This window comes from Lissotriton vulgaris, chromosome 1_1 (genome assembly GCF_964263255.1).
Source record: "Lissotriton vulgaris chromosome 1_1, aLisVul1.2, whole genome shotgun sequence".
Lineage (NCBI taxonomy): Eukaryota > Metazoa > Chordata > Amphibia > Caudata > Salamandridae > Lissotriton > Lissotriton vulgaris.
The window spans coordinates 2,001,991,970-2,002,280,327 of NC_141685.1; the positions used below are offsets into that span (position 1 = coordinate 2,001,991,970).

Sequence of the window (288,358 nt, forward strand, 5' to 3'; positions counted from 1 at the left end):
AAAAATATAATGATTTGGTCCCAAAATATTAAGTTGGAAATTTTAGTAAGGTACATGACTAGGCCAATAAATATAATCTCAGAAGATTGATACATAAATGGTATGTATCAATCCCTTCTCCCTACTTTCTTCTCACTAGCACTTTCCTGGTACAGCTTGAATGGAAGGAGCCATGCTGGCTGCTAGGTAGCATATAGCTGTGATTCTTTCTGCAGACTTGAGTGTGACACATTTTGTGTAAGTGTTATTTAATACCGCTGGACCTTTAAGAGATCTAAAACCAGCCATATGTCTGTATTTTATTCCTCAAATCTCAACACTACCAAAAGCATTTCAAACAAAACTTGAATCCTCCTTCCTATATTAATTTGGCAAAACACCTTTCAAACTAAAGCATAAGAGCACACACAGAACCTAGTGAGCTGTATTGGGGCATAACAATTAAGGAGAAAGGAGGATTGTAGAAAAGGCAGGGCGAGGGGCGAACTCCGCAAAAATATGTCAAATAGAACAATTGAGATAAGAAAGATACAGTGATATATTCTATTAAAAGCTATTGCAAATAGTAGAAGCTGCACCTAAGAGAAAGGAGTAAGACTATTTATTACAATATTGGCTTGCAAAAATAGTGTCACAATCTGCAAAACATATATTGGCTGCTGTCTTCGGTCTAATGGATTAGCTCAATTTCTGTGATGTAGAAAAGGAGCTAACGGATGTCACATTTGTCTCTCGCAAATTCAAAGGAAGTTTATTTTGAGACTGAAGAGAATTAATTTTCCTTGACATTTATGTTTTATGGTCAAAAATGAGGTTTTTTTGTTCAAATCGTTTTTTATTACCTTTTTTTGTTTGTTTTGCACATTATCAATAAAGCATACAGTCAGGACAGCGCTCAAGTAGTGGGTAGAAAAAGAAAGAAAAGTGATTGCCAGCAGCACGGTGCACAGTAACTAATAGCAGCATGAAAACGGAGATTTAAGGTATGGTGAATATGTTATGTTATGTTAATTATTCATTTCTATAGCGCACGGCTACTCAAAAAGAGTGTCTCGGCGCTTTATTGGAGAAAGAGAAAAAAAACTGCGACATACTAACATAACACCAGATAAAAGACTAAAAGAAGTGTGAGCCAAAGATTCACGAGAGACCGGCTACTGAGTGAACAGCCAAGTTTTAAGGCCTTTCCTAAAAGCCAGCAAGCTAGTGGCTCCCCGCAGGGCCAGTGGCAAAGAGTTCCACAGCTGAGATGCCAGCAATCCAAAAGAGCGGCCTCCGAGGCGCGCTTTCTTTACCCGGGGGACAACAGCAAGGTGCAGGGATTCCGACCTCAGAGACCTGGTCGGATGATAAAAGACCAGTCTCTTTTGGAGGTACTTAGCTCCCCCCTTGTGAAGAGCTTTATAGGCCAAGGTCAGCGCCTTAAAGGCGATCCTCTTGCGGATGGGAAGCCAATGTAAAGTTGCCAACAGGCCCGAGGCACTGGAGCACCTACTAAGGCCGAAGATTGCCCTAGCAGCGGCGTTCTGCACCACTTGAAGCCGCTGCAGCAAGTACTCTGGAAGGCCCAGGTAAAGAATGTTGGAATAATCCAACCTGGACCCAATCAGAGCCTGGACTGTCAGCGTCCTATGTTCCACGGATAACAGAGGAAGGAACCTCCGCAGCATCCTAAGGATGCCAAAGCAGATGCCCGACACCCCCAGGATCTGGGATTTCAAGGTTAGCCTGTTATCCATCTTCACCCCCAGATTCTTAGCAACCTGAGAGGAGCAGGACGGAGGGAACATATCCAGTGGCCACCAAGTCTGCCAATCTGGCTCTGTGTCACACCCAAAGAAAAGTACTTCGGACTTGTCGGAATTGCACTTAAGGCTGTTTAGATGGAACCAATGAAAAACAGCCCCAAGGCAATCCCGAATACTCTCCCCATCAAAGTCACCTCCTCTCTTACAAGAGAAGAGGAGCTGGGTGTCATCCGCGTAGGATACAATCTGGGCACCATGCGACTCCACCAACGCCGCCAACGGGGTCATAATGATGTTAAAGAGGGTCGGGCTCAAAATAGAGCCCTGAGGGACCCCGACTCCCAGAGGCGGCATCACGGCGGAATCAGGTGGGGCCCAGATCGTTTGCCGGCGGCCGGCTAGAAAGGAGGAAAACCAGTCGAACACCGTCCCCCGTAGGCCTATCTCGAAGAGTCTAGCGAGAAGACCATCATGGGGAACGGTGTCGAACGCCGCAGACAGGTCTAACATCACCAGCATGACTTTGCCCCCAGAGTCCAGAACCCCTTTAATGGTTTCCGAAACCTCCAGGAGCGCTGTCTCAGTGCTGAGATGGGGACGAAAGCCCGATTGGGTGGCGTGCAGGATCTCATTAGATTCAAGAAAATTGGAGAGCACGCCTTGAACGTGCTTTTCCAGAATCTTCGTGAGGGCCGGCAGCAGAGAGATGGGCCTATAATTAACCGGGGCCTTCGGATCTAGGCCAAGTTTTTTGAGCAAGGGAATCACCATCGCCTGCTTCCAGGTTTGCGGGACCACACCAAGCCTCAGCGAAAGATTTAAAAGCGGGTTAGCCAGCGGGTTGATCACCTCCGCGACTTTCACTAGAAATTTAGCAGGGCATGGGTCAAGGGGAGAACCCGATTTTAAATTGCCCATTAGAGCCAGGGAGTCCGGAGCAGAGATTGGAGGAAACACACTCAACGTCGCCCCTGGCCCGGCCTGTGGCAGTGTGATGATGTCAAGTTCAGTCTGGCCCGCAGACACTGGTACCAGGAATGACTCCTGAATTCGTTGGATCTTGCTCGTGAAGAAGTCAGCAAGGTCCGTAGCCCAGGTACCAGATGGTTTTTGGTCCGAGGTGTTAGACCAAGAGGAGGTGAATTCTCTCACAATGGAGAAAATCTCCTTGCAGGAGTTGGAAGCAGCATCAATTCTCCTGGCTAGATAAGCTTTTTTTTCCAGGCGAATGTCCCGGTGATAAGCCTTAACCACCGTTTTGTAGGTCAACTTGGCAACAGTGTCATATTGTGCCCGCCAGGCTCTTTCGGCTACCTTGCACTGCTGCCGCGTAGCCGACAGTGCAGCGGTAAACCAAGGCGCAGAGACCCGTTTCGGTGTCGGGCGAGATGTTACTTCCGGGGCAAGATCGTTTAGCCTGTTCAAAAACCAGTCCTGCATGGTCTGCAGATCCCTGTCTAGATCGCCTGAAAGGAGGCAGGGGTGGACCACAGCTGCCTGAGCCAGCATCTCTGGGATTACTCGGTGGAATGCCCTATGGACACGACCCTGTTGATGTGCCGGGATAGGCACTGATTTAACTATGCCCTTGATCACAAATTTGGCAAGAAAGTGGTCTGACCAAAGGACAGGAGTAATCTCTATACCCTCGAGAGGGACAGACGAGAAAACCTGGTCAAGGGTATGCCCCTTCTCGTGCGTAGGCTCCTGAAGGTAAGGGATAAGCCCCAGCGGGGTCAGCGCCTCAGAGAGTTTGGTGGCAGCCGGGTCGGATGGATCATCCATCCGAAAGTTGAAATCGCCTGCCACGATAAAATGTTCAGCTTTCAGGGCCAACTCCACCAGCACCAAATCCAGATCTTCAAAGAAGGTGCCGGGTGCACCAGGTGGCCTATATACGAGCAGTCCCTTGAAGGATTGATGGGGCGATAGAGTGATAGAAAAGGCTAGGGTCTCCGAGCCTCGGATGTCAATAGCTGGCAGGATCGCACAGGGGGTTCCTTTCCGGACCACTAGCGCCACTCCCCCTCCCCTTCCCTTGGCTCTATCCTTTCTGAAGATGTTCTAATCAGGCGGGATTGCCATAGCGACGTCAGGGTTAGAAGAGTCACTCCACCATGTCTCAGTAAGCATGAGGCATAGTGGCTTCTCTATATCGAGAAGCTCATAGATGTCCTGCGCAATACATCAAATCATGAGGCAATATCTCAAGAAGGACAGAGCAGTGCTGACAAATCAAGGCACCAGGTAGCATATGAATAATTCAGGTACAGTGCAGTTCAAACTCAACCGGAAACATTAAATACAACAAAATGAGGACAACATAAGCAAAGGAAGGGTAGGGGAGAGTCGCTCAAGACCTGCTGCCACATCCAATGTAGCCGGGGGGGGGGGGAAGCGGGGGCGGGCCCACAAGACCTAGTGACAATGGGACCCTGAGACAGAGGGGCTAAATCAGTTCGGGTGTCGGCGTTAGTCTGCATTCACGCCAGTGGGGGATGTAACCTGAGTGATAACCCTTTGTGAAGTAGTCGGGTTCCCTGTGTCAGTGTCTGCCCCTAGGAATTTGAAGACCATTGCATCCCATTGAAGTGCCAGGGGATACATACAAATGCCAAGCAGGCCCTCTCTGCGTAGCGCCGCACCCTCCGCTTTCGCATAGTTAAGCAGGGATCGGCGCCAAGCAAGTGGGTGGGGCAACAGGGGGGATTTCTAGTGCTTGGTGATCAAGCGTTTGGCCGTTATTAGACCCGGGTCTAGAAACCGTGTGGCAGCTCTATATTTCTTGTTTCTGCTGAAGAGGTGTAGCACATGGGCTTCCCAAGTTGGGGGGGATGGTGCGGGAGGTGCAAACTGTGAGGGTGACTGTCACAGCGTTCCAGTAGTCAGTCAGAACCGAGCAGCCCCAAAGCATATGAAGCATGTTGGCATCGATTTTATTTATTTAACATGTTTAATATAGCGCTAGCTGGAACTGGGGGTATCAGAGCGCTTTACAGGAGTAATTTGTTACAATATGGTAAAAGAAAAACAATGAGGTAGTATTCAAAAATCAATACAAACTGTAAAAAGCCTATAAAATATTGCATAGTCTAAACGAAAACAAAAACACTGACTACAATGGAAGAAAAGGTAAATCTTTAGTTTTTTGCCTTTTGACGGATTAATTCAAAAAATACATTAGGCAAGCTGTTCAAAACAAAACATGGACTAGGAATACACTAAGTGAGTGAGTCGTGACTGGTGACTGAGTGTTAAAATGATTAAACAAATACAAACCAAATCATACAATTACACAAAACAGTACATTCAAAATATCCACTGTACATCACAATAGTCTCTGGAGGATAAATTATTTCTTTGGTTCCTTGGGACTCTGTGCAGATGGATATATATACAGAACGTCGAAGTTTCGACCCTAGGTGGATTGCGCTGATTTATGTGCATCAATAGCGGGTCTTCATCAGGACTGGAATGTGGTAGGACAGCCTATGAATGTAAATTAAAAAGGGGTCAGGGCCTAGTTTGGGCCAGTGTTAAAAACAGGGGCGGGGGGGGTTGGAAAACTTTATCCGCTCACCTCAATGGTATTAGGTGTATCAAAGGTCAAGTACTATTGACCTTTGGGGAGGAGATTGTCGGCCGACTAACTCTTGCAGCGTGGGATACGCAACATTTCTATAAAACAAGTACGGTAGAACTCAGGTCTTAACTCAATCAGGGTACTGTATGTAATACAGGCTGCTGTGGTAAGGGTTAAGCCTACCTTGAGTCTTTATTTAGGATCCTCAACACCAGCCGGTGTGAAGATCACGAAGGGTGGGGCCACCGTGGCGAATGCCTGAAAGAAAATGGGATCCATGTTTCAGTGCTGGAATCTCCTGTTGTCATGTTGATAAACTGTTAAGGCGGTTCACATAGTGAACTCGAGTGAAAATATATCCATGCAGTGGCTAGGGAGAGTATGAGTTCACTACTCTTAATCCGCTGTGTTTAGGCCATGCATCCGCGGGTGAGCTAGGGTTTTCCAGTGACTAACGTGAACAGAGGAAAATCTGCGTGCTCAATGCTATTTGAGCTGATTCTTTCAGACATGCACGGTGTGGCAAACGATTATGCACAGTATATGCCAGCTTGTGACGCGTGGCTCTAAGTAGACACAACTTGTGTTGAGACAGTGGTGTCTTAGAACAAAACACAGCCAGGGTTTTGGTTAATTGCACAGTGACTGACGTGAACAGTGACTAATCAAAGAGCACAATATTATTTCGGCCGATCCTCATGGGCATGTCTATGTGCGGAGCCTGATTATGCATAGTGTGTACCAGGTTGGAGCCAGCGGCTCTACTGCCAACGCGAACAGAAGCTGGGACAACGGACATCCCTGTTGGGTTCCAAACCACACCCGAATCAGATTTAAGACATATGGGCCTGTCCGAAACCGATGAATTATGATATATTAGTTGCACTAAACCAAGAAAGTAGGGACCAACTCCAAAACGAGCCAGAACAGCAAAAAGGAAGTTCCAGGCCTGTGAATCGAGGGCCTTCTCAAGGTCCAACACCAAGCAAAATGAGAGTGGCCAGGCGATTGGGGCATATTTCGACACCCGAAAGTAGCGGCGTATGTTCAGGGCCGTATTATGCTGCGGAACAAAGCCATTCTGGTCAGAATGTAATATATCAGGGTCTAGCAGAGCCAGCCGGTTGGCCAAGACTTTTGCCAGGATCTTATAATCCGTGTTCATTATTGCAATCGATCGATAGGAGCCGGGAGACGTGGAGTCCTTACCAGGTTTCAACAAAGACACCACATTAGTAGTACGCATGTTTGGGGGCAGAGTCCCATCCGAGATTGCCTCCATGTACATCGAGTGGAGGTGCGGCACCAAATATTACGCATAGGTTTTTAAAAACTCCTTTGGGAGGCCGTCTGGCCCCGGAGTATTACCAGAGGACAAGGAACGTCTCGTATTCCATCTTCAACTAGAGGGGAATCCAGCCTCAGGGATTGGTCTATCGTAAGGGTGGACAACTCCACCGTGTCCAGGAAGGACCCCACATTGGGCGCTGTCCGTCAGGAGGGTCTCATAGAGGAAAAGTGTAGTGTTCAGTCATTAGTGCTTGAATGTCTCTTGTCTAATCAAATAAACCGGCAGCCTCCCAGCTTTGTCCACGGCATAGTGAGAGCGAATCAAATGTGCCAGATAATTATGACACCTCAGGCAGTCCAGAAGCGCCTCCCGCTCGGTATGGGCAGCATCCAGGCACTGTTATTGAGCCGGGTTGGCAACAACCTGCATCTCGAGTAAGAGCTGCCGTCCCTCAATGTGGGCCAGTGAGGAGTCTAGTTGTCTGCGGATACTCCAAGTCTGTCCTAGACAATGACCCCTAACTACCACATTAAAGGCCTCCCATTCAGTGAGAACCGAGTCCGTGGAACCTGTATTAAGTGCGAAATAACTAGCTATCGCTGATTCTAGCGAGCTTTAGAAGAGGTGGTCCTCCAAAGCCCCAGTCTGCAGGCGCCAGGCCGGAATCGGGGAGGGCTGCGCCTCCCAGGCCAGGCACATCACCAAGGGATTATGATCAGAGTGTGTCCGACCAAGGTAATCAGTCGTCTGTATCAAGGGGAGGAGGGCTGCGGATGCAAGTATACGGTTGAGGCGCACATGTAACTTATGGACCGGGGAATAAAATGAGTATACTGGAGTGAGGATGACGTTCCCGCCAGATGTCCGAAAGAGCCCAGTTATCCAACCAGGTTTTTAAAAGGTGAGCATTGGAGGAAGCTGTAGCACTAGTGGGAGGGGGACAGGAGCGGTCAAGGGAGATGTTGAGCACTGCTTTAAAATCACCTCCCAAGAGCCACGGGACATCCTTCTACCGGAGCAGTATCTCTGAGAGATCACTCAGAAAGGTACCCGGCGCAACATTCGGGGCATAGAAGGAGCCTAATAAAATCGGTTGGCCGTTCAGTCTGCCACTCACCAGGACGTAGCGCCCCATCAGGTCTGTCAGGACTTCCTTCTCCTCCCAGGGAACCACTGCTTTAATCCATATCATCACTCCTCTAGCTATGGACGAATAGTTGGTACTGTATACCTGGCCACTCCAACGTATTCGGGTAGCCTCAAAGGCTGTCCGGTGCGTCTCCTACAAAAGTACAACACTCGTCTTGTGAAGCTGAAAATAGGTGCTTAGAGGGTGTTTGGATGCCCCTGACATTCCAGGTCATGACTTTAAGAGCAGTCATCGGGGCAAGTGAGATCGGTGTCCTCTGCCTGTGTGCTGTGGAACTCCCCCATGTGGTGGACCCCAATGGATGGGAAGGACGTAGAGGCAGCAGGTCTGTAGGGATGGCGATGTGTAAAGGCAGCAGGTCTGTGGGCACAGCGACACTTGCGTTAGAAAGGAAATCCTAATAATACAAGTCCATAAAAAACCTTAAAACTGTAGAGGAGCAACCACCCAATGTGAGGAACCACCCAAACAAGTAAGCCATATCATGGCAACGGAACGAGCGTGGTTATATAACTTCGGGGGGAAGCACCAGTATTATAGAGCAAGGAAGAGGTAGAGAGAGGAGAGCAGAGCTAGGAAGAGAGAAGCAGAAGAGTTAGTATAAGAGCCATCCCCCTTAGTTACCCTGAATTAAGAGGAGGCAGGGAATCAAAAAGGAAGGAAGCAGTGACACAACTTCGCGTTACATAATGCCCTAGTGAAGGCCAGGCTCAAATAATGCCATCTGCTGTTTGAGGGGTATTGTCCAGAAGCAGGGGAAAGTCTGTGTCCATGGATCACTCGGGCATGGAGTTAGAGCCTCCGGATTTCGACAAGGAGCCAGCAGATCTGGCCGGGGATTGAGATCTGGTGGACTGGAGGGCCATCGCCCTCTGCAGGGCCCCCTGACAATCCAGTCTGATCTGGGCAGGGTCCGGGGGCGGTCACGGCTGGCCTCGCGCCTTTGTTCCTGTTCTCTGGTCTGCCTCGACGGGAGTGTTCATGTGACCGGGATTCCTCCGTCGATTTGGGTGCCACTGCCAGCCCCTGTTCCTCGAGCCAGTCCCAGGCCTATGTGGGGGGTGGGGGGGTGGGAGGGGAGGTCAAAATACAGGGTATTATCATCTTGGATGACTCGCAGCCAAGCAGGGAAGAGCAGAGAGTAGCAGAGGTCTAGGCCTCGAAGCTGCTTCTTCACTGCACTGAAGGTTGCTCGTCTCCGCTGAAAAAGGGCCGTGTAATCGGGAAGAGGGAAACTGCGACATTCTGTATCTTAGGGCCGGGGTGCTTGCCAAGCTCTCGAAGGATAACATCCCTGTCCTTGAAGTTCATTACGCAGAACAGGAAGGGGCGAAGGCGGGAACCCGGGGCAGGCTTGCGGGCAGGTACCCTGTGGGCCCGCCCCACTACGAATTGTAGGGACAGTGATCCGGAGGGCATCAGGCTTCTTATCCAGGCCTCCGTGAAGGCCACCAGCTCCTGACCCTCCACCCACTCTGGCAGACCAACCACGCAAACATTATAACGGCGCCATTGCCCTGCAGCGTCGTCCACCTTCTCCTCCAGGTGGCAGACACGGTCGCGTAGATCTTGTAGCGCAGATGGGGCTGGAGGTCCGCCATGGCGGTCTCCATTTTGCTGACCGCGTCGGAGAGTTTGTGCTGGTCAGCACGGAGTAGCGTAAAGTTGGAAGTGATGAGGTCCATTCGGCCCTCCAAGAGAAGTGCGGGTCAAGTCCAGCGCATTGCTGATCCGCTCCACCGCCGCTAGGACTGTGTTGATTCATTTCCAACGCCTATCCTTGGGTCGGAAGCAGCGCCCCAGTCTGGCCCTGGGGGGAGCATCCCAGTTGGCATTATTTTGTAGGCGGCTCATAACAATCTGCTGGGCACTCTGCATAGGGAGTGAGGTAAGGACGTCAAGCCCCAGCGGCCTCTGTATTTCCACCCGGCAGCGCTTCTATTGAGTCAATGGCTGCACTGTGGTCTAGTGCTACGTCATCTGCAGGGTGATATTATTCCGGTCAGCGAGACAGATCACAGTGTCCCCAGCCAACACAGGGCCCCTCTAGATATCACATTACTTCTTTGGGAGCCATGGCTCACCTCTCCAGGCAAGCTGCTGCAGTAGAGGCAAAGAGGGGTAGACTGCCCGTCTACATAGGCCTATAGCGCAGATGTGTGGGCTCTGGGGTCAGAAGGTATCACCAGAGCCGTCTGGGCTGGCCGCCTCCAGGAACCACACAGGCAGAGCCCTGCGATGCGCCCTCGTCTCCGGACGATACCCCTATCAATGGGCTAGAAGAAGGGGGACCCACCTTTCCCCACGCAGGTTATGAGGTGGGGCCCCTTGCTAACGTAGGATCTTCACCATGACGGTGGCCCCGTCCCACACCAAGCCGGGCCTGCATAACACCACCAGGGACAAGTGAAGGCCCTGGGCCCGACCGACCCCTGTGGCCCCACCGCCTAACCAGCTGCAGCAACACTGTATGGGCTCTCTGCAGGGGCGGAGCCCTCCACAAGAGCGGGCAGGCAAAGACTACAACAGGTGGGGACCCCATTATATTGGACCAAGAGGAGCTCCAGCCCTAGGTCAAGAAAGGGAGGGCGGGAAGGAACCCCCCCGAATGGATCCGGAGCCGTTCAACATCCAGCACGCAATACTGCTCCACAGAGCTAGGCCTCGAAGGGAGGCCACAGCAGATGAGCCGGGGGTCCCAAAGTACGTAGCAGCGCAGGTTCAAGGCACCTCCCGATCCCCCAACGGTTTCAGGTGAGGGACCCTAGGCCCGACCGACCCCCGTGGCCCCGCACACCAGCCCAGATGCCGCAGCATCCGCCCATAGGCCCAGCACAGCAGCCATGTCACAGAGTGTGCGCGGGGTCCAGGAGGGGTCCCTAGGTCCGACCGACCCCGGTGGCTCCCCACCACAGGGCAGTAACAACAGCTGCAAACGGCGGCCTGCCTCCGCAATCACTCAGAGTGCAGCGCCGCACCCCGGTGGGGGCCCTAGGCCCTGCCGACCCTCCTGGCCACCCACCATTCCCCTCAGCAGCACGAGCCCCGGAGCTCACCCCAGAAGCTACGTGGTGACCCTCGCTCCATGTCTAGACGGGGGGCCCTAGGCCCAATCACCCCCCCCCCGACGCTGAGCAGGCACCGCAATTGCAGGTTACAGGTCTACCTGCTCTGCCAAGGCCCCGCCAACCGTCACCGGGCCGCCGGGGGGAACAGCACCCTTCCCCGCAGCTCAGGCCTGCTTGGCAGGTGTCAGCCAGAGTAGGCTCAAATGCTGGCGTCCACGTCCCCTTAGACGGGAGCCACAGACTCAGGGGGCAGCAGAGCATGGCAGTCTCGAGTTCTCCGCAGGGGCCGTCATGAGGTTTGAATGCAGCCAGAGACGCACATCCACCTCGAGCGCCATGCGGGAACCTGGCTCCAGCAGAGTTACAGGCCGCAGCGCCCGGGACTGTCACAAATGGCCGTTGGGGCTCAGGAGGCCCTCATCGGGTGCTGCCGAATCTCGCAGGCACTGTAGATGCAGGCTAAGGCAGTGAAAACCGCCAATTTCAGAGGATGCACAGGATAAATGGGGATTCACTGCAGAGCGTTAGCAAGACGTTTCCGCCATCTTTGGCGCTTGGCCACACCCCCATGGTCAAATATGAGTTTTAACATATGATGGCCTTCACCTACACCCAATGGCTTGTGCCACATTAGAAAAAGGAGAAAAGTGACATAACTAACTAGAAAAGAAATAAAGTGAAAACAGCCTAATCAAAAACAATCACCATACCACCCTCTATTATGCTGGAACACCACCATTTCTTCCCTTCGTGTCTACAGACAGTCGTAATGTACAGAAGATTTGGTCGATTTTATATACAGTTTGTGGGGTACAATAAAAGGATTTCACATTCTTAGAGAGCATATGGGTCTGGGCCTAGTCATAAATCATGAATACAAACATTTAATAAGGAGGACACAATGGCTCGTGACCTCGGAAAGCACTAGTGTGTATGCGTCCAGATGTCTGGCATATGTAACTCGTGATCACTATGTATGGTGTGCATGCTGTGTCCTGATAGGCTAAGTGTTCCTAACTATATGTGGTATCGAATTTTGTGGTATTTTGTGAACGTGTGCCTTTGGCCAAATATGTTTTATTGGGGCCAATTTTCTCAGACCTGTTTGTGGTCAAGTTGTCTATCTGTGGGATCGATCAGGGTTTTCCATGATTGTGCATTTGTCTTTGGGCTGAATGTAACCCCATCTGTGACCTATCAATCTGTAAGCCTGGTTTTGGGTCGCATGGCCTGTCTGACCATGTAGCTTGGACTCTGGGTTGATGGGGAGGTCATCTTGGGTGAATTAGACAGCAGCATTATGAGTTTGTTAATGCATGTACATAGAACATGCCTGTCATTGAGCGCATATCTACTGACATTCTCATTATTGTGAGTACAGTTGCCATAGCGTACAACCACATTGCATATATTGTTATTGCCGCTGTTGTGCATGCATATATCATGGTGTACATTGACATCGCATCCACCAATATTAATATCACAATCAACATTTTTGCAGCACAAAACATCTGGAGAAGTACCACATGTCCTCCAGTTGATGTGATCTAATGCCCAGCAGAGTCAGATATGACACCTCTGGGATCGGAAACTCTCAAAACCTCTTTATTATACTCCTAGACCTCCTTCCAAAATGTTTGTGTATGTACACATTCCCACAGTAGATGGACAAAGCAGCCATACCCTGAGTTTCCATTTAGATTCTCTGTAAGCACTTTTGGGTCACACACCTATGGTACATACCTTTATAGGTAGACTCCCTGAATGTGCAAGCAATTGAGTCCCATACTTCATTCCACTCCTTCACCTGTGACTGTCCGGTTAGGTATACACCCATCTGTCCTAGCTCATATGACCATCTGCAGACAGCTTGGCATAGTGGAAGATTTTGTAATTGTTGGATTCCAGGTCTGAAAAGCCATTGCATTTTCCAAATGTACATTTCAAATGTGCTCAACTGCCTACTTATGTCTTCTTTTTTGACCGGATGAGGACTGCAGTTGCAGAGCTGTGCATGCTGCAGTCCATCTAATCCTGTGATTCCAAACTCTTTGTTGCATTTGTTAAATGGTTTAAAAGATACACTAATGAAATCGTCCTGCATTTCTCCTTTTCACAAATAATTCCCTGATGTTGCTGGTGACAAGTGGGGGGTATAATGAAGTTGCATGTTTTGAAATGGAAATGGAACAGTTTTTACCCTTAGTCACTAATCCATCCCACACCTCCAGACCAGATTTAAGTGGAGGGCCAAAAAAGCACTACGCAGACTGTATTTTGTCAAACCACCGAAGGTCCCATGGGTATCAGCCCACCACACCCTAATCTATCAACAGCTGCCTTTTGTAGGATTGCATTACTACCCCCATCCTGCCACCACCTGGAGATGTGCAGCATGAAAGTATATAAACAGGTCTGGTAATACCAAATCACCCATTTCCCTGGGAATGGATCAGAATCTTAGTAAGCCAAGCCATTTTACTCGGCAACAAAGTCAACCAATTTTGCTTGAAGGTCTGCCAACTTGGATAGTGGGATAGCTACACCATAATTTTCACCTCACCTTCTAGATGTTCTTCTGCCACATTGGTCTTTCACTGCCATTTTCCAAGGACGTGCATGGTTACTGCGTTCTACATCAGAGGTTACTATTGAGTCATTAGACTGATAGGACTAGTTTTAGTGTTTTTAAAAATATGAAAATGTGAATATTTCATGTGAAAAGTATCTCATAATTGGGCTTTTTTTTAAAATAATGCATCGAGTTGTAACTCGAGAACTAATGATGCTGCACCTGAAATAAGTTACCCAAGTCATTTAGAAGGGTAGATAATGAGAGAAATAGTTATTAATGTAAGCTGCCATTATTTTTAATATAGATTTAGTTTTTGATGTTCTGTTTAACTTGCTCCAGCTTATTCGCCCCTCCCAATCAGTGACCCGCTGCAAAGCCATCTCTCCCTTTGTCTCCGCTGAACACCAAGTGAATGACGTAAGGGTGATAGTGATATGCAGAGTTGTTAGAAAGCCTGTACTGCGAAAGAAGATTCTACCATCTACCCAAAGCATCGTTTTTAAGGACTTCTGCAGGAAGTGTTGATGTGGAAGTGCCGATTCTATGAGCCATTGTAAGAGAGATGTTTGAGCATGTCTTGATTATCTCCGGAGGGTGGATGCCGAGGGAAAAGATGGAAGATTTATCTTACCCTAAGAAGTGAGTTAGTGTTAATGCTTTTGAAATTTACGTGAAGTTTCTGATTTGTCAATGTGGCACTAACCATGATCATCCTATACTGAATTTGCAGAATCTATTTTTAGAAAGTGTCATTTGTGCATAAAAGATCTTGGACTTTAGCTGTTCAAGTTTAGTTGGAGTTTAGTCGTAGCTCCATTAGGCTGTTTTCTTTTGAGAATTGACCATATTGACACGAGGTGAACAGCGGCGAGGAGGCCTTGACGGACAGGGTGTGGAGGTAGGCAGAACGAAGACCTATGTAACATGAAGCTAATTAGGACCTTATAGTGTACTTCACCCAGCTAGACTAAATGGAAGCTTGGAATGAGTCCGTTGACACAAATCGTGATCGCAAGACTCCCTTGTGATTTTTTGGATGAAAAAGTTAAGAAATAACAAGAGCTATTTATAGATTATTACAAGAAAAATAACTGACAGAAATGGATTTGCTCCTTTCTACAAAAACTGGTGTTCTTGTGGCGTTCTGTTGGTTGTTACAGCTGTCAATAGAGCTGCTATAACTGGAGACTGTATTTTCCTATGTCCATTTGACTAAGACTTTTAATGGAATGAGTCTATACTCTTCATAAGTCCGATTCTTACATGGATTCTATTAACTAAGGAAATAATGAATTCTATAATTTTCCATTCATTTTGTGATTCTGTATGTTGAGCCTTTATGGAATTTCATGCATATTTTCTCTGTACCACATTTAATTATTCCTGTATTAAAAAAACACGTTTTGCTCTATTTTTCACCTAGGTTTCAATTCTTTACTATTCCAATATTTATTTGTTTCACTGTGCTAAATTGTGTTATTCTAGTGAGGAGTGTAGTCTACAACCACTAGATATAATTGACACCCTGAACCAGAATTACTTAGGTACTATTTTATCTATTTGTATCCAAATATAGGAATTCAGATGATTATTGGGATTTGGCTCCCACATATTCATGAATGACTGATTCCCCTCCACATTTGTAATCATGGCTTCTCTGCCCTACAATGTGAATTTTCGCCAACGGTGTGGAGGAGTAGTTGAGTCCATGTCCTAAACTCATCTACCCTGAAATATTGACCCAGAGGAATCAGGAAAGGAGGAAACTAGGGTACCTTGATACTCAAAAATGTTCATGTTCTTGCTGTCCATCATAATCCACTCCTTCAAATATGACTGTGCCATTTCACAACTAAGTCTCTGGGCCTAGTGTTTTGCTCTCTGATCTGCCTGCCCACTCTGTGTGCCCTTACATTGACCAGGTTGCATGAGTTTTCTTCTTCAGGATGACCACAAAGAACTTCCCAATGCAACTGTAGATATCAGAGCCCTCTGTTCCCTTTTTAAGGTCCCTGACGTTGCCCCTCCTGAATTTATTATCCAGATATTTAACTTACCCATAAGTGACTTGGTTTGCGTTTTAAGATGGGCCACAGTTGTTTAGAGGGTCAGGTCTGGTTCTACATTTCCTCTGAGTTGGTCGGTGATCTGAAGCACTCGTTTATAGACTACATTTCCAATTGTAATTCTGAAATGTCTCGGTTTAGATTGAGCCCACTTAAATTGTCTGTGAAGTTTTTCTCCAGATTGAGTTTTCTTTCTGCTACGCACATTTTTAGCTCATCATTTTTTAATGTTTGTGCAGCTTTTGCCGCTGTGTCATTAGGCAGGACTTCCTCCTTCTGGCTGTTTCTTATGAGGGTGTGGCATTCAAGGGTGTGCTAGCGCTCTCGTTTAGGTTGGCGCAATCCCAGGACCGGTGAGCTTGATGGGTAGAAGTTGTGGCACTGCTTGACCCTCCAGTCCTCTCGCCACCACTCAGAGCACAATAATCAAGAGTAATCATAGCTTGGTAGTTCATACAAGCTGTTCATTTACGCTTGTGCCAAAATACAGAGGCACTGGCACTGCTTGTGGGCTCACTGTCTCCCGAAGTCCCCAGTGTGTGACTCTTGCGTATGTGGTTCAAATTCAAATTTCAAAGCTTTATTCGACAAATGTCATAAAAGCATTCTTCCTAACCCTAATACAATAAATACTACGATTAAAAATAATTCTAAAACACATATTAAACATTTTGACAGTCGAATATTATACATGAGAAGTACAATAAAAAAATTCAGTTTGTTTCTATAAATAGTTTCTTTTTAAAAACAATTCATACAATGCAATAGAATGATTGGATTAAGCAACACTATTTCATGATATATTTACATTTGACTTTAAAGTGTGTGTACGAATTGACCATGCCCAGGCAAGAAATTTAGCTACAGCAACTACAAATGGTGTGGAACAATCCGTTTCAAGTATTCTCAGGGCTGTCGATTGACTACGGGTGCCGATGTTTAGGCACACTGGCTTCAGCCATTTACGTCTAGGACTAACATATAATGGGCAGCAAAACAACAAATGGGAAATGTGCTCTATTTGATCCTTACAAAAATAGCAATGATCATCCATCTTACCATGTTCCAAAATCAGCTCGAAAATTAAGGCTTTGGGGAGATGCTACACATTTAGCTCATTAAAGTGAATTCAAGAGAATCTACTGATTGCAGAACATAGGAACGATACACACCCCATCCCTCTTATCTTCAGACTATCACCATACAGCCTTTTAGATGATATCTATACTCCTACTTTTTCTCTGGCTGCCACCTATCTGCTCTTCAAATGTGTTATCCCAGATCTGTTACTGCCCCTTGAAGCCCTAGTTCTGCACATCTAACTCGCTTTACTAGTTTTTCCAAGCCATCTATTCACTTGTTTGCATGGCAGCATACCTATACTGCAAAAATGTCCCCACCTTCCCAGGCTCTCTCTCTCCTCCTACTCCAAACAAGAGCAATCTCACCTCCTTTCACTCACTCATCCCCTCTATTACCCACTATCCTTTACTGATGCTGTGTTCTCGCGTTTTCCATGTGTCTTTTTGCATCAGCCATCTATTCCTCTTTTGTTTCAGCATTCCTCGAGGCTATATTCTTTTCACTCCTGTATCTTTCTTCACTCTCCGGAACTTTTAGTTTGCTGTAGGTTTTATAAGCCACAATGTTCTTCCCGGATCTCCCTTCTCCCACTGCCCATTGTCATTTTGCCCCGTTCCCCGGCCTTGCTGCCTCCTAATATTTTCCTGCGTCCATTTTTCAACATCTATCTTTCTGGTTCAACGGAGAATCTAAAGCTAGGGCACCATCATTATTGGATACCACAGCTGGAGGACCTTCTGTATGCAGTTTAAAAGCATGCTATAGCAAATCTATGTAAATGCTTTTTCAAATGTATGCACATTGATTTGTGTTCAAAATACCTTCCTTGTTTCCAGTTGTATGTAACATGTTATATTTGTATGTAACGAAAAAGAGAGCCTTAGCACTATATATGGGAAGAGAGTAAGTGAGGACAAAGGGTGCACATTAGGTTGTGTTTTCATCAGGAGCTCGTCCCCGCCTGAACCCCTCAAATTTACACTGGAATACACTGAAGCTCCTCTCCAGCAAGCACCCCCACGTCATCATCATCAAACTTGATAAACACATCTTGAATCCAAGACTGGTACTAGAATACCTACTGCGTGACCCAGAGCACTCACCCTCCACAACTGAGCTGTGCCCTACTGTAACTTTTATTAAGCACAACATATCACAAACATGTTTTTTAGTAAGGGGTTCTTTATTAGCAGCTATAATCTTGGCTTCACAGATTACATATGATATGGCTTTTGAGGTTAACATTTTAGTTGCAATTAAGATTTTGACCCATAAAACGTTCAGTAAAATAAATAGATATATTATGGACAGGAGAAAACAAATACACATTCCAGTAAATAAAACGTAGATAAGTCAGGATCATTTTCTTCATTTAACAAACTGCTTCATCGCCCGATAAACTACTTCATTATGGTATAAATAAACAAACAATACTCTCCTTTGAATGCTGGTTCAACACCAGTGACTGGTGTTAGAAATGACCATTTGAAAACTTAACTAAAACCTCGTCAATAGTAGTTTCCCTTTGAACTCTGGAGGAAACTTTAATCAAGGTTTCTTTTAATTAAAGCATGATTCCGGTCATTACAGTACTAAAATGATATCACATGTCCCAAACAGTTACATCCTTTATAAAATATTATGTATTCAAATGGGGGAAAAGTCCCTTAATAAGACAAATGGTCAAAAATTACAGTCAAGTAGGAAGAAAATTGTAACCAAAATGGCAAAAATAAATCAATTAATTTTTTAGAGATGTTCAAATCATAACACGTGGAACCACTTCCTCCTCTGCCACGTTGAAAGAAAGTAGCGCTAAATGGACACACCTGGAGAATTATGGCGCCATATGTTTATCTGCACACTCAGGAAATTGTTGTCTATGGTACGCATGTACCATTAAGGTTCAGTTACTTGAATCATCGGATAAGGAATGTAGGTATTTAAACCAGGACATCCGCTGTGGATTCAGTTATTCATTTGGTGACGTACATGCCCAAACATGAAAACACATACCAAACATGGTACAATGTATGTGGAATAAAAAAAATAGTCTCAAAACGAGATGAAACACTCGCGACAGAATGCCTAGGTAAAGGTATATGTTCATTGTAGTGGGCGCAGAGTGAAGGGACAAGCGAGGAGCCAGATATTTCTGGCCAGCAACATCCTCAATCCTGGCACGTTTTGGGGACCATTACAAAGCTTGTGAGGCATTGCTAATGAAACACTGCGCGCCCTGGGCTGGAAATATTTTACAATACGTCTAAACTTTGGCTTCACAATGAGTTTGTTCATGTTGTGCCACAATGCCTACATTCACATGCTGTCAGCTGAACTGGCACGTTGTACGCCAAGTGTTTACAGGGCCTGGCCCAACCCAGGACTGACTGAGCCAGGGAAGGTCACCGACAGAAACGCATCGGAGCAAATGTGGTCACGTGCTTCCGGGGCACACCTGAGAGACGCAACTCGCCTCCAAGTCATCACGTCACCAGATGTGTTACCAGGAGGAAACGATACACCGAACAGGGCTTTGGTGGAGATGGTGTAGGTGTGAAAGGCTAGTACACAAAAACAGAGGGCATGAATATATATATATATATATATATATATATATATATATATATATATATATATATATACACACACACACACAAAACTATAAGTAAATATAGTTAATACAAATCTGACAACTTTTTACCTCATTCCCCTTCTATCAATGCTGGCATTTCACCAGGGTTCTCCAGGCCATCACAGCACGTGCTACTAACTAGATTTTATATAAGGCAATAATACAACGTCTTCCTCTCTTGCCAGTGCATTAAGTAGTGTTCCAGACATCTGGCAATCGATTCCGGATACTCGTGCTTGTTCTCTGAGTCGTAAAGTACTGGGTTACTTAAAGAGCTACTTTCAGCCAAATTAAATCATCGATATGGTTTCGGTTGAAGGTGGTTTTTCACGAACCACGCCAGAGTACAGATTATAAACCCACGCAGGTCACTTTACGGGTTAAGTTAATAAAGTTTGCACCTACTGTGGGAAACTGTCTCTACACAAGGCTTCTCTGAGTGAAAGCCATACATTTCCTGTCTATCCTCCCTCGGATATGGTTGTCAGTCACGTAGCTAATGATGACTTTCCAGTGCGTGCTGAAGTCTGACAACTCCCTTGTGTGCAAGAGCACAACTGTCTTTTGTTGTTGAGATACGCCCGACACTTGTGAAGAATCCTACTCAACTGGTCTCGCGCGCCCAGAGGCGAGTCACCTGAGAGACCGCGGCATTCCTCCCAGCCACGTTACCATCACGCGCTCTTTTTCAATAGGCCCAGTTGACGTAGCGCTTCCTTCCTTGATTCCTCTGTTGCTCCCCGACCAGAAAACTGCACAGATATCCCTTGAGGCCTAAAGCCTGTCGGCCTGGGCAGTGAACAAGTTCTCTTGATCTCATTTTGAACGCGTGCCTGGCTGGAATCATGAATGCTATGCGAAGGGACTTTGCGAGTAAATTTATTTTCTGTAGGAGATGTTGCAGCGGGGATAGCAACCGTTTTGCCTATCGGAATGAACGGGCTTGGTTCACTGGTTAAAACCTTGTTGATATTGTCCAAGCCATTGGCAAGAGGTTTGGTAGGAGAGTAGTGCGGCTTGTGAGGGTTTGTGGCATGGTCCGTTTCGACCTCCGCGGGGGTCTCCTCCACTTGAACGGGTGTTTCTTTTATCAGCTGCAGCTTAATCAGGGCCTCGTACTTTGCTTGCTGGGATGCCGCGTCTCGGAAGGAGGCGCTCCGCTCGCGACCAATCATTTGGCTGTGACGCATCCGGTCCTCCACCTCCTCCACCGACAAACCTTCGGTGTGCAAGTTGGCCAGCACCTGCGCTCTGCGCTGGGATACGTTGACATTCGCCTTCGAAATGGTTTTGTTGTACTCCTTTCCCGCTTTGCTGATCACAATATTATTTGGATAGTGGGAGGCTTTGCCCAAGGGTGGCGAGGGGTATGAGAAGTAGTCTCTGTGGACGGGCGGCGGCGAAGTTGCTGCATCCCTGCGCCTTTCAACGGGTCTTTCCCCGTTGGGGGAGGTGGGTGAGAGGTTACCAGTGTCTGTTTTTTTCAAAATCTGTTCAGCAACGATGACTGGAGTAGGAACCCCTCCAAGGAGTTTTTGGCGGTCTCCTGGGTATTCATTGCTGTATAAGCCGCTGCTCCTTGCCGGCTCCATCGGAGACTGAGGAGGCGAGGCTGCCGGGGGACTGAACGTCACAAGCGGGGCTTCCTCTTGCACTGGTCCCGGCTCCTTCTCATTGCACCAAATCACGTTATCTAATAAAATATAACAAAACATTTTTTTAATTTCAGGAATAAATCCAAAGTCTTACTTCAATTATGATGCATTTAAATATTAAGCATAGAAAATCAGATACATTCAGCTGCTGCACCTGTTCTGCGCCTTCAGTTGACTCTCTAAGCGTTCATATTTAGCATTTTAAATGAAAATGCACTTATTAAATGGTGTGTAAAATCAATGTAACTCCGTTCCCACCTATGAGAGAAAATGTATGTACAGTGCTTTGAGTACCTGAATAGAGTTTAATTCGTATATTTTACTTTAAAGCATCATTAAAACAGAAGCAGCACCTTAAATCTCCTCCACCCACATCCCATTATCATGCCACTATAAACTATCCTCATTTGCTCAAGATTGAAACTTACTGGACATTAAGAGCTTCATCCTCAAACCTACGCCCTATCCTCCCAACTATCCATGAACATCTCCATGCGCTTTGACAATTGAGAGTAAAGTAATCTAGGGTAAAACCACGGTCAGTGTTCCAGTGAATTTATGGGCAGCATCCTTATTTTAAGTTTATCTTTTCAGGTCTGGCCATCGAGACAACTTTCTACTACGTAGACGGTCTTTTTGTCACTGTCTTCATTCATTGATCTGTTTATTGGTCAATCAGTGTGCTTGTATTACAACAGCATACAGCATGGGGCAATGATTCCGCCTGCTTTACCCATTGGCTTTGTTCACTTTGAGGGACTACACAAGACAAATATACATCGTTCACATCGACCTAAAAGTAGTTCAGTCAGTGACAAATCTGGTTTAAATTGTGTTTTTTTAAATCAACTTTAAATACCAGCTATTCATTTTGTTTGCATGCCTAGTGTCTAGTTAGATGGTGATTTATTTTCCTTCTCCACTTAAAAGTTGTTGTTCTAAAAATGTTTAATTGGCATTCTTGCTCCCTGTGATTTACATGCAATTCATTCTAGTCTTCTTCACAAATAATAATAATAATAATAATACAAATAATAATAGGATGCATGGCACAAGTAAAAGGCTTTTTGTTAAAAAAAATATAACAAATTCCTAGTAATGTTTTTTAATTTTCACTTTTTTTATTTAAAGGATAAAGGAGGCAGCACTTTTTCATTTTTTCTATTTATTTTTGTGACCCATGCTTACAATATATATAAAAGAAACGTTAACCACAACACCAGCTTTTCAAGGCCAGACCTTCTGGCTTTGCCAACGCAGGTTATAAACATGGTTTCAGAACGTCACTAAAACAGGATGAACGTGAGTACAACTAGAGACAACCTCCGTGGGCCACTGCCAGCTGATTCCTGAGCGGAGGCGAGGAACAGTGGTGCTGATATCTTTAATGCTTTGTAGGTCTCTGTTCCTCTCCAGACTGGTCCACCACCCAGATGGATGGACCCACAATACTCAGTTCAGATAGTAAACCAGAAAGTATTGCAGTTGCCTACCAACTCCGCTTCCTGGGAGACTGTGTTCCCACCATACAAGCCCACTGCTGCATGGTGAGAAGGGTCTCACCTTGGCCTTGACCACTAGAGGGAGAGCAGCAGCCATGTGGTAAGCAGCATCCAGCGCTCCCTCCTGGGGTAAGCATGAACCAGAAACCAAGATACCTCTCAAGGTGCTCTAGAGAGCACAGTCATTCATGTGCCACCAAGTCAAGTCCCTAGGCAATAACCTTTGAAATACTTTAACCAAAGCCCAACCTTTGACCGTATTGCCAAATAGGTTTTGAACCATCTCCAAACAGTGCAAAGTCTATGCAGAGTCAGGAGACAATTAGGTGTCATAAGTGATGGCCTGCTTTATTTTGGTAGGTCGACTCAGTTAAAATGCATGCTTTAAGGAAAAATAAAGGAAACTCAAAGGCAATATGGTAGGGACCTTGGGTGAATCTATTATTACTAAAGACAGTGGTCCCTAGACAATATCAGGTAGAAAACAACTAATCAACATATGCTAGATAGACAGTATGTTGTTTGTCCAGTTAAATTAGCTTTGTAAAAAGGGAATCAGTAACAAATACAAGTGGAACGCAACCTCCGTCCAACTCACGAACATGGACGAACGAAAAAAAATTGTGGAAGAGGTGGGGTTCAGGCAAGTGGGAGGCAGTCTGTATTCAATATAATTGGACTAACTTAATTTTCATAGCAGTACCGTTGTACACTGTTCTCCACAACATTTGGTTACATATGGTACAGTTAGTGTCGACGTTTCGATCCCTAGGGTGAAATACATGGGATCATCTTCAGGACAGTATAATTAAACATGCTTGCGTGCAAACAATATACATTCTGTTTGTCTAACCTTGGTATATTTAAGGTAAAATTACAAGTAAAGGAAGGAAAATGGCGGGGGGGGGGAGAGAATAAAAAGGGCACAAAGAACTGTATTACATGTGCAAGCTACAGGAGTATTGGCCGTCTAGGAAGACAAGTGAACAATTTTACCTGTTATAGTGCGTGTGAAAATTGCAGTGCCATGTGAAAAACCGAAAGTCGCTGTGAAGGCAACATATTTGCCATTAGAAATGATCAATGCGTCAGCATGCCGCGGGGAAGGTTGGCCGTTTAAAGAGATGACCAGGGGCAAAAGTGAAGGAGCGTGTGGCGATCGGTGGGAGAGGTGATGACCTGTACGGCAGTGTGTAAAACAAACGCGATGATAGAGGGTGTGGGGGTGGAGGTTGCCAGAAATGCAAGGTATTTACCAGGGGGCTCCTGGATTTCCACAATTTATGCGTTGACGGCGAGCAGGCGCAGTGATGAGTGAGTCCTGCATGTAAATTAGAAGTGAGTTAAAACCAAGTCAGAGGGTGTCTGTGGTGAGACCGGCATGAGGGCCAGCAAGTCTTACCAGATAAACGGCCTGTTAGAGAGAGGCCGGGAGCCGCTGAGGTTTGGAGAGGGCGGACATCCAGATCCTTCAAGGAGAAGAGTGGTGGGATAGGGACGTAAGAATAGTGAAGCCTTCGCTATTAGCAGTCACGGCGATGGACCTGTAGAGTAACAGTCGAATTATTGTAGCTGTTTTAATAGATGCACGGTTCGGTCTCAGCGCCAGGATACCCTTGGGGGTGACAGCTGCGCTTAATAAGCAATAAATACATACATTAGCAACAGAGGAAAAGGGGATGCAGGGCGGCTTCGGCGGTCCGACACTTACCGAGAAAATTGCTCACATGAGATCCTAGTTGTGCGGCTCTGGCAAGGCAGTCATGGCACAGTGAAAAAGTGAATGGCGGAAGCGGCTGTTAATCGCGGTGGCGGTCATGTGATACAGGTCAAGTGATTTGGGGGCATGTGATCGGAGTAGAAGGCATGTTGGAAAAGGAGGAAAAATAGAATGGCCATCTTGGAGTAGTATAAGTAGAAGGGGAGAGCCCATGTAACAAGTCAGTATACATGTGGTAAATCCCGAACAAGGCAATTGACAATTTTAATCAGAGAATGGAATGAGCGATTAAGGGAAGCTGTGATAAATACAGTTGTGATATGTACAAATTAGTGATTTTTGTTATAAATACAGTAGTGGTATATACAATGTATGTGATTCTTGAGGGCAGCAGAGGTTCAGATAAGGTTCACTATGTCAAGAGTTACAGTAATGAGGTCCAATCCTCCAGGCGGTTCAAACCGTTGCAAATACTATTGGTTCGGAGTATCCATTTTAATTCCTCTTTGTTCAGCAATTAAGAAATGTTAGCTCCCCTTGGGGGAGGTTTGATTGCGGTAATGATATTCCATGTGGAATATAATTTGTTCTGCCCAAGTGCCACAAAATGATTTAAGGAGTCATTGGGAGTTTTGCAGCGTATCCTGCTGCGATGTTGTCCGATCCGGAGTCTGACCTTCTGTGTTGTCTGTTCGACATATATTTTCATGCAGGGACAAAAGATGGCATAAATAACATTTGCAGTGTTACAATTGGTAAAATGTCTCCTTTCAAACTTTATTTTGTCATAGGTGAATTCTTTGCCTTCTATGGTGGTATCGCATGCAATACAATCCCTGCTTTTGGCATGGCCAGAGAGGCTTGGGAGACCCCATAGGTCATTAAGAGTGTCCTTGGAGACAGTGGATGGGAAGGCTGCCCTTACTAGATGGTCTCGAATGTTTTAGCTCTCTTAAAGGCAAACATGGGGCGTTCCATGTTTAGCACACCTGCATTAAAGACCTTCCAGTGCTTCAGGACACTTTTGCGTATGGCATTGGATGCAGGTGGAAAAGTAGTGACACACACCAGCCTATCCTGGGTTTTCTTGGGTTTAGGTTCCAGGAGAACGTCTTTGGGGCAGTGCTAAGCCCTTTTTAACTGGGCACCACATGGCCAAGAGCCCGACCAAAACGAATTGGTAAAGATGGTACATTATATGGGGAGAGGGCGACATCTGATCCATTGGATATATAATGGGATCAGCACCCACACTAGGATGCAACTAGATTCTCTGCGTGTTCTCTGGGTGGAGGAGATAGGCCGGGGAATTGACGGACAAAGAATGGGCGGTGATTCTGAACACCCCAGAAAGGTATCCCGGAACTCGAGTTTCAAGTTCATTCAAACTATGATACTGCTCGCGCCTATCTGACTCCGGAAAAGCTGGATAAAATGTTCCCCTAGACACAACATTCATGCTCAAGATGCCACGTCACGGGGGCGGGAATACTACATATGCTATGGACATGCCCCAAACTGCTAGACTATTGGATTAGGATTAGAGAGATTACAGGACTGGCGGCCCACCTCGTGTTGCAAGATACTGTGGAGGAATGCCTGCTAGGATTACACACATGCAGGTCTAAACACAAGGTACAATACCGATTCATCAACCTGGCGCTGCTCCTGGCTCTTAGGAATATCACGATGCGTTGGAAATCCAGCGAGCCTCCTGAGATACACAGATGGCACACGGAAATGTTAAAGTGGGGTAGTGCAGAGGGTGCGGCGCTGCGCAAAGAAGAGACACGAGGATTACGAAAAACGCCAATAGCATCAGAATGGGTGGCTATGTTAGAGGAATTCGGGTCTGAGGAGGTTGAAACGTTCATTTGAAGGTTGCCATATATGTGTATTCAATTTCACCAGTCGCCCATACCTTGTTATATAATGGAATGTAAAGTTGTGTTATGCCTACACATATAACTCTAGATGGTAACGGGGTGCACATGTATTGCTATTGATGATGCATTTGAAGTGTGACCACAGTTCTTTAGGGTGGTGGGGGGGAAATATATATATGGGGTGTTTTTTTTCTTTTTTCTTTTTTTCAAGGTTACGCGTTACAGAATACAGATATGTACTATGATGGTGAAAATGTAACATTGATTCTATATATGACATGTTGTAAACTTTATGAGACCATTCTACAAGGCCATAAACGGAAGTTAAAAATCAATAAAATATGTAAAAAAAAAAAAATCCATGTACAGGATAGCTAGGTTGGGAGCAAAAACTGCTCCCATGGAAGTACCCCGGACTTGGCCGTAGAATTGGTCATTAAAAAGGAAAAAGTTTTTTGTCAGGCAGATTTCCAGGAGTTGTAGTATGAATAATGTTGGTACAGCGCGTGGACGTGGGCGCCTATTTAGCACTCGTTCAATGACCAGCATGGTCTCTATTTAGAGTGACTCTACATCCAGCGTACACATTGTGCTGGATGTGGGGTCAAACGGGTATTCTTCAATCAGATTGATCATGGACATACTGTCTCTTATGTAGCACTCTGTCAAGGGAACAACATCTTTAATGAAATGATCAATGTACTGTCCTAACGGTTCCAAAATGGACCGGCACCCAGAGACAATAAGGCGGCCTAGTGGTGTTTCTAAGTTCTTGTGAATTTTGGGCAAGCAGTAGGTCACTGGTGTTCTGGGTGATTTAGTGTTGAGATACAAATTTTCCTTCTGCTGAGGAAACTGGACCCTAAGCCTTCATTTGTGATTTGTACAATAAGTTTTTGTATTTCTTTGGTAGGGTTGCAAGGAAGTGTGCAATAGTGATCAGTGTTCCTCAATTGTCTGTGGATCTCATTTTTATATTTATCTAAGTCTTGGATTAATATTCCGCCGCCCTTGTTGGCAGGTTTAATGACTAGCGACTGATTAGTCTTTAATGTGGATAGTGCTTTTTTCTCCAGTAATGAGATGTTATAGGGTAGGAAAGCCCTTTGTTTTTCTAGGTCTGTCAAATCATTGAGGACAAGTTTCTCAAAGGTGAGGATTTCACCCGGGATCATACCAGCAGTGGGGGAGAAATTGGGCGGTGGTCTGAACGGAGTGTTCGTATTTTTGGTGGGTGTGGGATTGAGGAGAAAGTAGCTATGTAGCTTCACTTTTCTGAAGAACCTTAAAAGTTCAGTTTGTGCATCAAAGAAATTTGGTCGGATGGTGGGCACAAATGAGAGGCCTTTACTGAGCAAAGATAATTCATCTACAGGAAGTTGGTGATCAGTGAGGTAAAAATGCATGGCAATGCTACGAGGTAAATGCCAGAAAAAATAAAATTTCTAAAAGTCATAACAAAATGGATACCCATCTCAGACCACAGAGGCTACGTAGCATAACATAACATAAAAGACTGTGGCTGGTACGGCTAAATGAGGAGATAACCAATCATTATGGTGGCTGCCATGACAGAGTGATTTTTTCTTCGGTCTAGCTAGAAAGTGTAGATGTCTGCATTACCTATTGTTTCCAGTTCTTTAAAGTATATCCAGAATGGGCTATGACAGAGTATTTTGCACGCTAGTGGGTGTTTGATCTACTGTTCCACCACTAATTAAGCGCTTGCATTGAAATGCACAAGGGACTATTGTACTTCTCAAAAGTACACTGAATCATCACACATTGTATTATTTATCTCATAAATGCATTGTATATATGCATTGCATACAGAAAGTAATCCAATCCATTTTTTTGTTTTCCGGTTCACTGCATCATGCTTTTTCTCCGATTTAGTCAGGGACCTTGTGAGAGTCATACACACGCACATACGAATCCAGCAGCTTAAGATAAAACAAGATTTGGCTTTATTGTGGTAAATATGGCAATACAGGCATGCCCAAATGCAGTTTGCATTCATTAGTACAATGCATGCTCAGCTTATAACCAATGAGTCATGCTTGCTCTATCCTTAGATGATTGGCACTGGAACCGCCCTTAGCTCCTGTGATTCAGAAACTGATGCAATCTGCAAACAGTTTATAGATGCTAAATGAGCGTCTATTAGAAATTAGTACTTCGAAGTAGTTTCTCTTTAACATGGTACAAGAGGGCGAACACTAGATATGAAGGATGAAAACTGGCTAACGGAGGAAGTGGAGGGATGAAAAGAAAAAGAATGTTAAAATCGTTGCAAAACAGAAGGTGGGGAGAACACTTCTTACCAGCTGACGTATACCGCCTCAAAGACAGACCTATACCCCTGGTTTTGTACACAAGTATCCTTTCTTCTACTGCTCTACTCCACAGCCCACCTTCACTAGCTCTGGTTGTGTCCTCTCACATCTCAATCAAACTACTGGAGAAACCCAAAGTACTAACTAACCAATAGGAGGAGTGATGCTTCTGTTGTTGAACAGGAGTCAGAATACTGGACGGTCGAAAGATGGGAATCAACAGTGCGAATTGGTGACCAGGTAAGCAGTGCTTAATTTGAATCAGTTACTAATTTTTGGGGACCAGCGCTTATTTTTCTTCATTAGACATTTACCAGCGGCAAGAGTGGGAAAAATACACTAAGGGGAAAGAAGGAGAAAGATTAAGACGGAAAAACAGTCACAAAGGAAGAAAGCAGGAACCTGTAAGAGTGAGATAAAGGGGCAGAGGGAGTGTCTGGTAGTTGATTAAAGAGGCCTGAGGTAAATTCGAGAATATGCAGCCTTGGTATTCGGAGCGCAGACATTCAATAGCACCGGCCGACAGCTTCTTAGCAGAGCTTTTCCACCAGCTCTCATTCTTTTACGAAGTAAGCAGTGCATGTAAGCAATTAAAGCAGAGGGTAACAAGACTCCCTTTGGTGAAAGCAATCGGGGTCCCAAAGTTTAAAGTAGGAAAATTATTATTATTATGTTTCTTATATAGCGCCTGAATCGACCCCCGAAGGGGTATCTCCGCGCTTGCCTTGGGAACCCGTCCTGGCTTTTCCCTGTGAGATAGCCCCTACAGGGCATCCCCAAGGTGAAAGCCAGGCATCCCGCCGCGGGGGGGCCGTTGTGGAGATTAAGCAAGCTTAATGCCCAGAGTTGCAGAGTGTGAACCCATGATTAGAGTGGGCACCGAAGCGAGAATTATCGAGTCCATGGACATTTGAGCTCAAGACCCTGCCGCGTCGGGAATTGAACCCTGGACCCGGGTCTGACCTCTGCTTCAGGGTCTGCCTGCTCTAACCAGTGAGCCACACTTCTCCACTTGCAGCAGAAATTGCTTCAAACTGCAAGAAAAGAAACAATAAGACACTAAACCTGCAGTAGATATTACCAGAAACTGCAAGAAAAGAAATACATGTAGCCAAAATTTAGAATGTAAAATTAATGAAAAAAGTTTCATGACAACAAAATTACCATCAGCAATCAAAAATACATTTAGGTCGTGTTTTAGCGTGAACGAGCATTTTCTTCTCAAAATGTACATACACAATTGAAATGTTCCTAGGTTCAACTAACAAGCCACTGAGGAGCAGCATAAGAGTCATCTGCCAAGTACAAGTAGACATGTGTAGATAGTAGGGAGGACTAAGTACCACGCTGCCAACTGTATTTCACGAAATAGCTTACTTTATTTAAAAATGCCTCCTAACCACATTGCTGCAAATCACTGTACAAGAAGAAAGATTAATGGATGGTCATTAACAGGTATTTTAAGCAGTGTTAAAAAATATGGGCCAGATTTACAAAGAACTAAGACTTATTTTTCGTACCTTTTGCAATTCCAAAAATTACGCATAGGAAGCTGCGCAGGTTCAGGGTTCCAGGCATATTTTTGGAATGGTCTTGTTGTCTTTTCAGAGAGAGTCTATTTCTGCTGTGCAGAGTCATCCACACCAGAAGAGTGCACATAAAGGGGTGATAAGATTCCCAATGCACATGCACTTTGTACAAAAAAAACTTTACAGAGAAAGTCGGTTTCCCTGAGGAGAAAGCTCTTCCCGTACACTTCTAGCCAGAGCTTTAAGTGGGCCGGGTCTTGTCAGTGATGAGCACCGGCAGTTTTTAAAAGGGGCCCCGAAACGGGTCAATATTGGGCGCTGTTTTGTGCCCTGGCACAGGCGTTCCGTTTTTTAGGTCTTGCATGCGCTGCTCAAGGAGAGGGCCTCTTGGAATCACTCCAGCTTCCAAGAGACTTCTCCGTGTGGGTCGGCCTCCTCCAACACGTTCCATTGGCCTTTGCGTTTGGCTTTCACTAATGAAAGCACGCAAATGGCCAAAGATGGGTGCATTTCCCGCCTTTCCTAAAAACTTTTCACTCCCATGGCTAGGGTCTCGGGAGCCAACAGCGGTACACATTGTGCCAGCTCCCTGGATCAGGTTACTAATTAACCCGACGAGGTTGCTTTTACTTTCACAACTTCGCTTGTTTCCAAACTGCAGTGACAACAGGCACATCATGTGCCTCGTGCTCACACTGCTCACTTCTCACTCCTGGAGAAGTTATGGCATGTAAAGTAAAAACAGAGTTTTCCCTTTTGGTTATTTAATTTTTAAGGCACCCTTCATACACCCAAGTCTACTCAGATCAATGTAAAGATCTTTCACATTCATACATGAAACATTTAGAAAGAAAAAATGTGATTATTTCAAACATATATAAACAAGTATCATCTGTTTTATTTATAAAGTTAAAAAGCATTAAAAAGACATTTCACCACAAATGAATAATAATACATAATTAAAAACAATACATTACATAATATAATATATTGGCAATACAATTGGAGAAGAACAACACAAAGACAATTAAATCTGTCAAGAAATTCTGTAGTACAACATAAGGCTGGATATAATGACCAATGCCCTCACTGATGTTGACCCTTCTTGATTTAACTGTTAAATTGAGCGTCAACGCGTTTCAGCGGTATAAACGGTTTACAACCACCTTCTTCAGGACCAATATAATAGACTTCTCCTTAATACGACATCACCTGCACTTATGCATGGTGATCCCAAATGATTTTTCTGGGAATCTTTTTCTTATCGGCAGCAATAGCTTATACACTTTGAATTGTCACATGTGTGATCGGTCGATTTCCGGATATCTTAAAATGTAGATGCCATTACATCAAGACCTGGGACGATATGTTTATAAGTCTCCTGGTCGAGGTCGTCTCTACTAATACAGGCTTAATGGCTCTTCACCTGGTATCTGGTTGAAGCAATCGTGAGTAACTCCTCCGTTCCTTAGTTTTTATTAATATATCCCGGTAAATAAATGCTCGCGGCTGAAACGTCCAGTGGCACTCTTCCCGGGGGAGGAATAACCTCTTCCGGCGCGTTCGTGTCACAGCGGGTCCGGATTTGGACTCAGGGAACACGGGGAATTGATGTACGAATTGCCCAAAACCCCTCTGCTTTTAACTAGATGCTCTTTTTTGCACTCGGGGAACACGGGGAATTGATGTAAGAATTGCCCAAAACCCCTCTGCTCTTTCTTACCTCCCCGGTCCACCACGAGCTCGGCTCGATTGTTGTGGAGGGAGGTGTCTTACTTTCTTCTCTTTCTTCACACTTCCGGCGGGGCCACGGGTGAGCGGTCTAGTGCAAAACGCTCCTCTCCCCATAAAACGGATGTGCCTGGTCAGACCACTGCCTAATTAGGTGTACGCTAGCAGGTTTGGCAGCACTTCCCACGATTAGACCCAGTAGCGTGAAGGCGAGGAACTGGGGCCAAGCCAGCATTGAGACCTTTAAAAATATTCTTATTAACCCCTTCGCTGCTCATGACGAGCTCAGCTAGTCATGCAGTACACTGGTCATGTGCTTATGACGAGCTGAGCTCGTCATGAACAATGGGGATCCTGCATATGCAGCACAGGAGGGGAAAACCACTAGCAGCCAAGGTGTTAATACTGTTCCACCGACTCAAGCTACCCCCCTCTCAAATCAAGCGGAAAACCTAGCCACTTGGCTTGAACAAGCCAGTGACATGGTTGCCCCTCAAAAGAACATTAAAGCACGTAGGTCTCATGATGCTCAAAAATGGTTCTCTCCCGCGTTAAAGTAACAAAAACTAAGCCTCAGACAAGCTGAGCGAAAATGGCGTAATAAATATGAGCCCGAATTGAAAACCAGCTATCTGTCCCTTTTTAAAGCATACAAAATGGCCGTGCGCAAATGCAAAACCGAGTTTATTACCAGTAAAATCTTGAACTCTGCTAATAAAACTAGAGATCTTTTCGATCGTTGACGAACTGACAGGAATGGAAAGAGTTTCAACACAACCAGTACATTCTCAGGCACTGTGCGATAGGTTACATAATAATTTTTTTGAAAAAAATTGACACTATCAAAGCAAGTATCCCCTCTAGTAGTACACCTATGCCCCCTGTCCCGCCTGACCAACCTGTCCCCCCTCAACTTGATCATTTCCCCTCCATATACTTAGACTCCTTCTCCAACCTGATGAACAGGGTCAAATCTGGCTCCCCCCTGGATAGAGGCCCTCCCTATATACTGCGTGAGGCCTTCGGCGCATTCCCCGACCCACCACTATCTCTTCTCAACACTTCTATCTGTAGTGGTACGGTCCCCGATCTGTTTAAAAGTGCAGAGATCCTTCCCATCCTCAAGAAACCCGGGGCGGACCCCCAAGTGATGAGCAATTATTTCCCAATATCCCTCCTACCTTACTTAAGTAAGGTCCTGGAGACACATGTGGCGGAATGCCTGAGCTCCTTTATTGAGGAGTCCCACCATCTAGACCCTCATCAAGCGGGTTTTAGGCCGGCACATTCGACCGAGGCAGTTCTTGTGAAGGTCGTGGACGAACTTCGCAAAGGGGCTGACCACAACACCCCACAGGCCCTGATCCTCCTCGACCTTTCCGCCGCATTTGACACAGTCGATCATAACATCTTGATCGACCGATCGCTGGCGTGGGAGACCAAGCCCTGAAGTGGATATTCTCCTTCTTGAGGGATAGACACCAATCAGTCAGACTAGGTAACTTTTGTTCAAAAAAAGGCCGGCTCACTTGCGGAGTCCCACAGGGTTCCTCATTATCCCCCCTTTTATTCAACCTATACATGCAACCTTAATATCGGCCCTGAAGGAAATGGGAGTCTTGGTCTATAACTATGCAGATGACTTGCAACTTATCTTTAACATTCAACCTACAAGACTATCAGAATCCAACTTACAGACAACCATGACCTATATTAGTATATGGATGAATACCAACAAATTAAAACTCAATCCTGACAAGACGGAGCTGGTCCTGACACTTCTGTCCTCTAATCCCTGGAATGCCAACTTCTGGCCCTCTGCCTAGGGCTCTCCCCCCTCCCCAGTCTCTTCGGCAAAAAGCCTGGGTGTAAAAATTAGCAGCGACCTATCGATAAACCCTCAGATAAGTTCCGTGGTGTCAGCCTGCTTCCTTATGCTACGGAAAATAAAAAAAATTAAAAGATTCCTATCAACAGAAGCCCTTACTTTGGTCGTTCTTGCGCTTATCATCTCACGGCTAGATTATGCCAATGCACTGTATGCAGGTATTCCTGCCTACCAGATACATCGCCTGCAACTGATACAGAACCAGGCGGCTAGGCTGATCTTCCAACTTCCAGCCCGCCAGCACATAAAACCATTGCTCAAACAACTGCACTGGCTCCCGGTAGAACAACGAAGCATTTTGAAGCTCAGTTGCATTACGCATAAAGCCCTTTCAGACACAGGCCGAAGGTTCATCTCTAATCGGATCAAGAAATATTCGCCCTCCCGTACCCTCCGTTCCTCTGGTCAACACTTATTGGCCGTTCCTAGATATAAGCGGCTAAAACATGGCGGGATCCGGTTCTCAACGCTTTCCCCTCAAACTTGGAATTTCCTCCCTCTCTCAATTCGTTCCACCTACTCGTATTCTCAATTTAGGAAACTGCTTAAAACGTGGCTATTCCAGAAAGCCTACTCCTCCTAAGCCCCCAGTCTCATAGAGCTCAACCCTAGAAGCGCCAAGAAACCGACCTGGTGAACGTTGCGCTATATAAATATTTTAACATAACATAATACATAACAAGCCTAACATTTCAACAAGGAAGAGCATCTGGACCGTCACATCTCAGGCATTAAATATAACTCTCTACTGGAAAAGGTAAAAGCAGCAGATGTTTGTCACCACAGAATTCAGCCACCAGGGAAGAATCCAGTGATAAATGTCAAGTGTCGTGCAATGTCTTTTTTCGGAAGCCAGATGGTATATATCTATATACTCACATAGAGGTGCAAAGAGAGGGCTGTATAAGAAAGATGATTCATCTATTGGGTGGCACCTAAGGAAGCAGGTATGAAGAGAAAGATTAACTTTGTGTTTTAAATCCTTACATGGAGGAATAGTAGTTTTCTTCACTGGGGAGGACTAAGCCAGCAGTTCAACTCGCAAGTATGATGAGCATCTTCACAGATGCTCTTGAAGTCTGAACCATAGAAAAGGCCACTTGTTCACCCTAGAGCTCCAAAATGGATTCTGAAGGAAAATAGTTTCTTGGCCACTGATCAAGTGAGGGGAGGCTGTAGTTGGTTACACAAATTATTTTCTATTACGAGATTTGTAGAATATTTAAAAAAAATCTCAAAATGTAATTAAGTCACGCCCAAGTTTGTTTTAGGAGTAAATGCCTGCCTCTGAACAATTCACTAGTCTTATTTATTACACTGTTGCACAAAAGTCGAGATGTTTTAGCATTTCTACTGGTTTAAAAATCCCATTTTGTGGGGGAAAGGTCAGCAAGGCTGTAGAAAAGATGCTTGTCTATGCAGTTATGGCACTTGTTCATGATTCTAGGGCCATTTTGTGATCAGGAGATGCGCTAGGGAGCTACCGTTTATTCCGCAGCAGGGAAGAGGTGGTGCCTCCAATGACCATGTTAAAGCCCCAGATGGTGGACTTTAGCCTTCTACAATGAGAGGACAATGCTTCCTCCTAGACCTAGGGAGGTCCCAAGCTGCTGCTGGGCCCAGGTTTCTATTATCCCATGCTGTGTCATGGCAGTAGAGGCGTTGCTCCACTTGTGTACTTCGGAAGAAGTGTTGGTGAGAAGTTGTACCAGTGGCTATGTACCCCATCATTGTAGACTCCCATATCGGGAGGCGGTTGTGGTGCAGGAACAACTGAATGATGTACTGTAATTGTGACTGGCCCAGAAGGAAACTGACAGTTGTCATCATTGTCGCTGGAGCACTGAACTCTCCTTTTTTAAAAGGACCTCTTTGCTACGCAGTGACTCTTTTTGGGGTGTGGCCCTTGAGTGCAGGCTGCTGGAAAGGCCCGAGTTGTAGGGAAGCTCAGCTATTGGCAGCCATGCCTCCCAAGGAGAATAAGGCAAGAGTAGAAAATACAAATATTTTACTCTGAGGCCCTGCAGTCACAAAAGGGATCACTGAGGCAGACAGGAGACGAAATGTTGATAAAAGGAAACTTTGTCAAAAGGCATCTCCCTCCTTACAGCTCCCATTAAGAACTTGTGGGCAACGTACCCCAATATCAAGGTGTCTTTTGAACGTGAGTTTGGAGACAGTTCGAGGAAGAGTGAGCTTTCAGTGTTAGAGGAGGAATCTAAACGACGACAGACAGCAAGCATGCCAGGAAAGTGCATGCTATACATGTAGGTTCAGTATCTAGTTGGAAAGTAAAGTGAAATGCTGGAGAACAGTGCTAGAGTTGCCAAAATATGGCATCCCACCTGGAATGCTCCACCTCCGATGTGAGCACTGTGATTGCAGAGGTGGCCTCTGGGAAGGAGACGGGACCACTGTCCTTTGGTCAGTCATTCGAAGGAAAGTCAAGTAGGACAATGAAGAAATGCTCATTATTTTTCCAAATCGGAGCAGGGAATCAAGGCGAAGGAACTGAAGGAAAGAAGCAACTGTTGTGTACAGGAAGCCATGGTCTGGTGGTGTTGTGTCAGACTTACCATGGTTCATGAACGGAGGTTCCATATCTATGCTCGTATTAACGCTGTAAGGGTCTCTGTAGTTGAGGTAAAGAGTGCTGGGGACGGTGGGAGTTTAATTTTGGGCCAAAATATTCAGAGGAAGCCCATGTACCTGGAGTATTTTGTTTGGGTTCCTTCCTCAGGCAGACCAGGGTGCCACTGGGTAATATGGAGTTGCAGAATGGAGCGTATTTTTTTTTTAGATGTAAAGTGGATGAAGAGCAGTGATATTGTTTACCTTAAGATTTGGGGCAGAGTTCAATGGGACTTGTTTAGGTGCTCATGTTGGTGATGTGCCATGTAACCTAAATGAGCATTAGGTTGCAGTGTGGTTCTGTAATATTCCAAATAAAAAGACGTTATACGTTATAGTTTAAAAATTTTGTGTTTGCAGAAAAATATCCTCTTTGTCTATTGCCATCTTCAGAGAATTACAATTTGAGTGTATAGCCTAAAGAGAAATAATTAAAATGTTTCCGTAACAGCAACTGTTGCAATGAAGGAAACAAAAACACAGCTGAAAGAAGCCAACTCAAATTTATATATAAATAATTTGAAAGGGTTACATTCCTGCCAGGCGATGTGCTAACATCAGCTCACGGGATGAGACACAATTACGAAGGAATGCAAGGCGATCCTGCCACAAGGCTAAGCATTTCAAATAAAATGTTTATGGGACATTGGCACAAGACGAACCAAATGTATCATAAAACTGAAAAGCTAGAAGACACTTTTTCTTTCATTAAATTCCTTCTTGTTTATGCTATCGATACAGAAATATATGTGTTTTAATGTGTACACTGCAACATTTGTGATTCTTATCCTATAGGATTAGCCTTATGCATATCCGGACAACTTGAAATTTCACAATTTCAACCACAAAACCTGCGATCTGAAGGCTTGGGACGGCTATCTTAAGGTTGGATGGATCAAGAAGAAAAGCCACCCACTGTCTCTTATTTATTTATACACATCTCTCTTTTCCCCTACCACTCTCCATCGTTTCCCCTATTCCTTTCCCTCAAAGAAACAATATAGAGCCAGGCCTGGACCCTGGTTCAGGATTTACCACCTCCCTGCTTTGCTGTATCATTGGTGGAAACCTTTACATCATACATTGTGGCAAGGGAGTAATACGGTTTGGAAGAAATGGTAAATGACATTTTTTAACATGTTTTTCTCCACCCAAACTGAACTTGGCTTCGTAGGATTCACAGAGACTTGAGTTGTCTACAACAGGCAAACATTAACACCACTGCTGACACTGTGGCACCAATCAGCAAAAATATAGTCAAAGTGCTTGTGTATTCTGATTACTACCTATCTGATAGTCCTCAAGAACATCTTATTCCAAAGTTAAAAGATAATTCAAACATAAAAGTGTTTCCAAAACCAGCTTTTTTTAAATACTAATCCCTAAATTGTAATGGGACATCTATAAGTGGGAAGGGAGATTTAAGCTGGCAATCTAAAACAGTTGTTACATATATTGTCAGCACAAGGCCCACACCAATGGCCACCGAAAATTCGGATTAATAAATGTTGTATTCTGATGCACAATCTCTTTTTGTGATTTGTATTATCCACACCACACAAAATTGGGCAAATCTTAATTAGGCCATGCCGAAAGTTAAATTATGCAGGCGAACTTTGTGTAATTTCGGGAATTTCAAGTGGCTGTTTGCTGTGTTTTTGCTTAAATGTGTCCTTGCGCCAAAAATTGGCATGGTGGCAGTTTTGTGCTAAAATAAAGAGCAGGTCAACAGATTTTCAGTTTGTATAATTATGTGTAATTTTCCTGCATTTTCGCAGAGCTACAAAAAAGAAAATTCCGCAAATTTCAGCCCTCCCCAAAGTCTTCATAAGGTATTTCACTACAGAATCACTGCAAACAAAAAAGCTGCAAGTGAGCAAATTTGCATGGCTTCTGTCTTGGCATACGGTGAACTACCTTCATTTTAGCTACAGGGGCGGTCATTTTTTTTTTTACTTGTGCGACCGTGAATTGTAACTTGTGTTTATGTAACTCGTTATAACATTGATTTAGTTTAGCAAATGCTACAGGGAATCGTGCATTAAATAAAGTACACAGTGCATCTGCCACAGGCACAGCGGGGGCATCAGGGCTGCAAAACGATTCACTGCAATTTACCATGCATCCGAGTGATCCGACTGTAACTTCTGGAATCACTGTCGACAGTGCTTAATTTGTAAAATATGAAGTGCAGGTGCTAAAATGTCTGTCAGAGGCCACGCCTACTTTTCTCTGGCTCCACCCACTGGCTTCACCTACTTACTCTATTAGCTCCACCAACATCTTCAATCGCCGCTGCTAAAATTCAGATGTTATACCTGATCTGAATTTCAGAAAAGGAGCCTTCCTCATAGGTAAGCATCTAGGGAAAGAACGTGTGGTGCTACAAGGATCAGTGATGTTGGGTGATTTTATGTTGTGGTGGGGCAGGAAAACACCCAATCAGGGTTTCCTGGTTGTCTAACCATTGTGAAGGTCTAACCTTAAACTAGCCCGGCATTCCAAAGGTATTCTAGGTACATCCAGGCTAGTACCGGCAACCTGGCGCTCAATATTTCATTTGCCTCAAATGAGACATGCAGTCTGGCTTGAAACATTATTGCCTAACTGCGGGCAGGTTAGACAAGCACGACGTTCTGATAATACAGCGCTCCGAATGGTATCTTACAACCACAAGAAACTCACTAAAAGAGATACCACAGAAGTACTGCTGAGTCCTGAAGCAGCACCCAAGTGGTGTAAAATGAACTGAGTGCATTGGGCTCAAAATATTAAAATTAACTGTACATCATGAGAAACTACAGTTAAAAATGCCAAATGAAGTATTTGCACAAGTCATTTTAACCTCAACATTAGTGATGGAAGCCACAACAGGCGGTATTGGAGTTGAAAAGAAGATTTTTCGGGCAACAAATTCAGGGCCAGTCTGCATGTGAGCGCACAGGCTAACCTCGATGATTCTAACCAGACTTGAGGGCGATGCTGCCTCCACTACCCCAAAACCGAATGTGGAGAAGACGACTTCATGCTGGTTTCAACCAATGAACTGGCAAATGGAATGGAGCACATTCTTATTCAAGTCACTTATATTCTAGTCTTCCCAGGTAAATACAAAGCACTATGTGCGCTGTACTGTGAATACAGGTCTTTATTTAAGTTACTTCCTAATCATCCATCCTCAATGTAGGAATATGAAGTCCTGAACTAACTATGCGACTACCAATGTAGCATAATGATCCCTTGAGCGATTAACATTTAATAAGAGCATCACAGCACTAAAGAACGTTTTTCTTCACTGTAATGCATGGATTTGCAAAGTCCAAATCCATCATGTTTTTGCTTGAATTAATACATTCTTTACTACATTAACTCAAATATATAAAAATACAATACAAATTTGAGAAATAACATTCCCCCTTTAAAGTAGGTTAGAGACTTAAAAACATTAGTAGATGACCTGTAATCAAAACATCCTGAAAAACAAATGCCAGAGGTTGCCTGAAAGAATCAAATACATTTTATTGGACTTAAATTTCCTAGACTTGCTGTATTACAGAACTGTTAAAATAGCAAACACGAGCAGATGAAGTCATCATTTTTTGCAGAAAATCAAACAAGCCTGCATTTTCTAAAGGCGGTGTTTTTGCTGGGTACCTTCAAAGTTTGTAGCTTCACTGGACCTACGCACGCACTCCTGCGCGGACTCAATTAAAAACGCTAGCAAAAAGGTCAGGACGAGGATTCACATACTATTATCAAATAGGCCTGAAAGGTTTTGGCAAACCTCCGTGTACACACTTGTCCGGTGCTTGAGGGGGTAAGGGTACCGTACCACTGCACCTGCACCTATTTATAAATATTGATGACATGCCCATTAGAAGGGGGCACACAACCCTTACGCAGGCCTCTTTTAAATGCTGTCTCTCTCTCTCTCTCTCCAGCTGGGTGGAGAGGTCTGGGGGGGGGGGGCAGCACTTCCTACTACAGAGGAGGGGCTACTCTGAGCCCGGTGAGACTCTGCCTTCAGTGCTCCCTGGGCCTTCTGCCTCTCCCTCCCTCCCTCTACAGTCCTCCGAGTCTGTCAGCACGTATTCAGTGACGATCAGGTCAGAGATCGGTTGGGGTCAGACACAGGTCTCGCTATTCCGGCCCTGGTAGGCAGACCGGCTAGATGTGCAAAGGGAGGGCGGGGAGTTCCCTGAGGAGGGAGAGCTATGGTGGGTGCATAGATGGACGAGGTAGTGCAGTGAGGCGTGCGTGGCTTTAAAAGGCGCTGGTTCTCCAGAGGGGTGAGTGCCCTACTGCTGCTGTGGGGCGAGATGCTGTGGTATCCACTGGCACTTTCGTGGAGAGGGTGGTACAGGGGTTCTATGTGTGTGCAGTGTGTGGAGTGGGGCTCCTGTATACGCGAGACATGGCTCTATTGAATGCGGAATTGCGGATGCACTATAGGGGGAAAGGGTGGTGTATGCAGTGGGGCACCTGAATGGACCAGGCAGGGCAGGAGTACTTTATAGGGGACAGGGGATGTATGGAGTGGAGCACCTGTATATATACACAAGACAGGGCTGTATTGCGCATGAGTGCTGTAAATGGAACAGGGCGGTGTATGGAGTGGACTGTGGAGCACTGCACACAGGTCTGCTATGAGGGCATGAACAAGGATACAGCTTCAGCACCCAATGTAGCATGCCCATCCTTACCTCATACGTCCGTACCCACACTACCCGCCCTGTTGTTTGATGAGCTGAGTCAGTCTCAGTCTCAGAAAGAAACACGGGCGAAAGAAGCTTGGAGGTAGAAACTAAACATATTTTAGTTTTATACAAAGAGCATATATGGTTTGTTGATAACAGCCAGCTCGTAAAATAAATGTCTAACTCACTGTACACTTTTTTCTCCGCCGGCGCCGCTGTGCATGTTGTCAAACACCTATTCTGGCGCAGAGGCGATGAAGTTCGGCTCTTTTCTAACTGTACTACTAGTACTGGCTGATCCGATCGATGCCTGCACAGGCTGTTTGCCCTCAATGTCGTCGTCAGTCGGGTCGGGCAGCGGCTGACTTGAACGAGGATGATGAGCTGCGGTGGTTATGCTGGGGCGTGGCGTGGCCATGTGAAAAAAATCTGTGCACGCTGCAGCGCGCACAGTAACCCACACAGCCCCTACCCCCATCGGAACCAAAATCATCCAGCCCTCTGAGGCTGAGCCCGCCCAAATTAATTAGTGTGTGTGTGTCCCGGCCGGAAACTAAAGTGGCAACATTCTCCGTAACAGTCAACAGCGCTGCGAAGTGAACTAAGGGCCGCGGCTGCCATGATCACATTTATGAATTTTCTCTTGGATTTGGGCTCAGCCTCAGGGCAGGCAAAGTGATTAAAAAGTGTCACACAGCTACAACCAGTCACTGTTAACCACCGTGACTCACAGTGAACACACTGTGTCTGCACAGCCTGCACCGAGTATGGTACGGTACATTTAAAAGACATAATTGTGTGAGGTGCAGAGCAGATGCGTAGACCCGGCCCTGATAATTAAGTGCCGGTGCTAAGCCCCGGAAAGCCCCGGCACAAATTAAGCACTGACTGTCGAGTCTGTCCTTTCGTCCAGTCCCACTTTTCACAGGACCGGCGAGTGGAAAGCAAGACTCGGGCAGAGACAACATACTGGACGACAATGTGGTTCTTATGCACATTCTCCTCTACGATTCACCAGAAGAGAAGGAATCAAAAAATAACCATATAGCTGAGAGCAGAGATAAACCACACTATGCACGTAAAAGAAACCCAGGACTTTACCTTGTAGCGCCTCCTCTTTCAGCTCAGCACTCGCGCGCGCCTCTTCCTTCGGTTCACAATTCTCGCGCGCCTCCTCGTTCTGCTCACAACTGTCGCGTGCCGGGAGGACCAGGTCAATAATGTCTTCTGGCTCCGAATCGAACGACACCTGTTCCACCAGCAATCTTGGCGCAGCGCTCCCATTCAAGGTCAGGTCATCCTGGAAGGATTTTAAGGTTTCCTCAAAAAACAAAAGGACGCTCTGTTCCTCGTGCGACAGGAATTTCAAGTGGTCATCCTCCTAGAGTGGAAAAAACACACATTTAGCGGTGCATGGGAATGAAAAGGTAAACACTCACTGAACTCGCAGAGACCGACTCGCACCTGCTTCAGATCAAACATTGCTGGGAGCAGTGGCTGGGTGGGAAAGTACTGAAACTAGAGGTCTACGCCTTGTTACGTCGGGATGTGTTCTCCTCACGCACAGAAGAAAAATGTAGCGACGGAGCAGCCAGGCAAGATATTTTTTTATGAAGCGGCAGTGGGTGGAGCAATTATTACACAATATCTTAGATACAGCCGCATGCCAGGAGCAGTGAGCAGTAGGTAAACTACTCGAGCGGCCTTACATAAAACTGCTCTCGAGCATGAGGATGCTTGGGTATGTAAGGTATGCGGCGGTACAGCACGTTCACGGGGCCAGGTTTATTGGACCTTGGAGTATGGCGTGCAGCACGCAGTCCTTACACCCCAAACTGGTTCTGTACATTACTCATTTAGTGCGTAAATATAACTAGGAGGGAATATTCCTCGTACCAATGGGGCTCGTGACTAGAACATTCCGATCTTGGAAGAACTTGTCCCAGCCCGCTCTACACCGGTCTGCCCAGTGGGGTGAATAGAAGGCCCATAATGAGAACGCAATCCATTATGAAAAAGCATTTTAGGAATATGTAGGACCGGATTACAAGCTGCACGGGGGAGGGGTGCCCAATTTACAAGGTCCGGAAATGCAATTTCCAGCTGGTACTGATACCAACCCCTGCACCTTGCATTTAATCCCGCATGATATGGGGAATGACACGTGGACCTGGTTTTACCTGAACACAAAAAGCACGCGGATTCCCCTTTCAGCCCGGACAGCCGGCCTTTTCCCTCTCTACTTTACTACCTTTCAGCAGGTAGGAAGAGAGAGGCAGGAATAGAAACTGGTCCTGGGGCAGGGAGAGCACAGAGGGATGCTGGGGGCAGGCGCAAGGGGTGGGGTGGAGGTGAGTTTTCCATGTCCCCACATGCGAGGACGGAGCCAAGGATATCGCTTCACCGTCCTGTAATCGTGACTTTAGTGTTAACATCTTTTCCGAGAAGCATTCCTTAGGTGATGAGGCATCTAATTACTGCAGACACCCTGTCTTCCCAAAAAGAAAGCTATTTTCCTTCTTAGAAGGCCACACCTAAAAACCCATTACGTTTTTTTTTTTTTTTGATTTAAGGATTTTTATTGAAAAAATAAAGTGGCATATACATTGGCAGTTTTACAACAGTGCTGAAGAGAGAGAGGAAGAAAAAAGAGAGAGGGGGGGGGGGGGGGAGTTAGTGTGGCTTCTTTAAATGTTCGTCGAGTTGTTTCCACATGTGCTCTTGGGGCGTGTGTTCTTTCGAGAGGTTGCCCGTGATGTTGTCTGCTCCTCTTAGGAAGGTGACCCAGTTGATCCATGTTTTGAAGTTTGCTTTCGCCGTGTTCTTCCAGTTCGTTAAGATTATCTTCAGGGTTGCTGTCAGGAGCAGGTCTAGGAGGTCTCTTTCTTCCCTGCCGTTCAGGTTTGCTGTTACATGCCCTGTCGCCAGTGTCACATAGTTTAGTACTAAGTCTGTTTGGAGCATGTCATTTATGAATGCGTTTATTTGGGCCCAGAACCTCTTGACTTTGGCGCACCCAAAGATAAGGTGTTCAAGTGTGCCCTCCTCTTTCTGACAGTTCCAGCACTCGCCTGAATCTGCTATTCCGCTTTTGTGGAGTCTTGATGGGGTCCAGTAGGCTCTGTGGAGAAGCCAGTATTTTGTTTGTGCCAGTTGCGGGGTGATCTTGCTTTTTGTGGCTGAGGCCCACATTTGCGCCTGTTCCTTTTCGTTTAGCTGTCTGCCCAGGAGTGTAGCCCATGAGTTTGTTGTCTTCTTGTTTAGAGACAGGGTCGTCGGGGCGAGCAGTTTGTAGATCTTGGCGGTCTGGTGTCCCGCCGAGTTTAGCATTAGCACGTACTTGACGATATCCGGTTCTTCTCGGGTTAGGTTTGCTCTTGTTATGGCAGACCTTATTTTCAGAAATGTGTATAGCTCTCTGTTGGGGAGGTTGTGTAGTTGTTGTAGGTTTGAGAAGGTTAGCTGCTTCCCCTTTGTTTCTATTTGTTTGGGAAGGCTTATCCCTTTTTTGATCCATGCATCATAGTCTATTACTGCCCCTTGGTATGATATTTTTGTGTTGTACCAGATGGATTCCCATGTTGTACCTCTCAGTTTCTGTGCCATTCGCTTGTCCACCTTCATCAGCGCTTCTCTGGTGTGCTTCAATATGGTGTTGGACCATAGGGGGTGTTTGTTTGCAGTTAAGATCGCTATCGGGTGTAGGCCTCCTAGGAGCTCGCTTTCTAGTTCCAGCCAGACTGGTTTGTAATGTTGTGTTCCGTCGATCCATGCGAATCCTTGTTTGGCTAGGCAGGCTGTCTGGTAGGTTTTGAAGTTTGCCAGGTTGAGACCACCCAGTTCCTTCGCTAGCCTCAGTTTGGGTAGGCTAATTCGTGGTTTTTTGTTTCTCCATAGGAAGGTGTTGATCAAGCCATCTAGTTTTTTGTGGAAGCCTTCCGTCATTTGGATCGGTAGCATGTTTAGCGTGTAGTTTATTGCGGGTGTGATCATCATTTTTATCGTCTATATCCTTCCCCACCAGCTGATGTATTTTGGCGACCACAGTTCTAGTCTGTCTTTGACTTTTTTTAGCAGGGAGTCTTCGTTGTGCTGTATCGTTGATGTTAGGTCCCTTCCGAACTGTAGGCCAAGGTATTTGAGTGGTTTCGTTTGCCAGGCTAGGCCGGAGTCTCCTAGTACAAGTTTGGTGGTGTGTATGTTCATTGGTTTGCATTCCGATTTGTCCTTGTTGAGTTTGTATCCGGACGCTGCTGCATATTCCCCTATTGCCTCCATTAGTACTGCGATCGACGTTGATGGCTTGGTGGTGGTGATGAGGATATCGTCCGCGTACGCTGCCAGTTTAACTGTCTTCTCTCCGATCTTGACACCCGTTATTCCCTCATTGTCTCTTATTTTTGCAAGCAGTGGTTCAAGTGCCAGTAGGAAGAGACCAGGTGACAGTGGGCATCCTTGCCTGGTTCCTCTTTCCAGTAGGAGCGGGTCGGATGTGCTCCCGTTGACCACTATTTTTGCTCTCGGTTTGTTGTACAGGGCCATTGTCATTGCTATGTACTTCTCCCCTAGTCCAAACTTTGTCATGCAGTTCCTGAGGAATGGCCACGAGACTCTGTCAAAAGCCTTCTCCGCATCCAGTGCTATCATGACCGCCTGTTCATTGCTCTGTGTTGTGTGGTTGATCAGATGGCATAGTAGCCTTGTGTTGTCTTGCGACAGCCTGTGTTTGATGTAGCCCACTTGTGAGTTGTGTATGATGTCAGGTAGAATTCTATTAAGTCTGTTAGCAAGCACCTTTGCATAAATTTTGCAGTCCACATTTATGAGTGATATGGGTCTGTAGTTTTGCGGGTATTGGTGGTCTTTACCTTCTTTGGGTATTATTGTGATGTTTGCCTCTCGCATGGTGTTCGTCATCTCCCCTTTCCTTATGCAGGCGGCGTACGTTTCCGATAGTATTTTCTTGATGTTGGGGCAGAAGGTCTTGTAGAACACGGCGGAGTACCCGTCTGGTCCTGGGGCTCTGTTCCGTTTTAGCTGATTGATTGCGGCTTCGATTTCGTCTTCCGTTATATCCGCCTCTAGGGATGCCTTCTCCTCCTCCCTGAGTTTCGGTAGGTCGATGTCTATTAGGAGGGAGTGGCCCCCGTCTTTGCTCAAGTTCTTGTCCTCGGAGTATAGCTCCTGATAGTACTGTCTGAAAACCTCCAGTATGCCTTTGTTTGTTGTTTGCGATACGTTGTTTTTGTCTGTTATTGCTGCTATTGTGTGCTTCCTTTGCTTCCCTTTGAGGTAAGATGCCAGTTGTTTCCCTGCTTTGTTCGCTCTGCATAGATTCACCGACTTGAACTTTGTTAGCCATGAACCTGCTCGTTCGCTTAGGATTCTGTTTAGCTCGTATTTTTTCTTTGTGAGCGTGGTGAGTGTGTTTTTGTCCGTTATGTTTGCGCAGTGACCTCTTTCCAGCTCTTCTATTTCCCTCTCTAGCTCTGAGATCTGCTTATTCCTGCTTCTGTTCATTCTTGATTTGATGTTTATCAGTTTGCCTCTTAAAGTCGCTTTGAGCGCTTCCCAGATGGTGTCCTTCTCCACCTCACCATTGTCATTGTCTTCCAGATAGTTGTTTAGTGCTTCCTCTATTTCTTTTACATTGTCTCTTTTCTGTAGGATGTCATCGTTGAGTCTCCACCTCCTCGCTATGCTTTCATTGTGTTTGCCGTTGAGGGCGAGGGATATATGTGCATGGTCAGAGATGGTTATTGGGGCTATCTCTGTGTTCTCGATCAGGTGCGTGCGGTCGCTGGACATCAATATATAGTCGATTCTGCTATATGAGTTATGCGGGTGTGAATAAAAGGTGTATTCACGCGCTGTGGGGTGTTGAAGCCTCCATGGGTCTGCTAGGTGGTGTTTGGCACAGAGATCTTTAAGGGTGTTGCTTCCTGGAGCGGTGTGGCTTGGCCTGCTTGGGTGTCTGTCCGTGGCCTGGTCCATTGTCTTGTTCAGGTCGCCGGCTACAATCAGGAGGTCGTCCTGTGGTAGCTTGCTGAGTTCGCCGTCTACCATTTGCCAGAAGTCTCTGTCTTCGGTGTTTGGTCCGTAGATGTTTGCTACGTGTAGCTTGTCGGTTCCTCTTTGGACACTTGCTATCAGCAGACGTCCGTCTTCATCCGTGTTTCTCTTGTGTATGGTGAGGTTGGCTTTCTTGCTTAGGATGGTTACCACGCCCCGCTTCTTCCCCTTTGCAGGTGAGCATAGGATTTCACCTATCCATCTTGCCTTCAGTAGTTTAGCCTCTTCCTCTGAGAGTTTAGTCTCCTGTAGCGTGTAGATGTCCCCCTTGAGTTTCCCCAGGTGTTCCAGTATTTTCCTGCGTTTAATTGGGTGGTTTAGGCCTTTGACGTTCATGGAGATTACCTTTAGGTTCACTGAGAGGTTCGCCGGTAGTCTGTCTGTCATGGGACTTTGTAATTGTCGCTGGCTGCTATGTCGTCTTCATTGCTGGGTCTCGAGGTGCCTGCTTTTGTACCTCCTGAATACTTGGGTCTTCCCCCCCAGGGATTAAGCGAGTAGGGTGGGAGGTGGGAAAGAGGGTGGGTGTAGAGATCAGTATAGAAAGAAGAGAAAGAGAAAGAGTAGTTATACATTGCACCACTGTCCGTTGTCACGCTGGCCTTCATGCCCGCCTGCCCCCCCGCCTCCTCTGGCCGCCCCCCTCCCCCCCCTCCCCCCTCCCTCCGCTTGTAGAAAATCGGGTGTGTGACAGCAAGGTTCCTCACACTCCCCTCCCCCCCAAGTATGGCAGTGTCTCTGTGGACAGAAGGCAAAGGATATGTGCTTCATCGGTCTTCATAGTCTCTATGATCGACATTGGTGATTGAGGTAGCAGCGTTGATCATTGGCGGTATTGAGGTAGCTATGTTGATTGGTCTGTGCGTTATCGAGGTAGGTTTGTTGTCTAGAGTTCAAGGTTGGTCATCTTGTTGTGTGTGTGCTCGAGCTTGTCATACGCCCTCTCCTTCGTTCTCGTCCGTTGAGGCTCTTCTCTTGGCCCCTGGGCTTTGGTGTTCCATTTCTTCTGGGGGTAGCCCTCGTAGGTACCTGTGTAGGTCGTTGGGGTCTTCGAAGATTTTGCTACCGTGTCTGTCTGTGATTCTCAGTTTGGAAGGGCCTGCGAAAGAGAAGGTGATGTTGTTTTCCCGCAGGGTTTCTCGTTGAGCTAGGAAGCCCTTCCTCACTTCCACCGTTATCTTCGATAGGTCCTGTGTGATCGTCACTTTTTTCCCGTTAATTGTCATTGGCTTGCCTTTTCTGGCAACTGCGAATATCGCCTCCGTGTGGTCCTCTCGCAGCGGTTTGCATATGATTGGTCTCGGTGCGCTGCTGTTTTGTTGCTTCTTTGCTGGGATGCGGTAAGCTTTGACCAGCTCAAGTGGTCTTTCAAAGGTGAGCCCTGTTATTTTGGGGATAATGTCCTCCAGCATACGGGCGCATGCTCCCGGGGCGTCCTTCTCCTCCTCGGGTATTCCTAGTAGTCTTATGTTCCCCTTGCGGCTCCTGTCATCCTGCTCGGCCATTGATCTTTGTAGGGCTGACGTTCTTTTTATGACTAGGCCTAGATCATTGTGTGTTGTGTTGGCCCGGTCTTCCAGGTTGCTGATTCTTTTTTCCGCTTCGTCTATTCTGCCGTTGGCTCTGCTCCGCTCTTATGGCTATTAGCTCCATTTGTATGTTGTCCACTATCTTCTTTGTCGCCTTTGCGAGGTCGTTACCCTCCCTTATCTCTTTCAGTAGTGTGTCCAGACTGGTTGTTTCTCCGCCCGTGTCTCCGCGATCTTTCGCGGGCGACGCGGTCAGATCGTTTTTGTTCTTCTTCTGGGCGTTTGTCACTAAGTTGCCTTCTTTATCCGCCATTGTGTCGAAACCTCTCCTGACCTGGTGCGTTCTGGGTTTGACTTCTGTTGGCTGCTGCTTTGTGGGTGTCTTTTGTTGTTTTCCGTCGTCCTCTTTCCTTTGGGCCGGCCCCGTTATTAGGTTGCAGTCTCTGAAACGGGGTGGCCACTTGACCACTCTAGTCTTGGTCCTGGCCTCCGCCAGCCTTCTGCAATTCTGCGGGGTGGTGTTAGCCCTGATTGTGTTGGCCCCTGCGAATTAGTGTTCTCTTGCTGGCGCCTGTTTGTGACTGGTGACTGTTTGTCTACGTGCTCCTTCTGCACGACCTGTGGTGAGCGGCTGCCTGTGCCTGTGTGTTCAGCGGGTAGGTGTGCTTCCTGTGCACTGCCCTAATTCTCGTTGTTCCCCCGCCTCGCCTTCCTCGCGGTCCTTCAACACCGCCGTTTCTGCTGCCAGAGGTCCCGCTGTTCTGTCGCGCCGTTATCACACTTCGCACTGCACGTTTCTGTGCGGCTATTTTGACCGCCGGCGATTTGGCCTTATTTGACCTCACTTCTGGTTGTGGGCTTGTTGTGCACCGGAGCGGCGCTTCACCCGCTGCTGCTGCCCCTCCTAAGATGGCCGCCACTTACTTCGCCTCAGGAGTGGCCTCAGGAGTGACCCATGGGCTCCGTGGCTTCAGTGATCTCGAGCGTTTCCGCACGCTTGGCCCTGTGCTGTTTGGCCTTATTTGACCTCGTGTCTAATTGTGGGCTTGTTGGTGCACTCCGCTCTGTTTCGTTTCGCTGCTGCTGCCCCTCCTAAGATGGCCGCCACCGTTTAGTTTCCTTCGGTCGCCGTCGATTACACCCTCCCTTCTTTTCCCGAGGATCTGCGCTCCTGTCTTCACCGCCTGTGTTTGAGTGTGGCACTGCCTCTTTGTCTGGCGCCTGCTTGGACCCGGGAGTGTGACTGCGGACTTTACTGATATGGCCGCCTCGGTTCCCAAAGGGCGGGGTCTTCTTTTCTCTACGCCTTGCTCCTAGCACTCGCTCTGCTCTCGGCCTCTCTCTGCTCGTCGGCCTGCCCGGTTTCGGTGAGCTCACTGTCGGATGGGTGAGATACTCGCCTGGCGCTCCCTTCACTTGGCCGCGTCCCCCTCTCGTGCTTGTACTGCACCAAGATGGCCGCCCTTACGCCTCCGTCCCAGCTCTGCTCCCCTCCGCCCTGGCTCCGATGATCGTTAGCTTTAGGTGCTCCTTCCTGGGGATCGGGGGCTTCCCCGGGGGACTGGGAGGTGGTACGCTGCTCAGGGGCGGTGCACTCGGTAGTTCTTACTTGAGGCTCCGGAGTTCTCAGCAGCCCGCCGCCATCTTGTGCTTCTGTTCTTCCGTTTCCTTCGGTGGGTCTTTTTTGTCTCTGGCGGCTTCCCAGCGTCGTTTCAGGGCTTGTAAAGGGTCGCGGTTTGTGCTCCTTCAGTTCATGCACCTCTCCGTGTGTTCGCTTCGTTGCCTATTGCGTTCTGTCCTTTCGCATCGCCGTTATTTGACTTGGGGGATCGGGAGCTCCGGACTCAGGACTGCTGCCTCCTTGCCATCCAAACCACGCCCCATTACGTTTTTTTTAATCTAATTTTTAAGAACGGTGTAAGCGCTGTTCTTTGCTCTCTTCTAACCTTTTTAGGGTTCTTAAAGCTTTTTGTATATTGGGCTCGAACATTTTTATTGTCATATTTTTTTTGTTGCTGAAGTTGTTGGTTGGGTGGCGTGGGACGGGGAACTATTTACTAGGGAGGTGCATTACTTTACTTTCCTCCCTGCGCTCCATATCGCTACGCCATTTTGAGCCTAGCGCCTTTGCAGTGAGAGTTAGGCAAGGCTACTAGCACTTCCCGGACCATTAAATACATAGAGCATCGCGGATGCACCACTGGCGCGCCTAAGGCAAGCCCATCTGCGCTCGTTCATGCCATACATGTCCATGCAGCCCATTTTGCCCCAGCCGAGCCAGTCACAGAAACTAGTCTATGGTAAATAAGCTCTATTTTCCCGACGTATAACGCCCTGCAGTGATACACTGCTCTGCTCCGAGTAGGCTAGTTCCAGTACACAATGTTCAAAATATAAATTTAAATGGCACCCCTTGCTTGACATTTCGGGAGTAGCTCTGTGCGCCCATAAGCTGCCCCAATCCAAGACCTGTAAGGGGAATCTACTGCACGGTCTTAGGGAGCTAAAAGCTGGTTTCATTCATGTCAGATCGTTTCCCAAACATAAAACGTATTATTCGGGACTTTCTAAATGCTAATGACTGGGACATAATGTTTCTAACTGAAACCTGGCTTAATGCAAACTCAGGCCCCAATATCACCCCACCTCTAGTAGAGGGCTACATGATCTCTCATGTAGATCAACCAATAAGAATTGGTGGTGGAATTGGCATTATTTATCATTTGAAATTCTGTTGTACCCCACTAAGCTCGAGGATCTGGAACTAACTGACGGATTTGTTTTCTTTTTCAGGATTAAAGCGCTTTCAGATGCCTTAGTCTACCATCCTCTTAAAGCCTCTCCTCAGTCTTTTTTTTATTTGTTTATTGGCATTTGCTAAGATCTTGAGACTTCTTCGGGTCGTGTGATGTAATGGCACCTGTGTGTACTAGTATTAGTTTGATTATCAGTCAGTTAGTGGATCCCTTTCCCACCTTGTTTTGGAGGACCAATTATAGTATCTTTTTTCTCGTAAATACTTGGATCCCCTCATATTCACATCCATGTAGGTATTATTTGCTTATACAGACATTGGAATGCCTTCTGGCTGCTGCTGCTCGGCAGGATTCGGCGCACACAGTTTTGAATGGCTTTGGATGCCAACAGAGTCTAGAACTGTATAAGCAATTATTGACTATAAGGATGAAAACAAAAGAGGATACGAGTATTCATGAGAATACATATACTATAATTTGTCCTCCAAAACAAGGTGGGAAAATGATCCTTTAACTGACTGATCATCAAACTGATACCAGTCAACACAGGTGCAATGACATCACAAGCCCTGAAGCAGTCTTGAATTTGAGACAAAACACTTTGGCTACATTATAAGAAAAGCTTTTATAAAAAGAAAAAGAGAAGATATGAATAAAAAGAACCTCTTAAAGAAAAAATTTATGATATCTGTGCACTATGTTTAACTAAATAATGTGTAACCAACGCTTATCACCCACATTAGATGGTGTGTGGTGATCAGTCTCAGCTAACAATAATAATGCTTTTTTCAACAATAATATGGAGCTGGACTTCTGTGTGGAAGATTAGGGGCTTGATCTTCCAGATCTTTGCACTACCTATAGTTGGGCCATAAAAGATCACTAGAAATGATAGGTGCGATTTGTTTTGTCTCAATTTTATTCTTTGTAAATCACTCAATAAGAAAACATCAACAGGGCAATCAATCAAGAGGGGTGAAGGATAATGGGGGGGGGACGGGGGGGACGGGGAAGTAAGAGCCATTAATTACATATCAGTTGATGTATATACGTGACTGTTCAGTTCAAACAGGCACACACTCTGTAGATGTCGCAGAGTGCGTGTAAGAAGCTGGCTCTTTATATACTATACCAAAGTAGGGTAAAGAGTGCACAGAGTCCAGTGGATCCCCAAAGGCTTGACAGAGGCTAAAGTAGATAATATGAAATGCTTTCTTTTGTGGTAGTGTGATCGAGCTGTTAGGCCATGTCAAGTCAAGTCAAAAGGCTTTATTTCGATAAAAACATCATAAAAGCGTCACAATTTAAAAAAAAAAACGCATTAGGGATTAAAAACAAGAAGTAATCTATTTACACAACATTTTTACAACCATATTTATAAGTTAAAAACAACATTTTAAGCAATCAATTAAGAATCAGATTAAACATTTTATTTAAGCCTTTTGCTTCTAACATGCCATGCGCATGATAAAAATTTAGAGAGACTACAGGCATACAATGGCCGTGAATCTGCCGTCAGAATGCGCCGTGCTTCATAATGAGACCTAGTGTTAAGCAACCGACACAGAGGTTTGAGCCACCTGTTCCTTGGGTTCGTATACGCCTGGCATTCAAACATAAAGTGTGCTATTGATTCTGGTCTGGTTAGACAGAAAGGGCAGAATACTATTGTCTGAGCCGGGGGTTTCCAGCGAGCTGTTAAAGCATGCACTGGGAGAGCCCCGACCTTAAACCTAAAGTAGAGGGCCCTATAAAATGGTTTCCAGATGATATCCAAATAAGGTTCCCGGATCGGTAGATCCTTGAACTTTAGAAAGTCATCCGTGAGCCTGCCCAGAGCATGATCAGTGCTAGTTCTAGACGCAACCCAATTCCAATAGAGACTCTTTAGGGTTGCCTTCGGGGGAGAAGACCTACTAACCTATGCCTCACCAAGGCCCAAGTCACCTAGCAAGGCTTTTACATCTTTTAGCCACTTTACTTTATGCCATCCAGGCAATGACATTACTTCAGAGAGCCCTTTAGCATATTTGGCCAATTCAGGTACTCGCCAAAACCGGGCCCATAAGAGCAACGGTAGGAGCTTTGCCAGATCGCTAATAGGGCTACAACCTAAATCAAGCAATACGGGTATCATTGGGGTACTCTGGGGAAGTGACATGAGATGCCTATAGAATTTATTTTTGGACCTTGTTAGTTCGTCTGTACCAGTAGTGCCCCATAGCTCTGCCCCATAAAGAGCAGAACTAACTCCCTTAGCTTTGTAAATGTCAATGACAGGGGCTATTGGCCTAATCGAACAAGAGCGCTGTTCCTTGAGCAGTGTTCCGGCTACCCTCTTGTGAGTTAACAGCATTTTATAGAGGTGCGGGGTCCACTGCATAGTATGCGAGATGCGTATGCCTAGATAGTCTAACACAATCACCCTTTCCAGAGGCACAAGATTCAGTGTAGGTGGGCGGCTAAGTTTTGTTGGGGGATTCATCACCAAATATTTTGTTTTATTGGTATTAATTACTAAGCCCCGTTGCATGCAAAAAACCTGGAAGTTATTAAGGAGGTTTTGGAGGCCCCTTGGGGTCTTAGATATTAAAAGCGTATCATCCGCAAATAGGAGGGTAGGAATTCGCTCGCCCGCCAGAGATGGTTCGTCTGAAGGATCTTTTAGCAGATGCTCAACCACACCGTTCACGTATTGTGAGAAAAGTGTGGGAGCGAGAACACATCCCTGGCGAACCCCTCTCTCTACTGGGATTCTGTTTGTTTTCTCACCTTCTGTGCCCCATCTTACTTGGGCAAAATTGCCTTCATGGAGCCTCACCAAAATAGATAGGATATAACGTGGGAGCCCCATATCAGGGATACACCCCAAAGAGTCTCCCTGGGCACAAGGTCAAAGGCAGTCCTTAGGTCGATAAACGAGAGATAAAGACTGCCTTTGCCTAGAACCACCACCTTCCAGTAGATTGACATTAATCTAAAGGCCTGCTCTATTGTGCCCGTACCAGCCCTGAACCCCGCTTGGTAATCGGAGAGAATCTGATTTTCATCAACCCATTGTAATATTCTCTCCAACAGCACCTTACCAACAACCTTCTGAGTTGAATCTAACAAGCTTATAGGCCGATAATTGGAAGGGTCGTCCCTCAGCCTCTTTTTAAAAATGGGCACAACCTCAGCCCCTTTCCAGGATTCAGGGATGGCAGCACCTGTGTCCATGGCCATAAGCAGAGAGTGTATGAGCTTCCCCCATTTCTGCTTATCCGATCGAAGCAAGTCCCCAGGAATGCCATCTGGGCCGGCTGCTTTTTGCGGCACAATGGTACTAATAGCATACTCCACTTCCTTAATTGTGAAAGGGAACTCATTAGAAGCATCCTCCAAAACATAGAAATTAGATGTGACTAAAGCGCTAGTCCCATACTGGCAGGTATACAGTTTTGAAAAGTGGTCAAACCATGTTTGGCTAGTAATATTGCATGTAATGAGGTCGCTATCTGGTCTATTTCTAGCTCTTATTGTATCCCAGAAGCGTCTAGCATCCTTGCTAGAGCTAGCCTCTTTTAATGTTTGCCAATACTGATCTTCCCACTCCTTATTTGCGTTTATTATTGCCTGCTTATACAGTTTTCTAGCGCACTGTATCAAAGATTGTGACTTCCCTTAGATAGCCTTGATCAGGGCAGACTTTTTGTGCCTGCATGTAGAAGTGTACCAATCGTGCACACCCTTTGGCTTCTGGGACCCTATCATCTTGCCCCCGCGTGCTTGCTTCAAAAATACTTTCCCCACAGACTTGATAGTATCTTGGAAAATGAGCGTTGCCCTACCTAGGGCAGGGTTGGCTAAAGAGATGGTGTCCAGCTCCCTTTGTGAAGAGGTTAATGTTATGTCTATAGCCTCTAGCTTTATTTCATCCAGGGCTATTTTACACCACTTGAGGCGAGTCCCGCAGTTTGATGGAAAAACTTTGGGGGCGAGCTCCAGTTTACTTGATGCTACTTCATTTGCTGTTCTGGGCCACAAGCTCTTAAGGGTTAGCGAAAGTGAGTTGTGGTCGCTATCTACAGTGGGTAAGACGACCATATCCTGGACAAACTTCCAGAGCATAAAATCAAGGAAGATATAATCAATCCTTGTCATATGGTTCACCCTATTAAATGTAACAGCACCCATGGAGTCCGAAATCGTTCGGCCGTTAACGGCTCTTAACCCAAATTCCATGGTCAATGCATTTAACTGAATCGCCCTTTGGGACCATCTTTTTATTGGCTGGATAGTTAATATGGGTATACCCCTCCTTGCATCATCCTTACCTAGGTTTAAAAAGTCCTCTGTCACAAGAGGCTCAAATGTACAATTAAAATCTCCTGTGACCAAAAGTTGCATACCATCATTGCAGTCTCAAAGCTCATTTTCAAGAATGGGTACTATTGGGGACGGAGAGCCATTTTTTGTACCCCTAGCGTAAATGTTAAATAGCTCAAGAGTTCTCCCCCTATTGGGACCCCTCAATGAAATTCTAATAATATCTGGGGAGTTGCACTGCTTTTGTGTGATATAGCAACCCATGGAAATGCTTACCCAGATAAGAAGCCCCCCTGAAGGACGACCCTTCCCAGTAGTTGGGGATACTGCAGGTATAAAATAGGTAGCATAACCAACTCTATGGATGGGTTTCAAGCTCCATGTCTCCTGGAAGATGGTAATCTTATGCGCCTCCACCAGGGTATTCCAATCTGGTGAGCCTAATTTCTTATGTATGCCTGCTATATTCCAGCTGATGACCTTGAGGAATTCAGTAGCATCCAAGGCTTGATTCATTTGGGAGTCCAATCGTACTCTGGGGGAGTTAAATTCAGTTCTAACTGGCTCTACAAGCCGAGGGGATAAGCCTAAATCCGGGACATCACCCTGATCAATTGGGTGTACCACTAAGGGCATAGGGTCACTTATAGGGCTATCAACTGGATTAGAAAGGGAGGAATCGATATATCAATACCCTAAGGCTGGGGCATAATATTCCCGCCTGTTACCAAAGTTTAAGGTAGGATGGAGACGCAAGTCACTAGGAAACCCTCCCCAGGATTGGTAGCCATGGTTCTGCCATTGAGTCTTAGGCACGTGTTGCCGGTAGAAATAACCCAAGCCAAATGTTCTTATTCCATTGTTACCAGACTCATTATGTTGGTTGCAAATGAACTCTACGGCGCGCATATCCCGGAAATTAACTAGGATACAATCGCCTGGGACATCCTTTACTCTACTGCCCACCCAGCCAACTCTTCTAGCGAACAGAACCTTTCCATCTATTTGCCTCGGCAAAGGCCTGTTGTTGTTTAGCCAGTATGTAGTTTTATTCTTGAGTTCAGAATATAATTCTATTTTACCAGGCGGTAGCCGAGGAACTCCTGTTAAAACAACTACATAGGGCATACTTGCAGGAGGCAAGTCGATAAGGGGAGACCCAGGCCGATCGCTTTCTATTTCGCCCGATCTGTGGGCCAGATTTGGCCTCTCATTTGCTACATTACTAGGGATATTCTTATCTTTCAGAGTCTACGTTAGAACAGGAGTACTGTCTCCCGTGGATTCTATAGTTGGTACATTACTAGGTGCATTTTTGTCTACTTGGGGTTGGGGGGGTTCCCTACCTCTACACCCATTATCCCTTTTTGCTATCGGATGTTTGATTAATTTGCTCCCCTTCTGTAGTAAGTACTGGGGGATTATTGCCACCGGTGATCACAGGGAGGCCTTTTTGATTTGGGGGAGCAATGGTGCACGACTGCGGCAAATCTTGCAACTTCTGCTCGTCTAAAGCAAGGCTTTTTTTTAAATGTAGCTTGATTAACGTCTTTAGCGAGAAGAAGTTGTCAAGAGTCCCTTGCTCAAAACTATCAAGCCTTTTTGAGAGAGCCTTTACCCTCTGAAGTACTGGCAATATAAGGGACTTTACAATCTGTTCGATATGGGCAATAAGAGGGATATCTTTAGGAGGACTTGTTGAGCTTTCTAAGTTTAGACCGTCGCCAGAAAGCTAAGCGATATTAGTACTAGAAGTTCCACTGCTGGTTTGGGCAGAGGGTTTCTCCAGCAGTGCCTCCAGTCTTTGCAGAAAGAGATCACCAGTTATTGGGCTTCCAGTTTCAGCTATTGTGATTACAGGGTCAGATGCATAGCTACTATTATTCTTTTCTTGTGGAGTTTGTGCTTTTCAGCCCCTTTCTGTTTCCTTTTACTGGTGTCTCCTGCACTTCCCTTAGTCTTTTGTGGAAAAATGTTTTCCCTAGAAGCAAATTCAGACCTAAGCCTAGCCAGCTGTCCTCTGCTAGTTAGACGCAGACTATTTGCGCTTTGGTCTCTCTCAGAAATCGAGGTCGGACTTAGGGATCTTTCGCAGTTTGCGCTACTTATGGAGACATCTGGCTGGGATAAGGGGGTGGTCAGAGTCTGGGACAACCTATCTTGTGGGGATGGAGGTGATATCACATAGGGGACATTACTATTCACAGGAGATAAATCTTGGGCCGGTGTGGCCTGACAAATACCTGGGAGGGAGACAAAAGAAGGTGCCAAGATTGAGTCTTGGGAGTTAGTGGTAAACATTGATATATTAGAGGGGGGCAAGGGAGGGAGAAAGCCCACAGGCAGGGACAGACGGCGTTCTGTACTTTCTATTGCGTTTGCCACCACACCAATTGTCTTTTGCAGCATGCGATCAATCGCCGTCAAGCTAGGAAGCGGAGGAATAGCGGCTGCTTTTTGCTTGGGTGCAGGGACAGATCTCGAGGTGTTACGTCTTCCCATTCTGAAGCAAACTGAATACAAAGTACAAAATTAGGTACTAGATGTAAAATTAGTACTTGCCAAAGCCTCCCTAAGAATAACAAAGTGTAGTGCCCTGCGGGAGTACGAATCTACTAGCGGATGTTTCTATGCGGTTTCAGCCCTTAACTAATAACAGCTCTCAGTCATACAAATAACAGGTAACAAGATCATAAAGCAACCTGTGCAAGAACTGAGGCACAGGACCATAGGACCAAGAGGGGTGGCCCAGCCCAACCTCTCCCGGCCACAAACGGTCCCGCCCTTGTCCCGGGCGTCTGCCGGGACGCTCCCACGCAGCGGTGACCCGGACCAACTAAATAGACCTAACTCTGTCCAGGGGGCGGGGCGGGCCAGGGAACGCAAACCAGGTGTAGCAGGTAAAGCAGGGGCTCCTGGGATATGGAGTCCCTGCAGCGTTCGACACTGACCTCCTTAAGCCCACCTCAGCCTCGATACAGGAAGGAGAGCAACAACAGCTCTCTTGTGTCCAGCACCTCCCCAAGTTCACCCGCGAAGCGGCACCCACGCAGCGGGTGCGGCAAGACGTTGGTTTTGTCCTTCTTGTCCTCTTCAGACGGCAAAACAGTGGCGGTGCTCCCTTCCAAGTGCAAACCGAGCAAGTGAGCAGTTAGGCTTATCAGAGGCCTGTGTTAACCATTTATTGTACACACTCGGCAAGAAATTATGTCACACACTCAATGACTTAATCCAAGACCAATTGGTTGTAAAAATATTACTTTTTGTATGTTTATTACTAAGAACCAAAGATACTTTGTTGCAGTAAAATACATTTTGTAAAAGCACAGTTTTTAAGTATGAAAAGTGGATTTTCTTGAGCAGTTCAATGTTAATGTATGGAAGAAAAACAAACATGCAATTTCACAGGTAAGTACACAACTTACAAATATAGTCCTCAGATTTTAGGACCAACACTGGGCAAGGGTTGGTAAATGTAGAGACTGCACCACCAGCGGCACTGTGGCGACCATGAGCAGAGGTCACATTCGATCACTGGGCACAATGTTAGTCAGCGGAGACTCGAGGCATGCAAAGAGGTGCCAACCACAGGTAGGTAAAATCAGAGTTGGGTCTCTAGATCTCCGGGGGTGAGGACCAAAAATGGAGGGGGTGAGGGGGGAGGAGCACGAGGCAGCACCAAACAAAAATGCAGCAGCACAGAGGCAGCCGGGTGCAGAGGGCCAACACAGCGTCGGGCACCCGATGTAAGCAATGGAGATATTTTGAACAAAGGCTGCAGGTTCGGACCAGGAGGCTGGACGAAGGGAACCAGTGGCTCTGGAGGCAAGATGGGACGCCGAGTGACACCTGGGCACCATTGGTCGGGCTTCCCAAGGCATGGGGATGCAGGTGCAGGAGTGTCCTTTGAGGTCAGAAGATCCTTACAGGAGACGGTCATGGTTTGGGGTTCTTTGTGTTGAGGCTGCAGGCGTTTTCGTGGAGTCCAGGAGAACCAGTGAGCCACTTCAACTTGGGCCAGAGGCGTCGGGTGCAGAGGTAGATCCAGAGGTCCGGCCGTGCAGTCGGCTGAGCACTGGAGCTGTTCTTGTTGGTTTCTTTGAGGACAGGGCTGCTGTACTCGGGAGTTCTTGGTCTTTAGGGAAGGCAGGCAGTCCTCCCAGAATTGTAGAGGTAGCTGGGCCTGCAGGAGGAGTTGCTTTTTGGAACAGGTTTTTTCGAGAGCAGCAGACCGGTCAGAAATGCTGGGGCCTAGTCAGTGGTCGTCTGGCGTCTTCACTGCTGCACAGCTCTTCAGACCTTCTTCTTCTTGAGATAATCAGGACTCTGAGGATTAAGAATCAGGGGTATCCCTAAATACTCAATTTAGGGGTGTTACAGGTAGTGGCAGGTAGTCGCCAATGGGCTGCTTACCTTTAGGGTGACTACACCCTTTGTATGTCCACTCCCTTTGGGGAGGGGGCTAAAATCCTCACTACCAATATGGAGGATTTTCAAAGGAGGGGGTCACTTCAGCTCAGGACGGACACCTTAGGGAGGTGGTCCTGGCTGAGAGAGGACACACCTCTCCTGCTTACTAATTTTCCTGCCGACTTTGCCACCAATAGTGGGATTTGGTCAGGGGGCGGGCATCTCCACTAGCTGGAGAGGCCCTGGCTAGCATAACAAAGAGAAGGAAACCTTTGAGGCTCACAGCCCTTGAATGCTTTTCCTTTTTGAGGATAGGTATGAAGCACCTCCACTCAGATCAGGCTTTGATTTTGACCCATGAGAACACAAGGCTCCCACTTTAGTGGGTCAGAAACATGTCTGGAAGTGCCAGGCTGGTGCAGACCAGTCAGCAACACACTAGCGGTTGGTTAGGTTTTCATTGGGCACCTCTGAGGGGCCCTCTGAGTGCATTTATTAATGAATCCAACACTGGCATCAGTGTGGGCTCATTAATCTTAGATGTTTAGTACCAAACATCTTGGGATTCGGTGAAGCCATCGTGGAGCTGTGAAACTCTTATTGACAAGCTCCAAGCCCATGCACTAGGTACGGCTTCACCATGCACTTATAATGTCTAGATTTAGACGCTATAGGAAATAGCTGCCCATGCGGTCATACCCTCACCAGATTACCAGAGGTAGAATGCACCCTGCCTGAGGGCTGTAAGGCCTGCTGTAGGGGTGACTTTCTTACACCTCTGACAGTGCTGGCAGGCCTGGCTCACAGGAATGTGTTCCAGGTCAACTATTCACTTTTAGTTGCACAAAAACACGCAGGCTACAGTGGCAGGGTGCATGTGTTTGGTGAGGGGTCCCTTAGGGTGGCATAATACATGATACAACCCTTAGAGACCCTCACGGATGAGAATGCCCTTGGTACCACTGGTAGCTTTTACAAGAGACTTAAACGTGGGCCAGAGGTGTGCCAATTGTGGAAACAAAGATACAATGGTGGAAAAGAACACATGCACTGGGAACTTGATTAGCAGGGACTCAGTGCACATTCAGTCAAAGTTGCATTCAGTCAGGCAAAAAGTGAAGGGCAACCATGGGGTGCTTTCCTGCAGTGTGGCGATCTCATCAGCGACCGCATGGAGGCCAAGTGACCTGTTGTTGAAGGCACCGGAACAGAGGTGGGGGGATCCGTCTCACCATCCGGTTGAGTCCCCCGGCTTCCGAAGCAGCAGCATATTATGAGTCTCAGATTTGACAGGAGCAGTTCCCAAATGTCTTTCGGGCTCGAGTGTTGAGGCATAATGTCACAATAGTGAGAGTTGTTCCTGGCAGTACACTGCATCCCGCAGCCAGTGCGCAACCTTTGGTGTCGGCCTCCCAATGTATGCCCACCCGCATCTGTGCCAGGAGTAACAGCATTGCAGTTAGGCAACGAGTTGCTGGAGGCTGTATCGTTGACATATCCTAATAGTCCTACCAGCGGGATCCGAGGCGGGGAGTGACCTGTGATCTGGGACAGGGTGCCACAGATGTCTGTCCAAAGGCCGCCCACTTGCGGGCACTCCCAGGCAAGGTGGAGAAATGTGGCCTGAGGGGCAGTGCATCTCAGGCAATGCACCTCCTCGAGCAGGTACACTGGGGTGTGGTACAGTCTGTTCAGAAACTTGAAGTAGATGATCCAGAGCTTGTAATTGGGCAAGTGTGCAGCACTCTGACTGCAGTAGTTGAGCCACTGTGCTTCAGGTGGGGGAGGGGGGGGGGGAGAGGAGGGGTCTTAGGTCCAGTACCCATGCCATGCAGACCACGGGAGCACATACCGGCGCCTTGTCCTGCATTGTGGAGTGTAACCGGCTGATACATTTCCAGGGGAGATAGGTTTGTTAATAGATGCTCTACGGCATACAGGGTGGGAGGAGGGGTAGGGAATGTTGCTTGAAGCGCATGGCATTTAGCGCAAAATTGGTGATAGAGGAGGGCATCTATCGCAGAAGGTCGGGCCTCCGTCCACATCAAATGGGGCAGTTATTGGTCATCTGGGTAAGGTTGCTGCATTTGATTAGAGAGCGCTTCTAGGATAGTCTTCTAGCGCCCTCTTGCTACAGTGGTGAGCGCATGAGATTGCGCGGGACCGGCATAGATAGAGCATATAAGCACAGCAGTCAAGCATGTCTGGCCAGGACATCCCATGCCCAGCGAATGCATGCTACTGTATCAATCTCCACGCGCGGGAGCTTGTAGGCGTGATAACGCAAAGTGGCAAGGGGACAGGGAGCTGCCTGGTCTGCCTCCATCACTGCGTGGCCTGGAACCGAGTGGGATAGAGTAAAAAATTTATGCATTGGGCTTGTGCACAGTACGCCTACAAGTGCATGCTGGGCAGGTTCAGGCCACCCTGAGGAAAGGACAAAGTAATCGTTTCCCAAGCTATGCGCAGCGGTTTGCCCACCCAGGCCAAGGAGACCAGGTATGAATGCAGTTGTTTCATGAATTGAATAGAGAGTGGGAGCAGGATATTGATGAATAAATATAGGACTTTGAGCAGAACCACTATTTTGGCAATAGTTATCCTCCCGGCCATGGAGAGGGGAAGCCTACTTCAAGCTGAGATTCGCTCCTCAAGCCAGGCCATAGCCTGGCTATAATTAGCTTGCCAGAGTTCATCCAAATCTCAGCTGAGCTAGATGCCCAAGTAGTGGACTGAGCATCTGCCCATGGCAGAGGATAGTCAGTCTCGGACGGTGGAGTGCCAGACATGATAGGGAATAGGGTGGACTTAGCTCAGTTTATATTTATACCAGAGTACCCGCCAAACCTCACCATCTCACATATTATTGGAGACATTTTTGTTTGAAGTTCCAAGACATAGAGTGTGATGTCGTCCATGTATATGGACACTAGGATCCTCCTAGCCGTAAAGGTAAAGCCTCTATGAGCGTGATGTTGTCTCAGTCTGTCTGCCAGTGGTTCTGACCAACGACCCCACCTCCGCCAGAGCCAACCTGCACGAAGGGATGAAAGAGGTAGCCGAATGGATGACGACCAGCCGCCTGAAACTGAACTCTGACAAGACGGAGGTCCTCATCCTGGGCTCCTCACCCTCCGCCTGGGACGACTCCTGGTGGCCTCCCACCCTGGGCACTGCACCCAAACCAACAGACCACGCACGCAATCTGGGCTTCATCCTGGACTCCTCCCTCTCCATGTCCAGGCAAGTCAACAGCGTCTCCTCGGCGTGCTTCAACATCCTACGCATGCTACGGAAGATCTTCTGGTGGATCCCCACCGAGACCAGGAAGACCGTCACCCAGGCCCTCGTCACCAGCCGACTGGACTACGGCAACGCCCTCTACGCCGGTACCACCGCCAAGCTCCAGAAGAGACTCCAGCGGATCCAGAACGCCTCAGCCAGACTCATCCTCGACATCCCACGTACCAGCCACATCTCCGGACAGCTGAGAGACCTTCACTGGCTCCCCGTCAACAAAAGAATCACCTTCCGCCTCCTCACCCACGCACACAAAGCCCTACAAGACCAAGGCCCGAGCTACCTCAACAGCCGGATCAACTTCTACGCTCCCAAACGCCACCTCCGATCAGCCAACCACGCCCTCGCCACCGTCCCCCGCATCCGAAGAGCGACTTCAGGAGGAAGGTCCTTCTCCTACCTGGCCGCCAAGACCTGGAACTCCCTCCCGTCCGACCTGCGCCTGACCCAAGACGACCTCTCCTTCCGGAAGAAGCTGAAGACCTGGCTGTTCGAGCAGTAGCGGCACCCCCCCCAGCGCCTTGAGACCCTACGGGTATGTAGCGCGCTCTATAAGTGTCATTGATTGATTGATTGATTCTATCAGTACAGCATATAAAAAACAGGGGACAAGGGGCAGCCGTGCCTATTTCCGTGGGTGGTTGTGAATGAGTAAAATGTTGTGCCATTGAGGCAAAGGTGCGCTGTTGGGGAGGTGTAGAGGAGGTGTATCAGGAGCAGGAACCGGGAGCTGATCCCAAGTCGCAGAAGGAGGTCAAATAGATACAGCCATCCAAGTTGAGTGCCTCAGTGGCATCGAGCAGGGTAGCCACAGCTGTCAGCCGAGGGACGATGGCGTGCATGAGGGTGATCCTCATGAAAAGATTGTAGGCATTAGAGCAGCCCGGCACAAATCCAGACTGGTCTGGGTGAACGATATCCGGCAGCAAGGGAAGCAGCCTGTTGGACAGGAGTTTAGCAAAAGTTTTGTTGACAATGTTAATTATGGACAACTGGCAGTACGAGTCACATCGGTTGGGGGTTTATCAGGTTTCAGTATTGTTATAATGACCACCTCTTGCAAGCATGGCAGTAGTACTCCGAACCTCAGAGTCCTTGTATACAGCCAGGAGGTGAGGGAGCAGGAGCGCTGCATATTCCTTATGGAAAGAGGTAGTGAGTCCATACAACCCCAGCGCTTTGTCACCAGGGAGGCTTTGAATCACCCGAGTCGACTCCTCCACAATGAAGGGGGTACAAGGGTACAGTCAATGGGCTGGGCTGAGCTATAACAGCTGAATCGTGTCTAGATAAGCAGCTAGTGCTGCTGCATCCGATAGTACTGCAGAGGTGTATAGGTGGGAGGAGAATAATGTCATAGTTTTTAGCGGAGTTTGAGGTGCCCTGTGGCTATTCTGCTGATCATCCATGATCTCTACCATGAAGGGGGCAGCATAGGGTTTCCAAAGCATAGCTGCCAGTTTGCCAGCCATCACAGGCCCCTCTTTTGGTCAAGGACAGGGTCGCCATCACCTGATGATGTTCTTCAAAGAAATTACAGTGAGACAAAGAATCCAAGATATGATGTTGTGTGCCTGGAACTAGTTCACCAATTGTGAGAGTGTAATTTTCATGCTAGGGAAGTGAGATTTCTTTTGTTACCACCGATTTTCCAAAATAATCTTAAAGGCACCCAGTACTCTACTCATGATGTAGAATAGTTAAAATCACCAAGTTGTGAAAGACAACATTTAGAAAAGTGTTATTTTAATATTCACAAACCCCCTGTATGTTTAGCCACTGCAGGGAGCTCACAAATAGTGCTTCTACTGGTTTTATGTGTGTACCAATCCAAATTGACTATATTTGTGCCCGCTATGAAACCACAAAATTCAATCTATTCGATGTATCAAGATCCCTTTCACCAGTATTTCTTTTCAGTGAAAGAATATCATGCTTTTTGCGGGTGGTAGGATAGCCTTCTTTTGCCTTCCTCCATCAAATCTCAAAGGAGATGGTGTGGCTGGATTACGGGACTCATAACCTCACAGATTAAGTTCCTGTACTTATTTGTTCAATACTGTTCCCCTGACTTTCCCCCAACAGAGTATTTCCAGGATTCAAAGCAAGTTAGAGAGTTTCATCTGAGGTGATAAGGGAGTAAGGCCATCATGGAAGAAACTGAGGCGCAAACTAACTAAAGGGGGGGATGCCCTCCCTGACATCAGACGGTATTTAGTTGCATTCCAATTTAAAGCGACGCAGATGCTACTTTTCAAACCAGCTGAAATTTCTTGGGGAAGGTTGCTGGCCAAAATGGCAAGGAACGAGGGCGGCGCAGGCGCAGTAGGGTTTCTTTACAAGTTTGGGGCCCCAAGGTTCTTTAAACGAGTACGCCTGAAAGTTCTTAAGGCTGCCCTGGAAACATGGTTTAAAGTAAGAACGAGATGGGAAATAGGTTAATATTCCGATCTCGCCCCCATATGAGACTCGCCTGGGATACCACTCTGTCTTCAAGATGGCTTGGCTGGACCCATTAAGAGAGCAGGCATTTCTATCTGGTCTGACTTGGGGGATGTAAATGGAATTCACCCGTGGGAGGTGTTAAGAGCCAAGATAGGTTCTAGCCTCTCTAAGTTTAAGTATATACAACTTAAATCCTGGTTTGAGGCAGACAAAGAGGGCATAAGAGGAGACTGGGATACAGAGATTATTTTCCAATCAGTCCAGCCAATTAAGAAAGACCTCTCCATTTGGTACAAGAAGCTTTTGGAAGCTGATTTAGAAATCTCTCCACAATCGTCGATCTGGAACCAGTCCCCATTTGAATCTACCATAGGTGATCTTTTAGAACCATCTCTAAAACTACTCTATAAATTCATTAAACCAGCTAGTTTAAAGAAAAAACACTTCTTTGTAACCAACTGCCTTTATTATATGCCTGCTAGAATAGCTAAGTTTGCCCCACTTCCTACGCCAAGATGCCCTAGATGCATGGCACCCAATGCCAACGATATCCACATTTTTTATGAGTGCCCAGATCTAGGTATGTTTTGGAGGGGGGTGGGAGATTCTATGTGTAACATTTTCAAAGTAAACATTGAGGTTAATACTTCATTAGTGTTCTTCGGAAACGATGGCCTACCCACCTTAGACCTACTACAAACACATAGAGGGTTGTTGTTATATTTGGTCCTGCTCGCCCGTAGAGAAATATGTATTACATGGAAAGATCCACACCCCCTAAAAAACCGAAGGATGGCTAAAATCCTCACTTGCCAGGGCCCGCCTCGAGCATAAAGGGACTAGAGATAGAGCCAGGAATTTCTGGCAGCCCTTCACGATCTGGGGCCAAGATTTGAGACTATTGTAACATCTGTGGCACTAACTCTTCCGTTCTATGATTACACCAAGCCTCCACAAAAAGAGGCTGGTCGGGTCGACCTAAGCAAGTGCAGTAAGCCTAAGTGCACCCAGTTAGAAACAATAGCTTTTAAGAACTGCAGTAGCCCATTGGTGAGATGAGGACAAAAAAACTGAAACCCCCCCCACCAGATTAGGTGTCTCTGTATTCTGGCATCTGCTTTGGCTTCACTGGTGCTACAATTACATCGATTCTTCTTTCACTTTTTTTGCATTTCTCGACTGATACTCATTAATGAATCAATCTGTTATGGCCAAAGTCTTTCTAAATGTGTTGCCATTTTGATTTCAGGACACTGGCTCTTACGTTTTCCTAAGTGCTACTGCCTCCATGCTTTAAGATTTTTTAGTAATCTACTCTAAAAAAAAAAGTGGGGGCATCGTTTTGGGTAGTTATGTTGTTTGTACAAGTGCACTTGCCTCTAAATTACAATTTGGCGCTCAGCTTTCACTTGTCAATTAATAATTTGTTTTACGTGGAAGTCTATAAAACGTGGTGAGAAGCTATTAAAGGAGCTTTGTTTCTTTTAGAAGAGTGGCCAGACAGCTGGTCTCCAAAGCTTGGCAAATGTCCCAGGCTTTCAGTAACCGCTTAGGTAAGTCTCAATGTGCCAGTTGGTTCAATGAAGAACAGGCACCACGATCAGGTGGACATGCCTGGCATTTGATTGAGACTTCTGACCTTCTGTCTGAGAGAGGGTAAAGACAGAAGCCCAAGTTTTGGGATTCTATTAGAAGGCCTTTTGCCAAGGCTTATCGTAGTGCTGTACCTAGCAGCTTGAAGCTTTGACCAGGAAACAGAGGGATTAGTTGGTATTGACCCAAGCCTGAGCTATGACACATTCATTAGTAGACTGAGAGCAACTGAGTTGCTTTACTTTGGTGGCGGGGATTAGCGTTGGCCCCTGTATTCCAGCATAGTGTATCCTGAGGCAGAAAGGGACATCTGTACAAAATATGAACTAACGGTAATCACAAAGTTTTGATTATTTCTGCAACAGGAGAACTGACCAGGAGCACCACATTGAAAAAGTACAGTATTGACTGGGAGACCTCTTATCCTTCACCTGAATGATTTTCATCACACAATCTGAGCAGAGGGCATGAAGATTTCATAGTATGGTGCCTGCAACTACTATCATTTGATACATCTTCTCTCCATAAAACATCATAATGTGGTACTTTACCCAGCAGACCCAACCTTTGATCCATGAATGAAAGATCTCCTTCAGTTCCAGCCTCAGTATCATCCAGTCAAGTGCTTCCCTTCATAGACAAGATCATTCTCAGAGTGCTTTCTTTCAATCATAACAAGCTGATGAGCTTCCCTGAATAAATCATCATTCTATTCTACACCCTTTGTACTCAAGTTAGAACACTGTTAGATCTTTTGAAACCTAAGCATTTAATATACTCGCTAGTTAAGACATTTCCTTTCAATGAGCAGAGCCAACTTTCCAAATGGTCTACATCGGAGTCAGGAATTACTAGAATGATGGTTTTGATATTTGTCCTAATAGAGCCCAATGGCTGTAATCCCTTAAGAAAATGCATATAAAGCCTAATGTAGTTATCCCACTACTAGTGAACTACTGCCCTCTTCACTACTCTTCCCCTAAAACCTAGGATTTATTATTCTGTCAGTAATTGGCTAAAATTATGTGAGCAATGGGTTGCTACTGGCTCCCCCTTCCCATGTTTAGAAATATATATTACCCATCTGACCTATGAATCCTAGCTATGCAAGTTAATTACAATTCTCGGTCATTCATGCTTCTTCTGCATCTTCAAGCTAGTTTGTGAAAAAGCAACTGGGAACCTCAAAGCATTCTAAAGTAGTACACTGCCAAACCTCACACTGGTCTATATATCAGTCTAAGTGAAAGTATGCAATAAACCCCAGTTGTCAAACCTTTTTTGATGGAGGAACTAGACTCAATACAGGTGTTGTAAGATTGTCAATAACTGCGCCAAAGTCTAGTACAGCCTGCAGGTTGAAGAGATGCTGTGTAATAAATGCATTAAACATCTTTGAAATCCACAGAAGTTGCTTTATTTCAATTTAGCATAGTTAGCTATGCCCAACACGTTTCGGTTCGCAGCTCGAACCTTGAGCATGGGTAGATTACAACAACCGGGCAAAACAGGCATCATTTATTTCTACTACCACATGCATTTCCTGTTTGTGTGGTAAAAAAAGCATTCTGGTCTTTGTAGTGTAAAGCTTTTTAGAGTCTTTTTGCATTTTTATAAATCCATGTGAATTCTTACATAAGTGCTGCTATAATATTGGTGCTATTTACAAACAATAAAAAATGTGTTATACACAGTGGATAGTGGTGCGGTTGTTAAAAACCTTAAAAAATGTTGTTACAGTTAAACCATACAAATATTTTTGGTCAATTGCATGCGATTAATTCTGGCATTTTCTTCCCTCTAGGGGGCATGTATGTTTTAGACCAATCATTACACATTTCTTATTGAAATCAATAAGCCAGTAAAGTCAATACTTAACAGTGTAACAGTAGCATTCTGTCTAGTCTGAGAAGCAACATTATTCCTTCCAATTTTATCGCTGATTGGTTCCTGACTATTAGATTGGTTTATTTCCCGTCTAGTCAGGGAATATAATTATGACGCAATTCAGTTCCATATAAGTGTCCAAGGTGAATTTGAACTTTAATTCTTAGAGCTGTATAAATAATTCTTCGTCCTGGTTTAAACCTAGGGGTGTCAGGGTCCTAAATGACACAATATGCTTTGATTCCTTCTGTCTTAGATGTTTCTCACGGTTCCCTCCTCGTTCAGGGTTCGGTACTTGTTCTATTGCATAGAATCTCAAAGACTCAGAGTTACTGTTATGCATTTTCTCCATATGTTTTGCTATGGCATTTGAATGATCCTTATTCACAGTTGCTCTTATATGTTCAAGGATACGTTTTTAATCTCTCATATCGTACTGCCTATGTATTTCAATTACATGGGCACTCCACTATGTATACAACATATTTGCTCTTACAAGTGATATGTTATTTTACTTTCAAAACCCTTCAATCTCAGTCCATGGTTTCTGTTTCAACTTGAAGTGGCTATCGGTCGATTTGTCACCCACATTCGGAGCTCTCCTATAGGTGACATTAGGATGATCCCCTATGAACTCTGCTAGCGTTGTATCCAGTTTCAGGATGCCCCAGTGCTTTTTAAGAATTCGGGTCAGTTCGCTTGTTTCAGTTGTATACGTTGTTATTAATTTTATTTTTGTAAGATCCTCTTTATTTGATTTTTCTCGTTTTTTGAGCATTTCAAACCGATTTTTTGATTTCGCCTTTTGTAAGCTTTTCTTGACGACTTTGGTAGGGTAGTTTCTCTTTTTGAACCTAGTTTGCATTGCTCTGCTGTGATTTTCAAATTCATTGTCCACAGAGCAATTCCTACGTACCCTTAGGAATTCTCTGTATGCTGAGCCATCAGGATACAAGTGGAGAGTTACTCCAAGAATGGGGTGAACAATTGTTAGGCTCCTCAATGGGATTATTAACGATCCTCATTAAACACACAGTAAAAGCTCTTGTGGATATCCAAAAGGAACTAAGCAAGTTAGAGGAATCCCTGGATAAATTAATCTTATCTGAAGAACATCAAAAACTTAAAGATGAAATGACAAAAAATGTGGAAAAGCATGAGGAAAGGGTCAAACAAAGCAAACAATTTAAATTCCAGACGGATAAGAGATTTTGAAGAAGTGCGCATCTTTACTTTCGCGAGGAAGTTTGAGCAACAAAGGAGTAAAGAACGGCTGGAAACTAATAGTGGGCAGTTTTCCGAAAATTAAGGTGCTAGTGCACCAAAACCCTCCATAAGTAATGAGAAAAGTCCTTTTTTAACAGAAATGCCTTTGGGAAAAGATAAAACCAGTGGGCCGAGGAAGAGGACGGGGCAGAGGAGGCTCAGGAAAACAAGGAGAGGCCAAACACTCAAGAACTAAATGTCATCAATCTTTCAGACAGGCATTTAACAGATTCGGAATAACAACTATTAAAGAAAGGCCTATAATTTTTGCCCTAACATACATTCGGACATTGCACAAACACGTATCGACCTCTACAAGTACATTCAAAACATTAAATTGGCCAAAATCTATGCAGAAAAAACGACATAATTAAAGGTCAAACCCAAAACAATTTTGGAAAGTGAACTATTGGCAGAAGATGAACAAGCCTTGGCAACTTTACTAACAATGGGGGATGTATAACATGATCAAAATACAGACAGTTTTGATGATTTGCTTCCTCCACTTGGCGCAGGTATAAGTGGAAAAAAAAAAAAAATCGTATTTCTATCCAACTTTGCCACCAGGAAATAAGATTTATGTGTTCCATGAAGCTGTAATACATGACTTATACAGGCTCAATTAAAGGCAAGTCAAGGATAATTTATCAGCACTAGAAAGAACCGCATTAAAAGACCTGCAGCGGACACATCAATTGAAATAAAACCCGCGGACAAAGGTGGAAATGTAGTAATTCAAATTAAACAAGACTACATATGGGAAGTGAACAGCCAATTACAGGATGAGTCATGTTTGTTTATTATTACCAATTGAGGTAATAATAAACAAACTTCTAAATGAATGGCTCGAACAAGGCTTAATAGACGAGGATGAAAAGAAATACTTGACAGTTGAAAATCCGGCAGTGGCTACGATCTACTTCCTACCAAAAGTGCACAAATGTCTACATAAACCACCTAGCAGACCCATACTAGCTACAAATGGCTCAATAATGGAACCAATGTCAAATTACATTAATTATTTCCTGGCTCCAATGGTAAAGGATCTTACTTCCTACTTGTGAGACATAACTGACCTACTATAAAAACTAGAAGGTATACCATGGCATCAAAGGTACCAGTTGATATCAATGGAATTCGTCTCGCTGTATACAAATATACAGCATTTAAACAAACAGGAGGACACTGTTCGTAAGGCGGGTGCAAAAATTCACCTGTCCACCTTTGATGAGAGAAAAAGATAGAGTAAAGTCCTAGGTTAAACGGACCCACTATTAAGGGGGAAGAACAGGTCTTGCCTCCTGTTGCCCCCACACACCCCGAGAGGTGTCATGCTTCATCATCCGGCAATCTGCTCCTCGTAGGGCTGGCGCTGCAATGCCATACGGGTCCCCCGAAGGGTCACTTTATCGGACATCTTTTATATATTGCCAGATGGTGCATGCGGTGTGTGGGTCATATGTGAGGGTAAGAGGATGTGTGCATAGTGAATAAAAAACTGCCACAGGTTTACTGGAAAAAGATGTTAATTGTAACGGCACTCTGCGGCAGAGTAAAAAACCCCGTCAGCATGGTGTAATCCAAGTGGGCATAGTGTGCCCAGATATGATAGGTCAACATGTTTGGTGCCTATGTTGCCACAGGGGTCGTTGGCGCTTCTTCAGGACCAGGATAACTGAAATATAGTAAAGTGAACGTGAGGTAAATGTTAAAAAGTAAATACCCACAATGTATGTTAGGGCAGGTCACTGCCTGCTCCTGATAAGAACAATGCATGTCAGGGCCGGTCACTGAGCTGCTCCTGATCAGAACCACGTCGGTGCTAGGCGTTGGTTACAATCCACTGTGCGATGACCATCCAGAGCCCAGACATCAAACACCATGTCCTTGTTATGCCTCTTCCGACCAGTATGGAGTTTCTTGTGTGCTTAACACGGAAATTGTACCCGGTTACAATTTCCGTGTACTTCTATTATCCTGGTCCTGAAGAAGAGCCAACGATCTTTACAAATTATGTTGCTTATGCTGCTTCTTCAGGTTGTGTAGTTTTGCACCTGACCGCTCTCTATAGTAGGCCCACTTCATCTGACCGGTAGATGTCCATCATGTGTGAAGCGGCTCTAATTGCACCACTTATCATAACACCTTATCGAAAGAAATCCGTAGGAGGCACTGCTCTCAGTACAAGCTGCAAATCTCTGGAACTCATTTGCAAAGGCACTTGAAAACATGGTTATTTCCTACAAGTGCACCACTCACATCCTGGCAGAAGAGCCCACAAAAAGGTTGCATCCTCAAGCTCAATCCTCATCTTACAACCCAGAAACTGCAAAAAAATCAATCAGCAAACTACTTTCGATATGCAGGTAAGTTAAGAAGGGCTTACCTATGGTTGCTTTGGCATTATATAGTTATGTACTTGCATGTATAATAGATATGGCCTTCAGTAATATTTAAACCATAATATTTAGTGGTAAGACACAAATTATATCTCATGCCTCTCAAATTCACACAAGATATCAGATATGAGGGTTGTCCATCACCAGCATTGAAACGCCAAAGAAAATAGATATCACCTAATAACCAAGCATGAAATAACTGAAGAGATCTGTCATAAATTTATGGACAATTCAGGGGACATAATATAGTGCACCGTTGGGTGTACCGAATATCTATACAATCTGACCGCTTGTTTATATCTCACAAAGACACTCAGATATGGAATGATAATAAAAATGCCCCTCCCAACAGATATCTTCACTTCTCTCTCCCTCCAACCATGCCAGCTCAGGACCACAACTATACACAAAATCTCAGATTCACAATCCAGTGCAGTAAACAGTTAAGCATATTATATCATTTGAAATCCCATAAAGGGTTCCGCAGAGCTGTTAAAAGCCACATCATACTGAAAGCCATAAAATTGCGTGTCTGTCTCACACATCATTCAACACACTCCTATGCTCGGCATCTCAAAACACAATAACCACACCTTGGTGATCATCACACATGACAGGGAAACATTTCCCCACAGAGGATCAAAACAAAGACAACATCCTTCCAGCCACACTCCATAGATTAAGTAGCTTGCTTCCCATGTAGGCAAAAGCTTCAGCACATCACTTGGGGGTAGTACATGCAACATAAATGCTGCAATACAATACAATGCCAGGTTCATCTAAACGTTAGCTGACTACCTAGATTGTGCACTAAATGGCTGGCAGTTGGTGAACACACTTATGTGTTAGCTTCAATGTGTCTAACATCACTCTACTCCTCTTACTGCATCCACTCCCAAATTAGGTGGTTTTGGACACTGGCCAAAACCACCTAATTTACAGTCTAGATTTAATTTACAGATTTACAGTACAGAAGCATACAACGGTGAAATAGTTCAGGGACAATGGAATGTCATCCACACCTTCATGGTGGTCCTTTAGGAGAATCGTGGACACTGGCCAGTGGTGGCATTGTCCATTTTCTTTTGTATTTCGAAGTACAAGTTTCCCTCTTCCTGTGAGAGGGATAGTTGGGGACTGGAAGTTGTATGCTTACTTATTAAACTGTTGCATGATGTTTTATAAAAGGGACAGACTTCCGGCTCTTCAGCTTGTTTTTCCTACCAGAAGCTTGTTCTGCCCTTTCTGGGTTCTGTATTATTTCTATGTAATTACTGTTGCGTCTCATAAATGTGCATAAAGCATTTTAGGTAAAAGCGCTAAAAGATATTTAATAATAAATATATAAATCTATGCCAATGCTACCTGACCTGCTAGCAGAAGCTTGATCTAGAGTAACAGATTTGAGCAATTTTGCCATTATCCTCTAGATTTACATAGTATTTTTCCCTCTGAGCATGTGATGTATACGCCTACATATTCCAATTATTTAGTTTAGAATTCAATATTTCAGATTTTCAGCTAATGTCTTTGCAAGTAATACACTGTTCAAAGAACAGCATACGAATGACGATTACAACTAGGTAAAACTCAGACTAAAAACTCCTCCCACAAAATAAGCTTTCCTTTTTTCAACCACCTCTGTACATTCTTAGCGAAGAACAGAGGCCACAGAGAAGTGATGCCTCCAGGAACATGATATATACTAAGGTTCAACCACGTCATGTATTCTGCTTCCTACTTACTAAAAAATCTACCAAATAAACAACAGGTTATAGGATTGACTAATGCATTCTTCTTCCTCCCCGAATTATTACACCTCACTACAGTAACAAACACCTAAGTGTGATTCAAGCAATTTACCCCTACAATAGAACAATAAAACACAACATTGCTAAACAGAGCACATTAGGTGCTTCACACTTTTTTTTCTTATCGGATAGACATGACACCAAAAAAGTAAGTGCGCTATGACTAATAACAAGTTTCTAAAAAATGTGCCTATAATAATTGCACCTATTAAATTCTGAATCTCCGGGAATTGGCTTTTAAAAGATTGTAATTATATTTATAGAGCGCTTACTACCCCCAACGAGATGCAATAATTATCACATCTCCAGCCACAACACTCGTTATGAGGTCATTAATGTTTTAAAGCCTCTGCGGTAACTTTACAACAAATTTAAATTACACCGACACATGCATGCTTGCTGTTACACACAATGCATACATTTATAAAAACGTAAATAATACATAAAATCAGTGCTTTAAATAGGCCGGATCTATTCGGCACTGAGTACGGACACATTTTTATTTTGAGAGGGAGAGTACCTACCTGCACTTCTCAAGAAAAACGTAATCATTTTAATTGGACAGTGCCGGCACTTCTCAGAAACACGCAGGTACTCTGGTACAGAGTACCTGCACTTCTAATTTCAATTTCCAGTACTGCATAAAATCATACAAATATAACATGAACAAACACAATAAATACCAAAGACAAGCTGCCACAGTAGGGAGAGGCATGAAAAAGAAAGAAGAGTGTCTGGGCTGGGTCTGGTGTCTTAGTGGACCAATGAATCCACGCCACTATGACTGCATGGTTATAGGCTTGAATCTCGGTGGGACCACTTAGCCTTTCATCCATCTGAGGCTCATAAAAAGAGTGCCATTAAGGTGGGTAACACACATCTATTGGATCAGCGCCAAAATACCCGTCAAAGTGAACATGTGCTTTACAAATACAAGCTATGTGGAACGTGACTGGAAAATCAAAAGAAGCAAATGTTTAACATAATGCACCTTTTCCCCCCGTCGATAGCATTTCACATTGGACTATTTGTGGCACAGAAATACTTAACAGCTGTTGATAAAGTTAGACTGGGATGGGAGAGAAAGGGAACCTGGAGTGGGAGAGACTGTGAGGTAGAGGTGGATATGATAAGAGGTTGAAAGTAGAGAACAAAGAAACTTTTTTTTATAGCAGCCTGCACTATGTAGATACATCTGCGTTTAACTTGTGCTGTGGCACAATAACATACCTTATGTGTGACATCTAACGCGGCAGACTGTGTTTTAATGACTCAACCGGATGCAGTCGACAACACTAGTGGCTCACAACCACACAGCTAGCAAACCATCAGTGACAAAGCAAACTTTCTTTAGAAGCAAAATCACGTCATTCACGTAGCATCCATCATGCATGGGCGCCGCCTGCAACTCCCAAAGGCTACATTCTCTCAGCGCCACTAACCGACTACATATTAACTCCCTCTCCTACGGCACTGAAGGGGTGTATGAAGGCAAGCCCTGCGTCAGTAACGCAACATGCACAGAACACTGCTGAAACCCCCTGGCTTCTCGATCATGGCTTCAAGGGCGAGCTAGGCTGAACTGACAGATATTATTTCAAGACAAAAAAGTTAGTATTCTAATGAAATGTTTCTGGAGGGAGCACTTGTAAACTGGGTTATGCAGAGCCCCACAGACCTAATGTAGGAGCTACCACTGGAAAGGAAGTCTTTCCTAATACATTAGATGGCAGTTTCTGTGTCCTGTCCGAGTCTGAACCCGTACTGTCTTGTAAGACACTGTTGGATTCAGTGAAATCTTGTAACTGCCTTGTGTCTTAACGTTCTAGGATTCTGCTTAAGAAGGGGAGATTTTAGATAGGTCTGTAATTTGATAGATCGGACAGGTTAGCAGTTTGTTTCTTGAGTAGTGGGGTTGCTATTGCTTGACTTAGTTCAGTGTGCACTCTTCCATGTTGCAAGGAGGCATTTGTGATTCATATGATTTGGGGAACAAATGAGGTCAGATTTTTTTTATAGTTGCTCCTAAGCAATGTTCTACTGGGAGATTTGAGGCCTTTGATTTGATTTGATTTTTGAGGCATGGTCAAGGTTTATGGTTAAGAAGAGCTGGAATGGGTGAATGCAATGTCAATGAATACCATGATATGTGCAGGCCCGACAACGGCAATACCAAGAAATGAAATTTCAACATATGCCATGACCTGTGCCCACATGACCATGCCATGTACCAGTCGATTTGATGTCAATGTATGTCATTACCTGTCCTTGTACAACAGCGTAGCCACAGGCAATGAAGATAGCAATGCATGTCATAATCCATGAACAAATGACGATACGGTTACTAATAAGAACAATGTCGACGAATGTTAAGACCTAAGCAAATATAACCATGTCAATACCAGTAAGAACAAGATCAATGTATGCTATGACAACTCTATACACAATGTTAAGGATGTTGATAAAATAATACCAGTGACTGCCATATTATTTTCAGGAGTTCTAATGAACTCACATGATTGCTTTCTGATTCACCCAAGGTGACCTCCCCATGAACTCAGAGTCAGAGATACGTGGTTAGACAAGTCCTACGGCCCACACCCACGCCTATTAAATACAATGTCACAGTTGGGGTCTCACATAATCTAAAGTCAAACACATGTCCAGGGAAAACCCTGATCGATTTCACAGACAGATAGTTGCACCACAAACAGGTACGAGGATATTGGCTGAAATAAAACACGTTTGGCCAAAGGTTTGCGTGCCTCAAAAATACCTCAAAGCTAGATACCGCATGGGGATGGAATCACACAACCAATCAAGACATAACATGCACACCATACGTAGTGATCACGCGCTCCTTATTGCAGACATCTGGACACATACACACTGGCCCACACGGGCTCTTCCCAAGGTTGAGAGCCATCTGTGTCCATATCAGATGCCCACACTTGTGGATTTATGACAAATGCTTTTTTGGACTGTAGAAATTGCTCTATTGTACCTCATGAACTGTATATAACAACGGCCCAAACTTTGTACACCAGACGCACTCTGTCAAGTTTCACCCAGCCGCAGCCAATTCCAAGCAAGAGTAGTTATGGCTACACACGCTTCACAAATGCTAATCTTGTAAGGTAATAGCTGTAGGCACTCACCATCTAATGGTCGAATTGCTCAACAACCATGAATACAATTGAACAGACCAAAACACACAAAAGGGAGTGCCTCAAAAGTTCAATTGTATATTAGAGCGTGTTCTCTTTTTTTCTCCTCCTTTCACGAAGAACACATAATTCTATGGTGTTGATCCCAATATACCCTTCTCCAAGACCAAAATAACATGGGAGCCCTAGTATGAACTCTATACGACAATTACAATGCAATGCAATTGTTAGATTCTTAAGGTACCCCCATTTGTGTATTTTTCTCCCGGCCGCAGCGTTTAATTAAAGCAACTTGTTCCTTCCTGTTTTTTTACAAATGCCACTTGTCTTTTCATTAATTTAAGGTAAATTCATGTCACAGCAACATTTTGGTGAGCCAGATAGGAGAGATTGGTTCATCAAGCGCAAATGCTGTTGAAGGAAGGACTCCGGCATGAACGGATTCCCATCTGCGCAAAAAAGATCGGTGAGCAAACGCCATCATTGATTAGACCTTCTGCTGAATTCATGGGGTGGAGGTCTGTCCGGAGACAGTCATCATGAGGTAAGAGACTACATCTGATCCTTAGTCCTAGCATGTGGCGTATGGCAAACTAGGACAATCACATAGATCAATGTTGTTTTTCCGCTAGAAAGCACACTAAAAGGCAGTGAAGGTAGATACGGTTTTTGTATTTGACTTTGGGCATGGAGCACATGGTATGCCTTGTCCCTGGGTGTTAGTAAGGGATCGGTTGCACCATTGGACATGGAACAGGGTATATCTCGTCCGTGGGTGTTAGTAAGGGATTGCTTGTACCACTTAGTGTGGAACAGAAGATATGCCTTGTCCCTTGCTGACAGTAAGGGATAGCTTGAACCGCTGGGCATGGAGGCAAGTTGGTACGCATAGGCTCTGGGTGTGATATAGAGCGAACATCTGAACCTTATTTATTTTTGTCACAAAAGTTTTCCTAGTGCTATCAATTCCACACTGGTAGCATCTAAAATAAGTGAGGTGTTCCCCTTTTTTTTCTCCGCTTGAATAGCTGGGCATTAGGCAGTGATACGCACAACCCCTGGGTGTGATATAGGGTGCAATTCAGAAATTAGGGAAAATTCGGACCTTGGTGAGTAAGGTGTAGCTTTTGTCCGGCCACAGGGGGCCGATCGTTATCAGGTTATTCCTTTTTCCCCACTTAAATTGCTGCTAATTTCTGTCCGCCAAGCTGATAGTGACAGACTATCAGACTCACCTAGCTCCCCGTACTACGCAGAGCATCCCCTCTCCACGGACTGTAGGCACTAGAAGAGAGCCGAGTTTTTTTGGGACGAAATAACTATTTTTCTTCAATCTTTTTTGTTTCTTTTAGATTTTTTCTATTTGATGTATTTATTGTTGTTGTGGTGCTGATGAAAGTTTGCAAATCATGCTGCATATTTAAATGTTATGTCATGTTAGTAAGTTTATGCTTCAGGTAATAATAACCCTTTCTTTTTTCCAAATTAGAGGTTCATGATTGTTTGTTTACTGCTACAAATCAACACGTTCTGCTCTGATCTAACAATCACACTTTTGTTATAGGTTATTATTTCATTGCATTTTTTGGCTCTATTTAATTTTAATTGATTCTTTTTGATGCAACAATATTTTTGGATGCTCATGACCAAGTAGATTGGTTTTGGCTACCACACTGTGTACGCAGATCCCCAAAGTTAGAGTACGATTTGTGATTGATTAAAAATCTCGAGACAATCAAAGTTTTGCAAAGACCTTAAAACAAACAAGCTTCCCAATCCATCATGGACACTCCACTAGACTACATGCAAGCACAGTTCCCGAACCAGGCCAGGGACCCAGAGAAACACTGACATGAGTGGCACTCACATATCGAAGCCCACACATTCCCCTGGCCTGAGGGGGGGAACATTTGATACAGGCATCATAGAACACACCAAAACCTACACTCAGACCAGACATAAGGGCCAAGACATAGACATGCAAATGACATTGTTAAGAATGTCGGCCAACAGCAGGGGGGCTGCAACACACACCATACACAACCACAGAGCTAACAACAGCGGGAGCAAGGCTCCAGTTCCTCTGAGTCCGAAAGCAAAGTGGAAGGGTAGAATGGGGTCTGCCAATCCAAGGGGCAGATAGTAAGCGCTCGCCAAATACCACCTAGGTGCGTAAGAATATACTCAGCACCCCGGCAGCCCAGGACAGCCCTGAGGAGGATAGAGTGGCCACAATGCTAATAAGCAAAACACAGTACCACTTCATTGGTGGAAACCAGGGTTACTAGGTCATGCCTATGGAAAGGAACAGCACCTAAATCAAACAACACTGCCAAGACACATGAAATCTTGGGATCCATGGCCCAAGTCCCTCTCACAGAACCCCTTGAGCAGGAACAGGAGGAAGCAAGATCAGGCAACTATCCATCCTCCCTGACAGATATATTGGGATGAGACCTATTGTCCAAATTGAGATGTCCATTCAGTTCACGGAGAATGGAACTATGGCCTGCTCATCCTCTGGAGTCTCTGCCCTAGAATGCAGACTCACATCATTCGCCCGCAGCTCTGGGATACTGACCAGAGCAACCCCAGTCCATCAAGCCCTTCTCAAAGAACAGTCCAGGGATATATGGGAAACCTCTTAGAATTGTACTGCCTAGCAAGACAGCGGACTGACCATGAACACCATCTTTTGGTAGACACAGCCAAAGCAGTAGCTTGTGGGGAACGCAGGGATCTGGGGACCCTGGAACATGACATGCACAGGACCATCACATCCCTTGTGGCTAGGTGGGAGGATGGCTCAGGGCTACCCGGTTCAGCCTCTCATCACCCTGTTGCCTCTTCAAAGGAGGAGGGGACGCAGGCGAAGCATCACCCGGCCAAGGGGTGCATTTCATGCATTGGGAACCCCCTCCCTATCACCTGATATAGGTCTGAGACAAATGATCACGGCAAGGAAGGCAGCATTTCCGACGATTAGGACAACACCTCAAGGAATAGTCCCTGCCAGTCGCAAGGAGAAATTGCTGGGCCTAAAGTGGACAGGCTACCTCCTACATCCCCCACACAGGGGTTCCACTAGAGTGACCAAGAAACTGGAAAAAGCACCCCCAAATGGGTCATGGTGACCACGAACATACAGGTGGTACATGGCTAGGAGAGGACTGAGCCGCCTCAGGGGAACACAACTGAGTGCTCGCACCAGGGAGTCAAAATGTAGGTGGCCTCAAACCTCCACAGAGTGCCACTACTGTCTCCTTAGAAATCACAGGGCCGCCTATTGTCACCTATAGATATACCATGACCAGAACGGAATAGTACATGGACTGCCCACACAAAGCATTCACCCTCAAAGCCAAGCGCAGAACGCCGCACCTGCATCACCCAATCAACTTCAAGGAAATCAGGCTGCACCACCCATTGGGGTCGGTGGCCGAGCACACTGCAATCGCTGCAACAAAAAGTGAGTTCAGTTCAGCATGGCTAGGATCCCTAGTTACGGCAAGTTGGGGTGATTGTCTGGGAAGGCAAAGTCCTACCTAGCACAATCACAAGATACAAACACATAATAAATCCAAACCATTGTCCCTTCATATTACTCCCAGTCACACTTTACCTGCCTCCACAGCTGGTATCAGGACAGCCATGCTGTTTCGACCAGAAATTCACGATAGGGTTCACCACCTTGGTGCCCGGCTGCCGAAGGTCCCCTGGGAAAGGTTTGGCCGACTACGCCCCTGGGGAGAGGACAGTCTGACGAGGGAGCAGGGTGGGTGCCCACTGGTGCATAAAAAAGGCAGCCAGGACCACTCACCCAAGTACAACTATAGACGGGCAATGTAAGTCTCAACCGCCTTAGGGATTCAAAACAGTGGCCGTACTATAGTTGCAAATTGAGGCAACTGCTTTAGAGGCGGAAGCCAGGACTCCTGGGTGTTTGGGGGAAGGAGTTTTTGAGATGACCATAGAACTCCATCATCCATGCACAAATCGAAGTCCGTGGGAATAAAATCCACCCAGGCTAATAGCCGGTTCGGAGCACTTACAGCACGACAAGCCTCGGCTTCCCACATAACTTCCATCATGGGCAGAACATTCAGCCTCCTCTCTTCTAAAAGCTTCCAAAAAACATCCAAGGGCCGCCAATTGGATAGGCCTGGTAGGAGGCCTCAGTTTACTGCCAGTTCAGCAAAACTGGAACATCATAGGTCTGAGGGAGAGGGGCGAGATGGCAGGGAAAGGGTCTCCAACCGTGCCCAGCTGGTCAAAATTACATTCATGGGACCTCATGATCATCTGACTCCAGCCATGGCCACATCCAAGTCATACAGAGCATATACCAGCGAGAGCCACGACAGCAGCAGTGTCCCATAGGGAAAATCCATTGAATTCAGTAGCACCACCTCCATCAGGCAGAGGAAATATAAGTCCCAACGAGACCTCTGACTCCTGCCGAGAACACACAGCAAACCAACATTGTCCCAGCCATTTTTCCTTGCAGGTTTCAAAAGGGGTCCACACAACCTCCAGTGTCCGTTGTTGGAGTTAACAACGCCCAAAACGACAGGTAACCGCCCTCTGTGACCCTCGCAAAACAGCCCGACAACAGCCCAATGATTCTCGACCTTTCCAGAAGAAGGACGTAACCCAGTAACTCAGCCCAATTAGAAAGAAACCTTGTACCACACCACGAGCAGAGACCCAAGGGATGTGCACGTCTCAACTGAAATATTAGCCTAAAATTAAACATCCGACTCTCCTCACAATTGCACAATGCCCGTGCATCAAAAGGACACCCGCACTGGATAAAACATCACTCTTAAAGAGGAGCAGCCCGCAGGGAGGAGTTCTGTACCTGCTGAGGCAAGGAAAGGGCGGAAACCCATAATAAGGATAGCCTTAAAAAGTTTAAGTCACCATTTCCCCCAAAATTGTAGCACTTACATAAAATTAGCTTAAAAAACTCACCAACCCATTAAAATTCTATCACCTCCGTCCATTACGAGAAAAATTTGCCTCCCAGTAAAACCATAGAGTGTACCATTTACAAATAAACACGGGAGTGTTCCAAATCGCCCTAATAATGTATTTTTTCCAAGCTAACCTACAACCTGCAGCTCTTATCCTGCAGGTCTGCGATTGAGCTACTAGTTCACCAACACAAATCTTTAAAGACTTTTTTACAAGGTTAATCGCTCAAGCAAAGCAAATTCCCAACGGACTTTTGTAGCCTTGTCGTAAAAGACATTTTTCTGCACCGCACTGCACTAGGACAAGACACTTCTGGGCGCCCAGATACCGAACAACAAACAACAGAAAGCAGGCCCAGACAGACATCTCCCTTGAAGACGACCTGAAACACTACGAAATGCTTAATAAGTAATGTGTTTATTTTCTTATTTTTTGAACACTCTCTCTAGCAAAGGTATTCTCGAGCACCTCCGGAGCCAAGAGTATGCCTAATCTCAAGAGCTCTACTTCTACATTCTTGCAAAGCATGCGCAAAGACTGCTCTCAACTCACCTACATTGAGCCACACGCTAGTATTCCTCACACACTACACAGCGCACTAATACACAACTTCTGTTATCAACACATAACTGACGTAGACATGCAAACTATTAACAAGTTATGTTATATTCGTTCACTGACACCTCATGCCGTGGGCACAGACAGGGTTTACTTATTACAGGAGATCGACCACGAAAAAGCAAAGTGCCTCGTCCATCTGTACCTGTGCAGAATAAGGGCAAAAATCCAACCCTATAGAGTAGAACCCCGTTTGACACTAGTAAACATCAGCCCCACTGCACTGTATCTCTTCACCAAACTGAGTGATATCCAATCCGAGGTAGACTTTATGTTTCAGAGGCAAAGGAACCATACCATTGGGCAACAATGAGAATTGTTGGGGCACCTCCAAGTTGATGGATTACTATTGACAGTGTGGGTGCCTTACCTACACCAGCTCAACCCCAATGGCGGGGCCTCTGTACCCTCGAGACCATACACACCCCAACACTGGTTATCCCTAGAGAAGATCTATCCAAGTTGTCTCAAAATTCGTTACTGGAGAAAACAACTCTGTTGCATCAGGCTTGAAGGAGAAGAAATGTTGATTATTTAGTCTGGGCTTAAGACCAGGACATTCCAGAAGAATTCAGACTCTTCACAAAGACTTAAGTAAAACGCCAGGGGGTCAATACTCTTTTTTTACCATGCAAACAAAAGCAAATGCCCGCTGGTTACAAATAACCAGGTGGGAGATGATGAAAATGATAAATAATACTGATCTCTGCCTAAACTATATCATGGAGAAACTGAGAGCCAAACCATTCGCCTCATGGTGATGCAACATCTGTACGTGCTGGACTTGATGACCGCAATGGAGTGTGGTGTGTGCCAAGGTTGGTCCCTCCTGTTCTACTTATACCCCCGGAAATGATATGTACAATGGGACAGCCCTTGCCATCCATGAACTGCATCAACTGCAAGCCAACATGAAGAAGGAGGGAGGTGCCCGGGAGCAGGACTGGTTGCATAGTATCTTTTCATAGATCCCCTTATAGGTATTCAAACTATTCACGTCACTAATGCAGACTCGAATTGTTGTACTTCTGTTATGTGGTTTCCTACAAGTGGAGGTTTCCTGCTGTAAAAAAGCAGTCCTCAAATTAGGTAGCATGCACATAGCTAGGGAAAATGTAACAGATACTACACACACACAACTGTCATGATATATGAGGAGGAACCAGCAGTTGAAGAATCAACTAGAGGGGAGAATGTTAAATGGGTGAATACAGTGTCAATGAATACCATGATATGTGCAGGCCCAACAAGGGCAATACCAATAAATGTATTATCAATGTAAGCCATAACCTGTGCCCAGATGACCATGCCAATACCAGTCAATGCAACGTTAATGTAGGTAATAGCCTGTTCTCGCAAAGCAGCGCCATCACCGGCAATGACGATATCAATGTATGCCATAATCCATGCACACTTGACGATACTGTTACTATTAAGAACAATGTCATTCTATGCTATGACAAGTTTGCACAATTTCAAGAATGTAAATAAAAATGAAACCAGTGACTGCATATTATTTTTAGGGGTTCTAATGAACTCACATCATTCCTGTCGGATTCACTCAAGGTGACCTCCGCATTAACCCAGAGTTAGAGATACATGGTTAAGCAAGTCCTATGACCCAGACCTATCGAATACCAGGTCACATGTGGGGTCTCTGTTAACCTAAAGATAAATGCGCACCCAGGGAAAACCCTGATAAATCCCACAGATAGATAGCTGCACCACAAACATGTCCGAGGAAATTGGCCCCAATAAAACATGTTTGGCCAAAGCTAGATACCACATGAAGGTAAAAACACTCAACCAGTTAGGACACGACATGCACACCAGACGTAATGATCACATGCTCCTCACGCCGGACATCTGTACACATACACACTGGCCCACACTAACTCTCCTTGAGGTCCAGAGACATCTGTGTCCTTATCAGATGCCCAAACTTGTTGATTTATGACTGAAATGCTTTTTCTGGAATGCAGAAATTGCTTTATTGAACCTCATAAACTGTATATAACAACAAGGACCAAAGATACTTAGAGCAGATGCGCTCATTTGAGACTCTCCCGGCCCCAGCGTTTAATTAAACCAACTTGTTTCTATTTTACCAAATGCCTCTTGTCTTTTCATTTATTCAAGGTAAATTCATAGCAGAGCAACAGAAGGATGAGAAGTGCGACTGACAGCTTGGTATCTTGGTAGGAGGTAATTTGGTTGCTGGTCTGAATGTTTGAGATTTTATTCTCCAGGGTCATTAGGACTTTACCAATTCAGTGGGGGATTTCTTCAGCATTTCTGAGACAGAGATTTCCTGGAAAACTTTGAACAGTTCTTTTGTTTGGTTTGAGGCTGGTTGATCAGATTTGCATTGTACAGCTTTTGCATCTTAATGGTCTTTTGGTAATTTTACACGTATGTTTTTCATGTTTCTCTGTTCACAGGGTTCTATAGTATGTGGAGTTATTTTTCTTTAAATTTAGACAGACACATTTGTTGTTGGAGCGTTTGTTATCAGGTTTGGGTTGGTGTCTGAGGCTCCAAGGCGTGGGGTGTCTTGAAGAGGAAGTTGAGTTTGGATCAGTGCTATTTGGTGAGGAAGGGCAAGGTCAATAAAGGCTTTTAGGCATATGGTCAGTATAAAATGTCTGTGGAATTTACAAAGGAACAGACAGGGTATTCTTGCTGTGTTTGTAACCCATTACTACCATGAAAGTAACAAGTAATGCTCTGACCAGGAGGTCGGCTTAACTACTGCCCACGTGGGAAGACAAGATAGAGGGTGTTTTCCATTCTATAAATGGACATGATAGACTTTGAGTTGGCCTAGTGCCAAGGGCTGCTAGCTCATGAGACGATAGATCTCTTATGCATGTTCCCTGCTCCTGATTGAATGACTTTCCTCCCTATTACTGTGCTCGCCCCACTTAAAGACCATTTAGGTCTCTCTAGGTTTTAATTGGATGAGTTGTATATATTAACTGCTGAAGTCAGTCAGGAATTTGCACTGCAGTGCATAAGGCGCGTGTGTGTCTCTCTCTCTCTCTCTCTCTCTCCCTCTCTCTCTCCCTCTCTCTATCCCCATCTCAATCCATTGTTACTTTGCCAACCATGCCATCTCAGTTTAGATCCAGCCACATGCAAATCAGTCTTGATCCTGTTCCAATGGGGACAGTCGAGTCCGAACTGCCAGGTTAAGTCCTTCCAGAACCGGAACAAAAGCAATCCAGCACTGGGTTCTTCCTAGTTAGAGCTCATCATTCAAGTAAGCTTGGTTCCAGTGAGACAGTGCATAGGACCCACGTCTAGGCATACCCTTCCAACTTAGGGAGACAAAGTATACAAAAAAGTGATGGATGGAATGCATTAATCTCAGGACGGATCATTACTCGGTGCCTCATCCCAATGCATTGTTACTTTGCACACCCTGCCACCTCAGTTTGAACCCAACCACATGCAAATCAGTCTTGACCCTGTTCCCCCCATTTGAAAAACGTTGACCTCAAAACAAAACAATCCTCTCCCTCAACACTGAGAACAGAGCTTGCTTATCCAGTATAATAATAAACAGAGTGTTGTCAGCGTAGTTTGAAGCCCTATAGCCAAACAACCTAATAAAGTTGAACATAGCGCAAACATATAGGTCAAGCAAGATGGGGGTAGGGATGAGCACTTTGAGGTGGTAGCTATCACTTAAAATGAACAGTCAAGGCTTTTTCACACATACTTTGGCCTTAACTACATTACAAGGCATACTTGTTTAGATGGAGAATTCTGCAAGATTCGTTCATACTTACAGCAATACTGAAACATCTCCGTTCCTAAGATAAAAAAAATTAACTCAGGGAATGACCTTGAGCATGTGTAGACCTTGTAACTAACCGGTTATGGTACAATGAGGCACAACAGTAATTGGGATTTGGAATTCTAGACATTCATTACAGTTTAGCCAGCTGTTGAATCGATATGGAATAGTAGCCTTTGATATCCGAACGTGAAGGGTAAAAGAAGTTTGGAATATCCTGACTAAAGGGATTGTGATATCCTGGACAATAGTATGAGCATCATCAAAATAAGTGAACCAGTAGGAATGGTATCACATGAGACCCGCAGAGCCTCCAAGGATTCTGGGGAATCAAAGTTGATTTTCTTCAACATTAAATGCTATCAAATGATAAGTATTACTCCTCCTGTTGGTCTATTACCTAGTGAAATGTTGGATATTTTTATAGGCCAGAAAAATACACAATGTTTTTAGCTCTTGCTACAAACTGGTTCTCTTCTGCCCTTCATGAGTCCAGATGCACCGGTAGACGGCTCGAAAAGAGATGGAGGAGCAGCAAAACCCCAGAAAACCACTCAGCCTTCAAAACCACTGTTATGGCACATCATCACCTCATTAGAACAACAAAGAAAGCGGCTCTACAAGAGAGGATCAACACCAACCTACACAGTAGCAAAGACATTTTTGCTGTGGTTTATGAATTCACTAAACCAGCACAGGGACAGCAGACATCTCATCCTCCCAAGACCACTGCAGCAACCTCAGCGCCTTCTTCCACCACAAGATTAAGGAGATCTTTGATACCCAAGACCTTCTTCCCCCACGTGCAACCACTGCACTCAATGACACCGGACCCCAGCAGACCCTGCTCAGCTGGACTCCCCTTACCACGGACGATACCCTCAAGATCATGAACAGCATCCACTCTGGATCACCCTCGAACCCTGCCCACACCAAATTTTCAACAGAGCCGGCACCTCCGTCGCCCCGAGCTCTGCTACACCATCAACTCCGCCACATTCCTGGAAGACTGGAACCACGCAGAGATCAACCCCTTGCTGAAGAAGCACTCTGCCACCACAAACAGGCTTCCGAAGCAATCACAGTACAGAACCACAGATGACGTCCGCACCATCCTCAACTGAGCTGAACCTGCAGCCCTCATCCTCCTGGACCTCTCGGCCGCCTTTGACACCATCTCCCATGGCACCCAATGCAAAAGAATCCACAATGCTGGCATCCATGAAAAAGCCCTGGAATGGATCCGCTCCTTCCTCACCGGCCAAACACAGAGTCAGGCTAACACCGTTCCACTCTGAATCCACAGAGATCAGCTGCGGAGTGCCTCAGCGCTCCTCCCCGAGCCCAACTGTCTTCAACATCTCCATGGCCCCACACACAGCCATTGTCAGGAACCACAGGCTCAACATAGTCTCCTTCGCCGATGACACCCAGCTGATCCTCTCCCTCACCAATGAACCCACAGTGGGCTAAAACAACTTCCACGATCTGGCTTGCGGTCACAACGGTTTTACCTTTTTTAATTTTCTTACTTTTTAACTTGTGTGCTTTAAATTCCCTTTGGTAGCCTTGTGTCTAATCTAATTTTAATCTCACCTTTACCCAGCAGCTTTGCACTCCAATCCACATTGGCCTGCCATTTGAAGTGGGAAGAGTCTCGCTCTTTTTTGCACTTCCTGATTCACCTACATCCGGTTAGGAGGAGGGGGATAGCAGGCTAGTGGTTCTTTGCCACTATATAAGCCGATGCTTGCACGGACATGCAGCTAGATCTGGCTTGCGGTCACAACGGTTGTACCTTCTTTTAAATTTGCTTACTTTTTAACTTGTGTTCTTAAATTCCCTTCCTTAGCCTTGTGTCAAATCTAATTTTAATCTCACCTTTAACAAACAGTGTCGCTATCCGTTCCACCGCGGCTAGCCATTTGAAGTGGACAGAACATCGCATTTGTTGCACTTCCTGATTTGCCTACTTACAGTTAGGAGGAGGGGGGTTAGCATGCTAGTAGCGCTCTGCCACTATATAAGCTGATGCTTGCACATATACAAAGCTGGCACACCACTGGCATGTCAAACGCAAGCCCATCTGCGCCTGTATGCACCTGGATCTGGCCCAGGGCCTGTCCCCAAGGTCAGCAAAATTACGAGGATGGGGTATGGAAGACTTACTCCAGAGAGGGGCTGCTGACTCTAAACACTCCGGGTGATGGTATGTTCTGCCTCAAATGCGTCCCACTGCTACTGGAGCCATTAGTGGCAAAATGCTGCACCTGTGGGGCTCTTTCTAATTCTGTGGATGTCGAGGAGGAGGCACTGGTGTCTGCTCCTGTGGGCCCCAGGTCAATTGGTCATTCTTTCTGATTCAGGCCCAAATGTTAAATGTGCCTTAATGCCAGATCTGTATTTAAGCACCACTTGGAAATTGCTGAATTATTAGACACCCAGCAGTTGGATATTGTTTTTGTGACAGAAACGAGGGCAGATCAGTCCTCCGGACTGATATAAATGCATTAGTCCCTCCCAGCTATAGGATGCATAGGCAGGATAGGGAAGATCGGAATGGAGGGGGGCTTGCTGTAATGTACCGTGATATTTTTTTCAGCTATTTCACTTCCGTTCCCAATTCACATTTTGAAGGTTTGGTTTTTAAATTGAAGCTTTCAAAAATCCAGTCTTTCAATGGTCTCCTGTTGTACAGACCACAAGACCCAAAAGCCCATTCTATTGACAACATTGGTCAGCCCTTAGAATCGGCTTTACTTACAACTGATTTTACACCTTACCGGGAGACCTCAATTTTAACTTAGAGAATTGCAGGGACCCTGACACTGCTGCTCTGTTAGACTTTATGTCAGGTTTCGGCTTAGAGGAACTTGTGATGGGGCAAAGCCACCACACAGGCCATACACTAGACAGTATTTTTTCCAATTGTAGCTATCTGGTGAACTTAACAATATTACCAGTAACATTGTCTGATCACAGAGCAGTCACTTGGGATATCTTTCTGGGCCAGAGTCCAGCCATGGGAAGGCTCCTAAGAAGTTAATTCATTTCCGGGCATGGAACAAAATTAATGTGCAAGAACTGAATATAATCCTATTAAACTCACAACCTCCCATGTTCGAAGATCCAGACAAGATATCTAATTCTTCTGCATGGCTGACTGGAGCGGTCAACACGCTGGCTTCAGTCAAACAGATGGTTTCCAGGAGAAATAAAACTACATCTCCGTGGTTTGGGCAAAGTCTGCTGCAAACAAGAACGCTGGTGGAGGGAAACCTACAATAATAAAGAAAAATATAAATCTCTGCTCGCAGATTATAAATAGCTTATAATGAAGGAAAACTCAAAGTACTTTATTAATTCCATTATAAAAGCTTGTTGTACCTCTAATGGCCTTTTACAAACAGTCTCCAAACATTCCTCTTTCAAGGTTAAAAATATGGATAATTTTAGTCAGGAATTCTGTGACTCCTTAGCCTCATTCTATTTGACTAAAGTAGAGATTATTTTTAATAACCTCACTTTGAATATAGTAATATCTCCCATTAGGAGGGACATTTATCCTAGGGAATGCAAGAAGGTCTCCTTCGCAGAGTTTAATTCTTTCTCAGTACATCAAGATAGACAGCTGGTTCGTTCCATAAAATCTGCTTCATTCCATGATCCTTGCCGTCCTAAAATTGTACAGCTTTTTCCTGACCTGATTGCTGCCCAACTGACCTCCATCTTTAATGCCACTTTTAGAATCGGTCTCTTTCCTAAAGATTGGAAAGCTGCTTTAATACTCCCGCTGCTTTAGGAAGCCTGACCTTTTGGTGAATCGGCTTGAGGATTTGGGAAATAGCAGGAGCAACTTTGGCCCTTTTTAGATCTTTTCCAACATAATGAGTCTTTCCAGAATTGCATGTGGAAGGTCGGTGCTTGAATGGATGCAAATTGTCTTTGACAGAACTCTGTAAAAACAGAGGTCATCTTATTTGGGAAGAATTTCTCCTTTTGTAATCCCACATGGTGACCGGACGACTAGGATTCTCCCCTGGTTCCAGTGAAAAAGGTGAAAAACGTGGGTATACTGATTAACGATAAATTGATAAATTAAAAGAAACAAGTCAATAAGGTAACTTCCACAGCTTTTATTGTGCTTCGGACTTTGCCTTGTAGCGTCCAGGTTTGGACTATTGCAATGGACTATATGCTAATTTACCAAAAGCTCCCTTGAAAAAGCTGTAGACCTTACAAAATACAGGGCAAGGCTGGTGATGAAAATCCTGAGGTTCCAGTCAGCCTCACATGCATTGGTGAGCCTTCATTGGTGAACTGTGCGCCAAAGTATTTATTTTAAAAACGCTTAGTGTTGCTTATAAAGCTCTTCTGGGGCAAGGACCCAACAGCTTAAAAAAAAAAACTCAGATGGTATGTCCCTAACAAGACTGCTAGGTCCTGTTCAGCTAGGAATTTGATTGTGCCACCCTACAAGCTTGCCTCTTGGGAGGCAGGAGCTTTATGCTTTGAGCGACTAAAAACTGGAATCACCTTCCCTTAGAGATAAAATCTGCTCCCTCTCTTCTGGGCCTCCGCAAGCTACTAAAAACATAGATCTTTACTAAATCCTAACTGAGATCATTTTGTTCCTTTTTTCTGTAGCGCTTAGACATCTCAGGGTAATTGTGTGCGTTTTATAAATCTCAATTCAAATCAAAATCAAATCACGACGGGATGAAGGCTGTCGCCACCTGGATTAAGGACAGAAGCCTCAAGCCAAACTCAGAGAAGATGGAAGTCCTCATCTTGGGCTCCAACCCCCTCCGCCTGGGACAACTCCTGGTGGCCTGCAGATCTTTGATCCCCCCCACACACGAATTCTCTGCATCATCTTGAACTCATCACTCACTATGAACTGTGAGATCGCAGGCGGAGCCACATGACCAGTCACCTGAGAGACCTCAACTGGCTCCCAGTCAACAAAAGAATCACCTTCAAGCTCCTCACACAAGCCTACAAAGCCCTACATGACGTGGGACCAGAATACCTCAAAAACCGCATCGCATTCCATGCACCCACCTGAGACCTCTGCTCCACCCAACTGGCCCTGGCCCCTATCCCACGTATTTGCAAGACCACGGATGGGGGCTGGGGGTGGAGATTCTTCTCCAACCTTGACACAAAGACATGCAACACCCTGCCTCTCCACCTAAGACAATCACCATAACTGCCCCAATTTAGATTTAGAATATACCTTAAGACCTGGCTCTTCGACTACACCACAGTGCCTGCGACAGATCAGCAGTACTCCCCCCCCCCCCCCACACACACACACACATTTTGAGACCTCTACAGGTGAGTAGCCACGCTTTACACATCACTTGATTGACTGACATCTCTAGCTGCCTGGGAGAACTCATGTTCCCAATACTTTACAAAGTACATATACAAAGTAGTACAGAGAGTGGGCTTTGGGTCAGGCCATGTCAACTACTGGTTTTCATGGGGTTTTAGTAGTGTGCCATTTGCTTGAATGGGCTGGTAATCAAGCCCCTTACATTATGTGGATTGTTTACTGTTCTGTTTATGTTGCCATTGGTGCTGGTGCTCAAGTAATTGAGTTTGTGTGTTCTTTGGTGTTAGTTTACTGACAATAAATCGTAATTGATTACAGATTTATGCCTGTTTTCTTTTGAAGTTTATGCTGTTTGTCCTTGGCGCAGGCTAAGGCTAATCACTATACACTTGTACAAATTAACTTGTTTTACTTTGCTGGCTGGATAACATGCTGTTGGCTTTACAGCTTCTTTGTTTATAAAGATATGAACGCACATTAGCTTTCTGATGCACCAAACATACTGGCCTATTATCAAACGTTTCTACTATGCAATTTGTTGCTGAATAGGTCTTTTACAATCACCAACTAAAGTGTAAATTTCATCCACTGATTCCATATTAGAACACTTTTAAGAGTACAGCTCAGTGTGTTCAACAAAAGGGCCTTACTCTCTGTTTCCATATTGTATTAGCCTAAGAAGGTGCTTCATTATGGTGTTTTATTGTTAAGACAGCCAGTCACTCAACTATTATCCAGAACTACCTTAACAAAAAGCCAGACGTATTAGCTTAGCCATTTTATATTCAAGAAAAGCGAGACCTACTGGCTTTGCCAAGGCTTGTTAATCTAACAGGTCACAGACTTTCAGTGCCTGTTGAGTTAGACAGTGAGCATAAGGTAATTTCTCTCCCGACAATGCTGGCAAACGTGACAGTACACTTAATAATTTGTATTTACAACCAATACTCGAATTCTGATGGGATTCAATATATCTACTGTAAAGTCTGTGTCAATATTATACTTGCTGAGAAAGAGTACTGCGTGTAAGACATCCTTTCCATCCAACTGGGGCTTGTGTTAGGCATGTTTTCAGCATTCTGACACACAAGCACACAGGAGGTGTGAATTTTACGGTTCTCGTAAAAAGTGATGTCACATCCCATATATGCTCTCTACCCCTCTAACAAGTAGAATACACAACTTCTCTTCAACAGAAGCCATTGCTACTCGAATAGCCTGGAGCTTAGGCAGCAACTAAATGCTGGCAAAGCTCGGAGGAGTGTTAAGATCACTGATAGAGGACTGCCAAAGTGAAAGCATCCATTGTAACAGCGAAACCTAGACCCGGAAAAGAAATATAACATATATATGTAACCTACTGGCGGTCGCCAGTAGGTAGTTCTAGTTAGGACCTAGTTTCCATAGGAAATCCGCAACATTCTATTTGGAATAACTTTGGCGCCGGTCGACGAATCTTCGCGAAGTTCTCCAAGAAGATGGGGAGCTCCGCTCCCCTCCTATCCTGAAAGTTTCGGGGTGATTTGTCATGTGGGGGCTGAGAAAAAAGGGGGTCCCAAAACATGTTTTCCCTATGCAATTTTCCAAAGGGACCTTTAAGACGGGCTACAGCCCGAACTGCTGAACGGAATTACACCAAATTTGGCAAAAAGGTAGAGTACGGTTCGCAGATGACGCTTTTTGGTGTAAATCCGTGCAGTAGGTCCTGAGAAATTCAAAAGTGAAATCATAGATATATCTAGAGACGAAGTATCATCGAGGATTATACACGTGCCCTCCCGATCACGAGCTGCATGCTAATTGGCTGTCAAAACCCCAAACCAGGAAGTGTTGGCAGCCATATTGTGCCTCGGTAGAACCGAGGCACAATATGGAAATGTGAAAAACACGAAAAGGGGGCAGGGCAGAAAAACCCTGACCCCTTGGCCGGCTTAGGGGGCCCCACAAAAGTTTTTTTTTTTTTAAACACCAGGATCGGGGAGGAGGCTACGCCCCCTCCCTGCACCACTCTGCAAACGAGGGAGGAAGTAATTCCCCTTGAATGCTGGGGTCCCTGGGGGTCAAGTAGCCCACCAGGAACCTCCAGTATGCGCCAGGGGGCTGCGTTGTAGAGAGGTGTAATGAGGCCACGCCCCTTTTTACACCTCTCTACAACGCAGCCCCCTGGCGCATACTGGAGGTTCCTGGTGGGCTACTTGGTCCCCAGGTACCCCTAGTATTCAAGGGGACTTAATCCCCCAATTTAGAACGCGCCACAGGGCGCGTTTGCACAGTGGTGAAGGTAGGGGGCAGGGCTTGAGGTGTTGTGTGTGTAAACACACCATGTGGCGTGTTTTAAGTTGGGGAATTAATTCCTCTTCAATCCAGAGGTCCCCTAGGGGCCAACTAGCCCACCAGGTACCTCCAGTAAGCATCACGGAGCTGAGAGTGTTGTAAAAAGGGGCATGGCCTCTGAAGACCTCTCTGCAACACAGCTCCCTGGCGCATACTGGAGGTACCTGGTGGGCTAGTTGGCCCACAGGGGACCTCAGGAATGAAGAGGAATTAATTCTCTAACTTAAAACACGCCACAGGGCATGTTTGCAGACATGTCACCTCAGGCCACACCCCTTTCTTCATCAGTATGCAAATGCGCCCCGTGGTGCGTTTTAAGTTGTGGAAGTTAATTCTCTTTTAATACTGAGGGTCCCTGAGGGCCAAATAGCCCAACAGGTATCTCCAGTATGCACCAAGGAGACAGGTGTTCAGAGGCCACGTCCCTTTTTATACCTCTCTGCAACGGAGCTCTGTGGTGCTTACTAGAGGTACCTAGTGGACTAGTTTGACCCTAGGGATCCTTAGGATTGAAGGGGACTTAATCTCTCAACTTAGAACGGTGATAGTGCGCGTTTCGACAGTGGTAAAGGGAGGGGACGGGGCCCGACGTGATGTGTGCAAACACACCCTGTGGAGCGTTTTAAGCTGGGGAAAAAATTAAACTTCAAACCTGAGGAACCATGGGGGCCAAGTACTCCACCAGGTGCTTCCAGGAAGCGCCACTGCGCTGCGTTGCAGAGAGGTGGTGTATGCCGTGCCCCTTTTTACATCTCTGTGATAAGTAAGCTCAGTGGCGCTTACTGGATGTAGTACGATTTTCAATTTACTCTCCTGTTATCAGGAGTTACCTCAGTGCTGCATCTTTAAGCCCAGTACTGATCCTCAAAAGTAATTTTAACCATACTTACCAGTAACTTTAATTTCCTTCCAAAGGACATCATTGCCAGCTATATAAAATATATAGCAATTAAAAAAAATATATATAGATTACAATTTCAATATTTTTAAAAATATTTTTTTCCAATTTATATTAAAAATATGTAATGCAATTTAAAAAATAAAATATCTAAAAATAAAAAGTTTAAAACAATGTAGTAAATCAGTATAAAAAAATATAACAATACATTTAAAAATTATCATTTACAAAAACTTTGAAATTCACTGAAAAAAACATAGGTTTCAGCCACGTTATAGTTAGGAATTAGCATTTAAAAAACCGTAGAAATTCACTGTAAAAACCATAGGTTTAGCCATGTTATAGTTAGGAATTAGCATTTAAAAAACCTTAGAAATTCACTGAATAAACCATAGGTTTAGCCATGTTATAGTTAACTGGACATTTCACTCATACAAAACCATTGAAATTACCCCGTTATAGTTAGTTCAGCTAACTATAACTCGCCACCAGCAATCCACTGCTGATGACGTCACATATTACATCACTCAGGACATGGTCAGTGACATCACTGATGACATCATCCAGTGAATGTATGTCTTTCTGAAAAATAAATATTTTTTCTATATGTATATCTAAAGGTCGATGGAAGAATAAATGGGTAAATAAAAGTCTAAATGGATGGTTTTCTGTTTAAAATATATAAATACGGGAGGGCGAGGCCTACTGGCATGAGGAATGGCTGCACACTGAGTCGGCTCCTCTGATCACCAAGTTTTAACCCCGAGCCATACAACATAATGCGTTTTTTATCTTCACCTACCCACCTAGAGGTTGCAGGGGGCAGCAGCCCAACTAAGGAACCGAGCCCGCCGCTCCAAATACGACTGCTGCGACGATCGGAGTGACGGGAGCGGGCTGTGGCAATCAACAAAATGGCGGCACTCACCTCCGGTTACCCGGCCCTGATGAGACACTTATACCCCGAGAGCAGAGGTAATGGGAACACTTGGGCGGTCCTGTGGGCTCCGGAAACCTGCCCGAGTTGATCTTAGGAAGGAGGTGGTGGGAGGTTGCGACTGGCACGGCCTCCTGAGGCTGCGGCTGCCCGCAGTCAGTGCGGCACCGGCTCTTGGGATTAAGCTGAGCGCTGCAACACTGGGGCAGAGCCACAGAAAGGGCCTCTGCCACCCAGAGATCTGGCGCTGCACCGGACGATCGCCTGAGCCTCCAGCGGATGGCGAAAAGACAGAGCGGCCAGCTGCGCCACTGTGGCCTACCGGAAATATCGACGAGACCTTCGAAGGACAGCATACTGGGAACAGAAAGGGTTTAGTCTCTGTTAAATGGCAGGAGCAAAGACAAGCTCCAAAGGCCATAAGGAGCTCCGCGCCTGGTGTGCTGAGTGGACTGGGTCTGCCCTAGGAGCACGGAGATGGACCCCCCCTCCTCTTTGAGTTACAGCAGATATCATAGCTATACTGGGGGGTCACACCTAGCTATCCTTAATAACCTGATTTGCGACTGCCGGATTTAAAAAGGGGACATTGCTTGCGCCTGGTGCACATACACTAAGAGCATTAAAATACAGGGGTTTGTCTAAATTCTAGAGGCCTCCAACATCATATTATAATTAAATATAATAAAAGCGGACCCAGTACGGCACTAAGAGGGCTGGAGGTTCTGAACAAGAGAGCTGAATCCAGGCACAGGAAAAGTCACAGGTGCTCTGAGAAGCACCATATTATGGGCCACAAGCTTGAACCTTTGCCCTCGTAAACCATGGTGCGCACAAAAGGCCTCCATCCTGGTCAATCCAACCAGATAGACAAATATACTGTCTCCCTGGGCACGGTAGAAGACACTATAGATACCACCAAGCAGTCTGGACTCCATGGAGGAACGACAAGCATCAGACCCCAAACTCAGAGACATAATGAAAGCAATTGGAGACCAGAGAAATACGTTTGAACCCAAATTGGATGTGGTAACTGAGGCGGTAAACCTACTCCGAGAAGATTTCCGACGAATGGCGGCGAAAGTATCCACAGCAGAAACAAATATAGGTAACCTACATTCTAAAACTAAACATCTTGAGGATCAAGAAACCAGACTGACCAAACAACAAGGGGAAGTCCTGGCAAGGCTGGAAGATCAAGAAGGGAAAGCGTAACAAAACAATATCAGAGTGGTGGGGGTCCCAGAAGGGGCGGAGGGTCGGTCTCTTGACCTATTCATGGAAGACCTAATACTCAACACACTCCGCCCGAAAAGATTATCCAACTTTTTCTCAGTGGAGAGAGCACACCAAGCGATGGTGCCTCCACCATGCCCGGGCCCCCTCCACATATGATCATAGCTCGATTCCTTAATTTTAGGGATTGTGATACTATTTTGCAGGTGGCCAGGTTGAATGGAGACTTAACATATAAAAACGCGACTGTTAGATTCTTACCTGATTTTACTCTCCAGGTACAGCGCCACGCCAAACTTTTGACTCTATAAAATAGGCCTGCCAAGAGAAAAACATCAAATACATGATGATGTTTTCAGCCAATTTGCGAATAATAGCGGACAGCAAGTCGCATGTCTCCAGAGGAAGCATGCGAAATAAGAAGAAAGAAATAAGAAGAAAGATCCAAGCCAGAAGAAACCACGGACCAGCAGAATTTAGAACACCCATGCAGTTCTCTGAAACACAGAGAGGGTCCTGCTCTGAAGTGAACATGAATAATACCTGTTGTAAGAAGAGGGCTATTCCGGCACAGGTGGGAAAGCAACCGGGAGGCCTGTGCTTAAGCCGCAATGGCTAGGAATTGCCTGCGACTCGGCCTCGCCTGGCAAAAGGGTGTAGGAGTGACGGGCCGAAGCAGGAGTAAGTGTAATGGTGATGTTTAAACTCATAGGGCTGACTTTTAAAGGTGTATTCGTATATATTGGCAGCAGAGGTAGCTCCCTCCCACAGTTCCATGCACAAGTTTAGGAGACAGGCACTCTGCAGGTTGGGGAAGTGAGAAATAGCTCAGTACGCAGGGAAGCAGGGAGAGGGGTATTGTTGAGGAAGTTTGAAGTTGTCACACAATTCAATTGTTATGTTCATCTGAAACAAACAGAGGTCGGGAATAGCAGGGGGAAGAGGTCGCTGATACTGAGGTGCTCAGCTGATGGCCAAAAACCAAAATAATGCTGATACTAACAGAAAGACCTAGTCAAATATGCTTATGGTCATGGAATGTGAATGGGCTGGGCAGCAAGATTAAGCAAACCCTGGTCCTCTAGCATAATAAACGCCACTCCCCAGATGCACGGGTGGGTATTCTAGTCAAATCCTCAATACCATTTGTAGTTTCCAGAATATAGTCTGACACGCAGGGCTGCTATGCGACCATCTTGGGTGCATCGGCGGGCATCACCATGAATCTCTGATCAGTTTATATACCGCCCAGACTGTATACAGAGGTCCTCCCAAAACTAGGGGCTATTCTTTTCGAACTCCAGACAGGCACACAACTGCTGGGTGGCGATATGATTGCAGTGATGTACCCCGCCCAAGACAGATCAGCGGTGACTCAGAGCTGCCCAGATGAAAGGACCCTGCAGGCATTCGGATCAGCAATGGGGATGGTTGATCTTTTGAGACTCCACAACCCCCACCAATCGCAGAATATTTTTTTTTCTGCCCCTCATGGCTCTCTGTCACATTCTGACTACCTCTTTGCTCCTCATGATCAGGTAGGCTCCTTCACAGATGCAAGACACTACGCTAGACGGATATCAGACCATTCACTGATAGGAGTTACCCTTATAGGCCCTCACATTAATCAGTTGGCCTTACCAAGACTCGATCCCTGGCATCTCCGAGACGAAGAGCTAAGAGAAAAATTATGTATGTTTGCGGAACAATACCTTGAGGAGAACCAGGGATCGTATTGTCCCCAAGCACACTATGGGATGCATTTAAGCGACTAGGCTCTCATTGGTCCTATCATCGCTCATTCATATAAATCAATTGGGATTTATGCCAGGCAGAAGCACTTGCCATAACTTAAGGAGACTACATGGAGTCCTCCACATGACTATCCAGCCACAGGTGTCACAAACAGCGCTGATGGTGCTGGACTCCTCCATTGCATTCAACAGTATAGAGTGGCCATACTGATTTGCTGTCTTGGCCGGACTTGGCTTTGGGCCGAAGTTCTGCACCTGGGTAAAGCTACTATACAATGCCCCATTGACAAGGCTAATGGTAAACCGAGCACTGTCTGCGCCCTTTCCGTTCGGGCGGGGTACTAGACAGGGATGCCCGCGGTCGCCGATTATCTTCGCCCTTGTGCTGGAGCCTTTGGCAGCTTGGATCAGGGTCGATCCGATGGTATGGGGGATCAAAAGGCGGTTGGGAAGTGCGCATTTCCCTATACGCAGACAATATCCTACTATATGTGTCCCATCTGTACTACTCAATAGCCCGTATCCTACACATTTTTTAATTATTTGGTAGCTACTCAGGATATAGAATGAACTGGGCCAAATCTAGTCTTCACTCTGTCGGGTTCCCCTCCTAAACTGCGGACACATTGCGAGGCCCTGATTAAACTAGTGGTTTTAAATACTTGGGTATTTTTGTGTCTAGAGATCAATCCTGATTTTTAAAATGTAACCTTACCCCTCAAATAGAACAACTCTGATCATATTTGGCGCATTGGTATTTTCTCCCTCTGTCCCCAATTGGAAGGGCAGCCCTATATAAGATGATGTCCCTTGCAAGATTCCTTTAAGTACTACAAAACTCGCCTTATCCTGTCCCCCGATCATCTTCAAACCAATAGATCAGGTGCGCCGTAGGTTATTGTGGCAAGGAGGTGCCCCTTGAATTGCTCTCAAGAAACTCCAGAGAGGAATCTATGATGGCGGTCTATCAGTTCCAACTATCAAAATCTAATACTGGGCCTCACAGATATTGGTGATCAACGATTGGATATACTCTGAATGGGATGAGCCTGCCTAAAGGGTCGATAGAGATACGATGCCTAGCAATAATTACAAAGGCATTTTGAATACTGGTAGGAGGAGGGAGGTCCTTCCGATCTATACGGCCACTGTGGTCAGATGCTAAACTGAAGCTGAGGTCCAGGTCGGAGAACGAGATGCATTGACAGCCATGACCCTCTCTGGCACAGTGACAGTCAGGCTGGCAGAGGTCTCCAAACTGACTGGTTTCTCCAAATGGGCAGAACAGGCATTGAGCATTTGGGGATGTGTGGAGAAATGGAGCCTTCATTTCCTTTGAGTGCCTGAGACCAGAATTTGATTTAGCAGTCTCCCAGGCACTTCATTATTATAGACTAGGGCATGCACTCAGAACGCACATCTAGGAGGGAACGACTCTCCCTGATTCCTCTCCCCTGGAAGATCGTGTGCTAACTGACCCAATTCTACAAAAGGCTGTCTCAGTGATCTACAAAAAGCTAATGAATCACTCCCTAGACCCACTAGGGCCCTTGAGGGCATTTTTGGATAGATGACCTGGGCGATATTACTGATGAGGAATAGATGGACGCCCTTCAAGGTCCTCGTGAAATAACTATTCGGGCACAGTTAAGGCTAATACAACTTAAAATTCTCCACAGAACATATTATCCCTGCACCTTACTTCATAAAATAGGAACTGCAGTAGACCCCTGTGCCTGAGGGGGTGTGGTCAGATGGGTTCCTTTTACAACATACTCTGGGAGTGTCCACTGATACCCCGATTTGAGGAGAAGTAACTGCGATCATGTCACAAGTACTTTCATTAACCCCTTCCACACTCATGACGAGCTGGGCTCGTCATGGTGTAGCCTCCTCAAACACTGATGACGAGCCCAGCTCGTCATGAACAATGGGAAATTCAATATTCCAGCACAGCAGCAAAATATCGCTAGCAGCGATGGTGTTAAAGGGCCCATTTGAGGCGAAAGGGCTACTGCTTATGATACAAGGGAAGGAAGATGAGCCCAGACACGCCCGGATATGGCTGGTGTTATATTTGTATTGGAATGTTATGTGAGGCTGGCTTATGTCAGCAATGATGTATTGGGGTTCCATCTCTGAGCTCACTTTAGAGTGTGGCAGTGACGGTTGACCAGCTACGTCTGGTAGGGAGGTTTTGGGTTTCTCCTGACAATAAACTTCACATAAATTAATACGTATAATCAATAATAACAGCTGGGACTGGCGGTGGTGTTTGCCAAGAGAAATATTTCACGGAGATGGGGGTAACGGCTCACACCGGCGGTGGCTGGTGGAGAAAATATTTGGACGGGTGTCAAAGGGTGGAAGAAGTGGTTTTATCGCAGTAGGGGATGGCAAGCATATAGGGGAATAAACTTTGATAGAGGACAGTCACACGATGTGGGCTAATTCTCGAAGTTAAGGTAATGAAGTGTAAATAATGAGTACACCTTTATACATGTAAATTTTGATTTCAAATGATCCGTCAGTTTTGCTTTGTAAAAACGAGTCGACCTTCTGATTACATTTCACTGTGATTATCTCTGCAACTGCTATGTATTGTTCGCTCTAATGTTATGTGAGGAGCATGTTCAATAAAAAAAGAATAAAAATATATATATATATATATATATATATATATATATATATATATATACATACACATATATATATACATATATGTATATATTCATATAAATTCCAAAGTCCGCTCTCGAACGCTGACTGCGGCCCCTCGGGAGGTGGCACCAATGCCGGCCGAGCAAGCCGGAAAATTCAATTATAAAGTTCCAACCTAGAAGGTGCTCTCAGTCCGCAAAACAACACGACACCGCTGTAGTCTTCGAGGGTGTTTATTTAACTAACAACATGTTTCGGCTGCCGAAACATGATGTTAGTTAAATAAACACCCTTGAAGACTACAGCGGTGTCGTGTTGTTTTGCGGACTGAGAGCACCTTCTAGGTTGGAACTTTATATAGTATATATATATATATATATATATATATATATATATATATATATATATATATATATATATATATAAATACAGAGATGGAAATAGAATGTTTTTGGTGTGAATTTCTGTGTAAACATCTGTAAAAAATGGAATCCTGAGAGTCTTAGTTATAAGCAGAATTTGCCCAAGCTGTAAGACAGACAACACTTTAGTAGGTGCCATGTATAAACCAGGGTGTGAAAGCAGGCTCCGCACAACCGAGAAAAACAAATATTTGCTGTTAAGCAAGAATTTTCATTTCCTCGTGCATTTGCAAGAGGTCAATGAAAATGCTTGGTCGTCCATCAATGAGAGCACGGAACACACGTATTGTAAAATAATAATGGAAAAAAAGCTTCACGCGTGGAACTAGACACCAACAAATGTAAAGATGTATGTATTTGTTGAATTGGGTGTGAACACTGAAGTGCCCACAAAAGGAGGTTGTTCCAACAGAAGTATAAGAGGCTGAAAAGATCCCTGTGCCTGGTTGCATATTGATTTAGTAGAAAAACTACAAACATCCAAAACAGGAGGAAGGCTGCCTTTAATTGTCCCTGTTGAACTGTCATCATCGGGCCTTTAAGTGGGGTGGAAAAAGTGGGGGGTCCTAAAAGGTGCGTGGACTAGAAAGCACAACTAGGAATCCTTTCCAAAAGGCATGGCCTAGGTAAATAAGGGTGTGGCTTGAAACGGGTAAACTAAAAGCCTGTACATCCCAAATTGTGCTACCTGACCAATATTTTGGAACCTCTCTGTGAGCGTTCTGTTATTGAATGACAGATCACACAATAAAGGACATGCACACAAAGCAAGCCACACCTACTAGCTTTGCCAATCTTTATTCACAGTATCAGAGAAAGGGGTAGCAGTTATTTTGTTGAGAATAATTAGAACTGAAAATATTTCTATTTTGAAAATATGAGAATGAATTAAATATTACAAAAGGTCTGTGCACAAGTAATTATCTTCAGAGTGTCCCAATCACTCCCATTCTTCACTTCACACCACTTTCTTCTGCAGCCACTCTTTGAGAACTACAGGCCATTTTCTCCCCACCTTTCTGAAATCTTCCATCCACATTTCTCACACACACCTGCATGTATTTCCTTGCATCACCTCCACTTTAGCATCCCCACTACACGCAACACACCCATTTACCTGTAAGCACTGTGTTGTCTTCTACTTTCCCCCTGCCAATATTTCCACAGGTGTGTGCTTTCTTTAAACACTTTTACACAGAATCACCATTACAATTGTCAGTCATGCCTACTGCTCTGTGTGGTCCGTAGAGAACCTAAGGGTTATGAACACCTTTATAATACAGGAACACAGTGAGAAACTTGCACTAATTTCAACATCAGCTCTACAGATCTTGTTCTTGACCTCAGCCTCACCTCCACAGATCTTGAACCACTATAAACCGCCCCCCACCCCAACCTGAACTCACATAGATGCGTAGAGGAGACCCAGTTCACTGTGCACACTATACAAGAGTAATACGCTGCATGAAAAAACAGAAACATCCAGGAAAAAGAAAACATTCTTAAGAATACAAGAATAAGTAAAACATGTGAAATAGGTGAAATGTACACAGAACTTATCACTGACATGGATTGCCTTAATGTTTTTTAAGGTAATTTTTCTGAACTGTATCAGTTTTACCTTCATGGTACTTTAATATGGGACCCGGCAGAGATACGATTCGTGGTCAGGTTTTAATTACTGCAGGGTCTGGGACCCTGAGGTACCCGACCCACTTAACGACCTAGTCATCACACAGGGTGAGTGAGGGGGTGTGAGGGTGAAGGGGCTGAAATCCTTGGGATCCGATTCTATGTGTCATACTGCAATCCCAGGACTGATTTGTATGCATCAGATGGAAGCCCTTGCACCAGATCCCAAACGTCCAATGTCAGTCCCATAGGTGATCCCATGTGTCGTTCAGGTACGCACAGAGAACTGACCTTACAACTAGAGCGCAGCTATCCAGGCGCAAGGCCCCGCGCTTTCATATCTTAATTAGCCTTTTCAGCTTGCTTGAGTTGTTACACCACATGCATCCACTCAATCCTGGTTCACAACCTCTGCATGGAGAAATCAGCAATGCAGACCATTTTCAGAATGCATTGCCTTAATTACCTCCTCTGTGCCTCAGTTCCCAGCATCTCCACATCTCCGGGCGCCAAGCCCAGAGCAATAACACATCCGGCCAGACCACGGCTTTGGCCCCAGCGCCGTCCGCCATTGATGATATCACGCGGAGTCAGTTCCATCTGGCTCACTGGTGCCTCTTTAAGAGGAATTGATACTTAGGCCGACATAATAGGCCGCCGTCGACACCGCCCCGAGTACAGTTGTGGAGCCCCTGCAGAGCGTACGAGCTCGATGTCAGCAGTTTACAGACAGAGTTATTTTCCACCTCTTTAGAAGGGGCCGCTTGCTGCGTCTGTTCTGGATGTGGTGTGTTTTATTAACAGCATGGTCCGTTGAAATCCAGCCAAGCCTGGATCTGCATAAGGAAGCGGACCTCACGTGGAGACCAGGCCTGTGCAGGAATTACTGACGGGCTTGTTAAAAAGAATCCCCGCGCTTTCTCCTTTAACAGTCCTTTCCTCCCTGCCAGACACAAACCTGATGCGTGGTTATTAACCACAGATTAATAAAATTTTGCAAATTACTGTTCCCTCCCCATCTCAACAAGGCACTACTGCCCCCTCCGCTCTGGCTGCAGTACATCAGAACAGGATAATTGTATAAACAAATATTGTTTAAGTACCAGCAAGGTCTAAAGGTCTACAATCAACAGAGCGCCCGTTGTAACGCTAGGGCGGTCCAAACGGAACGCTTTAACTGTGCAGAGGCCAAACACTTAAAAAAACAAGAGGTGCTAATGCTACCCGCTATGCGTCTGAGATGTCACGGAGTGCTAATGCTACCCGTTATGCATAGCGGAAGTCAGGCAGCCTTCGTTGGGACGTGGGCGGGGCCTGCAAAGAAACAAGTAGGAACTGCCGGGAGAACGTCCTGGAACCCTGCACGCTGAATGCTGGCTGCCGAGAGACACGAGGAGAGAGCCCGGTGAGTGGGGGGGTTGGGGGTGCGCGCGTGTGTCTGTGTGTGTTCGAGTGTGTCTGTGTGTGCGCGTGTGTTTGTTTAAGGGGGGGTGCGTGTGTGTATGCAGTGTGTATGCAGTGTGTGTGTGTGTGTGCGTGTGTGTGTGTGCATGCGTGTGGCTGTGTATGTGCGCACGCGTGACTGTGGCTGTGTGTGTGCGCACGCGCGTGATAGAGAGAGGTGAGAGGCTGACTTACTGTGAATGTGAGACAGGAGATGTGCACGGCACCGGGCTGGGCTTGCGCGACCACGAGGTGAAATCGCAGAGGGCTTGCGCGTGCACATTCCCTGTCTCAGATTCCCAGGAAGTGGCCAACAATACATACTTCGCTGGACGCAATGAGTCACATTGCTACACCAGCTCGACCTAAAAATGGAGTATGGTTTTAAAAGAGGGCCAAGTTTCTATTGTTTTCGCCTCATGCTCTTATGCTTGATTTTATGACATGATACCTAAAGAATTAAAATGTATCAAAAATGTACCTGCTTTATCATTTTAAGCGAAAGACACACAATTGATGGACGGTCTTAGGATGCTTGTTTCCGGTCCAGGGAGGACCTGGCCTGGCAGTTCGGGCTGGACTGTCCCCATTGGGCGCAGGGTCAAGACAGATTTGCATATGGCTGGGGCCAAATTGGAATGGCATGGTGAGCAAAAAAACAATGGATTTAGGCCCAGATCTCTGTACTGGGGTGAATGTAGGGCATTGTTATGCATTCTGTCCATCAATTGTTCTTTTTGCATTGATCATTTTAAGTGATCAAGTAGAATGGCGAAATTATATACAAGCATTTAATAAAGTTCTGCTTCTTACCTACAAACGGGTTCTGTTTAATGAAACATCTAGCAGCCCTGCTGACAAGTGCGTATACAAACAAGTTACATACGTTCGTTGATGCCTCACCTTATGGATATTCCCAGGTGCCGGACTGGATAGATCAACTCCTTCACTCCGACGGGTGGTGCCAATGGCCTCTCTCAGCTCCATCCCACTGCCAGGCATTACAATGTGGAGCCACTTATGGGCTTTATGGTAGCATCTACCATTTATTCAATTACATTTTCCACATCCTCAGACAGGGAGCTTAACTGAAAAATTGAGAATATTAACACTGTGCATGACTTGGAAAGTCACTGCTTCCAAAAGTTCCACTCTACAAATTGGGGGAACAGAACAGGCACTGAAGAGTCAGCATAAGAGTGTTATCGAAAGGCAAGTGATTTCTTCTTTTGGATACTTCTAACCGCAGAATCCTTAACTTGCAAATCATCACCACCTCTTTAAGGAGGAGGGTCTGAGGAGGGGACTTTACACCAGTAAGTCCTGGATGACCAAGCAGGCAAAATGATCCCCTTCCTTGCAGACCTGAGAATCGACACAGAGGTGCCTGGTGAAAATATGGACAGATGCCCAGATGCTTGGCAGATGTCCAGAACAGATAGTCTCTGAGCCAAGGGTCTAGTTGCGGTTTATGCCATAGTGGAATGAGGCCATAGGCCCTCAGGCGGATCCTTTTTTAGACAAGAGGTCAACACAGTGTCATGCATAGGACACTCCACTGTGCCTGTCCTTTCTTTCACATGCAAATTGGATGAAAAGCTTTCATTGAATGATTGAATGAGAAGATTTCATTCAATCAATAGTCTTCAGTCCTATTAGTATAGAAACCAAGGGCCTTCTTAGAATCCAACTGATACAGCCTCTCCCCTTCCTTAGAGGGATTTGGCAGAGAGACAAATGCAGGTAGCTTGAATGCCCCACATGAAAAAGTGACACTGCTTTTAGAAGAAATTATGCATGCGTTCAAAGCACCAATTTGTCAGGGAAAAAGGTGGTATTCGAAGGCTCGATTGAGAATATTGGTAGCATAGGTCCACATGTCTGAACCTCCTGTGGGGCTAGATATGCGCTGGGAAGGCAGATGCTTGCCTTATTTGGGGGTTCGAATTTATCATGAGGCTGCTGACTTATTTAAGGGAAATGTAGGGCGGGCTCTGCGAGATACCAAGAGTAATTTTGATTTCTTGGGGTCTCTACCTTTATCGGTTGTGGGACAAGTGGCATTGCTGAAAATGATAACCCTGCCTCGTCTGCTCTACTACTTTGGTACACTACCACTTTGGGTGCCTGGGAAATACTTTGCCCAATTAAACTCAATGGTTACGAGTTTTCTGTGGGGCTCAGGGAGGTGTAGAGTGGCTTTGAATAATACGATGCTCCCTAGACAGGAAGGGGGCTTTGCAGTACCTGATTTTGAGGCTTATTATCATGCGGGGGCAGAACAACAAGTACTATGACCTTTCTAGGTCAATGTCAGAGGTTAAATTGCTTAAATTGATATGGCAGTGAAACATGTCGGCACTGGCAATAGGTAATGGTATGCATGAATAGCTACCAGCCTTTTTATTTGTGCAGCATATAACCATTTCCCTATAAATAAAGTTGGTTAAGGGAACTCTATGCTGTGTTTTATGCACTTGTTTATGTTATATGTTTGTCACTAGCAGATGCCTCTGCTTTCCACTGTTTGTTACACGTTTTTGGTTGTTTGTTTTGGACACTTTTTCTTTCTTTCTACTTTCTTTGAGAATCAAGTGACTACCGATGATGAGACAGGGGCTTGTCTGGAAATTACATACCAGTTACCCCGTTGGTGGTGTTTCCATGAGGTGTCATCTCAAACATTTTTTCTAAGCAGAATCCAGTCCAACACTGGTGGTGTGGACCTCTGACATTGACCTAGAAAGGTCATAGTACTTGTTGTTCTGTGTCTCTGTCAAGGAGGATAGGCTCTTTTTTAATGCTAATTTGGGCGGAGTACAGTGCATTGTCCCCTCATAAATTGTAGAGGACAGGAATTGGTAACAGTACATATTGACTGTCCGTTTTTTAGTCACTGATATGCTTTGACGTCCGTGGACTGGGTCTTTTGTTGTAGGACTAAGTTTGAGTGGAGGGCGACCCTGTCCTTTTTAGGTCTCGCCTAGACGAAAGCAAAGAAAAGCTTTGCTGTCTAGGGCGAGACAACTTATGTTGTTACTTTTGGGGGAATGTGGACAGCAGAGTTCCACGCGCTTTTTCTGGCCGAGATTTAACCTCGGGAGCGCGCACGTCGCCGTGCCTCATATTCCCATTCGCAAACAAAGCCACACTCATGCATGCGCACATACACAGCCATACACACACTGCATACACACACGCACCCCCCCTTAAACAGACACACGCTGCATACACACACGCACCCCCCCTTAAACAGACACACGCACGCACGCACAGACACACTCAAACAGACACACGCGCGTACACCCCCACCCTCAACCCCACTCACCGGGCTCCTCTCCCCTTACGCATGGGAAGGCACAGTGGATCTCTGTGCCAGAAGAAGCGCTGTTTGAAATCACCGCCGCCTCCCACAGTGGCATTGTAGGGAAATTTAAAGTTGCCTCCCCGTAAACACCGCCGCAGCCCGGGAACTTCGGGAGCCTCAGAAATTCCGAGCGCAGCTCCTCTGATGTCAGACGAGGAGCCGCGCTGGGATTGGTGCCGGTGGTGCTGTTGCTTGGAAACGGAAGAGTCGTCGACGCCGGGCGGGAGGGGCTTCTTCGCTCCTCACCCGGGCAGCGCCTGCAAGGATCTAACACCCCGGAGACCCACGGAGCCTCTCACAAGTGCCTACACAAGCAGCGGCCGGGAAATGCTGGGAGAAGATAATGAGCAGGGAGTCTCGTTGGACAATGGAAGTCGCGAGGTCGCTGGACGTTTTCCATAGAAGCAGCCAGAGTTCAACAGGAGGACGTCAGGAGAACCGAGCGGATGCCTCAGTAGGTGACTTCCAGGGCGCCAGCACCAGGGCGGGAGGAGACACGAAAGCTTCATCCGGGAGAGGCACTTGGTACAACGCTACCCTGGCTTTCGAAGACAGTCGTAACCTCAGGCAAATGATGAACAACACATTGGGAAAGGTTGGGTGGTGGGAGCTGACCAGGGAGGTTTTCACAAACTGTTGAGAATGGACACTTTTGGCAATCGTGGTAGCACATGTGCCATAATGTCTGCAGTGACACCGTGCACTGGATCCCAGTACTGTGCTATGCAGGAGCAATGACACGCTAGTTGTAAAAATCTGTCCCGTTCCGCCCGCAGCACGCACATGTCCAACAGCAGTATCATCACAGCTGTTCTGTAATATCCTCCTGAGCTTACGACAAGCACAATCAGTGAGGGTGTGGTCTGCATAGTGGTGTATAGACGTGTGACCAAGCGCGATACGTACTCTGCCGGGGCCCTTGTAGTGCCCTTGTAGTGCCGAGGAACAGCTTTAGTGTTTGTACTGGGAAAACCGCTGGTGTGTGTGGTGTCATTTCAGCGGCTTGCAGTTTAGCTTTTACATGTTGCTTATTGCGACGTCTTTGGCTCATGCTGACTGCCTTAAAATCACAACCCTAGCACTACCACCATGATGGCCTTCCACTTCTCACACAGCGTGTATCAAAAACCTCCATGCCGCGCCGGAGCGTCTTGTGACGCAGCCGTATGCCAAAACTGCAGGACGTCCACTCACAAATGTAAATAGACCCATGGGGTGGCGGGACGATGTTCCACCACACAGAGTCTCCAGCGACAAGATCCACTGTCTGAAGCTGACTGACATGGTCAATTCACATCACTGTTGCGAGACAAGCAGAGGCGTTTGCTATGCACAAATAGGTCGAGCGCGTGCAACACCTGTTGCCTTTGTTCTGTTTTTTCTATGTAGGAAAAGGGCAGGATTTTGAACAAAATATAAATAGTTCAGCAGCTGTCGTGGCTATTGTAGTTGAATAACCAAAATAGTAATTTGCATTTCAGAAGTATCCAATTAGCATAAAAAGAACTATGAATCAATTTAGGGCTGGTTCTCTGTCTATCTGTAATGGATAGAATAGTGCAGAAGACTTTAATTTCTTGAGCTTAACTGCATGAATAAATACTCTCTGGGCTTGTGGAACAGCTTCAAATTTACGTGCACTTGTGTCTGCCCTGGCACAACCTATTAAGTCTGACATGAGAGGCCTCTCAAGCTGCCCTCAGAATAAGATAGGGACACATGCATTGGGCGCACAGCCACGCCAAGATGTCATTTGGCACATATTAAGCAGCAAAAATGAATCTTCCTTCGCTGAATGCCATTGCTAACATTGCGGTATGTGTTCTGTGTCGGTTGCTGGGCACGCAAATTACCGCAGATTAATCCCATTTTCAAAATCACTTCAACAGTTTTTGCTTTATTTATGCATAAAGATTTGTCACACAGTATTTACAAACATGGTGAACTATGCTTCTCACGTCGCAAAGATGATTTTGTTGATATACATGTCGTACATTGAGCTATTGTTCCTGTTATAAGCAGATACATTCATATAAGGTGGAACATGTATATTGCACCACAAGATACACGACCAACAATTTTTTAAGGTTGCAATTCACATAGCAGCCATTGGGGTTCCTGTTATGTTTATACTTGGCACGTGGATTTGTGACGCATGCTGAGCTCGTGCCGGCATGTTCTCGTGCCTGCAAGCTCGAGTTTCGGTCACAGAGCCGTTAGAGTGAATCGAGAGCCTGGCACTGCTGGTCGGGTTTTTTATACCTTGTATCGTAAATAAACCATAGCTATATTCACCGCCAACGAAGACTCCTGCTTCATGTGTACAACATTCCCCTTTTCAATTATGTGCATCGATGCTCTTTTCTGACTCTTCGTGTTCAAAGAATCTTGTGTGTTTGCCGTGCTTCTCTCAGTAGCCTAGTTTTTGTCTTGCTTTTGCAGAGAGGGCTGGTCACCTCTGCAGTGCTGTTTCTCATTCAGTCCACTCTTAAAAAGCCAGCTTGCTGAAAGCAGGGTTTCTAATGTCCTATACAATGCAATCTGTGTTGCTTTTAGTATTGTAAATAACAAAGCTTTTTAATTTTTTAAACACATTGCCATTTACAATGCCAATAGCTCCAAAACTTACAGTTGCGAGACCTATTGCATTGTAAATGCTTGTTCCCTCTGAGCTCCCATTGAGAATTGTATTATTATCATGCGGCCCAATTCCAATGGTTCGTGCAGAGGACTTCGCCACTTGACTAGGATTCTGCTCCAGCTTCCGATGCGTGAAAGAAAGGTGCCCAGGGATTTATGGGTACTGCGGCAATTCAGGAATGGGGCCCTACGACGAAATAGAGCGGGCCCTGCGTATGCACCTGAGATTCCAGTGTGGCTCTGTGAGGAGGCGCCTCATGGGGTGGATTGGCAGAGACTGCGGGAATGGGAGGAGCTGGGGAACTCCTCCATCGGGGATCTATACGAGGATGGTACTCTCTTACCATTTCAAGACCTCATGGAGAGACATGAACTGCCTGCTCAGGATTTTCTTTTGCAGGCGGCATTGACGACTGCTGTGCGTAAACACTGGAAAAAAGGAATGGAAGAACCACAGGTCTTCCTCCCTTGCCAGTACGTGGTCATCTCCGCGGGAAAGATCAAGGCTGTTACGTGCCTGTATAGGAGACTGACGCAGGGATCCAGGACTCCCTTAGAGGGGCTGCTCATTAAATGGGAGGCAGACCCATAGAGGCAAAGCCATTGGAGATGTTGCTGGAACGGGCATGGAAATGCTCCTGAAATACGAGATTCCAGCGAATACAATTCTATGTGTTTCATCGGGCGTACTTCACTCCTCACAAAATCAATAAATTCTTTGGCTCCCACACTACCTGCCCGCAATCTAGACTGGAAAATGCAGCATTCATGCACATGTTCTAGGATTGTCCACTGCTCCCGGGGTTCTGGGGGCGGGAGGTCCTGACCAGGCTGAAGGAGGTGACAGAAAGGGAGCTGCAGCTTACTCCAGGTGTTTGCCTGTTACACTGGTTCCCCCACACTGCCCGTAACAAAACCACCAGCAAACTCCTAGATTTGGGATTAGTCCTAGCTAAAAGGGAAATTACTAGCCATTGAAAGGCGGCCACAGCCCCCAACACTGCGTGATGGCTGCGGGAACTTATAAAGTGGGCGGACTATGAGGGGACCCTCCGGCTTCAGATGGCTCGGAGAACTGACAGTGATAGATTACTGGACACGGTGAGAGCCTGGGTGGCGATGGTGGATCTTCTTAAAAACTAGACTGATGACGATTACTATCTACCCGGACGTGGGGGACTTCCTTCACTACATGGGAACACAACCACAGGCGACAGGGTGGGACGGTAGATGGGGGGACGACTAATGTGGGTGCATCCTCCTGGATAGGACATTGATTACTGCCATAGGGAATCCAACAAAGCGATAGGAATGCATAATGTGCAACAAATGCGCTGTTAGGGAGAGCAACATGTCTGAGGGGAGGAGGGGGGTGGGGCTACGGGGGGGGAATAGGTTGGGGGGGGTTGGGTTCTTAGTTGTTTGGTAAGGCGGCTTGGAGAAGACAGCGTACGCAAAATCCTGGGGTAGAATGGGTCGGCCACTCGGGACAACACCACAAGTCGGATGGGATCTGACTCCTGCACCTGATGAACAATTCTCCTTGCGAAGAAGGAGATGAAGGCATGGACGATCTAGTATGATGCAGGACTATGATTTGCTGTGGTCCCGTGTGGCTGCATGATTGCGTGACTATGTAAGTTGTCTACAAGAACATGAGAATGTTATATCTGTGAGTAATGAGAAAATTGAATAAAGTCTGTGTCCAAAATAAAATGGGTCCACATATTTCAGCTCGTGAAGAAATGTTAAATGGTCTTCTCAGATGTACAAAGGGCCAAAACCGTTCACAATTTGCGATTTCTACCCGGTAGAAATCACAAATTGCAACTGTAATTTATGAAACGCAACTAGGCATTACCTATTTGCGATTCCTAAAGCACATGTACGTAGCATTTCCTAAATGAATAAGTAAGAAGATGCCTAAACCAAATGCAGTCAGCATAGTAAGTAATACATAATTCATAAAAGGAGCCGTCATGATATTAGACAGAGTATACTAACCCCCTCCCCTTCTACAGAAGCAATGTTATTATATATCAGAAGATCTCTGGGTGTTTGCAGTGGACCCCATACCTTGGCATGCACAGATGAAAGTTCTACATTTCAGGTGTAGTCGCAATTTCTACTCTGAAAAATCTCTCTCCAAGTGTGTATTTGCATGCCTGTGCATACCTGTATGACAAAGAGTATGTGTTCCCAAACAACAGCTGCATTTGTGTGTTTTGTCTAGGTGCTAGAGCCTGACCAAAACAGAATAACAAGGGACATTGTTGTTTGACCTCATCTACAGTTTTCAGTTTAAATCCCAGGAAAGAACAGATTGCAAAAACAACGGCAGGTTCTGTGTGAAAGTACAGCATGGCACAAAGCAGAATATGTTTGCATATTAATGTACGCAAAGCAGAGTGCACCCTGCAACATGCTCATGCTAACAGAGGGAGAACAACAATGGGCCTGCAAGGGACATATGACAACATATGAAAGACCTTTAAAAAAAAGGATCATTATGGGGGACTTGGAAAAAAATAGGGCTGATAATGCACACAGTCAGAATAAATAAACATTTTGGACAGTTCGCTAGCAATCAAAATTACAGCCACCATCTCGGTCAGAAGGTCAAACCCTCTCAGCTGGTTCCACTCAAACTTCACGCATGGCAGTGAAGATTCAGATGCAGGAACCTACCTCCTGCTTGGAGAGGAGGACTTCCTGAAGAGGCAATCAAATCAGAAAATATATGTGGGGATTCAGGAGCACTGTGCTCAATCTGTGGATATCAGAAAGAGCGGAGCCTGATCCCACCTGACCATATTCAGGAGCTGTGGGATCATCATCAGATAAGGAAGGACCAAAGGGAGGCCTAAGTCCCATGGAACATGTTGCCTACTGATCTTCTGAGAAGGAAACTCCAGGGTGCAAAATGCTGGGCTTTAGCATTCCTGGAGGTAGAGAACAGATCTATTGAAGGCGTGCCCAACTGGGTAAAGATGCCTAGAGCCAAGTCCGGATGTAGGTGCTGCTTGTAATGAGCAAGATGACGCTTGTTGGCTTTGTGTGCCATAATACTGAGGGGGGCCACCAGAGGACTAACCATTTGGGGGATCCTGTGAGGTTCCAGTCATAGTCTCTAGGCCTGGGCACGGGATCCCACTCTGCCCTGTTTGTGCAGAACCAAATACCGGTCATCTTGATTATCAGGAATTGGACTGGTGCGCCCTTGACAGAAAGCAGAAAAGACTTGAGGATGAGATGGATGGTGGACAGATCTTATGGCACTGCTCTATCAGTGAGCAGAGACTCTGGATATCCAGGTCATCCAGGTGCCCCACCAAATCCAGAGAAGATGCATCCATCACCACTTTAAGCTCTGGCTGTGATAAAGAGAACGGTCTGCCACCTGCTAGGCTGGTATCTGTTATCCAACACTAAAGATCCTGGACCACCTCATCTGGTATGCAGACGTTGTCTAAAAGATGCCCTTACAGCCCAGCACATTGAAGGCTAAGGTTCCACTGTCAATGAGCTTGTATCGACATGCCCATTAGTTGTGGAACCTTAGGGCCAATGGTCATTAGGCACCTGTAGGATGCACAAGGCCAGGAGTTGAAGAAGCCTCAAAACCATCAGGGCTTGAACAAGTGCTTACTGCTGAAACGTCAGGACCATAGCCTGAAGTACCAGGATCCTGAAAGGCTTTTGAAGACACGTTGTTCAACAGGCAGTCCACTGAGAATTTTCTGACCCCGCCAAAAAGGGTACCTCCTATGATACTGCAGAATCTGCATATGAAGTACAGGCCTTGCAAGTCCAATGAAACCATCCAGTCTTCCTGGTGCAAGGTTAACGGAACCTGGGCAGGTGTCATAAATATGAACTTCCTAAGGAAGGGCACCATGTCTTACAATGTCTTAGCTGTGACTATAAAATCTGCCCTCCTATACGTAGGCATGACCCCTCAGTGGAGGAAAGGCATCTCAAAATGCTTTTACTTAATTGTCGCTCCCTTCCCAAACACGCTGTGGAAATTCACATCCTGCTAGAGGAGGAAAAACCTGATAGCTTATTCCTCACGGAAACCTAGTTGAACAAAGAATCGGATTATGCTACTGTGCGAGCCCTCCCACCTAACTATGCAATACAGAGACAAGACCGAGACGTTGGTCGGGGAGGGGGCATTGCCATTATCTATAAGGATGATTTTAAATGCTGTATTACGACTAATCCCATTCCTAATTGTGAAAGTATCCTGTTTTCCATGTGGGTATCTCATGTTGCGACCCTATCGGGTATCTTACGTTATCGTCCCCCAGGCCCTAATAGACAATTCTGTCACTCCTTACCTGAGATTGTAGCCAACTTTGCAAACTCCCTGCCTAATTTTACAGTATTGGGAGACTTTAATATGCACTTTGATAAAGCCCAACTCCCCTAAATATCAGACCTTGTTGAAGGGCTAGCAGCTTTTCAGCTCAATCAAAAAGTCCTAGGGTCAACACACAACAAAAGTCATTTACTGGACCCCATTTTTTATAACAATTAAACTTTGGCTGCCTCCTAACCTATTCCACTACCCTGGTCTGACCATCTCCTGCTCCCATTTACTTGGGCCAGGCAGGAAATAAGTCCTTCGGCCAGGGAAACAAAAAAACGTATTCGGACCTGGTCTACACTTCCGTGGGATTTATGGGAGACTGAACTGGAAATCACGAGACCAAAACCCCATCCCGACCCCATTATTGCAAATGATATATTTAATAGTTGGTTAGAGTCCTCGCTTAAGACCATTCTTCCAAAAAGAGAGATACAGATAAAAACCGGCATGAACAGAAATCCCTGGTACACCCCCAGACTCCGGTAACTTAAGCAAAAATGCAAAGTATTGGAAAGGAAGTGGAGAAAAGACTTCTCACTCAGCAATCAAACTAAATATAGAGAAGCCATTACACATTATAAATCAGAAATAAAATTTGCACAAAGCTGCTACTATCAAAATAGAACGACATTGGCGGTAAACTCAGTGTAAATAACAAGGACCCCCTGTGAAGAAAATCAATTCATGGTACAGGGAAATAGACAGTGTAAAAAACTTATTGGCATAATGTCAACACAATGGGAGGGAGAAATAGCACAAAAGAAGTAGGACTCAAAATTTATAAAACACCGATATCGTTTAATAAGTATAAATATTCACGTTAAAAGCAATTAATAACAAGACATAAATATAAATCAATAATACACACAAAAGCAACATACAAATACTACATGGAACATACAAATAAAGAGTACTTTTACAGTGGCAATATGTGTTGTTCGACGCGCATTTCGGCGTTTGAGAAACGCCTTCTTCAGGAGCCACAAATATTATCTGGAAGACATATTAAATTCATAATCAAATAAAGAAATATATACATCACAAATCTGTTCAAAAAATTACATACAAAGAAGTGCATTTAAAATCATACTCAAATATAAAAACATGGAATAACAAAGAATACAACAATGTCCAAGTGCCAATAACTCCCTACTTGTTCAGCTGGTGGAATACAGCTGAAACAAGCTACAAACTAGCAAACTTAACATTTGAGCAGTAGTAATTATTCAAGGGGAAATCCCTTGTGGGCAAACCAAAGATAAAAACTATGGGGAAGATACAAATACACAGTATCCAGCTGATAGGTGATCTCAACCTCGAGAGGGTGGAGTGTGGCCAAAGTGGATGGAAGGACATCACTCTTCGATTCTACAATCTGTTCTAACACGATGGGGCAACCAATCAATTCCCAGTCTCAGATAGTCAGAGATAACAGTGACACCGCTTGTCAAGTTCTATTTATTCTAAAGCGATGTGCCTATATTGTTGTATGAGCATAATTACATGTATAAATCTCAAGTCCATAGGGGAAGGAACAACTTACTGCATAGTGTAGCATGTTTTATAACGTGTGCTTACCGAGGCACTTGGTTGCCAGGTTAATTCGGTGTAAAAAGCCTTTACCGGTTGAACGCTAATAGATACACATTCAACAAGGCGGCTGGTTATCCTTACAAGTTGTATTGAAAATTAAAAATCTGAAAACAAGGAAAAAGGTGGTGTTTAAACAACGGATATTTGTGGATGGTGCCCTCCAATTGCAACAGCGTATCAATAAGATAAAAAACAGTTTGCAGGGGTATTCATACTAATAACAGGATGTGAGGGTATTAATTAGAAAAGTAACCCACTGTCAACTATGTGATCTCTCAAATTGTCATGTTGAAAAGGGGACCTACCAGTAGGTTGATTAAGGAATAACTTGTCCGCTTTGTAAAACCCACTGAAAGGGACATACGAGGAGTGAAGTCATTAGAGTATTCACTTCGAAAATGACAATGCAAAGTTTTCGAAAGGAAGCTGTGAAAAAAATAACAAACAGCAACGGGCGGTCAGTTCTCACGACCCACTCGAACAAGGGGCGGTAATAATAATAATTCCGCTCACACATGAACAACAGCCAAGATCGAACTGTGTGACACATAATAACTGATTATAGTATCTTACCGAGAGCCGGAATGGATAATTGTTGCCTTCCTTATCTGGATTAAATAGAAGAAAGCTGCCGGTGCTTGCCGTCGTAATAAGGCCGAGGGAGGGTGACTTACCACGCCAAATTTGCACTTCTAAAAGTGAAGGTGGATAAAACATACCCGAATCAAACAAACTATACTAACAATGTCGGCTAGAAGACAGTAGTGCGATATGTTGCGTTAGAACTGATAATCCAATCTTACCGAGGACAAATATAAAGGGCTGTAGTTGTTATCGTCTATACCAGTCAATAGACGTTGCACATTTCCGTTGTAATGGAGGAGTGGGAAGATGTATCACCACGCCAGGTTAGCGTTTCTAAAAATAGAGCCGGATAAAGCAAACTCAAATAAGTTGTAGATAGATATTCAGTATATAACTAATTTTAAAACAAATTGGGGTTTACTAACGAGCGAGAACTACTTCCTTACCGGAGAAGAAGATATTCCGATCTGTATCTGACAACCTTCGGGAGCCGCACGAAGGTTAAGTGCTGGCGTCCCGCAGCCGTTGGGAGTACGAAATAACCCAATGTGCCGCGTCTGGCTCCTTTTATACGGGCCAATGGTTAAGGTTGAAGCGATGCTGTAGTAGCTAAAGCCACACCCCTGGGGGGGATATCCCTTTAACAGGTGAAGGTGGGGACTAAATAGTAAATGAAAGCACCTATTGAACACGCCAGGTAGATGACGTATCGATAGTATGGAAACGCCTCTAGGAAGAAAGTAATGCATGTAAACCAAGAGGCGGCAACAAAATAGACTGATGAAATGGCGTGCACCACAAATCGTGCCATGGACGTCGAAGGGAAACGGATCACATTAGCTGTATAATAGTGATTATTTTCCCAATCATTGTCATGTTATTGAAGTAGATGCTAGGTCCACATTAGACTCGTTGAATATCTTTGCTGATATTTTCTAATATTTCAGTGTAGGCATCTTGGGCTTTACTTGCCCGTTTGTTTTAATTCTTAGTGCGCCAATAAAACCACTCCCCTATTTCCTAGGGGCGTATCCGTTTCCCTTCGACGTTCATGAGAGGGTCCTCCTATAGATTATATAGCTTCCTAATCTGCTAAACAGATATATCCCCCCTCCTCTTTAGTATTTTTCACCATGCGGTTTAGTATGCACCAGACTGGGGTGCATCCATGGCACGATTTGTGGTGCACGCCATTTCATCAGTCTATTTTGTTGCCGCCTCTTGGTTTACATGCATTACTTTGTTCCTAGAGGCGTTTCCATACTATCGATACGTCATCTACCTGGCGTGTTCAATAGGTGCTTTCATTTACTATTTAGTCCCCACCTTCACCTGTTAAAGGGATATCCCCCCCCAGGTGCGTGGCTTTAGCTACTACAGCATCGCTTCAACCTTAACCATTGGCCCGTATAAAAGGAGCCAGACGGCGGCATATTGGGTTATTTTGTACTCCCAACGGCTGCGGGACGCCAGCACTTATCCTTCGTGCGGCTCCCGAAGGTTGTCAGATACAGATCGGAATATCTTCTTCTCCGGTAAGGAAGTAGTTCTCGCTCGTTAGTAAACCCCAATTTGTTTTAAAATTAGTTATATACTGAATATCTATCTACAACTTATTTGAGTTTGCTTTATCCGGCTCTATTTTTAGAAATGCTAACCTGACGTGGGGATACATCTTCCCACTCCTCCATTGCAACGGCAATCTGCAACGTCTATTGACTGATATAGACGATAACAACTACAGCCCTTTATATTTGTCCTCGGTAAGATTGGATTATCAGTTCTAACGCAACATATCGCACTATTGTCTTCTAGCCAACATTGTTAGTATAGTTTGTTTGATTCAGGTATGTTTTATCCACCTTCACTTTTAGAAGTGCAAATTTGGCGTGGTAACTCACCCTCCCTCATCCTTATTACGACGGCAAGCACCGGCAGCTTTCTTCTATTTAATCCAGATAAGGAAGGCAACAATTATCCATTCTGGCTCTCGGTAAGATACTATAATCAGTTATTATGTGTCACACAGTTCGATCTTGGCTGTTGTTCATGTGTGAGCGGAATTATTATTATTACCGCCCCTTGTTCGAGTGAGTCGTGAGAACTGACCGCCCGTTGCTGTTTGTTATTTTTTTCACAGCTTCCTTTCGAAAACTTTGCATTGTCATTTTCGAAGTGAATACTCTAATGACTTCACTCCTCGTATGTCCCTTTCAGTGGGTTTTACAAAGCGGACAAGTTATTCCTTAATCAACCTACTGGTAGGTCCCCTTTTCAACATGACAATTTGAGAGATCACATAGTTGACAGTGGGTTACTTTTCTAATTAATACCCTCACATCCTGTTATTAGTATGAATACCCCTGCAAACTGTTTTTTATCTTATTGATACGCTGTTGCAATTGGAGGGCACCATCCACAAATATCCGTTGTTTAAACACCACCTTTTTCCTTGTTTTCAGATTTTTAATTTTCAATACAACTTGTAAGGATAACCAGCCGCCTTGTTGAATGTGTATCTATTAGCGTTCAACCGGTAAAGGCTTTTTACACCGAATTAACCTGGCAACCAAGTGCCTCGGTAAGCACAAGTTATAAAACATGCTACACTATGCAGTAAGTTGTTCCTTCCTCTATGGACTTGAGATTTATACATGTAATTATGCTCATACAACAATATAGGCACATCGCTTTAGAATAAATAGAACTTGACAAGCGGTGTCACTGTTATCTCTGACTATCTGAGACTGGGAATTGATTGGTTGCCCCATCGTGTTAGAACAGATTGTAGAATCGAAGAGTGATGTCCTTCCATCCACTTTGGCCACACTCCACCCTCTCGAGGTTGAGATCACCTATCAGCTGGATACTGTGTATTTGTATCTTCCCCATAGTTTTTATCTTTGGTTTGCCCACAAGGGATTTCCCCTTGAATAATTACTACTGCTCAAATGTTAAGATTGCTAGTTTGTAGCTTGTTTCAGCTGTATTCCACCAGCTGAACAAGTAGGGAGTTATTGGCACTTGGACATTGTTGTATTCTTTGTTATTCCTTGTTTTTATATTTGAGTATGATTTTAAATGCACTTCTTTGTATGTAATTTTTTGAACAGATTTGTAATGTATATATTTCTTTATTTGATTATGAATTTAATATGTCTTCCAGATAATATTTGTGGCTCCTGAAGAAGGCGTTTCTCAAACGCCGAAACGCGCGTCGAACAACACATATTGCCACTGTAAAAGTACTCTTTATTTGTATGTTCCATGTAGTATTTGTATGTTGCTTTTTTGTGTATTATTGATTTATTGATTTATATTTATGTCTTGTTATTAATTGCTTTTAACGTGAATATTTATACTTATTAAACGATATCGGTGTTTTATAAATTTTGAGTCCTATTTCTTTTGTGCTATTTCTCCCTCCCATTGTGTTGACATTATGCCAATAAGTTTTTTACATTGGCAGTAAACTCTCCATGTGAAATGTTCCTTATTGCTAAATCACTTTTGACTTCCCCGGCCCCTTCACATACTGTAGATAACCCTCAACTTCAATGTAACCAGTTATGAGAATTCTTTTCGGCTAAGATACAAACCATCTATAAATCCTTCCCCCCCGGAAAGAGACCTGCAGCTGGTACCTCAAATCGACCTTACAAAAGGAACAGGTCCTACTGGAGGAATTTCCCCCACTGGACCAGACTTCCTTGGTAGAAATCTTGACCCATCTTAAATCGGGCTCTCCTATTGACCCAGCTCCACCCACTGTTCTAAATAAGAGTAGCAACACCATCTACTCAGTCATAGTAGACCTGATTAATGCCTCTTTTCTCACAGGAATCGTACCTCCCTTGTGGAAACAGGCGATGGTCAATGCTCTGCTAAAGAAACCCAATTTAGACCCGTAAGACTGGGCATACTACCGACCCATTTCCCTGCTGCCTGGCATACGCAAAATTGCTGAGAAGCATGTGAACTCGTCCCTTTCGGGCTTCCTGGAAAATAACAACCTGCTCCATTCCTCACAAACAGGTTTCAGATCACAGCAGGGCACGGAGACTGCACTCCTGTCGGTAGTGGAGGAAAGTAGAAAAATTCTCGACAGTGGAGGCTGCGCAGCAATTATTTTATTTGACCTGAGAGCAGACTTCGACACAGTCAACCACTATCTCCTGATTAGCAGACTTCGAGATGTTAGAGTTACCGGAATAGCACTTAAATGGTTGCAGTCTTTTTTAGAAAACAGAGTTTTCTCAGTTTTTGAGGAAGACAGCATCTCCAAACAAGTACCTCTTACATGTGGAGTCCCTCAGGGATCTGCACTAAGTCCCACCTTATTTATCGTCTACATTGAGCTCCCTGGCACATATAGTCATCCCATTTTGGATGCAGATCGTCACTTATGCGGACGATACTCAGTTAGTCGTCTCTCTGAATTAAAATGACAACTCAGGATCAGCCCTTACATCCTGCTTAGTGAAAGTGGCCAGTTGGATGGACACCTCTTATCTGAAGCTCAATGGGACAAAAACAGAAATCTTACTTCTTGGCAACGCCGCCCCCTTCATATAGATTCCTGGTAGCCTAACTGTGTGGGTCCTCCTCCCACCCTGAAAAAGCACATAAAAAGCCTAGGAGTCGTACTCGACTCCAACCTAGATCTTTAGGAACAAGCTCAGAAAGTGGCAGGCACTTGCGACGGCCAGTTGCGGATGATTAGGAAAATCCTCCCCACACTACCTTTTTTGACCAGAAGGCTGCTAGTACATGCATTAATCCCATCACAACTGGATTATGCGAATGCTATTTACCTCGGAGCCCCAGTTTCCACCACTAAAATACTACGACGGTCAAAAATTGTGCAACTCGGCTGCTCTTAAATGTTCCAAAATGGCACTCAGCCAAACCTGCTCTGACCTCATTACACTGGCTTCCAATCCAGGAGAGGATTCAGTTTAAAGCTATGTGCATCGCACACAAAGCACTAGCTCAGGGGTCTCCAAACCGGTCCTTCAGATTTTTTGGATATCCCCATTGAGATACATGTAGTTATTTAAAAAATCTGGCATGGATCCGGCCCTCCAGGACCGGTTTGGAGACCCCTGCACTAGCTGGAAAAGGATCCCTGATGATTCAGGCCATGATTCACCCCTAACAGCCCAAAAGAGCCTTGAGATCAGAGGGTAAATACTGACAGTCCCAAAAATCAAACTAATGAGAAGTGGAGGTCGACTGTTTTCATATAGTGTTGCCAAGATTTGGAATCACATTCCCCTTCACATCCACTCTTAACCTAACTACTTGTACTTTCATAAACGGCTAAAAACTTTCCTCTTCGCCTGAAACGTTTTGAATAGGGTACTGCGCATTCCTAAGCGCTGGGATGCAGTCGGGTAACCAGGCGCTTAACAAGTGCTTCCTCATTCATTCTTCTGAGGACTAGGATTGGCCTCTGTCACCTGTCCCTCTTGGGGGCCACAGAGTATTAGGAATAGCACCTTCTATCCCACTACCCCTCAGATACCACTCAATTGTGTCACTGGCAAGCACCAACTGTACTCTCTGTAGATAATCTCAGCATGATCCACTGCACTTGGGCCGAAACGGTGTGGGGGAGGGAAGGGGTGGAGCATATTCGTAAGTTGTAAAGAAAGGGTGGGTGCAACTAAATTAAACAATTTAAAGGACCACTAGTCCAATGTAATAATACGCAAGCTGGAAAGACGAGATCAAATTCTGCCTCCTACTGGCCTCAGATGGCTGCTGGAGGGGGAAAGAAAGGTACTTGGCTGCGGCAGCAGCAAAGAGCAGAAGAAGACTTGATGCATCTGTGGGTGGATTCACCTTCTATCATCTCTGCCCTTATGAGCCAAGAAAAGGCTGAGCTGGTTGTTGGACAGGCTGCGTGTGCTGCTGCTGGTAGTAGGTAAGGCTCCGTATGTATACAGCTCCCAAGATAATAGGTGTGTGTTTCTAATAAAAATATTTTCTACTATTAGAAATCAGTTGTGGATTTCTATTTTGTTGTGTTTTGACTTTTAATTGCCTAGGTACTGCTAAATGCTTTACACTATTTTCCGTAAGTTAAACCTATCTGCTCTGTGCCATAGTTACCAGAGGTTGAGTCCAGGTATATTTATTGAACTTGTTAACTTCACCTGAGAATATTTTAGAGTTAATACTTGAGAAGGACTAACATCTTCCTCAACTACTAACCATTTTCTTATAGTAGTGCTGGAGGAACGCGCTCAAATTAACTTGACCTGAACACAATTGAATTTTAAGGCTCTCAAAAGTAGGGTGTGCATCAAGAAGGTTGATCATCAAGCACAGGTCTGTGTTGAAGAGCAACAAGATAACTTGCCGGCAGGGCTGAGGAAGACTTGGACAACGCCAATATGAGGAACTGAGTGCTAAATGGTGGTAAGTGTTATAAAGACGACCGCCTAGGCTGTATGAATTGAATTCGGTTTCTGGTGAAATCCCTAAACCACTGACATTTTGGAGGTCAAGATATAAGCCAGCATCATTTTATTTGGGATATGTTGTATAGGTTATCTGCCTCATCACTGTCATTCTCGTTATGACGAACATGCTTGTGTCTTTGAACAGCATGAGACTTGGAGCCCAACACATGGTGTGGTCGTATTCCGACATTTCCCTATGAGAGCATGACTGGCAGGTTACAATTCCGACCGGCTGAATGAAAATCAGCCGGTCAGAATTGAAACAGACTATGTCGGTCGTAAGGCCTCCAGTCTGCGGTCGGAGGCCTTACGACCGACATTGTAAAATGCCCCGTGTGTATATGTATATGTGTATGTATGTATGTATGTATGTATGTATGTATGTATGTATGAATGTATATGTATGTATGTGGGCAACTTTCTGATGGATATTTAGCGGCGGTGTCCGAGCCACGAGAACGATCCGCCGCACAATAGCGGTCCCACGGCAGTTGGAAACCCAAGGGCCGAAGTTGGGATGGAATTGACTCGATAGCGAGTGTGCTTTGAAACGACAGTCGCCTGAAGCATCTTTGACTGCCACTAACCCACTGAGGTATTTATCTACGAAATAAGGAACTGAAATGCAACTTTCAAACCCACTGGGGTAACATTAAGAGACTGCAAGTACCAGAATGCTGCTGGTGCAGCATACGCCGAAAGGCGGGAGAATAGGCCCATGAGGGCGGGACTATGTAATAATAAATGCAGACGATCTCACCTGGTTGCTGTGTCTTTGGTTTCAGTAAGGCTCGTGAACAAGAATGTGAAATTTCGAAACGCGTTGAGCCAGAGCAAAGTTTGTGACAGCCAAATGCTGAGGAGGCAGTGGACCTCGCTGGAAGAGGTGTTCAATTCCAAGTGGTCGCTCTCACTTGTGGGCAACTTTCTGATGGATATTTAGCGGCTGTGTCCGAGCCGCGAGAACGACCCGCCGCACAATAGCGGTCCCACAGCAGTTGGAAACCCAAGTGCCGAAGTTGGGATGAATTTGACTCGATAGCGAGTGTGCTTTGAAACGACAGTCGCCTGAAGCATCTTTGACTGCCACTAACCCACTGAGGTATTTATCTACGAAATAAGGAACTGAAATGCAACTTTCAAACCCACTGGGGTAACATTAAGAGACTGCAAGTACCAGAATGCTGCCGATGCAGCATACGCCGAAAGGCGGGAGAATAGGCCCGTGAGGGCGGGACTATGTAATAATAAATGCAGACGATCTCACCTGGTTGCTGTGTCTTTGGTTTCAGTAAGGCTCGTGAACAAGAATGTGAAATTTCGAAACGCGTTGAGCCAGAGCAAAGTTTGTGACAGCCAAATGCTGAGGAGGCTGTGGACCTCACTGGAAGAGGTGTTCAATTCCAAGTGGTCGCTCTCACTTGTGGGCAACTTTCTGATGGATATGGATGGAGATATATATATATATATATATATATATATATATATATATATATATCAGTCTGCTTTCCTTGTTTGAAAGAAAAGAATGTCCGGGCCACTTTCAGATTTCAATGCGTGTTTAATTCAGGAAGGTTTAGGCTCGACACGTTTCACAGGTAACACCCGCTTTCTCACACCCACTGTGGATTTTAATTAGTAGAGACTACAAAGACCAGAAGGCAATGCAGCCGACGCCCAACGGGGCGGGGGCATACGCCCACAAGAGCTGGACTCCGTTAATAAATTACAGGGTTCTCTACCCAAGTTTGCTGTTCTTTCTTGCTGTGTGGCTTGTGAACAAGGATGCACATCTGAAACGCGTGAAGCCTGATATGCGTGAGGAAGTGGTATGCGGATGTCTCTTCTGTCTACACAAAAATAATTTTATCACGCTTGCACTCTTAAATCACCTCTATTTGCTGTTGTTGCGTGCTCCAGGGTGTACCCTCCTTCTGAGTACAAGTAAATCAATTGAATTGCGTGACCTTTAATTGAGTGACGTCCCCTGGTCCCAGCAGTATCCCAATAATTGGGTTGTAAAGTTCAACGAATATTTTGAAATATAAGTTCAAAATTTTCAAATTTCAAAATTCTTTATTTTCATAATTTTGTTATTCTCAAATCTCCAAGATTGATTCAACAAAACAATCCAAGTAATCCAGCCTTATAGTTAATGCTTCCTTGTCCAATGCATTTCGGCTAAGCAATAGCCTTCATCAGGGACTGGATTTCGAAAGGACAAGAGATTCATGCATTCCTAATCGCCATTCACGGAAAACGCTCTTCTGTCTACACCACATATATATATATATATATATGTGTTTATGTTTATAAAACTGTGGCGATGCACTTTTCAAACTGACCGTGACCAAGACAGCGGAGGCTGTCGAAACGCGTTGGTTGTTGCCTTGGTTTGTTGACACCCCATGGATTGAGAAAATAAATGTTTTGAAACCGACTTCCTTGTGAATTAAGATTGGGTAAATTGCGACTCCAAGATATCCTCTCGAGGGAAGAATCGTTGTATATTATATATATATATATATATATATATATATATATATATATATATATATATATTTTTTTTTTATTATTTTGTTTTATTCAAAATGGGAATAGTAAATCTGGCCCCTTCAAAGTTCCACACGTTCCCTACTATTTTTTAGTTTTTGGGAGTAAAAATAATGAAATTGACACCTCCATTGCCTAATTAGTTTTAAAAATTAGTTTTTTTATTTGATTTTGCAATTTGTTTTTATTTTGGTCACTTTTGTTTGATTGATTTAATGTAAAAAGTTATTTTAGTGTTAATTGTCTCATTTTACTGTTTTTTGTTTAGTAATGTTAGTTATTTATTAATTGTATGGGTGTATTCACTCTAATCTATCGTGTTTTATAATTAGTAGCAGTATTTTTTTTGTGTCATTCATTTTTATTGTAATAGCTTTATTTCCATGCATGTTTATTAGTGGTTTTCATTTGTTTTAAACTACATATTTTTATTTAATTTTTAAGTGATGACATAATTATTTATTTTCAATATTAGTTATATTTATTTATGTCTTTTTTTAACCTAATATATTTTTTAAAATTAATATATTAAATATTTTAAGTCCTATTTACTTACCTATTTAATTAGGACATTTTATCTATCATATTTCTGTGGTCGATAATTTTGTATTTCACCCAGAAAGAATGTAAAGTTGATTTTTTGGGCAAATGTTAATATCACAGTATTTTTAGTGCCAATATTATGTTATAGAAGAGAAGCATAGTGCAACATGAGGCATGCCCTAGCTGGTGTTGGCTCTGCCCAGGGGGTTGGCACATAATCCCAGAACCAGCACCTCAGTAGTTGCAACTGGTTCTGTAATCAGAACAATTGAAATAGGCTGTGGCCGAATTTGGTAAGGCTGTGCTTTGGGGGGACTTGCTGGTGGAAGTCTCAGTGCAGGCCCAAACAGATCCAGGAGGCTGGTCTCCTTGCCTCAATCTTCTATGGAGTTGATGATAACCCATGAAACTCTGGGTGCGTCGGCTCAATACCTAGAATATGGGCTGAATCTTAACTCTGAATTGGAGTTGACCCTTTTAGCGCAGATTCTATAAATTTTTCCTGGAACAGGAGCATTGGGGAGGCAAACAGCCTTTCTTAGACTCTGTTTCTCTTGGACTTTGTCCTGGACTTATCTGGGGATGGTGAACGAACAGGACCGAGACTAGGAAAGATTACAGGACTTGGTGTGGAACTGATCTTGCTTCATCTGTTTGGTGATATAAGGTTTGGCTTTGTGTTCAGATGCATCAGGGAGCATTTGTCACATTACTCTGACTTGCATTTGGTGCAGAGGCATCAAAGGCAAACATAGCGCAGTGAACAGCATCTGCTTGCATGCTGCAAGGCACAGCTTAAATCCTGTCATTTTTAGGAGATGGCATTAAAAGTATTCCAAATAACTTTGATAAAAGGAACTGAAAATGGTAGGAACAGAGCTCCGAATTTGCTTCAAAGAGTGCAAATAAGGATGAAATGAGATCACTGTGTAGTGTTGACGCTAAATGGATCTCCATGTGGTCATGTACGAAGGTGGGTTGTAGTCCTGATGGAGGCAGAAAGCAACACCTACTGGCATACAGCAGTTACTGTAAAAAAGTTCCGGATCCATTCTGGCACATAGGGAGATTCATAAGATAAGGAATCTGCAGTTACAAGTATCCATCAGAAAGTCTGATACCAAGCTAAACATTTGAACAGCTATGAGTGTCTCTTCAAAAGTTGAGCTACCCTGCTCAGAGATATTGGTACACCATAGTTGCCTCTTCTAATATAAAACTCTCATCAAAAGTAAAGCGGCCATGCCATCTACATAAATAACAAATACTATTATAGACCCCCCCCACCTATATATAGTTGCACAGTCGATTCTTCTATCCCACAAACTCACATGTATACCAGCATTTTTTTATATGTTGGATTAAAAAATAATTTTTGGGCTAAGAGTAACTCGTTCCACCTTATCCAACACTACAGCAACGTAAGAATGCAGGACGCTCGAGAACAGAGGTCCCCTAAGGTATGTAATCTTTTTTGGGAAGATTACACATGACTGTAGCTTGCCTGAAGAAGAACTGAATGCCCTGGCCAGATAAAGCTGGAGAATTATCTGAAATGCTCAATAAGAATAACAGTACACCACAATACCCTCAATATCAAACAATCATCCATGCAACTCATTAAGGGCGACGAGGCACAACAAGTTGAAAACTATTGCCTGTGGTCTAGAATGAAACAGAACTTGTGCATAGAAGAGAGAATATGGGAATAAAACACAAAATAGAAAGGGAATGAGGCTCAAGCACATAACTCTGAGGCAGAGTTGAATGAAAGAAAAAAAATCACTTTCAAATAAATATTACAAGCAAATTAGCACAATTGGTTCCAGACTGGACACAGAGCCTAGGACTCTCGGGAGATGGAGTAGCAGTTTAACATCAGATGGGCCACAGTACTAGGATATAAATCTGAGGCAGACATAGGCAAGATTAGGATGAATAAGTAATGCATTCCAAACACCATGAGAAAATGCATAATGCAAATGTATCCCGCCTCTGAAAAGTGAATGCCAGCACTTTAATATTTAAGGAGTTACTGTTCACGTGAAGGATGGTGGCGAGGGGGGCAGGAATTATTAGACTTCATGTCTTGAAAGCACGCAAACTAGGAGTAGATGCGTTGGGAGGGGGGGTAAGCAATTCAGAAGCTATGAAGAAATAACAAATCAGGAGATGAAGTGTTAATTTCATGAGTCCAAGACAAAGAAATCAACAGGACCAGAGCTTCACTCCGGACATGTGTGAGCAGAATACAAGGGGCATTCTATGCAGATGGAGGAAGTATTTAAATTAATTGAAATTCCTGTAGAGTATCCAGGCAGTGGCTTTAAAAGCGCTGCTCTTTGCATTTCGGATTGTATTATTTCATCCCTGAATTCAACCTATGTTTAGAAAGATCAATTATAGCATTTGAGGACCAAAGGGGCTCTGGAATTCAGCTCCAGAACATACAAGTACATGGTTTTGTTTTTATTTAAAGACGCTATAGTGTGTGTTTGTTCTACAAAGTAATGTATGTAGCCTCTATGAACACAGGTATTAGTAAAGTAGTACACAGGAGGTATTGTGCTTAATATTACAGACCAATGTTTGTAGAAGCAGCTTAACATACTGATTAACTAAGGTTTTAAAACTACCTTTCCTCTTGTTTATTCCTTTGTACACGAATTAAAAGAGCCCTGACCGCTTACAGCAGCAATTCAAAAGCAAATAAAAAGTAAGCCTGCAGTTCAACAGGACAAATATATAAAACCTGGGAGTTGGAAAGTCTGCTGCCATAGGTTGTTGTTGCGGATGGTATATGGGCAGCAGAATTTCCTCAGACAGGTGTTGAAGGATGAAGGTCTGGACTTTGTTGGTAGTGGTCCCTGCTTGTCCTCCAAGTTTCAGCTCCATACAGAAGGAACGATTTTACGTTGGTGTTAAAAAGCCTGATCTTTGTTTGCAGAGTTAGGTCCTTGGAGCTCCAGGTCTTCTTTAGCTGAGAAGAGGCAGCTATTGCTTTGTCGATTTTTGCATTGACCATGCTTTCTGTTCTGCCCTGCTGATCTATTACCCTGCCCATGTAAGTGAAGGCCTCAACCTCTTGTAGAGCATCACCTGCAGGAGTGACTGCAGTTTTACTGGCCGTGTTAGCCTTCACAATCTTGTTTTCTCCCCGAGTGAATGGTGAGGTCAAGTTGTGGAGATGCAGCTGCCACTTTTTCTTTTCTTGCATATGGGTATGAGAGAGTAGGGCCAGGCTGCCTGCAAAGTCCAGGTCATCGAGCTGCGTCCAAGGTGTCCTCTGGATCCCCTTTCATTTCCTTGTTGTGGACGTCTTCATAATCCAGTCTATGGCCAGCAAGAAAAGAAAAGAAAAGGTTAGAGCAAATAACCCTGGTGGACTACGGTCCTCACTTGGAAGGCTTCTGAGAGTTGTTTTCCATGGACTATCTTTCAGTTCATGGACAGCTACTGCTCAGCGGAAAAAAAGACGGCCAGCTGGACCCACCACCATTGCACTGTGTTAAATCTTAGAACATGCATCTGTTCTATTTACTTTGAATAGTAACTGATAATTATCTCATGAGCATAGTGGCACCCAAAATAGCTTCAACAGGCAAGCAAGAGCCTACAGGAGACAGGCAAGTATTGGGTAGAACTTTGGGGACTCTATACATGCTCCGAAGAATCATGGGTGTGGTTTCTATTCATTGTTGGTCTTATAGATGTATCCAAGCACCTGAGGAATCAGGATTTACTAATGCGATGGAAGCTAATGATACAAGAAAGGAATGTTTACCACACTAAACCTTTAAAAGTAAGTCATTCGGGGGGCGTGTCCAAGATATCGGCTTGATCGGACGCAGGTCTCCGAAGCTCCCTGACCGATCCATCCTAAAAGCACCAAACTGCGCCGCCTGATCTCCCTAGAGCACGAAATCACGGGTGCCGAGAGCAGAACACAGTTGCGGCCCCGGAGACCCGTCTCTCAGCCTGCACACCCCGGAGGAGGCTTCGGACAGCGAGGGAGCCTCAGCCGCGGCTCCTGTAATGGCGGCCGCCTCGGAGCGTTGACCGCCCTGGGCGCTCTTTGCCCCGGTCTTGCTCAACTGCAAATCCAGCTAAATACCTACAGAGCCTGCTGAGATAACCCCCTGCCGCTGGCCTTGGAGGAAAGACAAAGGTGATCAGAGGAGGGACGAGGAATACATGTCCATTTATTTCCCCAGGTAGTATCAAAGTTAATCAAGTGAAAAAATGGACACTTGTGACAATTCTAGACCATTGGTTAGAAAAACTATGGTAACCTCAAAAGACCCAATGTGAATAGGTTTAGCGGTATATATCGCTCCTCCGCCCCTACATTGTGGTTCGTCGGCAGTTATCATTGGATACCATAGAGAGTGTGGGTGCCTGCCTCATCCAGAGGCTCCTCTGGTCTAGGTTGCAGTGTCCAGAGATGAAAAAACTAGTGCAAAGAAAAATCAAAAGGCTGTTAAAAATAAGATCAACACCTAAAGAGATTTTAATGAAATGGTGGAGATCTTATAATAAAAACAAGTGGGTACTTGTCCTAGATCGAATTATGGGATCTAGAAGTGCGAATTTACAAGGATGTCGACATGTTTCAGCCCCCTTCGGCTCAAAGGAGTCTATGGGGCTTTCGTCAGGACAAAAGGACAGACAAACATAGATACTCTACTCACACTTATTATGTGGAGTTCAATGGAAGTAGTGAGGGTCAACTTTTTAGCCACTCAAGTCTTAATAGCCTGCAAAAGACAATACATACAAACATGTTGTGCAGAGGTGTTATACATTCTCACAATATAGCTTGAACGGAGATAGGCACAGTAGTAAGCATTAGTCTCAACTACTACAATAATGCATGTTAGCCAAACAAATTACACATTAATTCTAAACAATAGGAGCATCCCCTGGTGGGGTAGAGGGAGAGGCAAAAGCGACTAAGAAGGCTGTGAGATTGTGTTATACAGCGTCATGTATAATAAGCAGTGTTTTATACGTAAATCATGCAAAAGGACCCCGGGGGTGCCGGTCATACGTGCTTAGTCTAGGTAAATAAACTCCGTAATAACTGCGAACTCGTGAAAGGTTCTTTTAAAGAAAGTTTTTGCGCTGGTGGAGAAGAACGCGGGGTGACTGACCCTAATGCGGTAAAAAAGATGTAGAGCAACCACATAGACGGTCTCGTTTAGAACTTACCCCCTAATGCGGAGTCTAAAGTTTTCATCGGGGAGGCTCAGAGCTGTAGGGAACAGGTATGAAAAGGTCAGAATCACCTTACCTCATCGGAAAAGAAAATTTCCGAGAGAGACACGTTCCGCCATTACCCGCGTGTCAGGGATCCTGCGCCGCTTGTGCTGACTCTGCCCCCGGACGTCGAGCTAGCGTCCGGGGGAGTGTTTTTAACGGCTTTTTTTTGAAGAATCAACTTTATTGAGATGTAACACGGAGACCTGAATGTTAGGATCATCGATTGTGTAAACAAACGTGACGCTTACTTAAAGGAGAGTTTTAAGTTATTATAGGTTGAGGCAACGCAGTAAGGGTGTGGTATGGTCTGTTTTGCAAAGTGGATGTTTATAGAACGCAAAAGCTACCAGACAAAGTGGGGTAGGAACAAATGCAGCGACCCCATTGTGAACAGTCATAATTTCATAACTGGAGAAATTTATGTAGGTGTGATGTAAAGACTTTTTTTATATCACGGGGTGCGAGGAATATCAAACTAAGTTGAAAATAGAGTAACCTCATTGTATTTGAATATGTTCAATGGACCGCAAACTGGTGCCAGGGGACGTTGTCATTCATACCTGTGATGTTAGTCTTCAAACGGTCCACCCACCGTTGTTCTTTTTCATGCAGAATTCTTTCTGCGTTGGGGTTTTTTCCGTCAGCATTTCAATGACAGTCCATCTGATGTCATCACAGGAGTGTCCTTTCTCTAAAAAATGGGCACACAGTTTTGTAGTGGTTTTCTTCAAGCGAATATTACTACGATGTTCCCCTATTCTGATCTTTATTTTGCGGCACGTCATACCTATGTAAAGTTTCTTGCATGGACAGTTGACCATGTAGATAACACAAGAAGAATTACAGTTCGTGTGTTGTTTCTGGGTCCAGTTTAGAGTCTCTGATAATTGTAACTGTTTTGAATGGGTGGTGAATTGGCAGGCTGTACAATTTCCGCAGGGATAATGACCACTGACCGGAGACATGGAGATGTTTCTGATAGTTTCTTGATTGTGTGTTTTTCATGGCCGAGTGTGGACCAATGTGTCTCGTAAGTTTTTAGTTCTTCTATTGGCAAAACGTGGTTTAGGCCAGTTAAATTTCCCAGTATTGAGGATTTTCCAATTCTTGTTTACCAATTTTTGGACCTCATAGGTGGACGGGCAGAACGTAGTTACACAGGTCGTAAGATCCGGGATGGGGTCTTTAGGATAGGTTTGTAGGAGACATTCCCTAGGTTGATGGTTAGCACGTTTCATGCATTTCTGGATGGTACTCTGCGTATAGTCTCTTTGTTTCAATTTGGTGCACAGATCCTTCGCTTGGACTTTATAGTCATCAGTCTTAGTACAGTTTCTTTTCAAACGTAAAAATTGACTATAAGGTAAATTGTCCCTCAATGGTTTAGGATGGTGACTCTTATAAGATAATAGACTGTTTTTAGCAGTTGGTTTGGTAAATGTTTTGGTTTTTAGTTGATGGTCTTCTGCAAAAATTGTAAGATCGAGGAAGTCAATGGACGTGTTGTTGGCCATGTGTGTAAATTTAAGCCAAGGGTCTCTTTCATTTAACCACCTCAGGAAAAGATCCAGGTCAAGTTTGATGTCCCAGATGAGGAGGATGTCGTCAATGTATCTCTTCCAGTATAGGATACTGGAAGAGTACGGGTTTGCCTCATTGAGCACAAATTGTTGTTCGAAGTGGCTGACGTACAGTCCTGCCACCGAAGGGGCGAAGGCACTGCCCATCGAGGTTCCATGTTTTTGTAAATACAGTGTTCCGTTGTATTAAAAAAAAAATTCTTTTAGTGCAAGTTGACAACACTGTAAAATAAAATGTCTAGGAGTGTGATATTCCCAATCTACACTGTAGAGAACATCTTCCAGCATTTGTAGGGTGTCGTCTTGAGGCAGGCTGGTGTACAGTGACTCCACGTCAAGACCTACCAGGAGCATGGTGTTCTGGTCAAAAGGTATATCCTTGATTTGTACTAGCAGGTCACGTGTATCTTTAAGATAGGTAGGTGTCTTCTGCACTATTGGTTTTAAGAACTCATCTGCGAATTTGGACAGGGGTTCGAAGAAGACCATCAACTAAAAACCAAAACATTTACCAAACCAACTGCTAAAAACAGTCTATTATCTTATAAGAGTCACCATCCTAAACCATTGAGGGACAATTTACCTTATAGTCAATTTTTACGTTTGAAAAGAAACTGTACTAAGACTGATGACTATAAAGTCCAAGCGAAGGATCTGTGCACCAAATTGAAACAAAGAGACTATACGCAGAGTACCATCCAGAAATGCATGAAACGTGCTAACCATCAACCTAGGGAATGTCTCCTACAAACCTACCCTAAAGACCCCATCCTGGATCTTACGACCTGTGTAACTATGTTCTGCCCGTCCACCTATGAGGTCCAAAAATTGGTAAACAAGAATTGGAAAATCCTCAATACTGGGAAATTTAACTGGCCTAAACCACGTTTTGCCAATAGAAGAACTAAAAACTTACGAGACACATTGGTCCACACCCGGCCACGAAAAACACACAATCAAGAAACTATCAGAAACATCTCCATGTCTCCGGTCAGTGGTCATTATCCCTGCGGAAATTGTACAGCCTGCCAATTCACCACCCATTCAAAACAGTTACAATTATCAGAGACTCTAAACTGGACCCAGAAGCAACACACGAACTGTAATTCTTCTTGTGTTATCTACATGGTCAACTGTCCATGCAAGAAACTTTACATAGGTATGACGTGCCGCAAAATAAAGATCAGAATAGGGGAACATCGTAGTAATATTCGCTTGAAGAAAACCACTACAAAACTGTGTGCCTATTTTTTAGAGAAAGGACACTCCTGTGATGACATCAGATGGACTGTCATTGAAATGCTGACGGAAAAAAACCCCAACGCAGAAAGAATTCTGCATGAAAAAGAACAACGGTGGGTGGACCGTTTGAAGACTAACATCACAGGTATGAATGACAACGTCCCCTGGCACCAGTTTGCGGTCCATTGAACATATTCAAATACAATGAGGTTACTCTATTTTCAACTTAGTTTGATATTCCTCGCACCCCGTGATATAAAAAAAGTCTTTACATCACACCTACATAAATTTCTCCAGTTATGAAATTATGACTGTTCACAATGGGGTCGCTGCATTTGTTCCTACCCCACTTTGTCTGGTAGCTTTTGCGTTCTATAAACATCCACTTTGCAAAACAGACCATACCACACCCTTACTGCGTTGCCTCAACCTATAATACCTTAAAACTCTCCTTTAAGTAAGCGTCACGTTTGTTTACGCAATCGATGATCCTAACATTCAGGTCTCCGTGTTACATCTCAATAAAGTTGATTCTTCAAAAAAACGCCGTTAAAAACACTCCCCCGGACGCTAGCTCGACGTCCGGGGGCAGAGTCAGCACAAGCGGCGCAGGATCCCTGACACGCGGGTAATGGCGGAACGTGTCTCTCTCGGAAATTTTCTTTTCCGATGAGGCAAGGTGATTCTGACCTTTTCATACCTGTTCCCTACAGCTCTGAGCCTCCCCGATGAAAACTTTAGACTCCGCATTAGGGGGTAAGTTCTAAACGAGACCGTCTATGTGGTTGCTCTACATCTTTTTTACCGCATTAGGGTCAGTCACCCCGCGTTCTTCTCCACCAGCGCAAAAACTTTCTTTAAAAGAACCTTTCACGAGTTCGCAGTTATTACGGAGTTTATTTACCTAGACTAAGCACGTTTGACCGGCACCCCCGGGGTCCTTTTGCATGATTTACGTATAAAACACTGCTTATTATACATGACGCTGTATAACACAATCTCACAGCCTTCTTAGTCGCTTTTGCCTCTCCCTCTACCCCACCAGGGGATGCTCCTATTGTTTAGAATTAATGTGTAATTTGTTTGGCTAACATGCATTAATGTAGTAGTTGAGACTAATGCTTACTACTGTGCCTATCTCCGTTCCAGCTATATTGTGAGAATGTATAACACCTCTGCACAACATGTTTGTATGTATTGTCTTTTGCAGGCTATTAAGACTTGAGTGGCTAAAAAGTTGACCCTCACTACTTCCATTGAACTCCACATAATAAGTGTGAGTAGAGTATCTATGTTTGTCTGTCCTTTTGTCCTGACGAAAGCCCCATAGACTCCTTTGAGCCGAAGGGGGCTGAAACATGTCGACATCCTTGTAAATTCGCACTTCTAGATCCCATAATTCGATCTAGGACAAGTACCCACTTGTTTTTATTATAAGATCTCCACCATTTCATTAAAATCTCTTTAGGTGTTGATCTTATTTTTAACAGCCTTTTGATTTTTCTTTGCACTAGTTTTTTCATCTCTGGACACTGCAACCTAGACCAGAGGAGCCTCTGGATGAGGCAGGCACCCACACTCTCTATGGTATCCAATGATAACTGCCGACGAACCACAATGTAGGGGCGGAGGAACGATATATACCGCTAAACCTATTCACATTGGATCTTTTGAGGTTACCATAGTTTTTCTAACCAATGGTCTAGAATTGTCACAAGTGTCCATTTTTTCACTTGATTAACTTGGAGGAAAGACCCCTCGATCGGTGTTGAAAGCCGTCACCGCGACCCGGCCGGTGGGGAGGGGCGGACCGGCCGGGAGCCGCAAAATTGAGACCCCGGCTTCAGGCCTTCTGATCGAACGCCTGCGGCCTCCTGCGCGGCCTTGCCGGCTCGCCAATGTGACGCGGGTGCAGCACACGCCAACTGCTGCACACGCCACTCTACCCCGCAAAAGACTGGAGCCTGAGAAGCAACTCTGAATTGACCGGCGTGCCCGCGGGACCGGAAAGGAGGACGGCGCCGCTGCTCCCCTGCGGGTCTCCCCGGGACCGGGGGTCGACCTGCGAGAGTGGTGAGAGAGGCCAGAGGGCCGGAACCGCAGCGGAGGATAGCCCAGGCGCCAGCCAACAAAAGGAGGTGAGGAGAGTGGAGGTGGGCACCGCAGAAGGGGCTCAGGGGGCATAATCAAGCTCCCGGCGAGGGGACTGACCGGTTGGGCCTACAGGCCAAGCTGCATCGATGGACAGGGGGCAGAATAACACGCTCCCAGTCCAGCTACTTAAGGTCTGGGCCCACTCGCCTTTGCTGCACAGCGCGAGCGGCCGCCGAGTAGTCGCCTGAGGGGGGAGTGCGGCTGCTTGGAGGGGGAAGCCCACCCCTCTACGCACTTGACATGCTGCTGCTGTCTGCCCCTTGGGGTCCCCAGGCCCGGGGCCGAGATACACGAGTAATCGCCTGCCGTCTGGTTGCCCCTGGTGCTGCTAGGCCCTTGGGCCCTGATTGCCCCACGAAAACTGGCCTAGACAAAGCCAGGAGAGTCAACGCACGACCCACCGGTGGCGCAGCGGCAGACCGCCTCGTCCCCCATCGGGATCCCAAACGAAGCAGCGGGTGTGCAGACTCTTGGGTAGCACGATCCGCCTTCACCTTTGAACCGCTGGACCTCTGCGATTGCCTCCGACCCCTGAAGATCGCCGTCCGGGGCCATCTCGGTGGCTAGTCACAACATGGCAGGTCTCAGAGGGGAAAAAGGGGCCCCAGACACTCCCCGAAATGCTGGCCAAGGCCCAACCTAAGCTCAGCAAGGATCAACCCTCCCCTGTGACCACGTAAACTTCGCTGGAACCGTCCGATGGCCAGGCACCCATCACCAGATCCTTCCTAGAGACATTGTTTAATTCCCTCAGGGACGACTAAGTCCCTAAAGCAGGAGGTGGCGGGTGAGGTCCGAGAGCTTCGGCGAGACGTGGAGGGTCTTGGAGAACTGGTGGTTGCCATTGAAGAAGCTGACCAAACCAGAAGCGACGAAATCGAACAGCTCCAACAAGAGGTCCTGCGACTCACGGACCAGCAGCTGGACTTCAGGCCCACGCAGAGGACCTTGAAAACCGTTCCCGTCGCAACAACATACAGGTCTTGGGGGTCCCTCAGAAAGCGGAGGGGACTGATGTCACGGGATACCTGCAAACCCTATTCAGGAACACTTTGGGGGAGCCAGCGGACTTTGTGCGCTCTATCAATACAGATGGCAGAGTTGGGCTGCCCCGGCGCGCCTCTGCCCCGCCACCAGACATCTTGGCCTTTCTCCCTGACTTCCCGCTAAAAGAGCGGATTCTCCGGGAGGCCCGACGAGCACAGCCTCTTCAATTCCAGGGCAACCCCTTGGCCTGTACCAGGACCTATCAGCCATTACATTACAAAAACGAAAATAATTTAAAATAGCGACGGATTTCCTGCGGCGACAAGAAATCCCTTACTCCTGGGGCCACCCATTCAGACTGATATTTAAATGGAACGGAACTTTACATCAAATGCGATCACTTAAAGACACCTGTACCCTTCTGGGACTTGATCAGGAAGACGATGTGCCAACAGTGAAAGCATTGCAGGGGCCCTCCAGAGGGGGCTGGCAGACGGTAGGCCGAAGACTATCCCCTTCACACCGCTTGAAACCCGACGCCTCCATCAGCACGCAAGAGCGGTGACAGCAGTGGCAGAGGTGGCCAAAGAGACCTCCTCCTCTGAATGATCTATAATCTTGTTAGGGAGATTGCTCACAGCACACACCTTGCTCGTGCAGCGGGGGGGTATCGGGTGGGGGGCCGGGATGGCCGCCATCAGATATGACCCTTGTAAGAAACTTTACCACGGCCCTGTGTGGACTGACAGGACTGGGACTATACATTCTTTTGGTTTGGGGGTTGGGGGGAGGGAGTTGGATGGGGGGAGATGACCATTCAGATCTGAGACACTGGGTTTTGGCTTTGAATAGATGGTCTGACAGTTGGGTTGTTCGGGGGGGGGGGGTTTGAGGTGGGTTTGCGGGTGGGAACCAGTGTGCCGAAAGGGAATGGTCAGCGATGGAATTGCTATGTTTCATACTTGTCCCTCACCGCTGGCCGATATACCAGAGATACCAGAGAACTCCCTCATACTGACTAGTCCGTCACACTCTTATCTGCCAGGGGCACACACCTTCACCTTGCGCTACCCTGCTTACTCTCCTTACTATGGGTGATCCTACTTTGAAAGTACTGACCCTTAATGTGAAAGGGTTGAACAATCCTATCAAGAGGAGAGCAATAATTTCCTATCTAGAGAACTCCGGGGCCGACATCTGTTTACTACAGGAAACCCACCTTCTGCCCAAAGACTTCCCCCAGCAATTCTTTTCCTCCCTTCCAACGAAAAAGGCTGGGGTGGCCATCTTGGTGTCCAAGCACTTCCGGGGAAAGGTGGGGGACAAGGCAGGGGAGGTCAGGGGTCACCTTTTGGCCTACACCTTCCTGATAGGTGACAGGTGTCTGACGATAGGTTCCATCTATGCCCCGAACTCGGGACAGGAGGCTTTTTTGAAAAGTGCAGTTTCGGAATCCCTTCAGTCATCTAACACGCTCTTGCTCATCGGGGGGACCTTAACTTGGTTATGGACACGAACAATGATAGGTCAGGGCATCGTTATGGGGACGCGGGCGCCATTAAGGCGACTGGAATAGAATGGTTGCGAGAGAGAGGCCTGGTGGACCTCTGGAGGGCCACACACCCTAACGCAACGCACTTTACCTTCTATTCTCACGTACACCGTACCTACGCCAGGCTAGATCACTACTTAGGATCCTCCGAACTGCTCACTACCCTCAACGAGGTTTGCATAGTGCCTGCGGCACTCTCAGACTATGATGCAGTGGAATTATCGCTCAACATCCCTGTGTCTTCCCGCCCCCGGGGATCGTGGCGCCTCCACGAAACCCTCTTGCAAAGACCGAAGTTACCAAACGGCACCACAAATGTATCATCGACTACTTGACTATTAACGATAGGTCAGAGATATCACTGTCAGCTCTATGGGGGCCCTGAAATCAGTAGCCCGCGGTGAACTCATTGCAATCACCGCAGCAGAAGCCAAAGACCGGAGAGCGAAGAGAGACGATCTCACTGCTCAGGTTGCTGAATAGGAGAGGGTACACAGCCGCACCTGCACCCCATGGGTATGGAGGCAGTTGAAAGCCGCCAGGGCTCTACTGGCCTTCCTGGACACGGACAGGGCAGAATTCGCTGCGCTCCGTCTTCGACATACATATTACGTCGGGGGTAACAGAACTGGCCGCTTGCTTGCCAGCGCTTTGAAGGCTAAAACACAACGCTCAAAAATCTCCGGCCTCACAGACGAATCTGGCACCGTCCTCGCTGAGGAAAACCAGATTGCGGAGGCATTCCGGACATATTATGCCTCACTATATCGGGCTGAGGCGGTGCCCCTCGGATAAGTCGACACCTATTTGAATACGGCAGCAATTACCGAATTGTCTCCGGCTGGTGCAGACTCTCTGGATGCCCCCATCCGTCTGGAGGAAGTAACGGCGGCTATCTCCCGCCTTCGCCCGCTTAAATCTCCGGGACCTGACGGCTTCTTGGGCGGATGTTACAAAACCTTTAGCCAGTTGCTAGCTCCTGTCCTCACCCGGCTCTTCAATTCCTTTGAGGGCCCGGGCTCCATCCCCCCGATATGTTGGCGGCCGAAGTGGTGGTGCTACCTAAACCGGGCAAGAAACCCACACACTGCTCGGCGTTCCGGCCAATCTCATTGCTGAATTTAGACCTGAAACTCTTCACCGGAATTTTAGCCGCGCGCCTCGGTCCATGCCTACCTGGGATCTTGGAGCCTGACCAATCGGGCCGCGTTCCTAATCGTCAATGCAGTGACAACACCAAGAGGGTGCTCCACCTGATAGACAAGGCCCATTTTCAGAACTCAGATGCCGCACTGTTAGCCATTGACGCGGAGAAAGCATTCGACTGTGTCGATTGGTCCTACCTACAACGAGTCCTGACACGTTTTGGAATGGGAAACCACTTCCAATCCTGGGTCGCCTGCTGTTATCACCGCCCCCAAGCTCGGGTCCGTTTGGGTAGTCTTTGATCAGACCTGTTTGAAATCCAACGGGGCACGAGACAAGGGTGTCCCCTGTCCCCCTTCTATTTGCCCTTTACATAGAGCCCCTAGCGCAGAAGATCCGGGATAACCCTGACATCCGGGGTATCACTTTCGGCCGAGAACCACACACAATCAGCCTCTATGCTGACGACATTGTAGTCGCTCTTGACCATCCAGACCGATCGGTACACGCTTTTTTGGAGGAGCTAGACTCCTTAGGGGCCATCTCAGGCTTCCGAATCAACAGGGGGAAATCCCTGATATTACCCCTGGGCCAAAACGCCCACCCCGATGGGTCTGCTACTACGTTTGGGAGCGATCTCCAGTTGGTCACACGACTCCCGTATTTGGGAATTACTCTCACTTCCTCGACAGAGTCGATGTCAGCTCTTAATTACGAAACCCTCACAACCCAGATTCGGGTGCACCTTGCGCGCTGGTCTAAGCAACCCCTCTCCCTCTTGGGGAGAGTTGCTGCGGTAAAAATGTCAATTCTACCTAAAATTTTATATCTCTTTCAGACCCTCCCAGTTGTGCCCCCTGCAAGCGCCATCTCAGACCTACAAGCCGCCCATCATCATTTCATCTGCGAAGGGAAGCGAGCACGCTTACATAAACAGCTGACGTACAGGAGCATGGATGAAGGGAGCCTCGGAGTCCCCAATCTACTGCAATATTTTCAAGCTGCTCAACTCCGATATTTGGTGGAATGGTACAGGCCAGAATCCGAAAAGAGATGGCTCTTTCAAGATAGGGCTATGGCTCAGACTCCCCTCTGGAGGATTCCTTTCCTTCCCCGAAAGCACCGGCCGCGATACATCTCTAACTCAACTATCACCCGCACCGTTATGAAGGTCTGGGATATGGTCGCCGTCAAAAAGGACCTAACTACCTTTCCTTCCCCATTTACCCCCATCCTGGACAACCCGGACTTCCCGCCGGGAAATGATCCTAAAACCTTCCTGCAGTGGCGGGGCACCGCCTGCCGATGTGCCGGTGACCTCTTTGACACAGGCACTGGCTCATCGACCCAGCCATCACCACCCTAGTAGGTCGTCCACTGACAGTTTTCGAGAAATGGCTGCTGACAAAAGAGACAGATGGGCATCTTATCTCAGACATATACAAAATGCTTACACCCCCACCCACCTTAGGTAAAACAGTGGGTCAGAAACGTTGGGAGGCTGAACTTGGTAGGACACTAACATCTACAGAATGGAGTTACATATATTACAGGGCCTCACATATTACGTGCAACACGACAGGTAGAGAAGCAGCGGTGAAACTAGCAATGTATTGGCACCTCACACCGGTCCGGCTTCACAGAGGGAACCCGACCCACAGCAAATTATGTTGGAGGGGCTGTGGGGAACGCGGCACGTTAACTCATATCCTTTGGGACTGCTGCGAGGTCCGGGGATACTGGGAAACGGTCCTCGATGACATTGACTCCACCTTTGACACCGAAATCCCGAGATTCCCTGCCTACACTATCCTAGGCCTGCCCAATGCACTCACCTTTCCCTTGAAATCTATTCGGGCCGCCAAATGGGTATCGCCATGCACGCAGCAACACAGCACGTCTTATCGCTTTGGGGATCGACCACCAAGCCCAAACATGTGGGCTGGCTGCACAAACTCTGGGTCACCTTGGGGATGGAACGCATCCAAGCCACCCTCACACATACCACTGCTACATTTCGAAAGGTTTGGCTTCCATTGATATCCCTTTTGTCCAAGGAATTTAATGAAATAACATGCCCCAAATACCTTCGAATATTGTGCCTTACTGAAGCTACAAGTGACACCCAGGGGCCTCATGATTGATCGCAACATCCCCTATTTGATTGAATCTGAAGTTACTTCCTGCGTACGGCACACTGGTTGGTAGGGGGGGGGGGGGAAGAAGGGAGGGGGCAGAGGGGGGGCTTTTGGGTTTTGTTATTCCAGTTTTGTTCTCTTACACTGCCCATCATTTGCCTTCTTGGTATCATACCGCTACTTTGGTATATCTATCTCACCTTCTATTCAATTTGCAGAGAAGACGTGCCTGTCTGTCTCGCTCGCTTTGTTTGACTGATACAATTGCATTGTAGCGCGATGCCTATTTCTGCTTTCAAAATCAATAAAACACATTGTAAATTAAAAGTAAGTCATTCAATTCTGAAGACGCAGGGCTAGGGTGCTTGTAATCCAAAGCATTGTTTGGTTGTTTTGCTCGCTGTATCGCAAATAAAAAAAGGCATTAAAAAAAGCTTGCACTGAGTGCAAATGTAGTAAAGGGTACAGGTGTGGCTAAAACACAAATTCATCTGAAATTCCAGGTCTTATCTTTGTCAAAATACTGCATGTACTCAAGCTTACTTATGTGGTAAATATTAATCAGGTGAAAACTAACAGTAGATATTACAGACAAAGGTGCATTTGTTGCAAGAGAAAAAAAAAAAGAAACGCACAGCTGATGACCTGCAAACTTTGGTTGTCCTATATAGACAACATAGGCACTCTTATTACACATTTCCTTAGCTGTCAGCATGTTTATTCACGTACGCTTTATTTTTGCGAAGTCCCTTTCATTTTCCTAAAGTAAACTTTTAACTAAGCTACGCTTACAGGCCCTATCCTGCATGCAGCTGTTTTCTGTAGCACGGGGACACACCAGTTGGTGTAGCCAGGCGTTTAATAAATGAATATTATAATATTATTGAGCTACTCGTGAAGCATTTACATTTGAATCAAATCTTTAGATTTCTCTTTATGTCAACAATAGGCAGCCACATCAAGATCTTGCTTGTCAGCAACCCACCACAACTAGTGTCTGCCTCTGGGCCACTGACTTGTACCTCCTTTCTCGGTCTTCCTGCATTCAGTACATGCCTCAGGTCTGCTCACCAATTGCTCTTTGAGTAACCAAACAAATCATGTGCAATGACTGCTTTTATACCATGCATGCTGTGGGCTGTTATTTGGTCGCACCTAGGTGGTCGCTCTGAGGTCTCCTCAATCAGGTACAACAGTAAATTAAGAGCATACACTTTATCCTTCACCCCCTTTTATCTTCTCCACATGCTTAGTCACAGCAGCTGTAGACAGGATAAGATAATAATAAGCAACAATGTTTCATTGAGGATATAAGTATGAAAAAATATTTCTGTTAATTTGGAAGAGACTTGATAGATGGTTTGTTAATTGCTTTCCACTACAGTTAATGATCCATTTTCAACAAAACCAAACATGTAATATGCTTTATGTAAAACAAATGATATTGCAATTCAGATAATGAGGATGGAATCAAGATGGCCGTCTGGGCAGACTACTTTCTACAGAGCTCAACTGAAGCAAGTGATATAAGCCCCCAATACTGAAAAAACACAACTTATGGAGACCTCCGCTACTAAAATACCCAACCAACACCTGTGTCTATTGTATTGTGCTGGGACCCTCGTGCTTTGAGGCTGGAGTGACCTTGGCCTGGAGGAGGCAATCGACCCTGCAGCACTCTGCTCCAGCAGTTGTGCAGAGTGCAGGCTGGTGCCAAGATACTTTGAATGAGGCTGCAGGGGCATGGTGTACACACAGTTGTGCATCTAGCTGCAGGTTTGCCAGCTGCCTACCTGGCAGAGAGTCTGCAGCATGATACTGCCGCCAGGAGCTGATTGGTACACGAAGGGGGGTGAGGACAACAAGTAGCCCGAGGCCCTACTAGGTCTCGCTATACCAGCTGCCTACTCTACCAACACCAGTGAATGGCACACACTACACAGATAAGCAAGATAAAGGCTTGACTAAGCTGGGCGCTCCCAGAAGAGGAGGGAAAGTGGAGAGTGGGAAGGGAGCTAGAGAAGAAGACACAATATAAATGAAAGACATGACAGACATAGCTTGTAGCACTACAATAAAAGATTGAATGAGAAATTCAAGACAAAATGTAATAGATCTAATAGACTAAAGTAGGTTCAATTAGCTCATTCTGGTTACAACAGTGCATGGGGGCTACGGCCCTCACATTACAACACTGTACCAGGATGTGAGGGCCGTAGCCCCCACCTGGCATATGGAGGAATGTAAACAGCACACTTTGGGCAACAGCCTGCTTCTTTGCCACAGCACTGAACAAAGGTGCCTGCCCTTATCTTCACCACGTCCCCAACCTGGCAACTAAGGTCATGGCATCAGCATTCGAGCGGAGGGCCCGATTGGTGCTATGGTTCTCAACACCGACACAGAATTTCACACTCTGCTTCAGGGATCCACTCAACAGGACCCCCATTGGACTTCACTACTTACAGAAGCTCTCCTCCTCCTCACAGGGGCGTCTGGTCTTGGCAGGCAGGCAGGCAGCTGGTGCTCCAGACTGAGCTGTCTTGATTCTACTGGGTGAAGTCCCCTCACTCAGCTGGCACACAGCCAGACCTTAGTTCCCAGTCCTGGTCACAACAGACAGAAGTCATGCTGAGCTTCTCCACTCTGATGAACAGCTCCAGTTTAAAAGTTTTGGGAGGCTCAAGCTCCCCTTGCTATAATCCATTTCCAGACACACATGTGATTTAGTGTCCACTTCTCTGCCGTCATTTGTCCAAGAAACAGTCTGTCATGGCGGCACAGACGCCACACTTGGTAGTCCCACTCAAAGGCTATGGGCGAGACTAGAGAATAATACCTGAATGTCAGCCTCACAGATATATGCTGTTACCAAGTCCCCCAGCCTTATTGTTTATGTGTCCATAATGAGCGCAATCTCTTTCCTGAGACGTGCCCAGGCCCCACGGAACTTTGCAGAATCAAAGAACGCTTTGGAAGTACTCAAGAGAACCTGGCTCTACTTTCCTCCAGTATGTCCCACCCAGCTCTCAGGAATGCAGGCAATCAACAAATCTATCCGAGATAGCTAAATAATCTCCACATGCCTCTCTAAGACCCTGGGTATCCAATATGGAAACCACAGGTCTCCATGTACTGTATTATTCATGGGCACACATATATTATAACATGCACACACAACCACATGCTTGCCGAACAGCACTACATACTAGCATGATGTAGGCCAAGGGTGAGTTAGAGCAACAAAACTTTATATAAGTGAGCCAGGGGTCCATTCCATAAGAAGGTATGCTGCCCCACCACATCGCATACTACTCAACTGTGGGCAAAGGCAGTAGCCCTTTCCTACAACCAGGGTAACACTTTGTGGGCCCCTTCAGCTCTCACAAGACCGAAATGTGGTAAGCATCTTTATTGTACGATTAATTAAAATCCTTTACAAAAACGGCAGAAAAAGCAAGTTTAGAAAAGGTAATAATAAAATACATAAAATCTAAATAAAACAACATGTTTAAAATGCAGAGATACTATAAGGTGGCAGAACGTAAATGACTTAGAACCAAAAAAGAGAAAAGGGGAAAAAAGCGGTCCATTTAGAAACAACGCATGCAGAGATTGACAAGCGGGGAATGTGCAAAACTGCTCGGGCGGTGGTGCTTGAAGCATAGTTTATACAACTGTCACTTCTCTGGCTGTTCGTATGAGCATTCCAGCAACAACATAAAACTTCCCAATTAGTGCCAGCTCCAAGACCGCAATGTGTTTGAAAGGCCCAAGTCATGGCACACGTGCACGATCCATTTTTGTAGTTGACGAAAAATCGGCACCAAGGCTTCAGATATCGTTGAAGTGGGGGTACTGAGGCCAGGGGTGGCAGGTCCATTACTATAAAAGGGACTTTTCTGTCCCATAATGAAGAGTGAACATGTATAAGGACTTGCACATGAATCATGCATTTCCTGCACAAACCAGAACCCTCTGCTGAGACACATTCTCACAAAAAGAGTGACTAATGTTACATAGAATCTAGAACCTTAAAGATTTAGAAACATTTCTGTCATAATTTGGTACTAGAAGATGCTACCACTTTTTAGTTTTTTTGTGGAGATTATTTGTGATTGTTCTTATTTACCATTCTGTGAAGAAGTAATTTTATTTGCTGGAGATAAAGGATAGAAAAGACTTTAAAGTTATCGGGTGTCTGAATGCTCACTTCCTACCTAGCGAAAGTCATGTGCCAAAAGGTAGAAACTAAGGGGGTAATTGCGATGGAGGTCGGAGGAGCATCCGACTGATATCGCTATTTGGATTGGGACGGACCGACATGGCAGGTGGTCAGCGGTCCCACCTGCCGAGTTAGGATGCGACCACCATGTAAGTAGTCGGAAACAACCCTTTTTCAATTGCGGCTTGTGCTGTGTTCCGGGAAAAGTGCCGCAGCACAAGCCACAATTGAAAAAGAGAAGTTTTCAAACATCCATACTAGGTGGTACCTAGCACACGGTGTGTGGATATTTGGGAGGGGTGGCACCACGTCCTGCCCTGGCCAAATAGCAGAGGCTGAGGTTGGACAGGGGCCCTGCTAGAGGCCCCTAAAGTCCTTTTCCAGTTGCCAGCTTTGTGGTGGTGGGACCGCCATGAACAGGCAGTCGGAGAAGGATATCCTAATCCCTACGTTGGTGCCTGCGCAAGCACTGCCTCCATTGTAGGGATTAGGAATCAGACCCCCGTCCTAACGGGATCTTTGATCCTGTTGGGGGCGGCAGTCCTACCCCCCACTTCTGCAATTTGACCAGCTGCTCCGTAATGAGACGGTCAGACCACTGTCCTGGATGGCTGGCGGACCACCCACCACCGTAATGAGGGCCTTAGTATTCAAATTGTAGTGCATTAGTAGTTTGGCCCCATGACATTAGTAATAAGTAACATAAACCACCCAACACTGCAAAGTAACCACTGACTGATCTCCTGTAGAATCACAGTCTGTGCAGCGCTCTGCTGTCTTTCAGCTAAGTTTGCTCTATTTAAATACCACAAACATACACACTGAAAATGAGTATGATCAAAGATTAGAATCTAAAGATTCAATTACTTGAACATTTAAACGTTGTACACTGAAGAAAAACAACTCCTCATGACAAAACTAAGGACATAATGCCAATGATTTAAAATAAGGCTGAAGATATGACAAGACGCTCTCAGTGTAACAAATATGATTAGTAGGTATTTTTAATGACAAGAAGGGTCAAGACACCTAACATTCGCGTAAAAGCCAATTACAAAATATACAAGACAGAGAAATGGTCATGTAAAAAAGCAAGCGCTGAATTTACAGGTGGTACATTCTCAAAAAGAAGAAATGATTCCTGGGTTTAAAAATATACAAAACGTCGTATTTTACCTTTCTTTTATATTTTTTCAATCTATAAAATAAACAAGGCTCAGAGCATTTCAAGCTTTCTTGCACTTCGTCAGGTGCAAACACTTATCATATTACAATTCAACTATGACATAATTAACAAGCTATTGGAAGAGTGAAATTTTGGTAGCCTATCAAACACAATAAGGTGGCTTACAGCCAATAATGGTTGGTACCTACTTTCTGCGCCAACATTCCAATACTTCTTTCCATTTCTCCCGGTTTATTTTAGAATCATAATTTACATGCATAGGCTAAAAAAGGGCTGCAGAGTCATTATCCCACATTCCCCACTGAGCCACCAGAGGCACTGGCTCTGCACACACTTACTATGGCCCCCACCCAGCACAAACTAGTCACTAAGCTATACCGAGCTGCACAGGAAGACAGGCCCCATACAAGGGACAAGAGCCTTGACACCTGGAATGAATATCTTAACCTACCACTCACACAAAAAGAATGGGAGATCTGCTGCCAACTTACTAGTGCCCTCACTTTAAATTGAAATGTGCATACTATACACTTTAAATACTTGCACCAGGTTTATTATACTCCATACAAGCTTGCTAAATATGGGCTCCGGGATACAGATTCTTGCAAGCAATGCGGTGCTTTGGGGGCAGATTCCTGGCATTTCGCTTGGGCCTGTAGACAGGTATCGGACTACTGGTCTGCGGTGATTACCACGCTATCAAAGATCATTGGAATTGAGTTGCAATGTTCTCTACAGATATGTTTATTAGGACTAGTTCCTTTCATAAAAGGAGCTGTGGGTAGGTTACTGAGGGTGGCACTGCTGGTCACCAAACGACGGGTGTCGATGGTACATTGAGCCCCAAAGCGGAATAGTGGCTTAAAGATTTATCACTTTGTAGACAAAATGTTGCTTTATATGCAGAAGAGTTGCCTTCATCCTCAAGGCCCAACGACATCTGGGAGCCCCTGTTAATATACCTGCGCACTGTTTACCAGCCGGATGCACAAGAAGCTGTGTAAACATGTATGTCATATGTTGTATGTAATGATGTCAGTCTGCTTAAGTTTTTTTTAATCTACTTCATGTATGCTTAAGATATAGTTATGTGTTAATTGTTTTATTTTCTCTTGTTTAGAGTTTAATTTGTTAAAGAAGTGTTGTGTATCGAGTTAGATTCCGTATGCATTTCCCGATTCATGCCCTTATAGAGGTACATTTCACATTGCCCTTATATAGGCATAGATATCCAGTCCTTATTTAGGCATAGCCCATGCTACCCAAATACAGGCATGGCTACTTCCACCCGTTCATCTACGTAACAACGAGTTAATGGAAAACCAGACTTTTAAGTTGTTAGGGACTTCCCCTTGCTTGGATATTGATTTCTCCAAGAGCTCCTTTATTATGCATGAACATCTATTCCTTAGGGGTTCATTCATGACGTTCATATGCCCGACTTTACGTCAATACTGGCATTTCTAAACACCTTCAATGTATAAATATACCTCCACTTGCTATGGAAAGCACGGTGTGGTTTGGTGCAGTTCGACTACGTACTTGCACAACGCAGCTCGCCACAGCAAGTCCCGAAGGAAGCCAACTCTCCAGCTGACACACTGACTAGACGCCGTCCTCCTCCTGCCGAGAATCCAGCTCCAGTGTTTTTGTATCCCCTTGCGGGGTGTTGGGAAATCGAGTTCCGGGAAAGAGATACCAAACTCCCTCATTCTAAGGTATGGAGCGGATTATAACCTAGAGAAACCTTTGGCAATTCTTGGCAAAATGACACTTAGCTAAAATAGCACCTACTTCTTCCCTCGTACTAGACCTAGGTTAGGTACACCGGGGTAGGCGTATTTTAGAAGCACCACTTGAGTATTTTAGCCTGTGTTATTTACATATGTATTTTTATATATGTCATAGCAACAGACAATGCTATTACAGTATTATTTTATACTATTGTTTACGCTGTACGCATTATACTTTGCATTCTGTTTAACGATCGCAGCAGTTCATATCTCTTGCATTAGAAATAAGACTGTTCAATAAACCCTTTTATTGAAACGCCCATCTCACTATTTCTGTGCAACTCTGTAGAAACGAAGCATGCACGATTGACTGAGTGAAATAGTTATCTATTGTTTCCACGACTCTGAAGTTATTGTTTTGATTCTAGGGGAAACAAAGTTGTCATGTCTATGCGGTTGTGGGAGACTAATCCCTTCTTGTTTATTCAAGAATGTTTCTAGTGACCTCGGAGTTAGCTGACACACACAATTAAGTTTAATATACACGATAGAGACATACTGACCTCAGTCCTATGCCAAATCTATAGTGTGTTATTCCAATGCGCAGAGCCTACAGAAGTACTGTATGCTGCCACTCCTTCATTTTTTTTCATTTCTTCTCCTTTGCATCGTTACTGTACATTGTATAAGAAGTTGTGAAAATCAATTAAAAAAAATAGGAATTTCAGTATCAATAAAAAGGAGTGGCAGGCGACCTAACACAACATAAAGAACGAGAACAAAAGGATATGCCCTTATCCCTATATATAAAAACTTCTCTCAGGCAATAGAACAGATTAATTGAAGGTATCAGATATAAATACCACATAATCAAGGGATGTGATTTTAAATTATATATGGCAATTAGGAATGATGGTAGATAAAAGGATTTGAGTGTGCCTTGTGTATTTTGTTTTTTGTATAATCTCTCTCTACATATACACTTGTTTCTATCTTTACTAGCAGGATGTATGTACAATATGATTTGCTGGAAAGGGGAAATTATTTATATTCACATTTTTATGCATGAATTGTAATACTTGTAAAAACAGAATAATGGATGTCAACTATAAACCACAATGTGAAAAATATTTTTTGTTGTTTAATATGATTTAATGTTGTGCTCTATTATTTAATGTTTGTCCTGAAGTAGATGGATAACCCAAGCTACCACCGAAAAGCTGCATCAATATTTTTTATAAAGTTCGAAATTATTGATAAGGAATGCTCTTTTAAGAAATTGTGTAACACCCTATTAAGATAGTAATGATATATGTGAGATGATAAACATTAAATGTTATACTTTTATGCATAATTTAAAATACATTAGTGGGTAATAAGATCTGGAAATTATGGGTACTGGGAAATGGACATGCATGATTGAAAACAGACTTTACAAAGTAGGGCTTCCTTAGATACATTTAGGCCAAAATGTGTTATAATAGTATCTTCGTCTATGTTGCTGTCTACCCCCTCAATTTCATATTCCAATTCAGTCAAAAAACTTGCATATTATGCCACATTCTTGTATATGTGTACACACACACAAACAGAAACACACACACACAATTAGGGTACATGTGTCACATGATCCCAGTAATAGAGAACTGCGTGGATTTTACACAAGAGAATCTTACTTTGTTTGTTTGCTGGTCAACGGAGGTCTGTTTTGCCGTCCCTGCACGGGTGCTGCCTTTGAAGGAAAACCTTGAAGGAAAACCTTGCCGGACCCGCTTCGCGGGTCCCGCTTCGCGGGTCCCGCTTCGCGGCAGCCTCCGTGCGCTGTGACCAAGGAGTAGAGCCTGAGTCTCCGTACATTTCTGCTTTGGGCTGTGTGGCTGGAGGAGCAGGGCTGCGAGCGGTGTGGTCAGGGACTCCATTTCCCAGGAGCCCCTGACAGCCTGACCTGAAACACCTGGGCCGCTCTCCCTGCTCGCCACGCCCCGCACATCCACCTTCAAAAACCTTCCCCTCCCAGCGCTTCCTGGGAACCTTACTTTGTTTGTTTGCTGGTCAACGGAGGTCTGTTTTGCCGTTTCTGCACGGGTGCTGCCTTTGAAGGAAAACCTCGCCGGACCTGCTTCGCAGGTCCCGCTTCACGGCACCATCCGTGCGCTGTGATCAAGGAGTAGGGGCTGAGTCTCCGTACATTGCTGCTTTGGGCTGTGTGGCTGGAGGAGCAGGGCTGCGAGCGGTGTGGTCAGGGACTCCATTTCCCAGGAGCCCCTGACAGCCTGACCTGAAACACCTGGGCCGCTCTCCCTGCTCGCCACGCCCCGCACATCCACCTTCAAAAACCTTCCCCTCCCAGCGCTTCCTGGGAACCTTACTTTGTTTGTTTGCTGGTCAACGGAGGTCTGTTTTGCCGTCACTGCACGGGTGCTGCCTTTGAAGGAAAACCTCGCCGGACCTGCTTTGCAGGTCCCGCTTCACGGCACCCTCCGTGCGCTGTGATCAAGGAGTAGGGGCTGAGTCTCCGTACATTGCTGCTTTGGGCTGTGTGGCTGGAGGAGCAGGGCTGCGAGCGGTGTGGTCAGGGACTCCATTTCCCAGGAGCCCCTGACAGCCTGACCTGAAACACCTGGGCCGCTCTCCCTGCTCGCCACGCCCCCCGCCCTTGACCACCTTTCATAACTGCTTTAACTCTCCGCTGCGCGGGAGGGTCCCGGGAGAAGCCCGGGACAAGGGCGGGGCCGTCTACGGCCGTCAAAGGACTATTAAGGACGGGACGGGCCACCCCCGAACATTTGTTATCTCACACCTCTTGGTAAGACTGTTGCCTGTCATCGCTACGTGCCTTTTACTCACTGTTACATAAAGACGGTATTGTGCTTACCCCACTGTGACCGTAATTCTTTTCACCCTTTTGAAGCATAATTAACCCTCTAAATTGCGGATTATGGCCAGTTCAACGGGGACAAGTAACAACATTACGGTGCAAACCTCTAAAGGGGCTGTTACTGGCACGATTGATAATTTCTTTAAGCGCATCTCTATTGTTCTGGGGAAAGAAATCGCCGACACAGAGAAGCGCCTTTCGCTCGATTTACTAACGGGAAAGCGCTCCTCTTTAGGACAAATAGGCCAAGCACCTTACCCGGGTATCGCAAACTTAGAAGGAGGTGGCCCCTCACAGCTGGCCATAAGGGAGGAGGATGACAAACTGATTTGCCTTAGCGGAAACATTTCCCTTCAACATTCCTCGGTGGAGACAGACACCACGGGCCTATCAAGCTCCCCTAAATTATCCATTGCCTCCCCCCCAACGATAACTCAGAGTGGGGAATCGAGCATTAAAGGAAAGAAAACGAAAGAAGGGGCTCTTCTCAAAAGAAAGGTCGGGTTGAGCGTATAAACAATCCAATTCCTGTAGTCCAAGCACCCTCGCAGCCAATAGAGATTGGTAATTCTGTTTCTCCTACTAACCCCCTAGCGATGCCACGAGGCCCCAATATAGAGGGCGAACTCTTATCTAAATTAGAGATCATGGTTAGGTCTCTTCTACTCCCGTTATTTGAGAGAACGAGGTTGATCAGTGCAAAGCTAGATAAACTAGGTGACCAATTAGAAGGAAATAAAGCGATTCTGGCGGAACTAGTAAAAACACAGGTCACAACGAGTACTGGAGGTCTCGCTGTGACTTCCAACCTGATTACAGAACAACCCTCAACTAGTACCCCCAGTGCAAATACTGGGACCATAACAGGGAAAAAAAAGTGGTGGCTACATCCTCAAAAACTTTGCCCACTAAAGAACAATTCACCCAACCACCAAAAGGCCATCCGAAACAAAATGAGTCTGCAACCGCTGAAGAGAAAAGGGTATCTGAGAACAACACCACATCTAATAAAAATAGACTAGAGAACGAGAATGGGGAACAGCCCACACAGCGATCCTATAGGCACACGCTCAGAAAAGTAGACCTACCACCTGAATCTGCCCCTTTTACTATTATTATGACAGGAGTACCCGAATTAGCAGAAGGGGTGAGGAAAAACCATTACGCCCTAAAAAATAAAACAACCCATTGGCTAGAACAAAATAGACCACTCCCTGCCCATGTAGATGAAGAAATCCTAACCGTGAGGCGTGCAAACTGGGTGGGATCAAGACCAAAGGACAGGAAAGGGGATGTAGTAATTGTAAATTTCAAGGACCACAGAACCGTGAGATGCATCAGAGATTGGTATGAGGCAAGAGGGGGGGGGGCTCCATCTCCACCCACTATGTTAGCTATTTCTATCCAAGAGACCCATATAGCAGGACTTCGCGCAAAGATTGAGGATGATAGTGCCCTAAATTTTGTTAAAGAACACGGGGTTATCTGCTTACAGGAGACTTGGGCTACCTCAGAACAACATCTGATGGGCTATAAAACTTTTTTTTCCCCAGCAATAGCAGCTACTCATGGAAGGGCAAAGGGCGGTCTGATCACTTTTATAGCAAATACCATATCTGGGCTGAAAGTCACGGTCCTCCAAATAGAACCTAATTATCAACTACTAAGCCTCTCTTTTGGGAAGAAGGAGACTGTTCTCCTGGTAAATTTTTACGATAATTTAATTGGCACTGAGGCAGTAAAATTGATTGGTGAGCTCCGTCAAAAACTCGGTAAACTGATAAATCAAATGAAGCTCACGGGCATACTGAGTATTATCTTGGGGGGGGTAGTGGGGGGGTTTAATCAGCACCCTTGTCCTAAAATTAATACCAATATCTGTGGCTTAGCAGAAAATCAAGATGAGCAAATTGTTCACTTTAAGCACTCTTTGGTAGGAGACTATTTGAACGAAACTCTTTCCGAACTAGGCCTAGTGATAATAAATGAGGTAAAAAATTCACAGGGAGGATTGGACCCAACTTATTTAGGGAGAGGATGTGAGTCGACCATAGATTAAATCCTAGCCACTGTTACATCGGTAAGCAAAATTAATGAATTTAGAATATTAGTAAACTCCCTAAGTGACCATGCGGCTCTGGGTGTGAATCTATCTCTAGAACAGGGCCAGCTCTCACCCCAGCTCATAATGACTGCTCTTGCCCAGAATAACTTACATCTTTCCAAAATGAATGGTTACGCTCTGGCCTGACATAGGGGAAGAGGAGGTTCTCCAAAACTTCGATTTAATTCTGGAAAATGTGAAAAAAACGTTAACTGTAAATAAGAAAGGGAACAGGGATACAAAAAAAGGATGGTTTAACCATAAATGTACATTGGCCCACAAAAACCTAAAAAGAGCACTTTCTAATAGACCTAGAAATCAGGAAGAAATAAAAATGCTTAGAAGGTCCTATAGATTAGCCTGAAAGGAAAGAAAATTAGAACTGAAACAAGCCCTGTGGAACCAACTACACGAAAGTTCCCTAAATAAAAACAGCGAGACATTTTGGAAAGTGATAAGAGCCCCGTTTCTTGCAGACAAAAAAAAACAACCATCAATAGAGGTGGCTATAGATGGATCTGCATGGGTAAATCACTTTTCAAAAATCTTTGGTTAAAACCCAGAATCAGACCTTTTAGGGGGGACAAATAGCAATAGTAACACCCAACAGCTAAACTCTCTTCCAATTCCATTAGTATTTACACTAACTGAAGTTATTGATGCAGTAATGGCTAGTAAAAGTGGGAAAGCCCCAGGCCCAGATGGGGTACCAGTTGACTTTTTTTAAATACAAATTAGATCTGTGGGCCCCAATCTTAAAAAGGGTATTTGATTCCACTATGAAGTGTGGGCTACCTAAATCCTGGACCCAATCTATTATGGTCCCCATCTTTAAGAAGGGTGAAAGACAGGACGTCACTTGTTACCGTCCAATCTCACTCCTGGATTCGCTGGGGAAAGTCCTGGGCAGAGTGGTTCTCCAGCGTTTACAGGAGTGGGTGGAGGACAGGGAGATTCTTTCGGATATCCAGTTTGGCTTCCGAGAGGGTTTCGGAACAACGGAGCAAGCCCTAAATCTGTCATTAATGATGGGGAAATATGTCTCAGCTAAGCGGGGCAGGCTATATATGGTCTATGTCGACCTGTCAGCAGCGTTTGACTGAGTTTCCCATTCGAAATTAGGGTCTATCCTCACTGAGATGGGGATGGAGCAGGCCCTCGTAACCTTCCGGAGAGAACTTTACTCAAACGCCTCTGCTAGAGTACGTTTTGGAGTGAACGCGAACTATCTGATTCATTCGAGGTAGAGCGTGGGGTCTCAGCAATATACCAGCTCCGCTGTAATCAGGAGTCGTAGCACACCCGGGGCATACTAGGTGTCACTGGGTGGGCCCGATGATGAAGCATGCCACCAACTAGGTTGGTGGGTGAGGGCTTCATGAATACACCAACAAGGTGCCCGTGACAGAACTAATTTGAGTACTGTAACACTTTGGCCAACTTAAGCTAGTCCTTTTTGTTTAATCACATATAAACCCTCGGGGACTCGGACTAGCTAACTAGTCCTCTCTCTCCCTCTTGTTGCGCGCATAGAGTGTGGGGTTAGGCAGGGTTGTGTCCTGGCCCCCTTTCTCTTCCCCCTCTACACAAATGGCCTTGAGGTTGAGATGTTGAGGGGAGGTCAGGATCTTCCTCGAGTAAGAAACCGCCTAATTCCCGCTCTATTATATGCGGATGACGCCGTGATTCTCGCAAGAACACCGCGCGAATTACAGAAGGCACTAGACAGGTACGCAAGGTTTATGGGAAGTTTGGATCTGCGCATAAACATAAAAAAGACCTACGTCATGGTGGCAGGAACTAAGAAAAACGGGGGGAAAGGTATCTTCCTTGATAACGAAAGGATTGAAACAACTGCCCAATATCCATATCTTGGCATTATGATGGATGAAAAGATAAATTGGAAACCAGCCATAGAAGCCCGAAAGCACCAGTTCCTACGAGCAATTGCTGCTCTCAAACAATTCTCACAAAAACTAGGAAAGAGACCACCAGTTGAACTGCTCCATATCTATAAAGCAAAATGTCAATCTACCGCACTTTATGGGGCAGGACTTTGGGGAGACAAAAACACTAACTCCCTACAGGTTGCACAGAATACCTTTCTAAAATTCCTGTTGGCAGCCCCCAGACGTACATCTACCTATGCCTCTCATATGGAGCTAGGCATTTCGCATATAGCGGACCTGGCAAAAATACAACCACTCTTGCTCTGGCGACATATCTGGACCACGACGACAAATACCCTATCTAAACAGATAGTAACAGATTGTATGTCACTGGACTACATGGGAAAAATTGAGTGGCTCATGTACGTAAAGAACTTCCTCACAGATTTGGGACTTAGTAAATATTATTCTGCCCCGGAACTAATTGGTGAAATATCCAGAAAAGATTTTTAAAAAAGGGCACTGAGCCACGTGGAAGAGTTACGATTTTGGACTGAGGCAAGAAAATCTTCGGTCCAACACTCCATGGCAGTTATGACCACCCTGGAGATTGAGCCGTACCTGACATACGTCGAGCCACAATTTGAGCGCTTCCTTTTGACAAGGTTTAGAATGAATATCTTTCATAGACTGGTGGCATTTCCGATAAAAAATAGTTGGGAAGAGTGTTTAACAGTGTGCCCATGTGACGACACATCAGAACAATCCACCATGCACACCTTTTTGTTTTGTAAATTTTACTCTGCACACCGTAAACTTTGGCTAATCACACTCTTAAGAAAAATGGGTTTAAGAAGATGTCGCCCCGCCATGTTACGTTTGCAATTTATTGAATCAGAAACAGTCTGTAAATATATAGCGACTTTTAAAAAATGTATTTTTAAACACAGAGTAAATCTTTGACCAAACCATATCGCAAACTGTATGAAAAATGAGATGATTTGGAAAATCGCTTGATAGGTCTAAAATTACTTTTAATAACTTTTTATATTAAAATTGACTTGGGGGAAAGCTGATAGTTTTATGCTGTAAAGACTAATAACGTGTTGACTGTATATGTTAGGATATATTTGCTGAAATTCTTTTATGGTTTTTTATGTACCTTGAAAACCGAATAAAGATTTACTTACTACACAAGAGAATCAGTAGACTGCCTCCTATCCTGAGAAGAAATGGCCAGAGCGGCTGACTTTGAAATTGGGAAACCAGGTTTGAGGTCTGCTATCAGCTCAATATCCTGCAATTCTGGCAAAACACTTAATATCACCATGCCAAAAAACTACAAGATTTGCAATGCAATAGGTCTTGCATTTGCGAGAGTTGGAGCTATGACATCGTAAATGACAATGCCTTTTTTTATTTATCCGTTTTAAAAACACACATCCATAAAAGGCATTGTAATTTAAAACGCCAATAGCTCACACTCTCATAAATGCGAGACCTATTGCATTACAAATACTGGTCTAGTTTGCCTGCAGAGTGGATGCAGGAAGATTTTTTTTTTTAATCAATTTCACTGTGCTGTTAAAATATATATATCATATTTCACATGGTTCGCTTTTTGGCAAATCATTCTGTTTAACTCTCACAAAAAATCAAGTTTTACAGCAGATGATGCACACTCTACATACCCCACAGTATACAGACAGACACCTTACACACAGAAACATAACCACGTACCACGCATTATGCCCTCACACACACATCAAACCTTACACACTGTAAACCCACAGCACGTCTAGAGCTTACACATATTCACACATATAAAGCAAAAAACACACACACCGTGCTCACACTTTTAGTATCCATACCCCAAAATTAAATGCTCGAGTCCAGCATCAGCAAAATAAAGAAAATACAAAGAAAGCCATGGAGACACTTACGTGCACATACACAGCCACAGAGATCAAGCCTACAACATTTTTAAGTCCCTTTCAGTGGAGGCAGTGTTAACACATGCTAAGCTGTGCAATTCATAAAACCTGAGAAGACAAAAGGGATACAAAGATGCCCAGCAGACGAGAAACACTGCTTTCTGCAAAACTAAAATGTGCAACTGTTCCCACGCTGGCACCGCATGCATTACATCCTCACCACAAGGGCCCCTTCATGACAGTACTTTTCAACAACATTGAAATGGCGATTGAGCCGATCACAGTATGCCACAGGATTTACCCCCGTATGGGTCTTGAAAATTAATTCTAGTCCACAAAATATAGCTACGATTGAGTCTATATTAATTTTTTGGTTTCCATCTTACTTTCTGCGGACCACTGTTGTTGAAAATAATGGACTCCCAAGGTCCCAGTTCAGCACTTCAGGGGAGCAGCAGACATTAATCAACACAAGTTATAAAACATTTAGGCCGCTGGAAGAGGAATAACCCGGGCCCTCTGCGTTTTATCTCAGCTGCTGTGTCAGGAGGGGGGAGGTTACATTCATGCAGACAACTTCTAGGACCGGAAGACAGCCAACTTGCACACAGGAAAACTGGCAAGTCTTAGGACCGGAAGCCATGCACGAGTAATAAACCGGTAGTTAGGGTATATATACACCGGCTGGTGTCGGGCACCCACCCCTTCCAGGGCTCTGCAGACACAGCCCTAGGTAGATGTGTGTGGGAGGCACGGCTAGGCTTCCTGAGTTAGTGGACACACAAACAGGCACTTTTTGTTTTAACCAACAGAGCGTTGGGACACGTGTGATACTATCAAGTTGAGTTCGCGCTATATAAAATTGCAAAAAAAATAATTAATAATAAGCATTTTAGAAGATTGCTGTGCTGCCAACCAGGTAGGGTTAAACATTGCTCTATCAGAGACCCCTTTACGATGAGCCCTGCTTACTTCCACAGTTCCAAATCCATCTTGAGAGAGTATGGTTGAAACTAAGTGTTGGCGCATAAAAAACACGAAACTGCACGCACACCCTAGCTGTAAACTTCCAAACAAATTGTGGCAGCGAACACAAACCCCAGCATTCCTCAGATTCGGAAGCTTCCATCGTTCCAATCGCAGGCTGAGCCGCAGGTCCCCATGCTTCTCGTACACAAGTGCCTGCTCAGGCAACCATGCTTTAAGTCTCCAGGTACACAACCCCACAATCCTGGAGAAACAACTGTGAGACGCCCCATCCTTACGTCGCCGCGCCACTAATACGTCACCGGAGGAAGAAAGGAGGGGGGCCTGAGAGCGGGGGGTGGAGAAAACAATAAAATCATTAACAGCGTGGCGTGCTCCGTGCTGATTATGTATGCAAGTGAGTATGTCATGCTGCAACTCAGCATGCTGGGCTGCAAACATCCTAAAAGAAAGTTCCCCTGGGAGACACATGAATCACGAAAGCGGACGAATACTGTAGTTGGGCGGTGATGCTTCCGGAATAAACGGAAGTGACGTATCAGATTAACAGCCAACAATAAGCCAGCCAAGAAGAGCAATACCAGAGATAACCAATGGCAAGCTCCAGGAGAAAGTACCCTCCATATTCTGTTTAGTACAGGTCTTGCTGCCTAGCCTCGACCTAAAAATGAACCTGTCTTTGTGTAATGTAATCTGGTGCTCCTTTAAAGGTCTAATGTCCTTGGCCACGTCTGCATTATCTAAAAACTGCAAAAATGAAAACAGTCAAATAAAGGTAGATCCAGGCCGCTGCACTACTATAGTCAACTCCAACTAATCACACACCAGTATGAAGCTGGATTAAGCACCTTCAGCGATGGATTGAGTACATAGACTACCTAATCAAGAGTCTACTTCCCTTATGGTCTTCACAACAAAACATAAGCAGGGCTCATTCAGTAAATATTAACGAGTCAAGTGAGTGAAGGAAAAAAAACACAGGGCGGGTCAAAAGTCAACCGCGGTCAGGTGGAACCGCTTTCCCAGATATTGCTCTTTCAAGTGGTTAAGCCATCTTTAACCAAACCAATAAGAATGCGGCCTATTGAAGACTTTATGATTGCGTTTAAAACAGGCTAATCTGACCAGTTTAGGTTCTTTGATACTGAAGTAAATCCATACTCAAAATGTTTTTTGCAGGTCTTCTATCTCGACCTATTCCATGGCCTACTACTAAATAATCCATTATAGCGCATTTAGCCGACACTGTAACAAAGACAACGAACATGATTAAGAACTCCAGCACCATCATGACTGAATAGAAATGCATTCTCAGGGCACATATGGTTACAAAGCGGTGAAGCAGAACATTAACAGTGGAAATAACTTGAAATGCAATGAAGAAACTGTAAATAATGAACACCTGCAAGAATGCATACACAATAGAAAATAACAAAGGCAGGTGAAGAACTTCATCGCAAACAAATGGAAATTGCACATAAAAACGAATCACTGACCTACATAGCTACTGCAGCCCTCACCACAGACAAACACAGCAAAGGTGGAACGCCTGCAACCGCAGGTGCATGACATGAATACACAAATACAGCTGGGTTTGTATATTTTTGCAGGAGATCAAGAGAACAACGTGGGTACAGAGACGTCCATTCCAACAAACAGACCTGACATTTTTCAAAGATGATTCAGCTTCACAAGGATATTGCTGATAATACCACACAGGATCAATAGTGCAGATAAGAAAAAAAAAGTAAAATCTTAAATAGAATTGAAACCTTTTTGTTCCAGCACTCCATTCACTTTGTCTCTTTTTACAGAATCACCTCAGACACCATCGGCACCACACAACCATGCACTGACTATTGCAATTGAAGAGCATGTGCTGCAGTCACACATACAAACTTTTGTTGACAGAGTCCTAGTTCAGACTGTCACGAAGGGCGGGGGAGGGCGGAGGTCGACTTAAAGGTGTTGGCTGTTTACGAACTATAGATTTGAAGTGAATGTAGGGTTTAAAATTCCACTAAGAAGGGAGTTTTTGGTGGTTTTGCCACAGCAATGGGGTACAACAAAGGATCAGGGAGGGAAGATTATTATTGTCTAAGTTTTTAGGTCTCGCCTGTCGATGCGCATGCGCATCGAGCAAGCGAGACTATAGGGGCTCATCGACTCTTTTCTAGCTTGCAAGGAATCGTGGCGATTCCTTGCAGTGCCCGTGACTTTTAAGGTCAATGCGCATGCGCATTAAGCTTATGCGCATGCGCATTGACCTTAAAAGTCACGGGCGCGTGCATGTCCGTCTTTGTTTACCCGCTCCTCCCCTCTCCGCCCCCGTTCCGCCCCCTCCCCTTTCCGCCGTGTCGCATTTCTCCTCCCCCCTCCCCTCTCTTCCCTCCGGCTTCTTTTTTTTTGTTTATTTTACTCGCACCTCTCCCCTCTCCGCCCCCGTTCCGCCCCCTCCCCTTCCCGCCGTGTCGCATTTCTCCTCCCCCCTCCCCTCCGGCTTCTTTTTTTTTGTTTAGTTTACCCGCCGTGTGACACAGATCCAGCATATACCCTTTCTAAAATACTAACCAGCTACCCCGTTCACTTGTTGTCCTAGGATCGAAGTACATCTCTGGTCTTTTTGCATGTCCCCTACATACATGCACAGGCCGCATGCTAAATCCTGAACTCACCAGCTATCAGCCTCCTCACCACGTCTTCTCTACTATGCTCCTTACGCCAAGGGAGCATCTTCACTACATGATGTCCTTCACAAGCATCCACACGTTGCAGCAACACTTTTCAGCTCTCCGCCCCCGTTCCGCCCCCTCCCCTTCCCGCCGTGTCGCATTTCTCCTCCCCCCTCCCCTCTCTTCCCTCCGGCTTCTTTTTTTTTGTTTATTTTACTCGCACCTCTCCCCTCTCCGCCCCCGTTCCGCCCCCTCCCCTTCCCGCCGTACATTTAAATATCATTGGGAACACGATAAGCAAAGGCGGCTTAGAGGTAAAAGTGATATTAACATCAGTTACGTTGCTCTGGGACGTGAGTTTTAAAGGCGGCTTGGAAATAAAGGTTAATGCTCACTGTGCGTTCTCGCTGCAATTAAGGTGCGAGTGGAGTTAAACTAACTCATTTGTTTAAAATACATTAACACAGCGGAGCTCGCAGAGACACTTGCTTAGGAGAGGGTGCTCAAGGACATAGATGTTAAAGGCGGCTTAGAACTAGAGTTTAATGCTGACTCGCCATATATATAAAGGTAACCTGTTTCATTAGGTTACATTTAAATATCTTTGGGAACATGATGAGCAAAGGCGGCTTAAAGCTAAGAGTGGATATTAGCATAAATTAAGCTGCCGAAAGACGTGAGCGTTGAAGGCGGCTTGAAAATAAAAGTTAGTGCTCGCTGTGCGTATTCGCTGCAATTAAGATGCCGTGCGTGGTACTTGGGAAGGCTGCCCATCTATGCACTATCACTGGGTTATTGAAGCTGTTCCTTCTGCAACCGCAAGCACATGCTATCTCGATACACAGTTGTATTTGCGTGCTCACCCCCCCACGCCCTCTTCACTGCTTGAACCGTCCTCCCAACCCCTCTCTCATAGGGATGAGGGATAAAAAGCCTCAACACACACTTGTGCTGTTCTGTACAAAATATAATTATCCCAACAACCCCTCACCCTCAATCCCTCACCCTCAACCCCTCACCCACCCTCAACCCCTCACCCACCCTCAACCCCTCACCCTCAATCCCTCACCCACACTCACCCACACTCACCCACACTCACCCACACTCACCCTCACTCACCCTCACTCACCTTCACCCTCACTCACCTTCAACCCCTCACCCTCACTCACCCCCAACCCCTCAACCCCTCACCCTCATTCACCCTCACCCTCAACCCCTCACCCTCACTCACCCTCAACGCCTCACCCTCAATCACCCTCAACCCCTCACCCTCACCCACCTTCACTCACCCTCACTCACCCTCACTCACACTCACCCTCACCCACCCTCAACCCCTCATCCTCACTCACCCTCAACCCCTCACCCTCACTCACCCTCAACCCCTCACCCTCACTCACCCCCACTCACCCTCAACCCCTCACCCTCAACCCCTCACCTTCACTCACCCTCACTCACCCTCACCCACCCTCAACCCCTCACCCACCCTCAACTCCTCACCCTCAATCCCTCACCCACACTCACCCACACTCACCCACACTCACCCTCACTCACCTTCACCCTCACTCACCTTCAACCCCTCACCCTCACTCACCCCCAACCCCTCAACCCCTCACCCTCATTCACCCTCACCCTCACTCACCCTCAACCCCTCACCCTCACTCACCCTCAACCCCTCACCCTCAACCCCTCACCCTCAACCCCTCACCCTCAACCCCTCACCCTCAACCCCTCACCCTCAATCCCTCACCCTCACCCACACTCACCCACACTCACCCACACTCACCCACACTCACCCACACTCACCCACACACCCTCACTCACACTCACTCACCCACCCTCACCCACCCTCACTCACCCTCACCCTCATGCTAAAGATTTACAAAAAAAACCATTAACAATTCTAAAAGCACTAACTCTAATGCTGCGAGACCTATTGCATTTCTAATGCTTGTTGTATTTTTATCTCTTATTTGAGATATCTGAGGACACAAACTTTTAGGAATCATACTAACAACCATTCCAAAGTTTGAACCAACGCATAAATGAATATTCCATAACCAAAAGGTTGCAAAGAGTCAGTAAAGGAATGCACTTCTAAGATTAATTTTGTATACAGTTCTTTGGAAGGAACATTGCCTCATAAAAGTCCATATCTCTGCAGTGCCTCCCAAAAAATTGTTTGATATCAAGAACATATTTGTGACCTGTAAAAAAAAGTCTCTCAACTTCACTAAATCAATGTTGGATTCTGGGGGAACTGTGTTCTGTTTAGTATCATTTACATGTCTGGCAAAATAAAAATAGGTTCATGCAAGAACATATTTTGTTGTTCACAGCACGGCGATTTTTGACAGTTTAGCCTAAACTGGCTGCACATTGACGAGTGGCATATATAGATTTCTTTTTCCATGAGGACTAATTTGACAGCCATGAGAAGCTGAGAAATGAGCAATCTGAAACGGGATATGATGAAGTAAACTTGACTGTCCGTAAACTTAACAAATGGAATAAGCATCAAAAGGAAACACTATGTTCTTGATCTAATGAAAGATCTTCCAGAAGACTTGGATTCAAATTCTCAAAAGGCCACTTGTTTTTGAACACTGGTTAAACGCTCATGGACATACTGTAACAAGGAGTTAAACGTCACTTTTAAGATTCATACACCACATCTCAAAAGTGACCAGGACACCCCCATATTTTTACAAAAAAAGTTAGCTCTTTATTCTCGTGTCCACAGATTGCAGAAACTTGGAATAAAATGGAATGATAAGTCTTGCTCCTAATTGAGAAGATATTTGAAGCAGAATCCATCTCAAATTGTAAGCGTATTTAATACTGTAACAGACGTATCAACAAAATACAAATGCATGAGCTTATATACAAAAAATTGTATTTGAATCAAAAGCTGCTGTTGGAGTGAGGTTGGACGCACTATCTATGGGTGGATTCATCAATGAATAAGCAAGATGAGCTGGTGCCTACAAAATTATACAACGCCAAAGACAGAGAAAATCTCTATTCTAATAAAAATGATTTCTGAAAAGAATCCGTAAAAACAATTAAAAGGAAAAGGGAATCTTCGTGCTGCTTCCACATGCATGAGAAATGTCTCAATCATTAAAATAGGAAGGAGAAGGTATTATTGAAAATTGAGATAGAACACCTGGCTGATCACATTAATGCAGCTAGTTTGGGCAAAATATTTAGCTGCAGTGTATAGTTCTGCTGTGAATCAGAAATCAAAAGTGGTGAACTAGAGAAAAACCTGCAGTAAAAAAAGTAATGGAATTTAAGAAACTGAATTTAAGAAATTATCCAACAGCCCTATACTGGATAGGTGGAGCAGTAACGCCTTGAAAATAAATCTTAAATAATGGTGGGCCTCCAGGTTACTCTCAAGTCCCAGAGACAGCAATACAATCTGGTAAATATGCTGCGTCCTGAAACGGTGCATTACTGTCACCCATTTACAATACGCCTTGGCAATGTCAATAGGTCTGGCTTTTAAATGGAAGCTCCTCCTCAGTCAATGATGGACTTATATTTGTAGTCTGCTACTCACCTTAGAACTCATCTATCCATTTACACACCTTCTAAGTCACTTTCATCCATTTACACAACCCCAGTAAACTCACAGAGAAACACAACAGCATGTGCAAGGTAAAAGACAAGTAGAAAAATAAAACATATGCTGTCCCCTAAGCAGACAGGGACATGCTTGCAATAACAAATAATATTAAACATAAGCAGCAGATGGACGTCTTGTATTGGCATTGTACATGGTGTTTCGTTGTTTTTACATTTGGCATAGCCACCACATTTAGAACTAATGCGCTAGCCATCCCGTAAAACAGCGAAGTTGTGGACAATACTATTCATTGATAGTGGTCTGGTCTAGTTGCTTTGGCCTCACCAGATGTGGTGTACTGCAGATTAAATGAACAGTAGAAAAGCCACCTGAAGCACTGACTGGGGACCTGTAGTGTGCTCTAAAAATAATGAAAATTAAAAATGGGGGAACAATGTCCCACTTGTCTTGCCACTATAGTGCACACATTTTCAGGTGTATTTGTATCAGTCTCGTCCCTTTCTTCCCATAATGACTTAGCTGAGGCCAGTAGTTCATTTGGTTGATTGGTTTTATATGTGATCCTCCTGAAATTGTCCGTGTATATCGACTCGGGGGTCCTCGGCTGGCTGATCTAGTGGTGATCCAATTATTCTTGTTGAGAATTCCCTTTGCAGAAGGTCACTTTGATCTTGGGTCCATACCTGGAAGCCTGTGATCTTGCTGAAGAAAGATATGGATACAAAGATGCAGTCTATTAGCGTGCTTAAGGTTGCACTGTGAAATATTGCCGTCGGGGGCTGGTCTCCCGGGAAGCGCCCATTTAGTGCCACAAAGCTTAGGTGTTCCAGTTCCTTGACAAAGTTCCTAGCGAGAACGGTTTGTTGCTTCTTGGTACTCAGCTCCTGACATGGGATATTCCAGGCAGTGTGTTGTTCCTCAAGTAGCTCGTCCCTCGTCTGTGGCCTCATTATGTGCATGTTGAAGTTTCCAGTCAACAGTAGATTTGAAGTTGGTTCTTCCCAGAGGAGCCTAATAATTTCTGCCTCCACCATTTTCACTCCTTTAATTTTGTCACTAGGATGTAAAACACAAGTTACTCCTTGTGTATAGATATATCTGTAAGAAATATTGGTTCGTGACAGATTCCTTACCTTAGAATATCCCCAGGCATCAGACTGGATCCGGAAAGTTTTGCTAGCAGTACCCCTGCGCGTCAGTAGGTGGCGTCCTGCAGATTCGCGTCTATCGCTGGCGTCGTAAACACCGAGATGACGTCACGGAGACTACTTAGGCACCACCAATGCGCGCTGACGTCAGTTCTGTACACGACTTTTCGCCCCAGGAACGCAGAGCCATGCAAGAAACTGACCACTGGTGCCAAGAAACTAGGGCCCTGAAAAGGGGATGACCTTAACCCTAGTAATCTGTTCGCAGAACGGGGAGGATAGGAGGGGCGTTCAGGAATCTATCACTAACTAATGTCTCTTACAGATATATTGTTACACAAGTAGTAACTTGTGCATCTGAAAGAGACACATTAGTGATAGATTCCTTACCTTAGATTAAATACCGCAGCAATACCAACCCCTGCGGTGGGTCTGCGAACAGAAATACACTAGAAAGTCATGGCGAATGGCACGGCTAAAGAAGCCATCTCTCTGGACCGGACTGTCAAGGCAGTAATGTTTGGTAAATGTGTGCAGCGAGGCCCACATGGCTGCCTGACAAATGTCCTGCACGGGAACGCCGCATCCCAAGGCAGTAGTGGCCGCAGTTGGCCTGGTCGAATAGGCACACAGCCCCACAGGAGGCTCCTTCTTAGCCAACAAGTAACAGGCCTTAATGCAAAGTACGACCCACTGAGAGATGGTCCGCTTGTGCCCGGCCCGACTTTTTTTGGCACCCACATAGCCAACAAAGAGCTGGTCATCCACCCGGAACTGTTGCGTGCGGCTCAGGTAGAAGGAGAGCGCACTTTTTGGGTCCAGACAGTGGAGCCTCTCTTCCTCTCTAGAAGGATGCGGAGGCGGAAAGAAGGTGGGTAAAGTGATGGTCTGCTTGATGTTGAAGGGCGTGACAACCTTTTGTAAGAAAGAAGGACGGGTCCTCAGAACCACCGTGTCCGGATGAACAGAAAGGAAAGGAGATTTAGAAGAAGGAGCCTGGAGCTCACTCACTCTTCTGGCAGAGGTGATAGCAACCAGGAAAGCAGTCTTTAAGGTGAGAAGACGCAAAGGACAGTTATGAAGGGGCTCAAAAGGAGCGCACATCAGAAATGTCAAGAGAAGGTTCAAGTCCCATTGAGGCATTATGAACGGCACGGGAGGAAACTTGTGTGTAATGCCTTTCAGGGAAACAGTTAACAACCGGGGACTCAAAAAGAGAAGGCTGATCAGGAAGGCGCAGGAAGGCGGAGATGGCAGAAAGATAACCCTTGATAGTGCACAGAGCAGAGCCCTGCTGGGCCAAAGAAAGAAGGGACAGAAGGACTTTAGAAAGAGGGGCAGAAAGGAGATCTGATGACTTTGCTGTGCATCATGCCACAAACTTGTTCCACCTGCAGGCTTATACCGTTTTTAGTGGAGGGACGCCTGGCTGCCAGAATGACATCACAGATTTCGGGAGGGAGAACGAAAGCAGTCAACTGTCGCCGCTCAATCTCCACGCATGGAGGTGGAGGCTGGACAGGTTCGGGTGGAGGACTGTCCCCTGCTGCTGCGACAGAAGATCCTCCTGTAAAGGCAGGCGGATCGGGGGATCGATCGCCATGCTGAGTATCTCGGGATACCAGTACTTTCGTGCCCAATCCAGAGCCACAAGGATGACCTGGGCCCGGTTGCGCCAAATCTTCTTCAGCACTCTGGGCAGAGTGGTATAGGCGGAAAGGCGTACAACTGACCGCAGCTCCATTCGCGATGAAACGCGTCGCCGAGCGAGTGACACCTTGGAAATTCCAATGCGCAGAACTGATGACATTGTGCGTTCTCTTCGGTGGTGAATAGATCTAACCAAGGGTCTCCCCACTGCTGAAAGAGACCTTGCGCCACGTCAGAGTTTAGTCGCCATTCGTGATCCATCAAGCAACGGCAGCCGAGTCAGTCCGCCCTGGAAATCAGAGAACCTGCCAGGTGTTGAACCACCAAGGTAATGCCTTGATGTACCAGCCTTGTCCAGAGGCGCAGTGCCTCCTGACATAGGGTCCAGGTCCCCACCCCACCCTGTTTGTGGCAATACCACATGGTGGTGGTGTTGTCCGTGAACACCTGCACCACACTTCCCCGAACAGAAGGAAGGAATGCTTTCAGTGCAAGTCGGATCGCCCAAAGCTCCAAAAGGTTGATATGGAGTCGGGACTGCAGTTGTCGTGCAGTGCCCTCGGAGATCTGGATATGATCAGACAGGTTGCCCTGATGCTGTGCCCACTGCAAATGCAGGTCCCGCTGCAGAGCCCACATATGCCACCTAGCATGTGGTACTAGTAGAATGCAGGAGGCCATCAGGTCCAGGAGCCGAAGGGTCATCCTGACTGAAACCCGGGATAGAGGCTGAAAGTTCAGAATCATAGCCTGAATATCCCGGACTCGCTGTTCGGGAGGATAAACCCGAAACCGCGTTGGATACAGAACCGCTCCGATGAAGGGGAGCTTCTGAGAAGGACTCCGGTGCGACTTCTGTACGTTGATGGAGAACCCCAGCAAATGCAGGAGGTCAGCCGTAGTCTGAAGGTGGGTGACGACTGCCTGAGGCTAGCCCGCCTTCAACAACCAGTCGTCGAGATAGGGAAAGGCTGACACCCCCTGACCTGTGCAGATGAGCTGCGACCACCGCCATCACTTTCGTGAACACCCGAGGTGCCTTGGTAAGGCCAAAGGGGAGCACGGTAAACTGCTTGTGGCCTACCGTGAACCACAGGTCACGGCGGTGGGCCGGCAGGACGGGGATTTGAAAATATGCGTCCTGCAAGTCCAACGCTATCATTCAGTATCCAGGGTTGAAGGCAGCCAGGGCCAGAGTCAGCATCTTGAATTTCTCTTTCCAGAGGAAGCAATTGACGTTCCGAATATCCAAGATGGGGCGCAGGCCCCCCTTGCCTTTCTTGGGGACCAGAAAGTAGTGGGAATAACAACCACTCCCTACTTCCGACCCAGGAACGCACTCGATGGCCCCCTTGGCCAAGAGGGCCGTGTTTTTCTGCTGGAAAAGCACCAAGTGATCCCCCGACATGCCGTGGCACTGAGGTGGTTTGGCTGGTGGGAAGGGAATAACCCCCGCGGATGAGCTGCGACACCCACTTGTCCGATGTAATATCACGCCAGTGAGGGAGGTGGTGGCGGATCCTGGAGTGGGGATCTCCACAAAGCTTGGATTAGGAATGTTTGGAGGTAGAAGCAATGGGGGCGGAAGTGGACTGGCCCCCACGTGGATTCCCAGACCCACCCCTGCGAAAACCGCGTCCGCGCTGAGGCTGATCCTGCGCAGGCTTGCTGAAGGAACCTGTCTGGGTACCCCTGCCGTGTCCGCGAAAGGAATGAAAACCATGAGTGGCCGGGCTCTTTGTAGCCAGACCCAAGGACTTGGCCGTGGCCCAAGAGTCCTTAAAGCGCTCAAGTGCACTGTCGGCCTTATGGCGAAACAGGCGAGTGCCATTAAAGGGCATGTCCATGAGCCAACTCTGGACATCGGACGAGAACCCAGTAGAATGCCTCGCAGCGTCACAGTCATAGAAATCGCTCTGCCCAACGAGTCAGCGGTGTCCAACCCACACCGAATGGCGAACCTAGCCGCATCCTTACCCTCAGCAACCGCTTGGGATAGAACAGCCTGAACATCCTCAGGAGACTGAGGCAAGACCCGAGCCACGGTATCTCACACCGCATGGGAACAGCGGCCCAATAGGCAGGGGATGTTCACCAACCATAGCCCCAAGCTGGCCAAGGAGAACAATCACTTACCGAACTTTTACAGCTTCTTAGAGCCCTTATATGGCGGAGCCTCGGAAAAAGCACTCTGCGAGGGTTGGGTAACCATACTCTCAGGCGTCGGATGGGTGGCGAAGAAGGCTGGGTCACCAGGCGCTGAGCGGTGATGCCTGGTGACATTCTTATCTACAGGGGCCCCTGTGGCCGGCCGCAACCAAGTACCCAACAGGACGTCAGTGAGGGCATCAATGAAGAGAAGCAGCGGCTCTGATGAGGTAGACTCCGTCTGGAGCACCTCGGTGAGGAGGTTAGTCTTGAGGGCCACCGTAGGAAGTCCAGGTTGAGGACCTCAGCAGCCCGACGGAGCACCATTGTGTAGGAAGCGCACTCCTCCATTGTGGGCTGAGGAGAGGAAAACTCCTTGTCAAAAGAGACATAGAGGTAGTCTGCGTCCTACAGATCATCCACCCAGTCCTGCTCGGAGTCACACCGACAGGCAAAAGGGTCCTCGGACCCCTCCCAATCATCCTTTACCCCCATTGCCAGAGGAGCAGGCCGCAGTGGCGGAGCCGGAGGAGGGACGTACGGCGTCAGAAACTACGCCGTTCACGGGCTAGCACGGTCTTCCAATGCAGATCCAAGGCAGAAATGAAATGATCCTGGAAACAGGGCAAGGGCGGAGTGAACGGCACCCACTGCGGCACAGAGGGCGGGGCTGGGGCCGGAGCCGGCAGTGCCGGACTGTGTGGCACTGGTGCGGAAGCCAACAGCATAGGATGCTGTGGCGCCAAGGGTTGATCGGCCGGCGGGTCAACAGGATCTGGACATGAGACCGCGGGGCCCAAAGTCGCACCAGCAGGAGCCCGAGGCCTAAAAATGTAGAACCCCTGTCCACCTTGTCTGCATCCGAGGACCGACGGGGGGATGTTGGAGAGCAAACATGCTTCAACTTTTTTTTAAGTCGTCGCTTACCGGAATCAGAGGGCGAAGATTTGGAGCCCGAGGAGCGACGACTGGAGCCCCGCGAGCAGTCCCGGAACGGTCCCTGGACTCGGAGCGGCGACGAGATGAGTGCCGAATCTCCAGTAGTTTCCTGCGCCGCTCCCTCAAGGCCTTCAGGGCCATAGCCCAACAGTCCCGGCAGGCCTGGGAGTGGTGGTCCGTCTCCAGGCAATAGAGGCAAACATCATGGGGGTCTGCCACCGACATATTGCAACAGCAGGCCCCACAGGTCTTAAAGCCAGGCATCCCCACGTGCCACAGGAGAAAAAAGGGGAGATAAAAGTCTCAAAAGAGTAGTCAAAAAGTGACTAAGGTATTTGCTCTATCTGGATCTGCGCTAGCTGGCACTGAAAAAGAAAGAACTGATGTCAGCGTGCATGGGTGGCGCCCAAGTAGTGTCAGTGACATCTCGGCGCTTATGCTGCCAGCGACTGACCCGGAGCCGCAGAAAGCCGCCTACTGAAGCGCAAGGGGACTGCTCGCAAAACTTTCCGGATCCAGTCTGATGCCTGCAGATATTCTAAGGTAAGGAATCTATCACTAACATGTCTTTCAGATTAGGTGTTTAGGAGTAGTATTTGTTGTATAGTGTTTCCATCCTGTATACTCACTCTGAGTGCTTTAATTGCATTGGTGGAAGATATGAAGGTGTCAGCATCTTTAGTCGCTGTTATTGTTTTTATTAATGAATAAATTGTTAGACCACTCTTTAGATGTCCAAATTTGGAGCCTTTTACTGCTGGAGTACAATGGGTTTTGAAGCCAAATAAATGGTAGGGTGCTTCTAGCCATGTTTCCTGTAACAGGATGAGATCAAAGCCTTGAAAGTAATCTAGAAGGTTTTTGTCCAATGTTTTGTTGCCCAGACCATTTATATTCCAAGAGCAAATTTGTAGGTGGCGATCTCTCGAAGGTGTAGGTTTTATCCTAAGCAAAGTACTCTCCTCTTGTTGGTTTATCGTCCTCGCTAACCAGGACCAGTCATACGACCTGGTTACTTAGTGTTGATCATTCCTTTCTGATGATTGTACGTCCGTACTGCGTGCACCTTTAAGCACGGTTTGTGGCTGCAGGCCGGCTAAGATGTTAGCTGCATTTCCTTGCTCTCTTCTGTTTGGAATCAGTGGATCCGGGTGGCCAGGCCTTAGATAGAGTAGTATTTTTATCCCCCATGCTTTAAGTAGGGGTTATTCGTCCAGAATCCTCCTCATTATGTCTTCTGAGGACCAGGTTGTCTGTTTTCTCTCTATCAATTTTTTTTAATGTTTTTAAATGCTATTCTTTCCAGATCATGCGTTCTTATATCCGCCAAGTTTCTTATTGCTTGGATTAAGTGTTCCCTCTGTTAAGGATATTCCCAAAACCTCCGGATTTATATTCAGGGATTAACAGAATTGAGTTGTTTGTGAGTTGTGGTTTGCTGGCGGTTGACAGTTTTGCCTGGATAGCTAATTCCTATTCGGGTTGAGAGTTGGAAAGATCCACTCAGAAGCTACAGTCTTCCCTGGTGGTAATAGTTGGTATCCTTCAGGTGGCTGCCTCTCCAGGTTTTTTCTTGATAGAGTGCGCTGGAGCGCTCTTGCATTTGTGCTTTCTCCCCTAATATTGGAGTGGTCAAAGGGCTTAGTTTGTTGTCTCTTTCCATTTTCCTGTGAATGGTTACTTCTGCAGCTCTTTTTTTGGTGGAAAATGCTGAAGCTCTGGTGCTTGCATTCTTTGTGCTTCCATCTGATGTTTTTATAGATGGCCCTGTTGGTTCGTCCGCTTTTGTATCCACTTTGTTTTCTGAGTCCCCTAGTTTTGAAGTGGCCAAGTGGCTCAATTTATTGTTTTCTTCTTGGAACAATGGTTCTGGGGTTTGCTAGCAGCTTGTCCTTTTCTCCCAGGTCTTACGCTACCTGTATGAAAGTAATCCAATATGTTATTTTTCTTCTTTCTTCCTATTCTCATTTGATTGCGGCAAATTGTTGGTTCTTCTTTCCCCCCAGCATGGGGCTTTTCTGAAGCATCTGGCTCAAGCTTTATTTGTGATGGTTCCTCCAGGTGATTGCCATGGCTATGTTCTGGGCCCCTTTTTCTGTTCTCTAGTTTGTTGTGGCAGCCAGGATCCTCGCTTTTTTGATTGGCGGTTTCTGTGGCAGTGCTGAACAGTCCGACGATCGTGTTTTGTTGTAAGAATTCCTTGCAGTACCCTTTACCCCTTCTATGTTGGCTGTGTTCTCCTGACAGCAGGTTGATCCCATTAAGGGGCAAATAAGGTTAGACACAGTGGCAGGGCTTTGTCTGTGGCTGGGCCCTTTTTATGGAACAGTCTCCCCAGAGCTCTCAGACAATGCTCAGAACATTTATCATTTAGGAAACAACTTAAAACTTTTTTGTTCCAATTTTAGCATACATTCTACCTGGTTTTCCTCCCCCTTTGTTGTTGTGGCTGCCAAAGGCGCAGAGATACTCCTCTGGGAGTCTAATCTAGCGCGATACAAACCCGCAAATAAATAAATAAATTTGTGTGGGCCTCCTGAGGTAATGTGCTGGGGCTTTTTGATGTTTTCCTGATATCTGCCAGGATATCACCCATTACCTCTGGGAGGGTGGACAGTTTATCTACAATAGCAAAGCAGGTGCAGTGTTTTGGGAGAAGTTAGGTTTCTGCCTGGGCCCTTTTGATCAAGTTATTCATGTCTGCTAGTCTGCTGTCAATATTTGAGATATGGATGGCCACTGAATTAAGGATCGATAATTTAATATCCATCTTGTCAGAATGATACTGCATTGACTTGATGGAGAGCGGCATGGCGTTCAGGAAAGATTCCCAGAGCTTGTCGGAGTCTAGTTGATTAAATCCTTGTGTGTCAGTTTGCTGGGCAGGGAAGTGCTTTGCCTGCCAGGCGGCAGAAGAATGGGAAAGATCTTGCTGATCTTGGTTGTAAGTTATTTTGGCCAATTTTCCAGATATTGCGCTTTGTAGGTCCTCTGAGGTTCCCAATTCCCTGTCCCTAGTTTTTTGGTCTGAGCTACTAAAAGAATTGGTAGGTTGTGTGTTAGACAGGAGGGGAAAGTCATTGCAGGAACAGTTAGTTGTGGCCGAGTTATCCAGTTTTGGTGTTCTGTTATCATTTCTCCTTAGGCTCTTTGCCCCACTGGGGCTGATCTTGGTGTGCAGTACTTCCCTACCTAACTCTGGGCTGGTATAGTTTAAGTCCTTCTGTCCCAGAGGTTTTTGCAACTGTGGCGCCAGAGCATCAGTACGCTGGTCTTCCTCAATGTACATGACTTCATTGTGTGTTGGCGTGGGACCATATACCAAGCTTTTTGGGCTCTCTAAGAGTGCCTCGTTGTGGGTTGGGGTGAAGGGGTTGGGCTGGAGGCAGTTGTAGGCGTTTTTTCCAGTATTTTGAGAATTGACCTCGTAAATGAAATTTGTTTTCCCAGAAAAGATTGATAATTTAAGTGGTATACCTGTGCCATGCTCAATCCTAGGAGAAAGTGCTCCTGCTATTGTTGTCCGGTTCTCCCCAGAAGCTATTTTCATACCAATGTGGAGTGCTTGTGACTATGGGCTAGTTTTCCCTGTTGCCTTCTGTACCTTCGCTGCCTTGCTCAGGCGTTTCTGCCTTGGAACATAGTTGGTCTGTTTTCACCAGGCATAAGGGAGAGAGGAGGCCGTTTAGACTCTCATTGCTTGTACAGAGTGCTGCCCGTTTGTCCCTCAGAAATGCAAATTTTGTGTATATCTTTGGCTGATAGCTGGTTGTTGTAGTTTATGTGTTCGGTTCGTTGCCTGTGACATCTACCAGGATCTGGTTGGGGTTTTCTCCCATCATTGAGTTCTCCTTGCTGGCTCTGTCAGTTAAACCCTTGCTCTTTTTTTCGCTTTTATTCAGTATGGATGTGACAGTTTGTCTTTCCCTGCCTGATCTAATCTCATCAAACCCTGGTGCACCTGTTGTTCCTGTGATTCTTATGGTTCCTGTTATTTTTAAGGTCTTTTTGGCTATTTTGAACTTCGAATGCGAGCAGACAAGGGACAACAAGTCATATTGATCCAATTAGATCTGTCTGCCGCATTCGATACGGTTAACCACAAAATCCTCCTGAAGAGACTGAGTGATGTGGGGGTAGAGAATATAGCATTACAGTGGTTTCAATCTTATCTGCCAAACAAACAACATGCAGTAGCTTTTCATCCGTATCAATCAGATTTCGTCAGTATCCAGCATGGTGTTCCGCAGGGCTCAGCAATAAGCCCGATTTTGTTTAACATCTACTTGAGTCCCCTGATTGCTATTATTAAATCACACAATGTCAGCTTGGTGAACTATGCGGATGACACTCTGCTCATTCTGACGCTGGAAGGGGACCAAGCAACATCTCTGGATAACTTCCATGCATGTATGCAGGATACTGCATGCTGGCTTAAAGAGAACTCTCTTCAATTTAATTGAGAGAAAACCGAGATTGTCTGTTGCACACCTAAGAAAGTCCCATGCCCACTTCCGATACATATTTGGCCAATGTCAGCGGACAAGTCACTAACACCCTACAAAGCGGTTTGTAATCTGGGAGTAGTAATTGATGATAGACTGAGCCTAGAATCTCATGTTAACAAAATGACTGGTACTAATCTCCCTTATAAGGGTGTTACAGATATCCTCCCAATGCTGCCAGACGCAACTAGGGCACAAGGAGTTAGAAGCGTGATCTTGAGTCGGCTGGACTACTGCAATGCTTTGTTGCTGGAGGCCCCGAAGTATCTCATTGAGAGACTGCAGAGTTGGCAGACAATGGCGGCCAAGTTAGCCCTTAAGAAACCACGTAGATCATCCGCACCCCTGGCTCTCAGGGAACTTTACTGGCTCCCCATGATGCAGAAAATTCAGTTTAAGTCACTGTGTATAGTCTTTAAGGTCATTAACGAGTTGGGGCCCAAGCCATTGCAGCAAACCTTTAACTGGTGTGCCCCTAACAGAAATCTGCGATCGTCTTCAGCTAAATTAATAACAGTACCTAAGTTTAAGGGGACTAAACTTGGAGGTAGAGCCTTCAGTGTGGCAGCCGCCGGAATATGGAATACACTACCTTGTAGCTTCAGACAGACAGGAGATCTCTTGCAGTTTAGGAAGAAATTAAAGACCTGGATTTTTCCTACTGTTACTGTATAATGTTGTTTTTTCTATCGGCTAGGCACTTTGATGCATTTTCCATGCACGGCTAGACTAAGGTACTTGGAGCCAGGATGCCAGTTGGGTGATAGGGCGCTCTAGAAGTCTGATTAACATTAACATTTTGTTATAGGTTATAGGTAGGTCCTTAAATATTTTTGGCTAAAGATCCTATTTTCAATTTTTTCCACCCTTTTGGTGTTTAAGTTCAGCCCTTTTCTTATTTGATGTTTGTTTTTTTGTTGTTTGTTTGTTTTTACACGTTATGGTTTGTTTGTTTTTCTAATTTTTTTATATCCTCTGGTTTTTCCTAGAGTAATTCTCTTCTCCTTTGGTTTTCTTTTGATTTATTGTAGTTTTTTCTCACGTTTAATCTTGCCTTTTTTCTTGCTGTTACCGTGATACTAACGGTGTTGCTGATGGTTACTAATGGATGCTGGTAATTACTGGTGGTTTTGTAAATTTGTTGACTGTAGGCTTTTGACTGTAGTCTTTTGAACTTGAGGGCAGCAGTTTTGGCAGTCTTGTGGGCTAGCTGGCTAACGCTTGCCCCTCTCTACAAAGAAAAGCTCCCGTGGATCCCCAGAGCACTCTCCAAACTACTGAGTGGCCCCTTGCATCACTTTGGGGCTCGGCGCCACCCCAGCACAACCCAACGGCTGTGTTCAGCTCCCGGCCCCCCACAGAATCGTCCACCGGAGCGGCAAGGCGGGAAGCAGGGAACAAGGTAGGTGCGTATTTCAGTAAAATACAGCCATTTATTTAAATAGGAGGAACGTAAAGTGCTTCATAAAATATTATGAGGTAATTGGCTTAATTTAAAGTGGAGAAAAACATTGGCTCAATGATTCATAGAAATAGGTTTATCCACTTTAAATTTCTCACATTTGAAATAAAATTCAGTTATAAATCTGGCACAGTGTCTACTGGCCACTGGGAGCAAGAGACCTGCTGTTTGTAAATGAAACACTTTGAAATGGGATAAAAATAAAATGAAGAGTTAACTTAATCATTGAGTAAACACTTCATTTGAATTCTATCCCATTTATTAAAAGCACCCAGAAACATAATTTTGTTTTCATACTCCAATATGGAGTTGACAAAGACTTTTATTTAAGATGTAAACACCTCAGTGCTTCAGTTCTTCACCTCTGTGTTATGGGACATACGTCAGACTTCAGTACTGCTCATTATCAGCCTGACGGTAATAAAGTAAAATAAACATAGCCTTCCCTTATCTTTAAAAGGAAAATGTGACCCTGTGCTTATTTAAAAATGAACCAAAGGCTGTGAGCTACTCTGAAGATGTCAAGGTAGCTCACGATCGATTGGTTGGAGACACCTGCAGTAGATTGATGGCACAGAGATGCACCCACACTCAAAGGCATGGACAGGGCGGAACGCAGTGCAAGACACTCATGAGCACAGCAAAACATGAGCAATACACAACACACAGAAATTCAACAACAGAGGCAACACGGGTCATCAAATATACATATAATTACACAGCATGCCCTATAACTCACACATCAGTGTATAAGATTTTGAATATCTGTGTCAAATAGCTGAATTTTCAAACATCCATGTCTTTTTTTGTAGGCAGTAGATTGGAGCATTGCAATTTGAATATCTGTATGTTATACTTAAGTCAAAACAGATCAATTTAAAACAGTATAAAGAGGCAAGAAAAATAATTTGTGCATATGGTACATGCAGATAAAAAACTATAAACTGACTTTATAACATGTGCACCATATATGTATTCCAAAAGAAATCCCATCATTATTAAATATGCCACTTTGTTCCAAACAACGCCGACTAGACAGAAGAATTCTGTTAGACTTAAGAGTGTAGCTTGACATTAAAAGTGAATGTAGCTTATTTCCCTATTGCTTGACAGGTTTTGCTGACTTAGAGTTATACACATTATTGTAATAGCCGACATATGTGAATTTAAAGGATGGACCTACTGCGAAATACATGCGTTTAATAACAAGTGAAATGGATATAGATCATGCTGCTCAGTTATTAATAAATACACACATATGACAGTTGCAAATTTCATGATGCTTTTCACTCAACAGATTTTTGTTTTTAGGGGTGATAGGTTATTATTTTTATACAAGTTAATAAATCTATAATAAACTAGAAATCCAAATACACATTTTATTTGGATTGAGTATACAGAGCGTTAAAACATATAAGGGTCCCCCACCTTTTTATTTTTAAGGAATTTCTAACTGATGTCGACATTGTAAAATGTAATAGATTTAAGTAAATGCAAGTCTGGAGATTTCTTAACTCGGTAGATTTTAAATTCATTCATGCTGTCTTTTTAGTTAACGGCATCTAGAATCTACTGCTTGCTTAAATGGTAAACAAAATTTCGAAGTTGGGGTCTTTTTCCTGAACTGTGGTAGCATGCACCTGCTTGCCTCTCTTATCTTTTCATATTAGGCAGCCTGAATCCTTAAGTCACTGCCTTTAAAGTTATTATTACTTCATTTCACATTCTGTTCAGTGTTTTCACCTATGTTTCATCAGTATTACCATACACCTCAGCTCAGGACTGGCCACGTTCATTCACCATTAATGAATAACAGTCGGTCTCTTAACCCCTTCAGTGCTGCGAACGTCCAACGGTCGTTGCGTGTACTACCTCCCCAGTGCTGCGCACGGCCATTGGACGTCCATTTAGCACTAGTTCCAATGGACAGCGCAGCACTGGGGAGGGATATTTGCGCCGCATCAAAGGGGTTAATATGGATAGTCAATATTCAATGTCATTAACATCTGCTGACATTCCTTAATTATCTGTGAGCGCCCTTCATAGCCTTTGACACAGTAAACTACTGGAGGATAAAAATACCCCCTCCATGTACCCAATTTCTGACGGTAGCATACCTACTGTTTCGGATTGGTGAAGAATTTTACATATTTTATCACATCTCAAGTATCATGCATCTCAAGCCTTTTCCTATTACTGCATCATGTGGTTCGGAAGGGTGTTCGGAGCAAGGGCCTTCTTTCAAAATTGCTCAATACTCAGAACTCCAGGTGAGATATAAAATTAAAACCACTGAACAATCTGAGAAAACATCACTCATGCGATCATTCAAGCGCTGGTCTATCTTGTCAAAATTCATACTGGAAAGATTATTTCGCATATGAAAGATTACGGATAATTAATGGAAGACTTGTGCACATGTGAATTAATGCTACCTTAGAATCCGTCTCTCATCCATGTCAGGTCTTATGCCGGATGAGACTCACATTAATTCTGGAGGTTATGGGTGTCAACTCTGAGCAGAAGAGATTCAAGCCCAATAGCAGCACACACAACACATCTCTTATTTGGTCATCACCCTCAGACTGCTCCGGTGACAAGCAACTCATCTTTGACTACATTTTCTCTCAAACTATCTCTTCCCAATCAGAAGACTAGGCACTGCACATGCTCCAGCTTACACAACATTCAGTTGAGTGAAAGTACTTATTCGATAACCCAGATAAAGAACTTCTTACAGTCAAGTTGTATTTTAAACATCCAGTCCGTAATACAGAAACCTAGCCTTTGCAAGTCCCCATCAAACAGATCTTTGGGGAGAAATTTGTTTGAAATTTTGAGCGGAATAATCTTGGTCAGAAATACTAATTGTTGAACACTGGTGAAACAGGGAAATGTAAGAAGCCAGCATTTGTTATGCAATAAGCTACTTCCTCCCCCCTAAGTTCATTTCTTGTAATATCTCTCAAATGGTTTAAGCTTAGTGGTGCAAACCTTCAATATACCAAAACGTCAACATTAACATATTGCAAAACGAAGTTCACACCTTGTTCCGTGTGGTAAATGAAAGATGCACAGTCCTCTGTGTTAGTAAGATTCTTTATTGTAAGTTCCTTCCAAGATATTAAGGACAGAAGTAAAACCCCACCAGGAGCCAGCTGTTAGCAGCTCAGCCTGAGATGACCAACTGCCACAGTAAGTTAGAGAGAGGCACTGTGAGCCAGAGTGACACCCAGGCATTCTATGATGTCACAGATATCATAGTACAGTCTATCCAGAGAAGAACAGTGGAGAGGACATTTACTACACATCCTCTTCCCTTATGGAGTAAGAACAGAAAAGAGAAACAAACGGCAAAATACCATAAAAGCAACAAGTATTGCATGAGATATCATTAGCATGAGCAGAAATACAAAAACATGCTAAATTTTAAAAGAACAAAAAAAAAAAACAACAAAATGCTACTACATGCCACATCCCCTTCCCTTAGGGTAAAAGCATGGTTTAATTGAAAGAGAACCAAAGTAGCAAAGAAAGGTGGTCACGCTCACAAAAGGGTACACCAGAGGGTAAACAACTGATAAACAAAGGCGAACGTAGACACAGACCCTAAACAAGCTCCCCTGACAAAAACATGCTAACAGAGGAAAATATGATAAAACTCCTCACAAAGTCCCACCGACATGAAATCCTTGGCCAAGAATCTCAGGCAGGTAGACTTTGACAGAATCAGAGTGTCAAAAAGAAACAATGTTTAACAATCTCCACCAAAAATAGGGAACAACACAGGGTACTAACCATATAAAACCACAACCTCCCCTAAGTAGAGTACACCACAGGATAGTCAACCTGGGAACAGAACCGGGGCATTGACTACCCACAAAAAAACAAAACAACTTCCACTAAGTAGGGTACACCGCAGGATAGTAAACCTGGGAACTGAAATGGGGCATTGACTACCCACAAATACACCACATCCCCTAAGGAGGGTACACCGCAGGTTAGTAAACCTGGGAACTGGAATGGGGCATTGACTGCCCACAAATACACCACCTCCCCTAAGTAGGGTACACCGCTATGTTTCAACGTTATATAGTAATGGTGAAGTTCAAACTTCTAAGATCCATGTACTAAGGCACCTTATCATAGGGTAAGTAGCTGTTCCTGTTTGCTGTCTGATTGCCATAGAGATCACTCAAACAAAAGGTGACTGTGGAATTCATGCTCAGCGGAGGTGTACAAACACTGCCAACAAGGAAGTATAAAAATAGCACGTAAAAAATTCTTCAATAGAAGCACCATGAAGTGCAAGTTTTCTTAGAACACAAATACCAGAAAACGAGCAAAGAAATGCAAATAATGCCAAATTCAGGCATCATGTTCCGCTGCACTTTTCCTCTAGTCATCCTTATTCAGTGGAGCTTGATGTTTTTAACTTATTTTATTATGTTAGCAAAATATCGGTCACATATCGGAAAGCATCGTGTTTTAAATATTTTATTTCGTAAGGCACAGACTGGCTGCATTTTTGTTCAGGTTTTAATTACCTGAACAATAAACGATTCATTCTTTCAATGCCCAAGGGGAAAGGGATTTATTTTCTTTTATACTTTATTTAACAAAATGGTGCACAACTGCTCAAGTCAAAGAATAAGAATCCCTCTGCGAAGAGATAACTACTCCCATTTTGATTGCTTGTAAACTGATTGTGGGGCAGCAGATCTAGATAAAGGCCAAAGAACAGAGCACAGGGGTTTTGTAAATGATCGTGATACGCTTTTTCAAGTGTCCTATACTTCTATGGACATAAATTAGGACAATACTGCATCCATACATATGTGAAGGAAATAACAGTCAAGAGTGGCAGGGTAGGGGTGTTTGGCTTGACTGCTAGTATGGTGGTCGCATTCTGAGTCCGCTCCAGGCGGTCACCCACAAATCCTCTGGTATCCTGTACCACATGTTAACCCTGCTATTGATTCGCAGCCCCAGGGTGGTAGTCTCATCTGGAGAGCTGTGGGACGTTTCTTTTGTCGGCTCCCCCTGTGGGATGTTGGGGTCGGCGTGGACACGGAGTGGGCCAAGAAAAAGTGCGCCAAGCCCACCAAGAGGCAGTGGTGGTCTGTAAGGTTCTGAAGCTCCAGACAGCCCCTGGGTGATGAGCTGATAGGCAGCTGGCAGAGCGCTCATCGCCTTGGAGGCATTGAAAAGGTACAAGCCTGAGAGAGCGCCAGCCGCCATGGGGTATGGTCAATCGGGCCTGGTGATCTCGGGCACCTGGGCACCAGAGAGTTGGTGGCCCTAGCCCTGTGTGGGGTCTGAACTGCCTTGGGCTGCTGCTGTGGCCCTTCCTTTGCCCTGGATTAACCCATCCACTCGAGGAGGTGGAATTGCTGGACTGGGCTCACCAGCGTAGATGGGGGCCAGGAGTGGCTCTCATTGGGTAACTATCCGGGCGGAGATAGCCCACTCCCCCTGTAGGAAGCTGGCTCTTTATGTGCTAACACAGGGAGATGGACGGGTGCTGAATCTTTTCAGACACACACCCCCAGTCACAGATCTGGGTTGAATCCATAATCGTCCTTTAACTCACTTCACGCCATCCCAGTTCATACACAGTTATATGCAAATCAGTCTTGACCCTGTGCCTCATGGGAATAGTCCAGCCCGAACTGCCAAGCCAAGCCTTCCCTGGACTGGAAACAAGCATGTGATGTATCAATAACTTGATATACATGGCCTTGCTATGCAATTCTAAAGTGCTCTGTTGGGGATAGTGTGGTTGAGCAGCTTACCCTTAACAGAGAGGAGCGCAAGACATTTGCAAATACACAGAATGATTAATCAATGAAAATACGACTCAAGAAGGAGATCCACACCAATTTATAAAAGTAGCCACTATCTTTATATATGTCTAGGCACCAGAGAAAAATTGTTCGGATAGGTACAGTTTAAAATAGCAGGTTTGAAGTAAACAGCAGTTTGATACTTGTGATTCAAGCACTTTGCAGCGATGTTAAGCTAGGGAGAAAATATACACTGCATACGGTTACTTAACAACATTTTAAGGGACCCTTCCCCAAGACTTGAAGTGAGTCTGGGGCAAGGTCCAAGGGAGCACACACATCACCTCAGGAGGCACAGGGGCGTCCATGTGAAGGGGTGTGTTTTTCAGCGGTGGGAGATTATCAGTGATTTTGAATCGAAATTGAGTCTTCCGCATTTTGTTAAGGTAGCTGATCCTTTCAGTCTAATAGCCAGGTCCAGAGGTGATTGCCTGAGGTGCAGAGGCCCGGGTTGTCCAGCTATTAGTGTCGAGCTAAGAGAAGGATCCTCTTATGGCCCTGGTCCTTCGGATTATGTGGGACAGTAGCGAGGGCCTGTTAGGCGGAGAGCGGATGTCTGGTGGGTGCATGAAATGAGAGGCGGTAGTGGAGGTATGCAGGTCCCGCGTCATGGAGGGCTTTGTAGGTGTGTGTGAGGAGCTTGAAGGTGGCCCTTCCGTTGACTGGGAGCCACTGGAGTTCTTAGGTGTTCGGTGATGTGGCTGAGGCAGGGGATGTTGAGGACCAGTCTGGCTGTGGCGTTTTGAATGTTCTGCAGTTTCTTGAGGAGTTTCTGGGTATCGTCGGAGTAGAGTGCATTGCCGTAGTCGAGTCTGCTGCTGAGGAGAGCGTGGGTGACCGTCTTTCTGGACTCAGTGGGGATACACCTGAAAATATTTAAAAGCAGGCAAAATGTGTGAAAGCAGGATGAAGACGGTGTTAAACTGGCGGTTCATGGTGAACGAGGAGTCCAGTATGATGCAGAGGTGGGGGGAGTTCCTAATGCGGCGGGTCACCAGGAATCGTACCAAACTGAGGGGGTGGGACCCAGGATGAGGACTTCGGTTTTGTCTGAGTTGAACTTGAGACAGCGGTCTCTCATCCAGGTGGCGACAGCCTTCATCCGGTTGTGGAAGTTGCTCCTGGCGTTTGTGGGTTCGTTGGTGAGGGAGAGGATCAGCTGGGCGTTGTCGGCGTAGAAGACTATATTGAGTCTGGGGTTCCAGACGATGGCTGTGAGTGGTGACTTGTAGACGTTGAAGAGGGTGAGGCTCAGGAAGGAGCCCTTGGGCACACCACAGCTGTTTTCTGTAGGTTTTGAGAGGAACAGTTGTAATTTGCATTCGACCGGTGAGAAAGGAGCGGATCCATTTCAGGGCCAGCGTTGTGGAGCGGGGCAGGAAAGGGGGTTTAGCTTCCTCTCTTATGCTGGAAACCAGAGTCGCATACCAAAGGCAGAGGGGCTGCTTTGGAGCTCCCTTGCCTTGGTTGGCTAATCAGTAGGTCATCTTGTGGGAGGGGGTGAAAGACACCCCCTGACAGACCCGGTCTGGTTTCTGGCATCCCGGCAGCGAAGGCCCTCATCCTTGGAGGTCAGCAATTCATCTCTGGTGTTAGGTTAGCTAAGACCAGTCTGTCAGCTCACCAGCAGTTGGTACGGTTGCAAGGGTCACCTCTGAGGTGCCTTCTGGTTGCATGTATTGATAAATCCAACACTGGAAGCAGTGTGGGTTCATCAATACAAGATGTGTGTTGTTCAACATCATGGTTTTCAGTGAAGCCATCATGTAGCCGGAGAACTAGTTTTTCACCAGTGCCCATCACGTTTTCAAATGCCTTCCCTCTTTACTTGCACTGGCTGTAATCGAACTGTTCAGCATAGGGGAATATCTGCTTATGCAGGTATGCTTTCACTCATAATATTAAGCACCCTGCCTTAAGGCTGTAGGGGTCACTTAAAAATATATGCAGTGGTAGGGAACATGGCACACAGAGGAGTGTGACATGAGTTTTTAGGTCTTGCATAGGGCAGCGCATGCGCTGCCTCTCCGAGGCATGAAGTAATTAGTATGTAGGGTGAAACTCCACCCACTGCCAGGTAATTTCTGTTGAAGCTTGCCATTAGTTTAACATTGGCATAGCTGTGGTTAGCTGGCTTTTTAGTGGCTGTTGATGTGATACTGACTTCCGTTTAGTCCGGAAGCAGCAGTGCCAAACTACTGTTTAGGTCCGCTTGTATGTTTAATGTGCTGCTGAGGAGAACTCTTTTATACTATTGTTGCAGTGACGCTTTCAGACCCCTCCCGACTCCCACCACAGCATGCCAAAGCACTTTTATGTATTTGCGGTCAAGGGCGCCTTCAGACCCATTGCCGCCTATTGCCTTTTCAATGCTTGTAATTATTGCTTTCCTCCCGTCGCGGACCACCAGGCACTCATCTGCTTTGTAATTATTCATTTCCGCTGCGATGGATCGTCCTGCAGGAACACACAGCTATATGCATAGGCGCCATCCTTTTGGCTTCAGCACGGCACCCAATTTTCTCTTGCACTCCTTCTGCTTGTTTACTTTTTTAATGTTTAACTTCTCCCTGGTGAATAATTTTGAGGCGATATAACAAATATATAAAAGCATTTTGCTGCTAACATATTTTATTTCCTCCGGGAAGGCATGTATGTTTTCACAGTGGAAGGCGTGAGACTTCTGTGTGGCAGTGAATTGTCTCGTAAGTGCTTCTTCATTCGTCATGGTGGCTGGGATCTGTCTGTCCCCCATTCTGTGTCTAAAAGGGGATCGGAGATCAAAGGCTCTAGTGAGGTTTTGGATTCTCGCTGATTGATTGGGAACAGAAGTTCTGCCTGGTCGTGTTTTGCTTTTCATTGGAAGTCCATCGGTGGCTGACGTTAATGAATTTCTCCTCAGCAGCGGGGCGCAAACATAACAAATGCTGCTCTCGTCTTTACATTTCCAAACACATTTTAGTTTCAAAATTTGATCCAGCGTTTGTTTTAAAACAAACGATTTCCCATCTGCATTTTTTGTATATTTTATCAACCCTCTGAGAGAAGTTTAAACTTGCTCAAGAGGCTGTGGGCCCAAATGTTTCCTTCTATGACGTAGACTGAACTTTTAAGAAAAGTAATCCTTTTAAGAAAAGGAATTCACAAATGCATTGCTATGCATACATGCATTCTTTAGTTCCGTTCCAGTTCCCTCTTCTCGCTCTTTCTCCCTCCCTCACCGCTCTGCATTTCTTCCTGCAGCCCGTTATGCAAAGAATTACGTCTTTATTATTAATCTTGTGAACTAGGTTCTAGCAGTACTGGGCTTGTTTTATTCAAAGCAGAAGCACTGTCGCTAAGGTGAATATAAAACTTTAATGCTAGCAAGCGCTCACCTAAAATATCACTTTTTCCCAAAGAGTCATAACCAAGTCACATGAAATGATTAACAGGGGCTTCAACCCAATATGAGCAGTATGGCCTGTATTGGAAAGGATATTTCCAGTGTTTCATGTAGCGTTTGGAGACCGATTCGAAGTGCGCACTATTGTCCATCAGCTAAAGGACACAAGGCACAGTCACATGCTGTGATGTGCCCAGGACCATACCTTGCAAGCTGTTAAGGGTTTTAAGGATACAATTCACATACCGGCCATTGGGGTCCCCTTTTCTATTATGTGCACCGGTGCGCTTTTCTGCTCAAGTAATTTTATGGCAGCTATTTATAGAGCTAACTGGACACAATGGCGTTACAGCGCTTTACAGTACAAACGGACTACTGTGTTTTTTAACCACACGAACATTGTGACTTGTCTAGAATCAAATGGTGCTCATCTGAGATTTTGAGGCAAAAGTAATTTTCCACTTTTAATGTCGGCAGACCAGGCCATTAGGCTATATCTCCTACTGCAAAAAACAAAAACAAACACAGTTTTTCCATATTTAGTGTACAAAATCACTTCATAAACACCACAGGACAACGTGCACTTTTTCCTTTAATAATAACTCTACTGCAAGAAAGCATTTGCAATATGGTCTCGCATTACTGTAAGTTTCAACTATTGGAGTTGCATTACTATTAGCAACGCCAATAGCTCAAACTTTCAGTACTGCGAGACCTATTGCTTTGCAAATTCTTGTTACTGTTGAATGCACCCAAACACACGCACTGGCAGGCATGTATGTGCTTGGTGAGGGGTCACTTGGGTGGCACAATTCATGCTGCAGCCCTTAGGTTCCCTCTTTAGCAGCATTTACTAGGGACTTACAGAGGGTGCTAAAGGTTTTACCAATTGGGGGAAACAACTGTACAGTTTTGGGAAAGAACTCTGGCACTTGTGATCCGATTAGCAGGAACCCAGGGCACTTTCAGTCGAAATCACATCATGTATCCGGCAAAAGGTGGGATGACCATGTCAAAAAGGCCACTTCTCTACACACACACACACACACACACACACACATCCCGATGCAAGAGATGTCCCAAAGATGAATAAGCGCCAGGTTGGTCCTTGGGCAGCAAACCCTGCATACCAGGTACGGCGTGGGCGTATTGGGGCCCGGGCCCTTGTTGGACAAGGGGGTGGCCCTGAATGCTCCGCCAGAGCCTCCTACCTGAGCTGGGACCTCTTGGTTGGCCTTCGTTCATTCTCCCATTCTCAGTTAGGCTGGGGCATGCTCAATGACTCGAGTGGCCAGCCCCTTTTGCTGAATTTCATATTGGATATGTGAGGTGGCTTCTAACTCCCCCACACCCCTCCCCTGAACCTACATCTGGCCTCGGCCTCCATTTGTGTGATCCCGACTCTGTCGGAGCTCTACTGCTCGCTTCAGCGGCAGGCCGGCTTCTCCTCCGATGGCAGGCTGGACACGCCTGTTTCCGTTGAGGTGGTGGCACCTGGCTCTAGAGGGATACATTCATGGATTTGCGAGATGGAACTGAAAGGAGTTGGCCCTCCATACCTCCTGCGAGGATAGGCAGACAGACCTGGAGAGTGTGCATCATTTTGACAGACTTATGGAGGACAATTTCCCTTGGGGCGTTGACTGCCCTCCAGCACTCTGCCTTGAGATTGGATCAGCCAGTGTTGGACTCCTTTAGGGAGCCTCACTGAGAGGAGGTGCCTCTGTTGCGGAAGCAGCCGGCTAAGTACTGGTGCGGCTTGTGGCAGGGCGTTCGCTACTGCCTGTAGGCGGGCCCACTCGCTCATACTTGGGGCCTTTGACCCTTCTGTGCGGGGAGCCTACGGCTGGAGCACAGGCAGCTGCATGCTCGTGCTTGCCTTCAGGGTGCCTGGTAGGTCGGCCGCATGACTGGAGCCCCTCTAGTGGCTTTGGGATTACCACTAGAATCACCACTCACTATGACAAGGCTCCTCCAGCTGTCAAGCAGAGTACCATGGACTAATACACTGAGTGTGAAGTTGCAGCCCTGGCCTTTGGGAATGGCGGACAAGCAGTAGACACTACCGATAATGCAAGGCTCTTAACGACCATCACGCAGTCACCGGATATGCTCAAGGCTGGGATTGGGGCAGTGGGCTCTGACGTAAATTTGCTCCGTCAGGACCCTAGGAAGGCAGTAGACTGAATCACGGAGGCAGAGACAGGGGTGCCCGACATTGAAGATTCAGTGGCGACCCTACAGAAGAAGGTAAACACACTTACGAAGGTCACGAAGGAGCTGTCAGCACGGGTGGATGATGCCGAGGGTTGCGCTTGCCGTAACAACTTGCATTTTGGCCAACCTGCTTTTACCCCATACACCCACCCGCCAACTCCGTTCGATGGGTCAACATCTGGTGGTTGTTCCCTGGGTGCGAGGGTGCATGATGGTGGGCGCTCCTTCCATACACTGGCAGTCAAACTCTGAAACTCTCTTCCAATACATATCGGCAGCATGAATAATTACCTGGCATTTCGTAAGGCAATTAAAACGCACCTCTTCCCTCCGCTATAGGCCCTGCTTTTTGTTAGTAGCCTCCTAATTTCTGCTGAGAGCTGGGACGCCCCTTTGCCGGGGCAGCTGTGCGTTTTATAAAAAAGTATAACATAACATATAAAATAACTTAGTGGGCTTTATGGAGGGTTATGAGGGGGCCTCCTTGGATGTGTTTGACACAATGGATCCGATCTGTGGTGCCCCTGGAGAGCCTCTCCTTGTGTTTCGTAGTGAAATGGGCCTATAGGGAGCTGATGGGGAAAGGTATTTCTCATTTATTGAACTATGAGGGTGAAAGGGGCTTGGGGACGTTGTATGTTTACATAGTTGAAATGCACAGACCCACTGTATACCCCTTCCCTGGCCCATATGTGGCACTTAGAACGCACACGCATTACCCCTGAGGGTAACACAAGGTCTGGGTACCCCACAGGAAGTCTCTGTGTAAAGCACACACTGCACGGAACGGATATCAGTTATTGTGTAGGTGAGTGCCCGCATCGAGTGTGCAGGGCCTTAAGGACCTCGAATTGCAAATGCATACGATTGATCACCGGGGTCGTCTGTCTGATGAGCATGTCACACGGCAAAAACTGGGACTCGCTCAAACAGCGTACCATCAGTTGCTTTAATAGGAAGCCAAGCAGACCTGGCAGGAGGCGCAAAGCTGACTAAACCAATGGGGGAGACAAATTGAGCAAGATGCTACACAGGTTGTGTCAAGCCACCCAATACTAATCTTCTTTGCCCCTAATCTGGGTTGCGCAGGGGTGACTGCTGGAGAGCCCTCATTAAGTAGCTCAGAGCTTTACCACTAATTTTTGTGTGGTGTACAACTAGAAAGAGATCCTTAACCTTGATCAAATTGCTGTGTTTGTAGATAATTTACCTTCCCAGGCACTTTCGGATACCGCTCGAGCTCAGCTAGACCATGAGATTACTGAAGAGGAGCTCTCACTAGCCCTTGTAGGACTACTGCTGGGGGAATGGCTCCAGGCCCTAATGGATTCCAATGTGAATTATTTTAAAGCCTTTATGCCTTAGCTTGGAATACACCTATTAGGGGCAATCCATTCGGAATGTGAGATGGCACTGGTTCCACCAGATTGGGGACAAGTAGAAAGGTCGTTCTCCATAAACAGGATAGACTGCCAGAGGAACGCTCCTGATACTGCCCAATCTCCCTCTTGAATTTAGAGGTGAAACTCCTGGTAAAACCTGTGGCTAACTAGTACGCCCTGACCAGGTAGGCTTCATGCCAAATTGGGCCTCACGACATAACATTAGGCATGTGTATAATACCCAGGCTCTTGTGGATCCACTGGGGAGGCCGGCAGAGGTGCTCCTGGCTGACATCGACAGGGCTTTCAACTGTCAGCTGGGATTATTTGTTTATCCTGTTTCAGAGGTTGAACCTGAGCCCCCAATTCACCTCCTATGTTCCGCTCTTGTATATGGATCTTTCTGCGACCGTGCGAGTTGCAGGTTCCTTGTCCCACCCGTTTCCCAAATGTCGGAGACAAGACAGGGATGCCCCATATCACCATTGTTGTTTGCACTGCCCATGGATCCATTGGTCGCATGGGTCAGGATGGATGCCCAGGTGAGTGTCTTTGAGTGGAGGGCGGGGCTGTCAGATAGGATTGCACTTTACGCGGACGACATCCTGATTTTTCCATATCAGCCAGGAAACTTCAAGACTTGAATGCTACAGATCATGCACATCTTCGGGAGGGCCTCTATATAAATGCCTCAAAATCCAAGTTATTCCATACCAATGTGCTAAGACTGGTGTAAATATGGCTAGTCTCTGTCTGGAGAGGCACAATAAGTGAAAATGGCCAGAGCAATCACTGGTGTCCAAGATGAATTCAAGCACTGCTTCCATCACGCAGTTGTTTGCTGCAGTAGAGGTTCTAAATGTGACCGGTATGTCCAGATGTGGGTCCAGTTCTCACTGTACTACAGGAGTCAAACTATAGATCATTGAAAAGGCCCGAGTAGACGTAACTTGTCTTGAACTGCTTGTGTTCCCACCCAGAGGGGAAACATCACTTACAACGCATTTTTTACAACGCACTACCATTACATCGCAACCATTACAACGCAAACCATTACAACGCATTGCGCTGGGGGGCGCTCTAGGATAGGGAATATATTTAATTTACTATCCAACACCTTCCCTGCTATCCACGGGGACTGGAGTTGGAATAGTAAATTAAATAATTCACTATTCAGCGCCTAAAAGCATTATGCGTTGTAATGGACTGCGTGGTAAAAACCGCGTTGTAAAGGCATGCGATGTAAAAGCATGCGTTGTAGTGACACCAATCCCACCTAGAGGGATCTGGTCTAGCGATTCAGGTTTGGCTGTTACTGTCAAAAGAGAACTAAAGCAGATTTGTGTATCGCTTGCCTAGAATGCAGCCTTAAGCGATCACGAGAGGCTGAGATTAATTCAAGCACGGTGGTCACTACTTTTTTATTTATGTTAGATGCCTCAGAAGCTTTCTTGATGGTTTAGGACTATCTAGATTACCAGTTCTGAAACTATGATCTTTGCTTTGAACTTACATTGGAAATAGGTAATTTCAGCTATTTGTTTTGGCCAGAAAGCATTTACAATCGATCAATTAATCAATCAATCAGATTAATTGTATAGCACACTAATTAACTGTGGGGGTCTCAAGGCGCTGAGGGGGAGGGGGGGGCAGGAAGGGGGGGTGCTGCTACAGCTCGAAGAGCCAGGTCTTGAGGAGTCTTCTGAAGGTGAGAAGGTCTTGAGTCTGCCGCAGGTGGGTCGGGAGGATGTTCCAGGTCTTGGCGTTGTGGTAGGAGAAGGATCTGCCGCCGGAGGTCTTTCGTTGGATGAGGGGAACAGCGGCGTACGCACGGCTGGTGGGTGGGGGTGTAGAAGCTGAGTCTGCTGTTTAGGTAGGCTGGCCCAGCGTTGTGGAGTGCCTTGTGTGCGTGGGTGAGGAGCTTGAAGGTGATCCTTTTGTCGACGGGAGCCAGTGTAGGTCTCTCAGGTGGGGGTTGATGTGGCTGTGGCGGAGGATGTGGAGGATCAGTCGGGCGGAGGCGTTTTGAATGAGTTTTAGTCGAAGCAGGTGTTTGGCTGGGATTCCTGCGTAGAGTGCGTTGCCGTAGTCTAGTCTGCTGCTGATGAGGGCCTGTGTCACTGTTCTTCTTGTGTCGGTCGGGATCCACTTGTAGATCCTGCAGAGCATGCAGAGGGTGTTGTAGCAGGAGGAAGAGACGGAGCGGACCTGCATGGACACGGTGAGGGAGGAGTCGAGGATGAATCCTAGGTTGCGTGCGTGGTCGGTGCTGTTACCAGAGTGGTCGGCCACCAAGAGTCGTCCCAGGCTGAGGGGGTGGGTCCGAGGATGAGGACCTACGTCTTGTCAGAGTTCAGTTTCAGGCGGTTGCTCCTCATCCAGTCAGCAACTCCTTCATTCCCTCGTGGAGGTTGGTTTTGGCGGTGTGCAGGTGCTTGGTGAGGGAGAGGATGAGCTGGGTGTCGTCGGTGTAGGAGATGATGTTGAGGTCGTGATGGCGGGCCACTAGTGCGAGGGGGGCCATGTAGAAGTTGAACAGCGTCAGGCGGAGAGATGAGCCCTAGGGGACGCTGCAGATGATGTCGGTGGCTTTGGAGCAGAAGGGTGGGAGGCAGACACTTTGGGTTCTGTCTGAGAGGAAGGCGAGGTCCAGTCGAGTGCCTTCTCTTGGATACCGGCTTTTTGGAGGCATGTCTTCAGTGTGCGGTGGCACACTGTGTCGAAGGCGGCTGATAGGTCTAGGAGGATGAGGGCTGATGTTTCGCCGTTATCTAGTTGACGTCTGATGTAGTCTGTGGCGGCGATGAGGGCTGTCTCGGTGCTGTGGTTTCGTCTGAATACGGACTGGGGCGGGTCTAAAATGTTGTTGTCTTCAAGGTGGCGGGTCAGTTGTATGTTGACGATTTTCTCAATGACCTTTGCCGGGAACGGGAGCAGGGAGATGGGTCGGAAGTTCTTGAGGTCCTTGGGGTCCGCCTTGGGCTTCTTGATGGCGTTGATTTTGGCGTGCTTCCAACTTTTCGGGAATGTCGCTGTCTCGAAGGAGATGTTGATGACCTTCCGTAGCTGGGGTGCGATGGCTGCGTCTGCTTTGTTGAACATGTGGTGTGGGTAGGGGTCTGATGGTGATCCTGAGTGGATGAAGTTCATGATCTTGCGTGTCTCGTTGTCGTTGGACCAGAAGGTCAGGCGGTTGGTGCGGGTGGTGTTTGTAGCGGTGGGGTCTGGCGTAGTCGGGATGGTCGTGGTGTTGAAGCAGTCATGGATGTCAGCGAACTTGCTGTGGAAGAAGGTGGCCAGTGAGTCGCACAGTTCTGTGATGGCGGGATGTCGTTGGTGTTGGCGCTGGGGTTGGAGAGTTCCTTCACGATGCTGAAGAGCTCTTTGCTGTAGCGTGCATTGTTGCCCAGGTGGTCTTTGAAGGACGATTACCTGGCTAGTTTGATGAGGTGGTGATGTCTGTGAGTGGCGTCCTTGTGGGCTGCGTGGCTGTCCGGGGTACGTTCGTGGAGCCATTTCTTCTCCAGTTTTCGGCATGTACGTTTGGAGGTCTGGAGCTCTGCGGTGAACCAGGTGGCTTTCTTGCTGGTGCGGCTGTTGTGAAGTGTCATGAGCGGGGCGAGGGTGTTGGCGCAGTCGTCGATCCACTGTCTAAGGTTGCGGGCGGTGGCGTCTGGGTCGGTGGGTGGGTTCTGGGCGAGGGTGGTGGCCAGCTGGTCTCCTGTGACTTTGCTCCAGCAGCGGCGTGGCAGTGGTTGGGTGTGGTGGCGAGTGGTTTGTTTCTTGAAGGTGAAGTGGATGCATCTGTGGTCAGTCCAGTGGAGTTCGGTGGTGTTGTTGAAGGCGACGTGGGTGCTGGTGGAGAAGACAGGGTCAAGCGTGTGGCCGGCGACGTGGGTGGGTGCGGTGACGAGTTGTCTGAGGCCGAGGTTAGCGAGGTTGTCGATCAGGGTGGTGGAGTTGGTGTTGCTGTTGTTCTTGAGGTGGAAGTTGAGGTCCCCGAGGAGGATGTAGACCGTGGAGGCGAGTGCGTGTGTGCTGGCGAGGTCGGCGATTGAGTCGCAGAACTGTGACCGGAGGGGTCTGTAGATGAGGGTTCCTCTGAGGGTGGTGTTGGGGTCGGTGTGGATCCGAAAGTGCAGGTGCTCAGCAGAGCTGAGGGTGTCGTCCGTGTCTGCGGATACCTTGAGGGTGGACTTGTGGACGATGGCTAATCCTTCTCCAGCACCATTGGTGCGGTCCCTGCGGGTGACCTTGTAGCCGTTGGGATGGCAGCGGCGATGTCAGGCGCTGAGGACCTAAAAAATACTAACCGTTATTTGAGACCATCATCTCTTTGGGGTTTTATTTTTTTTCAAGTGCTACTATCGTGCACTGCTGCCTCGCGTTGACCGTTTTGAAAATCACAGCCTCTAAAAGATAAACATAGACTTCAGATATTCCTTCTTTTCTATGGACACTTTTTTCTTTAAAAAAAAATTCTTGATCACCTGATACCCTTTAACTTGTTGTTTTAATCATTACCTTATTCTTCTTTTTACTGGTGTTCGAATTTTATTGGTTTTTAATTTCTTAACTTTAACGGTTTGGTGATGCTAAAATACGTTACATGTATTTTCTGTTAAGAAGCTTGTCAATTTGAGCCACAGCTCAGGGTAAGCCCCGGATTCCTCACTGAATCTTTGTCTTTACTTCATAGCTACTTGATACTTAAATAAAGGGGGTGGAGGGTTAATTCACTACTCTCTCCTTAGTTAATAATATGGTTTCACATCAAATCTAAGATCACCTAATCAAAGACCTCCCTATGCATACTTCTCATTCACACTGCAAGCTCCTAGAAGTCCAGTTAAAATGTAAGGCAGGACCGCCAAAGACTATTACTTTGGCATTTTTAGGTACTCTTGTCTGTAGTCAGTCTGAGAACTCAGGAGGACCATCGATCACTAAGTCATACAGGGTGGTGGGGCTACAACCTCCATCCAAACGTTAGCCCTAAATTAGGAAGAGGGTGCTATATACCTATCAAATTCTCACTGTACATATTCTCCATATTTCTTACCAAGCTTTGATGTTTTCTTTGTTACGCAAGCTGAAGTAATCAAATGGTTAAAAGTAGAACACTATAAACAATAAATACATTTTCTTTTCACCCTATAAATTGCTGCACCAGAAAATTAAAAAAAAAAGGCCATGACAAGACACGTGCATATGAGTCTTGACAGTACTGGCACTCATGTCATTCAGCAGATGCATGGATGCGTGCACCCAGTAGGTGACGTGAGGTCCACGTTTTTGCTTTTTTTAATTTGACAGTCCAAGATGATGGATGCCACTTGGAGCGGTATATAAAAATATTTTTTGAGGACACTAATGCGCCCTCCAAGAAGTGTGAAAAAACAATAAAAATAAATATTGAAAAGACTGAGAAGTGAGCTAGCAATGGGATTAAGTTGAGGGAAGCAACAAGGAGTGAGCGGTGTTAAATTAAAAAAAAGCTGTGTGGTGGGAGAAGGGATAACAAAGGAGGGGAAAAAGCAGCATTCGAGAGAGAGAGCATATACTACAGCATGGTGGTGCAGCGGGAGAAGCACACATGAAGGAGAGAGCTGGAAAACACATGCACTCCCATAGAATTCTTAACAATGAAAGAAGCAGTTCCCTAAAAGTAAGCAGTGGAAATATACAAATCAGCTAATCAAAAGGATGGTTTGAGGGAAAAACACAAGACGGGAAGACAAGCCGTGGAATGAGAAGCGACAAGAAAGTCAATCAATGTTAAGCAACAAGTCCAGTACACGCTTTGGTATAGTCCAATTAGAAAATCTGCCATTTCTGTGTGGCCATCCCCAAATGTTCGCATTTTGCTGGACTCTTTTTTTATTCTTTGTTCTCAGACTCTGCACACTGAGGCACTGCTGTCCCATGCTCATGGCGAAATTGGCTAATTCGTTTAGCATATTTAACTTTTTTTTTTTAAATAAGGTCATAGTATATGGTGCAGAAACTAGGCATGGGGGTAAATTCCGTTACGCTCGAAGATTTTGCGAAATTTAGGTAATTTCGCGTTCCGCGTAGAAATGCAGAATTGTCAAAAATTCTGCGATCCGCGGCTTCGTGGAATTTTTTGCTTGTTCGAGCTTTCAAAATGCGTGTTCGCAAGATATTTCTCCCCGAGCACGCAAACAGCCTTCGCGTACAGGAAAAAAGCATTGCGAACGGGAGAACAAGCAATTCCATGTGTTCACTGAACTTTTGCGTGCTCGCAGAGATTTTTTACCATTTCGCAGAACTTTGTATAGCGCGACTAAGCAAATTCCGCCCACCCCTAGCAGAAACACATCCCCTGGTATGGAAAAGCAACTGTCACACTTTTTGTGCCATCTCATTCTAGAGTCGTGGGCCATTCCTCTGGGGTCCAGCCTTACTGTGCCACTGATATTGCCCTTTACATACTTCACTCTAGCTGTGCTTGTTGATGTAGGTCTCAAGTCCAATGAGAGGACACACACACAGTGAGGAGCTCATACCTTCCACTTCAGGACGCGAGCATGCACGTTGCCAAATTACACGTTGATGATTTTAAATTTGAGTAATAAAGGTAACTACAGCAACCAATATTTTGACACCTTGCGCAATTTGCTAAAATTAATAAAAATGTTTTAAAAAGCTTACCAAATCATAGCCTCTTGATCTTGAAATGGTTTCAAAGTCACCGATTCCGCCATTCAGTGAAATGTCAGGTTCCATTTCAGCAAACTTGCACTTCATCAGATTTCTAGGCATCCCAAAGCATCACTTTTCACTGATGATCCAAAACAGTGAGCTACTCCTGCGATCCTGCAAGAACTACAGACTTTCCTATAAAATCAAACAAATATGTATCACATTTAATTTCAGAGCTTGAGTCTGTTCTCAGAACATGGTTTAACAGTCATTCATTAATACAAAGTTAACAAAATTAGGTTTTAATAAAAACATGTTTTGCCACCCAGAGGTGATTTACCACCAGTTACGACCACTGTTTTGCGGACACTTCATCAGGTCATACCCACTTGTTATGACATACTGGTGAAAAGCAGAATTCCGGTATGAAATTCTGCGAGGCACAATTATAAGTGGCCCAGTGTTCCTGCACCAGGGATGTGGGAATTCTGCACTCAATTTTACTTGCCGGAAAATGCAGCCAGTAAAATTGCATTACGAAAGAGCTGAAGCGCATCCCAAACCCTTACCAACGTATGAGGGCAGCTTGTAGAGCCACATCCTCTAATTTAAACCCCTCTCAATGCCACATCCACATTGGCCACAGGATACATTTAACACCTGCCCCGAGCAGGTGGTAATAGTGCGTGTTAAATCCATGGGAATCGATATCTGTGTGGAATTCTGCCAGATAAATGTGGGCCCACGCACGTATTCGCCATTCCTTGGAGTTCAACAAACATAGGAGGCAATATGTGCAGAAATAGCAGGAGGTAGCAGAAATTCGAGTGACTTTAAATGTTAGCACATATTTCCTCTTCAGTTGTAATCAGGGCCTCAATGTTCTATTTCCTGGTTTAATACATAGACAGTTGTAGTAATGATTTCCAAATGACAGTCTTCTGTTTTTGTTTATTTGCATTCAAATTGCTACACAAATCGGATCTTGCTAGATCAGGCTCTATCAAGCAAGTAGAAGGGCGATTCACCTTTTAAGCATACCTCTGTCAAGGATTTATTCTCGGTCCTGGACCGAGTGGAAAGCCCACAACAGCTGGCTTCACACTGTCCTCCCGGGGAAGATACATGCCTCCGGCTTCTTCACCCCTTATCTCACCCTCTTATCTGTGGCATCTGTGCATTAAATGCCACGTGCAGCTGCAGGAAGAGTCTCCGTTCTTCTTGCTCAGCAGGTAGTGCAACTGAAATCAGTTTCAGGAGACTATGATTCATGGTGCAAAACATTTGAAAATGTAACGTTTGACACATCTTCGCCTAGGCAAAGCTACGCAGATGGTCAAAGAGGAGAGAAAAATACACTCAACTTCCCAGATCTCAGTTCCTAGGCCAAAGGGATCAATAGCATCAAATATGAGCAAACAACTCAATCAGGCCCTTGCTGCCGACATTCTTTATGAAATTAAAAAACAGTCAATGAATATCTTTATTCGGCAATTTTTCACCATAAAAGAACACAATATATAAAACATTTAATTTCTGATAAAAGATTGTATAATACAGTAAAAGCAATGACCCATCATTCACAGTTTACTGGCAAAAAAAATCGTCCGTTAACTAGTGGGTTTTCCGGTTTGAAGTTTCAACAAACGGCAACGTGTCCTCCACGCACTTCCTAGGAATTTGGCCACCCCACAGATCATACTGGCAGATGAAGAGTCTGCAGAAAGGACACGTAATGCCTGGCTGTGGCACCTCAGTCCTAGTTCCCTACAGACGGGTTTCAACCAGAATTTCCGTGCCCCGCTATAAGATGGGCAAGCAAAGAACAGGTGAGCCACCGATTCCTTAGGGGCCGCACAACCCGGGCAATCATGCGAGCTGGCATCTGTATTCTTCCATTTACCCGTAAATTCATACACCGGGAGCGTCCCATAACGCAATTTTAGGTACAGCGCTCGGTCCAATGGATTAGTTATTAAATCTAGAAAGGGTTCCATTTTGCGCGTACTCTTAATAGACAAAAATTGGTCAGTGAGAGAGCCCAATTTCCTAGACCTCATAACGTTGTTCTGTACCCAGTCCCAGTATAGTTTTTTTATAACATCTTTCGGTGGTGGTGATTGCAGCTCCCATGCCTCTCTGAGACCCAGAGTAAAAACCAATTCCTTCAGGTTATTTAACCATGCTATTTTTTTACTGGTGTCCAATAAAAGTAGTTCATCTAGTCCTTCTGCATACTTTGCCAGCTCTTCAGTTCTTCGTAAACGGGACCAAAATAACAACGGGCGGAGCCTCACCAAGTCCTTTACCGATTTCCTGCCCAGATCTAATCTTAATGGGATCATTGGGGTGGAAGTGGGAAGGGCTACCACTTTCCTAAAAAAGTTGTTTTCAGCTGTCATCAAGTCAGAAATCCCTTCAAACCCCCACAACTCCGAGCCATAAAGAGCTGCAGGTAGAATCTGGCCCTCATAGATGGTCATAGCTGGGGAAACCGGTTTGCTGGTTGACTCACGTATCTCCTTCAGCGTCACCCCGGATACTCTTTGATGGTTTAGTAGCATTTTAGACAAATGATCCTTCCAGGTCATGTGGCTGTTAATTCGGACACCAAGGTAGTCAAAAGACTCAACCAGTTCAAGGGGGGCGTTGTTAAGCACAAATTTATTTTTAAATCTTTGAGGGAGCAAAGGCCATCAATTTGGTTTTCGATGTATTGATAGTTAAGCCTCTGCTGGTGCAGAAGGAGCTAAACCGATCCAGGAGTTTTTGCAAGCCCACCGGGGATTTAGAAATTAACAGGGTGTCGTCGGCGAAGAGAAGTGTGGGGATTCTCTCCCCCGCCAGGGATGGGGCATCCGACTCCTCCCCCAATAGATGGTCCACCACTCCATTTACGAATAGGGAGAAGAGGGTCGGGGCCATGACACATCCCTGACGTACTCCTCTCCGCACAGGGATCCTATTTGTAAGTTGACCCTGTGATCCCCATCTCACCCTTGCATAGTTCCCCTCGTGTAACTTAACAATTAGGCTTAGAAGACCACTGGGAATACCCATCTCTCTTAGTATTCCCCAAAGTTTTGTGCGAGGGACCAGGTCGAATGCGGTTTTAAGATCAATGAACGCCATATACAAACTACCCTTCATAATAACAACCGCCTTCCAATAAATGGCGAACAAACGAAAGACCTGGTCCATCGTACCTACCCTCCTTCTGAACCCCGCTTGTAAATGGGAGAGGATACTAGCCTCCTCTATCCAGTCGCCTACTCTTGAAATGATGACCCTGCCGACCACTTTCTGAATTATATCTATCAGACTAATGGGTCTGTAGTTTGCAGGGTCATCTCTAGCCCCCTTCTTATACACCGTGACTACCTCGGCCCCTTTCCAGGAGTCTGGAACCTGGTGTCCCCTTACGATCAGATTTAATATAATCGTGATTAATTTAGCCCAGGTCTCCGGATCCGCCAACAATAGATCCCCAGGGATCCCATCCTGCCCAGCGGCTTTTTTTGGGGTTAGGTGTTTAATCGCCAAAACTACTTCACCCATTGAGAACAAAAGATCACTTTTGTCCCCAGAAATCCCTCCACCCTGGCTATTCACCCCTGGACTAGTTAGTTCTTCCGAGTCTCCATAAAGAGATGAAAAATGTGTAAACCATTGCTGGCAAGTTATATGATCAGCCAATGGTTGCGATCTTCTCTGCCTTGATCTGTTGACCAATTCCCAAAAGAGGTTTGGGTTCCTGCCACTCACTGCATTGGAAAGATCCAGCCAATGCTGTTCCTCCCACTCCCTTTTGGCCAATGATAATGCTTTCTGGTAGTCCCTCCTGGCCGCTCTAACCAACAGAGGGTCCCCTGAAAGCAAAGCTTCTGTCAATTTTTTCCTATAGCTTTTACACTGGTCGTTGTACCATACTTTACTAAGAGTAGAGGGTATAGCAGGGGCCCTATTGCCTTTCCTCTTAGAGATAAAAAATTGACCAACTTGGTCTATTGTCATTTTATAGGCAGAGTCAAGGGTGGGGTTTTGGGGATTGACGGTCCAGTTTTCACCACCCCATATGTCTAAGGTAGAAGACAAGCCCTCGACCAATGCTTTAATACTGCCTATATCGCCCTCACTGAGCTTAACCTTATCCCATTTCAGCCTACGATTGTTATTAAATGGGATAACTTCTTTAGTTGTTTTTAGGGTGACCACCCCACGCCTGTCATCCAGCACACCCCAGTGGAATTTACAACACAGGGGATTGTGGTCACTATCCTGGCTTGGGACGACCTCCATATCAATCAGGTCCGGCCAGAATCCAACATCCATTAGGATGTAGTCGATTCTGGACGGGCCCGAAAGTCTATTGAAGGTCCAAGCCCCTGAGCGGTCGGATATTGTCCTGCCGTTCAGGGCTCTTAATTTATGGTCCCTTGTCAGTGCATTAATTTGTATAGCTCTGGGCGACCATTTCCTAACAGGGGGCAGAGAAAGGGATGGGATAGACCATTTTGAATCCTCCTCTTCGATTCCTAAGGGGTCGTCTCCGAGAAGGGGTTCAAAAGTACAATTAAAATCGCCCCCCACCAGAATTTTAGCTGAGCAGGGGCATTTAGCTAAGGTCAAGTCCAAGGATGTTAGGGTCAAAGAGGGAGAGTCACCCTGTGTCCCTCTTGCATAAACGTTAAAAAGGTCAAGCCTGACAACATCCTCCCCTCTTTTCGCCGAGAGGTGGAGTATATCATTACACTCCACACTGTGTCTTGTAACCACCCAGTCCAAATCTATTTTTATCCAGACTATCAGGCCGCCCGAAGGTCTGCCCTTTCCCTTGCTTACTGCGGGCACACAGTGGGTGGTATACCCTGATTTATGTAGCGGAACAAAGCTCCATGTCTCCTGAAACAGGCAGACATCGAACTGCTCAATTTGTATGTGCCACTCCGGAATGTCTAACTTCCTCTTTAGCCCAGCAATATTCCAGGAAAGGAGGTTTATTTCCTTCCTTCCTCCTGGCGTAGAAGTATAACCCACCTTAGGCAACCTCTCATTAACCACCCTGATCGTGGGGCACCCCCCCTCCTGAGTTAGTGTGGTTAGGGTTGCAGAGCAACCAGCCATGCTCGTCACAGGCCCAGTTGGCCTGTAATCCTCTGTTAATACAGTGGTGGTCACCATGTGGTCAACAACTAGACTAACTTCTTCTTTACCAATGCTACCCCAGGGAGAACGAGAATCTTCAGCCCCTAGAGGTTCATTGCTATTTCCCCCTCCCCCTTGCCCCCACCTTCAATCGCATTCTTCCAGTCCTGACAACTGCGAAAACCGATTGTAGGTATCCAACGGGGTAAAGGGCATCAAGTGGTTCATACTAGGACCCTGGTTCAGCATGTGCCTATGGGGGACCATGGACCAGGCGGAGTGTAGGTCTGGCACCCTAGTCAGCTGATGGCCATACTGAAATTGATTATGAATGTAGGGCGGAATAAGGGGCGGCCTATAACCTTGTGGTCTATTTGTATGTTTAGAGTTAGTAACTTTTGACCTGGGATAAAAATATGTTAGGGCCCGTGGAATAACACAGGTCTCACCATTCCCAGGTGGCCAGTTTAAGATGTAATCAACTGCCCGAGGGTCTCTAAAGTTGACCACCACTAGGTCTCCCTCAATATCTTTTGTTCTACTCCCCAGCCAACTGACCCGTCTAACGTGAACTATATCCCCATCTATGTTAGGTGCTATCGGCCTATGCAACCTTAACCAATGAATAATTTTGTTTTTAAGGTCGGGGAATCCCTCCTTCTTGTTCTCTGATAGCTGCGGGACTCCCGTTAGGATCACCACATAGGGCACGGCTTCTGGGGGAATCTCTACTTGTGGGATCTTTTTATGAGTCACACTGCTTTTTCCATCGTCCCCTTGTGCAATTGGATTGTTACTCGCTGGGACCTTTGGGGGTGGTTTTGAGGGCCCTGCTCCCAACTCAGTAGCTGGTATTTTAGGTTGTTTAGATGGCGGTATATTATGAGTTGGGGGCACAACTCCCCCCGAGGGCTGACAAGTTTGCTTAGCCGGAGCAGAAGTGGGAGGAATTCTAGATTTACTTTGCGGTGTGGTCGGAGGGGGTATCGGCTGTACCGCCACACTTCCTTTATTTTTGGTATGGGTTGCCATACTAGTTATGGCGGCTTCCAATATAGTTAATCTAATTTCCACCTTCTTGATAGACTCATTAATTGGTAGAAGGAGAGATCTTAACAAAAATTCCAGGTTCCCTGATACTGAGGCCGGAAGTGGAGGTGATGTGATAGGAGGGTTAACTCTACTGATGTTTTCAGGGACCTCGTCTTGTCTGGTTGCTAAAACTGGACAAGGACCCGGTGTAGCGACTACCTGTGGGATGTGTTCCTGCTCAACTACTGTGGGAGTCTTAGATGAGGTCTGAGTCTTAACCCCTTTACCAAAATCAACATGTGGTATTTTTACTTTTCCTGTGACCGCCCTTTGTTTCCTTCTTTTTTTGCTAGGAGGCGGGCGATGGATCTGTGCGACAGGACAATTGTTAACTTTCTGCTTCCTAGATTTGGCTTTGTCGGTCACAAGACTAACACTAGGGGTGGGTGAAACAATAATAATGTTTTCCTCGGTCAAACAGGGAGTGGCTACAAAATCACGAAACAATAGGGGGATACCATCTTGACTTACATTATCCTCACTTAGGCCATTCGAGTCACCTTCCCGGTTCAGTTCAAGTAAACTGTCAGTGAGGGGTCTTTGTTTCATATTCTCGACAGAGCGACGCCGCTCTGCCCTACGCTCCGCTAGAGTGAAATCCTTATCTCCCTCGCTCCTCTTGGGAAAGTAATTCTCCAAGGATCCATTACGTAATCTCGATTTTTTCCCAGGGGTTTCTGCTTCGGTTGTCATATCCATTGTATGGTACACAGTGTTCTCCAATCTACAAAATGTAAGCGGTCAGGCCCAGCCCGGCCTCCTTCGGCCCCGGACGGCCACAGACGGCCACAGACGGTCCCGCCCTTGTCCCGGGCTTCTCCCGGCGCACTCCCGCGCGCTCCCGCGCAGCGGGAGTGGCTGCTTCTTTTAAGATAAACTAGGGGGCGCGGCCGGCAGGGAGAGGAGCCCAGCTGACACGGGCGCGCGGGGACTCCTGGAACTCAGAGTCCACCCGCTCTACCCTCGCAGCCCTGCCGGTGTCCCCCTAGCCCCAGGCCAAGTCCACACTCTGCAAACCGCGAAGCGGGACCCACGCAGCGGGTCCGGCGAGCAGCAGCGGTCAGCAGGCAGGATTCAGCGGAGGTCCGTGATAAAAAGGTCCGTGGCGTTCAAGCAGCAAAGTGTTTCCCTCACCCAACAAACATATTTGTACAACAATGTAATTATATAAACTTACCTACAAACGATGACGTGTAAAGGTAGGCCCAATATAATAACCACGATGTAATGAGTCCTGATGTACTTACCTGCGATGTAAGGACCTACAACTGTTTCAAACATGAAGGTCAATCCAGAAAAACAACAATACACTCATTGGCAGCTTGTTACCTTGGAATTAAGTGCCAGATGTATGAAGTATTTTTGTGGTTCCAATCCGACTGTTTGCATTCACCAAAATGCCTTTTCTTGGAGTGGTATGTATTCAAATGTTGACACTTCCATATATACAGCAGCTGAGGCAGTGGCCTGCTCACAAACAGGCCATCCTCTAAATGTAAGCTCTCCGCCCTTACCTATATTCCTCTTTAACCAGAGATTCAGTTATTATGGTCCGTTTATCTTGTTATTTCATTCAAAATCTTAATTGGTTTATCTACAAATTTCTGGAGTTTCTACCCAAAAGTTTTCGGAAAGCGATAAACTGTTTAATAAAATACGGTTAAACTCTACACTACAAAACCTAATTAGAGCCAAGAGGGGTACTTTCCAGCTATCAAAGCTGAATTTCTTACAAATGGATTCTCCAACCCAGGTGAAACCATGCTTGACGCTGACCCTGGACCAAGTTTACGTCTGAAGTGGCAGATAGGAAAAATCTTATAAAAGCATCGGAAAAGAAACAGCATCACTCTAAATATCTTAAAGTTAAACAAACACAGAGCAAATGTATCACTAAAGGCTATGCCAGTGGGGTAACCTTATTGAACCAGTTATTAGCGGCTGCTTCAAACAGGTAATTTGTTTCGGTATTAACAATATTGACACCATCCACAGTTGCTAGCTATCTTGCTTGTAAGTCTTAAAACTGGCCAAAGAAACTCTTAGCACTATTAACACACAAACATAATAACTTCCACAGTTGCGAGCTACTGTGGTTGTTTTTGTAGTTACACCCCTACGAACACTTTGGTATAGGAAAGGTGTATTTTCAGAAAAGGTTTCCCTTCAATCTAAAAATACTGTTCTTTGTCTTCAATAATCTCTGTCTGGCATGACCAACTGTAGAATCAGACAACCTTGAAATTCTCACTGTTCTGGAGATTATGGCGATGAAGCGGAATTAAAACCCGGGTCCTGTTAACAGATGGAGACAATTAGCACCACCTGCAGCACACACTGCAATATCAATTTTGAACAAGCATTTTCAGACAGGAGTGGTGCAAAGGTGTCCAGTGACTTGAAGAATGCTGTTGTGCAACCTCACCATTCTAACAACGTATTCTGTCTGCAAGATTGTCCTAGTTTTACACAGTTAGAAATTCAGGTAGCATGTGGACGGCTGTGGACTGTTAGATACTTTCAAGGCTTGAGTTCCACCATGAGGAATCAGGTCTTCTTTGTGTCATTAATGACTTTAGTCTGACTACAGATGAAACAGTTGCCCACGTTTTCTAAGAGGAGCTATATTTGACACCATTAATCATAGTCTTACTCACCCGCATTGCAGACAAAGGATCTGGGGTAACAGTCATCCAGTGTTTCAGAGTTTGTGTTTTTACAGAGATTACCTTAATTGAGTTTCAAGGTGGCCTTTTTTTCTTTATGTCTTCTTTCATCTGGAGCAAAACATGCTTTGGCACAGGGCTTTCTGGCTGCCTTCATCTGAGCATCCAAAGGTTTTGCCTACTTTTTAGGCCAATTGCACTTGCTTCTTTTTTAGGCAGATTGCGAAACCTGGGTATTCCGAGAAGGCAGCTTGAAGGTTGTGGCTCTCATTAAGTGGTCTGGGAAATAGGACAGTATTTCCCCACACTGCTAGTCACTAATAATGGGGGTACCAATAACTCCAGAGCAAGAGAAAACTCAGCCTATTACACACTGGACCCCAAGGATCTTTTAAGAAATGGGAATTCCAGAACCAATTCCAACAGTAATCCCTCGTTTGGCCCCAGATTTTTGTCTGCTTTTAGCAGCTAAGATTTCTTGGTGAGAATTCAGCACATCCTCAGTAATCCTACAAAGCTCATAATTATAATGGGGCTGGGGTTACTTCGTCACAACAGTGACAGATATCCCAACCGCCGGAATCTAAATCCCCATTAGATATAAAAGCATTTCGATTTCGGCTGACAGTATATTTGTCACCATTGTGATGGAGTAACCCATCCTTGGTAATCTAAATCAGGCCCAAAGTGGCCACTTGTTATGAGGATCCCTTGATGAAGGACTTGGAGAACTGGACCCCAAAAATGAACAACTCAGTGTGGCCATGTTCCATGAGATGCTGTCCCTGATCAGTATTTGCCGTGAGAAACTCTTTTCAGCCGGAGGAAAAAAAAAAAAGAGTGGTAGCTCCTTCTTTAGTCACTCGATGTTTTTTTAAAAGACCAAACCAGAAATATGTGATCACTGAGTTGTTGCTGACTAGAACGTTATGTTTTTTCATTATGTATTTGTATAGTGCACATTGCTGCACCCTGAAAGCTACCAAAGTAGGCAGAACAGTTATTTGATCAATTCATTGTCTCCCAACACAACCTTAAAGTCCTGCAGGCAGTATCCATGGTCTAGTCATCCTTATAGAAAAAACACTAACCGTCCCCTTGGGCTTTGCTTGGGACAAGGCATGTTATCAGCTGCTCCATCATTTAGAATGAACAGAACTGTAGTGGGGTGGGCAACGAGGGGTGGCGCGACATTCCAGTGCTCCTCCCCTCCAATATCGAATGGGCATTCCAGGGTTCTCTCTTCACTAAGCAGCCATCTCATATTCAACAAATCTTAATGAACTGAGTCCCCACCTCTCTAGTCAGTTAAAACTTGTAGTACTGAAACAGTTATGTAAAAACAAGGAAACAGGTTCTGGAATGGTATCAGGACGACCCGGATACTGCTCCAAGTTAGAAACCAGCCACCCCTCTAAAGAGCTATTGACTGTGGCCTTTGACACTCTACAGCACTTCGGCTAGGGCTGTGCTGTTTACATGCTACAGAATGTCAAAAGTCGCATGACAATTGTCAACCACTTTAAAAATGGGCTCAACATAAAACAACTTTCTTTTATCACTATCCTTGCCGAGCAATACATTGTGAGGTGTTTTCAAAGAATACATCAAAACACCCGAATCTGGCCATTTACATTGATCATGTATGCGCAACTTAAAAGACAGTGTGCATGGATATTATAAAAGCAAGCGCAGAAAGCAGAGGTAAAGAAGAAAACATCAAAAGGAACACATGATCTTCCAGGAACAGAAATGACGCCAAAACCCTTGAGCATATACAAAAGATAAAGAAACGCTACAGTGTCCCAATATCCCTGGGAACCTGGGTCACGTATATAAGCAGACAAAACAAGCGGGTCCTTGCAGTAAGTAGTATTAACTACTTCGCTGATAGGCCTTTCCCCCCCCCCCTGTGCTAAGCCGATTTTTGGCTATTTGGGGTAGTTCACGCTTAGGCCCCTGTAACTTTTTGACCACATAAGGTATCCACGCCAAATTTGCGTCCTTTTCCCCCAACATCATGGGGATTCTAAAGGTACCCAGGGTTTGTGGATTCGCTTGGAGGGGACCCAGAAATTAACCAAAATACAGCTAAGTTTGTTTTGGGGGGGCAAATGGGAAAAAGGGCTCCAGATGAAAGTGTCTGTTTTTTTCCCTGCAAATGGTAACAACAAAGGGGTTGTGGGGCTGAAATCACCATTTTCCCAGCTTTCAGGGACAAGCAGACTTTTGTCAGAAAACCAAAACATTTTACTCAGTTTTTGCATTTTTCTGGGACATAGCCTATTTTTTGTGCTTTTAACCTTTTTTTTGAAAAGTACACACAATTCTGAATTCATCAAGGGGTCATTTGTGTAGATCCTTCAAGGTTTCTTTATAGAAACTAACCGTTAAATAAAGGAAAAATTGAAAATTAGTTGACAAAAACAGCCATTTGTGCCAACGTTTTCACCTGTAACAACTTCTAATTGTGACAGCTGTTTGAAAGCAATATACGTTACATCCCCTAGACCTTTCTGGTTGTGGGGATATATAGAACTTGTAGGTTCACAAAGAACCCGACGAACCCAGAGCCAATAACTGAGCAGCGTCTTACAATGGGTTTTCATTATGTTCCGGGTATATAGCAATTAATTTTGGAAAATATGTACATGGAAAAATTGGTATGAAAGACACCTATGTATTTTGAAATTGGAATAAAAAATAGAGTTTAGAAACAGTAAATAGCATGAGACTTATAGGTCATTTTTCAAAATGACTTCTTTTTTACACATTGTCTTTCATTTGAAAGGCAGAAATGCATCGAAAGTCAATAGGTGATAACAGTTGCTCTACAATTCTGTGTTACCCTAAGTGTCCCGATAAAAATGGTACTTCACATGTGTGTAGGCCTAGTGCCCACAGCAGGAAAAGGCCCAAAACGCAACGTGGACACACCACATTTTGACAGTGAAAACGTACCCTTTTTTTGCAAAGTGCCTAGCTGTAGATTTTGAACCCTAGCTCTGCCGGCACCTAGGGAAAACTAGCAAACCTATACATTTTTTTAAATTAGACACCCAGGGGAATCCAGGATGGGGTGACTTGTGTGGCTTTCACCAGTTTCTGTTACCCAGAATCCCTTGCAAACCTCAAAATTTGTCCTAGAAAACAAATTTTCCTCACATTTCTGTGGTGGGAAGTTCTGTAATCTGCCTGGATCTACAAAATTCCACCCACCCCGCTTTCTCCTAACTCTTCCGAGAAAAATGGTTCCCCACTTGTGTGGGTAGGCCTAGTGCCCGTGGCAGGAAACTGCCCAAAACGCAAAGTGGACACACCACATTTTGACAGTGAAAACGGACCCTTTTTTTGCAAAGTGCCTAGCTGTAGATTTTGAACCCTAGTCCTGCCGGCACCTAATGAAACCTAGCAAACCTATACATTTTTTAAAACTAGACACCCGGGGATTCCAGGGAGGGTATGGCTTGGGTGGATCACCCAACGTTTTTTAACCCAGAATCCACTGCAAACCTCAAATTTAGCTGAATTTTTAAAAACTTTTTCCACACCTTTTGTGTGTGGGAAAGTTGTGGCATCACCGGCCTGACACAAATTTCCTACCACCCAGCGTTCCCCCCGGTCTCCCGCTAAAAATGGTGCCTCACTCGTGTGGGTGGCCCAAAACGTATTGAGGTGACATCAAAATTGCCTATCACAAAACAACCTGGTTTTGCAAGGGGGTCACCTGGGTTTTTGGCCCAGTGCTCGGCAGCCAGCTAGAGAAACCTACCCAACCCACGCATTTTTGAAAACTAGACACCCAGGGGATTACAGGGAGGTATGGCTTGCGTGGCTACCCCAACTTTTTCTTACCCAGAATCCTCTTCAAACCTCAAATTTAGTTGAAAAGAAATCACGTTTTCCACACATCTTTGTGTAGGAATGTTGTGGCATCACCGGGCTCACACAAACTCAATAAATACTGAAGCCCATAAATCTTTCCGAACCGGATTTCTATTGGACTCCTGTGATCAGGTCATCCCCCTGCTGATCTGCTGGCCTTTCTTTTCCTTGTGTTCATCTTATTGTTTCCACTTGTCTTGCTCTCCGTGGTCCCTCATTTATTTTTGTTCTAACCACATTTCTTTAATTTCTGTACAATGTTCTGTTTGTTTGTTTTATTAACATTTCTTATTTTCTCGTACAATGCCAACAATGTAATGACATCATATCTCATATCAGTATTTAGGCAATACAGTTCATGGTATAGTTTACCATTGTGTCTCATCCGTTTGTGGATGTGATCATTCGGATTGTTACTTAGAACATTGTATTACAATAACACTAATGGCTTTGATGAGAAATTGTGGTATACCACGTGTCTATGTTCTGAACATGATGCATTACGCATTTGAACTGTGGATGTGGGATACAGCAAAATGAGGACAAAGTAATCAAATCAGGGATTGAGTGTTCACTTGAGACCGGTTGCCTGGTGTGTTGGTAAGGGAGAGTCCTGCTAGACGTTAATAGTGACAACCTGCTGAGGTAGGGGCCTAAGCTGTGTGAATGGGGGTCTGCTCATCCTGGTCCTCTCTAAGTGTGCTATCACAAGTTTTAGTGAGTCACTGGGAGAATATAGTGTTAGAACTACAAGGCCTTAATGCTACTGCAGAGAAAGCCCAGGAGAGAACACGATGCCAGCCAAACCAACACTTAGGCTCTGAGAGCACTGACCAGCAGCATCGGGGGCAGGCTGCTTCGGTTCAGTCGAAATACTAATTAATCTGGGCTGAAGTGAGGTATGCCCGATGTAGTATGAAAAATGTAGCCCGCCTGAAAGGCTGATTGCATGGGATGTGTGTCGGACCTTCCAGAACAGTTGTTCACTCCTTCTCTGTGAATGCGCACCTCAGAGCCTCCATCCAATGTTCTCTTTGGGGGTGAGGTCAATCACTGTGTGTTGGCGAAGTGACGACGCGAACCAACGAGTCAAGTGCCTCCCATTTTCCATCACGTGTAGATATTGAATCGTATGGTGCGTGAGTGGTTCCAAGGCGAGATTGCCCCATTTGGATGACAGGGAGGCCTTGAGCGCACAATGTAGTAGGAATTGTCCAGGGTGCATACTCTCCTCAGACATAAGCGCTGGGTATAGGATGAGGGAGCCATCTAGATAAAGGTCCCCGGTTTCTTGAATGCCTTCTGTGTCCCAGTTCCGCAGTTCGGCTGCTGTGGTCTATGCGTCTCCTCATGGCATTCCCAGTGACGGGATGGCGGGGGCGTACGGCGTGATGTTCCAAGTGAGAAAGAGGCATTTACAGTAGCATTTGTATGCTATGGTGAGTAATAATGCTCCTAGGACCCTGGGTTTCGGGCATTGATGAAATATACCAAGTAAGGCGTGATGTGGTACTGGGGGCTGTAATAAAGTAGTGTCTGGCAGGTGCCGGGAAGAAAGCCATCGGGCTATTCACTGCAACTGGGAGGCTAGATAATAGTGTTTGAAATAGGGCACCCCAAACCCCCCTGTGCTATTGGCAAATATAGTTTCCTCATGGAGACTCAGTGCCTCAACAGTCCCCATATAAAATCCTTGATTGTCTTTTCCCATTTGCGGAAAAAGGAAGGGGAGAAGACGATAGGTAGGGTAGTTAAGTAGTAGTGGAGGCGAGGGAGGGCCACCATCTTTGTGAGAGCAATCCTACTAGAGACAGCGAATGGGAAGGTCTTCCAGAAGCTCCTTTACAACTGGATGGCAGTAGTGGCTCTGATTATATTGCCCTCAAATAGATCCTCCTTGGTACGGTATAAACGCAACCCCAGGTATCTGGAAATATCTGTGCACCATGTCACAGGGACTTCTCCAAGGGAGTATCCTGGGTTTAAGGTTGCCTGTAGGTAAGGAGAGGGGATGGATTTTGCGGCATTAACCCGCAGCTCCGATGCTTTGACAAATAGTGTTAGCGCTAGATCCAAGGAGGGCAGGATGGCATGAAGATCTCTCACATACAACAGCAGTTCATCAGCATATAATGAGATTACGAGATTACATGTGGGCCATCCCCCAGGGTGACACCTATGTTGGCATGTGAGTGAATGTATGCTGCTAATGGCTCAACTGCTAGTGTGAAGAGGAGAGGGGACAATGGACAGCCTTGTCTTGTCACACGTTCCACTCTTATAGGGTCTGAGATATAAGGTCCCATCCTGACTCGGACCGTCTGGTGTTTGTAGGGCAGCAGAACCATGTTAAGTAAGTGGGGTCCTGTGCCACATCTAGGTAAGGTTGCAAAGTGGTAATCCCATTCAAGAGAATCAAAAGCACTCTCTAGGTCTAGCACCAATCAAACCCGATTGAGGCCAATTCACAGGAGCGTACTCTGCTACCCTAAAGTAACGACGGATGTTCAGAGCAGCGATACCGGCAGGAACAAACCCATTTTGGTCTGGGTGCACAAGGGAGGGGTTAAACGGCACCAGTCGATTGGCTAAGACCTTCGCTAATATTTTATAGTCCGTATTTAAAATCGCTATCGGCCTATATGATCCGGGGGATGTTGGGTCCTTGCCTGGCTTCAATAGAGAGACCACATTAGCTGCGCACAGTGAGGGCGGTAGGGTCATATTGCTTATTGCAGTGGTGTATAAGGCGTGTAGACGGGGCACTAGGGTTTCCGCATCAAGTCCCAGTGTTTTTCCAGACACTAGTGACATTAGTGCTTCTCGGACTTCATCTACTATTAAGGGGGGAGTCCAATGTTAGGTATTGGTCAATCTGCAGTGTGGGCAATTCGACTGCATCCAAAAATGCCCCAATGTGTTGATCATCCCCTCTTGATTGAGACGCATACAGTCTAGCATAGTGTTTCGTCATTACTGCGTGAATGTCACGTTGTGTGTACTTCTTATTCCCCAACTCATCCACTAACAGCTGTATGGGATGATGCGGGTGCTCCTGCTATATTAAGTAGGCAAATAGTTGACCTGCTCTATCCGCTGCAGAGTGAGTGCGCCCGAATGAGCCAGATAGCAGCGCAGTCTTTCTAGCAGCTCCGCTCTTTCTGCTTGAATATTGTCAAATTGTGTTTTTGTTTCAGGTCGGGTGATGACTAATGTTTCCAAGCGGAGAAGTTGCCGCTCGATAGTGGATAGGGATTTGTCTAGTTGCTTACGAACGCTTCATGTGTGGCCCAAACAATGCCCTCTGGTCACCGCTTTAAAGGGTCTCCCATTCTGTAAGGGGCAAGTCCGTGGAGCTCACTTTGTGCTCGAAATAACCGATCACCGTCGACTCCAGTGAGCTCCGTAACGCCTGATCTTCTAAAGCTAATGTCTGTAAACGCCAGGCAGGGATCGGGTGGGGGTGGGGGGCCTTGCTTCCCAGCAAAGATGCATTATGTTGGGATTATGATCTGAGTGCGTGCGACCTAGGTACTCTGTATTCTGGATCAGGGGGATCAGGGCTGCCGAGGTCAGTATGCGGTCTAGCCGCACGTGTAGGTTATGAACCGGAGAGTAAAAAGAGTATATCCTCAAGTTAGGGTTACGCTCGCGCCAGATATCTGTCAGGGACCAGTGCCCCATCCAAGTGCGCAGGGAGTGTGCGTTGATGAGGCTGCAGTACAGTGTAGGGGTGGTAAAGAGCAAGCGAGTGAGACATCTAAGACCAAGTTGAAGTCACCCCCCAGTAACCATGGGACATCGTTCCAGCGGGGTAGGGGTGCCGATAGATTGCAAAGGAAGGCATCCTGATCTGCGTTAGGGGCATAAATAGAGCCTGGCAGAATAGGTTGGCAATTTAATCTACCCTTGAGGAACACATAGCGCCCAGCGATGTCCGCCACTACTACTTCTTCCCATGGGCCCCGGCCTTCACCCAGATAAGTACACCTCTCGCTAGGGAGAAGTAGTTGGTGCTGTATACCTGACCACGCCAACAACGACGTAGCTGAACAGCCTCTGGGCTCGTCAAGTGCCTTTCCTGCAATAAGGCAATGATAGCTGCTCTACGTTGTAAGTAGGCATATATAGAGTAGCTTCGAGCAGGAGTATGTATATCCTTAACATTCCAGGTTATGATATTAAGGCTAGTCATGTGGGTGGTGCAAATCTACCAACTCAGCTTACGCAGCTGACTTGCGCTACAGAAGTGTGTGCGACAGCAACAGGTCTCTGAATAAGGCAATAGTTCCATGGGAAAAATAAAACTGAAACAAAATGGTCATGTAACTTCAAAAGAGTTGACCCTGGGGGTTGGGGGGGGCTTGGGGGAAATCGACCCAAACAATCGCGCCTAACTATGGCCATTAATACGTTGATATGAGTTGACTCCGAAAGGGTGAGCGTAAAGGAGGAATGAGCCCGTGTGGCCCATCCCCAACATATTTACTCATATGAGGCGGCAGTGCGCTGGAGCGTCACATATGTATGATGTTGCATAAGTGCAAGATATGAGGTGTTAGGAGCAGGTATGAGAATTGATTGAGCAGTGTCAACTTTTTTTTTTTACACACGTTCTAAATATAGGAGGGACAACATATGCATCACTCTCAAATAATTTTGTCTCCCTCTGGGAGTCTGCTCTTTTGAAGTTACATGACTATTTTGTTTCAGTTTTGTTTTTCCCATAGAACTATTGCCTTATTCAGAGACCTGTTGCCGTCGCACACACTCCTGTAGCACAAGTCAGCTGCGTAAGCTGAATTTGGTAGATTTGCACCACCCACATGACTAGCCTTAATAACATAACAGGGAATGTTAGGGGATACATACTCCTACTCGAAGCTACTCTATATATGCCTACTTACAACATAGAGCAGCTATCAATGCCTTATTGCAGGAAAGGCACTCTCCTCAAACTTAATGGTGACAAATCAGAGATCCTATTGCTAGGCAATCAATCTAAACTCACCACCAAACTTCTGTGGCCATCATGCAACGGACCAACCTGCATCCCAAAAAAAGAAATAAAAAGCCTAGGTGTCTGGCTCGACCAGGACCTCAATTTTCAAACTCAAGCGAGGAAAACTGCGGGAACCTGTTTCGGTCTCCTACGTACTGCACGCAAAATCCTTCCCCTTTTAACCCCCCCCCCTTCCAGGAAACTCCTCATTCAGGACCTTATCATGTCCAGACTAGAGTACGGAAACGCCCTATACCTTGGCGCTCCGAAATCGGTCATCAACAAACTTCAACTTGACCAGAACTTGGCAGCTAGGCTGCTAACAGGCACAAACAAATTATGCTCTTCTAAGCCTGCCCTAATCTCCTTACACTGGCTCCCAATCCATGAAAGAATTAATTTTAAATCCCTCTGCATCACGCATAAAATTTTGCAAGACAAGGGCCCCCCAATCTTGAGATCCCTGATCAAACCACATAAAGCCAACAGGAAGCTAAGATCCGACCTCCTCTTCCTGGCAAGCGTCCCCAAAATGAAGAAAGCACGGTCAGGAGGACGCCTATTCTCATACAATGCCTCTAAGCTCTGGAATTCCCTCCCCCTCAACATCCGTAGGGAGACCAATCTACTAAAATTCCGCAAGCTATTGAAAACCTGGCTGTTCCCCTAAGTCACTATGTTCCAGATGTAACTTCACAAGTCCAGCGCTGGGACGCCCACGGGTAGCTACACGCTCTACAAATCCAATTCCAATTCCAATTCTGGCGTCTGCGGTGTGATGTCTGGCAGGTGATGTGAGCTTGCATCCGTCTACTTTTCCGGTGCAGTGTCAGTGCCCTCATGAGACCTCAATGGAGATGCTGTGGAGCTAGGCAACGGCGATGGCCTTGTCGGGTGGAGGGAGACTGTCACCTATGGTGCTTCATGGCATTCAGACCTAATCTGCTCAGAGTCTGGGGCGGCTCCGAGAGGTGCCCTTTGCCGCATGTCGCTGCCTCTACCTCTCCGACGGACCCTCTTTTGCATCTGGAAATCGCTTGGGCGCAGTCATCAGTCACTCTCTTCTAGCCAATCCCAGGCCTCAGATGGGGTGTTGAAGTATCGGGTGTTGCCATTCCAAATGACCCGTAGGCGAGCTGCGAAGAGCAGAGAGTACCAAAGATCTAGTTTTCTTAGCTGCTTTTTAACTGCTCCGAAGGTGGCACGCCTCTTTGGTACCGGAGCAGTGTAGTCCGGGAAGAAGGAGACAGTGACATTTTGTACCTTAGGACCAGGGTGCTTCCCCACTTCCCGTAGTATCACATCCCGGTCTCGGAAATTCAGTAGGCAGAACAAAAAAGGGCGAGGACTAGTCCCCTGAGGAGGCTTACGGGTGGGGACTCTATGGGTGCGTACAGCTACAAATTGTGGAGAGTGTGAGCCCGGGAGATGTAACTCTTGTATCCAGGACTCTGTGTAGCCCTCCGGGCCTGCCCCCTCCGGTAGACCAATTACCCGCACATTGTTGCGGCGTGACTGCCCTTCAGCATCATCCACCTTCTCCTCCAAGGTGCAGACCCGATCCATTAGGTTCTGCAGCGTCATCGTAAGATTACGGGATCTAGGCTGGAGGTCCGCAAGTGCCACTTCGTTGTCATGCACACGACCGGCCAGTTTGTGTTAATCTGCCAATAAGAGTGTGAAGTCAGTAGTGAAACCGTCTATTCTGCTCTCTGGGGAAGTACGCGTATGTTCCAGCACCGCGCCTATTTTTTCCACTGCTGCAAGCACTGAGTCGACTTTGGCCAAGAGGTCATGTTGGTTCGGCCCTTATGATATTCTAGTGCCCCTGGACGTTCCCCCACCTGTCCCGCGTGATGGATTGTCTTGGTGGGTGGTCGAGCGGAGGCGGCCCATGGCTAATTTCTGTACACTGGACAGAAGGGGTAGATTATGCGTAACGCTTGTTTGTGGCAGCTACCCCGTGAGAGGAAATGCGCTCTACACTCCGCACCTCTCAAGTACATTCAGGAATTGCGATCTCCTCTTGGCTGGTTGCGACTTCGTTGTCTATGGGACTGCTTACACGCCCGTGTCAGCTGAGGGTCAACTCTCACATCTCTCTCCTGTTGATGTAGCCAGCGTCCCTGGTGGTGGAGGTGGAGGTGGATGGGGAAAGTGGAGAAATTGGGCCTCTCCCGCACCTCGTCCCATCTGGCATTCTATTTGGTCAAAACTGTTTACTGGTTGCAGTAAGGGGAGACGTGACCAGTTCTGCGCAGGGGGTTCTTATCAGTCACTGGCAGGCCCCATGTCACGCCTGGGGCCTCCCCCTACCTCGTAGAGTTGAAGTACCTGACCCTCGGGCGTCCACGGGTCCAGGCCCAGCTCCCCAGTCTCTGCAGTCTCTGAGAGGGTACGGGCCCGTTACCGCAGCAACCACGCCTCTGGCCTCCTCTGTGGTTTTAAGTGATGAGGTGAGGGATAGGACGCACTCGCCGAGTCCTTGGAGTAGGCCCAGATTACACCACCACTCGTGTCTACAGGCACACTGCGGGCCCCCAGCGGGGCCCGGTCAGCCCTCGGGTCTTCCGCTGTTCCAGCTACCCTGGTGGGGCAGTCGAGGGAATGGCTAGAAGGGGGATTCTTGGCTCTGCCAGCCCCCGGATCTCCCCTCTTACGGTCACATGTGCCCCTAATGCCAGGAGCCACTCAGAGGATCAGCTGCAAATAGGGGGCCAGCTTAGGTCCTAGTGCCGAGCAGCCGTCTCCTGGCCGACGAACACTCCCCTGGTATCGCTCTGCTGCTGCGCACATGCACCTGAGGGGATCTGGGCCCGATCAACCCCCGGACCCCTCCCTCGCCCACTTCAAAAGCCTAACTCCAACTTTTCAGGCTCACATGGTGTGTTGCTCCCTCAGCCAGGGAATAGCAGGCCTTCCGGCACAGCATCCTCCGCACTAGAAGTGGGCCTTTGTCTGTTGCTTGAGCAGGAGTCGGCAGCTCTGCTGCTATCTGCAGCTTGCCCGATATCCCAGGCTCCTTTCGCGGCACAGCCCAGCTCCAGTCCACCTCTGGCCCAGATGGCTCTGGATGGCGCCAGGCTGCGGTACCGTAAGTGCAGAGGGCTCAGCCTCCCAGCTCCTGCACCAAACACCACTTCCTGGAGAAACAAGGTCAGTCGCGTGATAGGCCGCGGCCATGGAGGTCCGCCGTTAGTGCGCTTGCATGGTAGATGAGCCCCTCCTTCGACTCAGCAAGAGCTCTTCTCCGTCCTCCGACCCAGCGGGGTCAGTCTCTAGCCAGTTTTTTCAAAGATGTGCAGGATAACCGGGGATGGGACTCTGAGAGCCACTAAAGCATGTAAGCCATCTTAGGTGCTTGGCCACGATCCCTACATGTACAGTGTTCTGTTAACGCTGGCTCTAGCCTATCCAGCACTTTAAGTCCCCTAACTGTTGTTAATTGTTTGGACCTCATTTCAGTAACTCCATCCCTCATGTCCCTACAAATGTTACTTTGTATATTTAATGTGTGTTTCTCTGTCACACTCCCCTTATTTTTAACTGTAGGCAACCATTGATCCTAAGATTTTTGCCTTGATCTGGATTCGGTGTTGCTGTCTCACGTCCTTCATTGTTTTATTTTATTTAATACGATTTTCTATAGCGCGAACATTACACAAAGGTGTCAGAGCGCTTTACGAAAGAACCAGTTGCGATAAATAAGGACTTAGGATTACATCAGTTACATAAAAGATACAAAGAGGAAAACAAATTGCAAATGTACAAGTTGTAAAGTCACACAGGGAAGAGATACAAATAGATAAACTCTAAGAATCACATAGGAATGGTAGCGAGTACAAGGGTCTACTACATATAATAGTGGTTAGAGTTATCTCTATATACATATATATACAAATAGTAGATTATCTCAGGATTCCATTTTACTAGCGATTCGGCTTGGACAAGTATATATCACATATTTACAGAGTGAAAAGAGAAATAAAAACAAAACAAAAAAAAATTAAAAGGGGTAGAGAGCGGAATGTTGGGGAGAAGAGTTGGAGCCTGAGATTGGTGAGAGGAGAGAGGGGGACCTGAGGGGGAGAAAGATAAGGCAGTCCAGCATAAGTGAAATGTCTGAAGGTCAGCCGGATGGAATCAAAGGGACCAAAGGAAAGGACAAGAATCAACAAAATGGCGGACCAGGGTCGTGGCCATCTCAACATGGCAAGATGCACCCATGGCAAGAGCGACAACAGGAGAGGGTCCCAAAATGGTGGGGTGCACACGAGTTCCAGTCAGGGCCGGACTGGCAGTTGCGGGCACCGGGCAATTCCCCCGGTGCGCCGCAAGGGTGGGGGCCGGTTGTGGGCCCCTGGGGGCCGTTTTTGTTACAGGGTCGTTTTTGCTGCAAAATCAGCCCTGTAACAAAATCGGCCGAAAACCGGCCCAGGTAAAGAGCTCGGTCGCACCCCCAACCTCCCACCGCCCCCGGGGGGGGCGGCCAAGCACTTTGCCGGGGCTGGTTTTGGTTCCCAGTCCGGCCCTGGTTCCAGTCCAAAAATTACGAGGGCCACGTCCAAAGAAAACCAGGGAGCCGACCCAACGGAGGAAGAACAAGAGGGGAAAAGGAGCCAGACAGTCAAAAGGAGGAGCATCTTCAGTATTTGCACCTCCTTTCACCACTGCTGCACACACATGATCCCTGGTCTAAATGCTCCCATACACCTGTACTAACATTGACATTTGCCTTGCTCTCGTTTCTGTACAGCACTCTGATACCTGTGGGTCCAGCCACTCGCTATATAAAACCTTTAAAATAAATGAAATAATATAACTTGTGTTCTCGTCTCAGTGGTGCTGCTGAGTACAATTTATCTGTTGCTATAATTTCCAATTAATGCTATAAATAAACCCAAAGGAAGCCCCGTGGTGTTTGCTTAGCTGAGGAACACACAGTGGAGATGATAATAAGAGGGCAGCCTAGGATTACCTCTGCTTGCATATGCTGATACTCCAGAACGCCAGTGAGAGAAGTTGGGTTCATAGGAGTGACATTGGGGTTAAAATCGCAGATTGCGCTACTGCCATCAGGTCACAAATAAAAAAAACCTACAAAAAAACTAGACCTCTAACAGGTGGTTTAAAGCAAAACGTACTTGGAAAAACAACATCATAAATAACTGACACAAGTCAAATATGCAAAATAAAAATACCTCAAAAACAAAACCGAAGACAAAAACAAAAGTTCGCTAGATCCCAAGGTATGACAAGAAGTAACCTTGTTAGGGCTTACCCTGACAAACCGGTTTTGCAAGATTTTCAAGACAGGTTTCAGATTCCTTACGAGCGTATACAAGGAGAAAACAATACACGTTTTTATTAAGCTGCTAAAGTTCAACAGTATTGCTGAAAACAGGACGGGCAGGCCTTTCTTCAAAGAGAAGTCTGCCAACTACAAACCCGCACTGCGGAATAATACAAGAACCAACCCTCAAGTCTGGCCCCTACCAGCAAGTAGTATGTTATACTAAATTCTCTCCAGGTGTGAAGTCATTTTCAACTAATAGCAAACAAACTGTTGAAAATGAACCGGGCAACTAGGAAAAAAGGCTGTACGTTAAAGAGACCGGCAAAAATATGAAAAGTTAGTTTTAGGGTTTGGCCTGACCACCAAGCAGTACTCTCACATAGATTTATACAAGGGTTTATTTTCATTCAAGCCCCTACTGCAAGTACTATGTTGTCCAAACTTGTGGCTTTTTATACACATTTTTTTCTGCTTAAGAAATTTACTAGGACCGCTGATGTAAACAAGACTTTATTCAACTCTTTCACATTAAATATGAAAGAACAATAGGGAGACGCGTTGAAGGAGGCATGAGTTCAGTAGCTGCCCATTTGACTGCTATAGCCAGTTTTTTCTGCATTGGAACCAAAATCAAAGCATTCCAGCATAAGTGCTATGAAGAGCAGTCTGAAGAGAAACTGGTCTTGGTCTCTGATAACCAGATCCGTGTGCTAAACTGCAAAATGTTCTTACTCGTTCTGGAACTACTGAGACCACTCCTGTCAGAAAATCCCCGCTGTTAAGATTACCTTAAAAAGCAAGACCAAGCATTTTCTCTAATACTTGCTCGTAGTTGCATGCCAAAATAAGGCAGAGCCAGTCATCAGGACTAGTAGCCTAAAACGCTGGTATCCCAGGCAGAATCCCAAAACGATTAACAAGGAAGCTGAGAGTCTTGAAAAGGAAACATTGGAAGGTCCTTCTATGTTTTCTAAGGTTCCCAGAGAACTCCTTGATGTAATGAAATTGGTAATGCAAAGCAGTTGTCTTCTTTTGGAAGGTGTGAAAGGTGAAAAAGGTGGAGTCCCCCTCATTTTTAACTCTTTTATAGGAATATCTCCCAACACTACTACTATTACAGAGCTCATCTCATGAATTGAAGGCAAACCTAATAAACTGAACAATAGAGTGGTGGCCCTCAAGGAGAAAATGGCAAGTGAAGGAAGCGCAATCACAGAGTTGGATCAGTGTCAAGATGTAGGATTGCAGTATGGGTGTCATCAATAAAAAAAAATATGGCTCAAGGAGACAGCAACATTGGCAGCCAAGGTGAAAAATACAGAGCAAGATGGTGCTAGTTGGAAATCCTGGGGTTGCTGGAGGGTTGATGGTGACAACTCGTGCTGATTCCTTGCTTTAGGGCACCTAGGCTAACGTAACTGTGATGTAAAAGCAGTTAATCATTATGTGGAAAGATCAAGACCTCCTTGGAGCCATGGACTCAAAAGGCGGGGCAACTCAGATATTCAATGTCACTGATGAAGAAGAAAGAAGAAAGATATTGCATCTTAGAAGCAGTTAAAAGCAATGGAAAGCTTTCATTAAATGTTCAAAGAAAAAAGTTTGCCCCAACTTGGCACATGAAACAATGAAGAAGATTTAGCTGAACAATGTCAAGAAGCACTTTCTTTAAAGAGGCGCAGTAGTGGGATAAACTCAGCCAGCCAAACTAAAGGTGACTTGAAAGGAGAGGTAATGTCCATTTTAATACTTGCAGAGGCAACCTTACTGGAGAGGGGCGGTAATGAGTGTGCATAAATGGAAAGAAAATGGTTCTATACCATACTGACTGTTGTTCTTTGTTAGTATGGCCTCGACAGCACAGAAATCGACAGACTGGTGCTGGTCGGTCCAAGGGCGTACTTAATTTTTTCCTGCCACACAGAAAGAATGAGAACTCAAGAACTATGTTGGATGTGAAGACTTACTCTGATCGTAAGAACATGTGTATGTGGATTTTATTACGCTTTCCAGGAGTGGATTGCATTATGCTTAAAACTGCCCTAAAAACTTGATGAGTTTCAAGCTGAATAAAGGATGATTTTCGCAGCATTTTTCTATGGGTGTATTTGCATACTATTTCAAATGAAGATCAGCCCGCTGCTTTGGTAACTCCTCAGTTTATATGACTAAAGAGAAATGGGGTGAGGCAGTAAAGTACCAACTTGTTACTGCCAATTTGAACACCGAGGTTTGAACTCTTCCTCGTCACTGTCTCCCCAAATCTGACCATGCTCGTCAACCAGGTGAGTACAGCATGGATACCACACAGGGTCTTCTGGGCAAAATGAGAGTTTATTAAGCACAAATAAAGAATATCTGAAGTTTAAACATGGTACGCTCATAGTCAAGCGTTGTTGCTCCTCTACTGTCCCTCTCAATTTCTAATGACTGATGATGACAATATGGACTCAATGTAAGGCAAATGTCTTACGTAGTTAGCAAATCTGCACAGCTACACGGATACAATGATAGAATGAGTAATATATTTAGCTAGTTAGAAAGATTTCCATGTGATGCTGATTAGAGAAGAAGAGTAACAGCCATTCATTCATCAGAGCAAGAAATTGATTCTGGTTAATTAAAGACCGCCAAGCAGCTCCGCATTCAGGTTCCCAATTTTACCGTCGAAATCAATAAAATACATTTCTATTGATAAAAAAATAGCTTTTGACAAGCGAGAACTGTGTGACCGAGTTAACAAATGGAAACCGGTAGAATGGTATTAAATAATCAGCTATCTTTAGTGTTATATTTAATGGGTCACGGTCAAATAATTTAACGTGTATAGCTATAGCAATTTAATGTAAGTTAAAATCATAATAGCAACAGGTTTGTAAGTGGTAGAAAAACTTCAGATTTACAAACAATTCCTTTTGCACCACAGTATCTGGACCATTTACTGACATTCGTACACAAAATTGTTCCTATTGGGTAAAAGCAGACAGTTGTTTTCATTGTTGTTGGGTAGGAACACATTAGTGGCAAAATGTGTACACACGTGTTGTGCAGAGGGCTCCAAGGCTGAGGCAGGTATGTAATCTGTGTACAGCTGCACACACAAGGAATTCATTAGTTTAATTAAGTTGACCACTCTTGAGAAAAGACCGTCTGTTTAACCAGGGATCGGTCGCATGTCACATTAGAGCACTAATTACAGCGACGACTAAAGTGCATGCAAGCTTCTTAGAGGATTTCTTAGTCTGGCATTCAAGATTTTATGGTGCGACGCTCACACTGGCCTCTGTCTCTCAAAATACTTCATCCTCTGCAAGTATGTAATTACGGTTTACTGCAACTTAACTGAAATGTTTAATGGCAGTGGTCCACGCCCCACTTGGAAGGCGAGCGCGCGATGCTGAGGGAAGGAATGGATCTGTGATGCTTACAGAGTGCCTTTATTTGTAATGACCAAATCCCAAGGTAAGCACGCCCTTCGGGTTTATATTACACTGCAGTCTTTGTGTAAAAATACCCGTGTTCATCTCTCACATGAAAAATGTGAAACGGCCGCAACCTCTGTGGTTGGAGTATTTTTCAATCTACAAAAATCCGAAACGCTCTGAAATCGTGACTTATTTGCGGTTTGGTGTCGTTCTGTTATCCACGAGAGTGGATTATGGGGCGGTGAGTTTAAAGGGCGGTGAGCTTAAATATACTGTATATCGAAGAATTCAGAGCGGAAGGCGCATAAACAAGCAGGATGCATTCCAGGAACAGGTGTGAGGCGTCCAGGGAAGTACGTTGCCACTAATCGTCACATTCCGTAGAAAGAAGCAACAGCTAGATGACTCTTCTGACAAAAAATAGGCTAGTAATTAGTGACAACCTAATAGAATGCGAGACTGTTGCCGAATTCTGGTTGCAATCCGAATATCAGACATTTAAATACCTGTAAAACTATTCCGAGGGAACAGTGTCATAAAATATGATTTTACACAATCAATTGCTCAAGTTGATACTGGTAGCGAATATTCTGGTTCCCCGGGCTTACCATTTCAACCAACATGTGTATTGAAGATTATTTGGCATTGCAGGCAGAATAAGACCTACCTGCCACACTGCAGTTTTGATATATCATGTGCTATGCGCTACAAGCGAAGGGCATACCATGGGACAAGACAAAAGACAGTAACCCCCTGCAAAATAGACTACTCTGGAAGGAAATGCCCATAAGAGCCATCTCACTAACTTTCCGCACCCTCCTTAATAACAGATCAAATAATCTTGATCCATTTAGATGTAAGTGGGAAATGGACTAGGTAGGGCCCAGTGGGGGACATTGACTGGGAAGCAGCCCTGATGCATCCCCTGGAAGTGGCAATATTGGCTAGTCTGTGGCTTCTACAACTGAAAGTCCTTCATAGGGTGTACTACTCTAGATCGCAACTGCATACTATGGGTTTGGCACAGACCCATAATTGCCAGTAATGAAGGGAGGATGTGGTCACCTTTTTCCAAACTCTGTGGTCATGTCCAAACATACAGACGTACTTGGAGAGAAGTGGTGGCCAAGTTCGCTCACTTCCTGGAAACTAGCATTCCCTTTACGCCAGAGGTTTTGCTACTGGGAATCCGCAGGGAAGGTGGACATCCCTGGAAGTCAACTCATTTTCTGTTCCCTGGGTTTTTGCGTAGCAAATAGGTGAGCTCAAGCTCTCCCACAAATTTTCAGTAGGATATTGGCATGGAGGCAGAAAGAGTGGCCTATGAGATGAGGGGTTGCCCAAGAAAGTTTCAGAAAGTGTGGGGACAGGGGCAGCCTTAGGCATGTGCAAGCTGTACACCTGCACAGGGCCGCCAAACCCCAGGGGCCGCCACACCAATATAGATCCTTAATATAATAATCCTCTGAGGATGGATACATATTTGCGTGGCGGCCCCTTGCAGGGATTTGGCGGCTTCCGGCTCTGTTCTACTTCCAAACACCCTTACCCCCCCCCCCCCCTCTTCACTGGCCTCCTTGCCTGCGTTCCTCCGGGGGGCCCCTATCTACGCTCCCTGCTCAGGGCCGCCATGAGCCTAGAGCCGCCCCAGGTGGGGACAATGGAGGGCCCACCACAACCTACCCTGGGAGGACACAGTCGCCGGGACAGCCGCAGAGAAGGGGCAGGACGAACTGTCTAGGAAGTGGGGAGAGAACGTCCACACAGAGCGGCAGGGGACCAGCAGGAAGACAATAAGGAAGATATCTGGTCTCCAGGCGCTGCTACCCCCATTAAAACCACTATGCTCGGATGATTATGCATGCTTACCATAAAGACCTGATAACTCAATCTGTGACCGAGTGGTGGGATTTGATGTGTTTTGTTTGGTTTTGTTCTGCTGTTTTTGTAAAAAGCAAAACACTAATAAAAAGAATTGTTAAACAAACAAAAAGGATTATTTAGCAAATCTATGTGGACATATTAATGCATTGCATAAGTATTGGACTGAACATTCCCCTATGACCATATTACACATTTAAGCCTGCATTTTGAGTTGTGCCGAGCAGTAATTCTGCAGGTTTTCAGTGGAATTGACAGCCCACACAATTAAACGTCTTACCATGTGTGGAATTGCACCCAATAATATCACCTGTGTGTCCGCTGATGTTTTGTATCTGTTAGCGACAGGTGGAAAATGTTTGTCAAAAAGGTAAAGTAATCTAGTACAATGCAATAAATGGACAAGTAATCCGAGACTCAAAGGTAATTCTCCATTGCGGACTCAATGTTGTGACTGGCCGTAGATAGGGTATTAAATACCATGCATGGGCTTACCACATTATTTTACTTTCCAACTTATAATGCGTCTTTAATAAACTAAAAAAATCCATCAAGTACAATGAACATGGGGATAAGGCAATTCGCAAATAAGAATCAGAAAACCATAAGTATGTAACGTCTACTCAGCATTTTGACACAGCCAAAAGCCATGAGCAGGGCCCTTCAGAAGACCATTAAGAAGCAACTTTTACATCAGTACATCTGAAGAGGAGGTAATGAACATTCCATACATTTTCAAAAAGGGCAGCAAACTGGACAGTGTGGTAACAATACAAAGGAAAATAATGAGCAAGACGGTGTATAAAAATGAAAACCTATGAATAGTCAACATAAGGCTGAAAAGAAAAGGAAAATAAGGGCAAAAAAAACTCTGTGTAATGGAACAAACCCAATTAAAAATGTGCTACACAATTCTGGAGAAGATTACCAAAAGAGCATAGGACAAAGCAGTAATTGGCAAAAAAACGAAATGGATTGCTTGTCAGAGGCTAAGGTACCACTGCACTGTAATATTTTATGTGAAGGTAATTTACCTGACTGATCGCATTGTGCTCTCTATGAATGAACTGCTGTAAAGATTCTCTTTAGGTGAGTTCTCTACATGTTTGCGCATATGAGTACTCCCTGTGTTCGGCCATGCCTTTCTCGGATAATGGACTACAATGCATGCAGTAACAAAGCTGTTATTTTGACCTCCACATGTGGAGTGCAGTTTCAAGCTAGGCGACTCCGGTTACTTTGGCCTTTTATTGGTGGATGCTGTCAAACGAAAATAAACCAATTTACAATAAAACAACAGGGTAGCAGAGATGGTGACAAGTTTCACAGTTTCAGCAACTTTGGGCATTGGTGAAACACAGCTTTAGACGGAATGGAATTTGGTCCACAGGTTATTTGATCTTTAGATTAGAAACAGTAGACTCACCACCAATGGTTATGGTTCAGATGGGTGAATGTCATACAAAAAGCTACTCCCCACAGAACAAAGGTGTGGATAAGGAAGCCAAGGTATAGTGTTGCATGCCAATTATGGTCCATAAACAAGATATGGAAGTCCTTAATTCTCTCTATGCTCTTCTCACATGTATAGTAAAGAGGTCTAAAAATAAAATATGCACCACTTTTATGGGCTTGTGTAATTCGTGCAACTTTCCAGAGCGGTTTAAAAAGAATTCTTATCTCACTGGACATAAGGGAACGTAAGGATTGCACTTCCCAAAACACAACCTAAGTGAGTGTTAATGGATCTCCAGGACAAAGAAACGGATCAATTAGTCCCAGACACAAAACACATCTATCCACTATAAAACACCATGCAAGTACCTGCAGATACAAAACAAACACCGTTTTTAAATCTCTGAGTAACTTGGAGACAGGAGCCAATATGATAAAATGATGTAAAACCCATTGAGCTGATCAAACAAAGCTACCATATCTGAAAAGAAGAGATTAGCTCACTTGCAAATGAATGAGTGTACAGTATACAGACCGGTTTGACAAAGTGTGCACAGCTCATACATGACAACAAGTTGGCTAGCTTTTGTTTTTGCAATTACAACATGCATCTGAGCATGACCCAGCCATGGAAGGGTCACATGGCTTCAGTCTTCATGATGAAAACATTTAAAAACTAGAACGTGATTAGAAACCCTAAACGTACATAAGACATGGACTTTGAAAGAGGGGAAGGGGCCATTGCACACCTTAAAAAGGGACAGATTTTGATTGTAGGGATGCAAACAGGAAGAGAACTTTAGACATGAAGAGGTCAGAAAGGTCTGCAAATACAAACCAGCGATGAGCTGAAAACTAACAGAAAAAGTATTGAGGATGCATGATTTCTCAAAAATGTAGTGTGCTGGGGCTACAATGAGATAATGGATATTACTTGCGGGATGGTTTATTTTTTTTAACATCCAGTAGAATATTACACGGTGCTATGTTCTCGTTGCAGAAAGTGGAATCTTTAACTGAACCTACAATAGAAAGAGGACTCAAAATCTTTTGTAGTACTTTAACAGCTTACTTGGCACCTACATTTCTAGGCGCGTTATCATCCCCGTTCACTGTTGGTAGCATGTTTTAAGGACAGTGGCTGTTGATGCTTTGACTTCTTAACATATCCCATTGTTGCTATTTGCTTTTGTGCATTGTATAGATTTCATTGGTACTATTCCTTCTTAATCCAATGCTTTGACCATGCAGTGTACAACTGTTTGACTGTACAATGTGTGCCCATTACTACCTACAATATACAGATTTTGTTTCTTGAGCCAACATGGCATTAACCACCATTTTATCTGTAAAGCACTACTACCCTTGTGTTAGGCTAGGACAAAAGTGATGTGGAGAATACATTACAACAGTGTTTGCGTATAATGGATTATAACATAGTTCATGCAGATAGTGGCAGACTAGAGATCATATTACAAAGAACAGCAATAAGTTGTGATAGTTTAACGTATAGTTAGGAATTTGTTCTTTGAATGTGGCCAGTATGAGAGGGCACAGAGCTGCTTCTCCTCGAAGTTGCCCAACTACAAAATGCCGGTGAAAGCCAAAGGTGACAACTCATCTCGCATCAAAGCCTCTTATCTATCAGAAAGTTATCTGGTTAAAATTCATTAAGATAACCAAAACACAGTTTAAAATACAACACCAACTATCCTATGAGACAAGCCCCTACGCTACTACATGTCTGTTCCTTTGTACCCCTCTATTTCTCGGTTCTTATGCTCTCGAATTTTGTTGCATCAAGGTTTTTCTAGTAGTTTGCATAGCTCCCAGATCTTCCTCCATAGAATTACTGATGTGCTTATGACGATGCTCTTCTTTGGCCCTGCTACCAAATCTCCCCTTACTACACTTGCACTCTTCTTAACGTCCTCTAATGCTCTGCGTCCAGACCTCCAGTGACCACTATCTGGCGGTGTCCTTCTTCCCGAGCTCCCCTATAGTTCTGCTCTTAGGTCTTCCGTCGTGGGGCTGACACAGGCTCTCCAGCTCCACAGACTCAGAGATATCTCGCTACTGTCTAGAACTAAAGCTCCCTTCTGTGGTGCGACCACGTTTCTCCACAGGCTTGCGCCTGGTCTCCCCAACAAGGCCCTCATCCCATAACTACTCATCCTCCACCGTTGCTTTCGGGACGCCCACCCCGCTATTCATCCTCCAAGAACCTCAGTGTACTCGCTCTTCTCTCAGCCATCTGCCTCCAACAACCCCATCCCTCTCCCTCCCCCTTGCTTGCTAATCCCAGGTATAACTTTCCCATCGTCCAGAGTCTAGCATCCTCCCCTAAAACTGCCCTGCTCCCATGGGCGCCACGCCTATTTACAAATCTCCGTCCCTACTGCAATGCCATTCCCAGACTACTCACTCGCACCCAAAAATAAATGGCCACGCTTCACAGTCCAAAAGGAGTCAATAACACAGTGTGACTGCTGGCTTCCACTAGGCTCCGCGGGAACTGTTTTCGTCAGGCTGGGTTCATTCAACCCAACGCTACACTTTACCAAGGAATGCAACAGGTTAGGTATCGGCCACAGGTCTCACCTTATTGCCTTTTTAGTCCATACACTAACTACCAAGTAAACATATTATCAAATCAACTTCTCCCCTGCCTCCCCTATTGCACTTCTCCGATATTTACCTGTACCTTAATGCCTGGTACTCCTATATCTGCTCTGCTCGCATTCGGTGGCACTGTGAGCAGAGCAGATATAGGTGTGCCAGGTGTGTGTATAGGTGTACTGCTGCACTTCCAAGTTGCCCCCACTGTACTGCCGTATCAACTCCCCCCACACATAATCCTGCTTCCAGAATTTCTCCTCTAATGCCCTCGCCGCTCACTTTAGTTAGGTTTCTACCCCGCTCTCCAGTCTCACTCTCGCCCGCCTGTTTCACGGGTGTCCCCACGGTAGCTCTCAGTCGTCCACTCACAAGGCGCTACATGAAGACCTACTTCGCGCGGCACAGATTCTCTCCACCCGCCCCTCAAACCAGGTAGGTTACACCCGAAGACAGCCCTTACCTCCTGTTGCCCGACAGTATACCTCGAACTTCCACTTCTTTCCGCTTTACTTTTGACTCTAAACAATTTACATACGCCAAGGTGAGAGGAGAAATGCTGCAAGGCTAGATTTAGGTTGATTGACAAGCGTTGGGGCGATACTATGGCAGTCTTGTGGCTGTACTTCCCAGTGAACCCTGCGATTGGTCATAGAAAAGGATCCGCCCATGAGAAAGACGGCCCACCTAACCCAAAAAGAAGACGCCCCCGCCGCCACACCGCTGAGCCGGAAGGCGTGTCCCAGCCTGGCTCGAGCCGGTGGGCACCCCGGCCGAGCCCTCGAGCTCTGCGGCTTGTGGTAAAGGGGCAGCGCGGGCAAGGAATCCCGGGGCATCGGTGCGACAGTGTGGGCATGGTTTCGGGGCGAGGTGGGCTCATCATGACTCATTAGTAACGATGTTTTAATAGCTGGCGAGTGCTCCCCTGAGCTTCAACCGCCGGTGAGGGCCAATGTTCAGGTGGCCCCGCAGCACAGCGATGCTGGGAAGGGTAGGGCATGGGCACCACAGATGAGATCGCTAATGCAGAATTCCGGGGGGTGGTTGGGCCAATAGGATTGTTCCGGACATAATGCCATGTTAGAGTGCTCTCATTGCATTTACAACCACGAGAGTATCAATAATTTTTTGTCTGAAATTTCAGATATGGCCGGGGATTAGGTAGTGAGGCCACTGTATCAATTGTTGTGCGCAGGGCTAAGTGGGCTGGGGCTTTACATAAAGCAGGTGCCGAACCGGGTCTCTATCGGGCTCTCCATTTTTGCCCTCAAAGTGGAAAAAAAATCTTCACTCTGCAGCAGAGTCAACCTTCACTACTTTTTATGTAACTTAAAATAGACTCGTTACAGTTCTTTCACAGTCTCATCACTGAAGCATTTTCAATATGTTATACTGCGAAGCCATGGTTGTTGCTGATTTGTTACATAAACAAAAACCATTGGCAAATCCAATAGCCCTGGCTTGTTGTAGGTGTAATGTTACTTTTTGCATCACTATTATATATCTGTAAGCTATGACAGAAGCAGCAAAATACCAGTTGGGGGGCACACTATCCTAAGCACAGATTTTTAGCTTGTGTAAATTTAAGACACACCCCTAATTACAAAGGCCACACTCCTTTGAGGGAACCCCACCCCAGTTTTTTCATTCCACTTAAAGCCCTAGTTGTGCGGAATACTTTAACTGAAATGATCAGTAAATGATTGTTGAAATGTAAATGTAGGCATTCATTTTGCTAGTGCATTACTCCATGTAAGTTAGCATTCTCTGCACCATTTTGTACTCAGCCACCATTTTGAGTCATGATCGAAGCTAACTTCTGTCTCACTCTGTCTGCCTCAGCTGAAAGCAGCTGCAATATTTTTGTATTTCTCCAAGGTCGAGTTTCACTACGCTAAGGAATAGACTGTTTTTGTCATCACATACCTTTCTCTCTAGATAGACCTGCTCCCACTCTTAGCGCGGCGGGTACGGGCAGAGTAACCTTGATGCTGCGAAAGTATGTACCTGGTTCTGGGATTGCAACTCATCTTTGTGTGTCTTTGTTCACCAGCTACCAACTGGAAAATTCCAGTTTGGGCGTGTCTTCAGCGATTCTGAAAATGTACATTGTAGGTTACCCAGGGAGTAGAGGTCAGTCCCTCTGTGTTGGAAAACGAGGCAGCATCTGTGAGGCCTGCACAAATAACATGACTACATTTGTCCTTCACTGGGAACCAAACACCCAATTGTAGCACCTGACTCTCAGAGGGTAGCGTTGCAGAGCAGTGGGAGGCTTACTCAAGGGAGTTGGTGTGGGGTAGTGATCACCATTTGCAGGTGCACAAAAATAACACTCAATAATTGATTGTCCAGTCTGTACTTTGCTTTATAAAAGTAAGAGTATATTTATTAAACACACACACTATTCAATTCTATGCACCAATTTACAAATATACATAAGCTGTTGGAATTACTTTGTGAGTAGGGGGTGGGGTCTATTACCACCACTTCCATGTATTCACATCATCTTGCCCCCAATGCAGTTAGTACATGACCTGGAGCGAGGGCCCTGCTCACTGGCAGCATCCCAGTGGCAACCCCCTCCCCCCCCCAGTATCTCAACAAGCATTTAAATTAGGTAACACTTACTTGGTGACACACAACCTTGACTGCACATTTCCTACTGACCATGAAGTATGCCCCTCTACATCTTAAGGGCTAGCAGTCTGGGTTCTACACCTAAGTGCAGCAGCAAGAATACACGTTTAAGCATCACTTTAGAATGATAGTACTTCTCACATTTGGGTATCGTTAGAATGCATTGCATTTACAGCCCGTATAGGCATCACAGATGAAATGACAGGATTATGCATATACAGCCAGACACCCTAGCAGGAATATCTGACAACATAACCCCACTTTGCTTATGACATGACTTTTATCCTGTACTTCACATTAAACCCGTGAACATCAGACCCCCTAAAAGAAATAACCATTAGTAATGCATTTCAGTGCAATTACACCTCTTCACCTCCAGGGATGCCCTTCTCCAGACATCCCCCAACTCAGCCCTTCACTCCATAATGCACTTCTCAATACACCCTCAGCTTTAAAATAAAAGTTCCAGCCCAGAAGGTGTTAAATGCTGTCTGAGCCCTTGAGTGGTTATTCCTTTAAACTCCTGAGGAAACTTAGGGAGGTAGGTCTCTTTGTGCTGGGGGGGGGGGGGGGGGGGGGAGACTGCGATTCTCCAGCAGCTCCCCCAGCACCTTTTCACAATTAAGGGTAACCCCCCTCCTCTGGGGTGCCACTAGACGGCAAACAATAATTCCCAATGCCTGGCAAGACATTATGGGGCGCTTCAGCTCCTCTTTATGAATAATAGGTGAGCTGCTCCCCCGATGTGCCAGGGAGAGCTGTGCTTGTGGTGCTGGCGCTTCGCCGCCTCTTCGGGCCGCTGGGGGCCCTGTCCCACCCGGACCCCTCCTGCCAGGAGGGTGCGTTCTTCGAGCAGCTCGGGGAGCCCACCCCGGCTGCTCCGGATAACTTTCAGGGGCCCAGACCCACCGGGCCCCTGGCACCTCTGCACTCTACTTGGTGGGGTCCCGGTCCCACCCGGGACTCCCGCTTGCTGAGTTGTTGAGGGGGAGCCCACCCCTGGTGGCCCCCGCCAGCTCCTCCATCCGGCGAGCACTCTTCCGTACGGCAGTGGGAGCCTGTGCCTCTCTTCGGGTAGCCCGCTCCGGCGGGCAGACGCTGGACATTCTGGCGGTCCTCCTGGACCTAGGGAGAGTGCCACGGAACTCCCCCGCCTACTCCCAGACATCCGGACCTGGGGTTGGGGTTCCGGGCCAGCAAGCCACTCCTCTTCTTGGGGCCCGGGGATGGCGTCCCGGGCCCCTGGGTCCGACTCCTCTCGAGAGGGGTTGCGTGGGGCCGGGTGGGCTCCTGGCACCCCATGGCGCAGTCTTCGCAGGGAGCGAGATGGCGCTCCCCGCCTTATCTTCACTGCGACGGGGCCTGGAGTTGGGATCCCGGTCCTCGGGGGAATTCTTCGTGTTCCCCGACTTGTTTTCTCCTGCGCTTCCCTCCCACCATTCTCGTTGGGGCCTCTCATCTCCCTGTGCAGAGGCCCCTGCTTCTGTGCACCGGTCCTGGGCTTTTCTTCTGGTGCTGTTAGGGCCCTGGGGGGCAATCAGGGGGTCCTTCCAACTGCCCATTGCCAGGCTCCAGCACCTTCCGCCTCAGCAGACCACACCCCAGAGACAGCTTCTCTTCCTGTCCAAGCACTTTTTAAAAGTTGAGTAGGGGGGGCGTGGCCTGAGACGTGAAGATGGCGGTCGCACTCTAAGAGTGCTCTGGACCCCCTCCGTCATCTGCCTTCAATCTGCCCGACTACAGCTGTCATCGGACCCCGAACGCACCTGCTGCAGCTCCCTGGCTGTCCTGCCCTGCTCCGGTTTCCTCCTGAGAGGCTGCCCGATCTCTTTGTGCTCCGGCGGGCGGCCCTCACTCCTGAGGCCTGGCGTGTCCAAGAAGGCGGCCCTCGTTCCTGGGCCTGCGGACTCTGGTTTGTCTGTCCTGCGGCGGCAGACCGGGGGACGTCTGTGGCCCGGGGAGGTGGCGGACGGCCCCGCTCTTGGAGGCGGAGTCTGGAAGACATCGGGGGCTGGGCACTGCCCGTGTGCGCTACGAGCACAGCGTGAGGCCCGGTGCTGGGAGCGGTCCCCGGAGCGGGAGGCGGCCCTGACCCCTGGTAACGACCCGGTGAGTGGGGCCCCTGACTGTTGTGGCGGCGGCCGGAGGAGTTGGGCTTCCCTCCGGCCTTCATCAGGTCTCTTCTACGGCCCGAGAGGCAGAGGACCAGCGCAGGCCTGGGACGCCGTCGCAGCGGACCCCCCCCGGGGGAGCGAGGCCCCGGCTCTCGGCCTGAGAGGCTTCGGAGTGGTGTTCCGCACTGCCCACTCGGGGCTGGTGGCTGGCCCCTGTCCCCTTTGTGGACCTCTGTCCGTGGGCTGGAGAATCACGTCTGGCCGTCCTCGGCCCTGGTCGCGTTAAAATTGGTAGACACCCCCGCCCTGAATATCCAACGGTGTTGCTGAATGCCCGGGGCGCGGCTGCTGGGACCCATAACTGCTGCCGAGTGAGGGGGGGTCGGCCACCACGTCGGGTGGCGGGCTGTGCCGCGCTGCACCCCCCGCTGGCTTGCCTATGTGGAGACTGTTGGTGTGCCCGGGAGGTCGACCGTGGTGAAAGGGAGCTGGGCATTCCCTTGTGTTGATGTGACGCCTGCCCCCCTGCTTAGGGGTGCTGCTGAGTGCCCACGGCACGGCTGCTGGGATGCGCGCTGGCTGTGGTGTGGGAGGGGGGGTCGGCCACCACGTCGGGTGGCGGGTTGCACTGTGCTGCCCCTCCCCCTCCTCCTGCCGACCTGCCTGTGTGGAGACTTTTGGTGTGCCCGGGAGGACGACCGCGGTGACAGGGAGCTGGGCATTCCCTTGTGTTGTTGTGACCCCTGCCCCTCTGCTTGGGGGGGTGGTGGATGGCCTGGCTCCACGACTTGACCTGCGGCCTGGCTGGTCCCACGCCCTCCCCGGGAAGCTGTTGATATCCACCTCCCTGGGATTGGAGGCCCTGCGTGGACTGCGATAAATCCTGCGCGCCACGCTCTGCACCTTTGTGGAACCTTCGCTGTGTGCCCTCTTACCTGCTGCTGTGTGCCTCGGAACGCGCGGGGCCGGGGGTGTGCGGCGCTACTGGCCTCATTGGGCTACGTGGGGCAGCTGGCCCGTGACTGTCTGGCAGTTCCTGGGGGTGAGCCGTGGGAACCTCGGCGCAGTGTGGCCTCCGTTACCTGCACTGTTATCAGAGTTGTGAGGTCCGACGACTCCCATGGCCGCAGGGGCTCCCTGACCTACCCCGGACTCGCTGTTGTGAGGGCCTGCACCTCTCCGCTGTCCACGGGCCAGGGGCTACGCTGTGGTTGGTGCGGGGACGCATCCGCCGGGGGGTGCACGCGCGCCGGTCCCCCCTTCCTCATTTTTTGGGGACATGGGCAGGAGCCGCAACACTCGGACCCCCATCCCCCCGTGTTGTAAATCAACGGCCATTAGGTTAAGCATTAGCGGAAGACATGCTTTGTTTGACCATTATCGTATCAAATGTGCCAACTCCATTTTGTATTTGTAATGGCCATTTTGTATGCTATACATTGCCATGTGCTCGTCATGTGCGTTTGTCCTACCTCCTTGTTAACTACGCCTGAAGTCTGCCCGGCAACAGGCTATATTTAACCTTCCCCGCTTTCAGCATGTCCAGACATGCGCAGTAGGGTCAATAGCCGTTACTAATTAGTTCCAGATAGGAATGTGTTTACTAGTTTCTGAAGACTGTTAACTCCGCCCATCTATCGATTGTGCCTTCCAATATGTCCTTGTATGGTCATAAAACTGCTCTTGTCTTTTGTACCGCCTTCTTTTGAGCCCCCTCATTGTGTATAAAAGGGGCCATGTGCTTTAGTTTGGTGCGCTACTGTACCACCTTTAACCACATCGATGCTAATGACGAGCTCAGCTCGTCATGAGGCACAGTGGAGCTGCACTAATGACGAGCTGAGCTCGTCATGTATAATGGATATGAAGACCCTTCAGCACAGCAGGGGAATTGCTGTAGCATCGATGTGGTTAAAGGTTTAATAAACTTTGCTTTTGTATTTTCCAGTTTCTTTTTTTTTTTAATTTCAGTAATTTTTTTATTGAAATTATATATATACACGGTGCATTACACTTACATGGGTAGAGCATTTAGATGAGAGGCAGAAGAGACGCCCCTGGGGGGGGGGGGGGGGGGGGGGGAGGGTTGGGTCAGAGGTAACAATATCACATAACATAACATTGGCTTTTGGCATTTCTGACTGGCTGCGTAGTCTTGGCATTGCGTCCTGCTGTTCGTGTCACCTTGTGGGTTACATCTCGTCTTCCTGCCCCGTCTTCCCCGCCCCCCGCATTTGCGGTCGGGCTGTGTGTCCATTCGTGTGGCCGGTGAGATTGTCCCTTTCACGGCCGATGATTGTCCACCCCCACAGCGGCAGGAAAAAAAGAAAAGAGAAGGAGGTATAGCGAGAGTTTAGTTTGGCTGTGGTACTAGAGGGCGTGCGTTACTATTCCAGGCCAGGTTATGACTCCTGCAGGAACTTTGTTTGCTGCGATGTTTACGGCGGCTTGTGCGAGGACAGGTAGTTGTCCAGAGAGAGCCACATTTCGTACTTTACGTGTGTCTTCGGTGTGTAGTTGGCCGTTATGGTGTCTGCCCCCCTTAGAAAGGTGACCCAGTTGAACCAGGTTTTGAGAGTGGCCTTCCCGTGTCTTTCCAGTTGTTCAGTACGGTCTTGACTGCCGCTGTTAGTAGGAGGTCACTCAGGTCTTTGTCCTCTCTGGATTTGATTGTGGGGGTCATAAAGCCTGTGGCTAAACTGTGAAAATCGAGCTGGAGTGGGGAGCCTGTTATGTCGTTTATCAGTTCGCCTATCTTGCGCCAGAATTTTTTAACCTTGGGACAGTGAAAGATCAGATGTGCTAGGTCGCCTTTCTGTCTGTTGCAATTCGAGCATGTGTCATTTTCGCGGAGTCCTACGGAGGCTAGGCGTGCGGGGGTCCAGTATGCCTTGTGTATCAGCCAGAATTTGGTTTGGTTTAGGGTGGTAGTTACTTTCTTCCTTGTGGTGGATGTCCAGAGGACGAACTTTTCTTTCTCACTGAGTTCCCTGCCCATTAGTGTTTCCCAGTAGAACATGGCCCTGTTGTTAAGTTTGGTGGATCTTGGGCACAGGGCTTTGTAGAGGTATGCTACTTGGTGACCTGTTTTATTTAGGTTGGAAGCGTATTGCAGTATTGAAGGTGTTTGTTTGTTGAGGTCTGCTTTACTAATCGCTACTTTGATCTTAAGGAAGTTGTAAAGCTCAATGCTGTCTAGTTTGTGTTCGTTCTTGAGTGAGTCAAAGGTGGTGTGTGTGCCTTGGGTGTGTAGCTGACTAGCTGTGGAGATGCCGTGCTTGTACCAGGAGTGCATGTCTAGTGTTCTATCCCTGTATTTGATCTTGGGGTTGTGCCATATGGACTCCCACTGAGTGTTTCTCACGCTAGTGTCCAACATCCTGTCTATCTTGAGGAGGGCCGTCTTGGTGTTCCTCAGTATGGGGTTGTGCTTGATTGCGGGGTGTTTCGTTGCCGTGAGGAGGGCGATGGGCTCCATTCCTTCTAGTAGTCTCCTCTCTCTAGTGAGAGCCATGCTGGGGTGTAGTCTTGTTTGGGGGTGAGCCAGTACAGTCCTTGTTTCGCTATGCATGCAGTTTGGAAGGTTTTGAAATTTGTTATATTTAGGCCCCCCAGGTCCTTGGCTAGCCTGAGTTTTTGCAGGCTAATTCAGGGTTTTTTATTCTTCCACAAGAAGTTGTTTATTAGTTTATCCAGCTTTTTGTGGAAATCCACTGTGTTGATCAGCGGGAGCATGTTGAGCATATAGTTCACTATCGGCGTGAGCATCATTTTGGCTGTCTCCACTCTCCCCCACCATGTAGTGAATTTAGATGACCATCCTTCTACTCTCTCTTTCAGTTTGCGTAGTAGTGCCTGTTCATTCTGGTCTATTGTGGACCTGAGATCTCTCTCGAAGAGCAGGCCCAGGTATTTTATGGAATTTTTGTGCCATGTTAGCCCTGATTCTCCCACGACAGTCTTCGTGGTGTGTACGTTCAGAGGTTTGCATTCTGATTTTTCTCTGTTTAGTTTGTAGCCTGACACATGTGCATACTGCTCTATGGTGTCCATGAGGGCCTTTATTGACTTCTCTGGGTTTTCTGTTGTGATAAGGATGTCGTCAGCATAGGCTGCTAGCTTCACCGCCTCTACCCCTATAGGAATTCCTGTTATGTCTTTGTTCATTCTTATCATTTTGAGCAATGGTTCTATCGCTAGTAGGAAGAGGGCCGGTGATAGCGGACAGCCCTGTCTAGTGCCGCGTTCTAAGGTGAGTAGTTCAGATGTCCCTCCGTTTACAACGACGCGTGCCTTGGGCTCGTTCTAGAGTGCAAGTACCATCTTCCTGTAGTTAGGTCCCAGGCCAAATTTCTGCATGCACTGGTCCATGAATGGCCAGGACACTCTGTCAAATGCCTTCTCTGCGTCTAAGGCTATCATGACTGCGGCGTTGTCGCTTTTGGAGGCATGGTTGATTATGTGGCAGAGCAGTCTAGTGTTGTCGTGGGACATTCTGTTTTTGAGGTAGCCTACCTGTGAGCAGTGTATGAGTTTGGGTAGGTGTGCATTGAGTCTGGTCGCTAGGATCTTCGCATATATTTTGCAGTCCACGTTTATGAAGGAGATTGGTCTGTAGTTCTTGGGATCTTTCGTGTCTTTCCCTTCTTTGGGTATTACTATAATGTTAGCTACTGCCATTGTCGGTGTCATGCGGCCTTGTTGGACACAGCTTGAGAACACGTCTGTCGTCATGGGCTTAAGCATGGGTAGGAATTGCTTATAGAATCTCGCTGTGAAGCCGTCTGGGCCTGGGGCTTTGTTATCTTTGAGGCTGCCTACTGCCCTTTCTATTTCGTCGCCTGTAATGTCTGATTCCAGTGTATCACCCTGGGCATCAGTGAGTGCTGGCGTTGTGATGTGCCCAAGGAGTGCCTTACCTCCGTCACTGCCTAAGGTGGTGTCTTTTTTGTAGAGCTTCTCATAGAAGTCTTTAAAGACATTGAGTATCTCCTTGTTTGCTGTCTGTGACTTGTTTTTGTTATCTGTGACTGCTGCTATCGAGTGCTGTTTCTGCTTGCTTTTGAGGTAGGAAGCTAGTGCCTTCCCCGCTTTGTTGGCGGTGCATAGGTTTATGACCTTGTACTTGTTTATCCAAGTTCCAGCCCTTTCACTTAGAATTCTGTTAAGCTCGTACTTCTTTTTCGTTAGTGTTGTGAGGGTGTTTCTATCTTTTAGGTTGGCTGTGTCCTGCCTCCAGGTTTTTGATTTCCTTTTCCAGGTCTTCGATCTTTTTATTCCTCACTCTGTTGAGCCGGCCTTTGATGCAGAGTATTTTGCCCCTGATCGTGGCTTTAAGGGCATCCCATAGGGGGTTTCTGTCCATATCGGGGGTATCATTAAGTATAACATGTTCTTTTATAGCAGCCTCTATTTCTGCCTTGGCTGATGTGTTCTTGAGCAGGTCATCGTCAAACCTCCACCTGTGTGTTGGTCTTTCATTGTGTTTGCCCGTCAGTGTCAGGCTGATGTGTGAGTGGGCCTATCTCTGTTTGGTCAATAAGGTGGGTGTGTGAGTCTGCTATTAGAATGTAGTCGATTCTGCTGTAGGGGTTGTGTGGTTTTGAGTAGAAGGTGTACTCTCTGCCATCCAGGTTCTGGAGTCTCCAGGGGTCTTTGAGTCTGAGTTTCGTGCATAGAGTCCCCAGAATGTTTCCTCTTTGTGATTGTTGGCTCGGTCTTTGTGGGTGTCTATCTATGGCTGGGTCTAGGACCAGGTTCATATCACCTGCTACTATTAGGAGATCTTCTAGTGGTAAGGTGTTCAATTACTCCCCAATCCTGTCCCAGAAGAGTCTGTCTTCTGTGTTGGGACCGTAGATGTTGGCTACATGTATTGATTCCTCCCCTCTTGCTAGACTGGTCACTAGGACTCTGCCCTTTTCGTCAGCCTGTGAGTTTTTCAGTACTAGCTTTGATTTCTTGCTGATTATTGTAATAACTCCGTTCTTTTTGTTTTGTGCGGGTGAACCTATGACTTCGCTTATCCAGCTTGCCTTGAGGCGGCCTATGTCCACCGCTTCTAGTTTTGTCTCTTGTAGGACGTATATGTCGCTTTTGAGCTTTGACAGGTATTCAAGGACTTTCCTTCTCTTCACTGGGTGGTTGAGACCCTTCACGTTCAGGGATACTACTTTGATATCAGCGGAAAGGTGGCTGTGTTGGTTGGGCGTAATTTTGTGTGTTGTGTATCTTGCGGTATGACTGGCACACTCTTGTACGTGTCATTGTGCCGTATTGTGCGCTCGCTATTGCCCTCTTGTGTGTGGTGATGTTGCCTGCCCCTGCATGTCAGTAGTTGCCTATGCTCCCTCCTAGTCTGAGAGTCCAAGTGGAGAGGTAGAGAAGGGAGATAGAGAGAGAGGGAAAGAAAAGGAAAAACAACCCATGTATTTGCATCCAAAGCCTCCTCCTCATACCCCTGCCCCCCTCCCTTGCTCCGCATCTTGTCCCCGAGGCGCTCGCTTGGGAAGCATTAGGGGATATGGTTGTCGCATAGTCAGTTCTCCGTCATTGATGCCCCTTTGCTTCCCCGCGTAGTCTGTTGATTAATAGCACTCTGTTTTTTTTTAGGTAGATTGTTGTCGAACAGCCGAGTCTCCTGTGTGCGTAGGTCATAGTTCCGTGGTTGGGGAGACTGCGGGCGCGCCTTAGAGGTAGATTATAGTGAGGTATTGCGTTGCTTTTGCTCGTGCCATGGCTTTTATTCCGATTTCTCTGCATCGTCCGGTGAAGCGCTTCTTTTTTGCGGCTCCAGGGCTTTTGGTTCCCATGTCTTCTGCTGGTGGCCCTTGTAAGTACCTTCTGAGGTCCTCCGGGTCATCAAAAAGCATTGTCCTCCAGTTGTCCGTGACTTTGAAGCGCACGGGTCCAGCGAAGCTAAAATTGAGATTCCTTTTGCGCAGGGCATCCCTCAGTGCAAGAAACCTCTTCCTGGTCTCCACTGTGGGTTTTGAATAGTCTTGTGTTAGGACTATTTTGTTACTCGCCCATGTCAGGTTTTGGTTTTTCCGGGCAAAGGCGAAGATGGCGTCTGTGTGGTTTGATCTTAGCGGGCAGCAGATTATTATTTTGTTTAATTTTTTTTAAAAAAAACCTTTATTTCTGTTAAGCGCGATACACAGCGTCTGCCTACAACTCATCGGGCCGGCTGCTATGACAGTCAGTAATATAACAGTGCACATCGGAGCTTCCATCTTGCATGCAGGTCAACCAACTCTCAGTGTATCAGTGCGCACAACGCAGAATCAGAAAAAGGACGGAATAGGTTTCATTTTAGAATTTTTGATGAATGAACGTACAACAAACAAATCACACAAACACATGGCAAAGGGCAATTGCAGGGACTGTAGAGGAGAGGGCAAGGAATTCAATTTTCATAGAATAATGAGACATATGACTAGGGTTTGAGGGTGGCGAGCAGCTTGATATATACAGATTATGACAGACAAACGTCCGGAACGTCAACTAAGGGGACAGTGAAACATCAATGGTGTAGTCCAGTTGGGGGGGGGAGGGGGTGCAAATATTCCCACGGTAATCATTCCATTGGGACCAAATCCTGCCCCATTTCTTAGGTCGGCCCGAGCCACATAGACCGTCTTTTCCCTGAACATACACCAGTCCATGTTCTCCTTCCAAGCAGTTATCGTGAGTGGCCTATGGGAACCCCAGAGTTGAGCAATATCCCTCTTGGCAACCATGTTACCAAGAGTCGCCCAAAAAGTCTGAGCCGTAGTATAATCCGTCGGTTCCCAGACATTAAGAAGGCATCGTCGGGCCTCAGGCAATAGAGAGACCCCAGTGACCCTTTCCATAATCGCGGGCAGCAGGTTATTGGTCTGGGTCCCTTCCCATGGGTTGGTTTCCCTGCTGGTACGCAATAGACTTTATCCACTTCAAATTGCCTATCGAATCTCAGGCCGGTCAGCTTGGGTAGCATGTCTTCTAGCATGGCTGCACAAGTACCTGCTGGGTCTTCTGCTCCTTCTGGGACGCCCAGAATCCTTATGTTGCCCCTCCTTGCTCGATCGTCTTGTTCAGCCAGCTGCCTTTGTATGGCCTTTGTAGTCTTTGAGCATTCTGCTAGTGTCTTGATGTTCTTGGCGGTCACGTCTTTGATGTCACTTATTCGTCCTTCTGCGGCTTCTATTCTTGTGTTGGTACTGTGGAGGTCTGCTCTTATCGCTGCTAGTTCCAACTGCATATTTTCTATTGTGAGCTTAGTTTCTTTTGCTACTGCGTTGCCTTCTTTGACCCTTTTTAGGATAGTCTCAAGGGTGGTTGTGTCGCTTTTCTGCTTCATTGGCGACTCGGGGGTCTCCTTTCTGGGCTTTTTCTGGTCGTTGGCAGTCTTCCCCTCATGTCCCGCCATTGTTTCGATGCCTCTTCTTGATTGGAAACTGCCTAGTCTGCCCTCTTTCTGGATTGATGCTAGGGCTTTGGGTGGTTCAGCTCTTGGTACCAGGGTTGTATAGTGTGTTCGGTACCTACTAGGTTCCCTGATGTTCCTGGTTCTTGTTTTTGATTTTGCCCCTGCCAGCGCGTGCGGTATTAGGTTCACTGCCGCACTCTGGGGGTATTCGAGCCGGTTGAGCCCCCTCAGCGTTGTGCCTCCTTTTCTCCCAAATTGCTGTGCTTGTGCCTTAGCGCGTTGTCCCTAGTGTTGTGCTGGGTCTCTGAAAGCGGCACAGGCCGACTTGCTTCTTTTGGGTTAGTTCACGCGCGATCGTGTCCCCTCTTTGCGCTATCTTTGCGTCGCCGCCCCCGCGGCCTTGGTTTGTGTTTCGCTGTTGGCTCTGGGAGTGGTGGAGCTCCGGGGAGATCGTCTATTTCTGCTTTCCGCTGTGTGGGGGTTGCACTTCCATCTTTGCGCTCCCCTGCCTCGCCCCTATGTGCTCGCAGGTCTTTTGGCTGGGCTATTGCGCTGTGTGCTGTGAGCTCCTCCACCTCATCTTTGTTTCCGTTTCCTATACTTTGTTTATCTCTGCGGGCACTTCCGGTAATGGCGGCGCCCTTGCGCTCGATGTTAGTTTCAGTTTCGCTTCTGCCGCTGTCGGGATGATTGTTATGGCGTGCGCGACCTTCGGTAGGTGTAGTGGCTAAAATTGTGCCTTGGTTGTTCGTAGGGAGCCCCCCTGCTGCAGCTTATGCTTCCTCTCCCCTACCTCTCGCCTCCTTCTCCCTCGCTTCCCTCTGCCGATCAATGGTGTCGTCTGGAGTTCTCTGTTATGCCGGTGCAGGGCAGTGGGACAGCAAGGAGCTCTGCTGGTCAGTGCTGCGCGGGGGGGTCGCTGTTGCCCGGGGCTCACCTCTTTCCCTCGCCGCCGCTTGAGGCACTTGGTCTATGCCTCTCGTTGCAGGCAATTGGCCGCCATCTTGCCTCGCGGTCTTCTTCTCGTGTCCGGAGGGCAAAAAGGTTGATTTTTCTGATCTCAGCCATTTTCCTGGCAGTCTGCTTAGTTCCTCCCGTTGCATGGATGTTCCGATGCCTGATTTTAATTCCCGATGCAAAATCGGTCCGGTTTGGCTGGCATTAACTCGCCGTTGTTGGCCTCGGGACTGCGGAGCTGACGGACTCAGACGACCGTCCACATTGCCGTCCAAGCCACGCCACCCGTATTTTCCAGTTTCATTGCCAACTTCTTCCTATGGTCTGAGGACTCTGTGCAGAGAAGGGCGAACCCCTTGCATTAAGTAGGCCTAGCTGAGGTTTGCTTACAACAAATTGGCTCCCGACACGTGGGGCTCATCGGCGACTCGGACGCCCGAAGGAGTGGTCGTGACGAAGGATTGGAATCTCGCTACGGACGCGTACGCATGTCAGAGAATACTCGAGTCTTGGCATCCAAGGCGTTTTTTCCTTTCTTTCTGATCTGACCATCCAGGTGGTGCCGGTCCTCGACTGAGAGCTCTTCTGTTGGTTTGCCGTGCAGTAGCCATTTGGTCGAATTTAGAACTTGGCAGTGGGAATCTGGACACCCTGTGATTGGTAAGAACCGTTGTACAGTACTTGCTGTGGGTTTTGGAAGCCTGGGATTGGCAAGGCAGTTTTAGGATACGCTTGCTGTGGCAAGTTTGGTTTGGAATGACTAGTCAATGACGTGTATGTGTCTGTGTAATATATGTGTTGCAATACATATAGGCAGGTAATGAGGAGATTTTTCTCTACAATGCGATTCTGATTGAACGGCACAACGTATTACAGATACTTTAAGTGCTACTTTGATTATAATACTGAATATTTTGCACTATTTTTGGCATGCCTGCTTTTAGCGCACTTCGTAGGTTGTGCTGCTTTTGTGGAAATAACCGGTTAAGACTTGAGGAATCGCAGCCGGCTCCCCCAGAGGGGACGCCTCATAGAGAGATGTTTCTAAAATATGGTCTTTCTTCCATAATGTACAGCACATTGTGGAGGAAATGCACGCGAAAGGATCCTGAGTTACGTTGGCCAAAGTATGGGTCGTTTGATAGGCGAAAGATTGAGTATGTGGAACAGTGTATGTTTAAGCGAAAATCTAGGCAAGATATGTTTGAGTGTGCGAATGTGGGTGAAAGAAGTACGTGAGCGTGAGAAACGTGAGCAAGCGCTGATTGAAAAAGAGCAACGAAAGAATGTGTATGAAAAAGCGCAAGAACTAAGGAAGAAAGAAGCAAAAGAATTGGAAGAGAGATAGGAGAAGGAGCGCAGATTACAAATATCTGGCCAATATGCTGTTCGGCAACCTCTTTATCCTGTCCTTAATAAATCGCAAGATGATTTTTCTTTGTTAGATCGTCCGCCGCCTCCGTATGCCGTTCCGTCCGCTCCATCTGGTGAAGATAAGGACTCCGGTGCAGATGGAAAAGCGAAACCAGATACTCGCTCCATGCTGTCGGTCGACCGTGCGGCTGAACTTCGAAAGTTTGCTCGACAGTCACTTCAGGATACTGTTACGGTTTCTGATATTTTAGAGACTTTAAAGGGATGGCAGGACAGAGAGCAATTATATTTTACTGAGTCTTTTGATGACAAAGTTGTTGAGATGGTTCGAAAAGTTTCTGACATTCTCGAACCTGATGATATAGCAGCCGATTGTAAGCAATTGCGTAAAGGTCTTTTTGCTCTCCCCCAGGTGACTGATACGATCAGGCGGCTGTTTAAACTTCAAACTGAGGCACTTCGTCTGCGAGAGGAGAAACGGAAAGCTAAAGCAGACGGACAGACGGGATTGGTCGACGGGAAACAATCATCCATTTTTTAAACAGATAAGACTGCGATAGTGCATGGGAAGCCTATGCAAGAGGCCGCGCCTTTATACGTTCCTCCTAAAGGAGCGGGTACGAGTGACGATAAAAATTCTGTAGATGCTAAAGAGTATTTCATTTATAATTGGGTGTATACTCCCTGGAATAGAGCAGATGTCATGGCACTTAAAGCTGCATTGCCTGATCCGCGTAAAAATCCTGTCGCTTTCTATGAGGAAGTTGAGGGAGCCTTTAATTCTTGTAACATGACATTAGCTGATATTGATTTATTTTTCAGGCTAATATTGCCGCCTGATATGTTGAGATCCGTGCGTAGAGTCGATGATCGCGCAGCGTATGGGGCGTTATGGAAAGAAATAGAGAGGGAAGATGAGGACAGGGAGCCAGCGAAAAAGCCATGTAAGTTGATTTTAGATTTCCCTGGTGCAATATTAGCTAAGCTAAAAACGATTATCCCCCCTAAAAAGATTGATTGGACTATTCTAGCATCTTGTAAGCAAAAAACTGACGAATCAGTTTCAGATTTTTTTACGCGTTTTGAGGAAGCTTTTCATGATTTTAGTGGCCAGTCACTAACGGACGATACAGGCCAACATTTGTTTGTAGAGAAGTATGTTACGAATTTATTACCAGGAGTGGCTAGCCGATTGAAAGCTAGCGAAAGCTCTTGGACCACCTCTTCTCCGGCATCCCTCCTGACGATGGCTCAATATTACGAGCGTCAGGAATTAGAAGCAAAGAGTAACGAGGATAAAAAGTCTAAAGAATTAAAACAAAGGTTATGTTATCTCAGATTTATGGTCCACCTCTTCGAGGTAACGATAGAGGCGGACGAGAATCTTATAGTTCCTCTTATGCTCGTTCCTCTTTGGCTATTGATCAATGTGCGTATTGTAGGAAATTTGGTCATTGGGCAGATGAGTGTCAATTGTTGCGCTCACAGCGCTATGTTCATGGCCGAGGATCCATGAGGAACCGCTTGGGGACCTCAGGACCCAGAGGTGCTATGAACGATCATGCTAGGTCTGATTCTAATGTGCGGGTACAAAATGGGTTCAATACTTTTGATAGGCGTAACCAATACCAGATGTCTGATTATGTGCAGCCTGAGTCGCATGATTCTGCTTATGCATAGGATGGGGTAAGGAATCAGTTGAAGTTCCAGTAGATCGGCGGGGTCCTTATGTTACAGCACATGTTTTGGGTTCTACTGATCAGTTTCTGGTTGATACAGGAGCTACTCATAGCGCTTTGTCTAAACAATTGGTTCCAAGGGCTCCCCTGTCTGGCTTAACGATTACATCAATAGGGTTCGATGGAACACCTTCCCTTAGCCCATTGTCACAACCGCTTGCATTTCATGTTGACAAGTTTGCTGCCCCGTGTCCGTTTTTGCTTTCTCCAAATACACCAGACAATATTGTGGGTCTTGATATGCTCAAGTATTTCAGAGCCACAATAAGATGTTACCCCGAAGGAGTGCGTGTGATTTTGAATGATAATTACCCAGTAACTGACAGAGTTTGTATTGTTCAAGGGGATACTGCGTTAGCCTCCCTACCTAAAACCTTGTGGGCTACTTCAGATACGGATGTGGGTCAGATGGTTATTCCACCAGTGCACATTAGTGTAAAGGAGGGAGCTGTGTTGCCACGCTTGCCTCAATATCAAATTTCACAGGAGGGTGAAGAAGCACTCATACGGATTGTACAAGATCTCATTGAAGTTGGGGTTGTTGAGGAAGTTCCATTTAACATTTGTAATAGTCCGATTCTCCCAATTTTGAAGAAAGACACTGATACCAGGATTTACCGATTTATTATTGATTTGCGGGAGGTAAATAAGATAGTGGTACCGCAATATCCAGTGGTTTCTGATATCACGACATTTCTTACGTTAGTTCCACCTACTGCAACTACCTTCTCTGTTATAGACTTGAAGAACGGTAACATTTTGTGTGAACCTGGGGGAATGTTTGGAGGTTCATTGGTAAGATCCAAGCAATAACCAGATTGGATAATTCCTAGCACCCATTTGTCTGTAGTTATTGATTGCCAGACAAGTTGGAATTGTAGAAGACGTCCCCCGACAGATGTTGAATGATTGGGGGTAAGCGGAGGTAAGTCACTGTTTGTTAGGTGAGGGGGAGGTACGTGTTGTAGAACCTTTACCCCTGCACTTCCCGTTGTTGCCTCTGTACCCTCCTCTAAAGAAACCTCTTGAAGAGGTGGACTGATTGCTGCCTTTGTATAGTGTAGAGGCAGTGTCTGACAAGATACTTTTTGACCCCCCACGATAGAAGGAACAACAAAAGAAACCCAGATTGGATGGTGACTGCAGGGCTCCCATATAAATTACAATAACTGTGTCCTTTTTCATTTTCTCTAAGAGGTGTCTGCAACGGGACCAAAGAGATGTTTTTTGTCGAACGGTGTGTTCAGAATGGAAGCTTGGGCTTTGGGTTTCAACCCGAAAATTTTTAACCAGGCGTGTCTTCTTAATAAAATACTGGTATTAATGGCCCCAGTGCAGTGTCAGCGGCATCTAAAGCACACCTAATTGAGGATTTAGAGATGAGCTTCCCTTCTTTTATCAAGTCTTGAGCTTTGGATTTATGTTCATCTGGTAGAAATTGGAGCAATTGCTCTATTTCGTCCCAGTGCGCTCAGTCGTACCTGGCTAGAAGGGCCTGGGTATTAGCAATAAGCCAGTGATTTGCTGCTTGGGCAGCTACTCTTTTCCCAGAGGTGTCTATTAGTTTAGATTCTTTGTCCGGAGGGTGGTATTCCCCTGATGTTTGTGAGTTTGCCCGTTTAAGGGCATAAGACACCAATAAAGACTCTAATGGTAATTGGCCTTTAATAAAAGCTGGATCTGATGGTGCAGGTTTACATTTCTTATCTATTCTCGGGGTGAGAATGCATGCACGAACCGGGTTTTTAAATAGGTCATCCGCATATCTCAACATACCTTTGAGCATCAGTAGCGTGTAGCTTGACCTTTGTGAAGTATCAAGGGTCTCAAAGAGAAAGTCCTCCTCTAGGGATTCCTTATGTAATGGAACCCCATGATATTCAGCAGCCTTATTTAATAGCTTTATATAGGCTACATTATCATCTGGTGGAGAAGCCTTTGTAGGATAAAGGTCAGGATCATTATTTGTTGGTGAATCAGTATTGTAATCTGTCCAGTGGTCTTCAGACATAGTATCCTCTCCCCCATCACCATCATCCTGATCATTAGGTGTTTGTAGTTGTGGTGAATTAGTAGGTATTATCAGTAAAGAAAGAAATTGTGGGGAAGGACGTGATGGAGGAGGAGGAGAAGGGTTAGGACCAACATGCTTTTTCTTTTTAAGAGGAATGTGATAAGTGTCCTCTGGCTCTGGTTTGCGTTCAAGTGGAAATTTGGTGGAAATATGTCCGGTTTTAGGTTTAACAAACAGTTCTTTTTCTTACGGGTCTAGTTTCGTCAAAATGGTGCTCCTGTTGCGGTAAAGGAGCATTTTTGTGTCTAGGCGCCAAGATTTTTGGTGGGGTTGTTTTCGATTCCAAAGCTTTTGGATTTGAAGAAGCTTTCGATTTTGGTGTTGTAGGAGCCGACTTCGAGACTGGTTTCGGTTTTGAGGCCGAAGGTTGCGGCTCGGTGCCAGAGTGTGGCCAACTCAATCTCGAGCTGGAAGGCTTTTGTGTGTGTTTCGGTGCCAAGCCGGAATGCAGGGCATTGGAAACATTTTATCAATGCCGACCTTGGCCCGAAGGCAGAGGTGGGTCCGTAGCCTTTTTCTTGGGCCGACTTGGACTTTGGGGCAAGGGAGGTTCGGTACTCACGAGTCAGATTCTGAGACGGAAACAACCTCATGTTCTTCTTTCTCAGCTCTGAAGAACCGGTAAAACCCACTTACTGGGTCTCGTCGGCGGGGGAACCGCCCTAGTCTTCCATACCTTCCATACTTAGTAAAAGGAGACACAGGAGCCTTCGTCTGCAGGAGGAACCCAGATTTATTTCAATAGCCCGGGCTATGGAACAGAGTCCCAAGCTAGTCAGAGACAAGACAGAGGAGGCTGCTACTTCACTCTGTAGCTAACAAGCCTTTTATACATTTTTCATCCAAGTCTTTTAGCTGTCAGACCATTGTTTAATCAAGGCAGTGTTTACAGTTGATAACCAGATCCAGACAATGTTTGTAGTTAGTGACCTAGTCAAGGCTTGGTACACAGATCATTGTTAACTCGGCTTTGATCAAGGCTCAGTTTTTCAGGTCTTTGTTCAATTGCCTTGATCAGAGCCCGGTCCTTCAAGTCATTGTTTAATCACCCTGATCAGGGCCCAACAGTCAGACCATTGTCTAGATAACCTGATCACGGTGTCAAGGATGTTTACCAGGCTGGGAGCAGGAGATGGAAAACAAGCTTGTTTACACAGGGCGTGGGTGTCTCATGGCTTTCTGTTGAACTGCAAAAAACAGGGTGTTGGATGTGCGACAGTTCCTGGGCAGAAATGCAGGCTGTAAGATGGTTTTTGTCGTGTCAGTTTAGATTTTCCTCAGGCATCAGCAGAAATGACCAGGTGGGTCCCGTGGAAGTGTTTGACACTAGATGGAAATGAAAAAACAATGGAGTCCCGGTACAGATGATGCTAATCAGAAAAACACTTTTCCTCAGACCCTCCTTTTGCCATTGAGTGGCAAATACTTTTAAGAAATGTCAATGTTCATAAGACCATCTGTTTCTTGTTGGAGCATAATCATCATCATATCGGTGTTGTTAATGTTAGAGGGTGGAGGCTTGATGGTCTGGACACACATTGTACAGAGCACTGGCAGGCACTGAAAGCACAAACAGCAGGAGACCAGGACAGCTACTCCCAAGGCAAGGAAGACGAGAACCCTCCAACCCCACTGGGAAAGGAGGCCCCAGATCCAGCCGGTGAGGGACCAGCTGCCTTCATCCAAATGAATTTCGGAAGAAAGGCGATGCAGACGTCGGATGGCATCATACACTGTAGGTGCGTTGTCTGGGATGTACAAGAAGCAGCTGGAGCCGATCAATTTACATACACCACCACAATCAGCAAGGATGACGTCGAGGACCATGCAGTTTTGGAGCGTTATAAGGAGGTCCGCCTGTAGCTCTGCAGTGATATTGGAGAGGGCACCAGCTGTTACTGTGATGGTGGCCTCAAGGACACTGGTCAGTCCTCGTACAGCCCGACTGTTTGCCATGGGTCCCCAGAATGGAAAGAAACCTTTAAAGAAGTCCCCGGCTTCCTGGCCCACTGTATCCTCGGCTGATATGATACCCCTACGTGAGCGGCGCAGTGCGCCCTTCATTGACTAGTGGTAACCTCCATGGGTAGAGTTATGTTGGTGGAAGGAGGAAGGCCAGATAGCAGGTAGCAGACCAGGTACGGGGGAGCCAAGTGTAGGCGGCAGTGCCACAGATTAAATAGGTGTTGGGGGATGCCACCAGCTTTGGAGGAGATGTAGAGTTCAAAGCTTTTGTGATATCACACGTACTGGTACCAACTTTCTTAGTCCCTAGGCCATGGATGCAGACATGGCCTTGCACATTTATGACATTCACAGTGTCACGTTCATCAGGCAGTTTCCTTCTTGTGCGGAATCTGGAAAATGTTCATCGAGTGGTTGAGTTGAATACTACCATTTCACTGAGTTCATCTGGTGGTAGTAGCAATGTAGACAAGCTGGTCGGGCAAAAAAAGGATCATTGGCATTGCCAGATCTGTTCCGCCAGAAGTCATCCCGAAATGTCCCAAGGATAGAATTGGCAGTACCATTGACAGTGTAGGCCTCCTGCATCAGCACCCACCATGCAAGACAAGACCCAGTGATGGAGAAGGGGTAAGGAAAGAATGGAACAGGGTATATCATGGAATGCTGCATCAGTCCACAAACCCAGCAGTTGGAAGTGTTCATGATCAGCTGATGAGAATGCAACATTTGGATGAAGGTGTTGTTGAAGAATTCTGCACAGCAGGGTAATTCGTGGGCTGGTAGCGTGTAATACTGGTGTTCTGCAGGAGTCGGGGTAGGAGTTGGTGAGGTAACAGGATGGTAGATTAGTTACAGGCAACCAAGGATAGACAGGTTGAGGGAGACAAACGGCGTCACCACGGTGGCTATGAAGCATTTACTATGTCAGAGACTGACATCTTGTTTCTGGATTCGGGCATTTTGGATGGTTGCCATTGTGCTAAGCCAGAGACCTCTTAGCGGCTGTCTGTGATTGGTGGTTGCTTCACTGGGCGCAGGTGCCAAGGAGCCCTATGGCATACCTTAGTCTGACAAACCAGCACTACTCTCATCTGGGAAGATCACAGCCCTACAGCCTATCGGCACTTGGCGAAGTCAAGGGCAAGCCTTCCCTCGGGGGCGCAAGTTATATTGGTCGGAAGTAGGAACAGTATGGTCGGGAAACAATTGTTCTTGGTATTGAGCAGAGTTAGGGGAAGGTTCCACACTTCCTTTCAGTATGTTGTCACTCTCTGCTTCCGTAGATGTAGAATGCAGTATGGCATCGCTGAATGGGACAAACATCGGAACTGTTTCTGTTTCTGAGTATCCTTGTCCTTCCCTCACCCACTGATCATAGGGGAGGGGCAGAGGCACACACCGGCAGTGAGACAAATGAATCCAATTCTTCAGACCTTCTACTTTCACAGCGGTGCGGGTGGCCAGTAACACCCGACGGGGCTGTGTCCAGCGGGGCTCGATCCTCTTAGTCTATTGAAAGTTCTGGATCAGGACATATTCTCCAGGTTGGATAACGTGTCCTGGGCCCTCGCTTTTGTCAGGTATGGCCTCGTGCACCTGGTGATAAAGAGTACGAAAAGTATTAGTTAGACTGTACAGATAATCAGTTAATACAGGGTATTCAAAATCAGACAGTTTCTTAGGCCGTGGGACACCCCAGACATTGGCAGGCCTCCCGAACACGTTCTCGTGGGGGGATAGCCCTATCCGGGTGCGTGCCATTGTTCTTGTAGACAGTAGGGCTAGGGGCAGAGCATCAAGCCAAGTGACGCCTGTCTCGGCTACTATTTTGACCATTTTAGTTTTAGGATGCCATTGTACACCTCTACTAGACCTGCTGACTGGGGGTGGTTAGCTGCATGAAATGTTTGTTTTATACCCAATGCTGTACAGACATATTCCATAATTTGGGCTGTAAAGTGGGTCCCGTTATCACTACAGACCAAGTGGGGCAAACCAAATCGTGGGAGGTATTCTTTTAATAGCACTTTGGCGGTAGTGATAGTGGTGCAGTCTTTGACGGGGTAGGCCTCCACCCATCGGCTGAAGGTACAGACCACCACCAGGACATATTTTAGATTGTTACATCTCTCCATCTGGATGTAATCCATTTGGAGGACTTCAAAAGGGAAGGTAGGAGGAGAGAATACTCCTTTAGGAATAACTGTGCCTTTTCTTGGGTTATACATTAGGCAAATCATGCATGTTGTAACCAGCTTTTCAGCATATGCTGGTATCTTAGAGTTTTACCACGTAGGTTCCAACAGCTTGCATATCCCTTTTGCACTAATGTGAGCAGGACCATGGGCCATCGTAACTACTGGTGCTCTCCAAAGAGCTCTCCAACCCCAACGCCAGCAACGACATCACAACATCACAAGACCTCTGCAACTCCCTCCCCACGTTCTTCTACCGTAAGATCGCAGACATACACAACAGCTTTGACACCCAGGCTCCGCCTCCAGTCTCCAAACCAGCAACCCCCACCCACCACCACCCTCAGCGACTGGACCCCCATCAGCACAGAAGACACCACCCACGTCATGAACACCATCCACTCCGGCTCTCCGTCCGACCCTTGCCCCCACCACATCTACAACAAAGCAGACACCATCATCGCACCCCACCTCCAGAACGTCATAAACAGCTCCTTCGCTTCAGCCACCTTCCCAGAGAGCTGGAAGCACGCAGAGATCAACGCCCTTCTGAAAAAACCCACAGCGGACCCCAAGGACCTCAAGAACTTCCGCCCCATCTCTCTCCTTCCCTTCCCGGCTAAAGTCATCAAGAAGACCGTCAACAAACAGCTGACTGCATTCCTCGAGGCAAACAACTCGCTCGACCCATCCCAGTCCGGATTTCGAGCCAACCACAGCACCGAGACAGCCCTTATCGCAGCCACGACGACATCAGGACCCTGATGGACAACGGGGAGACAACCGCCCTCATCCTCCTAGACCTCTCAGCCGCCTTTGATACCGTCTGCCACCGCACCCTAACATCCCGCCTCTACAACACTGGGATCCAAGGAAAAGCACTGGATTGGATCACCTCATTCCTCTCCAACAGAACCCAACCGTTCCGCTCCGAGGCCACCAAGATCATCTGCGGTGTAGCCCAAGGCTCCTCGCTCAGCCCAACCCTCTTCAATATCTACATGAGCCCCCTCGCCGCCATCGCATGCAAACACAACCTCAACATCATCTCCTATGCCGATGACACCCAGCTGATACTCTCCCTCACCAAAGACCCAACCACTGCCAAAACCAACCTCCAGGAAGGATTGAAAGAAGTCGCGGAATGGATAAAGCTCAGCCAATTGAAACTGAACTCAGACAAAACTGAAGTCCTCATCCTAGGACAATCCCCATCCACCTGGGACGACTCCTGGTGGCGCACTGCGCTGGGCACCGCACCGTCACCCACGGACCACGCACGCAACCTGGGATTCACTAACTCACGATGACTAAACAAGTCAACGCCATCTCATCATCCTGCTTCAATACCCTGCGCATGCTCCGAAAGATCTTCCGTCGGATCCCCACAGAATCCAGAAAGACGGTCACGCAGGCCCTCGTCACCAGCCGACTGTACTAAGGGAACGCCTTATACGCAGGAATCACAGCCAAACTTCAGAAAAGACTGCGGCGAATACAGAATGCCTCCGCACGACTCATCCTCAACGTCCCTCGCCGCAGCCACATAATGGCCCACCTGAGAGACCTGCACTGGCTCCCCGTCAGCAATAGGATCACATTCAGGCTCCTCACCCACGCACACAGAGCACTCCACGACATGGGCCCCGAATACCTCAACAACCGCCTCTCGTTCTACTCTCCCACCCACCAACTCCGCTCCGCCGGCTTTGCCCTCGCAGCCGTCCCACGGATCCGCAGAGCCACCGCTGGAGGACGGTCATTCTCCTACCTAGACGCCAAGACATGGAACTCCGTCCCCGCTCACTTACGACTAACCCAGGACTATCTCACCTTCAGAAAACTCCTCAAGACCTGGCTAATAGAGCAGTAGGGCCCCCCCCTCTCCCTCAGCACCTTGAGACCCTTGCGGGTGAGTAGCGCGCTCTATAAATTTACTGATTGATTGACTGGTGGCATGTGACTGTCAGGTAACATCCATTGTCTTTCCATAGTCGTACGGACCCAGCAACCATCAATTCCCTCCTTAGCTAATTGCTCCTTCCACACCCTTAGTTCCTCAGGAGTAGCATGGGACTGAATATCAATCACGCTTTGTACTATGTTTTCAACCATGCCCTCATCTGTCACCCACCTAGCGGGACCTCCTACATACATTCCTTCTCTTTTCCTAAGAGCTGTTTGTCTGGCCGTCTGGTCAGCCAGGGCATTGCCTTTCCCAACATCATCTGTCACTTTCTTATGGGCCTTACATTTTATAATGGCCACCTTTCTGGGGAGTCTCAGGGAGTCTAAAAGTCTGTGAATTAGGGGGCCATGTTGGATCTTGATCCCATGGGAATTAAGGAAATTCCTTTCTTTCTACAATCTCCCGAAGTTGTGGGCCACCCCAAAGGCATATTGACTGTCAGTATAGATATTTACTGTTATTCCCTTGCTTATCTCACAGGCTCTAGTGAGGGCCACTAATTCTGCTGCCTGAGCAGAGCACTGCAGAATCTGAGCTGTTTCTACTACTTGCCCCAATGTTGTGAGGGCGTAGTCGGCTGAGGTGTTACCATCTGGCCCTCTGAGACATGATCCGTCCACATACAGTGTACCTTCTGGTTCTGCTATTGGGGTATCCTGTAAGTCAACCCGTCACTTTGTCTCCTCCTCTGTCCTCAATATGCAGTCATGTGGGTCTAAGCGGGCATCCTGAGTATCCAGTGGGAGTAATGTGGCGGGGTTCAGTAAAGTGCATCTTTTGATGTTGATGTGGCTGGCAAAGAGTGTCAGTTCATATCCTGTGAGTCGTGCGCTAGTGAGGTACTGTGTCTTGGTGTTATTAAGGAGGGTATCTACAGAATGGGGGACCATCAGAGTCAGGGGGGAGTTCATGACAATGCCCGCACTCTGACGGACCATGAGGGCGGACGCAGCGGTCGCCCGAAGGCATCCTGGGAGATCCCTTGCAACAGGATCTAAGGTGCCTGAAAAATAGGCACATGGCCGTTGGTGACCTCCAAACATCTGGATCAAGACAGCGCATGCACAGCCGTCTGTCTCATGTACATAAAGAAAAAATTGTTTGCTATAGTCAGGAGTCCTGAGGACTGGAGCAGGTCACAGAGCCCTCTTCAAATCTTGGAAGGCCTGCGCATGCTCTGTAGTCCATGGAAAGGAAGTGTCTTATATGTCCTTAGTGGTGAGGGCAAGAAAAGGTTTGACTATGGCGAAAAAATTGGAAATCCACTGTCTACAGTATGAGGTTAGGCATATGAAGGCTTGCACCTGTTTTTGTGTTCGTGGGGCCGTCATTGCATTGATAATGGCTACACAATCAGCGGTGAGCTGCCTTCCCTCCTTCGAGAGGATATGACCTAAATAGGTCACCTTCTCTTGACAAAATTGAAGCTTTTTCAAAGAGACTTTGTGATTATGGAGGGTAAGGTGGATTAACAAATACAGAGTAGCTTCTTTACATGCTGGGGCAGAATTTACAAACAAAACAGGCGATGGACCGAATGTGGATCAATGTCACACATTCATCCCAGTCCAAAGATCTGGGCCCAAATCCATCGTTTTTTTGCACTCCACACCACCCTGGGTTAGACAATGGCGATATGCAAATCAGCTCTGACCCTGTGCCCCATGGGAACAGTCCAGTCCGAACTACAAAAGCCATGTCCTTCCCAGAACGGAATCAAGCATCCGAGGACCGGACCGGTTTCGAGGTAACACCTCTCATCAGCCCGGCTAGCTTGACTCCAGTGGTGTGGAGTGCCTGGGACCCACGTCTGAGCATCCCCAGCGCACTTATGGCGGTATTGCAAACAAAACAGGTGATGGACCGAATGTGGATCAATGTCACACATTCATCCCAGTCCAAAGATCTGGGCCCAAATCCATCATTTTTTTGCACTCCACACCACCCTGGGTTAGACAATGGCGATATGCAAATCAGCTCTGACCCTGTGCCCCATGGGAACAGTCCAGTCCGAACTACAAAAGCCATGTCCTTCCCAGAACGGAACAAGCATCCGAGGACCGGACCGGTTTCGAGGTAACACCTCTCATCAGCCCGGCTAGCTTGACTCCAGTGGTGTGGAGTGCCTGGGACCCACGTCTGAGCATCCCCAGTGCACTTATGGCGGTATTGCAAACAAAACAGGTGATGGACCGAATGTGGATCAGTGCCGTCATAAGTGCGCTGGGGATGCTCAGACGTGGGTCCCAGGCACTCCACACCACTGGAGTCAAGCTAGCCGGGCTGATGAGAGGTGTTACCTCGAAACCGGTCCGGTCCTCGGATGCTTGATTCCGTTCTGGGAAGGACATGGCTTTTGTAGTTCGGACTGGACTGTTCCCATGGGGCACAGGGTCAGAGCTGATTTGCATATCGCCATTGTCTAACCCAGGGTGGTGTGGAGTGCAAAAAAACGATGGATTTGGGCCCAGATCTTTGGACTGGGGTGAATGTGTGACATTGATCCACATTCTGTTCATCACCTGTTTTGTTTGCAATTGCCGCCATAAGTGCGCTGGGGATGCTCAGACGTGGGTCCCAGGCACTCCACACCACTGGAGTCAAGCTAGCCGGGCTGATGAGAGGTGTTACCTCGAAACCGGTCCGGTCCTCGGATGCTTGATTCCGTTCTGAGAAGGACATGGCTTTTGTAGTTCGGACTGGACTGTTCCCATGGGGCACAGGGTCAGAGCTGATTTGCATATCGCCATTGTCTAACCCAGGGTGGTGTGGAGTGCAAAACAACGATGGATTTGGGCCCAGATCTTTGGACTGGGGTGAATGTGTGACATTGATCCACATTCTGTCCATCACCTGTTTTGGGGGCCGAATTTACAGCAATGAGGAGGTCATCTACATATTGTACTAGTGTGGAATTATCAGGGAGTTCCAAGGAATCTAGTTGACTTTTTAGGGCTTGACTATAGATGCTGGGGCTCTCGGTGAAACCTTGAGGGGCGCGGCAGAATCTAAAGCTCCGCCCACCCAGGGAGAAACCAAAAAAATGTCTGCTCTCAGGATGTATAGGAATGCTGAAAAAAGCATTCTTCAGGTCTATGACAGAGAAGTGTGTGTCGTCAGAAGGGACCATCGTTAAGAGGGCTGTAATGTCGAGGACAACAGGAAATTGGGAGATTGTTATTTTGTTAAGGGCTCTCAGGTCAATCACAAATCGGTATATTTTAGGGGAGAGAGCATCTCCATTGGTCTTTTTAAGAACAGGAATAATGGGACTGTTACAGATATTGCCACGTGTCTCCTCCACTACGCCCTTGTCCATCAATTCAGATATTATTGTCAAAAGGGCCATTTTTCCTTTCGCGGGTAGTCGATACTGTCAGAGGCAGAGGAGAAGTGCACCTGGCTGTATGCGTACCACATGAGGGGGAATGTTGTGACACCCTACATCAGTGTCTGATGATGCCCAGAGGCAGGAAGGTAAAGACTGCAATGCAACTCTGGTGGGAGGGGACCGGACAAATACATGTAGGAAGCTGCGGTGGGAGAAATTGTTAGGGATACACCTTGGGGATTACATGATATGGTTGCATACAGAGCTTTCAGTAAATCCATGCATAACAAGTTTTCACTGCAACCTGTAGTAAAGACCAAGGGAGTGTCAACATGTGCAGGGCCAATATCGAGAGGGAGGGGTTCAGAGACAGGGTTGGTCACAGGTGTTCCTGCAAAACCCACAGAGACATTCATATTGCCAGGAAGGGGTGCCTCCGGGACTGACAGAAGTGCAATAGAAGACCTGGTGGCCCCAGTATCCAAAAGAAAATTCTTATTGTTCCCCACAACTGATATTTGAACATACGGGCCCCTTTGATCCACTGGAATTTGCACTCTGGTAATACCCCTTTCGTGGCGGTCCTATACTTGGTAGGATCCTGTCTCATCAACTTCGTCATAATCCTCATTGTAATAAGTGCGTGTTGCTTCGTACCCATCAAACCTATTGGCCGGGGGCGGCCGGACGGGAGCGTTATCCCTGGGCCTACGTTCTTTATCCTGTGGATGGGGCGGGCCATGGTCCCTAGTCGGCCTCGCTTCCCTAGGAGCGCGAGGCCGAGTCTTCCCTGTTCTTATGTTTTCAGCTAACACGGGACACTCATCTATCCAATGGCCGTACCCCTTACAATAAGCACACTGACCTGTTTGGAGGACTCCCGTACGTTGAGGGCTGGAGGAGGTAGACTGGCGAGCCCTCGAAGGGGTTGGAGTTGAGGTCTAAAATTCCAGCGGGCATCGGGACCTCGGGGAGGGTAAGACAGCGGCAGAAGTGCCCTAGTCTTAAGATCCCTAACCTTCTTACTTTCCCTGTCTCTATCTTTATTCTCCCTATTCTCGTGATATTGTGCCATAGCCGAGATACCAGTCATAGTTTGGGCAGACCACGTACTTTCAACTTTCTTAAGCCTGGCGGAGATCTCAGGAAGCAGGTTGCCGACAAACTTATCAACAAACTCTGGGCCAGAACCTGGGACCCGAGGATCCAAACCACTATGTCCCTTGTATTCTGTCTCAAAATAGGTAAAGAAGTCAGCCACATTCTCATCTTTTCGCTGCCTACACGCTTTTATTTTATCCCAGTTAATGACAGTTTTGGGCAAAAGTGTTTTCATAAACGTCATTATTTTACCGGGCAAAGTCAGGATGGCAGCTTCTGGTTTAGTCCCTCCTACCCTTGCTTCTTCCATAGCCTCTAGGTCAGCCCATTTACCTCCCAATGCCACTTCATGGTCAGTATGTCGAATCTTGTCCAAAATTTCAGTGGGGACAACCATACCAAAAAGTAAATCTATATCCTCAAGAACGAGAGTACCTGCAGATATAATCTGACCTAATTCTCTGTAAAAGGTAGCCGGATTCTTCCGGGGATCTGGTAATTGTCCTTTTAACTGCATTACTTCTGACCTTTTCCAAGGAACATGAACCCAAAGCCTGCGCCAGTGTGCCTCAACAGCCCCATAGCCATTATTTTGGGCATCGGTAAGTGCATTAACAAAGACAGGGGCCGCCTCTCTCATTGGCATATCTGTTTTTAGAGGGGTGTTGGAAAAAGCGGTCATATCACGGTAAGCCATTAAAACAGACATAGCGCCAAACATCCCCTCTCCCTGAACATCGCCTCTTTTTATTTGCGACCTAAGGTCCATTCATTCGGTGGGTATCTGCATAAGCAAATTCTCAAACTTTTGCATGACCAAAGTACACATGTATTCAGCCCAGGTGGTATGTTCCATAATCGTCCACTGAGAAAAGGTGGACCATATTTCTTTTAAGGTAAAAATATTCCTGTTATTTATCCAACATTCACACTGTTGCTTCTGTAGGTCATTTTCTCGAAGGGACGAAAAGCTGACTGCAGAGCACTGGAGGCCAGTCGGGGGGAATTCAACAATTTATAGAAATACTGCTTAACTGTAGACCACGGGGAAGTAGGAAAAGGGCGGGTAGGGGTAAAGCCGCAGGGGTTAGGCGGATGGAGACTTGTTGTCATTCCCGCAGCGAGGACAGGGTTAACAGGCGTGGTTGGTGCCATAGGAAAAGTCGGGAGGGTCGGTGTGACAGGGAGAACAGTAAGAGGGGCAGTGGGGGCAGGAGTGGACTGTGGCGGGGTGACATGCGGGGTGTGAGGCGTCAGGGCAGGGTACATTGAGGCATATGCAGGAGGGCTTTCTAGCATGGTATCAAGCAAGGAATCACTTTCTTCTCCCCCTTCCATATGGCCCTTTCCTTTCTCCGAACGGGCTGGATAACATTTTTGTACCCGGGCCCCCTGCTCCCTATCGGCTATTTCTACTGATTTTGTCATTTGATTTTGTAAATTTTCTCTGGCGTGGTCGGCCATTGACATACATTCCTGTTTTCTTTCTTGAGCCTTCTGTTTTCTAGCTCTCCGCTCTATCTCTTTCCTCCAAAATCGGACAGATTCAAACATAGACGGGCACGTTTTTCTTTTCATTAATTGTTTCTCTAAGTTGGTGAGAACTTGGGAATTAAAGGAGCCATAAAGTGGCCACTGTAATTCCGCGTTACTTTTTTTTGTATATTTTATCCAGAATGAGAAAAACATTATGGCAGAAGGGCCATATTTATCATACATTGTATGGCCAGCGGTCCCTTCTGGAGGAAGCAGACAGGCTGCCGCCAGCTGGGAGTCCTGCGTACACATACAACAACATAATCTCTTGAAAATACTACTGACTGGCATCCTTAAAAACGGATAACAGACACCAGCGGGTTTTTAAAAACTCACCTCGCTTGCTTGGCTTTTGCAAAAGTCAATAACAGCAGAATCATACAGAACAGACACCAGCAGGTTTTTAAAACTTGACCTCGCTTGCTTGGCTTTGGCAAAAGTCAATAACAGCTTGGCTTTTGCAAAAGTCAATAACAGAATCATACAGACTTGGTGGATGATCAGTCCACCCTTACCTTACAGGGGTAGTTCTCTTCTGCAGACATAGGGCTGTGTCCTGCTCCAGAAATTATTTGCTAGGGGACTCCAGCGAGAACGTGGTCATGTGGCCCAGACCGGGTGTGGAGGGACAGCGGGCGAGTCGTTCGGTCTACCGGAATACAAGAATCCCTCGGGTAGGGCGCCTCCATCGGAGTCTCTCCGTGCACCTCCTCACATCCACCCGGCCTGACCTTCGTGCTCGTGGAGTCCCTGTTCAGGCGCCATTTGAAGAACCGGTTAAACCCACTTACTGGTTCTCGGCGGCGGGGGAACCACCCTAGTCTTCCATACCTTCCATACTTAGTAAAAGGAGACACAGGAGCCTTCATCTGCAGGAGGAACCCAGATTTATTTCAATAGCCCGGGCTATGGAACAGAGTCCCAAGCTAGTCAGAGAAAAGACAGAGGAGGCAGCTACTTCACTCTGTAGCTTACAAATCTTTTATACATTTTTCATCCCAGTCTTTTGGCTGTCAGACCATTGTTTAATCAGAGCAGTGTTAACAGTTGATAGCAAGATCCAGACGATGTTTGTAGTTAGTGACCTGGTCAGGGCTTGGTACACAGATCATTACTTTGATCAAGGCTCAGTTTTTCAGGTCTTGGTTCAATTGCCTTGATCAAAGCCCGGTCCTTGAAGTCATTGTTTAATAACCCTGATCAGGGCCCAACGGTCAGACCATTGTCTAGATAACCTGATCACGGTGTCAAGGATGTTTACCAGGCTGGGAGCAGGAGATGGAAAACAAGCTTGTTTACACAGGGCGTGGGTGTCTCATGGCTTTCTGTTGAACTGTAAAGAACAGGGGGTTGGGTGTGCAACAGTTCCTAGGCAGAAATGCAGGCTGCAAGATGGTTTTTGTCGTGTCAGTTTAGATTTTCCTCAGGCATCAGCAGAAATGACCAGGTGGGTCGTGTGGAAGTGTTTGACACGAGATGGCAATGAAAAAACAATGGAGTCCCGGTACAGATGATGCTAATCAGAAAAACACTTTTCCTCAGCTCCTAGTGTATTTTAAGTCTCTTATTCGGAATCTTCCCCGAAGAGGTCCGGAATGGAGCCTATGTTTTGACTTTGCATTTTGTGACTTCAAGCCTGACAGTCATGGATCGTTTAATTTGATCGGAAAGATCTATAGGCGTTGCAGTACTGTTCGTTGTGCTCTGGAGATAAGCATAAGTTGCACACCTCGTGTGAGTCTGTGCGCTGAAACTTTGCGTGGTACCTGATACAGAATTTAAATGGAGTCCGATCCATCGACTGCGAGGAGAACCGATGTGGCTACGCCCGACGGCCTTCAATGAATTTCCCGAACAAAAAGAGTTTTAAACGTAAAAGATACGCGAAGAATTGGATACGCAATCGAAAACAATACCGTTGAGGGACAGGGTTAGGCCACGCTGGGAAGATTGTCTTCCAACCCCTTTGACTGATAGCCAATGGAGGAGAGCATTAGCACAGATAGCTGAAGCTACCAGTAATGCACAATTTAAACTAATTACATTTTATTACCTTCACCGCACATACCTGACCCCTCAGCATCAGGCTCTATTTACACCAGGGGTATCTTTCGAGTGCCCTCGGTGTGGCACAGATCCAGCTACATTTCTACATATGGTCTGGAGCAGCCCCCAGCTGCAGCAGTACTGGCACCAAGTGGTGCAGTCTCTCTCTCGACATGGTGACTGCGATGCGCACAGATGTCTCCATAAAGCACTGCATACTTGGAGTACTTCTGATACCTAAGAAAGGGACGAAGATGCAAGATGCATTATAGGTTTACACTCTTGGATCTGGTCCTAGCAAAATGATGAATAGCTATTCACTGGGTACAACCAGGTCCGCCTGCATGGAAAAAATAGAGGGAAGACCTAAGGGAATGGGTGGTAGCCGAGGAGTGTCGCCTTAAGATAGTGCGGACTGATGATAATGTGGAGAGTGATCTCCTGGAATGGGGGCAAATGTTAACCTCAATGTCCACAACAATGAATGAGAGCGAGACGGATAGCGCGCATGGCACACAGAGCACCATACTAGTCTCTACACATCCTGAAGAGCCGCCGTTTCATATACCTTCTCACACCATGAATGCGTGATTCACATGCTAGTTATGAGTACATCACCAGCTTTCTACTACTACTAAGGTTAATTATGTTGGGTTGCCTGTCTGCTGCTGTCATGTAGGTCGGGGAGGGGGTAGGAGTCGGTTTGGGGAGGGAACTTAATTTGCTAGTTGGGATCATAACTGTTGTTTATTTGTTATGTAGAGTATAGGTCCTACGAACATAAAAATATAAACTGCATTTGCACTGTTATAATAGATGAATACCACACTCACAGGATGGTGAGACTGTCTGTGAACAATATGGGACAGGTGGCATCGCAGATTGTATATTGCTTATAAGATCCTTAATTGTATATGCATGTCCCTGGTACTTGTTGCAGTGGATGGGGTTTTCAATACAAACAAGTTAAAAAAATAAAAAAACAATACCGTAAATGATAAGTAGATTGTGCATCGAGGAGTACCCGAGGAACGGTTTCGAACTGGACCACAGCAATACACGTCCGAACCAGATGGAGGAAAAACACAATCTAACAATGGAGTCGATGCCCCTGCGCACAATCACTGAGAGGAGGAGTCACCATACCTTGTGACTAGAAAGACTTCTTCGAAGAAAAACAACTTGCAAACATCTGGACCCAACACTAGATGGGAGGAGTATGCAAAGCATGTGATCTACAGCTCACATGCCTCGAACATCTTATTTCCTTACAGAGGGATTTTGTGAATTCTTGCTAAGGCACTAAGGCAGTAAGGTCTATCTTTCAAGGATTCTCACAAAAGAACACACATTGTAAACAATCTAGGAATTTACCGAAACAATGGACCTATAATGCATTTTTGTTTCCCGAAATGAAATATTCAACAAAGTAGTGTGGCAAACAGGCTAAGCCCGTTTTGACACAAAACTAGAAATTATGGAATTTGCAGTATTATTTACAACATAATTTAATAGTCATAGTAATGACTCCAGTATTGTTGTTAAGTCCCTTGAGAAAATAGCATACCACAATAATCAACAAATCTGGAATGGCTCACATCAATATTTCTCACATAAATTGTTACACACTTGGAGGCATATGTAGGTAGGCGTTTGCGATTTGCAAATGCCGAAATTCACAGAATTTCGGCGTTTGCGAATCGCAAACACCCCTTTGGTATGTAGGTGGCACTTAGCAAAATAAGGAATCGCGTAAATTGCGATTCTTTTTATTTGCTTATAGCATTTAAGGAATCGCAATTTTGCGATTCCTTAAGTGCTATGTAGGGGTGTCTTAAAAATTGCGATTTTGGCATAAGGAATCGCAAAATACCACCTACTTCAAGTAGATGGTATTTTGTGATTTCCTTTAAAAATGCATTTTTTAAAAAAAAATCAAAGTGCCATGTGGCGCACAGACATGCCCTAAGGGCATTTTTGTGCGCCACATGTACTTACAGGCACATTCCAGGGGTGCAACAGGTGTCCTTTGGACACCCTGGCACCCTTGGAAATGCGATTCTCAAATTTGAGAATGTATCCCCATTCATTCCTATGGGCCTTTTGGCCCATAGGAATGAATAGGACACTCATTCCTTAATTGCGATTCGCAATTTGCTAATCGCAAATAAGGAATGATAGAGATTCGCAAAAAAATTGCGAATTATTACCTACATTCCATTTTGCTAATCTCAAATAGCGATTCCTTAAAAATCGCTATTTGAGAATCGCAAAATGGAAATTAGCTACATATGCCCCCTAGACACTATAAAGAATATAAGGAAACACCAGGATTCACTAATGAGATAAGGACTCTGAATAAGCAACTAGGAGTCTCGTTGAAAATTCCATTGCTAGTCTTTGTCAGGAAGGTTCTAAACAACGTTCTAAGATGACCCCAGAACATAAATAGGATCATTATCTTCCTCAAGTTCTGTTAAGCTAATATTTTGACTTTTTCTCATTTCACATGTTTAAAGCTATGGAGAACAATGAAACTAAATGAAAGCTTCAAAAATCTTAATCGGTTTTCAAGAATGTTCCTGTTCTGTAAATGACTGAGCTCTCAGAGACAAAAATAACTTGAATGCAATAGAAATATTTCAGTCTCAAATGCCATAACGGTATCTATGTAATATGGTAACTCTTTATTCAGGCAATAGGCACATATGAAAACGATTTTCTTTTCACATTGTTTCAAGTCATTCCATTTTATGGGTCCAAATCGGCTTACGCTTGTGAAAGAAAGCTTCAATGCCTTCTTTTCCATCTCTAAGTGACAAATTATCCACCATGGCCTCTGATGCTATTTCATATGCAGAAACAACACCTTGTGTCATTTGTCTGTAGAAAACGGCTTTCCCTAGAGCAACAACAGATCGGCTGGTTGAACATATTTTCTTTGCAATTTTCATGGTCTCTTCTTCCAGCATGTCTTCTGGCACCACTTTGCTCAAAAGTCCATGGAGTAAGGCATCCTTAGCTGATATGGGCTCGCCAGTAAATAACATTTCTAAGGCAACCTGTAAAAAAGGAAAACAATACTATTTACTCACTTTGGTAAGTCTTAAGCTCGTAGAATAGGGTCCACTCGCCTCTTTCTTCTTGCAGAAGGTGGAACCGGGCTACATTTGCATAGCATAGGTAATCTTTTACAATCAAGTATTGGTAATGGCAAAGGATATGGCTTATAACCAAAGGTACTTCTTCAGCGACTGGCGACTTTAGACACTCAATAAGTCATCCAACGTAGTCTTTGCAACTTAACCTTATACTCATTCATTAATTTAACACACACACACAAGCTCAACAAGCATATGCAAGATACATTTAAAAAATAAAAGCAGAAAAAACAATAAATGCCGCCAAGCACATAGCGCGCATGAGACTGCAATGGAAACTAAGGATAAAATAAAAAAACAACTGTGGAAGGCCATCCTGAAAGGGTATTATGCATAGTTTATCATTATTTTAAATTCTAACATGGCTACCATGTTTAGAAACAACATGTCTGCCGTTTAGGAATTGTAAAACGAAGACACACTATGTACAATACCATTCAAGGATGGCCACTCCATAAACATTGCCCTGGGCAGCCATCATGGAATGATAGTGTGCATAATGTGTCATTGTTGTACTGACCTAAGATGACTATATGTTGCTCCTAAACATGGTGGCAATCTGGGGACAGCAAAACAATGATAGACTATGGACAATACCATTTCAAGATGGACACCTGTTTTAAAAGGCACTGTCAATAAGGGTGAGGCACACTGCTGATGAAAAGTATGAAAGGAGAGTAGCCCAACAGCAATGTCTGGAGAGCAGCCAGATGTTCTATTAAACATAAAATAATAAGGAAAGAAATTATATGGAGAAATAAATTAAAAGGGACCTATACAAGGAGAAAAATGAAATCTAAAAGACTGGCCCACCAGTCTTGGCGAAGTAGTGCACTCTTTTTCAGGTGGATGCGCATAACCGGTCAGGCAAATATGATCATTCACAGGGCAACAGACCAAGGGCTGACCCATTTTCTAATGTTAAATCCTGTCACTGGCAGAAGCAGAACATAAATGGCTTTTGAACAGATCGATGTCTGAAGCTGGCCGACTCAAAACCCCACTACATATGTATGCATTCTTTATGAAATCATAAATGTGTATACAATTCGCAAGAGAAGGAGTGAAACATACTTGACTTTTCTTTTTTTCTGACAAGGGCATATTTCCTTTTTGAGCCAAGAGGCTCCTATACAATTGGAGCTAACACAACATGGCGCCCGAAGTGAAACTAGGCCTCTGAGGGACAGGGATACCAAACACAAGTGACACATAAGCCTTACAGGGGAAGTATGAAGGTATTTAAAAAAATATTTTGTATAGTTGCATATGTTAAATATCATGTTACAATTGTACAATGACTGCTTTATACATTCCATTTTCAATGAGCCATTCCATAGCAGAACTGTGACAATTACATCATATAGTACTAACACAGTGGGTGTTACCTATACTGTTACAGCACATCATTAGTGTCTTATTTTCCATTACGAGGCAAAGAAAATTCCTATATAATTATATTGACATAGGTCTCCCTGTCACGTTTTCCAAAGCAGAACTTCTGTTTTGTTTTAATATAATCCAAACTGTATTCAACAGTTTAAACAAATAGCTTTAGGATATGGTAATTGGTGTTTGGTTTTGTGTGGGCTGTGGGGGCAGTGACATTGTGAATTTTAAGCTGCCCTACAGACAGGATAGCTGCTTCATACTTTGCAGAGAGGAGGTCTTAGTGTGTGTGGGGGTGAGGTTCCCTAAGCTATTCAGGGGGGATTACATCCTTTCAACAGCATGTGCAGACTCCATGTCAGCTCAGTTACACTGCTGGCAATAATAATATGTATGGTACATTTTATGGATCACTTTCCAATGTTGTGGCACCTTTCTCTGATGGAAAGGACAATAACACTTTATCTCATTGGTAAGCTATGGGGGTTTCTCCTAAGTCCTTTTGCTTTTTCTTGGCACGGAGTAATACTTTCAACCTCATGTGGAAAATGAATACGGTTGGGTGAACATTATCTGCGCCATCTTCCCTTTGCCCCGATGCCACACTCTTTGTCGCACACACCCACCACTTTAGCTGCTTTGATCAGAACCACCCTCTGCACACCCCTGACCCCCAGCACGGCTCTTCACCCTCACAAGCACCCCCACGCACTGATCACTCCCGCTCTCACATGCCTTGCGCGTAAGCGGCAGCCATTTTGAGCACCATGGCCTCCCTGCCCTCGCTGATAGCCAGCGCGTCTCTCTCTCTCCTAACCTCGCAGGCATCCCCCGCACGCTGACAACCCCCTCCCGCTCTCACATGCCTTGAGTCATAAACCCCTCTTCAGCGCAGCTCTGCCTCGGAATCCCATCCTGTTTCCAGCGCGACACCTCCCTTCATCCCTTTCATGGTCCCAAGCCCTTTGATACAAACCCCCTTTTCCTGTGTGCCCGTTTGTCTCCCTTGTTCCCAGGCCGCCACCTGGCCCTGCGGATACTGTTTATCACACCCCCGCACAGTAGGAAGCTTCCCCCTATCAAAAGACCCTCGAGTCAATCGAACACCCTTCACCCCATGAGATCCGATCAACTCCACACATTCCGTGAATCGGCGGAATGTCCAGCTGCGCGATAAACATCACCTGTTGTGACCGGGGTGGGGATTTCAACTGTAAACGTGTGGGAACGGGCTTGAAGCGGGGATTCCTAGGATGCCTTTCCGTACATCAAAGTACTGACAAGTATATGTTTCATGTAATAAAGCAATAAACCTGTGTATAAGAGGCCAGGCCTCAGAGATGCGGTTAGAGCACCTCGTGACGATACTTGCTGTCCGAATTGATGTGTTCTCCTCCGGAGAGAATAAACCCTCGTTTCCTGCCTTTCAGTCTCCAGCGCCTGCTTCTTCATTGATTAATATTTCGTGGGTAATAGAGGCGACACCGCCGGGCAACACAAAAGGGTCTTTGGTCACTGGTTGTCTAGCCACCCTTTTACACTCAGTGCTTTTTTGGTACCACTACCTCCAATGTCAATTGCGAGGGCATTAGATAATTTCAAAAGACATGTCTAATGTCGGCAAAGGAGGGCTAAATCAATGAATCTAGAGCTTACCTTTTTCTGCATAGGATGCTGAAATATGGTATAATAACAATGGGGTAACCCTGTGTCCCTCAGAACCTGGGTAACTATACAAAAAAGCTACAATGGTTCAGTCGGGTATGAACAATTGCTTATACGCTCCAGAATAAATCATAAAAATAATTTAGTTGCAACATTTGCACATGAGAGTGGGCTGAAACACAAGAGGCCAACAATGTATGCAGAGTCCTAAGAATTGACTCTTTCTCTGAATCCAATTTATCCTATTTTGTAATGCGGCTGTCTACAATTCAATAAAAACAAGGTGACGATACGTTAAGTGACAAAGGTGCTCAGTGTTATATACACATTGGTGAAAACAAGACATATATTCTATGTACAAGATATACAAAAAGAGTGATACTTCGAACAGCCAGTATATTGATCAATCAAGTGTCTCTGCTAGAGTGCGAGATTGTTTTGCTGTTTAGACCCAGAGACCCCGGTGAGACTGGACCTCTATGGATCGTCGACGTTTTGACCCTGACCTGGGCGTGACTAACAAATCGTCATGGTGGGTCTTCTTCTAGACAGGGCAATAGCCAGACAGCCGATATAATTGTAAAGGGGTCAATCAATGGACCGAAAGGTTGTGAGACGGGACTGTAGTCAACGTCAGGCGCCTACATTTCTTAAAGTGTAGGAAGATGGCTGGTGGCACCAAAAGGTTGCCTTTAGGATCTGCAACTGATTCAGAATAGTTTGTTGCAGTGATGGTGGCAGAGAGACAGAAGCGCTCCGAGCTAACAGGGACTGTGAAAATGCGTCTCAACCGGGCGATGGGATGCTACCAGTAATTACGATTCATCACTGCATCAAACTATTCTAAATCAGTTGCATATTCTAAAGGCAACCCATGTCACTTTGGCACCTTTGTCACTTAACTTATCATCACATTGATTTTATCGAATTGTAGTCCGCTGCATGAAAAAATGTGATTCAGAGAAAGAGTAAGGGCCAGATGTAGGTCGGTCGGTAACGGCCGAAAATCGGTATTTTCGGCCGTTACCGACCGTTATACATGATTTGAAATGTAGGGGCACAATTTTACAGAATCGGTAACTTTACCGATTCGGTAAAGTTACTGATTCTGTAAAATACCGAATCGGTATTTTTACCGATTCGGTAAATCTCAGATGTAGGTGGGACTCTTCTGAGTCCCAAAGGCCCTACAAAATCGGTATTTTACCACACAATCCTATTGTGTGGTAAAATACCGATTTCAGGTGTGCATGCACATGTGTGCATGCACACCTAGCCATGTGACAGACAGACATGCCCTTAGGGCATGTCTGTGTGCCACATGGCGCACATGCCTATTTGTGGGGTGCCAGAGGGTGTCAAAGTGACACCCCCTGCACCCTTGCAAAATTCGGTATTTACCGATTCTGTAAACACAGAATCGGTATTTCCCATTGATTCCTATGGGCTTTGAAGCCCATAGGAATCAATGGGAAATACCGATTCTGTATTTACAGAATCGGTAAATACCGAATGTTACAGAATCGGTATTTCCACATCTGGAAATACCTACATGTCAACCACATTGATTTACCGATTTTCAATTACCGAATCGGTAAAATTCGGTAATTAAAGATCGGTTAATCAATATTACCTACATCGGGCCCTTAATTCCTACGACTCTGCATAAATTGTTTGTCTCTTGTGTGCCAGCCCACTCTCATGTGCAAATGTTGCATCTAAATTATTTTTATTATTTATTCTGAAGCGTATAAGCGATTGTTCATAAACAACGGAACCATTGTAGCTTTTTTGTAGGATGCTGAAATAGACCCCATAAGACCCATTTTGTTGTTTGTAATATAGACCATTCTGTGGTAGATTCTAGTTGTTCTGTGATCTTTCCCCGGTACTGCATATCATCTAGGCAGTCCTGGCCATGTGGAAAAACGTTACTTGTGTGCCTCTGGGTTTTTATGGTGATGTGTCCTATTCGGCGAAGTCTCCTGGGACTGGGAGTGAGAAACGTTTAATGTAAAATATTTAATTATGCGTCTTTAAAGTTGATGTCTCTCAAGAGCTCATGTGTGAGTGAGTGCTAAGATCTACCACCAGTTTTTAGTTCTTTACCTAAATCAGTTTCCCATTTTGTTCTTGTTTCAGTTGTCTGGAGTTTTGTGATACTAAGTATTGCTTTATAAAACAACATAGGTTTTTTCTCCACAGTTCTTTGTGTACATCAACTGCCGAATTTCATGTATTAGTTCTTTGTCTAACGCATCCCACTTATCTCAAAAGGTGTTTTTAGTATACCATATTTTATGAATATTGCCAGAATTGTCCGTTTGGGATTCCATTATTTTCAAATTTGGTCTTGCAGCATTCTAAAAGTACCAGAGTAATATCAGTATTCCACCATTCTTCTTGGAACGCAGCAGCAGCACAGTCGTGGTAAACCCTCTCGGCTAGGAAATTCCACCAGGTGCAAAGGCCGGAAAATAAAGCTGGTCCGCAGGTTTTTTGGTAGGAGTTTCTCTCCAGCTCTTCAGAGCAGTGCTTAGTAATTGAATGCTTATATTATCAGGGGATTGCTTGCCCATTAGAAGATAGGTTTGTTTCCATTGTGAGATTTGTTTATGTGTGAACCCCGTTTCTACAGCCTGCTGAACCTCTATCCATCTAGTGATCCATTGTAATTGTACCAAATCTGTGAGAAAGCTTAAAGTTACAGATCCAAATTTCCTAATAGTCAATACAGCTTTTCACACTTTGAAGGTTGATAATATGAATGCTACTCAGTTGTGTGGCAATAACCCACGTTATTTCGAGTACAACTTAACTGCAAGACTGTGGTAAAAAAAAAAAACTATGGTGAAACCAATAAAGCCCTTATTCCATGTTGGTGCAAATCATGATTAGGATGCAAACTCCAGTTTGCACCAAACTGGAACAACAACTCGGATGTTACCTGCACAATCCATGATGCTTAACCTCAAAATGTCACTAGCTAAAGCCAAGTGTAAACCATGGTGCCACACTGAGCAAATCTGAGTTTGTGCACCTCAGAACAAAGGAAAACAGGCGCATTCAGCATGTTATCTACTAATCTGAAGTATGAAATTTACAATACTGAAGAAATTGTGCACTAGGTAACAGCGCTTAATTTGTAGAAAACGTAGTGCCGGGGCTCTCGACAGGAGGACACTAGAGCTTGCACCATCCGTTGCCCCTGGCAGCACTGCCAATAACAGCACCAACACAATACTAATCATAACACTCTTAAAGGGATACAATTCATACTATTACAGGCCCCCAAAGCTATTAGAATGGCTTTGGAGGCAAATATAATAATTGGAAATTGAAATAATAAACAGAAGTTGTTGTGGTCGTACCTAAATTGGCAGACACCACTACCATGCGGCAGACAGTCATAAGTCCAGTGCTGGCAATTAAGTGCAGGTGCTGAGCACCAGAAAACACCGGCCCAAATTAAGCACTGCTAGTTAAATAAAAAAAATTGTGGTATGGGTGCGCAATTAATCCCGGGGATTGCGCCAAATCTGGAATAAGGCCTTAATTATATATCCTCCAGAAATCATTTGCAAGTGCTTGTTAGCAGATGTCATTGTTGTTTTAAACTGTACTTTTGCAAACATTGCATAAATCAAAACAATGTATTTGCAGGTGATGTGAAGAAAAAGCTTTTGCCACAAGTTTCAAGTGCTGAAGGTATATTACCAAAACATTTAGGACCAGATGTATGTAGTAACCGTTTTGCGATTCCCGAATTGCGAATCTTTGCAATTAGGAAATCGCAACACTGCATGTATGAAAATGGGTAGAACACTTTCTGCGATTCCTAGGGGATTGCAAATGACCTACCTCATAAACATTAATGAGTTAGATCACAATTTGCGACCCCCTAGGAATCGCTAAAGGCACTGGGATGGTGACCTGCTTCGGTCAGCAGACCACCATGTCCGTGATTACTTTTAACTAAAGCAATCATCTTTTTTTTTAATGCAGCCCGTTTTCCTTAAAGAAACACTGTTTGCATTTAAAAAAGAAAAATGACGGGGGCGTGGCCAAGCAGCATGGCCGACAGGACGTGAGCTTCACCAGCTCCGTCCGAGGACCCTTTGTATCCTGCCAAATAGATCCTTGCTGGACCCTCCATAGGGGTGCTGACGGTCCGGATCCTTTCTCGTCCCGTCTGGGACCACCACGTCGCCAGGAGAGCCTCTGATGTCCCGTTGAAGCCGCCGGAGAACACCGCGGCGCTCGGTGAGCTCCGCCTGTCTGTACGCGAGACCGCGGACTGGGCCTGCGCGAGGGAGTAGCGGTGCGTGCGGCCCGCTTGCTGAGGAAGTCTCCCGGCTGGGGAGGCGCTCGAGTGCACGGCGGACCTCCTGATGGTCGGTGACCTGTGGTGGACGTCCTGAGAGGCCAGTGGAGAGCTGAGCTGGGGTCCGGTGACTCCCGCTGACCTGTGCAGGGGGTTGAGGTGCTGGCCCCTCCCCCCACCGACCCGATCCTACACCGGAGCTCCCGGCTGCGGAGTGCGGCTCGGGGTGGGTGTTTCCTCTGGTGCCTGGGGCTCTACGCGACTTCTTGGGGACTGAGGCGGTGTAATCGCCGAGTGCTGGACGCTGGCCCGCCGGACCTACTTACATCAAGGCCCGCCTCTGCGTTGGGAGCCGGGCGGCCTGTCCCCTGTGGTTTCCCTGTAGCTGTGGGGATTGCGGCCTCCGTCCCTGCTGCGGGGTGCTGCGGAGACCATTCCGCGTGGAACTTGCACCGGCGCTGTAACTAGTGGCGTCCTGCAGTGTCGACTCCTGGGGGACGCGGGCGATTTGGGCCCCCCCCATAAACTACATGCTATTTTCCCCGACTGCCGGAGCGGCCCCCCCCTGTGTCAAGTCCCCTGCGCCCTCCTGCTCCACGTCAATCACACGTCATGCAGCTGCGCGCGCATTCAGATCTCAGATTTCTGCTGACATTGTAAGACTCTGCTATGTACCCACCCACTTGTGACACTTTCATGTGATGTTTCTAGCACACACCTCTGTGTTCACGCCTTATTCACGCCTTCTGCTTACGTATTGCTAACACGTGTGTGCTCTTATCTTGTTTCTCACAGCTGTTACGCCTACTGTATTGGTTTCCATTATATGATTTGAGTATAAAAGTTATGTATTGTCAATAAAATATTGCTCTATCCCTTCCTGAACCCCAGTGGTGTCAGGAACCCGATATCCGGTTCAAGAACCATTCCTTTTTAAGGAATAAAACCCCTAAGAACTCTAACACCACGGACTCTGCGTCTTTCTTTCCGATTGAGTTATTCTATTTTTAGTACTTACCTGCATAGAAATTAGGACGGTAATTAAATATTTACCACATTATTCTGGCGCCCGAACAGGGACCCCTCCCCCACCCCACGCGCCGGTTGGTGCGTTGCAGCCTTTGCCCCCTGCCACAAGTCAAGACTGAATATGCTACTTACCAGTATGCATCTGTTCTTGGCATGTAGGGCTGCTAACATTCATATCTTAGCATTAGATCGCCGCCTAGTGTTGGGTCCGGATGATCGCACATTGTTGTCCTGGAAGAGTCTTCGAAGTATCCTGAGATAGGTGGCTCCTCCCCTGGACTACAGTGCGCATGGGCATCGGCTCCATCCCCAGATTGTTTTTTTCCGCCAGTACCATAAGCATGGCTTAGATGCCATACTGTACCTAGATTTATGGGCCGATTATACCAAGCACCTAGAGGAGAGACACAGGTGGCCCGTTACAGGAACATGGGATGCCGAGTGCATCTTGAGAGTAGAGGAAGCGCTATGGAAAAAGAAAGCCAGACAATCCCAGAAAGATGCCATAGAATTGTGGCGTAAAGAATCACATAAACGTGCCGAAAAAGCACTCCGAAAAGAAGATAAACATAGAGAAGAGTCGGATGAAGTCCGAGAAAACGAATTAGTTAATGAAGGGATCCGAGTAAAAGCAGAACAAGTAGACCGCATGCGAAACACTCTTGCAAATGGCATGTACTTTGTGGCCGAGGGTTTGCCTAAAGCCACTTCAGAAATACCGAAAGATCTGCCGCCACCATTGGTTCCAACTAAAGTAAGTCACAGGACCACCAAAGACATATTCCTTGCTTCCTATCTAGACGATGTAGCTCCCGCTTACACTAATCCACGTGCCCACGCACCGCCTGCTGACGGTGACGGAGGTGGCAATCCGCTCCAAGACAATGTCCCGCCATTACCGCAACAAAGTTCACCCGTTCGACAGCCTGCTCCACCTGCTCCTCCACCTCCACCACTTCCCACACCTAAGATTAATATACTAAATCCGTTTGCGCCTGATCCTAGTAAGAGACAAGTTCAGGTACAGATACCGACTCCACAGACACACAATGCTCAAGCCTCCGTTTCAGGAGGCGCGACAGGAGGTCTCCAGACCCCGCCATCAACACACAGATTAAACCTTAGGGACATGTTGAAGCAACGTACACCCCAAACACCACGTTTCGACATGCTTAAAGACCCCCTTCCATTTTGCAGATATGATCCAGTACCCGGTAAAGACGATAGAATGTTGTTAGCATCACTACGCTTACGGAAAGTTGCAGATTACCTAGTGTTATTTCCAGGAATGACTGAACACCTAGATAGAATATATCATTTTGTCCAGACTGGGGAAAATCCTGAAAGTATTAAAGAGGCCCTGGCTCACCAGAAAGTTGACACTCAAGGTTGTATATTACGTTTCTTCATAAATTGCTTAATAAGAGAACGAGACAGGCCTGGAGTAGACCAGGAAGAGATGGAAGCACTAAACAGGTGGGGTCAAAATATAGCCGACGGAAACCATGATAAACTAAATTGTATAGCAAGCATGTACAAGAAAATCAGAAAAGCAGTAATAGAAATACACGAAAAAGAACAAGAAAAAGAAAGCGGCAGGACTGACTCCTCCGAGGAGGACGGACCTGAAGAACCTGACACTGCTAAAGAAATGATAGCGTATGTGGGTAAGGGAAATTACCTTAAGAAAGGCATTCGCCCAGAAAGCAAGAGAGCTTTTCTCTCTGGCATATCAAAACCGAGTTCTCCTGAATATCTGTTTCAGGGTACCAATAAAATTCTTCAAGAACGAATGGGGTACCATGTACTCAATTCTATGGATGAACAAGAACTAGCCCGGTCAGCAGTACTATGGGCTGACAACCCTAGCACATACAATGATGATACAGTAGCACAGACATTTCTGAACCTTTCCCCAGACGAGCAGAAATTAGCTGGTGTGTACATGATTCAGCATCTCATCACGTTATACAGACAACAACATTCTGATCCAGGTCCCTTACCTGATACATTAGAAGCACTACTTATGAATAGATGGAGAGGCCTAAATACCAAGTTAATTCAAATAATTCTAGAACAACGGCACAGATATAACGCTTTCTTAGGCCCAAAATATGTTTCAGCTCCGCCCCCAGAAAGAAAAATGTTTCATTTTGACAGGCAGAATCCTTTACGAGAAGTACACCCAGTTATGAATGCCAATCATACCTTGGAACGTGTGTTTGTGTACACACCCTTAACAACATTGGAATTGTTAGAAATGAAGAAACTAGTACCCTGTCATGATAAAGATCCTGCAGGTTTTCACCGAGAACTTAAGGACATGTTACTGATGGGAGATTACACGTATACGGATATTATGAAATTGTTAAAAGTACTGCTGCCCACCGGCATTTACGAGAAACTCAAGGAAAAGGAATGGGAGGTGGGAGATAAAAAGATTATTTGGACTGAAATAGAAGACGAGGAAAAAGGTCGTACTCCAGGGCTAGGCCTTGGGGACAAAGCTAAAGCATTACCAGGTTTAATAGTACAGGTTTTGCCAAGATTATTGACAACTAAAAAGGAAGACTGGTACGCAATCTCAGCCTGTAAACAGAAACACGATGAAGATACTAGTGACTTCTATTCAAGATTCGAGAAATGTTTCATTATTAATAGTGGCCTGAAACCAGGTAGCGAGTCATACCCACATCTTTTTGTAACAAAATTAGTCGAGAACTCCCTGACACAAGTTAAGAACCGTGTATATAAAGTTGAAAGTACATGGCAAGCAAATACGCCATCCCAGATGTTACAAATGTTACAATATCACCAGAACAGAATTAGAGAAGAACAGGATCACGAACAGAGACGTATGAAAGACACGAAAATGAAAATGTTAGTGGCCCAGTCGGTTCCAGCCGACGGTCAGAGAAAGGGAGCGACCCAGACAGGTAATTCAGCAGCTCCCGTTAAAGGGACATGCAACTATTGCAAACAGCCAGGTCACCACGTACATGAATGTCCAGTCCTGAAACACAATATAGCAACAGGTAAAACTAAAGAAAGACCGCGTCCGCCTAGACAAGACCAGGTCCAACAACAGACTTCACAGAATATACAGCCTACGTATGCTCCACCACATACAGTACAGACCACAGCGGTATCACAGCCACAGCCTATTGCCGCGACACAGCAAGTTTCACAGCAGATGTGCCAGTATGCCCAATCTGATTACCCCGATTATCAGCGATACACATGAAACAGCCTAGAGAGGGAGGTTGGCTTGCCTCTTATTGAGATTCCTGTAGATCAAGAGGGTCCTTATGTACACAGTCAAGTATTGGAAAAAAACAGAAAGTTTTTAATTGACACAGGGGCAAGCCGCACAACGATCAGTCATGATGAAGTCCCAGGGGCACCCCTCTCAGGCTCACAGAATGTTTCCCTTGGTTTTTCAGGACAGCCTATTGTAAATGAAGTATCGAAGCCCGTCCCCCTAGCAGTAGGTCCATTATCACGCGTTACAGACTTGTTACTCACGAAATCATGTCCAGAAAACTTGCTAGGTATCAAAACATTGAAGGCTCTAGGAGCAGTGATATGTTGTTCTCCGGAAGGAGTTAGACTTTTTCTGCGTGACTTTAAGGGTCACTATGTATTACGAGAGTTTGATGTCAGATTGAAAAATGTACCGAAACACCTGTGGGCACAAGGCCCAACCGATGTAGGTTGCATGCACATCACACCATACCGTGTTACACTCAAACCAGGAGTTGTTTTACCACGAATCAGACAATACAAGTTACCACCCGATGCTGTAGTGGCTTTACTGGAAATCGTTGAAGAGCTGATTGCCCAAGGAGTGGTCGTAGAAACCGACTCCAATGTCTGTAATTCCCCTATCATTCCGATTCTTAAACGTACTGATCCCAATGCACCGCCTGTATATCGGCTGGTGATTGATTTACGAGAACTGAATAAATGCATTGTTCCACAGTATCCTGTGGTTCCCGACATCTCATCCTTATTGACTGCTATTGATTCAGAAGCGACGTTCTTCACTGTAATTGACCTCAAGAACGCCTTCTTCAGTGTACCCATTGATCCAGAGAGCCAATATCTCTTCGGATTCAGTTTAAATGGCCGAAGTTTCAAATTTTCACGCGCACCTCAAGGATTCACAGAAAGCCCCAGCATCTATAGCCAAGCACTGAAAAGACAACTTGACTGTATCCAAATGCCAGTTAACACGGCCTTACTACAGTACGTCGATGATCTGCTGATCACCGCACGAAGTGAACCCGAATGTGAACAAGCATCACTGACAGTTTTACATTTTCTGGCCGACAAGGGACACAAGGTGTCTCCTTCGAAGCTACAATTCTGTGTTCAGCAAGTTGTGTACCTGGGTCACTTGCTGTCCAAAGTGGGGAGACAGCTCACTCCTGATCGCATCCAGTTAATTGTAAACATGCCACAACCCCAGACACAAAAGGAAGTGCGGGCCTTTATAGGCCTCACCTCGTACTGCAGACAATGGATTCCTCAGTATGCATTTCTAGCTAAACCACTCATTCAGTTGACAACACAGGAGGCAGCGACTTCGACTGCCCTCCCTTGGACTCAGGAACATACACAGGCTTTTGAGGAATTAAAGAAAGCTTTATGTCAAGCACCAGTTTTAGCGACACCATGTTACAGCAAACCTTTTACACTTTTTGTTACAGAACGTGATGGTACAGCGTTGTCTGTCCTCACACAAGATCAAGCAGGTTCACATAAGCCTTGTGCTTATTTTTCAAGTACATTGGATTCAGTGGCCCAAGCCCTGCCTGCGTGTTTAAAATCAGTCGCAGCGACAGCCCTAGCAATCAGACAGAGCAACTCAATAGTATTAGGACATCCATTGACAGTACAAGTTCCACATTCTGTAGAGGTCCTTCTAAACCGAACACAGACTCAACACCTGACTATAGCACGACTGACAGGTTATGAATTAACGCTATTCCAGCCACACATAGAAATCAGACGCTGTAACATTCTAAATCCTGCAACACAACATTGTTACCTTCGATTATGACAGATTCAGCCCCGCATGATTGTATAGAGATCATTAATGCAGTAACAAAGCCCCGACGAGACTTAACAGATGTCCCACTGACAAATCCAGACCTGACACTTTACGTGGATGGTTCATGTATGAGAACAAATACAGGAGAATTAGTAGCCGCGTATGCAGTGACCACTGAAACTGAAGTCAAAGAAACACATCGTATAGATACACTGTCCGCTCAAGCAGCAGAACTTATTGCTCTGACCCGAGCCTGTATACTAGCCAAGAACAGAAATGTTAACATATACACCGATTCACGTTATGCTTTCGGAGTCGTACACGACTTCGGAGTGTTATGGCAAGAACGAGGTTTCTTGACCTCTCACGGTGCCAAGATTCAACACGGTCCCCTCATTCAAGCACTGTTAGAAGCAATACATCTGCCTTCAGGCATATCTATCATGAAGTGTAAAGCACATACTAAAGTTACAGACTCTATTTCCCAGGGTAACGACCTGGCAGACCAAACAGCAAAACATACAGCATTGACTCACACCCAGACAACTGATGTAACAAAGATCATAGTGCCGACACATTGTATGACAGTTAGGGATCCCACACTAGATGTAATCGATATTCAGACACATGCTACTCCAGATGCAATCAAGAAATGGACTGAACTAGGAGGGATCCAGACAGATCAGGGATGGATGACGAAGGGAAAATCTACATGGTTTCTCCCCGATTCTATGGTTCAAGTCATAATAAATACAGCACATAGTCCAGCACACCTAGGAGAAAAAGCTATGTTAGACAGTTTACAGAATCTCTGGTACAACAAACATTTACGAGCAGCAGCAAAACAGAAAGTGCGTACTTGCATGATCTGTTGTCAGTTCAATCCAGGTAAAAGCGTCCCTGTAGAGCAAGGTGGATTTCATCCTCCCGATCACCCTTTTGAAGTCCTCCAGATGGATTATATCCAGATGGAACGTTGTCGAGGATTCAAGTACGTCCTCGTAGTTGTTTGTGCACTTTCCCGTTGGACCGAAGCATATCCAGTCCCAGATTACACTGCCCCGACCACTGCCAAGCAGCTGGTTCGAGAATTCTTCCCACGGTACGGCTTGCCTCGTATCGTGTACTCAGATAACGGACAGCCATTCTCATCCGAGCTCATGAAGCAGGTTTCACTTCTGCTAGGATACCAGTGGAAATTCCATTGCGTCCGACATCCCGAGGCAGCTGGCCTTGTAGAAAGGCACAATCAGACACTGAAAACACGTCTTGCAAAAATATGCAGAGAGAAAGGGGTCGACTGGATAGTCGCCCTGCCAGTTGCACTATTCTACATGAGAATGGTCCCACATTCGAGATCAGGACTATCCCCGTATGAGGTGGTCTTTGGCCGACCACCAAATATGTGGGGGACGCCCATGCCTAAGAAAATAACCGATGTTGACTGTAATATGCTGACAGATTACCTTGCCTCCTTGATGTCTGCACTCCAATCATGTCGTTCACAGGTTGCCGCAGCCTTTCCCGACAACACTGATGTGAAGCCACACGATGTCCGTCCTGGAGATACTGTGCTGATACGAAATTTCGATAGGAGGAGTCCGCTGGAGCCCCGTTGGCAGGAACCGAAGCTCGTCCTTCTGACCACGAGGACTGCAATCAAGGTTGAGGGCCGAAAAGGGTGGATTCATACGAGTCATATTAAAAAGTGTAATGAACTGTTGCCAGAGACTGACTCTTCCACCCCCTCAAAGGACTGCCCCGATTCTAGTGACTTTAAAGTTCCCATGAGAGAGAAAACTCCGCAAGAGGAGTATAAATCAAAATTGCGGTCTAGTAAGTCAGACAGTTTAATTGTTTAAGTCCTCCCCTAGGTGAATCGGTTAAATTAGTTTCTGACATGTATCCCCTAGACCGAGATAGAGAGAGAGAGAGACAACTCAAGAAACGTGCATATTGTAAATCACTTCGTAGTCACTGTATAGTGACATTATTGGTTATGTTTTTTCCAAGCCTTCTGATAATTGCCGCCAGTATATTGTTGCATCTATATTACCCTATCTTCAAGCGTGCCCAATCTGCTTACAATGTCACTGCCGAACATTCTTTTAGTGAATTACCCCTACACGAGTTATCTTACAGACTTGCGCTGCGCAACAACACATTCATTAGTATGTTACATCACTCCCATCAGACTAATAATGCTACAAACTGTTGGATATGTGGCCGACTCCCTCCCTACCAGAAATACAAGGGAGTTCTGCCTCTCTTTCCATACCCGTTCACTCACAATGGCTCCTGTGGTGCATGGTTTAGATTAATTAATTCTTTAGATTCTGATATTGCTGTTTTCGAAGGAAATTGGGTTTGGGGAAACCTGAACTTAGTTTTGCTTAAAGCCTGTTACCCTGACAAGAAGGGACTTCCCACTAGGACAGGAACTGATCTAGAAAATGAAGTATATGGATTAGGTAATTATACAATTAACCTCATGATTCTTACTGTTGAATCCGAAGCTGCGCCAGTTCTCCCTGCTATGTCAGTATTACCAGTCACGGGTGACTTATGTGTCAGAAAGAATGGTTCAGTACACTTAGGTCATAGTAAATGTACTACTGTGGTCGAATTCAGTGATCAAGGCAAGTCTACATTTAGAGCTACTCGTCATTCCTACTTTGTTTGTGGCCATACCGCATACATACGCTTACCTCAAGATTGGGATGGTACCTGTTACATTGCATTCCTTCTGCCACCTGTTTTCCTAGCCCCTCCTGATTACCACAGAAATACAAATCTAGTAAACAATAGACTCCGAAGAGATCTCCCGATTGTCGACTATACTGAAACGGCATGGGAGCAATATACAGACTTCAATAAAGGTTTCTTCCCCTACTTAGGTACTGTCTTTAATAGTAAACTGATACGAAAATTAACTAGAACCCTCGAAGCAGTAGTGAATGAAACTACTTCCGCTCTAGGCAACTTAACAGAGGAGCAATCTGCCATGCGGGTTGTTGTTCTTCAAAATCGTCTTGTTATTGACGTCATCCTAGCAGATAGGGGCGGAGCCTGTAAGGTCATCGGGTCGAGTTGCTGTGTTTTCATTCCAGAAAACGCGCCAACAGTGTATAAAGCTATCACACTTCTTCATAAAATTGCAAGTTTGATACATCAGAATCCAGGCACCTGGACTTGGTCCGGTTGGTTCTGGACAACGTTGACCGCTTGGGGATGGAAGATCCTATCCTTCCTAGGCATTGCCCTTCTCATAGTATTCAGTTGCTGCCTGTGCCTACAATGTGGGCCAGCGATTTGTGGTCTGTGCGCCACATCATGTATTCCGCATTCAAGTTTCCACTCAAAACGCGAAAAGAAGAAAGAAGAGCAAATGATGTTACGTGAACAGACTGATCGATTCATGAGGATCGATATATCATGAAGGGTCCGTAGGGAACAAGGAGGGAATGAGGAAATATAAATTTTATGGTCAAGAAATGTTCCCTAACGTGTACCCCACCGTCTCCATGTACGAGCTTAAAGTGCATGTAACTTCCCTCCTGTGCCAGCTATGAAGACGCACATACATTTGCGTCCAACGTTAACATGTCCTCTTTCAGATCCACCCTGAACGGGTTGAATATCTCGTTCCTAAGTATGCCTTGCCAACGTCTTTATGTGGTGTACTTTACACGTTTTCCAGCCCAGGCGAAGTAGGCCCTGAATTCTGCCATCGAGCCTTTTCCTGCCTTCTGACTCTGAATGCCTCAGCCTGGGGCTGCCTCTGTACCCGTGACCTCTACCTTACTCCCTGCGCGGCTAACGGCGCTTAGCTCAGCCTGTTGCCTGCCAAGACTGTATTCAACCTTCGAATTATCTGCTCCGCTCCTCAAAAATACATTCCTGCCTACTAGTTCAAGTAAACATCCTTTCAGCTGCAGAGCAAAGGGTCAGGCCTTACTGTCTCCGTGCAAGTAATTCATAGCTCCTGTTACCATGGTAGGCCCATGCCCCCTCGCATCTCATGCAGACACGTAGACGCTTATACACGCACTCATAGTCAGTATAGAATAGCCTCTGCCCAAGAGACCTTTTCCTTCTAGATAGCATGGTTCCCAAACATCAGATATCAGATATGATATAGGAACGAGTTGATCTGACATGCCAGACTTCTGTCTCTTTCCTCTAGTGTAAATGTCAAGTCCCCTGCGCCCTCCTGCTCCACGTCAATCACACGTCATGCAGCTGCGCGCGCATTCAGATCTCAGATTTCTGCTGACATTGTAAGACTCTGCTTGTGACACTTTCATGTGACGTTTCTAGCACACACCTCTGTGTTCACGCCTAGTTCACGCCTTCTGCTTACGTATTGCTAACACGTGTGTGCTCTTATCTTGTTTCTCTCAGCTGTTACGCCTACTGTATTGGTTTCCATTATATGATTTGAGTATAAAAGTTATGTATTGTCAATAAAATATTGCTCTATCCCTTCCTGAACTCCAGTGGTGTCAGGAACCCGATATCCGGTTCAAGAACCATTCCTTTTTAAGGAATAAAACCCCTAAGAACTCTAACACCACGGACTCTGCGTCTTTCTTTCCGATTGAGTTATTCTATTTTTAGTACTTACCTGCATAGAAATTAGGACGGTAATTAAATATTTACCACAGACGGGACCGGACGATGGGGGCGATGGACCGCATGAACCCTCCCGGGCAGAGATCCTGAAGGCAATCCAGGGATCCCACTCTGCCTTGGAGAGGCAGATCGAGACTGTGTCGATCGATGTAAATCTCCTCCGGACGGACCTCCGTAAGGTGGCGGACAAGGTCTCAGACGCGGAAGGCAACATCACACAATTGCAAACTGAAGTGGCCTCCCTGCAGAAATCGGTCGCGCACCTGACGTCCACTACCCGTGCACTGGAGAGGAGAGCGGAAGATGCGGAAGGCAGGGCCCGTCGGAGCAACATCAGGGTCCTAGGCGTGCCGGAGCGCCTTGAGGCGGGAAACGCTGAACGCTTCTTGGAGACGTGGATCCGTACCCAGCTATGCCCGACCGGACTGTCCAGTGTCTTTGTTATTGAGAGGGCACACAGGGCCCTGGTTCCCCCTCCACGCCCAGGCGAATCACCTAGAGCCATCATTGCAAAGATTCTAAATTATAAGGATCCTGATTGTATTCTACGGGCCGTGAGAGAAATGGAGTCCATCACCATTGAAAATAGTCGTGTTTCCATCTACCCCGACTATACTCCACAGGTGCAGGAGCAACGGAAGTCCTACCTGGGAGTCAAGCAGAAACTCCGGGACATGAAGCTACAATACATGCTCCTTTACCCGGCCAAACTCAAGGTGCTCTACCAAGGACGCGCTCACTTCTTTGAGTCCCCGGCGGAAGTGTGGGAGTGGCTCGAGATACGGGGAGACGACCTACCTCATGGTGAGCGGGGTGGCCCCCGCGAGACCTGGGGGACCCGGCCCCCGAGGCGCCGGCGAGGCAGAGGGAGACGCAGGTCTGGATCCGGGGTTCACCCGAGTCCCGGATTACCGTAGGCGAGGATGGGGCGCTCCACGTGAGACCATCGACGGCGGGGGCCGCTCCGGAGTCACCTGGGGCCACTGCACCTGGTGAGATCCTGGTCCCGGATACCTTGCAGGAAACCTTGCCGGAGGTACACTCTGCTCCCCCGGTGATACCGGAAACCGCCCTCTCCGAACCACGGCCTGAGTGAACTCTGATATGAGGTACTGTCTTGTTAAAATGTTGTTGCCCTGGGAGGTTGGGTGGGTCGCCCCTCCTGGTTTTTGCCTGCCCAGTGCTGTCCCTGCCTGGCACTGGGAACCCTGGTTGGTGGGCTGAACAGAGGATGGACACCATGTTGGCCGAGGCGATGTGGTGAGAGGTCCAAGAGTTTATGGCGTACCGTCGCCCAGCATTGGTATTGACTTTCATGAACATTCCCAGAGACTGTCCTGGAACATTGGGTCCTCGGGGAGTTGGGGGAAAGGGTGGGTGGTTTTGGTTGGTTGTGTGTGAGTGTGGGGTGCGTGGGGTGTATGGGGTGGCTGTGCACGTCCTGGCACTGGCAGGGGAAGGGCAGGGTAGCGTTCTTGTTTGTTGCTGTCCTCTTGCTCGCGGGTGGGGGGCGGGGGGGACTGGTTTTGATGGGGTGTTGAGTCCTTTTGTTTTTGGAAGGCACGGGCGTGGGATGACCGGGTTGGTGTGTTTTCCTGTTGAGTCATTCCTCCTTATGGGTGGGGGAGGGGGGGGGGGGGGACTGATTCTGGGGTTGGGTGGTTGCGGGTGTTGTGGGGTTGGGGGGAGTTGTGGGGGTATTTGTTTTTGGCATAGTGTGTACTACTGTTCGTGCCCCTAGGAGGCTGTTTGCAGAAGTTAAACCTGGGTGCCCGGATGGGCATGACCACCGCTTATGGGATTCAAATTTTTAACTTGGAACGTGCGTGGCCTGGGTACTTGCTCCAAGCGGCATAGGGTGCTATCCTTCCTTCGTCGGCATGGAGTATCAGTGGCGTGCCTGCAGGAAACGCATTTGAATGAGGAGGGTGCTCTTAAATTGGCACGGAAATGGAGGGGTCAGGTGTTCCATTCCTCCTTCTCTACCTATGCTAGGGGGGTCCTGATCTGGGTGGCTCCGGGGGTACCCCTAGCAGTCCAGTATGTTGAGGCAGACGTTGAGGGCAGATATGTTCTTATACGTGTGAAACTGGATGGGAGGGACTTCCTGCTGGTGAACTCATATGCACCTAACATAGATGACCCGAGTTTCTTTACCGGCCTGCAGGAGCTTATAGCGACGGACCTGGATGCCCCCCTCCTCTGGTTTGGAGATTTTAATTGTGTACTGGATCCACTGCTGGACAGGCATCCCCCCCAGGCGGGTACAAAACCTCGGATGACGGCACGACTCCGGGAGGTAATGGAGAATCTGGGTGCTGTGGATGTCTGGCGACTCGGCAATCCGGGACTGAAGCTTTACACTTGCTATACCCCCACACATAACACACATAGCAGGCTCGACAGGGTCCTTGCGGCCAACATTGGCGCATCCCTTGTTTTATCGGTCACACATCAGGCCCGGTTCTTATCCGACCACTCGCCCGTGACGTGCACGGTACAGTGGGTGGACCGCTCCTCCCGCCCAAGGACCTGGCGGATGCCAGGGGATCTTCTGCAGGATCCGGTGGGACGGGAACATGTGGAGACGTCCCTGGGTAATCATCTGGACCTGAACTGGGAAGTGGGCGATATCCCTTTTGCGACCAAATGGGATGCCCTTAAGGCAGTCG

At 46.1% G+C, this 288,358-nt stretch overlaps 2 protein-coding genes across 3 annotated transcripts in view; both read right to left on the bottom strand.

The window, feature by feature from the left end:
* Positions 1 to 17,728: 17,728 nt before the first annotated feature.
* PROSER2 (proline and serine rich 2) lies at positions 17,729 to 231,558 on the bottom strand. Of its 2 annotated transcripts, XM_086919992.1 has the most exons (4): positions 231,434 to 231,558; positions 198,517 to 198,702; positions 41,876 to 42,155; positions 17,729 to 20,892 (listed from the first exon to the last, which is right to left on the bottom strand). In XM_086919992.1, the coding sequence occupies exons 2-4, from the start codon at positions 198,625 to 198,627 to the stop codon at positions 19,874 to 19,876; spliced, it is 1,410 nt and encodes a 469-aa protein (XP_086776118.1). In that variant the 5' UTR covers positions 198,628 to 198,702; positions 231,434 to 231,558; the 3' UTR covers positions 17,729 to 19,873. The 2 variants fall into 2 exon arrangements, with proteins under 2 accessions (XP_086776118.1, XP_086776124.1); XM_086919998.1 differs by lacking the exons at positions 198,517 to 198,702; positions 231,434 to 231,558 and adding an exon at positions 42,239 to 42,355.
* Positions 231,559 to 267,095: 35,537 nt separating this feature from the next.
* ECHDC3 (enoyl-CoA hydratase domain containing 3) overlaps positions 267,096 to 288,358 on the bottom strand; it is a 281,205-nt gene continuing 259,942 nt past the window's right edge. Inside the window, exon 5 of the mRNA XM_086920008.1 lies at positions 267,096 to 267,489. Within this exon, the coding sequence (XP_086776134.1) occupies positions 267,169 to 267,489 (321 nt within the window). The 3' untranslated portion in view covers positions 267,096 to 267,168. The remainder of the gene's footprint in view (positions 267,490 to 288,358) is intronic.

Coding starts and splice junctions, on each gene's coding strand:
- PROSER2 (XM_086919992.1), bottom strand. CDS start 198,627: ATGCCTAGAAATCTGATGAAGTGCAAGTTTGCTGAAATGGAACCTGAC. Junction 42,156..198,516: donor GATCAAGAGGCTATGATTTG/GTAAGCTTTTTA, acceptor TTTCCACTCTAG/GAGGATGACCACTTGAAATT. Junction 20,893..41,875: donor GAAAGAGGAGGCGCTACAAG/GTAAAGTCCTGG, acceptor ATATTTTATTAG/ATAACGTGATTTGGTGCAAT.